Raw genomic sequence first — 288,358 nt, 5'->3', positions numbered from 1 at the left:
AAAAGTTTGTCTCAACATTTTAGTATTACTTTTGTAGAAGCAATTAAAACTGGGAAAACTGGTGTTTTCCTTTGTGGTCCTAGTGTGTATCCTCCAACATTAACATGAAGGAGAAGCTTTTCCTGAGATTATCAAAGAGAATTGCACTGATTTTTTTTTTTTTAAGTACTTTATCACATCATAACATCTGTTTTCACCTCCATACCTCGGGTGCAACAGGTGAGCATATCATGACCAAGAAAACCTACAGAGGTTTCAGTAGAAGTGGGTTTAAACATCTGTCTGAGAGTACTAGATAGCCTGGAGTAAGATCTTAAAAGGATACTTGGGCATGTTTTCTCCAGAGGTCTTAAAAAGAATACACCTGTTAAGTATTAATCTAAAAAGAGGTAGAAACATGGGAGCTTCATTGTTACATCCAAAAATACACCCATGCCTTTTTTCCTCTTTGAATTCATATCCTTTGAAGACCTTACATTGTTGTCATAGACCTAGACTATCTCAGGTTCACAAATTTTAATGTCTTTCCAGTCAGAACTTAAATACCAACCTAGGCCCCACTATTCCTATAACAGTTTTAGGATGGAGTTTCTTGTAACTCAGAAACAGTAAATATGGAAGCAGTTTTTCACAAAACTTTTGTGACATGGAAATAGAGATTTGGAATGTATGTTAATAGTAAGCACATGAAAAATTGTCTTAAGTGCTTAGGATTTTTAAATCTATTCTAAGTAGCTTTCAGTTTTTCTTTGAAGGGTAATATGTATACTCTTTATTCTCCTTTTACTGTCTTCAAGCCACGATCCATTCTTTGCCTGCTTGGAGGCCACGGGCCCACCCACTTTTCCTTGCTGACTGCCTCACCACTTCTGTGGTTTAACTCAGGAGGTACTGGCAAGATATGGGGATAGGGAATTGATACTTTCTTCCGGCTCTTGCTCTTTGTCTCTGGAAATGGCTGCATCCCTGTGAGACCTATCAACTACAGTTTTGCTGGTAGCCCCTTTCTTCATGCCTTTTAGCTCTTACTTGATTAGGGTAACACTGCTGTTCACTGTTCATCTAGCCTCATGGGTGGTGACTTCTAACACTCCTATCTGGTTGTCTCAGTACTATATTGATCCCCCACACCCCGAATCTTGCCTAGTAATAGGTCCTTAGGATTTGCTCTCCTTCTGCCCCTCCCACCCCATGTGTGCACTCGCATGCTCTCTCTCAAATAAATCTTTTTTAAAAAAAGATTTTTCTCTGATGCATAACATTTTGGGTTTCAGGGCTTTTAAAATTATGAGTAAAAAGTTACATTTGGTGCTTCATTTTCCCCTTTTTAACTTTTTAATTATGTCAGAATTTCAAAAAAACATCAGAGGGTTACAGAAATGTTACTATGCATTTACATGGTTACTTTATAAAATTGATTGAAATCCTGTAGTGAAAACATTTTTGGGTAGCAAAAGCAGTGGTGAACCCTTAACCATATTGTTTGAGAAATGTTTGTTGTATGTTATTTTAGAAGAAAACCACTGGACTACGTGCCAAATGTTTATAATTTGACATTTGATTCAGACCAGTTAGCTCTTTACACAAGAACTCTGTACAGGTCAGTTGGCATCACTCTGTTTTATGGCTGTAGCCTACAGCTGTGGAAAAGGTGGGCCCATTCATCTTAGGAGGAGGAAGCCAGGGTCAAAAGAAATGAGAGCCGTCTATAAGGCTGGCTGTAGATACAGCTCAGAAGGCAGTTCTGTTGGCATAACGTTTCTAGCATCAACTGAGTATAGTTTCGTTTCAGTCAGTCAGACATGAGAAAATAAACTGTAAATCCTAGTTGCCTAATGGAAATCTGGACTGGTTACTAAAGCAGTTAAATATTTGACAGCCTATTATATTGAATGATTAAAGGGATCTGTTGGCAGTCTAATCAGTGGGTTGCAAATATTCTACAGATTGGGAGGTAGCAATAGGAAGAGATTGTGATATGAAACGTTTTCTTCCTCTGGTTTAGCAAGAAATATTTATAGTAGGAAAACACTTGAAAATAATCTGTGCAGTGTCATTTTAGAATCAAACATTGCTGGGTAAAGTTGCTTTTATGGCAAAAGTAACTCTTCAAAAGCTAAACACATGAAAGTTTTAGTAAAGGGGACACTTTCTGTGTCTGTGCTGGAAGGGTTCAAAAACATAAAGGACTATATTATATTAAATCACCCACTGACAGCAGTATCTTTAAGGTTGATGTACTTGTGGGAAGAAGAAAAGGTCACAATTTACATTTTAAAAAACGGCCAAAATATCTAAGCTCTACACTGACCATCAAAAGACTGTATCTACGAAAATCAACAGAAATCAGAGCAAAGGCTGAGAAGCTGCGGCTAGAGGCAGAAGCGTCCTATGTATACCACAACCTGCAACTCAGATTTCCAGATGCTTGTTTCAAGTAAACATTTTTCACCTACTGCCTGTATCCTAATACGGCTCTGGAAATGTTGCCCTCGACAGAAGGGGATTCAGTTCAGCTCTGCTTCATTAATGTGAATAAACAGGGACTCTGCCCTACAGAGGCAGGCAGGATTACAACTACTTGATTTTAATAAGACCACATGGCCAACAAGAGGTGGTACTTTCTAGATGACTTCTAGCATTGTGGTAACAGGAAGCAGTGGAGAGCAGATCTTGGGTCATACCCTTTAGGGAAAACGAGCTAAGTCAGCATGAACCTCCGCCAAGTGTAAAATGGCAGCCGGACTCCACCAGGAGGCGTTTTCCATCGGGTCTTCTCCCAGCCTGCACTGAGCTGCAGGGAAGAAGCTTCATCTGAGCCTTTGCGACAGCACAGAGTCTGTGAGTCTGACTGAGTAGGTAAAAATGTCTTTTATAAGCGGCCTGAATTAGTAGTATTTTCATACAACTTCTGGTCATTCATAGTAACACAATATATCCTGTAAAGGGCTGGAGCCAGGCGAATTCTTTAATAAATACCTTATTTGAGGAGTTCATGAGCATCGTGAACAGCCACTTCTGGAGAGTGGAGAAGGACAAAATGTCCTGGCCCTTCTGACTCCAGTATTCCAGAATAGCTGGAGAAGCGGGTTTTCTTGCAAAGAAGTCCTCGTGCTACGCAGAGCACACAGCTCCGCTTTGGGAGAGATGTTGGCCAGAAAGTTTTTCTTCTTGGTGTGATTGAGGCATTTCTTCTCACTGGATCAGCCCCCGCTGGCAGAGGCACCCCACATATCCCAGAGCAATCCTTTGCACTCTAAAGGATGGGTGTGCAGAAGACACTGGGGTTGTGTCCTTGGCCTTGACTGACAGCTGAAGCTTTTCAGGAGTTGGGAGGAAGAAGTAGAGGAGGCAGGGCAGGTGCCTCTCCGTCCTGGCTTTCCTCCTGGGTCAAGGCATAGCGTCTGGCTTTCCTGGGGTCGGGCTCTGGCGTCTCCTCGGCCCACCTTCCCACGCGGCGCACACCTTTGGCCACCTTGGGTGCATTCCTGCAAGGATTATGGTCATAGGTGACCAGCTTCAGACCTGACAGGTGGGCCAGGCTGGGGAAGTCGCGGATGCTGTTCCTGTCCACATCGATCACCTCCAGGAAGGGCATGTGCAGCAGCACAGCAGGGAAGTCAGCCAGCAGGTTGCCTGAGAGCCAGATGGTCCGCAGCCCCCGGAGGCGCTGGAGCTGGCCTGGTAGCAGACGCAGGGCGTTGGAGCCGGCGTGCAGCGTCTTAAGGAGCCTCAGCTCACAGACCACGTCTGGCAGCCGGGTGAGGCAGTTGGCCTCCAGCCACAGGGTCCGGAGATTCTGGAGCAGGCTCAGCTCACTGGGGAGGTCGCAAAGTTTGTTGTTACCCAGGTAGAGGATGCAGAGCTGTTTCAAAGTACACACCACCTGAGGCAGAGCCTTGAAGTTGTTGAAATCCAGGGCCAAGATCTGCAGATTCTGGAGCTGCCCCAGCTCAGGAGGCAGGCTGTTGAGGTGGTTGTCACTCAGGTAGAGCTTGACCAGCTCCTGGAAGGAGCACACGTGCGCAGGGAAGCGGCGGAGCTGCTTCCCACTCAGGTCCACCATCTTGTCCGTCGGCATCTCCCAGAGGTCTTTGACCACGTAGCTCTGGCAGCAGTCAGCGGGGACGAAGGCCACCAGGGCCCTGATGGCGTTCCCCATGCCGAGGCCGGAGGCACAGTGAGCCCCGGCCCGCTGAGTCGCCGACGGGGCGCCCCGGGGGCGGGGGCTGCTGCCGACTGCCCGGAGGCCCATTCTCTCCCGTCATAACCTGCCATCGGCCTGACAAAAGCCAGTCACTTCAACAGAGAAAAGTGCTCACGATAGCCACTTGAGTGTCGGGTGACAGGGTCTGGGAGGCCAGGTCTGATTCGCAGACTTGCTTTCAGTCACCTAAGCTCCCGTTGCCTTTATCTACATTTTTTGTTTGTTTGTTTCAAGCTGAAAATAGCTTCACTGTTTTTTCCAATGATAAAACATTCAGACATTATATAAATGTGTAACAAGAAAATAGCCCTCTTACCAGGGATAAAGACTGTAAACATTTTAATGTATGTCCTCTAGCCTTTTTGCCACAAGTAACCAATGTGTTTTTAAAAATTTACTTAACACTGTTTAGGAGTCTTTTGTCATAACGTGCGGACATATTTTTGTGTTTGTAGGTATCTACACAATTATTTTAACCAACTGTATTCCATTATACGGAGGCATCGTAAGTGCATACAGGTCTCTAATGTCGGGCACCTAGCTGGCTTACAGTCATCCTCATACATGCAGTGTGAGCAGTCATCCACTAATTTCCTTAGGACAGGTCCTTTAGATGTGTTCTTGGGTCAAAGATACGCATCTTTTAAAGGCTTTTCCTTGAGAGTGTTCCTCCCTACCCCCACCACATCTGAACCAGTGTACCTACACTTCCCAGGTAATAGTTTTCCATAGTTTACAATTTGCCTTTGACAAAAGACAAGTAGAAAAGCAGAAGAGAGAGAAGAGGAAAGCCGGCCTCCTGAAGCTTAAATAAATGAGGATGCGTCTGTGGCAGAGAACAGTTAATTGCCAACCTAAGATTTGTGCTTTTCCTCCACAGTGTCCCGCTGTAGGAAGCAGCTGTCCAGCCAGGACAGGGCCTTGTACTGGGCTCGGGCAGAGAGTCTAATTCTGGGCAGTGGAATGTGGGCAGAAGTGATACATGTCTCTTCTAGGCCTGGCTCATATAAAACCTTGCCTTCCTGCACACTCTTTTTCCCTATCTGCTTGCTGGATATCAACACCAAGGGTGACCTTAGAAGCCACCGTGTAGAAGTCACATGTTGAAGTTGGCAGGGTCTTGGTCATCCTGGATCCCTGAATAAGTGCTTCCCCGCCTCCCTACACACACATTCCCTACCACCAGTTGGATTTAGATAAATGAGAAATAAACCTCACTTTTGTTAAGCCATCCAGATCTGGGAGTGTATCTATTGCATTATCTTAGTGAATAGAGCATTTGATAAAAATAAGGAGGTAAGTCTATGTATACTGATACGCAAAGATATTCAGGATAAATGAAGTGGGGGGAGGCACGTTTCAGAAGTTTTTTATGAGCCCATCTGTGAAAAAATATGCATATATTGTGTATGCATAAAAAGATCGCTGAGACATAACAGTGATTATCTCTGGGGAATCTGCCTGAAGGTTTGGGGGTGATAGGAATCCTGACCTTTCCATCTTTCTGCAAGTACCCTCTTGTGCTGTCTGTTTTTTCTTTTTTAAACTATAGACCTATATTTTAAACCTATTCCAAAAGAGACAATCCATCAGCCTGCCTGCTATATGGATGGAGTGCCGGGGTTTGGGGGGAGGCTTGGCATACTCTTCACCTTCCTTCAGTGCCTTTACTGTTCAGTTGCTCCTAACAGCCTGAGCAGAGCAGGAGAAGAGCGTTCCACGAGATGGCGATTCCAGAGCTCTCCAGTGAGGTAGCGCCACTACCCACCTTTCTCAGTTACAGCTGAAGACTGAATGTCCTTGGACTTTCTACGCATTGACTGTCAGAGGCTGTTATCTTGAGCCTTCTCCTTGCTTTGTTGATTTGTACTATAATAACTAGCCTCTCAACAAGTACTATACTTTGCCTCTATATTTAGCTTGGCTACTGGTGACCACAGATGGTCATGAAGCCGCTGCCCTGTTGCCTTAGAAATAACGAGAACAATGATTGCTACCTGTTATTATTTGTAACCAGTCTGCTGAATACTAAGCACTGTGCCAGGTGCTTTCCATCTACCATCTCTTCTCAGAACACCTGCCAGAAATACATTTTTTCAAGATTTATTTATTTGAGAGAGAGAATGACCAGCGGGGAGGGGCAGAGGGACAGAGAGAGAAACAGACTCGCCACTGAGTGTGGAGCCCGACACAGGGCTTCGATCCCAGGACTCTGAGATCATGCCCTGAGCTGAAATGAAGAGTTGGACGCTCAACTGACTGAGCCACCCAGGTGCTCCTCAGATAGATATTTTTTATCCCCAATTTTCAGATGAGAAAACCGAGGCTCCAAGAGGTTTTGTAATAACATCAAATATTTATCGAGCACCCACTATGTTCTAGATGCAGGGAATCTTGTGGCTAACAGGAAAGCTAGGACTCTATCTCATGAAGTGTACAATTCCACCAGAGCGAGGATGGTGGGTTCTCTTCCTGGAGTGAAGGTCCCATCAGCTGACAAACTCTGCCGTCACAGAACTTCCACTTGGCACTTTTTATTTTTTAAGATTTTATTTATGTGACAGAGCACAAGCAGGGGGAGCGGCAGGCAGAGGGAGAGGGAGAAGCAGACTCCCCGCTGAGCAGGGAGCCTGATGCGGGACTTGATCCCAGAACCCTGGCTGGGATCATGACCTAAGCCGAAGGCAGACGCTTAACTGACTGAGTCACCCAGGCGCCCCTTCACTCGGTACTTAAATACCAGCCCCTAAATATGAGCAGGTAGCTGAGGATAACCATAGAGTTGAGAAGGGCCTTTTGTATGAAAGATGGAGATGGAAATAAGCAGAATAAATTTAAAAAATAAAAATAATGGAGAGAACAGAAGATTATAATTACAGTATTTTCAGGGTTTGTCCTGCCCTCACTTTTCATGCCTTTGTATTGGGTTTAAAGTGAATAAAATGTCCCTTGGGAAGCACGGAGGGTTATGGATTAACCATTACCATGATTAGTGTATTGACCCACCCCGGTGATTGTCCCTGGCAAAGGGACAGCCTGCAGATTCGATGGCATTTCCTAGGTCCATGTGACCGTCTTCACAAAGCCGCTGGAAAGACCACATCCTCATCAGACCACAGGTGTCTGTGAATATATAAAATGCATCACATGATCCCTGTGACCCCGGAGGGCTCTGTACTGGTCGATCTAAGGGACAGGTAGGAGATGTTCAAGGCTCAGTTCAGCCAAGAACTGAAGGTGGTGAGAAGTCTCGGAAAAGGAGAACAGTGTAAGAAGGCCGCGGTTTAAAGCGAGAGATGGGGGAGGCAGGCCTGCTGCTGACAGTGACTGGTTCCTGGGAGGTTTCCCGAGGGCTCCGTGCTCACAGCCCCCCATTGCTCAAGGCACAGAGGGTTGTGATCTTGAGGCTTCAGAAGGGCACTGACCACTTCATCTCTGCTCTTCATCAGCTTTGCTATCCACTGTGCCCTTACCAGCCCTCAGCTACCCATTTCCCACCTGTTGGCCACAATGCCTCCTTGTGGCATCAAAGCCTCCCCTTAAGGCTGGGCAGGGGCTTCCGATTCCCGCAGAACGAAGCCCAGACTCCTCAGCAAGGCTTACAGGACCCTACCAGATCCGCCTCTGCCCATCTCTCCAGCCCGTTGGGAGCTACCTTCCTCCCCTGCTGCCTCCTGTGGCTCCTCGAATGTGCCACCTGTCCCCGCATCAGGAGGGACATCCCCTGTGCAGCCCTCTCCGCCTGGGATGCCCTCCCCCACTCCACCCCTCTCAGGACATGACATGCTCGGTACACCCCATGTACTGAGCATGTCATGTCCTGACCTCTCAGACTGGGTTTCACGCCGTCTAGTGATTTTACACTGTGTGACAGTACTTCCCTGTAAAAACCTACTGATTGCCCGGCTCCAGGACGGGACTATAATCTCCCCGAGGGCAGATCTGCTGGGATTGGCTTCCTGTTGCATCTGTCTGTCTCCACCTCAGTGCCTGGCACCCGGTGGGTCCTCAGCAAGCAGCAATAAATGAGCTGGTGTTAATTGGCCGATGAAGTAGGGCTTGATTTACATACAGAAAATTATTTTTAAATACTAAAGACAGCACTAAATACAGGTAAGAACACAGATGTGATTTATTATGCCCATCAGTACTGCTACAGACAGTACCTTGTATAAGAAACCTTGAGTTTAACACACACCTGATTGTGCTTATAATGTATTTATAATGTGATATATAAATACAAAGTTTCACATTATAAAAGTAATTGTTGGGGCGCCTGCATGGTGCAGTTAAGCATCTGACTCTTGGTTTCGGCTCAGGTGGTAGTCTCAGGGTCGTGAGATCGAGCCCTTGCTTAAGACTTTCTCCCTTTCCCTCTGTCCACCCCCAAACTAAATAAATAAAATCTTTCAAAAAGAAGATTGTTTTATTGGGAAAGGGGGAGTTGGGGTGGATAGTTTCACATATAGAATGATAAACAATAATAGAGTTACTTTTCTGACTGGTGTTTTAATGAAAGTTTTTTCTTCCTAAATAAAAACTACTTCTAAACCCATAGTCTGGGGCGCCTGGGTGGCTCAGTCAGTTAAGCATCTGCCTTCGGCTCAGGTCGTAATCTCTGGGTCCTGGGATCGAGCCCCAAGTTGCGGGCTCCCTGCTCAGCAGGGAGTCTGCTTCTCTCTCCCCTTCCCTCCCTCATAAGTAAAATCTTAAGCCCATAGTCCTAAAATCTATATAATTTGGGGGTCTGAGTGCCTCAGTTGGCTAAGTGTCCAACTTTTGACTTTGGCTCAGGTCATGATCTCAGGGTCATGAGATTGAGCCCTGGGTTGGGCTCCACACTCAGCATGTAGTCTGCTTGAGATTCTCTCTTCCTCTCCCCCTGCTCACGCTCTCTAAATAAGTAAGTAAAATCTTTTAAAAATAAAATCTATATATCTTGGAGTAAGTCCAGGGTTAGGCCTAGGAATAAAGGCTTCTCTTTTCCTATCACCCTCAGCACCACTAAGTCAAGGTCTTCATATATATATATATATATATATATATATATATATATATATATATATATATATATATGCTGGGATTGGCTTCCTGTTGCATCTGTCTGTCTCCATAACAATTACCACAACATTGGATGAGATATATAGATATCTCATCCAATGTTGTGGTAATTGTTATGGAAAACAGAGTGTCTTCTATCCTTTTTACTAAGTAATACAGAGAACTAAGCCTCAGGGTCTTTGTACTATAGTCTTTTCCCTCAGCCCTGAAATGTTCCCTTGAGGCAAAGGGTGTGTGTGTGTGTGCGCGCGCACGCGCCCATGTGTGCACATCTGTGTGTGCATGTGTATTTATGTGTTTATGTATGTGGCGTTCCTGCATGGTGTGTGCACACGTGTACACATGTAGCACGTGTTTCTGCATGTGTGCATGCATATACATATGGCGGGCCTGTGTATTGTGCACATGTATGTGCACGCATATTTATGTGTGCATGCATGTGTGTGGTGTGCGCGCATATCTGCATGTTGCATGCGTATCTGTGTGTATGTATGTGGTGTGTGCATTCACACGTGTGTGTGTGACTGCACGTATGCACGTGTATTTATGCGTGCATGTGTGTGGGTGCAGATGCACATGTGTGCATGTGTATATGTGTGTGGTCCCTTGAAAATGCTTTCAGGCCAGTTCCTCTTCCTGTCTCAGCTTAACGAGCATTTCCTCAGAGAAGGTCCCCTGACCCTGACCACCCCATTATTATTGAGGCTGTTTCCGCCCCACAGTTTCCCTCCCTCTTACCTCTTACCACAGTTTGGGTTTGTTTTATTTCTTAGTTCTCTTGCTCTCCTGAAGGACTGTGAAGTCCCTGAGGCCAGGGATGTGCCAGTTCTGTTCACTGCTGCATTCTTAGCACAAAGACAGCAACTCGGACAAAGTGGGCATTAATTTATTCCACAAATAAGTGATGAACCACAGACAGAATTCCCTGCCTTCCTGGAGCATCTGAAGGAAGGAAAGAAGGATGCAGTACTCTCAGTTTGATAACGGAAACTCAAATCACTAGTAGCCAGGAACTTCACAAGATGTGTTGAGCGAATAGATTTTTTCCTACCATCGATTATCCCTGAGGTAAAAGAGGGGGTTCTGGGAAAGACTCGGGATTTACCCAGACTAGCTGACAAGATGACACGGCGTGGGAAGAACCCGGAAAGGAATGCACAGTGGCTGGGTAACCTGTAGGATAAGCGACCGGCTCGGACCCTCCCAGTGCAGGGCTGGGGCGGAAGCTGAGGGTCTCCCCTGAGATTTCGGCCCACGACCCCCGAACGGGCCCAGCCCGCTCGGTGCCCAGGTCCGCACGGTGGATTCCCAAGTCGCTCCCAAGATACTCTGTCAAGTTCACTAGGTTCTCTCTCAGTGCTGAGCTGCTGGAATCGGTTCAGTAGCAACTGCTGAGCCGAGACAATTATTCTGAGGAAAGGGAGCTTCCAGAGCGAGCCACGCGATGAACACGAGCCCTGAAGGAGTTCCACCGCCTCGCCGCCTCACCCTAACCCTCACCGCCTCGCCGCCTCACCCTCACCCTCACCGCCTCGCCGCCTCACCCTCACCCTCACCGCCTCGCCGCCTCACCCTCACCCTCAGCGCCTCGCCGCCTCACCCTCACCCTCAGCGCCTCGCCGCCTCACCCTCACCCTCACCGTCTCACCGTTCCACCGCCTCGCCGCCTCACCCTCACCCTCAGCGCCTCGCCGCCTCACCCTCACCCTCAGCGCCTCGCCGCCTCACCCTCACCCTCACCGCCTCGCCGCCTCACCCTCACCCTCAGCGCCTCGCCGCCTCACCCTCACCCTCACCGCCTCGCCGCCTCACCCTCACCCTCACCGTCTCACCGTTCCACCGCCTCGCCGCCTCACCCTCACCCTCACCGCCTCGCCGCCTCACCCTCACCCTCACCGCCTCGCCGCCTCACCCTCACCCTCACCGCCTCGCCGCCTCACCCTCACCCTCACCGCCTCGCCGCCTCACCCTCACCCTCACCGCCTCGCCGCCTCACCCTCACCCTCACCGCCTCGCCGCCTCACCCTCACCCTCACCGCCTCGCCGCCTCACCCTCACCCTCACCGCCTCGCCGCCTCACCCTCACCCTCACCGTCTCACCGTTCCACCGCCTCGCCGCCTCACCCTCACCCTCAGCGCCTCGCCGCCTCACCCTCACCCTCACCGCCTCGCCGCCTCACCCTCACCCTCACCGCCTCGCCGCCTCACCCTCACCCTCACCGCCTCGCCGCCTCACCCTCACCCTCACCGTCTCACCGTTCCACCGCCTCGCCGCCTCACCCTCACCCTCACCGCCTCGCCGCCTCACCCTCACCCTCACCGCCTCGCCGCCTCACCCTCACCCTCACCGCCTCGCCGCCTCACCCTCACCCTCACCGCCTCGCCGCCTCACCCTCACCCTCACCGCCTCACCCTAACCCTCACCGCCTCACCCTAACCCTCACCGCCTCGCCGCCTCACCCTAACCCTCACCGTCTCACCGTTTCACCGCCTCGCCGCCTCACCCTAACCCTCACCGCCTCGCCGCCTCACCCTAACCCTCACTGCCTCGCCGCCTCACCCTAACCCTCACCGCCTCGCCGCCTCACCCTAACCCTCACCGTCTCACCGTTTCACCGCCTCGCCGCCTCACCCTAACCCTCACCGCCTCGCCGCCTCACCCTAACCCTCACCGCCTCGCCGCCTCACCCTCACCCTCAGCGCCTCGCCGCCTCACCCTCACCCTCACCGCCTCGCCGCCTCACCCTCACCGCCTCGCCGCCTCACCCTCACCCTCACCGCCTCGCCGCCTCACCCTCACCCTCACCGTCTCACCGTTCCACCGCCTCGCCGCCTCACCCTCACCCTCACCGCCTCGCCGCCTCACCCTCACCCTCACCGCCTCGCCGCCTCACCCTCACCCTCACCGCCTCGCCGCCTCACCCTCACCCTCACCGCCTCGCCGCCTCACCCTCACCCTCACCGCCTCGCCGCCTCACCCTCACCCTCACCGTCTCACCGTTCCACCGCCTCGCCGCCTCACCCTCACCCTCACCGCCTCGCCGCCTCACCCTCACCCTCACCGCCTCGCCGCCTCACCCTCACCCTCACCGCCTCGCCGCCTCGCCGCCTCACCCTCACCCTCACCGTCTCACCGTTTCACCGCCTCGCCGCCTCACCCTAACCCTCACCGCCTCGCCGCCTCACCCTAACCCTCACCGTCTCACCGTTTCACCGCCTCGCCGCCTCACCCTAACCCTCACCGCCTCGCCGCCTCACCCTAACCCTCACCGTCTCACCGTTTCACCGCCTCGCCGCCTCACCCTAACCCTCACCGCCTCACCCTAACCCTCACCGCCTCGCCGCCTCACCCTAACCCTCACCGCCTCACCCTAACCCTCACCGCCTCGCCGCCTCACCCTAACCCTCACCGTCTCACCGTTTCACCGCCTCGCCGCCTCACCCTAACCCTCACCGCCTCACCCTAACCCTCACCGCCTCGCCGCTTCACCCTAACCCTCACCGTCTCACCGTTTCACCGCCTCGCCGCCTCACCCTAACCCTCACCGCCTCACCCTCACCCTCACCGCCTCACCCTAACCCTCACCGCCTCGCCGCCTCACCCTAACCCTCACCGCCTCACCCTAACCCTCACCGCCTCGCCGCCTCACCCTAACCCTCACCGCCTCACCCTAACCCTCACCGCCTCGCCGCCTCACCCTAACCCTCACCGTCTCACCGTTTCACCGCCTCGCCGCCTCACCCTAACCCTCACCGCCTCGCCGCCTCACCCTAACCCTCACCGCCTCACCCTAACCCTCACCGCCTCGCCGCCTCACCCTAACCCTCACCGTCTCACCGTTTCACCGCCTCGCCGCCTCACCCTAACCCTCACCGCCTCACCCTCACCCTCACCGCCTCGCCGCCTCACCCTCACCCTCACCGCCTCGCCGCCTCACCCTAACCCTCACCGCCTCACCCTAACCCTCACCGCCTCACCCTAACCCTCACCGCCTCGCCGCCTCACCCTCACCCTCACCGTCTCACCGTTCCACCGCCTCGCCGCCTCACCCTCACCCTCACCGCCTCGCCGCCTCACCCTAACCCTCACCGCCTCACCCTAACCCTCACCGCCTCACCCTAACCCTCACCGCCTCGCCGCCTCACCCTAACCCTCACCGTCTCACCGTTTCACCGCCTCGCCGCCTCACCCTAACCCTCACCGCCTCGCCGCCTCACCCTAACCCTCACCGCCTCACCCTAACCCTCACCGCCTCGCCGCCTCACCCTAACCCTCACCGTCTCACCGTTTCACCGCCTCGCCGCCTCACCCTAACCCTCACCGCCTCGCCGCCTCACCCTAACCCTCACCGCCTCGCCGCCTCACCCTAACCCTCACCGCCTCGCCGCCTCACCCTAACCCTCACCGCCTCGCCGCCTCACCATCTCACCGCCTCACCGCCTCACCCTCACCGCCTCCCCGCCTCACCCTAACCCTCACCGCCTCGCCGCCTCACCATCTCACCGCCTCACCACCTCACCCTCACCGCCTCCCCGCCTCACCCTAACCCTCACCGCCTCGCCGCCTCACCATCTCACCGCCTCACCACCTCACCCTCACTGCCTCACCGCCTCACCGCCTCACCCTAACTAACCCTTACCGCCTCACCCTAACCCTCCCCGCCTCACCCTAACCCTTACCGCCTCCCCCTAACCCTCACCGCCTCACCGCCTCCCCGCCTCCCGGGGTGGAGAGCCAGGGCAGGAGTGACCGGAAGTGGGCACGGCAGCCGCTTTACAGGCTGCAGGTGACTGAAAGGACCCAGGTCGGGAAAACGGGCCTGGAGGGGATTCTGCCCGGCAACCCTCAGGAGCCAGCAGTGAGGGGACACCTCTTCTGAGGCGGGCTTTCTTGAAGGCCGTTTCAGTGACCCTCCGAGCCCTACTCTATGGAGCAGGGGATTTGCCACCAGAACACAGATCAGGACTTTCTACCTCACTGGAGTGTCTCGTGGCTCTGTCAGGTTTAGTGCAGCCCTGCGAGTCAATAGGTCCTCCCAACTTGTCAGCCTTTGCCTGTGGTTCTTATCGAGGGGTGGCCTTGCCCTTCAAGAGACAGTTGGCAATGTCTGAAGACATTTTTGTTTGTCACAACTCAGAGTGCTCCTGGATCTAGTGGATGGAGGCCAGGGAGGCCGCTAAACATCCGACGGCGCACAGAGAGCCCCCACAACAAAGAATTGGCTGGCCCCTGCTGTCACCGGGGCGAGGCTGAGACGCCGTGGGCTATATCCTAATGCCAGCAGCCCTCTCCAGGAAAAGCAGCACCGTATTTGTAAAATGCATACAGTAGCTAGTATTTTTTTTCTTCTAGCCTAGAATATCTTTTTTTTTTTTTCCAGCCATGGGAAAGATTTTCTTTCAATTTATTATTTTTTTTTTAAGATTTTTTTTTTATTTTTTTATTTGAGACAGAGAGAATGAGATACAGAGACCATGAGAGGGAGGAGGGTCAGAGGGAGAAGCAGACTCCCTGCGAAGCAGGGAGCCCGATGCGGGACTCGATCCCGGGACTCCAGGATCATGACCTGAGCTGAAGGCAGTCACTTAACCAACTGAGTCACCCAGGCGCCCTTTCTTTCAATTTAATAAGGTGGAGTAGGATGGTCTAGAAAGACCCACTGTATAGCTATACTTTCAAGAAATTCCTTGGCATTCTCGATATTCTTAGATCTTTCTGACAAGTAAAGGGTTGATAATGTAAAAGTAGCTTTGGAAATTGGAATTGCTTATAAACTTTATAAAGGACTCATGAAGTCTCTTATAAGTTGCTGCGATTTTTTTTTCTTTGTTTTGTTTTTTTGCAGAGTAGGTAGGGGTCAAGAAGTGGGTGAATCTTTAATGCATTTTCCCGTAGAAACCATGCTATAAATGGTGGCATCCCAGGTTAATCTCCAAGAATTGGCTTCATCCATAGAACAACAGAAGTACAGGGATGATACAGTGGTTGCATTCTTACTGACTTCCGTGTATAGGATGGTTTTCATGAGGAAATGGATTCTAAGCTGCAGCTCAAGCATCAGGTCCAGTAGTCAGAGGGGCTTTCAGATAATGGTTGATGCTACTGAATTCTGGGGCCACCTGGAGCTGGGCACATCGCTGCCTCATATGAGCAGGGTTCCATTAGCAAGGAAGAAAGGAGAGGTTAGGTGGGAAACCAGCAGTGCCTGCCGTGGACGCGTCTAGCGTGTGTGGGTTGGTAGTTTGGTGGATCTGGGGTGGAATTGTAGTTCTAGCATTTCCTGCCTGGATGGCCTTGGAGACGTTGCTGGATCTCTTTGAAGGTCTTTCTACATTTGTAAAATAGAGATGATAAGAATGTCATGGTGAGGATTGAATGACAGTAAATGCCTGGAACGTAGTAGAAGCTTAATACAATGTCGGCTTTCCCCCTTCCCGCTGCATACTTTCTCTCTTATCAATCAATACTTGCTTGGTACGACATCACGTCTTTAAGAATGTCAATATTTGCCCAAGGTCCAGCTACATCCTTAAAATTGCTGCTAACTTAGAACCTCCTGGGATGGATGGAGCAACCTCACAACTTTTGCAACCAGTGAGCTATCGAAAAGCCTGGTGCGTAGTGGGCAGCCACTGAACAAGGACAGTGAAGCTGATCTTGGGAGGCTCCGCCGTGCCTTCAGCTCATCATGGTGTGGAGAGGTAAGGGAACATTGGCACAGCCAGAGGCTGTGACATCATCTCTCCTTGGCTGTCACCTGCCATCCCCTGCACACTGCTGAGCTAACACTGGGATGGGACAAATTGAAACTAGGGATGTGCCTGGCCATGCAAGCTCACTCATCCCTCTTTACCTTGTCAGGATTTCTTTGATCCGAGTGAAGCCCAACAGGCATCATTTTGGAGAAGCAGGGACTCTGGAGGAGTTTGGGAAAGACCACCTGCCACAAGTTTTTGCTGGTAGCTTTCTGTGACCCTTCCTTACGAATTGTATTTACATGAGAGAATGACAGAAGAGCAGTTAATGTGATTTACGGGAGTAGATTCCATGAGTAGATTGGAGGTCTGGGGACATGAGCTCTGAAAGGCCACAAACTAACCTGAACTCCCCAGAGGCCTAGGACAAGCTGTGTTTTTCTCTTTTTCTCTTGTTGGAGAGTTTCTTCCATCTGCTTTTTTTTTTTTTTTAAGATTTATTTATTTAATTTTAGAGAGAGAGCATGAGCAGGAGGGGCAGAGGGAGAGGGAGAGAATCTGAAATAGACTTTGCACTGAGCATGAGGCCCAGTGCCGGGCTCGTTCTCACAACCCTGAGATCACGACCTGAACCAAAACCAAGAGTCGCACGCCTAACCAGCTGCACCACCCAGGTGCCCCTCTCCCATCTACTTTTGGAGGGAGGAGTAGCATTGGTTCAATATCGCCCCATCAAAAGTGTCGTTCAGATTGTGGGGCTCCGTTTGAATCCTGCCCAGTTAGAGTCACACTGATGGGAGGGGATGGTGCTGTAGGAAAGGCCCCTATTTGGACTCCAGGCATCTGTGTTGGAATTTCTCTAATTGCTGTGTGCCTGGGGGCAAGTTGTTTAACTTCTCACCCTCTCCTTTCCCTCATCTGGAGATGAGAGGGTTGGACCAGGTGGGCCATAAGGTCCCATCAAGCTCGGCTGCAGAGACTCCCCACTGCGGGACTTCAGTGTCCCCACACGCTGTATCATTCAGCGGGGCAAACGGAGGTAAGTGGGGGTGGGGACTGTGCTTGAGAAAAACATTGTTATTTTTGTTCTAGTTTAAATTCTGGGATACTAAGCTAAAATGGCAATGACCTTGACCCAGCCTTCCTTTTTTATTTTCCTTTCGCATATCTCTGCCATTCCCTTCTCTGAGCCTCAGTTCACTTACTTGTACAGTTGGAGTAGTCACACCCACCGCATGGGGTTGTCACGAGATAATGTGTTTAAAGTATCTTGCACATTAGAAGGCACTTGAAAAATGGTTGATATTAGTATCCTTTTATTATTAGTGTTATAATTAGCTATTGGGCTGGGATTATTGCACGGAGTCCTAATGGTCAGCCCTGGGGCTGTTTCTCTCGGTTCCTGGGCCCCAGCTGGCTTCCTGATTCGGTGTTGGGAAGACCCAAAGCCCATTGAGCCAATTCTATATCCTTTTGGTCCACTATGCAGCACCCCCAACTCCTCCCCCCACCATGGAATATTAAAACAAATTAATCCTATGGTCTCCCATACAGATATTTTGTTTCCGTACAGCAAGAAAAGCTTTGTATTGACTTTGAATGGTATTCTTTGATATGTTGGCAAGATGCTGTTGTTTGAATAGTATCTTACAATGGCTTCTGTCCCCCTTCCAGGGGGAGAAAGCAGTATACACCAGGTTCCCTCAGCTGGAGGAGGAGCGAGCATTTGATAAATCCTTTCGTTAAATGCTTTGGATGGCGGTCCACAAACTTGCAGAAAATGAGCCCTAAGTCAGGCAAACCAGTGGAAGGGATTTGATGGTCGCTGGCTGTACCTTGGGCAGAGCTGCCCTGCTCCTTTGTCAGAAGCGTGGCCCTGGAAAGAGTGTCTTTCTCTAAAAATAGAGCAGTTGGAGGCGTGGCTACCCCAGCAGAGAGTCTTCCCGGCAGCTTCGCGAAAGGCCAGCTGATAAAACTTCCACTCCTGGTGCCCCAGATGACTCACAGCTGTTCTCCAGACCAAAGGGCCCTGGGGATGCTGGCCTTGAGCCACATGTCAGGTGCTTTTCATCAAACACGACGTGGGAGGCAGGAGGCGGCGTAATCAGCTGGGAAGTCTTGCCAGTCCTCTAGAAAGGATTAAGAAGGGTTGGCAGCCTGAGCTGGAAGCACATTCCAAAGCCCGGTGATCTCGGTTCACTTTACATGGGCAATTTTTTTTTTCTTTTTTACTTCTACCAAAAATTGGATTTTTCTACCATCAGAAGTTGGGGGATAGTATAGTATAGTGGTTAAAGAGGTGCACTCTGGAGCCAAACTTCCTGGGTTTGAAGCCTGGTTTCTTTTTTTTTTTTTTTTCATTAGTAAACTTTATTTTTTTTGGAGAAGTTTTATGGTCATAGAAAAATTGAACAGAAAGTACAGAGAGTTTCTACATAGCCCTGTCCCCACACAGGCACAACCTCGCCCACTGTGGACATCCCACACATGGTGGTACATTTGTTAAAATCAGTGAGCTCACACTGACACGTCCTTGGTACCCAAAGTCCAGAGTCTGACTGGGATTCACTCCAGGGGTTGTACATTCTATGGGTTTGGACAAATATATAATGATGCATCCACTATTGTATCATACGGAGTAGTTTCACTGCCCTAAAAATGCTGTGTTCTGCCTACTCATCTCTCCCTCTCCCCTAACAGGGGACCACTAATCTTTTTTTATTCCTTTAATATTTATTTATTTATTTAAGACAGAGTGCGTGTGTGAGCAGAGGGAGGGGAGAGAAAGAATCCCAAGCAGACTCCCCACTGAGCATGGAGCCCCACTCGATGCTCGATCCTAGGACCCTGAGATCATGACCTGAGCTGAAATCAAGAGTTGGACTCTTAACTGACTGAGCCACCCAGGCACTCCAGGCAGCCACTAGTCTTTTTACTGTTTCCATAGTTTTGCCTTTTCCAGAGTGTCATATAGTTGGAATCACTGTCTGTTCAGATTGGCTTCTTTCACCTAGTAATACTCCTTTAAATTTCCTCTATGCCTTTTCATGGCTTGATTGCTTATTTCTCTGTAGTACCAACTAATATTCCAGTTTATTCATTCACCAATTGAAGGACATCTTGGTTCCTTCCAAGTTTTTGTATTTATTTTTTATTTTTGGCAATTATGAATAAAGTTTTCAACTTCTTTGTGTAAATGCCAAGGAGCATGATTGCTGGATCATATGGGAAGAGGATGCTTAGTTTTGTCAAAAACTGCCCACTACCCAACGGTCTTCCAAAGTGGCTGTACCATTTTGCATTTGCACCAGCTATGAATGAGAGCGCCTGTTGCTCCACATCCTTGCCAGCATTTGTATTGTCAGCGTTCTAGATTTTTGAAACTTTTGATCACCTGAGGCAAGTCACTAAGCCTTGGTTTCCTAGTTTGTAAAATCTGGAAAACAGCACCTTTATTATTGGGTTGTCGTGAGGATGAAATAAAGCCACCCACATAAGGTGTGGAGGACAGGGCTGGGGTATGTACACTCTCAATAAATATTAGCTGTGACGTCCGGATTAGGTCAGATTTCTGTTCTCAAAAGCCTTGAGATTCTTGGGCACAAAATGATGTTTATGTTGGGGGTGGATTGCACGTAACAAGAGTCAGCCCTGTGCTGTTTCCCACACTGAGGACTTCATGTTGGGTCTCATTCGTATACTACTACACAGTACATATCCGCCTTGTTCTCCATTTTCAGGTGAGGAAGTTACAGCCCAGAGAGGTTGAGCTGACTCAGCTAAAGTCACCCAGCTAAGAAGTAGAGTCGGGTGAGACTTCAACATGAGTTCATGGGACACCAAGGTCCAAGAGTAAGCCCCTTGCGACACTGCCTCCCTCCCAACCTGGTCTCCCTGCCAACCTGCCCACACCTTTGGCTTGGAAATTTAGATTTACAGGGTCTTAGTCTTTCCAGACCATTCTTTGGTTAAGTCAGAAGTCAGGTTCCCATGTGAGTATTAATTGCACCCCAAACTTGACATCAAAATGATGATGTTGAAGTTCAGGTTGTCTGTTCTGCTCTTCTGAGGGCTCGGCCAGTCTCTAGTGTTCGTCCATGTTGCTGCATGTTTCCCCCACCTCTTCATGTGGCCAGCTCCCACTCGCCCTCAGGGCTTGGCTACAACGTTATTTAATGCAGTGAGACTTCTGGGTCAGGGGCCCTCTTTTGCTCTTTTAGTGCCTTGTCTTTTCCCCCATTGTAGCTCTTGTCACTCTGTATTACACTTTCATGTCTGGCTCCCCTACTAGGCTGAGCACCACGAGTGCAGAGACTCTAGTGGTCTTGCTCGCTGTTGTATGCTCAGCCCTCAGGACCGCACCGGGCACCCAAGTTGGGGTTAACAGGTATTAGTGCAATGAATGACTGAATGACTGGGCATAAGGGGTTGGTGCTGGACTGCAGCACTGGGTTTGGTGGTTTCTTTTTCCAGGCTCAGTCTGGGACACCAGCATTGACATCCCTCCTCAGACATTCATCATGGTGTTTGACTTGGGCTCATCCAACTTCTGGATCTCTTCTTCCTATTGCAACAGCAAGGCGTGCAGTAAGGAATGACGTAGATAGGGGTGTTTTAACACTTAGGTAGACTCTTGAGCAGTACAGCTCTTCTCCCCAACTCACTCTGTGAGCAGGGCATGAACCCCCAATGGGCTTAATCCATTCTGTGGCCCCTTATATTCTTGGGAGGGGGTCCCAGAATGACTTTCCTGGGGTTTCAACTGGAGATAAATCAGTCGGTACATGGTGGTTTGGCCATATTTGTTGTTAAAATGTAAACATATTGCTATATCAGTTGGTAAAGAACCATTGCCCAGAGCCTGCTGAGGATTCTCCCCAATGCACCAGCTTCTCTGGCCCCTCTCCTGAGACCCCTTACCTCCCCACAATCCAGGAAACAGAGTGGTGTAACAAGAGGCTCTCAAAACCCCGTTTCAGCTCCATGGCTGGTGTCATACTTCTTCAGTCTGAGTTTTTACATAATTTGAGTATTACTCCTGGTAGAGTCCTTTCTGTGTTCTTAGGAAATGGTCCAGGGAGGAGGGGAGGAAGGGCTGGAAGAGCAGGAGAGGATTCAGGCAGTAGGTCTATTTCCCCGGCATTTGCATAGAACTTAGGATGTGGGAATTTGGACATTCCACATGAATGATGAGTGGTCTCCTGCTGCCCTCTGTACAGACATCTGCTCTCCATGCTCCTTCAGGAGTCCCCTATCTGGAGAAGGTTTCTAGAACAATAGCCACCATTTATTGAACTTTTACTATGTGCTTGGTACTCAGATGAATGTCCACTGACCTCTCCTCACAACTCTGTGGGGAATCTGAACAGTTACCCTGATCTTCCAGATGAGGAAACAGGTCTGAGAAGTTCAGCAGTGCTCAGGTCATTGAGCTGGTCAGGGGCAGAGTTGGGAGTCTGACCGAAGATGCCACAGCTCCACAGGGACTGCCCTGGAGGGGAATAGCTTCGTTCTAAGGTAGAGGCACAGAGGCTTCTGGCAAGGAAGAGCCACTTTCCAGGAAACTGCAGAAAAGTGAAACAGGTTGATGGAAGAGGGCTGCCACACGGCCACATCCCTATGGCGGCCAGAGGGAAACTCGCCAAGAATCCCAGGCCCTGAGATGGCTGCCTGGGGGATCCCCCTGCTCAGAGCCTCCGTGCTAACCTCTGCTGGAAGTGAGCCAGGCATCAGTCCCCAAAGTTCACCCTCAACACCTGCCCTGAGGGCAGTGCACTTGGCCGACTGGCCATGTGACCTGTCCTGAGGTTTCCCACGCTCATTCTCCATAGCAACCCTGGCTCTCTGGGAAGCGCACTTGGGCAGGCCAGGATATTATAGAACTCCTGGCCGGGAACTCTAGGTCAGATTCTTCCTGGAGGTCCAAGTACATACCTGTTGCTTTGACTAAGAAATGTGAAAATCTCATCTGAGAACAGAAAATTCTTGAAGAAAACAAATCTTTAAGAATCCTCTTCAGCGAAGAATTTACACTACACCTGATTTCAGTTATTAAAAAAAAAAGATGGAAAGGAGAAAAAAAAAAGGAAGCATGTTAAAATGCTAACAGTTGTTCTGATGTGGGGGGATGTATTTGTCTTTCCAATTTTTCCAAAATAATGTGTTTACTTTTACAAGGAAAAACATACATGCTTAAATTCCCCCTTTCTTTCTGTGGTGGCTTATGTCTATCTTGAGGCATTTGAAGGGGATGACCAAGAGTAGAGCAGCCAACCAGCCAAACTTCCTCTTCGTGACTTTGAGAAAATCATCAATTTCCTCATTTGGAAAATGGGAAAACAGAATAGTGGGCTTGGTAAGATTAGGATGAGCATTAAATGGGATTATCTGGGTAAAATTTTTATTAAAAGTCTGGCTCATGGTAAATGCTCATGATAAGTGGTAGTCATTATGCTCACTAATTGACTCCGGATGTTATTAGTTACTCTCAGGAGCATCAGTGTTATTGTGACCAGCAGAGGGCACTCATGGCCCCGGGAGTCCTCCGGACGGTGGGGACAACAGGATTCCACTATCATGAGCCTGTCTTAGGTAGATGGATGTGAGGAGACAGCACAAAAATGCCCCTGCCTTGCTCTCTGGTCTCGAAGTTCCCAGCCATGTGCTGAGATAGAAATTTGTGTTAGAGTTGGAAGTGGCTGACCTTCTCTAGCTGTAATAGAAACTGACCATGCTGCTCACAGAAATGCATATGTGATGGATTCCAATCTTTCCTGTGGAGTTCCCTTTGGCAAAGAGGGCAAGCATTCCTCCCTTCAGGACTGGAATCTCCCAGGGATAGTGGGGGTAGAGAGTGGCAGATGAGTGAGTTTGGGGGTTCTACTACTTGGGTTGAGTGGGGGGCAGAGGAGAGGCTGATGTTCTACTGGTCACTGGCTCCAGGAGGCCATGTAGAAAGAGGGCCACACTCTCTGTGAGTTGGTGACTCCACTATCTCTCTCCAGCCCTGACCTCTCCTCTAATCTCCAGACTTGTCTGATATCCAGTTGTCCACTTGATGTGTCTACTTAGATGGGGTTAAATATTCCCAAAATATTCTATAATGTCCCATCCATTCAAGAAGAGAGGAGCAGTTGGATCTGAGGGGCCTGCAAGATGTGGTGAAGGCTGAAGCTCCCTAGCTCTGCTCAGGACAGTGTGTCAGACTTTTTTACTGGGGCAGCCTTGCCTTCTCTGTCCCCATCCTGATCTACCTCCTCACCCTGACTAACATCCCCTGGCACTGAGCACACACACCTGTGGAACTACCTCCTTGATCTCAGACAACACACTCATCTTTATTACATTGTTTTCCCTCCTGATAAGACACTTAGCTGCCAATTTCTTAGATTTTTCTCTTTGGTAAGCAACCCATTTGAAGAAATTTGAAATGTGAACCAAAGTTTTAAGAAACAAATTATGTGTGACTAGGCTGTCCTTAGTTCCAATCTGGTAATGCTCTTGGATTACAGGAGGGGGTGTTTGGTCTGCTATTCAGAATAAGGAGGAGGCAGACCACATAAGGCACTGGGGTTATTGAGTGGGCCTGGGAGATTATGTGGGATACCCCTCTTCGTTTTTCTTTTTCCCCCACACCACCCCATACTTCCTTTATTTTCTCCTTTATCATCTTAGACCAGCAACCCCGGCCCCTAGTAAGCCTCCTTCCCACCCGAAGCCCTTCCATGCTTTGGAATGCCTTCCTCTGGTCTCTCATGTTCAAGGCCCTCCCTGGTGGCAGGACTGGGGTGAGGGTGGGGCTGGCAGTGCCATTGGGCAGGTGTCCTGAGGCTGATGGGGGTGTCCTGTGCCCTGTAACCAGGACCTGGTTTCAGGAAGGAACTGCCTGGCCAGTGGTCACTCTTGGGGTGAGTGTAATTTTCTTCTTCTTCTTTTTGGCATAAGATTGGGCCTCCAGAAAGGGGCACACTGATTTGGGGTGACTCAAATTGTTTAAACAGAGAGGGGCCCCGCACATCCTAGTTGTGGCCCTGGTTACTCTCTAGTCCTATGTCCCAAACTTCCTCTCCCAGAGGCAATTTCTAGTGCGCCTGAGAAACTTCAGCAGCCCTCACAGATAAATATCACGATGAGCCTTGGTTTAGGTGGGTGAAACTGGAGGGTCTGACCCGGGGCTTCCCGAAGTTCAACATGCTAAAATGCTGCCACCTGGAGGCAGGTCCAGGCCGCACTGTTGGAGAAACACCCCCCTTTTGTCCCCATCTTGGACCTTTGCCTCTGCAAGTGGAGTTTGCTATATGCTTTTGTCAACTCAGTTTAAGGCAGGACATTGAAGAAATTTTGTACCTCTATTTTTGACTCAGGAAAGGAGTCCTTTTTATACCTTCGGGGAAAAAAACATTAAACATTCTCACATCTTACTTTTGCTCTAAAGTCAGGCCCACTTCATTAAATAATAATAAAGACAGTTAGCAATTATGGAGCCATAACTTTGCATCAGGCCCCTTGTTAATTGCTTTACATCCACTATTTCATCTGATTTTTAAAACAACCCAGTGAAGAAGATACAGGCATCAACGCCATTTTATAGTTGTTGAAATAGAGGCTAGAGCAGGTCAGGTAACTTGACCTAGGTCACACAGCTAGGAAGTGTCTGGGCCTGCCTAGAACCTGTCCCCCAGCTCTTATTCACCATCCTATTTAATACTATGGATATAATAATGGCAGCAAACATTTATTACGTGCTTACTATATGACACACAATATACTAGGAGTTTTGTCTGTATCAACTCATTTAATACTAACAATAGCAGGCATTACAATGATCCCCATTTTATCTCCGAGGAAACCAAGCCACAGAAAGGTTAAGTAACTTCGCAAGAGCAGCGGTGGATCCAGAATTCGAACCCACACAATCTGCATCCAAAATTTCACATTCATCCCCTTTATGTTCTCTTCTTGACAAAAGGTGATTAGGCCACATTTGAAGTTGCGTTTTCTGAGTGGAACATGTAGTAAAAGCAAGAGCTCCCTTTGCCCCTGCACCCCTGGGGGAGACCACTGATTTGTCTCCCGTCACCTTCCCCGGGGACCAGCAGAAACATGCGTGTCCGCTGACACAGACACGGGAAAGGTGTGAGCCCTGGTTGTGGGGGCTGGGCAGCTGGGGTGCCCACGTGACCCCTGTCCGCTCGCTGGGATCCCTGGAGGCCCTGAGGGAGGGGATTGGATACCAGCGGCTTGCAAGTTCTCCATGTCGCCGCCAACTCTGGACAGTTCTGGATCTTAGCAGCGTTGTTTATAGCAGAATTGCACTGCCCGTGTGTGTGGGGGGGTAACAACAGAGTGGGGTTTGCAAAAGCCATGCGTGGGGGTGGCCTCAGGTAACAGAGGTGAGGCAGCTCAGAAAACCGCCCTGGTGGCTGGGGGGGCTGGACCCGACCCCAAATGTTGACGGGAAACAGGGAGAGGCTCCTTTCTAATCTGATGTTGGTCTTCTTACTCTTTGTTCTCCATCTCCTCAGGGCCCCCCACAGGCTCTCTGAGTGTCCCTTGAAGTATATTCTGAGGAAAGTGACTCTGGACTTGGTGTTAGCTGAACACAAAGCCAGTTCCTTATGGCTTTTAGAGGTTTGTTCTCGGCCATCCCTTCCCCACACCAACAGGGTTTACCAACTAGGGCTTAGCTGTTTATTCTTCTACAAGTAGGTAGACCTGCCCTTTTCCTTACAGGGGTGAATCTAGCTTTTAAAAATTACATATTCTTGGGGCGCCTGGGTGGCTCAATCGTTAAGCATCTGCCTTTGGCTCGGGTCATGATCCCAGTGTCCTGGGATCGAGTCCCACATCAGGCTCCCTGCTCAGCAGGGAGTCTGCTTCTCCCTCTCCCACTCCCCCTGCTTGTGTTCCTGCTCTTGCTGTCTCTCTCTCTGTATAATAAATAAATAAAATCTTTAAAAATTACATATCCTGAGGCACCTGAGTGGCTCAGTCAGTTAAGCATCTGCCTTCGGCTCAGGTCATGATCCCAGAGTCCTGGGATCCAGCCCCGCATGGGGCTCCCTGCTCAGCAGCTTATCCCTCTCCCTTCTCCTTCTCCCTCTCCCTCTGCCTGCTGCTCGGCCTGCTTGTGCGCACACTCTCTTTGTCAAATAAATAAATAAATAAATAAATAAATCTTCAAAAATTACATATCCTTTTATTTGCCCTCTCTGTAGAGCTGCCCCCTGTTATTCCGTGTTCCATGCAGCTTGCTCGGGAGCTGACCTCAGACTGAGGTCAATGGCTGGAAATAGCAGGAGGGCTCCAGGCCGCCCCCACCCATGGCAAGAGACAGCCAGCCGGCCGGCTACTATGAACACCAGCTAGAGTTTCTCCAGTGGGAACGACACACAAATGACATGCTATTCCTGGGTTGTCTGGATCTGACATCCATGCAAGGCCTGCTGCCAACGGGGCCTGGTCAAGCGCAGCCAGCTAGTGGCGGAATCCCTGCGGCTCAAATGATTTGCCCTGTCAGTGAGCCAGGGGGAACACCAAGACTGTACATTTCACCTGGAGAAGCAGGTCAGAAAGAGGACAGAATACAGGTTTATCATGTGTGGGTGGTAGGTTGGGGCTGCTGGAGTTTATAGTAATACGTAGGACGATGACTTGCTACCGTTGGCTTTGCATCTTCCTATTTTTTCCCTCTTTGCATAGATTAGGGAACTCACGTGGTTGAGGTCTCCGTGGAGCTGCGGATGCTTTAGTAAAAGAACTGCCAACCCAGGACACCCCCCAGGGCCAAATAGGCCACAACCAAGTGAAGCAGGCCCAGGGTGGGGCAGTCGGCAGTGGTGGAGACCATGGTCAATCGGAGAATCCTGGACAAGAAAGAGCTGTAAGGAACTCAGATTCAGGCTACCGGCCACCAGTTTTCTGCTGCAGGCCAAAGTCATATATCCAACTCTGGCTCAGACAATCACATTGTATTTTAAGTGCTTCTGCCCTTGCACTTTCCCTTCATTGGGCTTCTGGGATGCCCCCGCATCTATGCTTGGGTGATGAACGTCTCCCAGCGAGCATATGCAGAGGTGAGGCCCTAAATTCAGCACGTAATTCTCTTAGGGAGGGACCACGTTGGGCACTTTATTAGGTTCTTTGTCAGGAAGCCCATGTGCCCGGATGCTAAAAGTCAGCGGAACTGTTTCAGTGGAAGAGCAGATGATACTTGGTTGTGTTTAGGAGCCAAATTGAGGAATTCTAGTATTGTGGCTTTACACGGGGACTCAGGACAGGGCTGAGGGTGGCCGTGAACACCCAGGATCCACCCATCTTTGAGCAAAGCCTGTTCCAGGAGGGTGAAGACGATGGTGGAAAGCCCTGGAGGGCCCCCTGGGGGGGTGGACTTCCTGCTGCCTCCAGGGACGGTGGCCTCCCGCTATAACACCTCCTCCTCCGCGGATCCCGCAGCTGGAACCTGGATCACAGTTTGAATGTGGACTCCACCTCTCTGATTCCATCCTGCCTTCCTTTGAGCGTTGCAGGATCCTGAGCTATCCTTACAACACAGTTACTGTATCTTCTTCAGCGAGAGCTCCTCACGTATCAGGCTTGGCTCTTATAGTTCAGTCTCAGCCTGTTGGAAGAGCTGGCTTATTTCTAGTGGATTTTTATGCAGTCTAGTGTAACAGGAGTTTACACCCTTCAGGTATTCAAACGGGCAAATCACTAGTCAAAAGACAACAGGAAGGGGATGCGTTTTGGAAACAGTTTGTATTTAGTGGGGAGGAGTTAGAATTTTATGGAGTTATGACTCAGCTTTCTCTTTTCCCGTTCATACCCTATCTTTCTCCTCTCTCAGATGCTACTTTTCTTCATACTAGTGTATCTGCTTTTCAAGAAATACATGGAACCGATAGACTGCTTGCTTAGCAGGAGGCAATGGGGGGAACCTGCCTCAGTCTTTGGAGGAAAATAAAACTGCATACCTATATACCACTGTAAAGATCATAGGAAAACCTAGGAGAGTAGGAGAGCATCATGGCATAGGGGTGCGGAAGGATTTCTTATCCAAAACTGCAAAAGCATAAAACAAAAAACCATGATGAACTTGATCATGTTAAAATTAAGGATTTCTAGTCAACAAATAATACCACGGGCTTCTCCCTCTCCCTCTGTCTCTCCCCCTGCTTGTGTTCAGTCTCTCTCTCTCTGACAAGTAAATAAATAAAAATTTTTTTCCCTATATATTTTTTTATTCTTATGTTAATTCCCATACATTACATCATTAGTTTTAGATGAAGTGTTCATGATTCATTGTTTGTGCATAACACCCAGTGCTCCATGCAGAATGTGCCCTCCTCAATACCCACCACCAGGCTAACCCATCCTCCCACCCCCCTCCCCTCTAGAACCCTCAGTTTGTTTTTCAGAGTCCATCGTCTCTCATGGTTTGTCTACCCCTCCGATTTCCCCCGCTTCATTCTTCCTCTCCCGCTACCTTCTTCTTCTTCTTTTTTTTTCTTAACATATATTGCATTATTTGTTTCAGAGGTACAGATCTGTGATTCAACAGTCTTGCACAATTCACAGCGCTTACCAGAGCACATACCCTCCCCAGTGTCTAAATAAAAAATCTTAAAAAAAAAAAAAAAAAAGAGGATGTGTGAGTCTTTAAATGAATGGACAATTTTACATTTCTCCATTCCATTTAAAATGTGTTTTCCATGGCTTAGTTGAACCCAGCTGAAAGTGGATGGCTGGAGTGGCAGAGGCGGTGAGCCATGAAGTACACGAGACAATTAAAGAGGGGAGAGAACAGCCTTCTTTGTTTTGTGGGGGGCCGGTCATCCCTGAATTCTTGGACGACAGAGAAAAAGTTCACGGGCCTTTACCTTCCCTGACTTGTGGAAGGCGTGAGGGCACAGCTAGCTCCAGAGGTCAGAGAGAGAAGGCCTCAGGGTGGGCTTGGCCTTGTTGCACTCTCTGGCTTTAAGGATTGCATCTGATGCACAGCGGAGCCTGTTCTGGGAATGGACAAGCCAAAAAGACTAAGCCACCAGGCCAGGTGGCCATTTAGGGGGTAGAAGTTTCCAGAGCTCAGGGAAAAATGGGCTAGGCAGGCAATGAAATCAGGCACCAGAGAAATCTTTTTTTTTTTTTTGCAGCTTTGGTCTTTGTGGGTAAAAACTCATTTCAGAATGAATAGAGAATTTCTTCATATGATATGGGCAATTGCTAGCTTGAATTTATAGCTGAATTCAACCACATGGGCTCATTGAATGAGTCATTATTCAGCTTCCAGTGCAAGGAGGAAATGGGAGGCCACCTCAGAGTCTGATGAAATCGTAAGGAAATTAAATAGTTTTCTAAACAAAGGTGCATAAGGGGTAGACGGAAGCAGAGATGAATGAATACTTTCCTAGTCTGGGAGAGTGGACTCCTAGAATCATACATTCTGTTTGTGTGTAATTTATCACCTTGGATTTATGAACAAAAATTGGTTATATTTTGAAAGCAGCTAAGTAGAAACTTGTTTGAATCTGAGCAATAGTTAAAGCCAAAGAGAAGAGAATAGAGGGACTTAAGTTGAAACAGCCAAAAGAACAGCATTAAGAGGCCGGGGGAGGGTTAGGGTTCCTGGCTCTCAGCTGCATTACATCATATTATATGATATATACTTGATCGCATAGTCCGTACGAATGCTTTGGGAATATTGGTCCTTTCCCAGGGGCTAACACTCTTGACCCACATAGAGAACCATCAATGTATAGTATTTCTTCCAATGCTTTTTCCTTTTAGTCTTTTGAGAAAACCCAGTTAAAGTAAATGTCACTGCTGTCACGCAGCTTGGGTGGCCCAGTAAGATGCAGTGTCTTATAAAAATGTGCTAATTATAACATTGCGTGCTGGGAGAAGTTGGGGAGGAGGGTTCTGCCACCTTTGTTCTTTCAGAAAAATGAAGAGGACCATGGCTGGGCTCAAGGGGAGAGCAATGCCCTCCCTGTATGCATGCATGAAAGACTGGGTAGGGGCGCCCGGGTGGCTCAGTCAGTTGAGCGTCTCGTGAGCCTCATGAGTGGCTCAGGTCATGGTCTTGGGGTCATGGGATCGAGCCCCGCATTGGGCTCTATGCTGAGTTCGACGTCTGCTTGAGATTCTCTCCCTCTGTCCTCCTCCACTCTCTCTCTCTCTCAAATAAATAAATAAATAAATAAATAAATAAATAAATAAATAAAATCAATCTTAAAAAAGGAAAAGACCAGGTAGACTCAGGCAGGGAGGACCCAGAGGGCCTGCCAAGGCTGGAGAAGTTCAGGCATGGCTTCCTTGGGGCATCCTCCAAAACTGTGGGCCAACTGCTGGCCGATTCAGGGCCTTATACGTGGCATGACACAGTGAGGGAGCACACAGGTTAAGAGGTTGGACTCTTGGGTAAACCTGGGTTTTAATCCGAGCTCTACCACTTTCTGGCTGTGTGATTTAGTCACACTATTTTGCTTTTCCAAAGGCTCTGTTTTCTTCATCTTTAAAATGGATCTCTCCATAACATTCCTGTGAGGATTAGTGAAATTCTCTGTGAACTTTACAGGCTGCTGCCTGGACCCGTGAGTACTAGATAAATGGTAGCAATTAGGGTTACTTTATTTGTTAAGTCATACGTAGTCAAGCTTCATCATACAACGGAGATAGTGAGACACAGCATTCTCCACACAAAGTCAGAGGCCCCAACCAACCGCCATCTTCAACAACTCCTTGGAGGGAGTTGGTCAACGTCCTGTCCCCATCGTGCCATCCTGGATCCCCTTAACCTCCCAGCTCCAATATCCTATCTCATGCCAAACAACCTGGCAGACACAGTAACTGGTCCCATGTTGTGACATGATTGGGATTTTTGCTTAAGAGTTCGAGTTAAACCCACTCAAGCCTTGTTATTCTTTGGTTCCATAAGCACTTGGTTATGCAGGTTCCTTGTCTTCTTGGCTTCCGATTTCTCCAGTGTTCAAGGCCAGAGGGTGGCTACAGAAAGAATGGCAATGGCTGCCATCAGCCCCCACGCACCTTCCACCGGGAGGCCTGAGTGTGTCAGGTTGGACTTTCGGTCATCTTTGATTGACCTGTGGGAGGCACGGCCAATGCGTCATCGTTTGCAAACCAGGGCAAAAAGTAAGCAGCAGAGTTGGCAAGAGAAAATAGTACAACCTGAAAGGTGGGACAGAGTAGAAGGGAAAGATAAAAGGATGAGAGAATAAAAGAAAACAGAGAAAAAGAAATTGAAGGGAGATGGAGGTTGTGATGCTGATGAAACTTAAGAATCAAGAAGTGATAACAGTTCTAGAAAGTGGGAGTGAGACGGTTAGAAAGCCTCAAAGAGTCAGTATCAGGAATGAGCTTTTGTGGCATTGTGTGACACATCTCTCTCTCTTTATGATTGAGGAGCCGAAGAAAAGAGAAAAAGTGGGGAGGAGAGCATCCTTGTCTCCCGGTAGGCAAAACTGGGGAACTATCGTCTACAAGGCCCTTTCCAAATCTAACATAATCTCTGAATTGTAAGTCATATATATATTTTATTAAGATTCCCTGTTTGGTTAAGATATGTCACTGTGGTCTGTGTGACTTCCGTGAAAGTCACCTTGTAACAGTTCTCAGAAGCTAGGATCATAATGCCCTTCAGTTTTAAGTAGCTTATAAATTTTTTAAAAATTTGACCAGTTCAAAAATAAGAACCTCGGCTAGAACCAGGTCCTAGAGCTTTCTGGTCTTCCCTTGGGTGATTCTTCCGCTGGCTCATTGTTAAAATCTATGATATCTGTTTCCTTGGTGTCCAGGTTTTCCATTAAATACAACATATCAGGAGAGGCTCGAGAGCCAGCCACAATGTTGATTCCACTGGTCTCTGAGGATGCTTCTGTGTCAAGTAAAAGAAGGGGCTCAGGGCTCACGGGGTCTGAACTAAGGCCTGCCGGTGAGGTGGGGCTGAACTCCAGGAACCCCGGAAGGCTCCACCTTTTCAGGAACTTGTCATCATTAGGGTCTTCCCCAGAGGCAAAGGTGAGGACGTTTCTTTCATCTTTGGCTGAACTAATCTGGGGACTGGGGTCCCTAGGAGGTGTCCCTTTCTCTGTGGGGCATGAAATCAATCCCACAGGGACCGCCTGCTGTCCAGTCCTGCTTGGCTCTACCCCAGTAAAATCTGCACTCTGGATGGAGGTGGTGGAGCCATCTGACACGGGCACTGGTCCCTCAGCCATTGTGATCAGTACCTCGGGGACCTGCGGCATTTTGGTGGGGGAGACCCTCATGCCGGGCTGTGGACTCAGGCTCTGCAAAGTGCTCGTCTGGCTGGTCTCCCTGATGGTGGACAGCTCCCCCAGGCTGGAGTAGAGCTTACTGCTCCCCTCTGGGGAGCAGGGTTGCTTCTGGGTGCCTGAGGCATGGTGGGGGCTTCTCGAGGGCACATCCAGCAAATCCCTGGCTGGGCTGACCTCACCACTTGGGGGAAAGAACATGGAGCTGTCACTGGCCTGCCGGCCATAGCTTCTCCTCTGGGGGCTGGAGGGGTGTTCGTGGGCACTCAGGAACCTCTTGACTCTCCTAATCACAGAACGGCGGTGGCCGTGCTTCTCGTAACTCCACAGCCACTCCTCGCCAGGGAAGTTGGACCCGGACAGTCTGAAACACACAAGGACACAAGGCAGGCAGCTCAGCTTCGGGTCCTCAACTCTCTGGGCAGCGCCTCAAAGTTAAGGGCAGAGTCTGGGGTTCGCATTCCAGATTTTGAAATGGAGGAGATTTTAATTTGAGAGAGTCCAGCAGAGATTCTCGGAACTCTTGGTCCCAGGACCTTTTTAAACTCTTAAAAATTACTGAATACCCCGAAGAGATTTGTTTATGTGGGTTATACCTATTGCTATTTATTGTATTGGAAATAACTGAGGAATATAAAAAAAGAAAACCCACACATACAAGAATGTGCAAGCTCACGTTCCATTAAATGTTAAGTGATGACATCATCACATAGCATGGAGCCTCTGGAAAATTCTACTCTACACTCAGGAAAGAATGAGACTGAAAAAGGTAAATAACATTTTAGTGTTGTTACAAAAATAGTTTTGACCTTAAGGACTTGGGTCTTGGGGGTCTTGGTTTCTGGGGAGTCCCAGCAGTTCCCAGACCACACTTTGAAAATCACTAATCTAGAGATTTGGACATTAAAAAAAAATAAAGATACAATGGGTGTTCCTTCACCGTTATTACAGGTGAACCAAGGCCATGAACTAAGGATCCATTAAACCCTCCAAAATAATGGATCATAGTTAAATTCAAGACCATGCAAAACACAGCTGACATCTGCATTTATTTAAGTACTTTCCATGCATTAATTCACTTAATTATCATATTCATTGTGTGAGCTGGTACTATTATGATTCTCACTTTACAGATGAAGAAACCGAGGTCCAGAGAGATTCCTGAAGGCTGTGTAGCCAGTGGGGGCAGAACTCAGAAATCTGACTCCAAAACCTTTGTTCTTAATCCCTTTTATATACATGGGTATCGGGTAACAAGGGGGAGCCTGGGGCGGGGTGCAGATTAATGAGTAAAACAGTCTTTGCCCACAGGTAATTTGTTATCATCACTGGTCTGCTCACCTAGGGTTAAGGAAGGAGAAATGTGAACTCTGTGGAGTGATGTGGCCTCGCAGTGTGACCGGGCTCCCTGCTGCTGAAGTTTGATTGATTTGGTAATGTTGAATTTTCAACATTTGAGACCTAAAACAAATAATCCTACCCTTTTGAATCTTCTCCTTCAAGGCTGGAAGAAAATGGATAATTGGGATGACAGTGAGGGCTATGGGGTGGTAAGACCAAGTCCTGCCAAGTACATGGTGCATGTACTGTCTTACTGAGGTTCGAGGAAGAGCTACTTAAGCCTTGCCCTAAACCACAAATGCTCACAACAGCTCTGGGAGCAACTGTGCTCCGTCCACCCCGGTGCAGGACTCATGTGGACATCCGTGGGGACAAGATGCCTACACAGTGCCAGGTGCACTTTCTGTGACCCAAAGGGGAAAGTTGGAACAGCACGATATTGGTGTAACCTGAAAGGGCAAAGTGAGCAGCAGAGAGAACGTTGTTCCTCCGTGTTTATGAATAAAAGATGGCTGGTTGAGAGGATTAACTGGCTAAATGTCCTCAAATGGCATCCGATTACAACCTCGTGCTGTTATTCTAAAGCCCCAGCAGGGCCCTTGGCTACCAGATAGTCTCTGCCTGCCACCCCCCGCCACCGCCCCCCCACAGCTGGGCTGTGCACGGCTCCGATTCTGTTGCACGGACTGGGGAAATGCAGACTCATGCCTCAGCGGCCCCGGGCGCCCAGCTCGTTGGATTTCATGAGGTCAGATCTGCAGTCACACTTCAGGAGTGCACTCAGTTAAGGAGGGCACCAGGGGAGCAGTGGCGCGGGTCGTTCATCCAGATCGCCACGCTGGGCATCTGAGGTGGAGCTGGCCATCTCCCTTCATAGGGCGAGCCTCTGTCCTCCATCTGGGATCTTGACTTTTTATATGGGATTTGTCTTCCTTGCCTTCTTCTAAACCACACAACAGTGTAAGAACGATAACATCTTCCAGGAAACCCAGTTGTACTATTAGTACTTCAAAACTTTGTAAATCCCAAGGGCACAATTTTCTAACTATGCACTGATGTGATGGATGTGTATATTCAATGGGGGCAAGAGGATTAAGGCCCTGTGCCACAAATTAGAGAAAAACAGACCAGTTGCAAAGAACAAACTGCAAAAAGGACAATGCTCTTGCTCTTGTTCAGTCAATACCGATTCACCAACTGACACCGGGCAGGGCTGCCAATGAGACCCCACTGCACCTTCCTGCCTCAGGGGACTGTGGTGTGGACGCATGAGATTTATCCACTTACCCGACTCAATCTGTTGAGCACCAGCTACGAATAAATTAGCTGCATATGTACTGTATCACATCATTTAAAAGGAGGGAGAAAGCATGTATATAAATAGCTACATTTGGGGCCAAGTTTTCGAGCTGGCTTTTGACATTGAGTAGGAATCGAATGGGCAGAGAAGGGACAGAGTATTCCAAGTGGAAGAAGTGACTTGAGCAAATAAGACAGGGGAAGCTCTAGGGCGTTTGTGAGGAATAGCAGATACCTGAGTTGTATCAAGCACAGAAGAGTTGAGGCAGACAGCTGAAAAGGCAGCCTTTATTGTGTTACAGAGTCTCACATACGAGGTCGAGGGATTTGGACTTTACGCAGAGGCAGTGGGCAGCTTTGGACTCTTCAAGAATGGAGGGCATAACTAGCCATGTGCTGTTTGGTAGTAGTGTGCGAGCTGGAAAAGCTACATGGAAAGCAACGTTGATGAATGTTGTCATCTAGAAATGCTTTGGATGCGAAACATGATGTGGGAACTTTCCATGCTATTAGTCAGAAGGACCTGTTAGTGGGTCTTTGGAAGATCACTTGGCTGCCTGTGATCTGGGGGACTGACGTGGTGAAGGAGGCCCTCTGGGTGTTTATGCTATCAAAGAGCAGGAGTGAGACTCCCGAGCGTGATGAACCTAACAACCTTTTGTCCAAATGTTTCCGTGAGGGAATGTCTCACTGCCTGCACACGATCCCCATCTCCTTTCTCCCATAGTCATGGTTCCCAATATGACAGCAGAAACCATGGTCTAAGAGCAAAATGGTTTAAAGCTTAGAGTACACGGAGTAGAAAACATTAAAGGTTTTTCATTTCCCAGTTGGGAGGTTTGGATGTATCTTTTAGGTCCTTTTAGACTTTCTTCTCCTCCTTATTTGGTTTTTAAAGTGTACCTTTAGAGGGTATGTGCTCTGGTAAGCGCTGTGAATTGTGCAAGACTGTTGAATCTCAGATCTGTACCTCTGAAACAAATAATGCAATATATGTTAAAAAAAAAAAAAGAAGAAGAAGAAGATAGCAGGAGGGGAAGAATGAAGGGGGGGAATCGGAGGGGGAGACGAACCATGAGAGACGATGGACTCTGAAAAACAAACTAAGGGTTCTAGAGGGGAGGGGGGTGGGAGGATGGGTTAGCCTGGTGATGGGTATTAAAGAGGGCACGTTCTGCATGTTATGCACAAACAATGAATCATGGAACACTACATCTAAAACTAATGATGTAATGTATAGTGATTAACATAACAATAAAAAATTTTAAAAAAATAAAGTGTACCTTTAGAATGGGGTGAGTACAATCCTGAGGCCCCAGTATAACACCACTTAAAATGCCTCAAAACAATGATAGCAGAAACATTATATTGCTTTACATTAGAGAAGGTCAGCTGAAAAAGGTCTTACATTCTGGAATTCGCTTGGACTTAAATAGGCAGGTAATTAGAGCTAGGAGGACGTTCATGGAAAGTGCCATGCAGCCCTTAGTGTCCAGAAGACGGAATTTGAGAATTGTCTCTGTGGTGAGGGAAAGGATTGATTTCCGGGAGCTTGCAGAACCAGGATTTCTGCTGCCTGGGCTGACTCTAACCAGCTGTGTGACCTTAGGAGAGCCACTTAACCTTTCTGTGACTCAGCATCATACTCGATAAACTACTTCCTCCACCTGCCTCACAGGCTGTTTGGGAGTTCAAAAGGAGTAATAGATGTGGAAAAGCTTTGAAGGGTAGATGATATGAAAAGGTCTCTGTCAGGGACCAGCAGACTGTCAGAGGTGACTTCCAAGTCATTGTTGACTTCTCGCACCTGGTTGGAGGAAAGAATAGTGTCTGCCCGAAGGTGACTCCCTTTCCTCCTCCAAGAGTGTATTTTAAAAGTGTCACTACACCTTGGAGCTGCCAACTGACAATGAACTCCTTAGAAGGGAGGACTCTAACAGTCATCTCATGGTTAGACGAGGGCACTGAGTGAATGGAGAGGAAGCATCGGGATGGGAGAAACGGGGTTCTTCCGGAGAAGGAAGATGGGGCTGATCAGGTGGGTTTTTTTTTTTTTTTAAGATTTTATTTATTCATTTGAGACACAGAGATATACATAGAGAGAGAGCATGAGCAGTGGGAGAAGCAGAGGAAGAGGGAGAAGCAGACTCCCCGCTGAGCCAGGAGCCCGATGTGGGGCTCGATCCCAGGACCCTGGGATCATGACCTGAGCCGAAGGCAGATGCTTAACCATCTGAGCCACCCAGGCGCCCCAGATCAGGTGGTTTTTGTACCACTAGCAGACATGGCCGGATCCTGCAGGAAACACTGACTGCACAATGTAAATCATTCATACGGAAAAAATGAGAATGAGGAAGGTTGTGCCACGTATTGGGCTCTTTTTGAGAAAGGGAGGTGGGACACAGAGAATAGATTATGTTAAGCCAGTCAGGCTAATTGGTGCAAGCCGAGCCTAGGAAGGAGAGCATGCATAATTTCTACAGGTCACACTGGCGCCAGGATTGGATGTGTTCTTATTTCAATCTCAGCTGTTAAAAAAGACCAACAACTCACATTTTCAAAACATCCATTGAGCACTTACAACACCATCGGCCCCACCGTCTCCCTTGCCAGTGACAGATATCTGAAGGCATGAGCAGTAGTGACTTAATTAAGGGCTTTCGAGAAGCTGCTTGAGCTGGTCAGGGCGCTGAAGAACACTTGTCACCTCCTGTTGCCATAATAAGAGGCAGGGGACCGGACTGCTGGAGATGGTGGTGACTTTCAGAATCCTTGGGGTGTGTCTGATATGAAAAGGCCAAAACAGCCCTGATGACTTGAGAGATTTAATGCTTTTTTTTTTTTTTTCGGAGCAAGCTTTTTACAAAGCAACCCCTTTCTCATGTGTATGATAGGTAAATATAGAGCTTCAAAAGGTTGAAGGGTAAAAGGGGATGATGCTTGCCTTTTTTAGTCTGGGCCATGTTTTTTGTTTTTTTTTTTTTAATCTTCCCCCCAGGTTTATTGATATACAACTGACATAGAACATTCTGAAGTTTAATGTGTACGATGTGATGATTTGATACACGTGTGTATTGTGGCATGTTTGCCACAATAAGCTTAGCCAACATCATCACCTCATGTGGTCGCCGTTTTTTTTTCTTGTTGTGCCACATTTAAAGCGGTATTTTGCCAACTTAAACTCAATTAATTTAGGTCATCTTAACCGAATTTTAATGAGGAATTTAGGAAATTGATGTTTAATATGATGAGTTCTACTTCTCACATCAGATTTATTGTTTTCAAATTGCTGGTGTTACTCAAAGTCAGGCAGCTGCCTTGGAGGGAGCTGACAATTTGCCTGAAAATCTCTCAGGGCAACAGGAGCACGTGTGGAGGAGCATTTATTCATGGCAAAGCCATTAGAGGCGAAGGCGGTTATTTATAACCGTCTTCACTGCAGAAGCTTGTCAAAACGGTAGCCCAGGATTTATGAGATGGGAAAGGTAACTCTTATTCTGTGCTGGGAGGTGCGGGGCCAAGCGTTGTGAGGAAAATCCAGCAGACAGAAGGCTGTATCCACCCAGCACTCCCTTGCTGGGGGACAGTTTCCAGAAGTGGAGCATCATGGGAGGTTTGCTTAGCCCAGAGATGTGCACACGGAACTGGCCACCCTCCCGCTACCTCTCTCTTGCCTCTCTGCTAGTTTGGACCGAGGATTATGGCAAATCTGGTAAAAGAACAGGCATATCTAGCCTCGTGTTACCACTCTGGTTATGCTCACTTAGCCTCCGCTGGCTGAAACAAAAATAAATTGTGGTCCAAAGTGGGGGTTCACTTACAATCCCCCGCATTTCCACACTGTCGTATTCTACGAGAGTTTTGCTAGAAAAGGAAATTAAGTCATCTATACCTCTTATATCTTTTAGAAGGTGAAAATTGAGTGCCAGTGGTGAACCTGTGTCGGCATATGAAAGAAGCCCTGAGAAAGTTCTAAAATTACAAACTTAATGCCATCTCCTTGGGAGGTTCCATCTCTCCTTCCTTTCTGGTACATTAAGTGAAAATCAATGTTCCAAGAATACATTTTTGTTGAAGTTAGTGATTCAGAAATTGAGGTATTTTTGGTAGTTTATAACCAAGCATGCAATAGTATATATCAGACTGTGTATTTTTTTGTAAAGATAAATATTTGAATATAGTTACCTAAGAAAGGATTACTGACTAAAACATCCATCTAGAAGTATATTTAACCACAATTTAATAAAGTATTCGCTTGTTAAGTATATGTTTTGGTATATTTGAGCTAGTATCACTAAGAATACTTCTGACTGTACCATGCAATCCTAATGCTTTGTGCACATTAAATATGTATGTATAATTGCAAAAAAGTAATTGTATTATCTCTACACATTCTTAGAAACTTTGGAATAAAGAGAGATACGTAAAAGTCATTATTTCCGGGTAAAGTGGTTACAGTTTTACAGTACCAAATAAATCTTAAATAAATCCCTCAGCTCTGAACCAGAAGGAACTCTTACAAAATGTTTATATTTCTCCTCTTTTCTAAGTGCGTCCTGAACTGACTTCTTAGACCCATTCCTTAAGATCACTCTAAATGTGAGGAAGTGGTGACATATTTGAATCCTGGCAGAAAGCCCAATAAAGCAGTGTTCTTTAAATGGTGCTGCAGCCAGAGGTTCAAGGTTCCCAAGCTGAGCGCATGCGTCTACATCAGCAGGTCAGTGAGCGCGAGCACAGTCCCATGTGTATACACTAGCGTGATCCACTTCATAAGCAGCAACAGCCCCTCTTCTCCAGGATTTGGAATCCTTCAGCTGTTACGGATAGATATTTCATTTGGGTTTTTCCAATGCCTTTAAGGGATTATTGCTTCTTTACTCTTTTTTTTTTTTTAAATGTTTTATTTATTTATTCATGAAAGTCAGAGAGAGAGAGAGAGGCAGAGGCAGAGGGAGAAGCAGGCTCCCCGCCTAGCAGGGAGCCCGATGTGGGGCTCGATCCCAGGACCCTGGGATCATGACCTGAGCTGAAGGCAGACGCTTAACCGACTGAGCCACCCAGGCGCCCCGCTTCTTTACTCTTGGTGGTTTTGATTTTCAAGATAGGATTAAAGGGAGTTATGAGACTTCAGGTCTTTCATGTCCATGTGTTCCATTCCTTGGAGACTTTTAAATTTGTGCTAATGGATAATCCCGAGTATTTAAAAAATAATAAGGATTTTGGAGTGACTCATGATGGTATAATGTGAAAAGCATTCTACCTCCAGCTAGCTGTGGTAGGCTAGGCCTGAATCTTATTTTTTGTTTGTTTTAAAAAGAAGTTTATTTTCAGCAATGCTGGCATGAGTTTAAGCATTCTAGGTTTGTTTTGATAAAGTTTGGTTTATTAGACATAAGTGTTTAGTATTGCCCAAAGAAGACCCATTTGCATTTCAGGGCTTGGGCCGTGTTTTCTTTATGTGTGTCTTTTGGACAACTCTTCTTACGGCTGCTTGCCTGTGTTCTCTTCGTCTTGGTTAATAGTGTCTCCACGGTAAAGACAATGCCAGGACACCTTAATTAAAACAGCAGATCACCGCAATGCATTTACCCTCTGCTGAATCCTTATTCCTATCTGTGCTAGCTCCTAATTTATTCTTAAAGATGCACATTAGACTTCTCAGCTCCAAGGAGTTTTGTCTGATTCCCCGGGCTGGGTGAGCATTTCTCTATTGCTGTGTTTACCACATTGTATTATAACCTGTCTCCTCATTATGTCTATGAGCTTAAGAGGTATTTGTTTTGTTTTTGTTTTGTTTTGTTTTGTTTTTGCCTCTGCCTAGCATTTGGCATATAACCTACCATATACCAGGCCCTGAAAGCATATTTTGCTTAGAATAAATGGATGAGTTTTTTGTGTACGTGAAGATACAAGGAAAAACATGATATTGTAAATTTGTACTTCAGATAAAAAATGGGGAAAAACTTACTTTATTTCACTAATGTACATTTGATAAATGTGTAGAAAATAGGGCAATATTTTGAACATGTTCCTGAATATAGAGAAGAGAGGAATTATCTCTAAGGGATTTCCTTTTTATGTGGAAATGAGCAGTGTATCAAATGTGAAGGAAAATATGAAGCAGAGTAATTTCTCAGGTTGCCCCTGGACAGTACTTTTGCTCAGTTATTGAAGGGAATCACCTTAATTTTTAGAATTTCTGGGTCATGGGAATTGTGATCATAAGCTTGAAACATTGATATGAAAAGATAAGGGAACTTTGATTTCTGAATTAAATATACTGGGAACATACATCCTCAATAGAATAAGAAAATAAAAAACTTACTCATCCAGGAAAGGATTTTATATGCACATCAAGCAGTAAACACTTGTCTGAAATGTTTGCATCCATACTATTTTGACATCTGGTCTTTGTTCTAATGCAAAGGGCTCGTTGGCTCAGTCACATCATCAGTAAAATCACCTGTGCTAAAATAATCCTTACTCTTACCTTCCCTTTTCCCTGAGCCTCAGTCAGATGGCTCTCTTAATACTGACATTGTATTTGGTGAGTGAACAATACAATGCTTAGGGAATTATCTTTTGTGATTCCAGAGGACATCTATTGCTTTTGTCAGCCTAGCAAACCATTCACCCTCTCCTGGTAATACCACCCTAATTTTCTTTTTCTTTTTTTAAAGATTTTGTCTATTTATTTGACAGAGAGAGACGGAACACAAGCAGGCAGAGTGGGAGAGGGAGAAGCAGGCTCCCCGATGAGCAGGGAGCCCGATGTGGGGCTCGATCCCAGGACCCTGGGATCATGACCTGAGCCGAAGGCACACGCTTAACGACTGAGCCACCCAGGCGCCCCCACCACCCTAATTTTCTTAAGACATCATCTACTCCATATGGTTGGTTGGGGCTGGCCACACCCCTTAGTCCAAAGATGGACATGTGAACCAGCCTTGGCTAATCTAAACATCATGTCTCCCTGTTGATAGTGATTGGTTCAACAATGGGCATGTTAGCCAAGCCCAGCCAATTAATTCAGTACTTTAATTTTAAGAGTTGGAGAAGAGATGTACTCTTTCCATAGGATTTGCTGAGAAGATAGGTTGTAGGCCTAAAGCTTCTGGCTGCCATCTTGCCATTTTGCCATCAGGAGGGGAGAGCCTGCCTGAAACCTGAGCCAATGGAGAGAAAAGCGGGGACAGAGAGACAGGGCAAGAGTGAGTCCTGGTGACATTCTTTGAGCCTCTGGATCGAGTCACACTCAAAGTGAGGCTAGTCTCTAGATGTGACCCAAGAAACCTCTTTTTGCTTATGTTAGCTGGAATTGGTTTTCCATCACAGGCAACCAGAAACAGCTTATCTAATAGCACAGTCCTGGAAGGAATCTACAGTGATGGATCAAAGAGGACATTTCTGTGAATTCTCCGAAAGCCTGCATTCTTGGAGCAACTTTTCCTGGGTTGTGAGGCTCCCCTTGAATGGTCCTCATTCATGCAGAAAATCAAGACCAAGTGAGCTTTTGCCTGATTGTTTATTTGATCAATTGGTTCTAGAGGAGTCCAGTTAAATGCCTCCCCTAATAGACTCTGGCCTTTACCTGTGCCTGTTCCCATCCTGCTAACAAACAGTCCGTCTTAATTACAGGAATTCTCTCTGACAGCTAAAAACTTTGCTGCATTCTTAAATATCATATCTCCTAGTTTTCTCTGAAGCATTTTATTTTCTGTCCTAAATTTCCCAGAACTAGCTTAATACAAATAATGGCTTAGACTTGTTTAATTTTTCTATGCCTCACTTTGACATCCACAAATGAGAGATTTACACAAGTCCATACTGACAACGCTTCTATGGTTATATCTGGAGTGTTTTAGGTTTACAATCTCGTTTAATCTTCTCAATAATTGTTTGGGGGTAGATATTTTCTTTGAGATCTTGTAAATCCCTAATTCTGAGTTTCTATATTTAGAAATAGGAGAAATATATATCCTAATACCTTCTAAGGAACATGGACGCTTACATGAGAATGTAAAATTATGATGATAGGGATGAATGTGCAGATCAAGATAAAAATCTTGAGACCAAAAATATATCATTTTAACAATCCTGTACGAACAACTACCCACGGACAACAGCAATGGAGTCCAAGGGCGCTGACAGTCTAAATAGCATCACCGCCATGATTCCCCGACCCTGCTGCTTTCTTTTCTCTTACAAATTAGATCTTCAAACACTTTGCATTAATCAGTGATGGGAATGGAGGAAAAGGTTAAAGCCTATTGAGATGTCCAAAAACAAACGCACAGAAAAACATCAGTTACTTTTCAAAATTGAGAAGGATTTCAAAATCCATGAAAAGCCCCCAAAGAATGAATGACAAAAGGCTGAGAAGTGCAAGCAACAGTGAATGACTCTTCCTGGAGCACGAGCAACCGGGTAGGGGGAGATGAGCACCCCAGGCTGAAGGAAGCCCTGGCCAGAGAGTCCCGGCTTAGCAGGCCTTCTCTAGAAGCAGAGGCAAGCCTAGCCTGGAATGTGCAACCTTCTCTAAGGTGTGCTTTGAGGACAACAAGGCAACTCTCCTGGCTCCTAAATCATCTCATTATTTGCCACAACTCCTGAAATTCTACTTTGTCATCTTTTCCTTTGGATCTTGAAAGGCTTTTAGCCTCAGAGGCTCCTTTGGAGGAGGAGTGCCATAAACCATTATTTGTTAGAATTAAGAGACATTCTGCCAAGGGTAAAGCCTTATAGGAATATGGTGGAAGCTAGATATCCTGATGGTAGGGAAAGAGGAGGGCTGAACACTGTGGGGGAGAGGAAAGAAGGTACCAGGGGGCAACGACAGGACATGAACTCATGAGCTGGCCTCAAAGAACAGCAAACAGTTTTGCCAAAAGTTATAAGAAAACTCCTGCAAAAGTTTTTTGCCTTTTCTACAATTTTTTAGAGGGGTTCTTCTTATTTTTCTAAATTTGTCCACAGTCTTTAAGTTACTTGGAAACTGTGGCATCTGCCTTCAGCAAATATACTTAAACTTCCCCCACATTCACACATTTCTCCAAAATCAAATACATTATCAGATTTAATAAAATTATTCAAAAACTGTGCATGATTTACTTCAGGCCTCAGCCCATTTATTTAAAGCTAAGTACACAGGGACAGATTGTTATGTTAAAACTGCAGAACAGAGACTGACTGGTCTACTAAACATAGTTGAATTAAAATCCTAGAGAAAACTTTTGATAAAACTTATCTCATTCCTTAAGATTTGCTTGTCTCCACATAGTCTAACCCAGTGCCTGCACACGGTATACGCTCAATTAATACTTGTTACAAATACATTTAATTATGATAATCATAATTAAATGACTATATAATTGAATAATTAAACTACTTTTCAAATTGGAAGGAAAAAAAAGAGGATAGTTTCATAACTATTGGAAAAGTTTTCTGTGGTATAAAAACAAGGTAAAGTGCAAATTACCCCCAAATACACACACACACACACACACACACCACATTTAAACCAGAAACTATAGTTTCTTTACTCTCAAACTTCCTTGGGCATATTAATTATATCTGAAAATTTGAAAAGGCTACTCTCCTAAGATATTAATAATTGAGAGCTGTCACGAAAATAAATTCAAGATCAGGACATAAAAAATCAGAACAGTGCCCTACTTATTTTCTAAATATTGATGATTTAAAAAAATGCGCTTACCCCATTTCGACTGTTGACCCCAGAAATGAGGGTATGCAGTAGTCAGCAGCTGCCAGTGTATAAGGTGGTCGAGCAGCAGAATCGTCCCAGTAAATGTCCTTCTTCATCTTAGGTAAGCTCATGTGCATTTCATCCACAGCTAAAAGAGAGACCTAAAATCATCGTTTTATTGTTAGAATTAATTCGGTTGTGAGTTGTATTAAGAAAGAAAGTTCCAGTGGGTGGATGGGATTTGCAGGAGGATAGAACAGTCTGAAAGAGTAAATATACAAATGTCTATTGTTCAATATTTGTTGTAACCAGGGCTGCCACACAGTTGTACATGTTGTTTACTGCACAAGAGCACTTGGCAATGGGGGTTAAGTGGGCCTATAAAACTGCCCAGACTTGGTTTGTCAAGCCACATTCCCAGAATGGAGCAAGCTATGTTTTACCTGGAGGCAGGAGAGACAACTTTTTCTTCTTTGTTCAAAGTTACTGTGTTGTCTAATGGTTATCCTGACAACAAACTTAAAGTTCCAGATATTATAGGAAGTTGAAGAGTCTCAATATCCCATTCTGTTGATTCCATAAACATACTTATACTTGATATCATTTCTTATGTGGGTTGATTTTTTGTTTTTTTTTTTGGAAAACTATATCAGCAAGTCTACACTGCCTGGGGCTATATAGCGGTCTCTTCCTGACTTTGACACACTGATGCATGAATAAATTATTAATCTTCTGCAAATCCAATTTTTACAAAGAGCAAGTGGCCTAACCATTATGCTTCCTCCCTGACAGACTGACAGTGTGATTGTTGGAGAAGGTCAATGGAGAGGAAGTAACCTCTGTTGACCTGAGAGCTGAACCCAGGCAATCGTAGGTCCCTCACCCCCCACCCCTCCCCTGTCATTGGAATGTACATTCTGCTCACTGTTCCCACAATGGAGCCACTTCAAGGACACAGCCTTGGGAGAGCAATGTGTTGTTGAGACCATCTGGACTGAAAGTGTGGCTGAACCCAGTTAAGGCCTCTGTATAAACTTAGAAGATTCTGGCAGGTGGGCATGGAGATCTACCTGTCTTTCGGCCACCCAAGCCAAGTATGGTCTCTCAGTCCCCTTGCTTAGTCAACCTGCCACCTACCAATCTGGAGTGGCCTTTCTTCCCTCTCTGCTGACCCTCCACGTTCGGGCCAGTTTGTGAACCAACAGTGATCTACGGTGAAACATTTGAACCTCTTTAGGAGCTGAGTAAGAGCCTGAAGCAAGTAGACAAATTGAAATTATTTTCTCAGCCTGTGAGAAAGAGAATGGTCTGAGGAGAGTCCTGCCAGAAAGGAAAATTCTCTCATGCTGGTTCTTCATGAAAAACCTCTCTGGAATAATGCTTTGGGGTCAGGGTCCTGGGGTCCATTTGGTTTAGTTCAGGCAGATTTGAGACACAAGTCGGTGTGGCCCACATGCCCAGTGTCCAGCTGCATAGTCATCTGACCGCAGGCTCCTACATCACATGAATTCAGGAACTCACCTCACACCAGATCATGTCTGGCTGCCATTTTATGTCCCTGCTAACCTCACTTGGGTGGCAACAGAAGACAGATGAAAGAATGGATGAAAATATTGCTCTGTAGTAAGATGGAAGAGGCTGTGTAAAGCTAACAAAGAAACTTACAAAGAAAATTGGCTTGAAATTCTGCTTAAAAGGGACTAAACTTCACTGCAACGGACGTAAGACAACATACTGAAAAGCCAAACCTCTTTCATCTGTGACTAAAGCTCTGAAGTTCAGGGGCCTGTATTCAGAGTCTGTTCAGATTTGAAACATCACAAGTGATTCATTATTTATATTTGCACAGGAAAGAGAAGCTCCTCTAACCTGCAAATTTCTGTCAATGCACCAGTTGGTTTCAAAATCATCATCATCTTCTCCAAATGGGTTGATAAGCTGCTCAGCTACCTGCAGTTGAGAACATAGAATAAGTCTATCATGATGCTTGTGAAGACTAAGAATGCAGGCTGAAGGTGATGAAGATGAAGATGATGCCTTTTGCTACTTTCATAATATGAAGCCCAGAGGGGAGTGGGTCGTTTCATGGACACCGATATTTATCCACAAGTGAGACTTGACTCTCAGACCATGAATGAAGCACCTGCATGGGTTTGCTCTCCAGTGGATCTGTCTGTTCAGCTGGGGACAGTGCAGGCCCTCCCCAGGAGAAGCTGTGTACCGTTCAGGAGCCAAATGATTGATGTTCAGGTACAAATCGAGCCAGTGAGAGTTGAAGGAGCACTGACGAGGTGCAAGGCACTGTGCTGGGCACCTGCAGGGCTACGTAGCCTGTGATCTTAAGGAATCTACAAGGGCCCAGGTGATGAGACAAAATGTAACCACAGGGAAGATAAAACAGCAAAGAAAGACTTAAAGCACAATTAAAGAAAATAATACAAGGACTTTTCACATTTATTGGACATAACAGCTAAATGAACGAGTCAGAGAGCTAGCAAGTCATAAAGCTGGAATTTGTCTCACTTTGTTTTACTCTAAAGGATTTTCTGGTACCTGGTAAGTCAGTTTTCCCATGGAAAAGTTTAGGTAGCTCCTTATCGCATTTTTTTTCACATATTTTCTAAAAGTTAATCAATATGAAATGATCTACTGTGTTCCAGAATTGAAGAGACTTGATGAGAGATTTATATGCCAAATATGTAATGCTCCTTTTTAAATTATCCCTTTGAGGGGTGCCTGGGCGGCTCAGTTGGTTAAGCATCGACTCTTGGTTTCATCTCAGGTCATGATCTTGGGGTTGTGAGATGGAGCCCCACATGGGGCTCTGCGCTCAGTGCAAAATCTGCTTGGGATTCTCGCTCCCTCTGCCCCTCCCCCCTCAAATAAATAAATAAATCTTAAAAAAATCCCTTTGATTTTTATTATCTAGATATGTCTGTATGTGTGTGTGTGTGAGAGAGAGAGATATTTTACACTGGGTCTAGATGGGAAAAACAAGTGTATAAAATAAAGGCACCATTGATTAGTTGAGTTTCTATATTCTCAGACTATTTGGTAGAAAATCTACCTACTTAATTTTTAGGCTTTAAGTCTAACCACTAACCACTTAGACCAGCTGTTCTCAATCTTGGATGATCCAAATCACCTGGGGAACTTTAAAGGGCCTTGATGCCTGGGTCCCTCCCTCAGAGATTCTGATTTAATGGAGGTGAGGTTGAGTTGAGCTATCAGTACTGGATGAAGCTCCAGGAGATTTTAGTGTGTGGCTGGAGTTGAGAACCATCGACTTGGAGAGGCGCATCTCGCTTGTAAGTGACAAAACTGGGCAGCACCTGTGCCCCGAATCAGTCAGCTTCACAGCAATATCCATGTCAAAGTCCTTTACTGCAACTTCCAGGGGTTATGCACCCTTTCTGGCCCAGGGTTTTCCTTAACTGGGCCACTGGATAGACCCTAAAAATATTTTTGTTACATCCAGAATTTCACTTTTATGGCATCAGTCCTGTATATAGTATTAGAGTCTACATTTACCTACCCAAATGATTATGTTTCTGGATTGACTATCTCAAAAAATATCCTTTACTTTCTTAGAAGCTCCCTTTCCAGGAAATAACTGAAGTAATATACTGTGTATAAGGTTAATATGGTTTTTGTTTGTTTGTTTGTTTTTGTTTTTACACTTTGAAAAGATTTATAAATATTAGGATGGGAAAGATAAAACAGCTACTTAGAAAGTGAGATATAATACATTGGGTGGGAAAATACTTCTCTTCTTTTAGGGTTGTCTGTCTCTTAAAGGAGCTAAGATTGTATTTTCATGTTTTGCCTTTAAAAGTATTTTATAAAGGAACAGAATGTTAATATTTTAGAGAGCATTTCAGAAGGCAGGAACTGCTAACAGTTCCAAACACGCTGGGCAAACACCTCGCAGGGACACAAAGCAAAGAATAAAAAGCTCAGCACAACTCAGGGCACAGGACAATAAAAGACCAGAATGATCGAGCATTTGGGCCAGCGTGGTGATTTTCTAAGACTCGAGTCTTCTTTTTTCTCGAATGGGAGACGAGAGCTATTAGTTTCTCTTGCTCTTTCTCTGTCTTAAATGGGTAAAAATAATTAAGAATCACTGTCACCCGGCTGAAAATGTTTTTGCCAATTATAAGGGACACGCCTTTAGTTTTTGAAGTGCAGACATATTTATTTTCCCTGGTTACGATTCAAACCAAAAAGTAAAGGCACTGGCGGGGAAAATTTTGCCACAGCCTGGAAGGCCGCCTCAGTGCCCACATGCAACATGTGGCTGGCTGGAAGGTCAAACATTGGACAATTGGATTTTATTCAAGTCATCTTCAAACTGTCATTAGATTTCAATTAACTTAATGGAGCTCTTATCTTTGTGTGTGTGTGTGTGTGTGTGTGTACTTCTCTTTCGGAGGTTCACAGAAGAGCTGGAAGACTCAGGCCGTGGTGTCTACGCATGCGTCCAGGGTGGAGGGGGGGAGGGGAGGGGAGGGGAGGGGAGGGGAGGGGGGTGCTGGGGGTGGGGACAAGTGCAATTCTGCACTGATGGTGGGACAAGTCCTTCTCATGGCTCTGACCTGTTTTTAATTTCCTGGCAAACCGAATGTTGTCATAAATCGCGGTGTTTCTGGTTTTGATTCTGATGAATCATTTTCTGAGGCTCAGTTCTGGTTTTGAAAATGGGATGCATTTAATGTGAGACAGCTAGTGGGATTTCAGAGAGTCGCAGTTAACTACGGAGTTGAGCCGAACCAAGATAATAATACAATACTAATGCTTAAGGCTTCTTATTTACTCTCTTGTACTCTGCCTAGCTGCCTACTGTGGTATAAAATATCAAGGCAGTTACAGTTATTACTTTAATTACATTACTATAATCTTAATGGGAGCACACAAAGACTTAAAAATCAGTAGCCATGAAAGAGTGTTCTTGTAATCTCTTCGCTTCAGATTGATGTAATACGGTACTCACCACCTCTTGAATCCCTACTTTAAAAGTAATGACATCTCTGGGCGATTAAATGTTAAATCTACCTTTGAAGGGCTCCTGAACGAGTGACTCAGTAAAGGACCAGGGTGCAGAGTGTAGAACAGGACAGGGATTACAGAGCGGATCTCAGGCATGGAGACCGTGGGCTACCTTGAGCCATCCTGCATAGAAGAAGAACTGCAGGAGAGTGAAGATTGGAATGTAAAGGTCTAAGTCATGCCCCGCGTAGCCTTTGGTGGGATCCAAAAACTGGCGTCCAATCAGGCAGGCGAAGAAGAAGGTGTAGACAGCCAGCGTGACAACCTGTGGTGGAGAGAAGCCGGAGTGAGAGCCCGGCGCCCAGCACCCACGGCAAGTAGCGAGGAAAAACCACGTGCAAAGTGTTCGATACCTGGGTGTAGACCAGTGGAATCCCAACCCAGTCATAGCCAAATAAGAGGCTGCACCAAGAGCGATATTTGTTCATTTCCTAAGCCAAAAACAGATAAAACACAGTTTACTACAATGATGGGTGTGGCAACAGATATTTCCTGGGATTCATAATATAGCCATGGCTTTTATGAATATGTCTGTAAGTGATGAGGCTGACTTGGTAAGGCTGGTAATTGGTTCTGAAGGCAACTCCAAAAGGAAAATTCTGAAAATGACAATCAACATCATTCCACAATGCAAAAAGGATGACTACAGTTGGACATTTTAAAAAATATTAAATCAGCACTTTATAGAACTATCCCCTACTCTGTTGAATCCATAATTTCCAACATGTATATTGCCCCAAAGTGGTGATGGGAAGGCAGGGGTTAATATTTTAAATAAGGTTTATTTAACAATATTTTAAATAAGTCATTTCTATCCATTTTGGTAAATTTCTGTGGAGAGCAGACTTTTTGTTGTTGTTGTTGTTTCCCTACCTCTTTTGAAAATATGCTTACTATAGATTTTAGAAAAAAAGAGGTGCACGCCCCCACCCTCTCAAATGAGGACTTTACAACACTTATATTAATAGAAAATATCTCTCTTTGGAGCAGGAAGGACTCGAATCCATTGATTCCCCCCCCCCCCTTTATCATGTGTAAGTTATTATGTAAGACTGGGAAGAAGAGTTAATTTGGGAGTTATTTTTATAACATTCACTCCTTTTTGCCTAATTCAGGCAGAAGACTGTCATGGTACATGTCTATCTAGCCCTTCTGTAAATTTGTTTCTTAGATGAACTCAGGGTTATTTCATTTAATGAAAACATCATTTTGTTTCCTGGAGTATCTGAAAAGTTGGCTTAACCTCAGGAAATTCCAGTTTGCGGGAACTGACTGGGCAGGTTTATTTGTACTCCAGATTTTATTCTAGGATCCTGGAGCCAGGGATGGTAAATATGCCACGTGGGCACCAGATCATTCAGAACTCTTGGCAGCTATTGCTAATCGATTAAGGGACACTTTCTTACAGAGCCTATTACAAAGCCTAATTCTGTTTAGACAGAGTTTCCAAGCAACCACCACCAATCAATATGACTTAAAACCTGTGTATTATTCCTGTCCTGCATGTTGAGGGTTCTGATACTAGCCCAGTCTTTCTGGTTCCTTTGGAACCAGAACAACCTGTTACATCCAGATGCCTGTTGGTCTCTGATTAGCATCTTATACTGATGGTTTGTGATGTACTTACAGTCATCAATGATTGCAGATCAACACTGTCTCTGATTCTACCTTCCTTTCGGGCTTTAGCTGCAAGATTTCCAAACCAGATGAATGGAACCCAGTATTTCAGATGAGGAGATTTGAGATGGTCAAATAATTTTCTTTCATCTGTTGTCATAAAACCTTTAGCACAAAACAAAAATAGTGCAATTATGCAGAATTAGTTTAGCACTAATACATTTACCATACATATTTTCATGGTTACTATGTGAGCATACAATGGGGAGATGTTAAAAATGCATAAAATGAAGGTTCTTGCCTCAAGTAGTTTATACTTGTATTAGAGATAAGGAATGTGTATGTGTGAATGCACACAAGTTATCTAACAACAATATGTAAGGCAAGGCACGTTGGTAATCCCTCATAGAGATGGCCAGTAGGAAGTAAGGTGACATTAAATGTGGACTAGAACATCTGGGGAAGGTTTCCTCTTTAGGTTTTGGTTTATTCATCTAAAATTGGGAACAAGAATACTTAGAAATAGGATTAATGGGACACCTGGGTGGCTCAGTCGGTTAAGCGTCTGCCTTTGGCTCAGGTCATGATCTCAGGGTCCTGGGATTGAGTCCCACATCAGAGAAGCCTACTTCTCCCTCTGCCTGCCACTACCCCTGCTTGTGCTCTCTCTCTCTCTGACAAATAAATAAATAAAATCTTTAAAAAAATGTTAGGATTAAAAGAATAAAAGGTGTTAACATAACAAAGCACTTAGTATGGCATGGAAACCACGAATCACATACTTTTCCTCCTGATCGCTCGCTCCCTTCACAGTCCTGATCAAACAGGTCCCCTTCTGTGAAGGCTTCCTTGATGCCTGTCTTCTCCTTCCCCTGGGATTTTTCCCCTTCAAACCTCCCCAGACTGTGCTCTCTGTTGCCTTTTATTATAGGAATGTCATACATAAAGGTTTCTCCTGCCAAGACCCTTTGGAAGGGCAATGAGCATATGATCTTCATAGTGCCCACAGCATATCTTAAAAGTATATTTTTTACAGTCTTTGTTTGTGTGCATGTATATAACACAGTTTGCCTGAGCTTGCAGTGACCTCTCTAGCCTCAGTTTTCCCAGGTGTAAAAGAGAAATGATAATATCTACTTCCCAGGGACATTACAAAATTACCTGAGATGATGACTACATGTCAAGAGGTTAACATAATGCTTAGCACATACTTAGCACTCAGTAAGTGCCAAGGCATAATACATTATGAAATTTTAGCTATGCACCCCACCCCCCAACCTGCACACCAAGGAAAGAAGAGATTTGAGTAAGAGGAGAGGAGAAATATGGGAGCAGGTTTATTTAACAAACATTTACTGAATGTCTATTATGTACCAGGGTTTGTTCATACAAATATGTGCTTTATTTTTTATTTATTTATTTTTTGGGGGGCAGAGGGAGAGGGAGAGGGAGAGAGAGAATCTCAAGCAGACTCTCCACTGAGCACAGAGCCCCATGTGGGGCTGGATCCCATGACCCTGAGATCATGACCTGAGCTGAAATCAGGAGCTGGACATTCAACCAATTGAGCCACCCAGGCGCCCCTCAAGTATGTACTTTAAAAGCTTGCAGTTTACGCTTGACTTTCTATTTTTTTTCTTTCTTTTTTTTTTTTAAAAGATTTTATTTATTTATTTGAGAGAGAGAATGAGAGAGAGAGAGAGCACATGAGAGGGGGGAGGGTCAGAGGGAGAAGCAGACTCCCCGCCGAGCAGGGAGCCCGATGCGGGACTCGATCCCGGGACTCCAGGATCATGACCTGAGCCAAAGGCAGTCGCTTAACCAACTGAGCCACCCAGGCGCTCGACTTTCTATTTTTTTAAAAAATTTTTGAGTTATTCAAATGGTACAGAAACCCAAAAGGGCCAAAAGAATATTAATAAGAAGAGTCAGTCTCATTTTCCCAGCCACACAGTTTCCCTCTCTGAAGGAATCACTATGACCAGTGTATTGTGTATCTTTCCAGAGAAATATCGTACAGGCTTAATTTTTAAGAACACAAATGGCTTTACACTACATACATATCTGTCATTTGTTTCTGTTTTTTGATTACATCTTGGAGATCTTTTTTTTGTTAATACATACAGAGCAACATCATTGTTTTTAATGGTTAATCGTATACAATGTTCTATTTAACTAGTCCTCTTTTGAATAGACATTTAAGTTGTTTTAAGTTTTTTGCTATTAAAAAATAATGATGCAGGTGCCTGGGTGGCTCAGTCAGTTAAGTGTCTGCCTTCGGCTCAAGTCATGATCCCAGGGTCCTGGGAGGGAGCCTCGTGTTCGTGTCTGAGCTCCCTGCTCAGTGGGAAGCCTGCTTCTCCCTCTCCCATCCCCCCCTGCTTGTGTTCCCTCTCTTGCTGTGTCTCTCTCTGTCAAATAAATAAATAAAATCTTAAAAAAAAAAGAGAGACGAAATCACTACCTCGCCAAATGAAGATTCTATTTATTCAGTATTAGAAGTAAACCTAGCTATCAACGACAAGGCCAATATTTACCAACAGGAGACTCGTTTTAGATAATGCTCAGTTTATTTATATTAGCTTAGAAGGGTTCTGCCCGTGTCTGAGGAATTGGGCTTCCTCTGGGTGTCAAAAATAATGAGCCTGATCATTCTCTTCTCGTTTCTCAGTGCATCTCAAAGTTGTTGCCTGATCCAGATACTCTGCTTTTTTTTTTTTTTTTTCTTTTTAAAGACTTGCAGAGCATGACTGAACCTTGTTACAAGAAGTTAATAAACTTGACCTGTCTTGGGTCTATACTTAAAGATTTGCAGCAGTAGTTCATGCTTTACCTGCAAGCCTATTCTCATACATTTCATATCCATTGGCTAGCAGTTATATTCTTGGGATTTATACTGCAATTTTCAAAAATTATCCCATTTATATACTAGCTGCAATCTCTGTCATTTGACCAAAGAATAACTTTACCTCTGCTTATTTTTTATTCAAGAGTATGGATCAATTTGTGCTGGCAAGTTCTTGGCTTCTTAGCAGAACGCAACTCTGCAGAGTGAGGGTTTATTCAGGGCAGACCCTAAAGCTAGAGTTAGCTCCTCCCCTAGGTAGCACACCCACCAATTGGAAGGGGAAATGCAGAGCAAGGAAAGCTGGTGATTTTTAATTTTTCAGCCCAGAGGTACAGAGTACTTTGCTAGGCTCCATGGAAGATGGGTGACAAACCAGACATTAATGTGTCCTCCAAGAGTGCACAGGCATGGTGGTTTTGCTCTTCCCCGCAGGGTCACATGTCTTATCTAAACTAACCCTGTCTTTGGAAATCAAGTCATTGGTCGATAACTAGGAAATAGATATAGATTGTTGGTCAAATCAGTTGAAAGAACGTTTAATGGAATGCTACCTTTATCAGGACTTTAGGCCACTGTAACCAGAGACCAGTGATCTTTCTCAGAATGTGGTCATTTCCCTCATCTCTAGGACTGTGTGATCCACAGGCACTGATCTGCCAGTTTGGTAGTCCTGTCAATTGGGCTGGTCCTCACACGACCCTGTGACCTTGACCTGTCACTCTCCATGCCATGTACCCTTGGGCCCTATCCACAGCCCTGACATTGCTATTTTATCTTGCTGTTACATTTGCCCAGAGCTTCTCTTGCTTTCTCTTCCTTCTGGCTTTCTGGCCAGTTCAGCTTTGCTCAGCAATTTTCATACTTATCCCAAGAAACCTCCTTAATATTTCAAACCAGAGTTTAACACACCCACACGATGGCAACTTGAATTGTGATTTGATAAAGTAGGACCTCCTACTTTAAGGCAAAATGTTATTGCCCTCAAGCCAAAGGCCTAATTAAGTCCCCTGATAAACAATTATCCAGTCTTTATAGATTTTCATCTGCTGTACAGTTGGTCTATTTTGCCTCAGTTGAAGCTGAGGCAGATGTCTTTTGCTTCTGAGGCAGATGTCTTTTGCTTTTAAAGCAGAGTGTGCAAGTGCAAATGAGACTCCATTAGCAGAAGAACTAAAAGCTCGGCATCTCAGAACCTGAAGGCAGAATGGGTTTATTGCCAGTTCTTTCTAAAAGATAAAGTTGTGCATTCAGCATCTGAGCCCTTCTCAGAGAGATGACTTTTTCAGGAAGATTGCAGTGTGCTTGGCTCATTTTCGTCTCTGTACTGTACATTCAAAATGAGTGGAACAAAGCACTGATTCAACTACAGCGCTCCTTTAAACTTAACGGTAGAAGTTTAGAAATCCTTGTCAACTGGAAAAATCAAAGGGAGGTAAGAGAGGTTGAGGGAGAGAGATGGCATCACATTGTGAAAACGCTGTGCATGGGCAGGATGTCAGACTTCTTTTTTTTTTTTTTTAAACATGAACCACAGGGGTTCCCAAACAATGATTGGTTCTTCCAGCTGGTGTGCTCTCTGATATTTTCTGATCGGTTCCATTCTATTCTATTCCATTCCATTCCATTAAAAATGTTGGTTGCAAGCCATTAAAATGATTTAAGAACCCAATAATGAGGGGTGCCTGGCTGGCTCAGTCGTTAAGCGTCTGCCTTGGGCTCAGGTCATGATCCCAGGGTCCTGGGATCAAGCCCTGCATCATCGGGCTCCCTGCTCAGCGGGAAGCCTGCTTCTCCCTCTCCCACGCCCCCTGCTTGTGTTCCCTCTCTTGCTGTGTCTCTCTCTATCAAATAAATAAATAAACTCTTAAAAAAAAAAAAAAGAACCCAATAATGAGTTACAACCCATAGTTTGAAAAGCTTGAAATAGGATTTGGTCGAGTAAAATCAGTTTCTAGGATAGCAATGCTGACCAGAGACAGAGAACCTTCTCTCTTTTCCTGATATGGGTAAAACATCTCTACTCAGCCATATCCCTGTCCCCTTATAGTTCACTGCCTTCTACACAGGACACAGAGGAAATAACACCCCCCAAATCAGTGCTCTTAATCCTCACCTGTCCAGGTGGCCCAGAATTTCATTTGCCCTGAGTGACTAGACCCGAGGTGACCTGCTGGTGAGGTTGGAGGAGTTAATAGTGTGCTCTATGCTCTGGTACAGTGCTTCCTAGACTCTGCTGCATATTAGAATGGTCGGAGGGGCTTTTAAAACTCCCGCTGCCCAGTTTGAATCAAACACCTATTGAATCCCAATGTCTGGGGGTGGGAGCCAGGCATCAGTAGTTTTAAAAGACCCCTAGTGATTTCAAATTGCAACAAAATTTAGGAACATCTACCCTAGTGCACAGAATGGCTGTGCCATTTTTAACATTCTCGGCGTGGATCAAACATCCTACAGTGTTTCCGGGAGCTTGTTTGAAATGGGGATTCTTAAGTGCTAAGCCCCAGATAGTCCAATTCCACCAGCTGCCCAGGAAAGTGCAATTTAAAGTACCCTTGATCCTGGCGCCTGGGTGGCTCAGTCGTTGGGCGTCTGCCTTCGGCTCAGGTCATGATCCCAGGGTCCTGGGATCGAGCCCCGCATCATCGGGCTCCCTTCCTGGCAGGAAGCCTCCTTCTCCCCCTCCCACTCCCCCTGCTTGTGTTCTCTCTCTCGCTGTGTCTCTGTCAAATAAATAAATAAAATCTTTAAAAAAAAAAAGTACCCTTGATAAATAAATGTAATCTACGATCATACTTTGAGAAACATTGAGTGGATGCCTTGATTTAACTTTTAGAACTGTGTGGGATCTTCAGGCACTGACCCGCTGAGACTACCCATCCATGGCATTAATTCAAGTAGAGCTAGCTCCGCTGTGCACTTTCTCTCCTGTGTAGAGCAAATGTGCATAAGTGAGTCAAGTTTCACTCACAGGATGACATTCTGTCTGTTCTGGGCACATCATGTGAGACTATAGGGGTAACTGACTCAGGTTGTGAAAGTACAGCCAAGAATAAAAACTGGCACAGCCATGAATACCACCAACCCCTTGGTCATCTCTCTGGAGCTGAGTAGCTAGAGATTTCACGGAGACCAAGGAGCCCCAGCGCCATGGAATGCGTCCGAAAGAACTTGAACAGCAGACCACAGGGCAGAAAGTCAATACTATACAACATCCATTTGATTTTGCTTAGTGAGAGAAGATCACAGGTTATATGATCTAAGTACGGGGCTAGCCCTCCGGCCAGGGAATCTAAAGGCAGAATTTGTGTTTCAACAGCCATTTGACAACTGGGAGTTTGCTTAGTTGTATTAATGTCTGTTAACCCTAAGTGCCAATAAAAATTTTGATGGGGTCTCCTCAGGCTCTCTCATTATAGAAGAAACTCCAGGAACTTCACGTTATGATTCTGGGGCTTTAAGAAAACTAACAGTGCCCTTTCCTCAGATTTTACTGTTTTTCTTTTCCTCTCTCTCTCTCTCTCTTTTTTAACTAGGTTTCACGCCTGAGCCCAATGTGGGACTTGAACTCATGACCGTGAGATTGAGACCTGAGCTGAGATCAAGAATTAGACACTTTACTGACTGAGCCACTCCAGCACCCCAAATTTTACAGTTTTCTAATCCCTCTTAGGGGCTACCAAGCACAGAAGGAAACGTTTTTGGAGAAACAGAAATGCAATGTAGAGATATAAAGTTCAGCTGTAAATACAGTTGTGCTTGTCTCTGAAAATGATTCATGTGAGCAAAGATTTGTAGCAATTTTTACTGATCCTCGAGGCCAAGGACCAGATCTATTCTCACTTAGAGCTGTGCTCCCGTGCTCAGCACGGTGCCTGGCATATCATATACACCCAGAATAAGCAAATGCATGACAGATTTAGCAACAGCTTTAGTAACGTTTCTTTTAGAGGAATGTAGATAATTTCCCGTTACCTATTTTTGTGCTTCTGGTGAGTAATTTTGGAGAGAAATATTTTTTTCTCCTGATCACTGTGAAACACCAGATAAAATGTTTTGATTCAGTCTCATTCCATAATACAAACACCCAATTAAGGCCATCTCTTGAATTGGCGAAGGTCTGGATTGTGCACCTGACTTGACTTAGGTTGAGTGACATCTTCCAGGGCTGGTGACTGGAATGACTGGAATTTTCCAGGCCAGGTTTGTTGCCAATGGCAAAATAATAGAGACGCTTCTGTTACAGCTCCTCTGGTAAATAACTGATAACAGACCAGTTTAGGGAATTTTTAGCATGATAGATATTATTTTGCACTCTGTTATTTCTCTTTTCATGTGAGCAGAAATGAAACCATTTTATTTTTAATTTGAGAAATTTAACCTGTAACATCAGAGCATATGTATTACCCCCATGGGGTGCATTTGGTCCTTTTAATTTTCCAGACTATTGGAACTTGACTGTCGAACTTAAAAGCAAGGAAAGTTTGGGGGACTAGCAGGTGAGTGACCTAGCTCATCCAGCTCCGGTCAAGGGATTGCTGGATGCTTCAGAAGGAGATGCTGGTCTTCATTCTCTCTGCCCTCTCACTCAGTTTCTCCTGGCCAGTCCTGAATCTTTGTAGCGGGGACCCTCCGTGAAGCCAGGCGCAGAGGTTAGAGGGAAACTCTGATTGCCTTAAAACCCATTGTTTCTCAGAATGTGATCCAGGCACTCCTTGCCTCAAAGTGTCCAGGGGCTTGTTAAATCCATTTATTCCTGGACACCACCCCAGATCTGCTGAATCAGAATCTCTGGGGGTGGTATCTTGGATCTGCGTTTTTAGCAATATTGATTTTTAATAATATCTAATGTGCACTGAGGTTTGAGAACATGTACTTTTTCTGAGAGGGGATTTTATGTAGGAAAGTCACCTGACAGGAAGTAGGTTTTCTTGTGCTTTCAACATTGCCTCCAGCCTTTGCCCCAGCCCCGGGGGCCCTGTGCTTTACTTACCAGCCCTCTCTGCCCTCAGGCGGAGCAGGTGCCCTGGCTCTGGGCTCAGGGGCTCTGCCAAACATTTTCCGCCATCCCTGAACTTCCTGTTCTTCCCAGAACCATTGGCACAGGCCAAGGACAGTCAGACAGTGGCGGAGGCATGTGTCCAGCTCGGGGAGCTTGGAAACTGAGCCCGTGTGCACACTGAGTCAGCCCTCTCTGTGGGGGAAAGGAACAAGAGGTCGGTGAGTCGGCTGCCAGTCCACAGAGTGGGTGACCCCTCAGTGTGGTGGGTCGTGGGCAGTCAGGAAGGACCCGGCCTCTGGAGTGGCTCCCCCAGCTTCAAGCGCAGTGGTTCAGAACCTTGGCCCCGCTGCCCAGTGCACAGACTTTATGTTCCTGGGGGCACAAGCTGTCCAACTACCGCCTTTTCTGCTTTTTGTGAGAAACTGAGGAGTGAACGAGAACAGGAGGGACATGTTCACTGTGATGTCAGCGGTGGCCACAGAGGAACCCACACAGGCTTCAGCCCCTCCTGGCTCCGTCAGTTCTGTCCTCCATCAGAGGCTCCACACAAACCAACTGAGTCACTGAAGTCAGAAGGAGGCTCGTTATGCCCATGCATAAAAACCTCCAAAAAGAGCCCCAGAATACTAATCTTTTTAAAAAAAATCTGTTTTCAAGGCCATTTCAGAAAAAGAGATGGGATACAGCAACCTAACTCAATATAAAGGCAGAATCATCTCATGGTTTTTAAAAATGTATTCATTAATATATCCCAACAAACTCTCAGATTGACTAACAACAACCCAGCACAACAACCAACTTTTATTCAGTGCCTGCCAACAATGATCTCATTTAATCCGCATCCCATTGAGGGCTGCTTTAACAGCTTCTCTCCTAAATATTAACACACCAAAGAGAACCATCCTTCCAACATGATTTGTCCTCAGCATACTGTGTCCAGGAGCCTAGGTTGAATAACTGCATTTATTCCTTCTTTTAAGATTTTTTTTAAGTAATCTCCACACCCAACATGGGGCTCGAGCTCACAACCCCGTGACCAAGAGTTGCACCCTCTGTAGATTGAGCCAGCCAGGCGCCCCCAACTCCATCTACTTGGAGGAGTGAGAGAGAGAGAGACAACAGAGCTACAGTGCCTAGGTGAAAACTCACATTGCTGGTTCCTACTAGAATCTACTTAGGTTTTGGGGAAAATATTAACTTAGGAGTTCCAAGCCTGAATTATAATTCTGGCTCTTCCGCTAATTAGCTGTTGATCCAAGGCAGGTCACAACCTCTCTGAATCTACTTCCTACCTTTCTCATGTTTTATTTATTTATTTTCTGAGGTCCAAATGAAATAATATTTATGAAAATGGATAAACTATACAGTGCTAGAAAAGGTCAGATAATATTAAAATGGTTCTAATAAATATGGTAATTATTATTATGGTATATTTACCTAAAAGCCATGTGACTCCTTGCCACTTAATTTGAAGTTGACTGTTTGCTACTTTCCCTCCTTTGCCCCCGAGTAAACTTCTTGAGAGCAGTAAGTATGTCTTACTCATTTTTGCCTCTTAAGACTGTTTTGGGCACATAGTAGGTTATAATAAATGTTTCTTGAATGCATGAATAAAAAAAAGAAAATTTCAGAGGAATTTTGAAGGTTCCCATCCAGGCTGAGAGCAGTCCATGGAGGGCAAAGTCATTCAGAATTACCTGCTTCAACCACGTGGTCCATCGTTGGGAACCTTTTGTACACAGCGGTGCTCACAGAACGGAAGATGAGCAGAGACGTGAGATTTACGTAGCGCATCAATGTCCTTCTGAGCAGGCGCCCATGCTCGTCCCTTCCGTGAACACTGCTGGAGATGAGAAACATCAGCCTGTCTGGCCAGGGCAGATTCACAAACTGGTTCCACCATCGGTTCACTACCAGAGTAACATAAAACCCTGCAAAATAACAGGAAACTCTAAAGCAATTTCTTACAGCAGACATGTTGACCCTGATGCTTTTAGCAGAATTTCAGCCTTTTTAGGGATTGGGGTGTAAAAATACGTTGTTACCCGTATCTTATGATTTTGCCCTCCAAAGAAAAAAATTAAGTAATTTGTGCCTGGCAATGCCATAGCACCCAGTAAGTGGGTATTAGAGTTCAAATATTGACAGCAAAAATGGACAGTTAGTGAAGAGGAAGCTTGATTGTCCAATAACAAATGATGACCTCAAACTTGTTTGGTGTTAATTTAGCCAAAGCAGCCCTGAAGGCAAACCTTGCGGGTGGTTGGGGTTCTATTGCAAAGCAGTGTCTTTTCAGGCATGCCTCCCAGCTTGGACACACTCCCATGCAGAGTCATCCGTGTCATCCTAACGGAGACAGCTGTGTGGCTGCATTCTGCGTGTGACCTATACTTACCAAGCACAAAGGTTACTGGAATTTGTTCAGCATATCTGTCACAGTAAATTGATAATTTTTCAAAGTAACGTTTTTGGGCTCCTGTAAGTAACAATCTGGAGCAAAAATAAAATGCACAGCCCTTTATGATATTATACTTCTGCACCTGCTTTGCAAGTGATATTCAGTGCAAACAATTAAGCACAAATAATTGTAATTTTTTTTTTTAAGGAACAATAACGTTTTTTCCTACCTAAGCTGACGTATCTCAAAAGTTTTTAATTGCTGAATGGTTCAAGTACCAATGTTTTTAATACATAAATGTTATTGGCCATTAGACAGTGGGGTTTATTAACTTTTATTTTTAGATACTTTATATTTTAAGCTTTTATGTGATGAATACATTGGATTTAGAGCAAAATACCCCATGAAAGAGTCCAATTTTCAATTATTCATCAGGTAGGCTTAAAAAAAGTGTCTTGATTAAGTGAATTACAGTTATTAGGTTAATTACTAAATAATAACCCTAAATTTGACATCTTGATCTTACTCTTTCCTGAATATGCTACTTAGCACATTCTTGATTATATGTGCTGTACTTCAAAGGATATAACTGTTTATTTTACAGCCTACAATTACTTAAAATATAAAACAACACAGATATAACTAGAAGTAAAAATTTTTATTACTGTATTTGGTGGGTTTGTAGTTACATAATATAAATATAAAAATTTATATTACAGATCTGACCAAAACTCATTTTCTGGTATTGTTCAACAGAAATTCATTTAATGAAACTATTATTGATGTTTATATTATAGGGAGGGGATTCAGAGTCAGAAGAAAGGTCTCAAGGCAGGTTAATAGTAATGGCCAAGATCTAGAAAGAGGAGCAACACAGATGAATTTGCATGAAAGAATGAGAACAGCTGTTCTAAGGGAGGAAGAAATCCCTGGGAAATCCATTATAACATGTGCCAAAGGCCTGTTTGAGGCAGTAGAACTTGGATACAGGAAGCAGAGGGATAATGAGGTAATAGTGAGCCACCAATCAGTTGCAGATGAAGAGCTGGTGCTTACAGAGGGGCCAGGGGTGCAGGATGGGCTTGGAGTTCCCACCTCGGCTTTGGAGGAAGTGTCAGAAGTTCTGAAGTCAGGAATGGGTTACACAGGCCCATCAGGGTCATGACAATGACAAGTCACAGCCAGAACAGTTTCTGATACTCAAATAGAAATGGTCAAAAAGGATTTAAATGTGGAAAGCACAGACCATAAGATCAGATGAAGCCAGGTTTGAATCCCAGACCTGCTACTTACAGATTTGGACTTGGAACATATTTTTAAATCTCTCTGAGCCTCAGTTTTCTCATTGGTAAATGGGGATAATAATACCTATATGTTAGGAATGTTATGAGGCTTAAAGAATATATTATATACACAACTACTTAACATATGGTGTCATACTTAATTGATAATAAAGGGGTTGTTATTATTAATAATTGGCCAGAGGAAAAAATATTCGGCTATTAGCTACATAGAAAGTTTACTAGCTAGAAAGTACTAAAATGATGATTTTGTCAAGTTCATCCAAAAGTAAAAAGAGCTATAATCAAAGAAATGAATTCTGGCTTTGTCTTACGATTTTTGCTGAGTATAATTATTTGCTTATAGTAGAATTTTAAAACTTAGGATTATTAGTACACATGAGAATGACACTATGTCTATATTTTTCTACAAGTATGTTTGACTTTTTTTTGGTAAATTCAGCCTACAGATCTTGGTATACCTTCAATCAAGATCAAACATCTATTTTAACAAGATTTTATAGTTGAACTTGAAAAAACAAAGAATGACTCGCATAATTGGTCATAGTTATAAATGTAAGCACTTTTGGTCTTTAGAAGGAATATATGCATACAACTTTGTGGGGTATAAATAAGATCCTGGAGCAAAAGTTGAGGCCCCATGGAGCATTTCTGGCTACTACGCAGCTGCTCTGAATGCTATTCTATCCTAAGCAGCAGTAGCAGCACAATAAACTCACATTAGTAAAAATAAACTAATGAGACAATTATTCTGAAACGTCATGTGCCTTCCACCATTTCATATTCTGAAGAATTAGGTGACACAAAAATAAATTGTCCAAATAATATTGCATTTATAAGACACATCTGAAAGATGATTAGAGGTTTGTAAATAAAACTTTCCTTTTACAGATATTTTTGATAGGCAGCAAAATAGCTCTTCCTATTCTACTTTTGGTAATTATCAGCTGGCCAAATTACTATCCCTCTTCTTCAGATGGAGTCCCGCTGCGGCAAAGAAGGTAGGTAAGAGCAATGATAATACAAATTTGTTCATCTGTATGCAGGAAAGAACAAACTGAAGTACATAGAAAAGGTGGAAATACAGCCTCAAAAACCTTCAGCTTTTTTAAGTTTTAACTTCCCCAGAGTAGAAATGTATGCAATTTTAATTGTAAAAACTCATAAAACTTCTCTTTGGTATTACTGATAAAATTTTATTAAGACTATAATTTTAGACATGAAAGTATTTCTTGGACATGATATTGCTCAAATTTTCTGTCAGTCTGACAGGCATAGCTTGTGATGTTATAAAGAATAAACATCTTCTGTTGTGAATGTAACATGCCCCGAACTCAGAAGATATAAATAAACTAGTTTTCAGGTTTAGTTGAGGTATTGGTAAGATTGGCAGGCACCATCCTGGATAAGATCTTGTCATTCCAGGCAAAAGAAAGTTGCCTGATATACACCATTCACGAACACGTTACTTGTGTAGGTAGTTGCTATAAGCTGTCAAATCATAAACTGAAATTATCAATGATATAGCAGATAGGCACAACTGGTTATTCATCTGTGGCCTTTGCCATTCAAAATCATCACTGAGTGACGATTTACGTATAAATCTTCCCTTTTGTACCTCTAGCAAAGCTCTGGCAGCATGACTAAACCCTCGTTGTGATCGATTAACGTGGGGCTGGAATGAGAGCCACCTGAATATGATAGTTAGAGTCTACTTAGCATCCTAAGCACGGTTAGGTGTGGATTAAAATACTCTGTCCTGAGTTGAAGAAGGCAAGAGAGGATCATGCAAAGGAGGAGGTTACATAATGCAAAAGTCAGCGGCAACCAAAGGCTCAGATTTTTGAGACTGTATTCTTACATGATATTTGATGGCCATATAAGAGACATGCAAAGGAAGGTACCTGTACACCAAACTTATCGCCGTGTAAAAAACAGCAAAGACAATAAATTCCCTGTACAGTAGTTTGTAGATGCTGCCCCTCCACTTGAGGAGTAACCTATGAAATCCAAAAAAAGTGGCATTTGCTACTTTACTGGAGTACGTGACAGTCATCTTGGAGAGCTTTTTTTTTTCTAGAAGAGCAAGAAGACAAAACACAAGTAAAAAGCAATGTTTAAGATTCAGCGTAAGTCTATGTCTCAAAGAAACTCAAGCCACTGACCAGCCATCTCCCCATTCTGCCTTTCTCTGTTTAAACGATTTGGAATTTGGAGATGAGCACCATCTCCGCGCTAAATCTTTTAGTAGAAAAGGGGAGGAAAGTAGTCTCTGGAAAGGGTGATATTAGAACTTGCCTCGATTTCTAAATATTATTTTCAGGTTTTATAGTCATCACCCAGTAATATTTGAATGAACAAATATATATGAAATATATTGTGGTATCACCTGTCATATATTTTCTTAATCCATGGGAAGAGTTAGGGTATCGGTACGCTATATTAATTGACATTCTCAAAAGCACTGACCAAACTTGCTGTTTGGGTCTTTATTTGCTGAAGTATGTAAAGAAGTATTTATTTCATCCTTAAATTTCCTAAGGGGAACTTATGGCTCTCTTCTTAGAAATCAGGAGATGTTGTTGAACAGAAGAAAGCGTCTTACGGGAATTTAATTCATGGGTCACTTTTGGTGGCTTTAGTTGGATGTGGGTACCTCTGTAGTGGGGCTCTGAGTGCACAGTGAGCACTATGTACACTTTACAAGGAAGGGCCACCGTGGTAGTAGGATAGGTGTGCTTTCCCCAGGGAAAAGTCATGCATAAAGTACTGAGGGAGGTTCACTTTCTGTTTGGAGCTGACCAAAAGGAGGTCATTATTTGGGCTCTCTCTACTTGGATCTGTTCCATAGATGTGAGTAGGATGAGAATTGGACCCCAATGCCTAGTTCCAGTGAGTTCTCTGCAATTCCATTGCTTCTCAATAAGACAGTAAACATTCAAGTTCTGAGATGGCCCTGACTAATCTTTGTTTGAAAATCCTGCCCCACTACTCTCTAACGTGGAGCATATACAGATAACATGAAATTTCTTTGAACTCTTTTTTGCTTCAAAAGGATCTATGAGGAGGGTCTTATAGAGCTACTTAGATGGAAATTATGGAGGTTTTAGGTGGAATTGGGCTGGGCACAGGAAATAAATCCTCTAGCAGATTTCTTACATGAAGTAGCCTGCAACACACGTTTTATCTAAACAAGAAAATTTCCTGTCTTTATTCAGAGGTGGGAAAACAATCCAACTCTAATTTGCCTTGTTTCCCTTAAAGAAATAAAACTCTGGCACTCTATTCACAAACTTAAGCCTTTGACATCACTGATGTTAGTAAAGAAACCGGGGCTTCCTGGCATAAGTAAGTGGCATTACAAGAGGACAGGAACCATGCCGCAAAACCAGTCTCATTTTCCCATCTTTACCTTGTCTATCTGTCTAATGTGAGTACAGCCAAAATTGGGGGAGAGGAGCATAATAAATTAAGCCCATTTCATAATTTGTTCTCACGGGCAGCCTTGTTTTAGATAACAGTCCTCCACTTTCTTTATCAGTTCACCCGTCTGTTTCAGCCTTCTGAAAAATTAAGATCAGATAGAGTAGAGGTCAGAATGAAAATGCATGGGTACTCTTTGTGCACTAACCTATTTCTTGGGTTTGGAGTCTCCGACAGGAAAGAAAATCCTCCAATTTCAGGCTCCCCCTGAAGAGGAGCCTTCAGGTCGGTGTTGTGCTCGGTTTCACGCTTCGCTCATGCACACTCAGATTTTCTTTCCTTCTTTGGCCATCGAGAAGACCCGGAGTGTGACGAGTCCAGGAGTTAAAATGTTTTTCCACTTGTGGAGGGCTGTTTATGCCAATTTGCCCACTGATGACAGTTATAGCCGGGAACAAACAGAAGCAACAGCTGCTGATGTAGCTTTTTTCTACTCTATAATTACAACTCCACCTGCCGCCCAAAGTACCCCTTTGAATGAGAAGTCGGAGGTGACGTGAAGGAGGTTGGGCCCTTGAAGTCTGTTATTTTCATTTTGGTTCTACCCTGGGATCAAGGAAGAAAGATCCATTGTCCCCTAAAGTGTTCTGAAGAGGCTTCACTGGCCAAAAAGGGGAATCGGGACAGTCTGTGTGTGCTTAGGATGAAGAGCGAGTTTTTGTGAGGCCATAAACTGGGGCAGACGAGAATATAAACAAGACTTTCACTCATTTGAGAGGTATCGAGAATGCTCTTCCATTAAAAGCAACAAGCATGTGTGTTTGTGTGTGCACATGTGCGTGCAAGTGCATATTTTAGAAGAGCATAGAAAATTATTATGTGTGATGGTTTAGTGTAGTGGAAAATAGCACACGGATTCATTACATTTGTTATCCTTCCGTGGGCAGCTAGGAAAATTTTTTAATAATTCAAAATGGCTTCCATAGTTTCCTTCTTGAGAGAGGTAGTTCATCGGCATTCTTTAAATAATGAAATAAATAATTTAGGGCCTTTGCAACCTTCTAAAGATTTTTTTTTTTTTATTTGAGAGAGAGAGAATGAGAGACAGAGAGCATGAGAGGGAGGAGGGTCAGAGGGAGAAGCAGACTCCCTGCCGAGCAGGGAGCCTGATGCGGGACTCGATTCTGGGACTCCAGGATCATGACCTGAGCCGAAGGCAGTTGCTCAACCAACTGAGCCACCCAGGTGCCCCCCTTTGCAACCTTCTAAAGTAATGTGTGCACCAACCATTGCAACTTCAGCTTAACTGAAATGACTACAAAAAACATATATTTTTTGTGAGAAAATTATAAAAAAATTCTTATTTTTAAATTGAGAAATATACATTGAAAAGGTTTTTTAAATAGCATTTTTAAGTTTTATGTGGATTTACCTGGTTTCTTTATCAAACTATAAGCACCCTAGAACAAAGACAGAGCATAGGTGTCTGATTTCTTGCCCCCATCCCTGTTCATAGTTCCAGAACGAAGCCCTGTGTATAATGGATATTCAATATGCATCTGTTGTTTATCATCTTATCATCACTATGATACTTCTGTAGTACATTTGGGAGAATTTGTGAATGTTTTAAAAGCACATATATCATGCTGCACATTTTACATTTCGTTGCCATGAAAAGTGGTTGGATAGACCTGATGGTGTATTTATAAGGGTTTGCAAGACTATCAATATTATAGAGTTTGAACAAATCTAAACCCAAGTGCTTGTGAAGTAGAAACATGGGAGGTGTTTTGGGGCGCCTGGGTGGCTCAGTCGTTAAGCATCTGCCTTCGGCTCAGGTCATGGTCCCTGGGTCCTGGGATCGAGCCCCGCATCAGGCTCTCTGCTCGGCGGGAAGCCTGCTTCTCCCTCTCCCACGCCCCCTGCTTGTGTTCCCTCTCTCGCTGTCTCTCTCTCTCTGTCAAATAAATAAATAAAATCTTAAAAAAAAAAAAAGAAACATGGGAGGTGTTCTTAAAAAATTCTCACTTTTGTGTCTCCTCCTAGATGTGTGGTGGTCCTGGAATGTGGCAGGATTCCCAGCAGTCATGACTGGGTAACCGGGGGAGTCGGCCTCCTCTGTGGGGCACGGTTGGCTGGTCTCACTTTTAAACAAGGTTAATGATTTTCCTCTTTCCCATCGCGCTGTTTTGAGGAATGACTAATTAATGGTTGAGATCGCATTCTAAATGCACATTAGTCAATAGTGATTAGACTAAATGAACAAACTCTCATTATTGAGCTCTGAGCCCACTGGCTATGTCTAACATGTCCCGAAAAATGCCTTTCAGAATTTAACTCATTAGAGGGGACAAGCCACTGTAGCTAATTTGAAAATATCCAACAAACACCAAATTGCACAGTTAACTGTTCATATGACTTTTTGAAGAAAACTTTAAAGTTTCTTGTTAAAAATAGACATTTTTCCAGATTCTGAAAGTAACACATGCTTATTAAAAAATAAAAAGTAAAACAACATATGAAGAACAGAGTCATACTCTATCATGCCACCCTAGAGGATTGGTAATCATTTGGCATGAAGTTCGTCTTTCTAAACTTTTGTAAAAAATATTTTAACTCCTATAATTAATAGCAAACAATATGATAGACATCTCTCTGTGTGTGTATATATATGTATATATGAACAATAAATATATATGTATGTATATATATGCATATATATATGCACATACCATTCCAGTCATATTTTCTTTTGACAGTAAACATCAGGTTATGTGATCCTGACACTCTGACCCTCAACAATCCTAATAAACACATTTACTTTGATTCCAGTAAAGATCCAGTGACGGGAAAATTCATAAAGAAAGAACAACTGATCATTTCTAAGTGATGAGAATACTGATACTCATCCATAGGTGTCAGGGTAAATCACCCCTTGTTTCTCAAAGGCAAACAAGAAAAAACTGGGTAGCCCCTGCCACTTCCTCAAGGAGAACCAGCTATTTAAAAAGTCCCACATTCATTTTAAACCCTTCTACTTATTTCATTGATGTGAGAAATCTTTGCCAAATTTCTTCAGCGTGCTTGGTTGAACATGGTCACGTCATGCAAAACTTTGCATTCAAATATTCAAAGACCAGAAGTTGTATTTTGGAGAACTGGATTCTGACTCTAAGACTTTTGGACATTATTTTTTAATTTATTTTAAAAAATTTAAAAGATTTTATGTATTCATTTGAGAGAGAGAACATGAGTGGAGGCAGAGGGAGAAGGAGAAACAGATGCCCCGCTGAGCAGGGAGTGGGTACAGGACTCGATCCCAGGACCCTGGGATCATGACCTGAGCCAAAGGCAGTCGTTTAACCAACTGAGCCACCCAGGTGCCCCACTTTTGGACATTATTAAATGGGGAATAAGGAGTCATTAAATGTTTCTGAACAGGAAAAGGGCTTGAAAAAATCTGTGTTGCAGAAAGGTGAGTCTGTGAGCACAGAGTGTGATGGATTTGAGTGGGCAGGGACTATAGGAAGGGAACCAGTTTGGAGTTATGGCTGTTCTGGTATGAACTGGGGTGGTGGGTGAGTGGAATGCAGAGGAAGGGTGGTGAGAGAGAGCCCCGAGGAAAACTACTACCGGAGGCAGAAAAAGTTGCAGGGGCTACGGGGAGCGAAAGGAGGAGGAGGAAAGAGATGTCTGCTAGGACTCTCGCTTTGTCCTTTGAGCCCATTTGCTTATGAAGAACAAGAACTACAGAATATGATTTCAGATTTGTTCAAGTGACACGGTTCTCTGTAGGGCACCAGGTAACTTTGGTGTTTTATTTGATCCTGCAAATAAGAAACATTTTATCAGAAAGAAATGGGTGCAAAGTAAATCACACTGGAGCTCATGTGCCCAGAAAAAGTCAAGTTGTCAAATTATGTATGATTAGCTAATCCTCAGTTTTTCTATTAATAATTCTGTTAATAATTTTTCTGGCACTTACTCATTTTGCAATATGCTGGATCTCTCTAAAAAAGATAGTAGTCAGTGCTAAAGCCCAGGAAAAATTCATAGAGTAAACTTTCCATTGAGAACATTCATTCATGCATTTTTTTTTCCCCCACAGCAGACTACCTTGGCTCAGTTGGTTTGAGAACCATGCACCGTGATATTTTTTCCCGCCACATAATTTTTTATTGGCTCAGAGGGACTGTAATCTTCTTGAGAACTCCTGCCTTACTCTTTCTTGTTTCTCTTTCTCTATTTACTGGTTGCTGTGAAGCATGCAATTGCTGCATAGCGAGCAGCTGATTGGGACAAACCATGTGTCAGTCCGGATGTATGGAGGTTTCTGATACATGTTGTTGGCGATAGAACTCTGCCAAAAATCAAACCAAAGTGGGGTTAATTAATTTTTTTCTTTTTGACTTCAGGGGAGAAATAGAGAACTTCTAGGATTAGAAAGGCTATTGAATTTTATTACAGATGAAGCTCTAAGCTCATAAGAGACTGGATATTTGAGGAGTCGTCATTACTTTCCTTACACTGAGTAATTGCCAACTCAGCAAAACAAAATGCATTAGTTCAAATTCTGAAGGTTATCTTTTTCTAATGGAAGGTACAGAAACGTTGTTCTATTTTAGGTATGGAAGCTTAGCGTCTAGAGAATTATTACTGTGGTGCTTAAAGTGTATCCTGTGCTTTCTAATCAATGGTATTTCTTAAATGGATGGTACCGTTTAGCTCAGGTACATTCCTGATCACTAAAGAAAAAGAAGTCTGCAACACAGAACCAACTAAAAAACAGTTTAGTTTTACATGAAAAAGCATGCAAATCCAAGTATGTTCCAAACAGCTGAGAAATTCTGTTACTTCACCACTGTAGTGGTAGAAGGTGGTCATTTGGAAATTATAGAACTATGTGGGCAAAGGGAAGATATAGGTAAATAGAAAAATTCTAAGCATAAATATCTGGAAACCTCTAAGACACCTTTCTGTCTGAGGTAAAATGCATGTGGAAATGAAAAACAGATGTTGGTTCTGGTTCTCTCATACGGTGCGTTGTTGCTTAATGGCTACTGTTGGGGAGGGTAGTGGGTTTGGGGTAAGAGAATGAAGGAGAAACTTCAGTTTGTGCTCCATATAATTTTGTATTCTTAAAATAACATCCATGGGCGCCTGGGTGGCTCAGTTGGTTAAGCGACTGCCTTCGGCTCAGGTCATGATCCTGGAGTCCCTGGATCGAGTCCCGCATCAGGCTCCCTGCTCGGCAGGGAGTCTGCTTCTCCCTCTCCCACTCCCCTTTTGTGTTCCCTCTCTTGCTGTGTCTTTCTCTGTCAAATAAATAAAATCTTAAAAAAAAATAAAATAACATCCATATTTTCATATTTAATCATATGCAATAAAAAATCTTATTTGATATCACTTCCAAATCTATTCCTCCAGCTCAGATGTTTCCCCCAACTCCAGAATATTCGTCATATTCTCAACATCTCAAATCCAACATGCCTCAAACTGGACTCCGAATCTTTTCCCTAAAAAATACTCCACCTGCAACCTTTCATGACAGTTGATGAAACTTCCTTCCTTCCAAGAGGTAAAAACCTTGGAGTCACTCTCAGCTCCTCTCTTTCTTTCATACTACAGTCAGTCTTCCACAAATCCTCCACTGTCAAAATAGACTCAGAATCTGTCATCTCATTCTCTTCTCACATCCCTGTCTCTTCCTCTCCCACCTCCCCTGAGCCACCATCATTGTTCTCCCAGCTTATTCTAGCAGCTTCCCGGCATGCCTCCCTGCTCTCCACCTGCTCCCTTCAGTCTTTTGACAAGAAGGCAGAGTGCTCATACTGAAAGGTAAGTCAGGTAAGTGGTGTCACTCCTCTGCTCAAAGCCCCTCCATGGCTTGCTGTTAAAAGCCCAAGTCCTTAAACCGTCTGCAAGTTTCATGGCTTGCCCCATTTCCTTTCAGGCCTCATTTCCTATTATTCTCCTTTATCCTATGGGTCACATTCGTCTCTTTTCTTTCTTGGAACATGTCTGGCATGGTCCCATCTTAAAGCCTTAGGAATGGCTCATCTTTGTGCCTGGAATGCCCTTCCTACAGGTATTTGAGGTGTTGTCTCCCTCACTCTTGCAAATCTTTGCTCAAATATTTTCTCAATGATCTGATAATCTTACTTAAAATTGCATACTGACCCAGCACACCTCTCTCCCCATTGCACTCCAGATCCCCTTTATTTTATCCTTTTGCTTTTTATCCATGCCATTTATGTCCTTTATTTTTTTAAAGATTTTATTTATTTATTTATTTGACAGAGAGAGAGAGAGAGTGAGCGCACAAGCAGGTGGAGTGGCAGGCAGAGGGAGAGGGAGAAGTAGGCTCCCCGCTGAGCAGGGAGCCATTTCTCCTTTAAATATACCATCTAATTCACACATTTATTGTGTTTATTGACTTACTCATCCCGACTAAATTGGAAGTTTCACGAGGGCAGGGGGCTGTCTGTTTTGCTCACTGATGAAAACAAAGTGTGTCCAATGCCTAGTTCAATAAATATTTATTGAATGAATACATTTAAAAAGAGACTAGAGAGGTTTCCACTTTTTCTCATGTAAATTTCTTGAGAACAGACTCCGTTATTTTGTTACTTGCTTTATATCTAACACCCAGAAAAGTGCCTGGCATCTAATAGGCACCCAATAAATATTTGTGAAATGAAAAAGAGAACATATATTTTTATTCAGATGTTTAGCCCATCTTTTTCATATGCTTTTTATAGAATGAAAATGAAGAGACTCAGTATTTTTCCTGCAGCAGTTTTATAGCACTCCAGAAAGCTAAAGACTGAGAGCGTTTAGGGACCTCTGAGTACTGACTTTGCATTCTCTCTGGACTGTGGAATGCTACACCTGCATTATGTGGTCACCTCTCTTCTGAATTTCTGTATCCTTAGCTAACTCAGGAATTTAGAGAGCAGGGGTGTGAATGGCCTCTTCCAGGCATCCATCTGTAACTCTGCCTCTTACATTTTTTTTTTTTTTTACTGACCTCGAGGAGATTCAGATGGGGATACCACTGTATATTAAATAGCTATAAGGAAAGAGGCAGGAATAAATTGATTCCTTCTACTTCCTATGTTACTCCATAACATCATTTTGTTCCAGGCATGGGACTGAGCACTCACTTTGCCGGTGACAAATGCATTGCACACCCACTAAAATAACAGGGTAATGAAAGGATGAATACAGTAAATGTTCTTTAATGATGGTTTAGGTGGTGGTGATATCATTCTTGTGGCGCATAAGGGGCCTCCAGGTTCTTGACCTCGAATGCCCTTCTGGGATAGGGGATATGATTCTTGGTAAAGATTAAATTACCAAAGACCTTTGTGGAATTTTAATGACTAAATCCCAATAGCAGAGTAATAGTATATGAAGGGTGTACATATTCTGTTAAAGGGTATTTCAGAGCACATTCTGATATATTTTAATATTTCTGTGACATAAAAATGGAGGTAAATTGAGAATTAAGTCTTGTCTTCACTCCTTACCACCCTCTACATACCCTGATAGTTTTGGGATGACTCATATTCACTCATATCTGTTTTTCACATAGACTCATGATTAGACTAAATTAAAAGCACAAAAGTGAGTTGCATAAAAGCAAACTCCTAGAATTCAGCTCATAGACCTCATGGCATCCTATAAAAACATAAATCTTGCCTTTAGGAAAATGAGGTCTCCTTGTGTGCGGACAAGGCTACTTTTCCCTTAGCATAGCATTATCTCATTATAAGAAGACCAAAGAAAAAGGTAAGTTATATACAGTTTCCTTTCCCTCATGGAAAAACTAAGGGGTTGCTTCTTTCTCTTTGGCTTCCCTTCGCAAACCCATCTTTAAAAAGTTTAATTTTGTTGTATTTATCATTAGACTATTTAAGAGAACCAGGATTGTTCTTTGCAAACTTCATTAATATCTAACAAAATTACATATTAACTCACCTTTGACTCAGCAATCCCATTTCCAAAAATCCATCTTGAAGTATGCCTCCAATAATGCAAAAATGCATATGTACCAAGAAATCAATTGCAGCATTATTTGCAGCTGCAAAATGTTGGAAAGAACCTAAATGCCTATATGTAGGCAAGTGGTTGAATAAACTATGGTAATCCGCAAAATTGAGTACTACACAGATGCAAAAAGGAATAAGAATGATCTTTATAAATGGATAGGGAGTGACTTCCAGGGTGTATCGGGTGAAAAAAACCAAAATGCAAAAGAGTGCCTACAGCAAATAAGCATGTGGAAAGATATTTGACATCATTAGCCATTAGGAAAATGCACATCAAAACCACAATGAGGTACACTTCACACCCACTAGGACAGCTATAATTTAAAAATAAACAAACATGGCAAATAGCATGTGTAGACAAGGATGTGGAGAAATTGGAACCCTTGTACATTGCTGGTAGGAATGTAAAATGGTGTGGTTGCTACGGACAACGGTTTGGTGGTTCTTCCAAAAGTTAAACATTGAAATTACCCTATGACCCGGCAATTCTACTCCTAGGTTTTTATCCCAAAATATTGAAAATAGATATTCAAACAAATATTTGTACATGAATGTTCATGGCAGCACTATTCACATTAGCCAAAAGGTGGAAACCACCCAACTGTTCATCAACTGGTGGACAGATAAACAAAATGTGGTAAATCCATACAATGGAATATTACTTAATCATAAAAAGAAATCAAGTACTGATACATGCTACATTATCGATGAACCTCAAAAACATTATGATAAGTGAAAGAAGCCAGATCCAAAGGTCACACATATTGTATATTTCCATTTATATTAAATATCCAGACTAAGGAAGTCCATGGAGACAGAAAACAGATTAGTCATTGGCAGGGGCTATGGGGAAATGGGGAGTGACTTCTTAATGGTTATGGGGATTCCTTTTGGGGTAGTGAAAATATTATGGAACTAAACAGAGATGGTACTTGTATGACATGTGAAGGTACTGAATACCAGTGAACTGTACACTTTAAAATGGACAGTTTTATATTCTGTGAATTGTATCTCAAAAATAGAAGAAAGAGTTCCTATAGTGTGTCTCCTTTCATGAAAGAAAAAGGGGAGATAAAATATACATGTATTTGTTCATTTGTGCAAAAGATATAAAAGGATTAAATCTAATGAAATTGGTTACTCAGGATTGGGTGGGAGTGGGGTGGGAAGAAGGAGGAAGGAGGAATGGGTAGCAGGGTTGGGAGAATGACATTTAACTGATACTCTGTTCTGTAGTTTTGGATGGCTCTGACTCTTAGAACCATAGTACTGTTTCACATACCCCCAAAATAAAGAATTAAAATCAACCAGGATGTGGGGGACCCCAATGTGGAATACAAAGAGTAACAAATGGATGTAAATGTATTACTGATGAATATCATAACCATACTAAAGAAGTTGGGGAAGAACGAACTAACTCTGGAAAATAGTATTTAGACTGTATAATGTAAGGCTAAAGACAGAACTGCCTGCAAATATTAGATTCTAGTTAGTAAATTTTTTTCCTTGGGGGTATGGATTAACAATTCTGAAACTAGTTTATATGTATACTAGGATTGAACAAATAAGTAATGAGCTTCTTTGAGAAATGATTGATGCCAGGGAAAATATGAGTCTGGAATATCTTATGGTGCCAGAAAATATGGAAGTACTAAAAAATGATGGCATGTGTAAAAATGATATGGGAACCAACTTGAAAGAGGTTCTAATGAAAACTGGGACAATTTGAGCTAAAAAATAAATAATGATAGTAATGGATTATAACCCAGAAAGTGAAATAAATATCCCTGAGTCCATGCTGATACAAGTAAATAATTGAATAAATAAATGGAGAGAAGGAACAGCTCTTCTTAAATAAATATAGAAGGAATGATAGGAATAGAAAAATCACCAAAAGGCAAAGACAAGAATAGTTAATGGACACTAAAAGTAGTGAAGGTAAGAATGTTGAAATGGGATATTTGCATAGTCTCAAAGTATTTCCTCCCAAGATAGTTTTACTTACAAAAGGATAAATAGTAACTTTATAGAGATGAAACCTAGCCATTGCTGTGTATTCTTATTTCAAATGCATAATGTCAATTTAATAACAGAAAACATCAGACAAACTGAGGGATATTCTACAAAATAATTGACCAGTACTCTTTGAAAGTGTCAAGGTCATGAGATACAAAGAAAGATTGAGAAATGGTCAGACTGGAAGAGACTAAGGAAACATGACAACTGGATCTTGGACCAGAAAAAGGACATGAGTGGAACAACTGGTCAAATTTGGATAAGGTCGCAGACTAGTTAGTAGTATTGTATCAAAGCTAACTTCCTGGTTTTGACCATTGTGCTGTGGTTAGGTAAGACGTTAACATTAGGGGAAGCCCGGTGGAGGGTATATGGGAACTTTGTAGAATTGTTTCAACTTGTCTCTAAGTCTAAAATTCTTCAAAATAATAAGTTAAGAAGAAAAGTCTTTTTCACTTAAAACCTTTTTGTTTATTTTGCTTGTTTTCACATTTAGCTGAGCCAAGATTTTGAAAATACGGATAGAGTGACAACATTACTTTCCCTTTAAAAAAAATTTAAAGGATTAAGGAAGGAAACTGGGATTATTAAATTAAGTTGGCTCAGGTCCCTCTCCCTTCCTAGAGAAAAGATTTAATTGGAATAGGAAAATGGTGGGGCAGGATGTGGGTGAGGGGGTCCAGTGGGATGGAATGATCTGGGAAAATGTTACCACCCCTCTGCCTGAATGAGAGAGCAGGGGGAGAAGTTAGTGGAACCTAGAGAGGGTAGCTGAATGAAAAGGACACTGGATGGGATTTGTAGGTGCCTTCAGGGGTAGGACACAACCAACCGACTGTAACCAAGCAGCGGAGCCAGGTGAATAAAATGGCCCAGTCTTACTCCTTTTCTGTCTTCTAAGCTCCTGCCAGTACCCAACCAGAAGCTAGAGATCAGTGTAAACATAACCACCTCTAGGGACTCACAGCAGAGTACAGAAGTTTGGAAAGTGGATCTGGTGGAAAAAAAGGAAGGGGCTCAAGTATTGAGATCAGCTAGTCTATCCCTCTCAATTTGCAGATGAGCAAAACAAGCCTCAAAGAGGGGAAAAAAATGCATCCCCTGTCACAGTAAAAGGCAGTATGGTAGGACTGAAAACCCATTGGTCTGCAAGTTGAAACACCTAAGTTCAGTCTTGGTTTGGCCACTACCCTGGGCTTCAGTTTCCATATCTATGAATAAATGAGATAGACTAAAGCAATGGTTTTCAAATTGGGGTACACATACCCCTGGTATATACCTGAGGGTTTTGAGGAGGTAAAAGGGCATGAATAGTTTTAAGTGAATCATTTTTTTAGACCCACAACTTCCTTATATATATACACGTGTATTCTCTCCTAAAATTAATGTGCTTTCCTTTTCATAATTGTTCTTCCACTTGACAAAAGAAAAGCATTCTTCTTGGCCATCTCAAATATTACTACAATGCATTACTTCAAGATGTGAAATTTTGGGCACCAAATGAAGGGACATTTTGAAAATGCATCGTTTTTGAGGCATATACCTGTGACAACAAGCCAGAGAGCTGCAATGAAGAAAGGTTGAAAGGGGCAGCAGTTAACTCAGGGCAAATATGCACTCATACACAGTCTTTCTGCGAAGGTTTTGAGTCTTACAAATAAACATTTCACATTTCAAACCTAAGGTTGAAAGCAGGTCTTTGTCCTTTTAGGGGGAAAGAAGGTTCTAGAGACAAACAAAAAGGCCAGACTCTTAACTATAGAGAACAAACTGGTAGTTATCAGAGGGGACATGGGGGAGGATTGGCGAAATAGGTGATGGGGATTAAGGACACACTTCTGGTGATGAGCACTGAGTAATGTATAGAATTGTTGAAACACTATATTGTATGCCTGAAACTAATACAGCACTGTACGTTAATTATACTGGAATTAAGATTTTTTTTTAAAATAAAAAAATAAAGTTGTGTCAAATATACCTTGATAAAGCTATTAAAAACATGAAAAAAGATTCTAATCTGATTCTGATTCAGATGATGAGCAACTTGAACTCTTTCAGGAACGGGTTGCGCCACATACCGGGCTGACTGGCACAACCGTAAGTGATAATATGCAATTGTTCCTACTTCTTACACACATGGTTTTATTATTGTACGGAGCTCTTGCGTCTTCACAGAAAAACCAGTTTATGGTGAGCTAGGTGGTGCCAGGAGTTTCTAAGACCAGTTGTCACTTCCTTTGAACACTCTTGAACTCAGGCGTAGGAATTGCCATGCTGGCTCAGCCTTACGATTTATCTTACTCTGGGGTCTACTTGAGGAGCAGCAGTGATCTCTTCCGATGCCAACTTTACGGCTAATAATTTCCAAGTTTTCAATAGTTGTCAATTACGATTCTGCCTTTCTTATATTTCTCTAAACATCCCCTCCAATTCTTGAAAATAGTATTATTGTTTTGTGAAAATGATAACATGCTCACTGTAAAAATTCAAACAATTCAGGATAGTAAAAAGGAAGGACAGAAACATCCCAAATTCCACCAATCAGCAATGACTGTTAACATTTGGTGATGGTCTTTCCAGACACATTCTATGCCTAGATACACATGCACATTATTTTCCATAAATGAGACCTTATACATGCTGTGTGGTAATCTGCTCTTTCACTGAACAATATGCCTAGATATGTATGCTACACATCACACACATTTTATGTATGCGTTCAACACTCCCTTACTGAAGTCCATTTAGATTGTTTCCAATTTTTCACTTTCAAAAAATGCTGTGACAAACATCCTTGTGCATATTTCTCTTCATGTTTCTGCAAGTGTCTCTGCATTAATGGATTGTATTATTTTTAGATTGTAGACACCTTTGAGAATCTCACGAGAGCTATGTACCACCTCCCTTGTGAAATACACATATTCATAGACCTCATTTTGACTGACTTTTTTGTATGGTTCCTAGATACGCCCCTCAAAGTTCATCCCTGCTAAGGATCCTTGCTAAAGATCCCTGGCCCCCAAATTAAGAATACCTACTTTAGGGTTAACTTCAAGATATAAATTTTAATAGCCTTTAAATTTATTTATATTAATTTTTCACTTGTGTGAAGTACTCATATATCTCTCTGTCTCTTAATTGGGTCCACCCTCCAGTCTTTGTCTAACTCTGGAGGTTTGGTGACATAGTAAATAATCAGATTACATAAATTTCCATTGATTGCCACAGGGACTGATGTGATTTTAAACACAAAACAATGCATTCCATCTTACTTTATAGGCTTTAAGAAAGTTTCATAAACACAAAATTTCATAGGTTAACAAAAATGTATTCGAGCATTCAACAACTAGATATTGAGAAACAGCTATGTATCCGTCTTGGTGCTGGGAGTTAGAGATACAAAGATGAGTAAGGCTCCATCCCTTCCTTCAAGGGCTTCACTGTCTAGAGGGAGAGTCAGGCATACGAACACGTCATTGTCAGGTGGGGAGAGATTACAGTCTGCTCTCCCAGGGCAGCATTATGACAAAGGTGTGAAATAGCACACATTCAGGGACCTTCAGGGGGTCCGTGTGACCAAAGGGTAGTGGTCAGGAGGAGAGAGCCATCCTCCCTGAGGTGTATTAGCCAACCTGCTCTCTTCACACGGCCCATTCTCCAGCCCCAACCATCTGAATGTTCTTCCCTTCCCTCTACACAGTATTAACTTCTCAGGGAGACTCAATACTGACTTGAAATTCAACCACCTCCAGGATGGCTAAAGGGAATCGAGGAAGCCAAATGGTTCAAGAAATCACTTAGATTACAACCCGCGATGCAGCTAGGTTGTTTGGCGATAACATTTCCTTGTGTAGATTTGCAGATACAGATGTCCTAGCTATTCAATCACTCTGGGAGACGAAAACCAGGAGAAACCGCAGGCCAAGTTTACATATAAGTAAACTTCAGTGGATGAGTAGTTTGCTTGCTGTCGCGTGGAGTGTGTAAATCTTGTAAACACACAGCAATAGGCTGAGAAGCTTATTTTTGTGGTGTTTTTTTGTTTGTTTGTTTGTTTGTTTGTTTTGCCATACTTTATACCTCTTGGCTTGGACGTAAGAGTTTCAGTGCCCTTAGAAAGAAACCCCTTCATTTGTCTCCACCACAGCCCAAAGGTCTCTTCAGTAGCTTGATTTCCTTTTGCAAGGTGAATCTCACCTATCTGTTGTGGCTTGCCTGCCATTTTAGTCCTCATCTCTATCCCTTCCCCTCATTTTTTCTGCTGTATCTTTCCTCTTTCTTCACTGACCACCGTCTCCTCTTTCTTTAGGCTTCTCACATTTGGATTGCCATTCATTGGTAACTTCTTCTAGGTCTTCACATCTGCAATTCATCCTCTGCTCCCCTCCCTTACCTGCCTTCCTGAGTCAGGCCTGGGGTGCCCAGCGCACGACAGGAGGCCATCCACCAGCTGAGGTTACCCCCATATTTGGAAGAGGAGGCAGGAGAAGAGAGTAACCATTTCCCCCAGCGTCATATTTCTTAAGAACAGCATTCATAAAAATACTTTAGTTATACTGACTTCCCCTAGGATTTTGATGTATGGTTGTTCTCAGGATAAAGATTTATTTTTTTTTAAGATTTTATTTATTTATTTGACAGAGAGAGACACCGAGAGAGGGAACACAAGCAGAGGGAGTGGGAGAGGGAGAAGCAGGCTTCCCGCAGAGCAGGGAGCACGATGTGGGGCTCGATCCCAGGACCCTGGAATCATGACCTGAGCAGAAGGCAGATGCTTAATGACTGAGCCACCCAGGCGCCCCTCAGGATAAAGATTTAAAATAGAAATGTTTGGGTGTGTGTGCACTTTTCATTCAAAGTGAAAGTATAGGTTCATGCACAAAATATGTTTTTAATACATTTAGTATTTACAAATATGAGTCACAGGCTTCTGAAACCAAGCCTATTCAAGCCTACTGAGAATAGGGATAAGTGGCATTTAAATAGGACAAAGGAGGATGACTGCTACATCTGTCAGCATCCCTTTGACTGCTCCAGGTCATTGACTTCGAAGAAAACCGTTTACAAACCTCTGCAGTGTTTCTTGCACATTTAATAGTTTTCTTTGTTTGGTTTTTTTGCACATTCAATGTTGACAAAAAAACACTTTATGTTAGTGTCTAATGTTACTTAATTTTGTTTTTGATATAAAATGTAACTTTGTTCCCTTCGCATTTTATACTTCACTGAAGTGAAAATATACTGTGTTTTTCTAATCTGGTTCACACCTTCGCCAGGGATCCCTTTTTAGGTTTGAAAAGTGTTTATGTTATGTTTTTATAATTAGTATAAATTTTCCATTGTCTCATCAGTAAATGGGAGATCACAGTAGGGTAGGCATAAAGTCACAGGGTTGTAATGAGTTTAAATGATTTAATACATATAATGACAGCAACAACTGATGTTACTTGAATATTTTCTATGTACCGGGTATCACTTTGAGTGCTTTGCACGTATTACTACGCTTACTCTTCCCTAAAACTCTATGTGGTAAGTCCTGTTATTACTACCTCCTCCCCACAAGGAACCTGAGGGTGAGCTTTGGAGTAATGTTCCCAGGTTACAATGTGGCAAATGGCAAAGCGGGGGACTCACATTCAGGCAGGTGGGCTTCAGAGCCTGCACCCTTATCCACTGTGCTATATGCCTTTCAGGTAAGCTAGTGCCCAGAAGAGCCAGCTTGTGGCTAGGTAGGAATTTTTATAAACACTGAAAAGTATAATGCAGAGCGTGAAATAAATGTTTTTATGTTACTAATGCTCAGCGTAGTCTGGCTAGTGCATCTCTAATCCTTGATAGTTGCTACTGCAGTACATTTTCAGGTCCCTTGCTTTCTTGTTTTTCTGAATGCTTTTAAGCATCTGACTTCTGGAAAGATCATGAGGTTTAGAATGAGAAAGTGTCCGACTCTTCTAGCTGCGTGGTCTTGAGCAAGTTACGTGCCTCTCTGAACTCTGGTCTTCTTATCCGTAAAGATGATGATAACATCTGCTTCAGATAGGAGGCATGTGATGATCAAGTATTCAAGCACAGAGGAAGACGCTCAGGGAAGTGAGACAATGAGTCTAGAATGTGACACACAGTGCCCAGGACTGACGGCATCGTCTTCGCTGCTTCCCTGGCTCAGAGTTTTGCCAGTTCTAGATGAAGTTGGATCTCACTGACTATCACTGTTTTGTTGCTTATATACTTATGTCTTGAATGCTCTCAGTAGAAAATTGTATATTATTCTAATTCTATAATCCACATAATAATTCTTAGTGGATCTTTTTGCTATTTTTGTCAATACTGAACATACAGAGCTTTTTTAACATACACTATACATGTTTCTAATTTGTGACATTAGCAAAAATTCTGGTGTGCAAATGATATAAACAATTTGTGTAATAGAAAATACAATTAGTTAGCCATGTATGGGAATAGCTAAGCCTCTCTAGAGATCAAAGAAATGCAAAACAAAAGACATATATCATGTTTTACATATGAATATATTCTGAGCTAGTGAGGGTCATATTTATTATTGATGGGTATATAAACCAGATAAAAGCCTGTTGGAAGGCTTTTTATAACATATAACAAGAATCTTAAATATGTTCATGTATTTTAAGATAATTTGTTACTGGAATCTAGCTTCGAGAAATAACATGAAGCACAGAAAAAGCTTTAGGATAAAGCATTCATTGTGGCATTATTTATAAGAAGTGGGAAACAACCTACATGCCCTATAAGCTGTGAATAGTGAAGTGAACAAGATGTTCTTTACATAATGGATTACTGTGCAGTTATTTAAAATTACGCTTTAAATGATTTATAATGACATGGAAAAATACATGTAATATAATTTAAGTGAAAAGCAAGAATGATATAGAATGGTCCCAACTAAGTAAAAAAGAAGTTATAAAAAATACAAATATCTGGAACTAAATATACAGAATGCTAATAATAGTTACTCGTGAGGTAATGATTATGAATGATTTGTTTTCCTGCTTTTCACTTTTCTAGATTTTTCCATTTTTGTCACAATGAGTGCACACTATTTTATAATATTAAAACCCAGAGCAAACGCTATGTGACTGAGGATTTCGTTGCTAGGATGGTAGCAGCATCCATTCCGGTAGGATGCCTCAGCACAGCGGAGTCCTGTCTGTATGCTCCATACCATGCTGCTCTCCGGAGTTTTTGTGAGAATTACATATTCTACTATGGGTACCTGTGGCCAGTATAGATTGCTACCTGGTGAGACACTGTTATAGAAAATTTAAATTTTACAACCTTATACAGGACACGGGAAAGGCATTGTGAAAGGATTTTGTTTTTTTTTTTTGTTTTTTTTTTTTACATTTCCAAAGAATTCACAAGTTTCCATAACTAGCCAGATTTCTCAGGCATTCTATAGCATGCAACGTCTCAGGAATATTTTCTTTCTGTGTGATGTGAGGATACATTTGTATGTACTGGCACCTTTATCAGAAGCGCACCAAGAAAGAAAAAACAACTTTTGATTCAGTCAGTTGCTTTTCAAAAAGTTTTCACCACTTATTTGGTGGTGAGAAGTAGGGTCCTGGTTTATACGGGACAATCCTGGTCTACACTTGTGGTCCTGGCATAATTATTAATACTGCCCTCGTTTTCTCTCAAAATTGCTCTGCTTCAGAGAATGCGTTACATGGTCACCCTAGCGATTTCGGGTACGGGGAGAGGGGAGGAAAGAGTGGTACCATCTGGATGCTGACTCTTGAGTGGAGGGGGTGTGTGGGAGGGACAGTTGGCTCCTGACAGCCAGCCTGCCGGAGAAGGAGCCAGAAGCAGCATGCTGAAGGGGCAGAAAGTAGCCCACTTGCCAATAAACACTGGCCCACGGGCTGTATCACTTAGTCTAATTAGCCGTATATCTATCACTTGATAGTGATTTTGATTCTGACAGCATTGGCTCTTCTTGAAGGTGGACCAGAAAATCTGTCTAGTTGATTTAAGACGCCAAAGACACACCTGTCCCAGGGTTCTTTCCTGTCAGCCCACTCTGGTACCTGGCATTTCCACCTTTAGAGTTATAATGAAATGTTAGCAAAATAATTCAAATTATCATCTGGAGAGAACAGTGCAAAAGAACCGGGGAAATAGGACAATTAAGGAATTGGAAGGCTCTTCAAACCGACTCTGCTCTTCCGAGTGGAATAACCCTGAACAAAGGACTCAACTGCTCTGAAGTTCAGTCTCTTCAGCAGTAAAAGGAGGGGAACAAAACCTACCCTGCCTATTCCTTGGGCTAGTAATGTGACCAAAATGATTACTGTATATGAAAATGCTTTGCTAATACAAAAGCACTCTGCAAATATCAGAGACTATTAGTATCATGAAGTTTTTAAAATAAAGCAATGCATTAGCTTGAGCTAATAGCATCACTTTGGAATGCAGCGAGCAAGTCCTGGGGGAAAAAAACCACAAATTGGGCAAATTTTGATGGGTGGCAGCAGGGAGGACAGAGAGGACTGAAGCAGGCTGGCTGATCATCTGAACCACCTGGAGAGGGTTTTAGGGGGGAAAAAAGTTTGGTGGGCTTCATCCCAAGAGCCTGAGATTCGGTGACTAGACACACAGCCCTGAGGAAGCAGGATGGGGGTGGGGAAGCTGCCAAGCAGGATGCAAAAGGGAGCAGACAGGGCTATAAAGAGAGTGAGAGGGGGGAGAAAATAATAGAACTCTGTTGTTTTGACAAGTTTTTTCAGAGCTAGCCTTGCTAGGAAACTAAGGGCTAAAATTAATTTTTGTAATTTTTGGTTATATTCCCTCCCAACCAACTCCCCCCACCCGCCATTCTAGAACATAAACTCCATGTGGGTGGGGATTCTTGTCCCTTTGCTTCACCGCTGAATCGTAAGCACTTAGACATTTCCTGGCACATGGTACCAGGATAATAAAAATTGCATAGAGAAGTATTTGCCTGTTTTCCCCACCCATGGCTGTAATTTGAAGTTGGCTAATTTTGTTATTGCAGCTCTGAAGCTACTAAAAGGAGGGCTGTCAGACCAGGTTTAGGGGGAGGGCCCTGCTCCAGGTCATGAAATGGTAGCTCTCACGTGTGGTAATTGCTACTTCTACCACCAACCTCAATTCTTTGCTGGTGACTTGTCAAGTTCTGCTGTCATGACATCTTATTTATGTTCTTCTCCTCAAGCACTAGGGCTGCCCTACCAAGAACAGAATTCTTTTTAAAGTTGAGTTTAGTTGGTTACAGTAGTCCCCTCCCCCCTTACCTGCGGGGGGAGGGGGGGATACATTCCAAAACCTCCAGGGATGCCTGGAACCGCAGATGGAACTGGACCCTATGCATACTATCTTTTTTCATATATATACATACCTATGATAAAGTTTAATTTATAAATTAGGTACAGAAGAGATTAACAATAATAATCCAGTAATAAAATAGAACAAGTATAATAAACTGTAATAAGTGTTCTGTGAATGCGGTCTCTCTCTCAGAATATCTGAGTGTGTTGCATTCACCCTTCTTGTGATGATGTGAGATCATACAAGGCCAACATGATGACATGAAGTGAGGGGAATGATGTCGGCCCTGTGACGTAGTGTTACTGTACTACTTACTGACCTTCTGACGATCTGTCAGAAGGAAGATCGTCGGTCCAGACTGTCCCTGACCGTGGGTAACTGAAACCCTGGAAACTGAAACCACAGATAAGGGGAGTTGTCCCTTATAAATTGACTTTATCATAGGTATGTATTTACAGGAAGAAAACACAGTATGGTGTTATCTGTGGTTTTACGCATCCTCTGGGGACCCCTCACAGATAAAGGGGGACTACTGTATAGCTTCAATATTCAGTTTGCTGTGATCTTAGTCTGGGTCCTCTACGACACGACAATCAGAGGCAAGGAGGAAAGTGTGGCCACTTTATTTGGAAAGTGCTAGCCGAAGATAGTGAGGGTGAAGAAACAACAGAAACGAGGTAAAAATAAAGATGCAAAGCACTGGGACGTGGTGGTGTATCACCACACTGGCCAGGGGTTCCTAACAGGCCTGGCAAAGACATGGCAGGTGCTTGGCAGGTGTGTTGCTTGGTATGCAGACTCCTCTGGAAAGGCAAGAAAAAGCCATACTTCAGAGTAATCGTCTGCAAGAAGGCAGCGGGGGAGATTTTTCTGTTCAGATCCCTTCTGTCTTTCATTTCCCATCGGCCAATGTTCACCCCATCGGGAGGTAATCCTTATATTTTCAGCCCTTGGCAGTCACTCAGGAAGCCAATTCCCATGCTCCATGGTGTGGCGTTTCATCCAAATCTAGAGAGACAACTCGATGTGATAAGGCTTAGAGTGTGGGGAGTAAGGGCTATGGAGGACCAGGGTTCCAACTTGAATTCCAGGCAGCTCAGGGAGTTCAGCAAAGGCAATGGTTGTGTTAAAAATACAATAGGGGTGTCAGGGTTACCTGCAGCAAGAAGAGGCAGTAGAGGAAATCTGAGAAGGTGCACAAAGATTGCATCCAATACCCTTGCTTTGCAAAATGGAAATTTTGCAAAAATGAAATCGTACATATTGTTCTGATACTTGTTTTATTTTAAAAAGTCATAGCCAAAAAATAAAAATAAATAAAACAAATAAAAAGTCACAACCATTTTTTTCCCATCAGTATGTTGTGATCATTCTTTTTAACAAATGCCTAAGATTCCAGACAATGCATATGCTGTAATTTATTTTGCCATTTCCTTATTGATGGACATTCACGTTGTTCCCAATTTTCCACATTATAGTAATTATCCTTAAGCACTATGTATGAGTCTCTCTGGAGGACATATTGAAAGTGCTAAAAATAATTTGAAAAGAAAGATCTTATTTAAAATCAGTCACCACACTCGTCTGGAGCTTTACCGATCTGATCCTTGTGACTGCATGAATTATGCCCCTATTGCATTTTGCCCAGGGCCAGGCAGTTCTGAGTTTATGCCCCAATCTGCTGGCTTTTCAAATGGAGGTTACCCTCTCAGGAGCCTCCTAATTCAGAGAGGAGATTACTTTCCATTTTTGCATATGTCCAAAGCCTTTTCACTTGAGTTATTTTGCCAGTGACTAAGTGTCTTGAATAAATAGAGAAATGAAATTCTATGCATTCTGACTTGCCCAGCCTGGGTTTCCCAAGCCCTATCATCTAGGGAGACGTAATTAGTCAGGCAATGGCCTACGGGTGAGAACTTGGACCAGACTGTGCATTCTCTGACCAGGGGTTTGAAGTGTTCATTGATAAGAAAAACACCACATGGAAAATTTTACATATCTTCTCTCTCAGGTTTCAGGCATATGTTGGAGGAAAACTCTTTTGCCTATCTTGTTAATGCTTTGACATCTTGACGGTTTTGAAGGTAATGACCCCTGATGGGGAACAACAGGGACTCCATCTGCTTTTCTTCTCCAGGCAGCTCATCCCCGTCGGTCTCCAGCGCACCGCGACACCCTCTGAAGATCACTCTGGTGTCCATCCTTACTAATCCTGCAGTGGCTGACTATGACATTTTTCAAATCTGCTATTTTTCTGACTGTAATAAACCCATCGCTTTACTTTAAAAGTCAACTAACCCCTTCAGACAGTAGATTTAATTATATTATAGGGTACAAACTAGCCTTTGTTCTAGTATCCTTTTGATTTCTTTCTCAGAGAATCTTAATAACATGGGCCTGTTGTAAAATATAAATCAAATTTTACATGAAGCCATTTAAAAAATTGATCAGACCGAATAGAAAAGACAAAATTATTAGTGTAATTTAGCCCTTAAAAGTGTTTGACTAGTAATGTTGAATGAACCAAAGAATGCTTTTACAATCTTAAAAAAACAAATCTGACCCCTGAATTTAGAACCCAAACAGTGTGTTTTTATTTTATATGATACCATTTAATATTTTAACGCACACATCTTATACCACTGTATTGGTTATTTATCATATTAAGCCTGGAGAATTAGTTGATAATTTCAGGTGAACAAATTACAACCACCATTTTTTAGGATAGTTTAATTATGGAATATATTTTGTGATTCTTAGTGATAAAATAATTTCAAAAATTATAGACTATACCTTTTAGATTCAGTGATTTCTAAGATCAGGAAATGCCTATCACCTATCACATTTCCGATCAGCATGAGTTCGCACTATACCAGTTAAAGCTAGAAAGCATGATCTTTCTATTTGCTTGTGCAGGAGAAATTTCTCCTGTGATACAATTTCTATGTGATACGTTTTTTGAAGTGTTGAAAATTGTTTATTGATCCCCATAATCACCTTTGCACATCTTCAAGTTTCCAGAGACCCCAGGTTGGTAGCCATTTTCTTAGGCAGGTTTGATATCATTTCCTAGATGGTACTAATGTTGTGAAACTTGTACCCTGCCTAATACTCTTCTTATAGTGGCCTTAAAAAGGCAATTTAAGGGCGCCTGGGTGGCTCAGTTGGTTAAGCGACTGCCTTCGGCTCAGGTCATGATCCTGGAGTCCCCTGGATCGAGTCCCGCATCAGGCTCCCTGCTCGGCAGGGAGTCTGCTTCTCCCTCTGACCCTCCCAACCCTCCCCCCTCTCATGTGCTCTCTCTCAGTCTCTCTCTCTCAAATAAATAAATAAAATCTTAAAAAAAAAAGGCAATTTAATAATTATTATTTGATTCTGAGTCAATGGCAGAAAACAACAGAGAATAAGAGCCAGAGGGTGGGTACTTACTTCCATAGTTCCTTCCATGGTGAGTCACCACAGGCTGATTGCATCCCCTGTCAGGTGACAACTCCTGTCAGGCAGCCTTATACATACAGTCCTTTTTCTGTTCCTGGTTCAAGTAACTGCCTCCTTCCTTAAACAAATCATTTAATGAGGCCTTTAAAGATGTACATTTGGTTTGTTTCCAGTATTGTATTAAGAACAATGCTGCAGTGAATAACTTCATATATGTCATTTTTTCCTTGATTAGGGATCAAAGGATTATTGGGAGTCGGGGCACTAAAGGCAGTAAGTTGGAAAGATAGGAAGTGAGATGTCAGAAAACAGAATGATGGAATTAAGATCATGAAGTTATTGATAATGACAAGGTCTGGAGCATGACTGCGGGGTGAGTGACTGAGGTATGGTGAGAACAATGTTATTTGAGTGGAGGAATTAAAAAAAACAAGAGACTATGGTGTTGGAAGGATCACCAAAAATATTTATTAAAATCACCGAGAATGAAGACTAAAGAGGAGAGTACCAGATTGTAGCTAATATCACTGAGAAACAAGAGCAAATGACCTAAGTGTCAATGGAAGACAGTAAAAATGAACATTATTAGGTGAACTAATCTGATAACAAGGGCTTTAAAACTGGGGAATTTTAGTGAGTGGAGTGAGAAAAGTCTGAAAGTGACAATGAGAGCAAAGAGGTGGCCTACCCCACCCGAGGCCCCGGTATATGACCGTGGGAGAGAAACAGTCATTACATATGATCGTGGCAGGGGAAGGAGTATCCTGAGGGAAGAGCCAGGTTTCTAGAGCAACGAGGTGAATGAAATGCTGAGAGAAGAGGTTGAGGAGACAGGGAATTTGGTTGATGATGGCTGAATTCCAGAGGGCACAGTGGAAGGATTCCATTTAACTACACAATGTTCATAAGCAGAACTTCTGCTATAGTTTGGCCAGTTATCTCCTTTTTGCCTGAAGTTCATCTTCTAGTAGTTTTCTTAAGAAAAGCTAATAGGAACAATGTTCCCTGGGTTTTTGCATATTAAAAACTCTTTGTCTCTAGTCTTTATACTTGAAAGACAGTTTGGCTAGACTTAAAGTCTTTGTGTCCACCTTCTATATTTGAGTATCTTATATATGTTGCTCCACTGTCTTCTTATAATGAACATTACTGTATAGAAATATAAGACCAGCCTGATAGTTTCCCTTTATAAGTGACTTGATTATTTGTAACCTTCCCCAAAGGATTATTTTTTTCTCTCTGTAGTCAGCAGCTATTCTAGGTAAAATGTCCTTGGACTGTAATACAGTTTTTCAATTGAAGAGTTGTTTTTTAATGGAGCAAAGTTTTCTTCAATTGTATCTTTAAATATCTATTTTCTTCCATTATGTTGAGTCTTTTTCTTGGGGGGGGGGAGGGACATAAATTATAAGTTTTGTAAAATCCCCTTTGCCTGTTTTCCATATCTATGATTTTGTTTCTAATCTTCTTGACTCCTGTCATTTTATTTTGCTTGTTGTTCTCATTTCTTTTCTCTATATTGTTATCTTAAGTTTCTTTTCTCTTTTACTTTCCTTCTCATTTTGTCTTTATTTCTTTGAAGGTTTTGTTTTTTTTCTACTGCCTCTCTTCTGAATTATTCTAACTCGAGGTTCACTATAATCTTTCTTGAAGTCTTGCATTTCTGCTTTATGTTTTTGTTTGTTTTCTTTTTATAGAGGTGATTGATTCATTTATTTGTCTTTTATTTAAAAGATTTTATTTATTTATTTATTTTAGAGAGAGAGAAAGACAGTGCACAGTTGGGGGGAGGAGCAGAGAGGGAGAGAATCTCAAACAGACTTTCCACCGAGCGAGAGCCCAACAGATGGCTCGATCCCATGACCCTGAGATCATGGCCTGAACAGAAATCAAGAGTCGGTCACTTAACCAACTGAGCCACCCAGGCACCCCAGGGAAAGATAGTTTTCAAAAAAATTTATGTCGTATGACATTTTACTGGTACAGTGTGCTTCCCATGTTAAGTTTTGCTCCTTTTCCGCCAGATTTTTGTGTATTGTTTCTTTATGTTGGTGCTGTGTTACTTCCTTTCTTATTTCTCATCAGTGAATGAAATGTGTTTTCCTGGACTAGCGATTTTTAAGTCTCCAGTAAGGGTGGGAGGGAGCTCATTTTCACTAGGTATGGGCTCTCTTCTCCTACCACATGAACAGATCGCTCCCTGCAAATATGGCTTATCTGTGTGATTTTTTAAAAATTTATTTTAGGAGGAGAGGGGCAGAGGGAGAGAGAGAATCCTCAAGCAGACTCCTCACTGAGTGCAGAAGCTGATACAGGGCTCCATCCTAGCATGGCTTTCCCCAGGTTCCATACCCCCTTTTGCAAAACAAAGGATAAAATTTCTTTAGCTCAGGCTCTGTTCCTTACCTTTACATGTTACGCTTTTGCTAGCAGTGTCTAGCTGGGTCTTCTTGCTGTTGAGATCCATCCCTGTGTTTTTTTCTGTCTACTTTCTCCCACATAATTTCTATTCAACTTCAGCTGCTTTTGGCAACTCCTATACATGTTCTAGAATCTGGGCAATACACTAGAATCATAGTTGGCAAAAGAAGAAAAAAATGGTTTGTGGATTTGGGGGGAGGGTGGTGTAGGTTGTGTTTATAATCCTTGTCACTCTCAAATGATTTCCAAAGATAGAAAAAGAAAATACTAATATAGCTAGTGATGCTCATACCAAAAGTTCTAATTCCTTAGAATCGTGATAGCCACATTTTATGGATAATCAGAAACTCATGTGTGTGGCCTGAATTCTCTCCTAATGATATTCAAAATTAGGGATTTTTAGGAAAACATTAAAAGCGTCCTTCAAAATTACTTAGTCAACTGTTAAGAAAATGTGCAAGAGCCTACCAAAATTAGGGATGACTCATGTCTCTTGGCTAGGCCTTACTAAAGCCTCAGAATTATGATATGCGGGAAACTTCAAGGCCCCAAGAGACAGCCTAATTAAGGGTTTATATTATAATTATTCATTTACCCTGTATAAAATACCGTGCTAAGCAGTATTCAGCTATTTCCCATACTACTTCCAGTTTGCCTCAAGGTCAGATTCTACAATTATCTGAATTGTTTGGGTACTGAGCATTGCTGGCACTGAATTGGGGACAGAAGTCCATTCCTTGCAGCCAAAAGTGTCTGCTTGTCTGGAAAGATTTATTTCACATGGGGATGATGTCAGAGTATTTCTGGTCCTGAAAAATATTTACCTAAAACAGAAACTCACTGATTAACTTTTATTATGACAATGACGATATAGTTAGGGATGTGACCGAACAATTTTTGAGATGTCCGGACTGTATTCAAGCAGCGTACAGTTATTTCTATTCCAAATTGTTGTTACTGATAGTTGCCATCAGCCTGGATTACAATAGTTTCAGGAAAGAGAGCCATGTAGACAGAAATTTAGGACAATTTTGTGATTCATAGGCCACTTCTCAAATTCTAATTAAAGGGTGTCTTTTTTGATAGTATAGTTTCTTCTCAGGTCTGGGAAATTAAATTCTTCTTGTCACCAAGCTGCACAGATAGAAGAGTTACTTGGTAATTCGAACACATCTTGAGGTTTGCGTGCCAAAAGCAGCTGCAGAAATGTAAAGTATGGTTCATATTCATCAAAACATGTGTCTTTGGAAATCTGGGCTTTATGCCTACCAAAATAGTACAGCAATGCCTCAAAATCTATAATTCCATTAAGCCCAGTTGCCACGAGTTCAGTTCACATGCCTGGTTTGAGCCTGAGCTCTTCATATCCTGAAACCAAAGCCCTGCCTTTCCCCTCTGGTTTCAAGCTCAGTGTCTTCAGGTGTTTCATCAGATGAGCAAGAAAGCACAATTTCTCAGGCCTGGCATGCTGAGTAAGTTGGGCCTCTGAGAGCCCTTTCAATTCCCCCAAGTCTTTGACCTCAAAACATCTCTTTAACTAGTTCCCATTATCTAGCCTGACTGCATTAAAACAAACCCAACTGTACACACAGCTTTGTCTTCATCCCATCAGCTGATGCTGAAGGGCACAGGCATAAAACATGCTGACAACCATGACAACCTCCATTCTTACACCGCGAAAAGAATCTTCTGCAGCTCAGGTCACGAACTTACCTGATGAAGGTTGCAAGGTGCATCAGACTTCTCCTTTGTCTCGAGTTAGTACCGAAGCATTCCCTCCCACCCCACGTCATTGCAGATGCCCCACCTAGACCAAACACCCATGCTTATGCCAAACTTCCCAAATTCCTTGCTGGCAGAGAGAGCCTTTGAAAGCTGTGTTCTAGCTAACCAGGGTCAATTAGGTCACCTGTGGGGTGCTGCTTTATAACATTGCATTCCATACATTTGGCAGGTGGGCATCTTAAATTTAAAATAAAATAAATATGTTAACATTGTTAAGTGTGTGTGTGTCACAGTGGTTTTCAAACTTTTTTTGTTTTTAAAGATTTTATTTATTTATTTGACAGAGAGAGACACAGCGAGAGAGGGAACACAAGCAGGGGGAGTGGGAGAGGGAGAAGCAGGCTTCCCACCGAGCAGGGAGCCCAATGCGGGGCTCGATCCCAGGACTCTGGGATCATGACCTGAGCCGAAGGCAGACGCTTAACCGACTGAGCCACCCAGGTGCCCCTCAAACTTTTTTTTTTGACATCTGGAAATTTAATATGTCAGGGAAATAAAGAGCAGCTAGCTGTACTAAATTGGGGCAGAGAACAAAAATGCGTTCCCCTGCCTTAAGGCCTGTATGAAAGTCAGTTTGTGTGAATAGAGCATAAGTGTAAGAATAGGAGATATATTCTTATTCTCACATCTATTTATATAAATTTATAAACATATATATAATCTACCATATTAATTATGTTACTTAGGGCTTTTCTATCCTTACTTACTATTTTTTACCACTTGATCTGTTCTGCACGAGAAGTAAATTCATCATGTTTCCTCTTGATTCCTCCTTGAAACTGCTGTAGTTTTTTCTTTATAAATTTAAATGCTATGCAATTTTGTATATAGGTATTTATAAGTGTGAGATCTTAATTTCATATCTCATGCTTCATTGTTATAAAGTGCCTGTCTTTGTCTCATTTAATGCTTTTTCCCTGAATTAAGCTTTGTTTGAGATAAAGTTCTGATACTGGCTTCATTTGCTTAGTATCCTTTCATCTCTCCTTTTATTTTCATTCTAAAGCACTTTGCTTTCATTATTTTACGTACATAGAATATAGTTGGGATTTGATTTGATATTCCATCTGAGAAAAATTTTCAACTAATTGATACATTTAATCTTTTTAGGTTTATCGAAATGAAAGTTACGCTCTATTTTAGTTCACCTATCATTTTTTTTTGTTATACTTTTAGTTTATATTACTTGTTTAACTTTTTGTCACTATATTGCCTGTATACTCTTTGGTATGCATGTTTTTTAATTTGGAAGGCATGTATTTCTGTTTCAGTGGGTATCTTAATAACTTTATAACTGTATTTTTAGATATTATCCAAAGCAATAAGCAGTATATTTCCTCTTCCTCCTATCCCATTCCCTAATTATATTATTATTATTATTTTTTGCAGTGTTCACCTTATTTCTTTTCCCTCTCAACTTCTTTTTGTTGTTTCATTGCTACATTGTCAGGATTTATTATTTACTCTCTGTTCCATGACCATAATTGTCACACTTGTTTTAGATTTAATTCTACAGTTAAATGGATTCAATGATCACTGTCAGTTGTTTTTTTGTGTTTTTTGTTTTGTTTTGTTGGTCCTAAATTCATCTTTTGTTTGGCTGAAGTTCGTTCTCTACTCCTGTCCTACAAAAGGGCTCATGAAAACCATACTGCTTGCATGTTTAAAAATGTTGTATATTACATTTGTATTTAAATAAGCTTCTCTGGGGGCGCCCAGGTTGCTCAGTTGGTTAAGTGTCCAACTCTTGATTTTGGCTCTATGTTTGGTTAAAATTTTCTTTTGCTTAATGGCAAGTTTTTTTATTTTTTATTTTTTAAAAAGTTATTATTTATTTGAGAGAAAGAGTAAGAGAGAGCACGAGAGGGAGGAGAGTCAGAGGGAAAAGCAGACTCTCCACTGAGCGGGGAGCCTGATGCGGGACTCAATCCTGTGACTCTGGGATCTTGACCTGAGCCAAAGGAAGTCACTTAACTGACTGAGCCACCCAGGCACCCAATGGCAAGTTTTTTAAATGAAAATTTTAATTCGGCTTTTTTTTTTTTCCTATTCCCTTTTTTTTTTCTTATGGTATCTTTGCATGCTGGTTCCTTTTTGATTGATTACTCATCTTTGAAGAAGAGGTTTTCCAAGTTTTCTTTTTTTTTTTTTTTTAAGATTTTATTTATTTATTCATGAGAGACAGAGAGAGAGAGAGGCAGAGGGAGAAGCAGGCTCCCAAGGAGCAGAGAGCCCGATGCGGGACTCGATCCCAGGACCCTGGGATCATGACCTGAGCAGAAGGCAGACGCTTAACCATCTGAGCCACCCAGGCGCCCGGTTTTCCAAGTTTTCGAAGATATGCTATGTGCAAAAAGTTTGTGCTGAGGAGGGGCCTGGACCATGTTCCAGACTAACAGAAATCCTTATGATACAAACATTGTGCATGACTACCTTTAATTTCTCCTTCTAAGAGACTGGCAGTTGCAGGACTGCTCAGTTGCACTTTTTTCCATCTTGCCTCACCAACAGAATGCTTCCCGAGTATATGGTGTGTTTGAACATTCCTCTTTCAACTGTGCCTTCTCTTCTTCTCTTTCATAATAAATCAGGTTGACTGGAGGCACTGCTGCCAACCCGTATACTTGATCCCCTTGTTTCAAATGCAGGATTGTTGGTTTTGCCCTTAAGGTAAGTCACTTACTTGAGTGAAAGTGTGCTTTGTTGATGTTTTCTGACAGCTATAGCCATCAACATTTTATCTGATTGGTTAAGCCTGGGTCACACGCTTGCCCTTGAAGAGGCAGAATTCAGTTCCACTTGAATCATACGGACTGAACATGGTGAAAGGGTACTTCTCCAAATAAAATCATTGTGCTGATTTCAAAAAGGTATAATGGATGCTGAACATGAAGGAGCGACAGGGAGAGGGAGAAAGAGAGAGGATATTTAATCCCATCTTGCATTAAACAAATTCATCCTTTGAAGTGTTTCTCCTTTCCTGTATTTATTACAGTATAAGCACTCGTTACCTCAAAGTAGCTTCCTATCTAATCTTCTCTCCTCCCATTTCCCCTTGAGTACATTCAAGGCATTGCCACCACATTACTCTTCTTAAAGCACTGTTTTCATCATTTCACCCTTCAACCCAAAATCTTTTAGGAACTCCCTTCTGACTCCCAAATGCCACTTCTTCAGTTGGCATTTATAATCTCCCAGGGTCTGGCTGCCACATATCTTTCCAGGCACTATCTACCTGTTCTTGTTGCATGCGCCCCTAATCTGCCGTGCTCCCCATCACTGAACACATTGCGTGTTTTCGTTATAATGCCTTTGCTCTATTTGTATGTTCTTCCCCATCACCATTTCTCTCCTCCTAAGTCTGATCTCAGATGATGAGCCAGAGATTGCTAGTTATTTCTAATATCTGTTCTTCTCTTTTTCGTTAGTATTAGAACTACTGATTTTTAACTGGGCACATCACTACTCAATAGAAATGACATGTTTCAACCTTACTTATAGTTAAGTTCTGACCAATAAGGGGCAAGTGTAGTGATGTATACAAGTTCTGAAGGTTTTTTTTTTTTTTTTTTTTAAGATTTATTCATTTATTTTAGAGAGACAGAGAGAAAGAGTGAGTGGGGGAGGGGCAGAGGGAGAGAGGATCTTCAAGCGGACTCCTCGCTGAATGTGGAGTCTGATGCAGGGCTTAATCCCAAGACCAATGGGATCATGACCTGAACTGAAACCAAGAGTCAGATGCTTAACTGACTGAGCCACCCAGGTGCCCCTGCAAGTGTTCTTAAATAAGAGGGGTGTGTCCTTTTCTACCCCCATCTCTTTTCTGCTGGCTGGAAATAAGGATGTGATGGCTGAAGCTTGAGCAGCCATTATGGATCATGAGGTAGAAGCTGCATGTTCAGGATGGTAAAGCCACATGATAAAGAGAGCCTGTGTCTGTGCTGATTGGAGAGCCATCGTATCAACCCTGAACTGTCTATACTTATATAAGAGAAATCATTTTATTTTGTGTAAGCTACTGCTATTTGGGGTTTTTAACTGCTACAGAAACCAACCCCTCCATTAAAATACATAGTTTAGGATAATTTTCTGGTGGCCATTGATAGCAATCCATTCAAAATCTAAGCAAAATGGGGGAATTCTTTTAAGAATACAAGGATTTGTCACAGAACCTATGGGTGGGGATGAAGGAAGCCTCAGGAATAGATTGGAATCTGGGACTCTGGGGAAGCCACGAAGTCCCCTCATTGTGTCTCACCCCTCCTTCTCTTCTCTCTCACTGCAGATTATTTATGCACTTGGTAGAGCGAAGCAATAACTATGTGTTTAATAGATGGCAATTTGGGTATCAGTGAGATAATATGGATCTGAAGCCAATTACCAAACTTTTCCTTTATGTATGTAGCTTGTTAAAGTGACTCTTTTGAAGAGAACCATACTCTTCAGAGTCTAAGCTCTTCTGTTAACCTTTTTCTCTAAGCCCTCCAATTTTTTGCAGTTGTTTATTCCAACATCAGAAAAAGGGCCTGAAATGCAGAGTTGTCCATAACTGATCTAATAAAAGACATTTCAGAGGCAGTTCTGTTTTTGTACAGGAGTTTCAAAAGCAAATTTCTATGGGAATGCCAACACTGGCTCAGAAATAATTATTTTGCTAGACAAGGAAATGATAGATTATTTTTGGTTTATTTTTCCCTGTAACCAGCTTTTTTTTCCTTCGTTTTTGTTTTTTCGCATTTTGCATTGTTCTTATTTACTGTCTGGGTTCCTGCTTTTACCTAGTTTTTTGCCCTTAAGGATTTCTTACATTCTTGTCAGCTTATTGAAATATTTGATAATATGTTTTATCTATTTTACCTAGCACTTTGAGTTGCTTTTGGTGGGACAATTAGCCATTCTCTAGTCTGTCATACTACTGGACATGAAGTCCAGTATGCTTTTTAGAGTTTTAACTTCATTTGTTTGTAAGATATTACCCTGTTCTGAAGACCCAAGCCCTAACTTTGGTAGTCCAAGTTCCCCTCTATAAAGAGGAAGACTACCCTTCTACCTATGTCAAATTGTTCTCCGTAAAAGATTCATGAGATAATTACCGTGAAGTCAGTTTGAAACTGGAAAGTACCCTGTAAATTTTCTGGACTTTGTAAACAAAAGAGGCAAACAAGCAATAAAAAATCATAACTAAGGATAACAACCCTAGAATGACTTGTTCAATTTAAAATTTCTACATATTTGCAATCATCTTCATTTTCCGGCATCAGGTATGGATGGGAAAGTCTTAAGATTTCTTTTTTTTTTTTTTAAGATTTTATTTATTTATTTGACAGAGAGAGACACAGTGAGAGAGGGAACACAAGCAGGGGGAATAGGAGAGGGAGAAGCAGGCTTCCCGCCGAGCAGGGAGCCCGATGCGGGACTCGATCCCAGGACACTGGGATCATGACCTGAGCTGAAGGCAGACGCTTAACAAACTGAGCCACCCAGGCGCCCTGGAAAGTCTTAAGATTTCTTAAAAAATGCAATATTATTTACATGTTGTATTTGACATTAATTGTATAATTTATTTTTTAATGAAAGAAAAAGAAGGCAAATTTAAGCACACCACAAAATCTATCATCACATTTTTAAAGTTTGTGAAGGGTCTGTCCCTTTAATATATGGGTGAGCAATCTAACCTAAGAGGCTTACAACACTTTATATACTTTGCAGGCTGAGATTCTGAGTGTCTCACACTTTGTAATCTATTTTGGTCTCTGTGCTGCAAGGACGATGAAATGTTATCATAGGTAACTACTCATATCGCTCTTCTCATTCTCAAACAGTGCTCACAGGTTAAGTATGTGAGAGGAAACACCTCTAAGTACATTCCAAAGAGCCTCTTGGATGCTAGGTGATTTGCAAAGGGACCAGCCTGGGACTCAGGCATAAGGTTACTGCTTACTATTTCCTGTAGATGCTCCATATCTTAACTCCTACATAGAACATATCATAGGGCCTGTCCTCTAAACATTTTTTTTTTTTTTAAGATTTTATTTATTTGACAGAGAGAGAGAGCACAAGCAGGGAGAGTGGCAGGCAGAGGGAGAGGGAGAAGCAGGCTCCCCACTGAGCAGAGAGCCCGATGCAGGGCTTGATCCCAGGACCCCAGGATCATGACCTGAGCCAAAGGCAGACGCTTAACCAACTAAGCCACCCAGGCGCCCATCCTCTAAACATTTATATACCAAGACAGCACATCTGCATGTACGTCATTTACTTATCTGTATATATTGAGCCAGTCCTACTACATGTCAGGTCTTAGGCTTGTTCTCAAGAAGCTCATAGTTATTAGGAAAATAGACAAAACTACAATTATCATTCTATGTGATAAATGCTAGAAAGAGACAAGGTCCTATGGGAGCACAGTTAAGAGCACCTAACCCATACTGGGGTGGGATAGGGTTGGGGGGCAAGCCAACAGAGAAGGGTTCACAACAGAATTGATGCTTAGTCTGAATAGTGAAGGATAAGCAGGAATTAGATAAGGAAAAGGAGGAGGGTTAGGACTTAAGAAAAAGGAGTAGCATATGTAAACATGACATGTATGAGATAGTATGACAAGGCTGTAGAACCCAAGTAGTTTGCTGCATGCTGAGTTTATTTATTCCACCTAGTTACTCTTATGCCTGTCTCCCTCGCTATGTTCCAGTTCTTGGGGTGGAGACTGTGTGTAATGGTTTCTTTGTCCCTACATGGGGACAAAGATGGACCACAGTAAATGATGAATAACAGTATTCATTTAGGACATGACATGAATGACAGGGGGTAAGGGAGAATGTTAGGAGTCCATTAACGGAGGAAGTTTATTACCTAGTGACAGTGAATAGGAAATGGGATAGATTTAAGAATTACTTGGGAATTAGAATGGCTAAGACTTGCTATATTGGCGATGGGGTATAAAAGAGTAAATAATGACTTTCCAGATTTCTGTTTGGATTATAGGTAGACAATAACAGTAATAATGTTATTAGTAGTAACAGCTGATATTCATTAGGAAGTCTGCATCTACACTGTCTTACATGTATTAGACCATTTAATCTCTCAACGCCTCACTGAGGTAGATAGGCTTTTTATTCCTACTTACCGATGAGAAAATCGGGACTATTAGAGATCAACTTGCCCAAAGTCACCCAGCTAGCGATAGCGATTTCAATCCCAGGAATTCTGATTCCTGTAGTCATACACATAATCTACTCTTCTTCACTGCCTCTAACAAATGTGATCAATATTTAGAATGATGATCCTATTCAATGTCTGTCACATAAATTGCATGTCTTTTACTAAACATAGAGACGCATACGGTGATCGCCTCTTTTTGATCCGATTTTGGGAGCTCGGTCCTGTATTTTTCACTTTTCCTACCCGGAGAACCTAAAGTGGGGTGGAAGTCTGATAAAAAAAAAAAAGTTGACACAAAAGATGAGAGAAGGCGAGTACAGAAGGACTTTCTCGAATGCTCCAGCCGCTGCTCAAATGATGCAGTCTGGCTCGATCAGGCTTCCTCTGCTCCCAGCCCCAGTCGCACACGCACGCACACGTTGTACGACATATATGGACGCCAAGTTTCAGGTTGGTTCTAGCAGTCCTCAACTCACATCGAAGGCTCATTTTCCAACTCCTGGACACTCCACCACGAAGTTAACTCGAAGCCGCCTGTCGAGCCCAGGGAAACACCGCCCAGCGAGGCGAGTGCTCGTTCCCAGGGCAACCGCCCACGGAGGCGCCTGGGGCACGCGCCCCGGCACCTGCGAAGAGTCCCGCCTGGCGCCAGGGGGCGCGGGAGCGCGTCGGCTCCTCCCGCCCCACGCCAGCCCCGCCCCCGCCCCGCCCCCAGCCCCGCCTCCCCCCTCATCGGGCCAGGCCTCTCCCGGCTCCTGGCCCCGCTCCCGGCGCAGGCGCGGTCCCGCGCTCCCTCGGCGGCTCCCAGAGCAGCGCGCCCACCGTGCCCGAGTGGAGCGGCGTCGGCCGGCCGTCCTCTTCCTCTTCTCGCTGCTTCAGGGCGCGCTCCATACAGTCCTGAGAGCGCCCCTGGGCGCGGGCAGTGGCCGCGGTGATTTCGTCAGGTGAGTGCAGCCGCGGGAGGGAGAGGCCCCGGGCGCGGAGCACCGCCCCCCTCGGCGCTCGCGCGCCCGCCTCCCTCCCGCGAGCCGGTCTGGAGGGGCAACCGTGGCAGGTGCAGGTGCGGGCGCAGCGCGCGAGGACCCGGCCCAGCAGCCCCGCACCGGCAGGCGCGCTCCCTCGGCTCGGCACGCGGGCTTTAGGACCCCCGGCAGAGGCGGCGGCAGGGCTCGGCGCCTCGGAGTGCCTGGGGCCGCTGGGGCGTCGGGCGGCGGCGGCTCCTCCCCCGCCCCCCGGACGCGGGCGCGTTACTCATTAACTGCGCGGTCTCGAGCGCCCGCGGCTGTGAACCCAAATCCCGGTTACCTGTCGGCGGGGCGCGCGCGCGACTCAGAGCGGGGGGCCCGCGGCCGCGGGGGGGCTGGTTCTAAGAGAGTTCCCGAACAAGTGTGGAGCCCGGCGCTGCGCGGGATCTGGAGTGGGGTGAAGCCGTAGGCTTGGACCTGGAGTCTTAGTAAAGGACAAGCGAGGCTCCGTGCTGAGGCGTAGAGGTCACCCTCGGCAGGTTTCGGCGAAACTCGGGGGGCCCGAGCAAGCTCCAGGAGTCGCGCCTTAGGTTGCCGCGCATTTCGGCCCGACTTTTGTTTCGGGGAGTTGAGCTGCACGGACGTAATTGTAATTACCCTGCCCTTCCACCGTTGACAACTCCCTCCGACCGCCCGGGGACCAGGCAGCTCTAATGGACTCTGGAAGTGATGATGTTAGGTGGAATCTGCAGCCCGTGAAGAGTTGCCAGTTGTTACGGCATTGAGAAAACAAATCTGTAATGGCTAAAGGGTAAGGTCTTGAAAATTAAGAATGCTGAGTTAATACTGACCCCTAAGAAGCAATTTAGTTTCGTGGAAATACAGCATATTCCGAGGCTACCTGTTTCACACTCCTGTTTCCCCCTCCAACTCTTTCCTTTCAGTGTAGGGAAAAAAGCGGTGTAATCTTTTGCCATGGAATGATTACATAATTGGAGGAGACAGATAAGCGGATTAAAACAAAACTGTGCTTTTTAAATCGATTGAAAGACCCAGTTTCTGTTCATTATCCTCATTCTTATTGTGTTCATATGGTGTCTTTAAAAAACGGTGAATGACAAATCAAGGAGAAAAGAGACAGAATAGATTTGTAGGCTGATCATAGTAAATATTTGATACTGTTAAATATTCCACCAGTTTTATGGGGCCTTGTTCTGTTAACATTTGTTATTTATTTACTAGTCCTGTGCGTTTTGATGGAACTTTTCATGTTGGACAGACATTGAATCCCAGCTATGGTTTATGTGATCTAGTCCTAAAGCCCTTGTGGAATTCATAGACGTTAGTTTAGCAGTTCTAAATTTTACAACAATAGTGTATTTCTTATGGTGTGTGTATCTATATAAACATATGTATGTGTGTATATTTGTGTAACAGTAAAGTTATATACTAGTCCATACATTTATTAACCGAAGTGGACACATTAATATAACTCTTCCTTGTGTGTTTGGCAAACAATTCAACTGTAGTATTGAATACCTCTCACCTTTTGCTAGGATGGATATTTGCTGTTTGGCCACTTGTGGGTTTTCTAATTAGATACACTTTTACTTTTTGAATTAGTATAGTTATGCATATGCTTCCATTAGTATATTTTTCTTCTGATTTTCTCTAAACCCTCAATTCCACACAACACATACACAGACATTCCACAAATAATTTTTACAATGGAAGGTTTCTTAGAAATCTGGGTCCCCATCAATTCTTAATATGGCAGAACAAAAACTTGTAGGTGACAGTGGTTTTGCATGTATTATTGTAGTTAGTGCACCTTTTGTTTTCTTTCCTGAGCAGGACTGACTGAACCAATTAGTTACCTGGCAATACGAAAAATTATTAATCGGTTTTAAAGTTTTAGCTCCATTACTTACTGTGCACGTGACCCTGAGTACCTCTAACCTCTCAGAGCTTATTTTCTCCATTTGTAAGTGGATAGAGTATTAGGTCAAACGTAATGCCAGTTTCCGACTGTTTTTAACATGGTTCAAACTAATACGAACATCATAATGGTGGGATGAGAATTAAATGAGACACTCCATGTGAGATGTGAGGGGTGGGGGAAAGGAACAAATATTAGCTTGGCAGTGGGCCATACACTGTGTTGCTCTAGGTACTTTGATTCCTTTGGTCCTCAAGACATTCCTGGGATATAGGTGGTATTACATTTTACAGATCAGGAAGTTGAGGCTCAGAAGGTGAAATAACTTCCCTCTGGTTACTTAGTTGTCAGTGGTCATATAGATGATTAATGGCAGAGCCAAGCCAGGATTGAAAACTGAGTTGCTGCCCAAAATGGAACTCCTCACACGCTTGCTCCTTCCATTCTTTTCTACATCTTCTGTAGAAGAACTTTGTAATTAGAAGGAGACAGCAGATGAAAGGTGTTATTGTCATTTGTATTTCTGGCTAAAAAGTGTCCAGGTTTTCTGGTGATGGTGATGCCACCACTGCTACTCCTACTTTTGAGCTTGTAGCTTACCACACGTCAGGTTCTGCTCTACGCGCTACACCAAGTCATTTACTTCGACAGTGTCTTAAGAGTTAGCTAATGCTTTATCCCATTTTATAGTTGAGATGATTGAGACACTGAGAGGTTATGTAGCTTGCTTTAAGATTGTACAGCTAATAAAGCGACAGACTAGATTAGAAGTCAGGCAGTTTGTCTTTAATGTCCATGCTCTTCACCACTACGCTCTCCTACTTCGTGTGTAGGTTGTAATGCTGAATTGTTTTTTATTAAGCTTTTATGAGATACTTAATATTAGTATAATAAGTAATTCTTTATGTGTCACCAGAGATTGAGCATCTACTCTGCAAGTCACGGCGGGGCGGGGGGGTTAAAGGAAAGTATTCATGGAGTCTGGAAGGCAGGCCTTATAATCATTCCTGTATCTTTGATAAGTTCTCAAAATTTAGAAGGCATGTGTCACATATATGTGTTGTTGTAATTTTAAGTGCATGCCAAATAAGGCAAAGCATTAGAATAGTTGGGAGAGTGGGGAGGAAGGATGAGTCGTGGGTAGAGATACTGTGTGTTGAGGTAATGAGCAAAAACTTTCAGGATATTCTGAGCGAGTATACTTTTTCAAGTGTAAAGCTTTGTCTTAGAGTTTTGGTTAAGGTATAGTTCATTAAAGGGTAGTAAGTTGGTTACTAAATTAATCACTTAAACACACTTGGATATTTAATTAAATTAATTTTTTTTAAAGGTTTTATTTATTTATTTGACAGAGAGAGACACAGCGAGAGAGGGAACACAAGCAGGGGGAGAGGGAGAGGGAGAGGGAGAAGTGGGAGAGAGAGAGAAGCAGGCTTCCCGCGGAGCAAGGAGCTCGATGCGGGGCTGGATCCCAAGACCCTGGGATCATGACCTGAGCCGAAGGCAGACACTTAATGACTGAGCCACCCAGGTGCCCCGAAACACACTTGGATATTTTAAAAATAAAATATCTGAGCTTTTGAAAACTCCTTGGTAGCTAATTCCTCCTTTTCTCTGCTGTTCTCCCTAGCTTTGCCAGGTAGTAGTTCTGTTTTTTTTGTTTTTTTTTTTTGTTTTTCTCTTTTATGCTTCCAGAGTACTGAGTACATGCCTCACCTTTGGTATTTATTAGTTTTGGTATTCATATTGCCTTGTAAATGCTGAGAGTGAGTTCTCCTCCTCTAGTGTACACGTGCTTTGAAGGCAGGGCGTAAGTCCATCATACCCCCCCATTTTATAGCTTTAGCACTGGGCCTGGAACCCATAGGTACTGGGCTGTGTTTGGTGATGGGTGTCAGTGGAAGAATGTTAGGATGTATTGAAATTGATCTACAGTAGTAATGGAACTGTATTGAGTTAGAAATGCGGGGACTAAGGGAAGGAAGAGAGGGATATACTTCCAGCAGCTAACATTAACTTGCTATCTCTGTTTTTTCCCTTCTGTTTTCCCTTTCAACTTACAACTAAATGAGGTAGTTTCATAAGTTTAAATTCTACCTAGTCATGGTTAGAAAAAAGTGAAAAAGTAATCTTGATTTATCTTAGAATATTGGCAACAGAAAATTAAATAGCTGTAGCCATTAGCTGAGATTACTTAAATCAGAGGAAAAGAATGGAAAATTTTGAAGTAGTTCAAGTTTGTGGGGGATTTGTTTCTTGTAGTTAAGAACAGGGTTGTAAACATAAACATAACGGAAGTTGATAGAATTCTACAGAAATGAATTGACAATCTGATATGAAGAAACTGCAAGAATGTGAGAGTACCTTAGAAGCTTAAAAGAGCATACAGATGATAGCTTAGAGCAAATTAAATAAGTGAATTGTAATTTGATGTGTCTAGATAATAGTATTGAGTATTTGTTGGGAGCACCTAGGTTGACAGATCAGGGTAAAATATAAAAAAACAACCAAAATAAGTTCAAAAAACAATAAAAGTGCATTAATTTGCTGTTGGGAAGAGAATTGTATTTGAACTCTGTAACTCAGAAAAAAAATCTTGTTTTCCCTTTTCTTTCCTTTTATGTCAGATAACTAAGGATCCCTTCTGATTATAAGACAGACCCCTTAGGTTTTCACTACTGTGTATTCCGTCTTAGATTTTTACAGGTAGCTCACGTTTGTATTGTGCTTTGCAGTCTATGCAACATTTTTACACTGATAGGTAAGTCATTTGATTTTGTCAGATATAGGCAGGGGAGGTAATACCACCCATTAGAGATGCTGAAACTGAGACCCAGAGAACTTAAGTGACTTGTGCAAGTTTACCCAGCTGGTTAATGACAAAACCTGAGCTAGAAAGGTTTTCTGAAACCACTTTGATAAAATGCTCCAGATTCCCCAAACTTTTTAAAAAGTCAGTTTCTCTAGTCTTGATATTCTCTCAAGGTACTTACTGTTTTATTTTTGAAACAAAGGTAGCCTGGAATCTCTCTCTCTACTCTTTCTGCTTTGCTATTCATTCTCTCTCTAAAGACTCTTACTGTTTATTTATCCAATCAGTATACACCTCAGTGTCTACTGAATGTTGACATATATTCTTGCATATGCAAAATAAGGTGGCTTCCATTATTAAGAAAAAGAGGTGGCTTAGATGGTTGAGCGTCTGCCTTCGGCTCAGGTCATGATCCCGGAGTCCTGGGATCGAGTCCCGCATCGGGCTCCCTGCTCCGCGGGAAGTCTGCTTCTCCCTCTGCCTCTCTCTCTCTCTGTCTCTCATGAATAAATAAATAAAATCTTTATAAAAAAAAAAAAGAAACTTGGAAAACATTTTTTATGTTTCTGTTCTAAGGATTTGTAGTTAAATACAATATTAGTAAGCCAGTTGCTAAGTTATGAGCATTTTCTGAAAATCCTTAATTTAAAGAATTTGCAGTAAGTAGCATTTCTAAAATATGTCAGGTTGTGCATTTGCGTCCTGTAAAATTAGTAAATGGAACTTAATTTGTGGTCTGTTTTAATAAGAGTGGGAAGATTGTGTAGCTTGATTGACCATCTTACTAATTTTTCCCTTTGGTTATTAATTAAATTTATACTTACCAACATAGAATGCTTCTTAAAATATAAATGTGATTTTTTTTTGTTAATAACAAAATGTTTAGGAAGCCAACTTTAAAATTACAGTGAGTGTTAATGAGAAAATGATTTATATATATATATATATATATAGCATACTTTTTTGTCCCCCCCCCCTTATTTATATAGTATTTGAATAAACTTGGAAGCTGTCAAATTTGGAGAATTTCAAATAAAATAAGTAGATACAAAAACTTAGTGAACCTCAAAGTTCCTGTCATTTAGCCCAGGACTCAGCAAGAAGGGTCAGTCCTGCCACATCTACTTCGCCCCTTCTTGTATTATTTTGAGCAAATTCCAAGCATTGTATACTTTCGTCTGTAAATATCTCAGTATGTTTTTTTAAACAATGAAAGGCAGTTAGCTACAATACTGTTACACACTTTAAAAAATTAACAATAATTTCTTAGTATGAAATATCCACACTTTTCACATTAGAGTAAGACCACAATAATAAAATCAAGCTTCTATTTTTACTTATATGCTCCCCCCACCCAAGTTCTATAAGAGGCTGAATAAGTATTTTAAATCCCACATAGCAGCTAAATAGAGGAGGAAATGATGATAGCAAAGAGAATATAGGAAAAAAGAATAGAACACAAAGCAATAGTGAATGCTTATTTCAGTAGCCGTGAGTTAGAGAAACTTTAGTTTTGCCTTTCTGGAAGTAAGACAGGGTTCAGAGATTAAACAGTACTCTTGTTTAAAATGTGCACTCACTCATGGTTCATTGAGTGAGACCTGCCCTAGAGAGCCTCTGTCTTGACCTACCCATTGTCTGAATCCTGCCTCTTCTCCCCGGTCAGTTTTCCCTTTGAAGTGATTCTTTTTTTTTTTTTTTTTTTTTTTTTTTAAGATTTTTTTATTTATTCATTTGAGACACAGAGATACAGAGACCGAGAGAGAGCATGAAGAGGGAGAGAGGCAGAGGGAGAGGGAGAAGCAGGCTCCCCGCTGAGCAAGGAGCCCGATGTGGGGCTCGATCCCAGGACCCTGGGATCATGACCTGAGCTGAAGGCAGACGCTTAACCGACTGAGCCACCCAGGCGCCCTGAAGTGATTCTTGGATGTAGTGGAGTCAGGTGGCAGAATCAGACACACCAGGGTTTGAATCCTGGCTGTTATTTATTGACCATTTGATCTTGACAAAATTATTCTCTCTGAGCCTATTTCTTTTTCTACAGAATTTTTTTTTTTACAAAAAAATCCCAGTTCAAAGGGATGCTCTGAGGAATAACTAGAATAATGTATACTATGTATATGTGTGTATGTATAAATATAGATGGCACTATTCGAATGTTTTTCATGTGTGTGTGTATATATATATGTGTGTGCCTCTGTCCTTTCCAGTCTTAAAGTATGACCTTGACAATGAGCACTGGATGTTATTCGCAGATAATGAATCGTGGAACACTACATCAAAAACTAATTACTGTATGGTGACTAACAACATAATAAACAAACAAAAAAAGACCAGACCTTTATAACATCTGGGCTAGCCTGTTGTAATATCACCTCTTAACCAATTGCCTCTAGTCTCTTCTCTCTAAAGTCCTTATTGCCTTGGGAGTCATTTTTTTCTAATGACTACACCACAGTGTATCTGCACTTGCTAAAATGTAGATCTGACCGTCTCTTCAGGATAAACTACAGGCAGCATTTTCCATGTTAAATGAAGCAAGCTTTTAATGATCTGTCATATATTTGCTTCTCCAGCCTGATTTTCTGTCACTCTCTCCTTTGTTAGTTTCATTAGTGCCAAACCGTTATTCCCTGACTGTCCTGTTTTATTGCCCTTCTTGTTCATCTATTGGATTCCTACTCAGCATTTAAAATCTAACTTATATTTTCCCTCTCCTTGAAACATTTCCTTCCCCCGCCTCTCCTCCCCAAGCCCTCAGGGTAATCCTTTAGTGGCTCACAACAGGCTGTGCGCCATCTCTTTAGTCCATTTTCATAGCGCCATTCTTAGAACTCGGTGCCAGGATTTGCTCTGAGGAGCTGAAGCTGGCGATCATTCTTCCATTCTAAATAGAATAAACACAATTGATAAAAAAATTTTATTAAATGCCTAATATTATATATGGGTAAAATGTATATAGTAAATATGTTTTAAATGTTAATGGTTTTTAAGGAGGTGAATTAATTGTTGGAATTTGTAACACTTTAGTTCATTATACGCTATTGAAATAGCAATCTAATTTTTAATGACAAGCTGTTTCTTCCAAAATTCGTGCTAAATTAAGAAGTCATTTGGGAATTAATAAAAGCATCTGGACCTTCCTCCCTGCCTTCCATCCTCCAGCAGTCTGTCAATAAATTGAAAGAGAAAAATAATACATATGCAAACATCTATGCCTGTTATATACGGTGTATATGTATATATACACACACATATATAGTATAATATATAGGTGCTTGCTTTGTTGAGGAAGAACATTTAGAACAATACACTTATAATTTTAACAGTATTTTTAAACCAAACCAAACAACCATTGTTTTTTTTTCCTTGATGATGTTTGTGCTAAGATAGTGTGACAGAATATTTGGCAAGTATTAAGCAGAAGATACCTTAGAGATCATTATAATTAGTAATAACTAATTTTAATTGGTCATTGGCAGCTATGGTACTAAGCCCTTGATGAGTGTTGTCTAAGTTAATTCTCAGACAACCTTGTGAGATTGGTACAGTTATTAACCCCATTTTTCAGGTGAGAAATTTAGACTTAGAGCTCTGAGGTCACGTTGTTAGTAACTGGTTGAGCTAGGACTTGAGTCCAGTTCCAGAGTACAGGGTTTTTGGTGAGGTAGCAAATACTAGTTAATTCTCCCCATTGGGAAGTCAGACCCTGGTCTTCTTTCTAACAGACAGAGATACACTTACCACCTTACAATCAGGATCTTTGGGTCCAATTCTGTCACTAACTAGATGAAGATATTTGGGCTCAGAGAAGTTTAATGACCTGTCCCAAGTTTGCAAGTATATGTTAGAAGTTGGTCAAAACTAAAACCTTAGCTTTTTTCTTCAGGTACTGGTGTTTCTGTTCTGCTGTGATGCACATAACCTCCCTAGTTGGAAATGATTTACTTTCCAAAGCGTGTTTGGAGGAATTGTAGTAAATATAGAATTAAAATTATTTCATTTTCAGATACTAAGTTGATATGGAAAAAGATTAAGATTACACTTTAAAGTATGTTTTTTTTTTTTCTAGAAGTAAATCGTTTGTTTTTCACTTGTTAAGTAAGTCAAATAAGGGGAATGTGCTTTTTGTGGGAAAATGGATTTTATTTGTTCTTTTGGACTACTAATTTTGGACTACTAATATAAGTTGAGTTTCTTGATTTCATTTAAGTTATATACGCATATCCATTTTATCCAAGTGCTTAAGTTTTTAATTGAAAATACTGTATCAGCAATTCATCTTAATTTCTTGAGTTATCCTAAGGATGCCTTTTATTTTCAGTTAGAAAATTCATTTTAATTAGAAAAAAGAATTTTATGACATGTTATTAGGATTTCTCTAGGCATTCATTAAATGAGTTAATACATGTGAAATTCTTAGCAACAGTATCTGACACATAGTTAACTTTCAGTAAATATTGACTGCTGTTTTTGTTATGATAATAGTGACTTCTAGAAAGAAGAAAAAACATGAAATACGTATGGGTGATCAGAAGCAAATTGTCTTGGTCAGCTTTTCCTTATGATTCAATGTCAGCTTTATTGCTTAGAATTCAGTAATAATAAAGCCAGATAGGCTGTAATTCACCCATAAGAATATAATATGGTCAACTTTTTCATGCATTGGTAGTGATCCTTAACAGGTTTAGTTTATGAATTGGGATAATCTCCAAAAGAAAATAGTTTTTTTTTAATTACTCATTACTTGACTGCTTAAAAATAGCAGCTTATTTTACTCATATAAAAACTTTGAATATGAAATAAATCTTACAGCTTCCATATATTTTAAAGAGCAAAAGATTTTCAGACGAGTATGATTGGTGGCTCATTACCAGCTAAGTTACATTTTATGGAAATTGCATATGCTTGAAAAAGGGACTGAATTTAATCTTAAAATAATCTTTTCAGAAGTGACTTGAATTTAAACAAAGGTTAAATGTATCCTCCAGAATGAGAACATTGTAGGGAGAGGCACTGCCCAGAGGTGCTGTCCTAAGCGTTATGGGCGTATTTCTTTTCTTTCTCATCATGAAAGGTAAACCTAGGCATAGGGGACGCTTGGGTGGCTCAGTTGGTTAAGCACCTGACTCTTGATTTCAGCTTGGGTCATCATCTCAGGGTTGTGAGATTGAGCCCTGCATCACGCTGGTGGTGGAGCCTGCTTGGGATTCTCTCACTCCCTCTTCTCCTCATGACCCCCGCTTGAGCGTGCTCTCTCTCTCAAAACAAAACAACCCAGGCACAGATTTCCAGATGAGAGAACCTAGGCACAGATTGGCCCAATAATTTGACAGAAGCAGGCTTCAAACCCACCTCTCTTTGAGACTTGCATTTTATATTCATTACTTTTGCTTCAGTTTATAGCATATTTGTATTCTCTGTAAATGCCTTGCTTTCATACCTTAGACGTGCCCAAAAAGCCCTTGGAAGGGCTTTCTTTCTCATTGGTTCCTACTTGTACCTGATTCTTTAATTTTACCAGGTTTCAAAATAATGAATTGACTCCCTAGCACCTATCAAAGGGGACCAGTGAGATTTTGTTTTTATTTTTAGTATCATCATGAATTCAACAATTTAAAAATATTTTTGTTTCAGTTCCTTACAGATACTATCTTTTTGATGTTCAGATTGTCCTATCTTTGGTTAGTGGGAATCCTTTTGATACCACTCCAGTAGTCTTTGATAGCTTTCTTGCTTCCTGGTATAACAGGATGTTCCAGGGTCTTTTTGTACGTTACTGCCCTTGGCCTGGAAATCAGCCATTTTCTCTGAGGAGCCCTTGTTCTTTTTTTGTAGGAAATGGTATTGCGTTGGGCACAAGGGGTACTTACTCATTGCTCCTGAGTTGGTTACCGTTGTTATTACCACCCCAGTGGATAAATTTAGGAATTATTTGTTTTAATAGAAATTTTTTTTCTGATGGATTCATATTTAGAACTTCAGAGTTTTTACTTCTTTGATTTTATATTTGTATCTCTTCTCGTATGCTAAAACCTTAATTCTGAGTGACATTAACATAATAACTTATTTCATTAATATTATAGTTTTATAACAGCAATATTAATATGATTACTGAAAATAGCTAACTTTCTTCACATCCTTTTGTCTTTAGAATATATTCGGTAAGTGTGTACAATTTTATGTTTTTTTTTTTTTTTTTTTAAAGATTTTATTTATTTATTTGAGAGAGAGAATGAGATAGAGCGAGCATGAGATGGGGGAGGGTCAGAGGGAGAAGCAGACCCCCTGCTGAGCAGGGAGCCCGATGCGGGACTCGATCCCGGGACTCCAGGATCATGACCTGAGCCGAAGGCAGTCGCTTAACCAACTGAGCCAACCAGGCGCCCCCAATTTTATGTTTTAAATCCACTTGCAATAGCTCTTTTCTATGTTGTTAAGCTACTGTCTCAATACACAGCTACGTTTATTTGTTTTATTTTTAGGCATTCTTTTTTAAAATTTAGTATTGTTTTATCACTTACATGGTTCCAAGCTCAAATTCAAATCTACAAGGCAAGGTCCATTTGGAAAAGTCTAGCTTTATGCCTATCTCCTCTTCCTGTTCTCTCCCTCTTCCTATAGGTTCCCTGTTTCTATTAGTTTTTGGTTTACCTTTCCACTTCTAAAATGTAAGTCTGTATGCATAGTAATACATTTACATGTCATATATACACATACAATTACAATTATATATGTACATAGAAATAAATTTGTATTTTTTTCTTTCTTAGGTAAAAGCTTCCTGTGCATAATTATTTATCTTGTTTTTTAATTTGTCAGTATATCCTCAAGGTCCCTTCATAGCAGTATGTAGATATAATTCATTTCTTTTTACAGTTGTATAGTGCTTCCTTATGGAGATGTATATTAGCTCATTGAGTCTTTTGTTATAACAAGACTGTAGTCAGTCTTTTGCTAATGTTGCTAGTGTTATGCATGTATCTGTTCTTTATTTTAGTTTATCTTTGAGATAAAGCCCTGAAAGTGGGCATGTTGGTCTAATGAATATGTCATTTTGCCAGATATTGTCAAATTTTTCTCCATAGGATTTGTACCATTTTGCATTTCCAGAAATGCAAATGCTTTTACATTCTAGGATTCAGTAAACTTGTAAGGTGTAAAGATGTGAATTAAAAGAAAGGAAGTATCACATAGTTACTGATAAAATGTCAGAGTTTAATGAAAGCCTATTTTCTACTTGAAAGTGAATTGATCAGTAAATGATATTCAAGTGAAAATGAAATTTTCAGGGTTGGATGTTTGGCGTGTTTGTGTGTATTGTGAATAAGGATTGAAAAATATTCTTTTGGATGAAAAATAATAAATTGAGCATTAAACACTTTAAGTTCCTTGTTAATATGCTCTTCCATTTGGCAGGTGAATATTTTGGGTGAAAAAACGAGAATTAGTTTCATTTTGAGGACTCAGACTGTTTGCTACAACAAAGAAAACATTGATTGGATTTGAAATTTGGCAGTTGCAGATTTAATAGTTATAGTTTTCATTGTCCATATATATCCTTGAAGGTTTGTGACATGATGTAATTGTACTTTTGAAAGAGTATAAATATTGGGTCACTTCTCTTTTTTTCCCAGCTTTACTGCAGGCTTTTTGTTGTCTACTTGTCTTATTTTTTTTTTTTTTAAAGAAATAATTTGTCAGAGAGAGGGAAAGAAGGAGAGAGTGTGCACGTGCACAAGCAGGTAGAGGGAGAAGCAGGCTCCCCGCTGAGCAAGGAGCCCGATGTGGGACTAGATCCCAGAACCCTGGAATCATGACCTGAGCTGAAGGCAGATGCTTAACCGATTGAGCCACCTAGGAGTCCCTCTACTTGTCTTATTTTAAACACTTTTTATTAAGGATATGAAAGAGTAGAATTTTTCAGTTTAATGAATGAAATTTTTTGTATTATGAAGAAATTAGGTGCTGCATTGGTGCTTGTGTTTGGGAATTTAGGAAGTTCTGCTATCACTTGTGATTAGCACATTTTTATTGTAGGAAGGAAAAAATTGGCAAGAGAGTTTGGGTTCCGATCATAGAAGACTTGATTTTCAAGCTGTTAAATTTGGACTTTATTTTGTAGACACTGGAAAATCAATAAAGGATTTATAAGATTTACATTCTTCAAGTGAAAAATTTGAGTGGTACACTTTTTAGTTTTAATGTGATGTAATTGAGTAGTTACAAAATACTTTTTCCTTATGGAGAAACTGAAGTGTACATGTTATTGCTAATGGCTGACTATGGTAACAAATGTTTATTGAGGCCATACTGTGTGCCAAGTACACAGCACACCACTAAGTACTTTATTTGGATTGTTCCTTTGAATCCTTACAGCTCTCTGGAGAATGGAGAGAGTGTTGTCATTCCCATTCTTATCCCATCAGAGGAGAAATTTAAGGCTTAGAGAAAGAAAACACATTATCCTAGATTGGATCCTGGACCTATACATAAGACCATTATTGAGACAGTCCATGAAATTTGACTGGAGTCTGTTGAATGGATGGTCATATCGATCAGTGTTAACTTCCTGATTTTGATGGTTCTGTGGTTAGACAGGAAAATGTCCTTGTGTACTTAAGATATATATATTGAGATATCAAGCAGTAATGGGCATCATGTCTGAAAAACCTATTCTCAAATGGTCCAGAATGTTAACAGTTTCATAATCTGGGTGAAAGGTATATAAAAACTCTGCAGCTCTTACCTAAATTTGAAATGATCAGTTGATCCTTGATCAATATGAGTTTGAACTATACGGCTCCACTTATGTGTGGATTTTTTTGGGTAAATACAATACAGCACTGTAAATGTATTTTCCATATGATTTGCTTAATATTTTCTCTAGCTTTATTGTAAGAATACAATATATAATACATATAAATACAAAATACGTATTAGTTGACTGTTTATGTTATTGGTAAGGTTTATGGTCAACAGGAGGGTAACAGTAGTTAAGATTTTGGGGCGTCAAAAGTTATATGCAGATTTTCGACTGTGTGGGGATTTGGTGCCCCAACCGCTGTGTTGTTCAAGTGTCAACTGTATAGTGCAATGCATATATCTCATTCCAAGCATGTGTGTATGTGTACATATCTTTACTGCCTCTCTTACTTCCTCTAACCAATGTCATATGATAGAAAAGTTAGAAATTTCAAGCAAATTTTTATTTCTTCCTCATTGTACTTATTAATTTACTCAGTTTAACAGCATTAGCTATAACTTTCAAGTTTATTTCAAGTCAGATTGTTTGCCTTTTGTAATATTTATACTCTGAGGTCACTTAATAAATGTTAAATGATAGTATTTTTTCTTTGCTCTTTTAAGTTTATATTTTATAATGGACTGTTAGATATGTTTTGTAAGTTATTTGTCTTAATTTAATTTTAAATGTCATTATCAAAATAACAGCCTGCTTTTTGTTTTAACATAGGTTATCTTATGATGAGGCTTTTGCTATGGCTAATGACCCCTTGGAAGGCTTCCATGAAGTAAACCTTGCTTCACCTACTTCTCCAGACCTTCTTGGTGTGTATGAATCAGGAACTCAAGAGCAGACTACCTCACCAAGTGTCATCTATCGGCCACATCATTCAGCTCTGTGCTCTGCTCCTATTCAGGCTAATGCCTTAGATGTTTCCGACCTTCCCACACAACCTGTGTATTCATCCCCCAGACGTTTAAATTGTGCAGAAATATCTAGTATCAGGTAGGAGATCATCAAGATCCTTATTTTGGAGTATCATGTTAAACAAAGGGACAGTTTGCTTGGTTGCCTGAAGTTTTAATATTTTAGAAATTTTGAATAAGCTCGTCCATGAAGAGGAGCAATACCTGTTAATGTTCAAGAGCAGGGGTCAGCAAACTTTTTATGTAAAGGGCCAGGTGGTAAATATTTTGGGCTTTGTCGGCCATATAGTCTCTGTTGCAGCTCTTCAGCTCTGCTGTTAAAGTGTGAAAGCAGCCACAGACAGTACGTAAATGAATAAACTCCAATGAAACTTTACATATGGACACTGAATTTTGAGTTTCATATAATTTTCCTATGCCACAAAATATTATTATTTCAATTTTTTTTAACCATTTGAGAATGTAAAAATAAATCTTGGCTTACGAGCCTTGCAAAACAGGTAGCAGTCTGGATTTAGCCTGCATTTAGTTTGCTGACCCCTGTTCTAGAGTAGCACTATTTTTTTTTTTTTAAGATTTTATTTATTTATTTGACACAGAGAGAAAGAGAGAGATCACAAGCTGGGGGGAGGGGTGGGCAGAGGGAGAGGGAGAAGCAGGCTCCTGGCCAAGCAGGGAGCTCGATGCGGGGCTTGATCCCGAGTCCCTGAGATCATGACCTGAGCCGAAGAGAGACACTTAATCGACTGAGCCACCCAGGCGCCCCTAGAGTAGCACTATTAAATAGAACTTTCTGTGATGATGAAAATGCAATAAGCATTGGCTGCATGTGGCTGCTAGACTTGAAATATGTTAGCTTTAGCTTTGACTGATTTTAATTTTTAATTAATAATTTATAAGTTAATTTTTAATTAATGCTATTAATTAAAGATAGTGGCTATCACATTGGATAATGCAGTTCTAGACCTTTGTGTTTATGCCAGTTCTGTGTGAGCATATGCTGATGTTTTCTGAACTCATCTTTACAGCATCCATGTTACAGATCCAGCGCCTTGTTCTACCTCTGGAGTCACAGCTGGATTAACTAAATTAACTACCAGAAAGGACAACTGTAATGCAGAGAGGGAGTTTTTACAGGGTGCTACTATAACAGAGGCTTATGATGGCAGTAACGATATTTTTGGGTTGAGTACTGATAGTCTGTCCCGTTTACGAAGCCCATCTGTTTTGGAAGTCAGAGAAAAGGGCTATGAAAGATTGAAAGAAGAACTTGCAAAAGCTCAGAGGGTAAGCAAAAAAGATGCTTTATTCTTCATTGTTTTGTATTTGAAATTAACATGTATTCATGATGTGGGGCAACCCAAATGAAGTCATTGCAGTTCTACATTTCTCTTCCCATGTGTACAACCTCAGTTCCTGTTGGGCAGCATCTAGGCATCTGTGAAATTGGTGGTTTAGTAAAGAAGCTCATCTAAGAGTACTCACTGGAAAAATGAGAATCTGAAACTCTTTTTGTGTTACCTACATTGCCTGCTCCCTGTCTTATCATTAATGCAAATTTGGTGGGTTATGTTCCATGTGTGGGTTTTCCTCTTCTTGTGCTTGACTTTATGGTCCTTCACTTGAAGTCAGTTAGTCCAGGTCATTTTGTTTTGAGGAATTGTTTAGTAATAATTACCTTGGTCATTTAGCTGGGCTTGAATATTTTCTGTATCTTATCTTGGAGAATTTTCTTTTCTTCGTAGTTTGTTGTATTTCCCATTCCATCTATTCCTTTTTCTTCTTTTTCCTTCTTTTATGTCTTCTTTTGGATTAATTCCACTTTTTTTTTTTATGATTTTATCTTTCCTTTAGCTTATTAGCTATATATCTTTGTTGTGCTAATTCAGTGGTTAGGGTTTATAGTATGCATATTTAACTTATTCCTCTCTACCTTCTGATGATGTAATACTACCTCACATATAATGTAAGAACCTTACAAAAGTGTACTGTCTGTAGCCTTTGTGCTACAGTTGTCATATATTTCACTTGTTCATATGTTTAAACTCTACAATGCAGTTACTATTTTTGCATTGAACGATTATCTTTTAAAGAGATTTAGATGATAAAAGAATCTTTATATTTACCCACGTAGCTGCCATTTCCATCGCTCTTCATTTCTCCACGGGAATCCTGATTTCCATCGGATAATTATTTTTCTTCTACCAGGAGGACATCTTTTAACATTCTTGTTGTGTATGTTTGCTGGTGATAAATTATTTTTAGTTGTTATGTATCTGAAAAGGTATCTTTTCCCCACCTTTGTTTTTGAAAGATATTTTCACTTGGTAAAGAATTTTAGGTTGATAGTTTTTCCTTTTAGTACTTTAAGGATGTTGCTCCAGTGTCTTCTAGCTTGCATTGTTTTTCACAAGAAGTGAGGTGTTTTCTTTTGTCCTCTGCCTGTGATGTGAGATTCCTCTTTAGTACTGGCTGTAAGCATTTTGATTATGGTGTACCTTGGTGTAGTTTTCTTCATGTTTCTTGTACTTAGGGTCTGTTGAGCTTCTCAAATCTGTAGTTTATTAATTTTCATTGAATTTGGGACGTTTGGACCATTATTTCTTAGTATATGTGCTGCCGAAGTGAGCACTTGGACCATTATTTCTTAAAAAACTTTTACATACCACCCCCATCTCTGCTCTCCTTCCAGACTCCTATTACACATTCAAGAGACTTCTTCAAGTTGTCTCATAGCTCACTGGTGCTCTGTTCATTTATGGTTTAATTTTTTTTTTTTCTCCTTGTGTTTCATTGTGGATAGTTTCTGTTGCTGTCTCTTTCTTCAGTGTCACTCCTCCTTTCTTCTGCAGATTTAATCTGTAAATCCTATACAGTGTATTTTTTATGTCAGACATTGTGGTTTTCATCTCTGAAAGTTTGATTTGGGTCTTTTTAATATTTTTTTGCTCTTTTTAATAAGTTCAGTCTTTCCTCTAGCTTCTCAAACATATGAAATTCAGTTTAATAACTGTTTTAATCCTTATGTAATAATGCTTTCATCTCTTTGGGTGATAAGCTGGGCCAAATCGTAGGGCTCACCTAATTTGTTTCTCATATTTGGAGGATCACTGTCTGCTGCTGAGTGCCTAGTGTCTTAAAAATTGTTTTATGTATTTTTTCCAGTTTTTTACTTGTGTCAGATGGGGTTGTAAATATGATCCCTGTTACTCTATCTTGATTGGTAATCAAAGTTTTATTTCTGTTTGTATTGTTTATTCTGCACCATCCCAGTAACCCTAACACAGAATTTACATACATTTACACACGTGCTCCAATAATTTTGAGCTTCATGAGGATAAAGATTGCAAGTGTTTTTTGCTCATGATTATATTTTGAACACATAATGGGTTCTTAATACATTTTGTTGATTAAATGAATATTTAATCATTTGAATGAATATTTGATACATGTGTGGTGGGCTGGGAAATGTAGTCCCTGGCTGGCCAATCACTCCCCGGCAAAAAATCCATACTGTTTATAGGGGGAATACCCATGTGATCATTGATTCTGAGGTGCAGGGATTCCAGAGATGATGTAGTTCTTCACTTATTTGGCCTTCCACAGGTCATTGCTGAAGACCAGTTTTGATGGACTTCTGAGGTAGAAGTTGGGCCTTAGTTTACCTTTATTAAAATGGTGCTTCCTGGACTTTACCCCAGATTCTGCTGAAATAAAATTACTGTGTTGAGGCTTGAGGATATGCATTTTTAATAAACTCCCTTGTTGATTATTTTATTTGCTAAGTGTGATATCCACTGGTATAATGTGTTACTTCCAATTTTTAATTATTTTTCCTTAAAAAAGAATGAAATAACTTGGAAAATAAAATTCAGTGGAATAGCTTGCAGCCAGATAAAGTCACTCAGAAACACATATCTGTGTCAGATTCATATTCAGCATGGTCCTACCAATTGTGTAGCCATGGATGTTCATAAACATGTACAATGTTCTTTTATAAACAGATATAGTTCTCTGTCATAGTACTGACAACATTGTACAAGGCCCTGTAGGGGGCAAAAATAAATTAGATTTGACCCTGTCTTTAGGTGTTTACTAGTTGGGGAGAAAAGACATGTATACATGGTCATGTTTCACTGATTTGAATTGTACATTTTTTCCCCATGTTAACCATCATGACACTCATCATTGCCTACTTGTGTGTGAACTTGGGTCATAGTTGTTCATGTTGTGATTAATACAATTATGTGAGTTGGGTTATGTATTTGTTGGTCTTAATTACTGGCTTAAATATCTTCAAAATGACCTCACTATGATAGGACGTTGAAACAGAAAGGTATTAACACAAAAATCAGCTTAAAAGAGTTCTTACTGTAAGTATAAAATGAAAATTCTAAGTGAAAAAAAATCGTATCGTAGTTTCATTGACAGCATTTTTTCTTTCTTGATATAAAAATGTTTATCTTAAAAACCATAGACTTAAGTTTGATGGAATATACTTGATCAGAGTCCTGATATTCTGTCTTGAATATCTCTCAGATTTCTTTTCGCCAGTACAATCGCTCTAAATTTATATCTGTTGCCTAAAATACAGCAGTAATCAGTGAACTGTCTTTCTTTTCTCTAGTCTTTTTTTTTTTTTTTTTTAATTTTAAACCTCAGCAACCTCACCATACTTCAGAGTAACAATTTTGAATTGCAAATCTGATTGTTGCTATCCTGTTTAAAATCCTTCAGTGACTTCCCATGGCCTTTGAGATAATCTCCCCTTGTCTTTAAAGGAGGACCTGATTTCCAAGCCAGTGCTTTTTAGGATGGGCCATAAACCTAATTTTCTGGCATTATCTTTTTGTGGTGTACATCCCTTCTCATCATAAAACCTCCTCTTTCATTCCTTCCTTTACATTTGGTAAACTACTTTTTCTGGTGTTTATACATCACTACTGTAGCCCTTATCAAATTGCCTCGTGAATCTGTTTAAAGATTTGCTGCCCTCAACAAGCTGTTTGTAAAAATCATTAACTGGGTCTCACTCCTTTTTTGTGTCTCCAGCACCTAGATGAATGCCTGATGCTAAGAGAAAAATTAACATTCTATCAACACAAAAATAATGTTTGTTGGAGGAATGAATTTTCAATAACTATATTACAATATAAGATTCTGTTCATGAAAAGTACAGATTCTAAAAAAAAATATTCACATGAAATACAATTTCGACTTCTTAGATGTAGATTGAGGATAGATCTCAAAGCATAGAGAGAAAGTAGTCAGATATTGATGGGGAAGAGATTAGACCAGACAGATGGGCTCAGACTGGGGAGTGAAACCAGTGAATCAGATCAGTTTAAATTCTAGCTTTAGAGTATGGATCTAGAGTATTTAGAGTATGGATTTCTCCTAGAAAACTCTGAAAAGGGAAATTGAGCACATGTTATTGAGGGCTTTTAGTATTTAGGGTGAGGCTTATACCACTTTGATAGATGATAGGGAGCTATTCAAGAATTTTGCCTTCATGAATGACCTATGTATTGCTCTAACTGATTGTGCGGATTTCTCAGGGAGCAGTATCTTACTTGGTTTTGTAGCTTGTACCATAGTGACCACCTAGCAGGAAATGTTGAATGAATTGACTTAGTTTCCATATGTAATTATAAAGTAGTGCAATTTTAGAGTTTGAAAGAACCTGGCATTAAGTTTATGCAGTTATAGATTTATAAATTAACTCAGGGAGAATTGGCATCTTTATGATGTCTTCTACTCAAGAACATGGTATGTCCTTCTTCTGTTTGTTTAGGACTACCTTTGTGTTTTTGTATGTGGCAGTATTTTAAAGTTTTCATTTTGCATTGTGGTCTTAAGCATTATGAAGTTTTTTTGTTTTCAATGATTTTTGCCCTGTGTTCTGTCTAGTCTGATATCAAGATTCAGATTCTTCATCTAAAACTAATGATGTAATGTATGGGGGTTAACATAAGAATAAAAAAAAAAAAGATTCAGATTCCTATTTAATTTTTATTTGTATTATATTTTTTAGTATATTTCTGTCCATTCTTTTATTTTTAATCTGTCTGAATCACTTTGTTTTAGGTATGTTTCTTATCTAGAACATAGAGATGGATTTTGCTTTTTTAAGCCAATCTGAAAATTATTTTCTTTTTAATTAGGTGAGTTACATCTATGCACATTTATTGATAAACATGCTACATTTGTTTCTGTCACATAGCTTTCAGATGTCTACTGTGTGTGTATACAAACCTTTTCCTATGTGTTCTGTTTTCTTTGTGTCCTCTTCCTTTTTGGTATTTGGAAGGTTTGATTTCCATTCTAGTTGTTACCTTTCTTTAATCAAAGTTTATCTATCTATCTATCTATCTTAGCCTTTCTTTAGATATTGCCTTTGTGCCCTACCATAAGCAATACTAAACTTATCTAGTTACTGTTTTTCTCTTATATCATTTGATTTTAGTCAGACTATTATCTCAGTGTTAATCTCTATGCTTTTAGATATATTTAGGTTTATACTACTTGAGTTGTGCATCTCAAGTTATAGCCCTTTACCTCGCATTAATATTTAAGAAATTTGTGAATTTAATTTCATCTTTCTCTTATATTTTGTATGTGTTATTTTTATATTTCTAAAGCTTATAACATTTAAATAACTGTTTTGTCAGCTTTATCCGTATTAAAAAATAGACTTTATTTTTTAGAGCAGTTTTAAGTTCACAGTAAAATTGAGAGGGTGGTACAGAGTTTCCATTCACTCTGTCCCCACATTTGCACAGCCCCTCAACACTGTGAATTGTACATTTATTATAATTGATGACCCTAGATTGGCATATCATTATCCTCCAGAGTCCAGAGTTTATATTAGCGTTCCCTTTGTTGTATGTTCTATTGGTTTTTGACAAGTGTATTATGACATGTATCAACCATTGTAGTATTATACAGGATAGTTTCACTGCCCTAAAAATCCTCTATACTCCATTTATTCCTCCCCACCCATTAAATGCTAACAACCATTGATCTTTTTATGGTCTCCATAGTTTTACTTTCTCCAGAATGTCATATAGTTGGACTCATACAGGATGTAGACTTTTTAGATTGGATTCTTTTATTTAATAATATGCATTTATTTTCCTCCATGTCTTTTCATGACTTGGTAGCTTATTTCCTTTTAATGCAAAATATTCCATTATCTGGATGTACCAGAGTTTGCTCATTCACCTGCTGAAGGACATTTTAGTTATTTCCAAGTTTTAGCAATTATGAATGTATAAACATCTGTATGCAGGTTTTTGTGTAGACATAAGTTTTCAGCTCCTTTGGGTAAATACTAAGAAGTGCGATTGCTGGATCGTATGGTAAGAGTCTGTTTAATTTGATTAAAAAATGGCCAAACTGTCTTTTAGAATAGCTATGCCATTTTGCATTCCCAGTAGCAATGTATGAGAGTGCCTATTGCTTCCCATTCTTGTCAGCATTTGGTATTGTGAGTGTTCTGGATTTTGGCCATTCTAATCAGTGTGTATCATTGTTGTTTTAATTTGCATTTCTCTGATGATATATAATATGGAATATCTTTTCATATGCGTATTTGCCTTCCCTATATCTTCTTTGTTGAAGCGTCTGTTCAGATCTTTTGCCCATCTTTCAGTCAGGTTGTTTGTTTTCTTACTGTTGAGTTTTAAGAATTTGTATATTTTTTTATAACAGTCTTTTATCAGATACATCTTTTGCAAGTATTTTCTCCAGTCTCTGGCTTTTCTTTTCATTCCCTTGATATGCCCATCTTTTAGTTGTAGTTCTACAGTGAAATATATTTGCTTCTCACCCCCAGTCCTTAGTGTTAAAGCTTCGACAGCTTCTTCTGGATTATGTGAATCTCTGTTCTTTGCTTGATCCCTGAGTCATGCTTATACAAGAGATATTCTCTAAAGTTTTACAGGTTTATAATTCTTTGTCTCTGGCCTTGGACTTGAAGGACACTTTGGCTGGATATAAAATCCTCATTTCCCATTTTTTTGAGTATCTTCAAAATGTTATTCTGTTGTTTTCTAGCATAAGATGCTATTGACATTTAATACCAATCTGATTGTCTTTACCTTATATTATAAAGGTGACTTGGCTTTGCCTTTAACTTTTTTATTATGGTAGCTTCACATATTTGTGTTTGCTTTCCATGTTTAAATGGATTGGATTTCCCTGGACTATTAGGAGGCGGCTCCTGTGAAGGAGTAGGATAAACCAAGATAGCTTTCTCAATTTTATGTTCAAGAGCTTTCCCTTCCGTTGTTATTGGTGTATCTGTGTAGCCACTTCTGTCTCTTGGAGGTAAACCTTTTTCAAGAAGGTTTTCTTCTCTAGCCCAGTGTCTCTGCAAACTTTACAGGTGTGACATTATGTCTAGAAATGATATTTCTAGAAATAGAAGAAAAATACTTTTATACTACCTTCTGTGATCTGTTTGCTTTGCAGCCTTGCCACCCTCTTTCTCCTTTGATGTCTGAGCCTTCTCTCTGTCAGTCTCCATTATTCCTGCCATGCAGTTTGGTTTCGGATTCCATGAGTTTTTCCCTTGGGGTGGGCTGTATCCTGGAAGGGTCTTTTTGCTGGATGCTCTGCAGTTTCTGAGAATTGAGGGCTTTACCATACCGTTTGCTGCTTCAGGACTGCAAGTAGGGTTTCATACTCCACCTGCAGCTTGGAGCCTGTGGAACCCTTTTCCTTTTTCTTCATTTGTTCTCATATTTGTTCTCCCAGTTTCCACAGTTTGCACGGCTTTGACACAGTGTATTATGACATGTATCAACCATTTGCACAGTTTGACAAGTGTATTATGACATGTATCAACCATTGTAGTATTATCCAGGATAGTTTGGTCAAGTCCTCTCCTTTGGGGTAAATGTAATGATTTTTGGGTTTTGAGGCTTCATAGGATACCTCTGTAGTCCCTTCTGCTTTGTGCTGTCCCTTCCGCATAGTTGCTGATCCTGCTGTCTTGGCAGTGTAGCCATGTTCTCTCATAGTCTAAGATTTGTGGGGATTCCCTTACCTAGTGTTGTTGACGATGTGGTCTTTGGGTTCTTCTGATATTTCAGTTGGTATATTTGGTTTTCAGGAGTTGACTTTGGGGGATTCAAAAACTATGCTGCTACCACAATTACAATACAACTAACCCATTATTTTATTAATGTAATTGTGACCAATATATAGGAAGCTTGGATTTTTTAATCCCAAAATTTTAAAGATTAATTTAGGGCAACGTACAAAATTGCATATTATTCACATCTTAAAGGATTTTTTTAAACATCTACTTGATACCTTTTGAGAAGTCATGTATAAATGAGGGTGTGATTTTATCGTTAACATTTTTCTTAAAGTGCAAATATGTATAATTTGCCTCTGGTTGCAGTACTAAATGGGTATAGTCTCCTAAAGGAAATTTTAGACTAATTGCCATATGGTACATGAAGTTATCTATAAGTGAACAAATTTTAAAGTAAATATGAAAAAAACCCACTGAGTTTTTATTGAAATGGATAAATGCAATTAAATTCCTTGCTTGATGGAAACAAACATGTTCAGAGAAGAGGGAGAAAAGAATGAAGTCATTTAATTGTTTATTTTCACATGTAATATATAATCATACTTAATCTTTGGATGTCTCATGGAAGAAACATGAAAATTTAATATATGAGTTAGAATTATTTATAATTTTAGATTTGCCTGTTTGTCTTCCACATAGCAAGTGCTAAATAAACATTTTCAGTGTGAACATCGTAGGAGGGGACAGTATTAATATTTTGTAATTTTATTAGTAAAGATTATATAGTCTGCTGAATCTAACTTCAAACTATGGAAATTCAAAATAAAATGATCAATTTCTCATAGGAACTGAAGTTAAAAGATGAAGAGTGTGAAAGGCTTTCTAAAGTACGAGATCAACTTGGACAGGAATTGGAGGAACTCACAGCTAGTCTGTTTGAGGTTGGTCTCTTTACGTCTTGGCCAAGAGCAACATCTTGATTTTTATGTATTGATAGAATTGTTTTTTGAGGGAATCTTGGAAAAGATATGCTTAGCTTCACACATAATTTCTAAGTCATCTAAGAAAAATTAAATCTTTAAGAAATGTAGAGTCTTAAAATGATGGGAAAAGGAAAAGACCCTGTGGGCTACCAGTATTAGGTTGTTCAAAAAATGCCTATGTGGAAAGAAAGGAGGTAAATTTTAATTTTGTTTTTATCAAGTATTTAGGGGCTGCTTTAGGGTAATCTTATAATATGACTCCACAACAAAGATAGCAAGCCCTTGAGGTAGCTATCTGAGAGATGATGGTTTGAGGATTGTTAGAAGGCACATCTACTTGTTAGAAGGCCCACCTGTTTATCTCCAGCCTGCCAACAGGACCACAATTTCTGCCCAGCTCGAGCAGTGTTTCTCATGAGGGGTGCCATTGACATTGTCATTTTGTATTTTTGATGTTATAGTCAGGATTCTCCAGAGAAATAGAACCAATAAGATGTGTATATATACATACACAGTATATAGAAAGAGCCTGATAATAAGGAATGAGCACAGGTGATTATGGAGGCTGACTATTCCCAAGATGTGCAGGGTGAGTTAGCAGGCTGGAGACCCAGGAGAGCTGATGGTGTAGTTCTAGACCAAGTCCGTAGGCCTGAGAACTGGAGAACTGATAGTGCAGTTCTAGTCCCTAGGCTGACAGGCTTGAGACCCAACAAGAGCTGATGTTTCACTTGGAGTGTGAAGGCAGAAAAATTCTCTCCTACTCCAAGGGGATCAGCCTTTTTGTTCTATTTAGGCTGTTAGCCAATTGGATGTGGCCCAGCCACATTATGGAGAACAATCTGCCTTAGTTAACATACCAATTCAAATGTTAATCTCATCCAGAAACACCTTCATAGAAATACCCAGAATAATGTTTGACCAAATACCTGGGCATCCAGTGACCTCGTCAGGTTGACACATAAAATTAACCACCATACTTGGCTTTGGCCCCCAAATGCTAGTCATATTCCTTGATCATTTTGAAAGCTTTTATAAGTTGTAAACCTGGGTGAGGGGGAGAGGATGGTACTTAATTTGATTAAGAACCACTGTCATAGAATGCCCTTCTTGGGTTAAGACCTCGAGCCTTTAAAAGTGCCTTATTCAGGGGCACCTGGCTGGCTTAGTTGGTAGAACATGTGACTCTTGATCCTGGGGTCATGAATTTGAGCCCCATGCTGGGCATAGAGCTTACTTGAAAAACAAAAACAAAAACGGTTCCTTGTCAAAACAGTTGATGTGTTACTGGAATGACTAATGCCATTATCAATTGTCAATAATTTCTTTTTGGGAGCCTGCTGGTTCATTCAGTAGAGCATGTGACTCTTGATCTCAGGGTCGTAAGTTGAGCCCCATGTTGGGTGTAGAGATTACTTAAAAAAAATAAAATCTTAAAAAGATGATAATACTAATTTTCATCTTTGAAAATTTGATCATGTTACCTTGTTTTCCTCTAAAAGCTTGTTTTTAAAAGTTTGAGTGTAGTAAAAGATTTTAGAAAATTTTCTTCCCCTTTTGTTATTTTTATTTATACAACATCTATTTCAGTTTTAGAGGTATGCATATTTTCTTACATAATTGTAATTCTAATACATTTTGTATTTTTTTCTTCAAATAACATGTTTTCATGTTGACTTACCTGGTCATTGTCATGAGAGTCATAACCCACCAACTGCATATTCCACCATTTCTATCATTACAAGTAACCCTGTTAACACGTTGCATGTGGGTTTCTTCAGATGTGGGTTTTCCATGCCCCCTCTGCTCCACGCCCCTTTGCCCTGTCCTCTGTCTTTTTTGGAGGGTCATTTTCTTTCATGAACATTTAAAAACTGATTTATTATTATTTTTTGTTAGCTAGTCATCAAAGACTAGAGGACAAGAGCTATACGACTAACTATATTTTTGTTTGTAGAAGGGGTAGACAGAAACCTTAGACTTTTTCTTCCAGTATTGTCTGGCCAGAAGAGAATTTTATAATGATATATGGATACTAGATAAGAAAGCAAATATATTAAGCTTCTCACTTGCCTGCCCATAATTTTAGCCCTACTTAGTTCCTCTTGTCTGCACTTGCCACGTATATTCTGTTAGATGAAGTAGGAAGAAAACAAATGGGAGGAAACTTATCCCTCTCCATAGCAGAATGTGAAGGACCAGAAATGCAGTTTTTGCAATAACTGAAAAGGTATATCTAAAAAAAAAAAAAAAAAAGATTTTGGGCCCTTGATCTGTCCCCGACCTGACAATGGCTAATAGCATTGACACTATATCTACTTTCTGGGAAAGAAGTTACACTGACAAAAGATGATTTCAGTAATGAAGACAATTGTATTCAGACCAGTTATTTATGAATTTTGTAAAAAGATGCTAGAAGTTTTTCTGTGGTCTTTTGTGTGTTCATGATCTCAGTTTCCCATTGTCTTACGAAAAGATTTTTTGCTTGTATTTTAGGTGTATGTATATATAGTTTTTTAAGAATTAAAGATTATTTCGAATAAACACAATGTGCACAGCTTTGGTAAACTTAACATGTAAATTCAAATTAGGAGTTTGTTGTGTATGAATAATCTTGAATATAATTACATTTTGTAGCAAAGTTGGGTCTTAAAATTATCATATACAAGAACTCTAAAATTATATATATGTATGTGTGTGTGTGTGTATATATATATATATTCCCACCTAGTGTCTCAGATTTTGAGATATAATAAAAATGAAGTCAGGTGAAAGAATGCTTTACAAAGTAGTTTCATTTGACGTGGAAAATAAAAAGATAGGTAGCCTTAACATTTTTTTCTTTCACATTTTGTCAGCCAGTTTTAGTAAATGTCTATGATATGCCGAGTTTTCTCTTCATAATGCTGGGAGGCATATAGAGCAAATTATTGTCATTTTATCTGTGAAGACAATGAGGCATAAAAGGTTAAGGACCAATGCTGGGATTCAAATTCATAACCCTGATCCTTGCTTTAGGTACTATGAAGACCATAAGTGGTACTTCTGTTTGTCTCGGGCTGCAGAAAAGGAGTCCTCATTGAGGCCTCTCCTTTATCCCACATTCACAAGGAAAATCTTGTGACAGTACCTCCAGAATGTAAGGCAAATCCATCTGCCTTTTTACTGTGATATTGCTAACAGCATTTTACACGCCATCATTATTTCTTTAGACGAATAGATGCCCAACTTTTGTTGACATCATGTACTCAATCTGTAAAAGAAAAATTTGAGCATATACCTTTATTATGATGAAAATAAGTAATATTTATTGAGGGTTACCTATGTGGTAGGCACTGTTTTAAAAGCGTATATACTTATAAATTATATATACACTAATAATGTGTTACATAAATTATAAAACAATAGTTTTAAAAAGCAAGTCAGTAATACTAAGTTTTTTATTATAGCACAAATATATTTTATTCTCACTAGAATATATTGTGTGTGTGTGTATATATTTAGCGAGAGGAGTATGTTTGATCATGTTACCTTGTTTTCGAAAATCTTGTTTTAACAATTTATGATTCAGAGGAAGTTCTGGTCTAAATTCCTTCTTTTAAATCAGATGTAATGCGGTTGATAACTTACAAATATATGGATCCAAATGGAAGAAGTACATCTTTCCCTGTATGAAACCATTATACTGAATTTTCATTTCCATTGCTGGTTATGTGAAGGTTTCTCCAGAATATTCTGTAGTGAATTTGTCTTCTCTCATACCAACAAGTTGTCTTTGCAAATTAATGAGAAGATGTTGAGTTTAAACATTATTTTAAAGAAAGAAAGAAGAAAAACACCTTCTTCATTTGAATCCCTGCTAACCAGATAGGAAGAAAATTCCATTTTCAAAGTCTGTAAGTGAATAGACATGAATGTTTATATCAGAGGTCTGCAAACTACAACCTACAGGGCAGAACTAGCTGTGCCTACTTCTGTGCAGCCTTCTGAGCTCAGATAGGTTTTTGCATTTTTAAGTGGTTAGGGGAAAAAACGAAGAGTACTTTGTGACATGAAAACTGGAATTCAGATTTCAGTGCTGATAAATGTTTATTGAAATGGCCACGTTCACCGTTACTGTGCTGTCTGGCTGCTTCCACACTTCAACAGAGACCGCTTAGCTCCTAAAGCCCCAACTGCGTACTTGGCGGACCCTGCACAGAAGAAGTTTGCTGACTCCTGGTATAGACGATACTTGTATCATCTTCACCTTTAGAATAACAGAGTGATGGAAATTTTTCACTTTTTTGGAATCTACTACTTAATGTCTTCTGTCAGTTTGCAAAATCCTGTGCGTTATCTTTTCAGTTACTGCTTCTGCCTCATTTCTAGCGCTCTCTTCTCTTCTCTTGAACTCCAGTTACACGTAGGTTACACCTCTTCACACACTGTGTCCCTCATACCTCTAGAGGAAAAGTCACCCCAAATTCCAGCTCTCTTAATCTGGGTTTACATCTTCTAGATATTGGTCCCCTAGTTCTTCACTATTTTGTTAGCTCTCTAATACTGTCAGACACATTTAAAAAAATTTTGTCCAGCTTCTCTAGTTATTCTCCATGGGAGGTTTGGTCCAAGTTGCACAGTCCACTATTAAGGAAAGCAGAGTCCATTTCCAAACATTTAAACAAATAATCTCTCCTTAGCATGAGTTACTTTTGCATTTATAGTTAAAATGTCACTTATCCTCAAGGGTCAGATTAGGTATGTTTATAAAAATAGAAAATATCTGCCAAATAGTGATCTGTTGACACCACTTGTCATCAGAGAAAAATTCAGCAAATCTGAAACATTTGTTATTTTAAAAAGAAAACCTCATTAAATTGGCAGCTCTTAAGGACTTTGATACAAGATAACCCGCATAATTGTGCATGGAAGATTTTCACACTTAATCTCATCTCATTATAAAGCATTGGTAGTAAAGCATCTCTTTTTTAAGCTAATGTGGTCTGTAAATTCATGTTCATGGAATATAAACAAGCCGCAGTTCATTACTACTGTAAAAGCAAATCGGAGTGCTGCTGTCGGACTCTGATGTGGAGAATGTTTACTCTTCCACTGAACAGTTGACAGACTTAGTAAAGTTGCCATTGTCAAACATGTTAATGTCTTTGAAGCTGATTTCCTTCCTTCCAGCCAGCCAGCCAACCTCTCTCCCTCCCTCCCTGCTTCCTTCCTTCCTTTCCTCCTTTCCTTCCTCCCTCCCTCCCTCCCTCCCTCCTTCTCTTCCCTCTCATAAACTGTAAATTGAAGTTCTAACATATGTGTTCTTAAATCCCAGGGGATTATCTCAAGCACCCTGTATATGGTTCCAGTCCAGCCTTAATCTTTTATGGGACTATTCCATACAGCAGAGTAATTTTTTAAAAATATAAGATCAGTGACTTTCTTCCTTAAAAGATCATAAGGTTTCATATTGCACTTATAGTAAAACCCAGAATTCTTAGTTGGTTATTTTATTTGATTATTAGAATGTAAACTGAATGTAAGCTCCTTAAGAGACAGGGACCTTGTTTCTTTTTTCCCAGTATATTATTAGCACCTGGAATAGTACCTCACAAAGAGATGTCATGAGTAAATTTTGATGAATAAATATAAGAAAAAAAGGAATTAAATACCTAGAGTTTCATATTTATGGTACTGAAAAAATAAGACCTTATTAAAGGCTAATCTCTGATTTTCCTTTTTAGATTGTTCTGCATAGAATTGTCACTTAATATCATTTTGTGAATGTTTTTATTGGAAGCTCTAAGGCTTCACAGCTGTCATTGCTATAAACTGCAACATTATTGATGTGTTAATATTTTTACTTGTCCCTTCTGTGTGTCTTTACTATGACTAATAATATGAATATATATATTGTGGCCAAATTACAGAAACCTCACTACAGAGAAGTTGGGTTTGACATGTGGGATATTTGTTTTCCTTCATCACATTCATAGTCTTTACACAAACATTGATCAGGATAATTGAACTCAACTTGGCTACGCCAGTGATATTAGTACTAAAAGAAAGAACCTATTCCTAATTCCTACCAGTTTACCTATCAGATGACAATTGCTATTTCAAGAGTTGACATTGAATATTTATTTTCAGGTTAAATTTTGGTAGTATATTTTTGCTGTAGTCATAGACATTTGTTGAGAGATTTTTGAAAACAAAGGCTAAATACTTTGTTTCCAAAATTTGAGATTTCAACTTTTTCAGGAAGCTCATAAGATGGTGAGAGAAGCAAATGTCAAGCAGGCAGCCGCAGAGAAACAGCTAAAGGAAGCACAAGGAAAAGTAAGTTTTTGCTGCTTTAATAGTAAAAAAAATGTAAAATCAGTGATTACTGTTTTAAGGATACTTAAACATTTATTAGATTTTGTTCCTGTTGTAAACTAGGGCTTATTTTAGAAGATCTGGCAACTATAAATAGAAAACAGCTACCACACAGATACAACTAATAGTGAACAGTCGGTGCTCATTTATATTAGAACCAAAGGATTTTAAGTCTTGTGAATCACATGTATTATCAAAAGGATTATATAAACACATTTTAAAGTTCATATTTTTTAAGTCGCTGGGAAAAAAAACCACCAAACTGTTCCTAGATTTTTTTTATTTTAGGAATGAACCACAACTATTCATAAGCTATTTATATTTTGAAGATTTTGAACATTCACATGAATTATGTTAGACATTTTGATAATTTTAAAAATTTCATTCCACATCATGAATAGTCTCCAAATTTAAGCCATATAGAAACATTAAACAACTTGGTTTCACTTTCTTTTTATTACTCCACAGCAAATACAAATTAAACTTACATATCATCTTTGAAAGGACAGTGTTTTGACTAGATTGCTAGCATTTAGCTGTATCTGTCATAAAACATAATTAGTACATGGAACTATGTTGATTTCTTTTCAAGATCGATGTCCTTCAAGCTGAAGTAGCTGCATTGAAGACACTTGTCTTGTCCAGTTCTCCAACATCACCTACGCAAGAGCCTCTGCCAGGTGGAAAGACACCTTTTAAAAAGGGGCATACGAGAAATAAAAGTACAAGCAGTGCTATGAGTGGCGGTCATCAGGACCTCAGTGTGATACAGCCAATTGTAAAAGACTGCAAAGAGGTAACTCGTGAAGGACTGTCCCCTCTGACTCTGTTGATACTTACTAATTCTCATCACTGAGGTGTCAGTTGTGATTTTTGCCAGCAAAATTTTTAGTACAAAATATGCAATATTAAGATGGGGGAGGCTTTATCTAGAGCTGGCTGCTTTCAGGGAATCTTCAGTTCGATTCTCTACTTGGCTGACCTGGAGTTACCTGCTGGAAACTTGGTAAGTTTCTTAACCTTGATATTTCATTTAGGGAGCAAATGTCATGTGTTGTATAAAGGATAGTGGGTGGCTTTAATGATCTGGCTAGTCAAAATTTATTGGTAAGATACTCTAACAATATGAATATAAGAAATGTGTGAAAATAAGGTGATTTTCTTGAACAGTACATTGCTTTTACTTAAACTCTGGGGGAGGTAGAGTTTTATATCAGTAAGAGGGTCTTGAGTTAATTCAGATAATTAAGCAACAAAAAATAGAACTAATGGTAGCCTTATCATTTTAAAAGATATGTTGTGAAGGTAACTGAGATACTGTGGAGATATTTTGAGCTGTTTTTACTAAAAATTGTATAATTATAAAATATTTTTTCATTTTATCATTGCATACTATGAGAAGGCATTTCCAAGGGGATTGATCATGGAGCAGCCCTTCCCCTTTTTTTTCCTGAAAGCTATATTTTACATTGTTGTATTCAGGTTCATCATTGATCTTTAAGAAGCTGAATCTGCTCATTTGGTTAAATTTTTGTGTGGAAGCCAGGACTTTATTAAATTGAGTAACTGAGGTCATTACTTATTTTAATTGAATTGGATTTTGTTTACTTATTAATAAAAAAGGTGCTAATGAGAGAGAAGTTGAATACGTGGCCAAATCTGAATGTGACAGAATCTAAAATCCATGTTGGTTAAATATTTCAGAAACTTTTTTTAGTCATAACTTTAATTTCTTTGAATTTAATTAGCATTTTTAATTGCTTGGTACAACTTGTATTTTGCTGCAATTTCTCAGTGTGTATGATTATATGCCTTGTTTTCTGTTGTTTACACTAACAAAATTTAAATGTTTTCTCATGGGACATTTTAAAGTTTTGTTTTTAATTTATGAGGTCTCATGAAATATGAATAGGCAGCAAGCAACTTCAGAATGATAACTTTTCTGCTTTTCAGATATATCCTGTATTCTAATGTTTTATGAAAACTTATCAAAAAGTTTTATTAGTCAAAGGAAACACATAAGGTTGACCTGTGTAAGCCTTAGAAAAAGGTAAAACAGTTGGAAAGAAAGTGAACCATGTCCTTGTTTCTGTAGAAAATGTGACAGGCAGTCAGAAACGACATTTGCAGCGTAGCTTCTGAAAGCACTTAAAACACATGTCTGTGCAAGTACACACACACGCATTATGCAAGGCTTTGTGATTGAGTTACTTAGACACAAATTTGAACTTTTACAGGTGTCTTGATCTGTAACCTCGGGCAAGTTACTTACCTCTCTAAGCCCTAGTTTTCTTATCTAAAAAAATGAAGATCATAGTGTCTGTCTTGCACGGCTGTGAGGATTAAGTGTCTGTGGAGCGCTTGCCAGTTCCTGGTGCAGGGTCAGCTCTTAATAGTTTAAATGACTGCCTTTGAACTAGAATCTTTTCGTAGAGTACCATTTACCTGCTTTGGGGTTTATGTCCATGGAAGGGTAAACTTTACAAAGAAAATGAATTTGGAAATGTATTATTTGTCTGCTGTTTTTTTTAATCTTTTGCCTTTAGTTTTGACTCAAAAAATTTTATGGATTGGGATGAAAAAAATTCACACTGACGTTGCCATTATATACCTTAAAAGAAGGTCTGTAGGAAAGCTCGGATACACTCAGCCTTTTATTACCATCATGTAAATCACCTGCATGTGAGGTTAGGCTCTCCTAAAGGCCATAGCTGCGGTCAATGTGTCGTTTATGGTGTGCCCAGCTCTTCTGGATGAGAGTGGCTTAGGGCTGCAGGAGGATGAGGGGGGCTGCAGGAGGATGAGGGGCACTGCTGTGAGTGGGCAGCCGGGGGCAGGTGTGGCTGTGTGACAGGTAGGATCGAGCTGAGAAGAGGGCATCTGGAGGGAAGAATACTTGGGGAAAATTTATTAAAGGGAGGAGGGGAAAGGAGGGACAACTGGAAGAGTGACTAGGAAGATGGGGCCAGCCTGGATTATTGTTGGTCATTCAGACAGTCACTGTGCCAAAATATATCTTAATAAATGTTCTGTTTTAAGATAGTCAATTTAGGAGATTATATATGTGCTGCTTTTAGTCTTGCTGCTTACAAGTAAACATTTTCAGAGTTCTTTTGAAAATGCCCTCAGGTAATAGCAGAACAATTATTGTCTTTTTTTTTTTTTTAAGATTTTATTTATTTATTTGCTAGAGAGAGAGAGCATAGGGTAGAGAGAGTGAGCGAGAGCACAAGCAGGGGGAGCAGCAGGTAGAGGGAGAAGCAGGCTCCCTGCTGAGCAAGGAGCCCGATGTCGGGCTCGATCCCAGGACCCTGGGATCATGACCTGAGCTGAAGGCAGCTGCTTAACAACTGAGCCACCCAGGCGCCCCCAATTATTGTCATTTTTGACCCAAACTGGGTTTCACAATTTAGTCTCCATTTATTCAGACACTTTATTTAATTAACTTGGCTCCAAATTACTTTTTGATTATTTTCAGGAAAGACTTCTCATCACTTGTTTTATATTCAGAGCAGTGTACACATGTGTCTTAAGAGGAGCTCTAACATTTTTGGGGGGTGGGTGGGGATCAAGGTAGCATCATTTGACACCATAGTAGATCCATTGAAAAGAGCTAGTCAGTCATTTGGGGTTTGGATTTTTTTAAAAAAGAAAGTTGGTACCATGTATTCTAACTCATCAAGAATGGTTCAGTTCATTATTTTAAATGAAGATTTCTTTTTCAGTAATGTTTATATTAGGTTTTGGTTTTATAAAGTGATTTTATGTTTGTACCTTTAAAAAGATTATTTTGTGTTTTCTTTTGGTTTGTTTGTCAGGCTGACTTATCTCTGTATAATGAATTCAGATCTTGGAAGGATGATCCTACAATGGATAGATCGTGTCCTTTCTTAGACAAAATTTATCAGGAAGATATCTTTCCATGTTTAACATTCTCAAAAAGTGAGGTAATTTTTAAAAAAATTTTAATAGTAATGCGTTAAAGTTGTTCCTGACCTTTTGCTAAATCATGTTATATATTTTCTCTTACATGAATAAGTTATGATAACATGTCATGTTTTATCATTTTCTCCATTCCAAACAAAGATCACAATCATTTCTTGGCATTCAGTTACTGAACATCTTTGCTTAACGTGAGCAGAGGCTCATTCCCAATGAAGTATATGTTGCACCAGAGTGAAGTAGTAAATGTGAATTGGGGGTCAGGCTTATTTCTTGATTCTCGGTCTGAGGTTCAGTGTAAGGGAAGTTCTGTATACTCCAGGGCGTTTATTAGGTTTATCTGTACATGACAAAAAATTAAATTTAATTTCTTCATCTTTAAAATGGATAAAAAATGCCTTCCTTGCTTATGTCACAGCGTTGTTAAGAGGATGAAATGAAGTGAATTAAGTGCGTACAAAAACTTTAAAAAAAATACGAGGTACTATACAAATGTAACGTCATAATTTTAATTTGTTCTTACATGTAGAAGGTTTGTCTATAAATATCCTGTCAATCATTGTTTAAGAAATGTAATCCTAAGAGTCTTATGTTAAGTCTTTAGAGGATTTAATTTTAACATTACTTGTAAGGAGAAGTTAAAATGGACAGTAAGACACTTTTGATAGGTACATGGTATTCATTGTGGCTCTGTGTCTGTTTTTGGGTAGTCCATTTCCGGATTAGTAGTCTTGCCAAACTGAAGAAATTTGCCAGTTTCGTCTATTGTTTACCAGTTGCTACCATCTCCATCTGGGCATTGAATATTTGATAATCCACCTAGTTCTTTTGTAGGTCACTCTTGTGCATGTAAATACAAGTTTAGAAAATATATAGCTGTAATTGTATATATTGCTGTGTTATGAATGACCAGTATTTAAAAATATGTATAAATTTAGCAAAATAAAGCATTAGGGTATTCATTTTGAAGTGGCATTAATAATAGATGTTAATTGTGGGTAAGAGATGGACAGATTGGAATTAATGCCTTCAATCCTCTTCTAGATAATGAGAAAAGTTACTTAGCTATAACTGAATTGCCTTTCATAACGATATTTGAATTATAAAAGAATTCAAACCAAGATTATGTAATTTCTTTTTCATTGGCCTAGGACCAAACTAGTGGAGCTTGGGGAAAGAATAATTTTTTAAAATCCAGTTTACTGTAGAATGCAACTTTAAGATTCTTATGCCAGCGTAGTATCTGATACTTTTTGTTTTTTTGAAGTTGGCTTCAGCTGTTCTGGAGGCTGTGGAAAACAATACTCTAAGCATTGAACCGGTGGGATTACAACCTGTTCGATTTGTGAAAGCCTCTGCAGTCGAATGTGGAGGACCAAAGTACGTTTTCAGAACCATGTCTTATGGAAGATACTGAGTTTTAAAAATTTTATATGTTGTAAATATTTAGTTTTTCTAGTTTTAAATGTGATTAAATTTCTTGTTAGCTTTCTATTTAGTTTGTGCAGCCTAAATCCTCAGTGTGAGATAATAGCATTTCAAATTTATCATCAAAGGAGAGCCCTTTTAATTACAAAAATATACATATATTTCGGACCAGTTATTAGAAACATTTTTTTAGACCATATGTTGTGACTCATTCAATTCATAAAATTAGTTTAGTGGGTCATAAGCAGAATTTTTGTTTGTTATACACACACATATAGGTTTTGGTGTAAAATATTTGTTCCTGAGGGTTGCCACTAAAAATAGTTTGGGAAGATAGTGAATTAGACCAGGTCTTATCAAGCATGAAAACAGGGTGCCAAAAAGACTTCCGTAATCCTCCCCTTTCATACTATCATATAAAGGATTCTCACTTTGGTAAATAACCAGTTCTATCTTTCATACATGACAGATACTTGGCAGTTATAAACCTTCAGAGGTAAGACTCCCATATTTCATAGCAGGGCAGGCTTTTTACTCTCCAGTCCTAGGAGGAGGAAAGACTGAAACCAGTGGTTCCTAGAACCTTTGGCAAAGCTGTTTGCGAAGTGATGGAAAGAGTTGGAGGAAGCTGCTTAGTTGGTGTTAAGAACTAGATCTGTATAGGGGACCGGAAAGTCTGAGAAAGCTCCTAGAAAGCAGGAATTGACTCCTGTCTGGGTCACAGTGAAGGCAGAGGAGAAAAGGGCTGATTGAGATGAACTAATAGGTCTGTGTGAAAGCCTGTTGTAGGAGTCACGTGGTTCTTCCTGATCACACAGTGTTAGTGTTCAGGTAGCTGTCTGTGGGGAGTACCTGGTCACATGTTTGCTCTCTGAGCCAAGCATCCACCACAGTCCCTCTGTGCCGTGACTGTGGCACAGTGGCCTCTGAATCTAGGGGAAGGGATTTACATTTCTAAATTCTGCTCCTTTGGGGGCGCCTGGGTGGCTCAGTCAGTTAAACGTCTGCCTTCAGCTCAGGTCATGATCCCAGGGTCCTGGGATTGAGCCCCACATCAGGCTCCCTGCTCAGCAGGAAGTCTTCTTCTCCCTCTCCACTCCCCCTGCTTGTGTTCCCTTTCTCGCTGTCTCTGTCAAATAAATAAAATCTTTAAATTCTACTCTTTCCACAAGCTCCCGAATATTTTTATCCTGATCATCAGTGATAACAGTTTTTGTGCTTTTAAGGTCTATGTATACCTTATTTTAAATATAGCATATAGCAGTTTTTATTATAGAATTTTAAATTTCTATTATATATAACATGTGCAAATATCCAATGATGACAAATGAGGATATCAGTTAGTGGATTTATATAGTATTTTAGTAAAATAATCATATAGATTAGGTTTAGGGAACAGTTTAGGTAGTTTAGGGATATTGTGCTTATAGGAATGGGGTTAGATGCCAAGGTGTTTGGAGTACATGTTGGAGAAACTTCAGGAAGATATTCTCTTCTCTGAAATTGAAGTTCGGCCCTGGCCAAGGCTCTCATGGACTAGGTGGGGAGGATAATCACAACGTAAATGGCACATGCTGTAGGAACTTTGAGGAAGCCAAGACCCATCCCGTGGGTGGTGATCAGGGGTGTTCTCAGAGGGAGGAAAATCTGATCTCGGTTTTTGAAGCAGGAGTGGAATTTGGGTAAAGAAGAGTACATATGACTGAAGGCCTAGAAACAAGAAACTGTGTGTTCAGAGGATGGTAAGTGTATGGAGGGAAAGATGTGACAAATCTGAAGAGAACTTTGGAGAGGAAGAGATTCAGGTGGGGATGGTAAAAGGAAAGGAGTTAAAGATGGCCGACTAGAAGAATGGTGTGACATTTCGGAACTTAGTGGGAAGGACTCTGGTTTGGGGAAGAAGACGGTGGGTCTAGATTTAGACATGTTGACATCACTAAGTGAAAATGCCAGGTAAGGGTTTAAAATCTGGGGACTAGAGCTGCTAAGAGGTACTGAGGAAGTGTAGCATGTTAACGAAACTCTGGCCTTGGAGATCAGAAAACTTGACATTGAACCTTAGCTTAAATAAGAATGTGTTGGCAGTGACAGTTCAAAGTTGGCTTTGGAAATGAGGTAAGAAACACTTTCGTTATTTCAGAAGTTGTTGCTTAATACGACTTTAGCAAAGCCCTTTCAAAATTAGAATACTAGACAGACAGGTATATGTCTGTTTCCAGAAGAGTAGTGTATACATTGATTTTTATCAGTTAAATGCTTACTTTTCCTTCTTGTGTAAATTATACTTTTGGAAGTTCCAAGGACTTCCAACACTTGTGCCATTTTTTAATTTCTTGATCTTCTATCCCCCCTAAGCTAGTAGTTAGTGTTTTAAAAATATTGTTATAGATCATTAAAGGAATTTTCTAAGAAAGGAACAATGAAGCAAACTTTCTTTGAAAATATGAGAATTCTTTTGTGGTCGGAATGGCCATCTCCAAAATTATCCTATTTGTAAAGTTTCTTTTTTTAAGATTTTATTTTAGAGACAGAATGAGAGCGAGTGAGCTGGGGGGAGGGAGAAGGAGGAAGAGAGAAGAGAATCTCAAGCAGACTACACACTGAGCATGGAGCTTGACATGGGGCTCAATCTCACCACCCTGGGATCGTGAACTGAGTTGAAACCAAGAGTCAGACGATTAACTGACTGAGACACCCAGGCACCCCCAAAATGATCCTCTTTTAAATACACAGTCTCCATTTGTTTTCTTAATATGGAGGCACATTTGTATCATTTCTTTTAAGTATAGCTGAAATTTAATGTTCATGTAACATATTTTTCTTTGTAATTTATAATGTTATTTATTTATTTTTTAAGATTTTATTTATTTATTTGACAGAGAGAGTGCACAAGCATGGGGAGCGGCAGGCAGAGGGAGAAGCAGACTCCACACTGAGCAGGGAGCCTAATGCGGGACTCGATCCCAGGATCCTGGGATCATGACCTGAGCCGAAGGCAGACGCTTAACGACTGAGCCACTCAGGGGACCCCCTATAATGTTATTTAAAATGCTGTTGGCCACTTTATTTTAGTTACAGCTGTATCATTTTGGCTTGATAGGGAGTGGTAGTTGTGTTCAGCCATGGTCCTAGCTTAGGAGGGTAATAGCTGGGCTGCTTCACAGTCTGCCCTGATAGACAAGCCAGCATCACTGTATTGAGCAGTAGAGTGACAGGTGGCTCATCACTTAACCAACAGTCATTGAACGTCTGGTGTGTACCAGGCACCTGCTCAGTGCCTGGCAGTTAAAGTTGAGTTAGATACAGTCTCTGCCCTTTAGAGACTAATAGCCTCATTCCAACCAGAAAGCCATCATACCAAGTCTGAGAGTCTGTAGTAGTGTGCAAATAGAAAGGATGGTATGTCTGAATATAGTGCACCCTTTATATAATTATTGAGAGTCAGTATTTTTGTAAGGTGGCTTATTCCTTTGTTTTTCTCAGGCCTGTGGGCATCTAGAATAGTGCCTGGTAGGTACTAGGTCTCAAATATTTGTTGTCTTAGTGAGTATGAAACTTCTACAGAAGGTAGGAGCAGAATGCTTTCAATTTATTTATTTATTTTTTAAGATTTTATTTATTTATTTGGCAGAGAGAGACACAGCGAGAGAGGGAACACAAGCAGGGGGTAGTGGGAGAGGGAGAAGCAGGCTTCCCGCTGAGCAAGGAGCCCCATGTGGGGCTGGATCCCAGGACCCTGGGACCATGACCTGAGCTAAAGATGCTTAACGACTGAGCCACCCAGGCACCCCTTTCAATTTTAAAAAACTAAAATTTTGTCATTCTTTTACAGAAAATGTGCTCTAACTGGCCAGAGTAAGTCCTGTAAACACAGAATTAAATTAGGGGACTCAAGCAACTATTATTATATTTCTCCTTTTTGCAGATACAGGGTAAGTAACTGAACCACTTTGATATGAACAAAACTCACTTTGATATGAGAAGTTTGACTATTTATGACTTTTTTTCCCTTTCGGCCTAGATCACCTCTGTATGTAACTTTTTTACATACATTCGATATATTCAGCAGGGGCTCGTGAAACAGCAGGATGGTGAGTGTTCTTCATTGGTTACAAAATATTTACATAAACCTTCAGCAAAAAGTATAGAACACAGTAGTATTGCTCAGATAAACTTTATTATTGGTACATTCATATTAAATCTCTCATAGTTCTAATAAAATGTGTGGAGTATTTGGGAACTAATGTCTTTTAAAAATTTTTTAACCCTTAAAACTGCCTCATTTTACTCTGATATGAGTTTTAAGCAGAATCAGATATAACTCTTAAGGGAGGTATATTGATAAACCACATGGCGAAAGTTAGGGGAGTAAAAAGCTTACTGAAATTGCTCCTAAGAAATAAAAATGAGTAAGCTCTAGACATGGTCAGATTTATTTTATTGCTCTAACAGTAATTTTCTGTATTTTGTACTTTCACATGTGAATTAATAAAGCAGTCATGAGGATAGTTTGGAATGGAATAAAGATTACTATATTCTGAATCAGCTGAAACATATAGATGATATATCCAAGAGAGCCAACCTCATGCAAGTGTTTGAATATTTTTAATACAGTCTTTCATGTTTACTGATGATTCTGTAGCCAAATGTCTTAAATGCCAGGCATGAGAATGAATACGGCCCAACAACTCCAAAGCAGTGTTTCTTGAGTACATGTGATTGTTTTAAAACAAATAGCAGATACTAAGCTAGGGATAAGTCCATACCCATTTTGTATTTGAAGTTGTAGGAAATTTCCTATTCATATTTTTTTAGGGACTGAAAGTATTTTTATATTTAAAAACTAGAAGGAGCCTGCTATCTTCCGCCATGTAAACAAACCAGTGAATCTTAGTTCTGTGGAAAGGTTAGTCATGCTGATAAAAACTTAATTTAGCATTTCACAGGTCTGGTATGTTGAGAAGAGTCATATTTATTTAGAATCCCATGTAATTACGATTTTAATGCCTAAAAGAATGAGGGTGAAACCTCTCATTAATGTTGAATTTGAAAAGCCTGAGTAGCATAAAGTAGTCTTTAAAGTGTACAATACTTTTTATGACTTTAATAAAATTGAAATATTTTTGAATACCTGTTGGTGGATAATAAATAGGATTTAAGCTACAGAACAGATGATTTACATTAAGTTAAATTGTCAAGTGTGTTTTTTCTCCTTGTTAAAATAAGTTTTTGTAGGGAAGATGAAAGATAATTTCCTTTATGAAAATAGGGAGAAACTGTCACGAGTAGTAGTGGGGGTGATGGTGATAAAAGTGGCCTCTTCTCTGGTTTCTGTCACTCTTCCACTTCATGGTACTTGGTACATTTCATATAATGTGTGGGTTTGTAGCAGATAAATATTACTAATTTTAAAATATGTGTATTATCCATGCCTTGTGCCAAAAAGGATTTAGGGCAGCTAAATCTAAAGCAGTGTTTCTCAAGCTTGGTGTACTATTAACATTTTGAGCTGGATAAACTTTGTAGGGGACGGTTGGGGGGGGTGCTATCTTGTACATTGTTGAATGTTTAACACCATTGCTAAGCTTTACTCAGTAGATGCCAGTAATGAAAAATGTATCCAGGCATTTTGTCAGATGTACCCTTGAGGAAACAAAATCTCCACTGGTTGAAAACTGCTGATCTAAATCAATCTCTAATCTGATGATATGTCAGAGGAAGACTTTTTATCTGAAATATAAAGCCAACTTTTTTCCACTTACAGGGAGGGCTTGCCAAAGTAGAGATAATTGAATTTACAGATCAGCCTCTACATTTATTTTTATTTCTAATTTGAGCCATATACAAAACCATTTTCTCGGTTATTTCTCAAAAAGAATGTTACTGAGTTCCCTGGACTGTCTTTTGTTTTCCATTTTTTCCTGTTTTACTCTGTGTTGGTGTTAATAAACAGTGGAATGGCCAAGATGTAGCAAACTAAAGCAAGAAGATCCCTAAATTAGAATAATTGAGGATTGAGTGTAATTACTTAAAATGGCAACACGATTGCCATTTACTCAGGGCACTGAAGCAGATGCTGCTGGGCTAAAGTGGTCATGGATGCATCTAACAAATAGGTGAATATTGTTCATTTATTCATAAAACTGGGATGCTCACAAATACCTGAAAAAATTTCTGTGAAATAGCAGTAAAATGGTGAGGCATTAGGTACGACGTTAGGAAATGCCCAGTTGGCATTTCAGCTAATGTTAAATTTTCAGTGAAACAGCTAAAAAATAATTAAAATGATATTTTATGATTTACTTGTCTCCTTTTCTATTTGTATAGTTGATCAGATGTTTTGGGAAGTTATGCAGTTGAGAAAAGAGATGTCATTGGCAAAGCTGGGATATTTCAAAGAGGAACTCTGATGCTCTACCTGGGACCATGCTTGAACCTCCCTGAATACCTGGAAAATGGCTGAATATTTTTATGGTTACTTGATATTTATTTCCGAGGAGTGGGCCCAAGACTTTTTCCCTCTTTTGCAGATTACACTAAGAAGTACTGTGATTTCTTTTAAATTGACCTCTGCTGTGTCTGCTTACTCTTTAGTTGAACACACTAAAAAGAATTATAGGTGTACTAGTGATTGTAATTTAGAGTTGCAAAAAAAAAAAGCTAAATAAAATACATCAATGTTAGATTGAATATGTTTTTGCTTTCTCTTCTAGCTCTGACATGGCATGTAGGGTAAGCTGAATGTATTGAATTGTAGTTTTCAAACTGCACAGCAGCCTTTGAGAGGCAAGGAAGAAGGCTAAGCGGACAGGATCAGCTCTGTCCCCCTGCAAGAATGGCTCTGTTTTTGTCTGTTTTGTAGATTGGGCTTCAAAGAAGGATTTTATTTAAAGAAGGCAAAAAGAAGAAATCAGAAGGCACTTAATCTCTCCATCTAGAGAATGCTACTGTTAGTATTTCTGAAGAGCCTTCCAGCTTTCAGATATTTTCTACCTACATATGCGTATTTCTGAAACAAAAAGTAGACTTTCTTCTTAAACTTAAATATTTTTTCTACATGTCTTTAATCACTACATGGTTTTGATTATAGGATGTTAATATAATTTGTTTGGAAATTAGCTTAATTTTTTTTCCTATAATGTTGGGATGAATACCCTTATGCGTACTTCTTTGCACATTGTTGGGTTGTTTACTTCATGTAGACTTGCCTAGAAATAAAATTGTTAGGTCAGGGTATGTGTATCTTAAAATATTTGATCTGCTTTGCCAAATTGTCCTCTACAGAAGTTAAACAAATTTATTTTTACAGCAGCATTGTATGAGAGACCTAGTTTTCTGAAGATGGCATTGTTTTCATTTCTATCCTCAAAGATTTGTTCAATCTTTCCTGTAGAAGATTCAGTCACCAGGATGGGTGGGAGTCTACAGACAAAAGGATATTTGAGAATGGTATGGTGTGGTAGAAACCATCACTACCAGGCCCAGCTCAGGAATTTGAAATTGAACATGAAAAGAACTTTGAAACTAGAATTTTATGTCCTGATAAATAATTATTCAAATGTGAGGGCATAATAAACATGTTTTCAGACTTTGAAAACTTCAGAAAATTTTCCACACAAAGATGCAAATTAAAAACACTTTTGGAGAAAGTACCTAAGTATGAAGAGAAGCAAATCCAAGAGATGCTACAAGAGATTTGGGGGAAAAGAAAAGAGATACTTATGGAGTTTGTTGATGACTTTAAAAGAATAAATGAAAGGTAAGGCTAAAAAAAAATAAAGTATATAACAATCTAGAATTAAAATTCTCTACAATATCAACACAGTGGCAGTGGGAGGACACCAGAGATTGTGAGGGTAATTAAAGTTCCAGTCTTGTTAGATGGGAGAGAGAGATACCAATTAAATGTGAAGGACCAAAGAAAAAAAGACCCATGTAGAGAAATGAATAGTGTGATATGGAGATGATATATTTATACACAAAGCATAAGGACATGGAAAGTTTGAAAGAAAAGCCTGGAAAAAAGATAGGAAAATACCAAAAGAAAGCTAGTGTAGTTACATACACTATTATCTGACAAAACAGACATTAAAACAAAAGCATTATTAGGGATAGAGATGGGTGCTATCTAATGCTAAAAATTGAGTTCACCAGGAAGACTTAGTAAGAAAATTAATAACAGTAATAATTGAAGAAATTTAAAAATACTAGGGCTGACTAATAATACCAAATGTGAAATATATAAGAACTCCTACTACTCAATATTAAAAAACTAATCTCATTAAAAATGGGCAGAGGTCCTGAATAGACATTTTTTTCAAAGAAGACATAGAGATGGTCAACAGACACATGAAAAGATGCTCAAATCACTAATCATCAGGCAAATAGAAAGCAAAACCACAATGAAATGGTACTTTACACCAGTCAGAATGGCTAGTATCAAAAAGACAAAAATTATAATAAGTATTGATGAGGATGTAGAGAAAGGGAACCCTCATGTACTCTTGGTGGGGATGTAAAGTGGTGCAGCCACTATGAAAAACAAGTAATTTCTCTACCAGGTATTTACCCAAAATAAATGAAAACGCTACTTCAAAAAGATACATGCACTCCGACACCTCTGTGTTTATTGCCGCATTATTTTACAATACCAAATTACAGAAGCAGCCCAAGTGTCCATCAATAGATGAATGGATAAGATGTGGCATGTGCGGGCACGTGCACACACACAGGAATATTACTCAGCCATCAAAAAGAATGAAATCTTGCCACTTGCAGCAACATGGTTGGAGCTAGCAGGTATTATGCTAAGTGAAATAAATCTGAGAAAGACAAATACCATATGATTTCACTTAAATGTGGAATCTAAAAAACAAATGAACAGAAACAGAGTCAAATACACAGAATAAACTGGTGGTTGCTAGGAGGGGAGTGGGCATCAGACAAAATAGGTGAGGGGGATTATGAAATACAAACTTCACTTACTAGTCACAGGGATGAAAAGTGCAGCATAGAGAATATAGTCAATATTATAACTTTGGTGACAGTGACTATACTTAATATATGGAATTGTCGAATTACTGTGTTGTACATTCATATGTCACCTCTACTTCAATTAAAAAAAAAGCGCAAGTGCTTCAAGGGAAATTTTGTAGCTTTAAGTCTTATTTAAATTCAATTAACCAACATATAGTACATCATTAGTTTCAGATGTAGTGTTCAATAATTTATCAGGTGCATAATTAGGTGATAGGCATTAAGGAGGTCATGTGATGTGATGAGCACTGGGTGTTTTACACAGCTTTAAGTCATATATATATATTTTTAAAGATTTTATTTATTTATTTGAGAGAGAGAATGAGAGAGAGAGAGAGAGTATGAGAGGGGGGAGGGTCAGAGGGAGAAGCAGACTCCCTGCCGAGCAGGGAGCCTGATGCGGGACTCGATCCAGGGACTCCAGGATCATGACCTGAGCCGAAGGCAGTCGCTTAACCAACTGAGCCACCCAGGCGCCCTAAGTCATATATTTTTTAAATGAGCTAAGTGTTCAATTAAGTTACAGAAGGACAAAATAAAAGGAAGAGATTACAGAAGTAGAAAACAAGGATGCAATAGAGGCTCAACAAAGTTTTATGTTGACTGAAAAGATGAACAAAGTAGACAAAAATTTCTGTCAATTTTATCATGGAGAAAAAATATACAAATAACCCATACCAGGAGTGAAAAGGGGTATGTCAGTGTAGATACTACAGATATTAAACATGAATATTAAGAACAACATCCCAATATGTTTGAAAATTTAAGGAAAGGGGCAAAATTCCTAGAAAATGTTATATTTTGATTAAAAAGAAATCAGAAGCCTGAGCAGTACTATTACTATTCAAGGAGAGCCGTAGTTAAAAATCTTCTCACAAATAAAACTCTAGGTGTAGAGTACTTTAACAAACTTTAAAGAATGTGTTATTCTAATCTTATATGTATTCTTCTGGAGAATAGAACTACTATGTTTCATACATCAAAAACCAATATAACCTTGATAGCAAAACCAGATTGGGACAGTTAATACAAGAAAGGAAGATTATAGGTCCATTTTGTCATGAGTAGATATGCAAAAGCAAACAATGTAACACCATAACCAAGTGGCATTTATCCCAGGAATGCAAAAATGGTATAATAGAGGGGCATCTTGCTGGCCCATTCAGTAGAGCATGCGATTCTTGCTTGACCTCAGGGTCATGAGTTTGAGCCCCACAGTGGGTGTAGAGATTATTTAAAAATTTTTTTAAATGGTATATTAGAAAATGTATAAATCTAATTCACATTTACAGAATAAAAGTGAAAAACCATCTGATCAATAGATGCAGAAAAAATTTAGTAATCTTTTCAGCTTGATGAAGGGTATCTTTAAAAATCTTACAGTAAACACCATCCTAAGGTGGGAAATGTTAGAAGCATTTTCTTTAAAATCAACAATGGAACAAAGATGATTACTGTACTCGTGTTCAAAATTGTACTGTAAATGTTAGTGCAGCAAGATAAGGAAAATAAAGATACAGTGACTGGGAAGGAAAAAAACTCATGGTATGATTGTCTACATAGAAAATAAAGTATTCCATCAAATTATTAGACATAATTGGAGAGTTTAGTAAGGTGGCTAAATATAGGATCAATATATATTTGTGAATTGTACTTTTTGTATACAGCCACCGTTAGAAAATAAGATTTTTAAAAAGACACCAAACAATTGCAAAAAGAATTCTGAAGTACGTAGTAATCTAACCAAAGATGTGCCAGATCTGGGGAGAGAAATTTATAAAACTTTACTAAAAAAACATTGAAGAGGACTAGAGTGATCTATGTTCATGAGTAGAAGGACAATAGTTTTTTAAAAAATGAAAGTGTAGATTTAGTGCATCTCCAAACTGAATCCCAAAATTTCTGCTAGAATTGACAAACTGATCAAAATTTATGTGGCAAAGTTAGGGATGAAGAATGACCAAGGCACTTCTGAAGAACAAGAAAGGAGGAAGGGTTCATCCTACCAGAAGGGCTTTTTATGAAGCTGAAGTATTTAAGAAAGTGTGACACAATGCAGAAATAGAGAAAATGGCCAATGGATAGAATAGAGAGCTCCAAAGTAGACCCACACATATTTATAAATTTCATGGTGTCAGAGAAGACATGGTAGGTCAATGACAGGACTAATCATTAAATGGAGCTGACAAAGGAATATATGAAACGATCTTTTCCTTACACTATACACAAAAAACAACTCTGTTTAAATGTCCTGAAACTGTAGAACTTCTGATGTAGAAAATATAGTTGAAATTATAGGTGAAATATATTTTGAAAATACAGGTGGATACCTTCCTAATCTGCTTCTAAGAACTTCTTAAACTGAAATTGAAAGAAACCATAAAAGGTGACCATGAGAGAAGTAAGTTGTGCTATGTTATAAATTGTTCATTTAGAACTTCTGCCCGTCAAAAGGAGTGTTAAAGCCAAACTACAAGCTATGAGAAGATATTTGCAAAACTCAACCAAAGATAGATTAGTATCCATATATACAGAAATTCTACAAATAAAAAGAACAATGGGAAATGGCTGGAACAGGTCTCTACAGAGTTGGAAGTGCATGTGGACTAATAAACTATTAAATGGTCTTCAATTATTAACAGGGAAAGCAAAGACCACAGTGACAGGGTTAAATTCAACTGGCAAAAATTAAGCCCAATGAAGTCAAATGTTGCAGAGAATTTTAATAAGATTACTCATAAATTGCTGGTGGAAGTGTCAATTGGTATATCTATGTGAAAAAACATTCATTTGAAAAGTTGAACATTCCCCACAGCCTACCAGCTCAGCTTGTAGGTATATACTCAGAGAAATACTTGCACAAAGTGCCCCAGAATGCATCTATAAGAATGTTTTGGAAAAAATCCAAATGTCCAACAGGAGGGTAAAGTGTTGTGTGCTCACATTAGGGACTATCACGTGGTGGGCAAAATGAGTGAACATCAGCTACATGGAGCACAGCACCTTAATATAACATAGATAGGAAAAGCAAAATGCTCAGAAGACTATGACAGAACTTTTCTCGTAAAGTTCAAAAACTAAAACTGAACAATTGTTTAAGCATATATGTGTGTATATGTATATAGAACAAAACTATTTTTTTAAAAATCCAAATAGTGATAAACCCAAAGTTCAGGATAGGTTACCTCTGGTATGGAGGAGGAAAAGGGAGAGAAGTGGGAGGAACAAATCAAAGAGTAAGTCATTGTTGATGTTCTAGTACCTGGATTAGATGATGGGTTCACTTGTTATGAAAAGTACATAAATGAATGAGGACAATTATGCACAAACCATTGGTGGTGTGTTATGAACCAAGGATTATGATTAGTCCAGTGCTCCTGCATTCAAAAACAAAAAGTAAAACAAGACCTGCTGATGACTTGGATTTGGGAGAGAGGAAAGGAGAGAAGTTGGGTCTGAATCCTAAGCTTTTGGCTTGAGCTATTACTGCATTTATTGAGATGGGGAAATCTGGGATAGGTTCAAATTATGTATGCATGGAATAAGACAAGAACTCAGTGTTTGACATGTTAAGTTTGAGATGCCCATTAAGTGTCAAAATGGAGATACTAAGTAGGTATTGATATACAAGTTCAAATTCAATGATAAGGTCAGGCTAGGTGATACATTTGGGAGTAGTTTAGCTGTGGGATCAGATAGGAGTTTAGGGATACTTTAGAGATGGAGAAGTATGGCACTGGGCCCTGCGTTACCATGACAGTGAGAGAAAAAGCCTGCAAAGAAGACTGACTACAGAGGAGCTAGCAGAAATGGCAAGGCAAAGGAGATGGAATAATTAGTGTGCTGATTAATCTCGGCTCAGGAGAGTATTTCTAGACAGAATTTAATTGCCTAGACTACCAATTCTAAAAAAGAAAAGACTTTTTGATGAATTTCTATAAATAAGTTCAGAGCTGAGGAGAGAGCCTGGCCTAATGGAGAGAAGTTGGATTAGGAGTTGCTCAGGAGAACTGCATTCTCCTGGGGTGGTTCCCAAAACTGATCAGTTAGGCAGGTCACCACTCCTCTCCGGCCTCCTCAATGAAGGCCAAATCAAGTGTTCTCTGTCGTCTGTCTCAGCTCTAGAACAATCCACAACCTTTGACTCGGAATTTACACTGGAAGAACAAAGGTTTGGTTTCTGAACATTGGGGCTCAGCCCTTCAGTGGCAGCCCACCTACCCACTTAGCACCAAGACCATGTGAATTCTGTGTGTTTGTGTTTTGTGCAGCCAGAGTCCTACATGGGTCTGCTTTTATTCAGAGACTTGTTTTTAAAGGTTTTCTTTGTTGTGTTTTTCCCTCAGTAATTTTGACACAATGTGTAAGACAAAGAGGTCAAAGAAGAATTTATATTTGTGTCTAACTTTTGTGCTAGAAAAATAGTTCCATTTTTTTTCATGGAATGCAGTACAGTTACCATCTCATCAGGCAACTAAGTTTCTTTGATATAGACACAAATAAGGGCCCAGCAGTGTCTGTTAATTTTTGTACAGAACTTCTAGACAGAATTCCTCATCATTCACACATATTGGGTCTGCTGTAGGTGCTGGAGATACAGCAGTGAGCAAGACAGGTGAGGTCACTTCTCGTGGAGCTCTCAGTTCTGTGAGAAATGGACAAAAGGACTAACATTAAAAGGTAAGTGCTCTAGAGATACTTAAAATGGGGTAATGGGCTAGAAGGGGCATGGATGAATACTCCAGATTGGGTGGTCAGGAAAGGCCACATTAGGAGGTGACATTTGTAAGCTGGGCTCTGACCAGACCCAGGCTTGTGAAGGGAGGCAAGCAGCGAGAGAACTCAAAGCTGGCAGACAGCCCCTAAGGAAGAAACAAACTTGACATATTTGAAAAACAGTAAAAAGACCGAGTGTATAGGTTGGTGTTAGGGAGATTGGTAAGAGAAAACTGGAGAAGGAGGCATGAGTCAGACAATGTAGGTCTTAGTAAGCCATGGTGGGGAATTTGAGGTTTTCTGTGACAGCTTTGGTCACAACTCTATCTGGCTCTTTCTTAGCTCAGCTTTTAAATACTGGAATCCCTAGAGTTTTGCCCTGGGCCTCCTTCTCGTTATCTAAATATTCTTTAGATCATCTCATCTGAGCCCCTGGCTTTGAAAACCACATATCATTTGCATATAACTCTACATCTCCAACCCTGACATCCCTTGCCTAGCTTTGGGCTCTTGTGTCCATTTACCCATTGGCTCCTCTGCTTGGATTTCTAATGGGCATCTCAAACCCAACATTGACACTTAGCCCAGTTGCTTATGCAACGGTCTAGGGCTTGCTCTTGGTTTCTGTCACCACCACCTCCAATCCAATCCATCAGAAAGTCACATCAACTCTGCAAAACACCTTGAATCCTTCCACTTCCCTCCATGTCCACTACTACCACTCATCCAAGCCAGCATCTTTTAAAAACTAAAATAAAAAAATTTACAATACCACAAATGAGCAAAGCTGCTGAAATATAGAATAGAAACCCTAAGAGCCACTCTCCAGGAAGTACAAATCCACATATAATCTAACTTCAAGAGGCGGGACTGTGGTATGGGTATGAGAATTCTGGAGCTATAGATCTCAGGGACAGACTTGAGAGAGACAAAGTCCCCATCATTACATTCCCAATTTGAGAGACATCATCAGATTTTACCTATTTATTTTTGGAGTTATCTAGGAAACATCAGTACCCAAATGTCTAAACCACAGCTATATTAGATTACTGCTCAAGAAATGAACCTCCATCAAATCTGTGCAAAATGGGGATGCCCAATAGGATTGGGAGATGTTAGAGACATAAAGACCATAATCAAGCAAATATGGGTGGTATTTTTTATTCTCTGAGAGGGAGAAACCTTAAACCCCCGTTGCAACCAGCTCATTGTGCCTTCAGCTGTGTGTTCTGGACGCATTAATTAATACAGATATATTTTCCAGCCCTTCCGACAACTTTCTTCTAGATTCTCTTGACCTTCCTCAAACCATGTTGGTGGTCATAGGTTAGACTCTCACCCGGAAGTTGCAAATCTCAGTCCTGCAGGCTGAATCATGTTTTCACCTATGTGCTATTTGTCCTTGACAATGTTTTGGTTTATTTTTACCTTTGATTTGTTTCTGAACGAATTAGTTGCATCATTTAAAAATGAGATTTAAAATTAAAATTTGCATTTCTAGCTTCGCTTTTAAAATTGGCCATTTTGACAACACTGAATCCACATTCTTCGAGGAAGTTGAGTGATTCTACTTGTTGGATGGCTTCCACCCTTTAGCAGGGCCTGTAGCCTCTGTTTGCTCTATGCCCCACCACCCCTGTCTTCCTGACACCAAGACTAAAGGGTCACTTCTCAGTTATTGATATACTTACATGCTTGGTTTTTGCTTATGTTGACCCATTGTACTCACTTACCTGCCTGGCCCGGGGAAGTATTGGAGCTTGGGACCCTATTTTAACCTTTGCTTCTCAGCCCATTACCTGGAATCTAATTTCTTCCCCTCTTATGTTTCTGCTCACTCATTACTCTGCTGCTGAGAATGTGAGGTATTTGGGTGAACTGTTGGATAGGATCCTCTATCACCATTGGGCAGTGAATACAGTGTGATGACTTACTCCCAACGGCCTCCAGAAAACATGGCTCGGAACTTAGAGTCTAGATTTAGCCCTGGGCTACACGTTTTCGGCATCTTAATTCATATTGTACCTAAAGGCATATATTTAAAAATATCATTTGACCTCTTCCTTGCTCTGCACATCCAATCAGTAGCCAATTTTGGATTCTATACCATCTTCAGGCTTTAATACTGGTCTAACTTTGTTACTGCCCTAACCAACACGTTCCAACACAGCTCTCTTTCAAGTTAGATTTAATTACATTTGTGCATGACCACTACCTAAATAGAAATCATCAACAGAGAGTATAAATATGCCTGGAATCAGATGTAGCCCAGGATTCAGAATCTACCCACTCTACCCTAAGAGCAGCTCTCCAGGAAGTACAAATCCGACCTGTTTGCCACCTTTTCTCTCCACGAGGCCCACACCGCCACAGCTGTTTCTGTGAACACTTACGTTGTTTCAGTCTCTTCCAATTTCAGCTCTTAGTGACACCCCCTAGATTAAATAAATCTATACTTCCTCTGTTCTCTTGAGATGTTTTCCCCAGGCCTTATCAGCGTCTGCCTTGAGTTATAGTTCCTTGTGTTTTTTGCACGCCCTACATTTAAACCTGGGGAGGGCAGGGACCATTATTTACTCATTTTTTCTTTCCTGCACCCAGCAGAGAGTTTAACACAGGTTGAACTGAAAAAAAAAAAAAAAAAAAAAAATTCATTAAGCAACTTAATGACTTGTCCTTGAAGGTCTGGGGCCCAATATGACCTTCAAAGTAAGATTTTAAGCCTCTCTCTCTTTTCCCCCGCCCCAATATAGAATTACCTTGCTTGTTTTCTTTTTTTTTTTTTTTTAAAGATTTTATTTATTTATTTGAGACAGAATGAGAGACAGAGAGCATGAGAGGGAGGAGGGTCAGAGGGAGAAGCAGACTCCCCGCCGAGCAGGGAGCCCAATGCGGAACTCGATCCCGGGACTCCAGGATCATGACCTGAGCCGAAGGCAGTCGCTTAACCAACTGAGCCACCCAGGCACCCACCTTGCTTGTTTTCAAGGATCAGTTTATATGTGTGGAGTTTTAAAATACTTATTAGGAAGCATACCACGTCACCTATACTAATTTTAACAATAATGAAGCAATCAGACAAATCCAGACTGTGGGACATTCTATAAGACAATGGGCCTGGATTGTTAAAAAAGTGTCAATGTCATAAAAAGCCACACAACTAAAAATGACAAGAGTGTTCTATATCTCTAAAAGACATAACCAAAGGCAATGCATGAACATTCACTAGATCCTTGATCAGAAAACAAAAAGTCATGGGCGCCTGGGTGGCTCAGATGGTTAAGCGTCTGCCTTCGGCTCAGGTCATGATCCCAGGGTCCTGGGATCGAGTCCCGCATTGGGCTCCCTACTTCTTGGGAGCCTGCTTCTCCCTCTGCCTCTCTCTCTCTGTCTCTCATGAATAAATAAATATAATCTTTAAAAAAAAAAAGAAAACAAAAAGTCATAAAAGATATTTTGGGGACAGTGGGATTAACACTAATGAGATATTAGTATTAGATTTATATTACATTTCTTGGGTATAGTAATACTGTGATTATGTGGGAGAATGTCCTAATTTGTTAGAGGAGACACAGAATTATTTCTGGGTAAAATGTCAAGGTGTCAGCAACTTATTTTCAAATGGCTCAGCCGAAAATGTATATAGCAAAAGAGAAAAAGCAAAAGTGGGAAAATATTGGTAATTAGTAAATCTGGATGAAGAGTAAGTGGGTATTTATTTCATGGTACTATCCTTGCAGCTTTTCTATAGGTTAAAAACTTTATCAAGATAAAATGTTGGGGGAAAAGTGAAAAGGAAGGGACTAAAAGAGACAATTTAATTTCCTAATTGTATTCTTAGGCTATTATTAAGTAAATTAATAGTTGAGCAGGAAAGCAAAACTTTTATATTTAGGAGTGAAACCAGCTAAAAGTGAACTGTATATACTCAGTTGTAAGAGTTACTGAATCAAATGCAGTTTTGTTGCTCATTAGAGAGGCTTCTCATACTTTATACTTTCAAAGAAAATAAAATCTGGAGGAGATAGACTAGATGTGTATCAAAGGAATTTAAGTTTTCACTGTGATTAAATTTGGAAATACTTCACCAATCCTAACTTTTCATTAGCACAAGCCTGTTTAAATGATCTACTATTCAAGATCTCTATAAAAGCGAATATATTGATTTCTCTAGGTAAAACACACACACAAACTCTATATTTGCCTGGTTATGGCTAAATTGATCTGGTTGATAGAGGGGGAGATATAAATATATTGTTGTAAAAGGACAAATAAGAGATAAGACTATTTATTGCCCATTTATGTAATTACATGTGTCACTAAGGACAAAGGTCCTTAAAACAAAGACGAAAGGCAGAGTAGAAACAGTTCCCTACAGTAAGATAGATGGATTTGTTACCACTTCCCTCTTCATGAATTTTTTTTTTTCCTGCATGGTCACATATTCTGGTTTTATAAACATTTTGAGAACCTAACCATCTTTCTGGACACAATTTGTTGGCAGAAGATAGGCTTCGCTCCAATAAAAAGAAAATGAAGATTTTTCAAGAGCATTCATAGGCTTCAAGTCGAGAGGACAGCACTTACTTCCTGAGCTCTGAGAAACCGTGTTCTGGGAGGAAGTATTACTAGGACCCCAGCACCATGGATATGTTAGGGGAAAATGAGGCCCTGCAGCAGTTCTTCGAAGGTAAGAGGCCAGTTTTCAACATGCACTTCCTGCTTCTGAGAAATGCCTCTGCTCGTGATCACTATTTCACCTTTTTGGAATTCACTTAGACTTGGCCTTGGAAGAAATGCTATCATACTAACTGGCCTAAAATTGGAAGTGGAGGTTTATTTGCTGTGTTTGTAGCAACAGTCAATGGTAGTGATTTAAAAGAACACAGGATTTCCATCTTCTAGCTTGGTTGTTAAAAGAATCACAGGGTCAGCATATCTATGTTCCTAGTGTTTGTTTCTGTCCTGTGCTAGATTATATTTCTTCTAATCCCCTATGTTTCAAAAATTGCAGGTTTGTCTTGTCTCTAAAGTTATTGAATATAGCACAAGAAAGATGTAAGATGTTATTAAGACAGTTTTTCTCTGAGTATAGTTAAATATAAAACAGCAAAGGAACACCTCCTCCCCCTTTACATTTTTGTTTTTCACAACACTTTATTTTTTTTTAAGATTTTTTTTTTATTTAAGAGAGAGAGAAAGAGCACAAGCTCAAGCAGGGGGAGGCAGAGGGAGAAGCAGACTCCCTGCTGAGCAGGGAGCCTGATGCGGGGCTTGCTCCCAGGACCCTGGGATCAGGACCTGAACCCAAGGCAGACACTTAACTGACTGAGCCACCCAGGCACCCCTCACAACACTTTAAAAATGTGCAACTGAATAATGATTTGTTTTTGAAGGGACAGGCATATTACAGCAATAAGTACTTTTTCCCCAAAGGAGAGGCATACTATAGGACATGGTTATACAGATTTTTTTCCTTCTAAAAATCTGAACTGGCAGTAAAGCTCCTCATATTTAGTGGGGTTGATGTTCCCATGGTGGGTCTGTTGAAAATGTCAGCAAGGACTTGCCATCAGAGACCTCAGTGCGGCTTTGGTGTTTCATCAGCCATGGTCAGACGTCCACGTGAAGGGAACTGTGACCATAGCTTTTACACATTTGAAAGTTATTTCCCAGGAGGAAATAGGAGAATTGAGGGCAGACCTGTTTATTCACAGAATGCAGAGGGCAGTTTGCAGCATATTGAGAAGTGCTTTTGGCATTTCTTGTGATTAGTAGAGTGCCTGACAAATTCTGGATATTAAAAAGTTGAATGGAATTGACCCAACACCAAATAGTATCAAATGCAGAATGATCATACCCAAGAAGCAGTGAGATTCTAGGTCACCATCAGAAGGAATCAATACAATATGGTGGTTTCGGTGGCTTGGATTTTGCCAGAAGTGACAAGAAGAAATGTAAGACCAAGAGAATTATCACATTATCTCAGTCGTGACCCATCCCATTGGGTATTCGGTCTCTGACAGTGGCCAAATCAGTGTGCCAACCTGGGCCAGGTTTTGCACACATTAGGCACACTAATGTAGTTTGATTGCTATTGCCTGATTTTATAGTCTGTGAAACTTTCATTCTAGTAGTGGGTAGCAAGCTCTAAGCTACAGTTACATACGCTTTATTTTAGGGAAACCACCAATTCATTTTATAAAAGCATAAAATCCACTTGATTTCCTTCTAGAGCGGGAGAAGACCTAAAAAGTTAATCTGGTCTACCTTCTGTTTTTGGGAAGTTCTGTTATACCTATAGGATTCCTAGACTCTCTTTGTCTTATTTTCAGGGTCTCTAGGGATACAGTTTCCACGAGTCTTCTCTGTAGCTTGCTAAAATATCTGATTATTATTTTAATAGTATTTTTCTTAGCTTAAACCAAACTCTGTTGCTCCATTTGAAGCCTTCTTTTTTTTTTTTTAAGATTTCTTTTTTTTTTTTTTTTATTTGACAGAGAGAGTGATAGTGAGAAAGAGAGCACAAGCAGGGGGAGCGGCAGGCAGAGGGAGAAGCAGGCTCCCTGCTAAGCAAGGAGCCCAATGCAGGACTTGATCCCAGGACCCCGGGATCATGACCTGAGCTGAAGGCAGACGCTCAACCAACTGAGACACCGAGGCACCCCTGAAGCCTTTCTTTTCATGAGGGATCAGTCATTTCTCCTCATTTTTAGAAATAAAAAAATAAAGGCAGTAGCTTAAGTGATTCCCTTCCCCCTGAAAACTGCACAGCTAGTTGTCAATTTCTTATCACCTCTGCCATTCAGCAAATATTGAGCACCTACCATGTGCCCAGTCCAACGACCACCTCTTCTAAATGGTAGCTTGTAGGGCTTTGAAGTCCTTCCCTTAGATCCTAGTGATTCCTTTCTCAAATATTCCTTAGAATGAGGACAGCAAAAGTAGATCTTAATGAGGAGAGCCAACTGTTGCATGTCATGCTCCTGTTGATGTATCAGCTCTTCTTCTTTTTTTTTTTTTCCTTAGAGAGGGAGAGGGAGGGCAGGGGCCAAGGGAGAGGGAGAGAGAGAATCTTAAGAAGGCTCCATTCCCAGCATGGAGCCTGTCAAGGAGCTCGATCTCACAACCCTGAGATCATGACCTGAGCTGAAATCAGGAGTTGGCCACTTAACCGACTGCGCCACCCAGGCGCCCCTATCAGTTCTAATTAACTGCAATCTTATATAAAAAAAAATCAAGGTCTGAAAAATCAAGAAAAGTTCTGGCTATTTGTTACCTAGCTGAAAGCTATTTTTCTCTGTTTCCTCAGGCCCTTCATTCTAAGAAACTAAGCCTTAAATGCATTTTTCCCTATGAACATGTTGGGTTGGGGTGCCTGGCTGACTCAGTTGGTAGAGCATGCTACTTTTGATGTCAGGGTTATGACTTTGAGCCACACATTGGGCATAGAGATTACTTAATAAAAAAAAATTTTTTTTAAGTATCTGGATTGGGGCACCTGGGTGGCTCAGTCAGTTAAGCGTCTGCCTTCGGCTCCAGTCATGATCTTGGAGTCCTGGGATGGAGCGCCACGTTGGGCTCCCTGCTCAGCATGGAGTCTGCTTCTTGCTCTGCCTCTGCCCCTCCCCGCTTGTGTTCTCTTTCTCTCTCACTCTCTCTCTCAAATAAATAAGTAAAATCTTTAAAAAATAATAGAATAAAAAAGATCTGGATTGACAATATCATTTTCAATTAAATGGTCTTGAGTGTCAAAACTCATGATGATCTTAGTTTTTATTTTAAACTTCAGATGTGCCTAAATCTTTATGATGTGTGTCAGGAAAATGGCAAGAACAAAGGGTGGTTTCAGGTAGCTGGCAATTCTAATTCCCGGTCTTCCACGGATGCAATAGGCCAATTAAAGCAGAGGAAGATCGGATATTCTAGGGATCCCAACATCCTCTGGAAACTGATACCATGTGACATGTTTGGCTTTTTCAAGAAAGCTGGTACCATTGCCAAGAGAAAGGTTGTCAGAAGAGAAGCGCATTATTTTATTTATAATAACTAAAACTTGGTTACAAGCTAAATTTCTAATAGTGGTGGATTAATTAAATGAATTATGGTTTTTCCATATAACGGAATATTTTATAACTATAAAAATGATGTAGATAAGGAAAAATGTTCACTATATAGAGGGGGAAAGTAGGTTATAAATTGATATATACAATTGAATGTTATATATACATATCTATATATACATATATATATATAACTTCCCAGAACAAAGTTTGTTAAAACTGATTTGAAAACAGTTAATATATATACATACATGCTGACACATATATATAGAAACAACTGGATGAATACTCTTCAAGTATTAATAGTTGTTATCTCTTAGTGATAGGAATATGGGGATTTTCATTTTCCTCTTTATACTTTATTATCTAAGCGCTTCATAATTGAAATGTATTATGTTATAATCAGGTTATGTTAACTAGAGGAGAATGAGTTTAATTCAGCAAAACTCTTCTGTTTAAGATCCATGTATAAAGAAAAAATTTTAAAAGCCTTTGATACAGACGAAAAAGATTATGGACATCTTCCCTAGAAAACCATGCCTAGATCACATCCTTCTGGACTATCAGATTCTGTGGGATTTATACCTTTCATTGTCTTAGAGCTATTTTAAAACTCTGTACATTGTAGATAACTGATATTCATGTAAATGATTTTGTCTATAGATATGCAAATGAATTTGATTTTAGGGGGAATCAACAGATCTGGTAAAAGCCAGTTTTGCATTTACTTGTAAATTCATTCCATGGCATAGATAGATACATGTGTTGCAGATCTAGATCTAGGTCTGCTGTCTGAATTCTCCTTGAGCCAGTTGTAACATCTTCCTGCTTCCTTCATTAATTCGGTAGTTAAGTGGCCCCTGAGTTGCGCAGTCAGTTCAGCGTCGGACTCTTGATTTCGGCTCAGGCTGTGATCTTGGGGTTGTAGGATTGAGCCCCATGTCAGGCTCCACGCACAGCAGGGAATCTGCTTCTTTCCCTCTCTCTCTCCTCCTCTCCCTCGGCCCCTCCCTCTGCTTGTACTCTCTCTCAAACAAATAAATCTTTTTTAAAAAATTAGGTAGTTAAGTAAAATCTTTGATGTGTATTCATCTTATATTTGTATGAAAGTCATGATTTTATCTTTAAAAATAGATATCCTTTAATACTTGAAAAGTTTTAAGTTGGTTAACTTGGACACTTTATCAATTTCACCTTAAGTTTGAACCAGATTAATAACAATATTTATTATACATTTACCATGTGCCCAGCACCATGCTATTCACTTTACGCTCATTATTTCATTTAATTCTTAAAACAACTCTCTGGGTAAAAAGGAATAAGCAAATGAAATGCAGTAAATCTCATTCTTCTGTTTACTTCATTTTTTTTTTTTTTTGAAAGCTGTGACTTCACATTCTTAATTTGTTTCCTTATGGGTATTTTTGGGGGGCTACCTTGATATCAGAGGAACTCATCTTTTATTTCCAGGCTTTTAGAACACTTTATAAAAACTGATTTGAGAAGAATATTTAATTGTTCATTGTATTTAATCTTTAAGAAGGAAGTCTCTTGAATTTAGAACCTATTTAGCTCTTCCTCTTGGTCATGTCCTGAAGTAGGTTCTCAAACACTTGTTGGCTTATCACAAAAGCAAAAGAGGAGATTCTTGCCCTGACTGAGTGGAGTGGGAAAAACCACATAGTAAGAGCAGATAACAATGAGAAGCACAAGAAAGGCACTGGTCCACTGAAACTCCAGCACACTCACTGAAGTTTGGGGAGCAGGTGGCTTCTAGAACCCGAAGTGGTGGACAGGCAGGAACCACCCAATGGCTCCTGAGATCTAAGAGGAAGAATGGTCCATTTAGGAAGCAGCTGTCAACAAACTTCCACATAGTTTCTGCCCCCATCTCTCTGCTTAAGATTTAAATTGCTAGGTAGCTGTTATTAAATGAGAGTTGTAGGGATGTAGGGTAGGCAAAAACATCTGCTGCCCATGAATTGTACAGGGATACCATGGAGGGGCCAAGTGTTCAGGAAAATGGGGAAAATGCTGAACTCTGGAACAGTGACTCAAGTGCCCAGCCCCCATGGGATGGATCTAGAAAAGCTTCCAAGGAAGGTAAGCAGAATTGTTGAGAAGAGTGATGTCGCTCAGAAAAGTGCCTATATGCATATAGTAGACACTCAGTAATATTAATAGAATAAATGAATGAAAGAACTGTGCAAAAGACTATTCTAGTCCACAAAGAGTGACTGAACTCTAGGTTTGGAGAACCCAGCAAGTTCAAATATAGGAAGAAGGAAAACTTGCCCAGTAAGTGGAAAGTTCCAGTGAATAGAATAAACAGAAGCAGAGCAAAGTGTTGCCAGTTGATGGAAAGCCTCAGATGAATGGTAAATGTATTCGGTGGTCCTGGCATATTATTTCTCCAAAAGTGAAACCAACTCTAACTGGTGGATGACTCTGACTTCCTGAGAGGCATCAGAAGCTCCGAACAGCTCCCAGCAGTGGAGAAGGCTGAAGCTGCAGTGTCAGGGCTGACCCGGGACAAGGCTGTCTTGTGCAGAAAGGGTATCTTTGGCATCAGGCCAGTCTCTCAATTCTTTGTTTTTCTTTCACGTTGGGACCACCACTTTCTCACCCTCCCAGCACCCTATGCCCTCTTCTTTCTGTGCCAATAAAACCTGGGCTTGCACGGAAGGTACAAACAGCAAATGATCTGATGTCATCACACATCTCTATAGAGTCTTGCGCACCATGTGCTTTCATAGGACATGAAGATGTTTTGATCAAATGAGTCAAAAAAGTTTACATATCTAAACGTAGGATTGGTTGCTCTCTAATGGTGGAATTTTAGACGTTGTGTCCTGGCAACATCCTGTGGTTATTATTGTAGGACTGTTTTTTATTGAGCATTTACTATGTGCTGGGTATAGAATTTTAGTTAGGAACATGGATTCTGAGTCAGTCATCTTCGATGTGAATCCTGGTTCTGCCATTTATTGCCTCTCAGTTGATGGAGAAGTAAACCTCTTCAGGTCTTAGTTTCCTTATTTATAAAATGCGGATAACTGTATTATCCCAAAATATGGTTGTAAAGGGCTATGCCTGGCACAGAGAGCTCAATTAATGTTAGCTATTATTATTCTTGTTGTTACCTTGTTATTGTTTTCTCTGTGTAAGGTCAGAGCAGCCCTGTGAGGGATTTTTATCCTCCCAGGAGAATCAGAAGGCTGGTGGATGTTAACTTGCTTGAGGGTCATCCAGGTAGGTAGTATGTGGATACGAGTTCCTCATGTGTCCCTTTCCTTTATTTAATCAGCCACTCAAAGTGAGCCAGGTGCTGCATTCCTGGCTAGGGATTCAGTGGTGAACAAGCAGAGTCCTTGTCCTGAAGCAGCTCCTCTTCTGGCTGAAGAATGAAGACAATGAAGAGATAAGCAAGTAAATAAAATGACTTCAGAGAGTCATTAATTATGAAGAAAATAAAACCAGATAGTTGTGTGGAAAGAGACTGAAGGGAGAGTGGGTTACATAAGCTCAGGTAATCAGGAAATCTTCTGAGGAGGTGGCATTCCAGCAAGTCGTCCACCAGGGGTAGGATTGCTGGTCAGTGCTGTGTCCGTGTGAGACTTGTGTTCAATTACTTTAAGTGAGGTCAGTCACTACGTTTGTATGATTTTCTCACCAGTATTCAGCCACTTAAGTGCAGGCTTGGGGCAGGAGAAGAATTGGATTTTTACAAAGTTGAGGTTTTCCCAGGTGAGTCCCACAGATGGAGAGAAGGGAAGAGAGTGACTAGTCTTTGCAAGGGAGTAATTGGAGTGACAGGCCCTGACATCTAAGCTGGCTAAGAAGGGAAGGGGGAGTCGTAGGGGGTGAGGAGGTGAGGAGGTGTGGAAAAGTGGCAGGAAGGTTCATGAAGGAGGGATCCCAGTGGGTGAAATGATTAGAGTAGAGACATAAGTGTCACTGAGTGATAAGCTGGTCAGAGAATACAGCCCTTGGGACTGAGACTTCAGAGGATGGTGCAGTTACTGGCTTGACGCCAGGTTTTCGCAGCGCACCATGACAGGAGGTGTCTGAGAGGAGGTGGAGGAAAGGTCGTAGGAGGTAAGGAGTTTAAGAACCCGAGAGGCTGGCAGAGCATCGGGGGGATGTGGAGGCCCCCAGCAGTGATGGCGAGAGTGGTGTTGCAGAGAGGAAGAGAGGGAAGCCCATGCCCAATGTCCAGTGAGACAGGAATAGTGAGTGAGCGAGAGTTTGCTAGACGGGACTACCAGGAGGGGGCCTGGTCATCTGGCATGTGCTTCATTTGAAGAAGGGAGGAGGAAAGCTAGTCTGAAAGTAGCAGAAGAGCAAGGAGGACACCTCCCCTTCTCAGCCCCCAGGAACATGTGGGAGAACCTTTATTTGAGATGTTCTGTAATTTAACCAGTTCTTATTGCTGGACATTTGGGCTTGTTCTAGTTTTTTTTTTTTTTTTTTTACCTGTTCTACATATACTGTGATCAAATTTCCCCCCAAACCCTTAGTTGTTTACTTTGTATGAATCTCCTCAAAATAGAGTTACTGGCATATAGAATTTTTTTTTTTTTAAATTAGCTCTTTGGTAAGTATTGCCGAATTATCTGCTAGGAAGTTTTTTTAAAAATCAGTCTGTAGACTGTCCCTATCACTGCTGTCTGATATTCATTTTCATTTTTTTACTAAAAAAGATACTCTATGCCCAGAGTCCTTAACCTGGGATGAGATTCAGGGGGACTCGAAGCCTCTGACACTGAGTGGAAATAGGTGTTTGTGTAGGCTAATACGTCAGCGGAAGCCTCCTTACTTTTCATCAGATGCCTCGTGAGGTCTGTGACTCGGAAGAGCTGAGGGACCCCTGCTCTGGTCTCAGGCTGTTGGCGGCTTCTCTCACTTGCCCCTCCTGAGGGATCCCGAGCCTGGAGCCTCCCATGATGGAGAGGATGCCCTTCGAACTAGGGAGAAGATCCTAGACTGCGGCATGTTTCAACAATTAGAGTCTAGAAACTTAGAGATTCTACTTAAAACGTTGTGAAGAGATTGGAAAGGGAGATAGATGACACGATTAAGAGCAGTAATGAAAATAGTTAATGGTTTCACCTCTATACTCTGAGTTGTCACCGTATCAGAAAACACTTAGACCAAAGTGATACTGTAACCAAAAAGGGAGGGAATTCTTAAAAGTCTGCTCTCAGTTTTATTGTTGAGTATAGGAAAATCACCAGAAAAAGGTGATTATTTCCTTTGCCCTGGGCTTGCTGTGCCAGAAGTACTTGAAGAAAGGCTTCCAGGGGCCCAGTCTGCTAGGAGGAAGCTCTTGGCAGTGGATCAACGTTTGTTGATTATTTGTGCCTAGCCTACTTCTAAAAAGATTCAGGGAATACTTTACATTACATAATACCTTAAAAATTGATGTAATAAAGTCAATACAAGGGAGTGGAGAGGGTAGTAAAACATCCTGGGGGGGTGTGAATAATAGCAAAATTCAGGTATCAGTGGGTCAGCGAGGAGATTTAATTCTCTTTTCTCAACTCTAACCCTCCTTCCATTCACTTCTCTTTCATCACCAAACTCTGAAAAACACCCACTCTATTCTTCACGTCCTATTTGCTTTTCAACCCAATTTAATCTGGCTTCTGCTCTGACTTGCTCTTCTGGAATTTCTCCTAATGGCTAGATTGCATTAAAAAACCTTCGGCCCTCATCCTCCTGGCGGTGTCTCTGGGATTTGTCACCATCGCCCATTGTTCACTCGTGGAAGCTTTAACCTGTTTGATCCACTGGCATCTTCTTTCCTGGTTCTCCTTCAGCCTCTGTGTCCTCTTGGGTGCTTTCAGTAGTTCGCCCCCCTCCTTGTCTGCCCACAAGTCCCGTTTCAGAAACTCTCTTATTTGAACACCAAAGCTTACCCTGAGTGGGCATTCCCATGGATCAGCATATCCCAGACTCTATTGCCAAGTTCCAGACCTAGACTGATAGCTGTTTAAAGTACATATGTATGTGCTGAAGTGTCCCTCAGTTTTCCCAAATCCACCCATTTGGAGTGGAACACATTAACCTTCTCCTCTCTGATTTCAATCTTCACTGCCTCCTGGGTTCCCTTCACTCTCCAACAAACCCCCCAAACTAGAAACTGGGGTGCCACTCTTGAAGACTCCTTCTATACTCTATAGCTAATCATTTATCAAATTGTTGCTTCCACCTTAGAAATGTCTTTCAGCTGCAACCTCCCCTCTGTTCAAACATTTCATCTCTTACAAGAGTCTCCTAACTTCTGTCCTTGTGCTGACCACCTTCCACTTTGCTGTTGACTCATGTGGATGCCATTGCTTAAACATTTTCTGTTGGATCTCCTTTGCCTGAGCTTAGCATAATTGTCCCAAGATAACATTCCAGGTGTCCTTATCGCAGGGGACTCCTCCATACTCATATCTATTACAGATGGTTTGATGTAAGTGGTTAAGGGCATACTCCAGGGCCAGAGTTCTAATCTTGACTCTGCCCCTTGCTAGCTGTGTGATCTTCGTCGAGTTACTTCATCTCTCAGTGTCTCAGTTATGTATCTATCAAACTGGAACACTACTGGTACCTGTCTAATAGGCTTTGGGAAGGTTACATGATGCGGTATACATGAGGCTCAGAACAGTCCCTGGATTACCATTATGTTTGCTATTACTATTATTATCTTCTGTATTGTTCTTACTATTATCTATACCCCAGCCTCACAGCTTTTCATGGTTTCTTGAATGCATCCTGCCCTTTCATAACACTGGATCTTTGACTGTGCCCTCTACCCACAATGCACTTTCCTACTTCTTTCTCCAGCAAACTTCCCTGGGCTAAGTTAGAAGCAAAATTCTCCATGCTTCTCCAGCACTTTGTGCACATCTTTGGATGCGCATCCTTTACATTAAAGTTCAATTTCTTGTTTTGCATGTCTTTCTCCCACAGAGGATACTGTAAGCATCTCCGTGTGAGGATTTGCCTTTGTCTAGTTCATCTCTGCAGGCTCACTGTCTTGCATGTTGCAGTTACATAGATGTTTGTTGAATGTGTGTTAAGTGAGTGAGATTCTTGACCAGAATTTCTGGTGGGGAAGCAGGGGCCTTTTTTGCATTATACATAGTTGTTCAGTTTGTGCTCATTTTCTCACAGATATTTTTAATATCCAGACCAACTCTGGAGAGGAAATCACAGCTCCTCATCGAAGTTTGTTATGTGGATTACTCTTGGATCTGTGATCTATAGTAGGGACCTTCCTCTAGTGTGGTAACTCTGTTCTCCTTAAAAGGAACTATTAGTGGGAAGGGAATGAAGGTGGTGTGGTGCTCAGTAGAAAACATGGCAGAGATGCTAACTGGGGATGGAGAGATTCAAAATCCAAGTCTCTTTATGACAGGTTCAGCCTTTAACTCAAACTGGGCCATGAACTGTGAATCAGAATCAATACTTAGAAGTCATCAGGAGACTTCTGGAGTCTAACAGAGGAGTGGACGCTGCAGTCCTGAGCAAAAATAAAGGCCCAGGGGCGCCTGCGTGGCTCAGTCAGTTTTGTGTCTGACTCTTGAGCTCAGCTCAGGTCTTGATCTCAGGGTCATGAGTTCAAGTCCCATGTTGGGGTCCATTCTTGGTGTGGAGCCCACTTTAAAAAAAAAAAGGTCCAGACACCAGGAAACACAGTCAAGGTAATGGCCCTGGGAGTTTGCAGGAATGATCTTGGGGGATTGTCTGATTACACGTCTTTCCCACGTTTTACAGGCCACCTGTATCACCTCTGGAAATCAGGCACCATTACAAATCACACACATTGACCTTGAGCTCCTTTCTCCAATCTGCATGTGTCGTGATGAGTGACATAGTGGTTAGAGCACAGGCTTTGCATCCAGATTGCCCACCTCTACCACGGACTTATGATGCAGCCTTGGCAAATGACTGGGTCTCTCTGAGACTGTGTGCTCAGCTAGCAAGCGAAGTAGGTATTTCACAGGAGAGGAGTGAGAATTGAGTAAGATGATAGAGGCAAAGGGCTTTGCATGGTGCCTGACGCACAGTTACTGCCCAGTGAAGTAGTATTATCAGTAACCTCTAATTAAGAAAATGTTTATTCTTTTAAAGGAGCTCCCTGAAGCAGCCCGTGATCAGTCAGAAAACCACTACCCTGTAATGAGCCCTTGACTTTATGGGAGACACTGTACTAAACCCTTAGCTGTATTAATTCTTAATTTGCACAACAAAATGGACAAGAAGGTAATGTCATCACCACTTCATAGATGAGGAAAGAGATTCAGAGGTTTGCATCTTGCGCACAGTTGCACAGCTGTTACGTCTGAGAGCTTGGAGCTAGCAGAAGCCTGTCTTTCTGGAGGCTTGTGCCCCTAGTCACTCTGCCCAGTGTTTTCTAAGCAGGTTGCGGAGGAACATCTATAGACTTGAGCTGTGGAACTCACGGCTCCTGTTCAGATGACCAGGACGTGTGTGTGTGTGTGTGTGTGTGTGTTGTGTGACAGTTTGCCAATTTGCATGTAATTCCATTCCATAGATGAAATTATTCTGGAGCCTGAGTGGTTGGTACATTAGTGCCATCTGGCTTTTTTTTTTTTTTTTTTTGCCAAGCCCAGCTCCAGTGTCATCAGATGTGGTAGAAAGGCAATAGTTTATGTTTGTAGAGCAGGCAGCTACAGATACTCCAAAGATAAGGCTACCAATAAGAATGCAAAGATAGAAGAACAGCAACCCTGGCCTGAGGAACTGCTCGGTGCAAGCCAAACATCTATAGAGGGGATTTAGGCAGCGGGGTTGCTCAGAAGTGTAGTAGAAGATGCTAACTCTCCAACGTGGCTCTTTTGGTAACCAGAGTCAGGACAAAAGGTCCAGTGAGGCGATACTCTGATATCTGATATCCTGATGGTAGTAACGTAAGAAACAGTTGTCATGTATAGCAATGTGAGGTCATGTGTTCTAAGGAGAACGTGAGATGACTTGCTAGCAGAAAAGAGTGTCCCTCCCCTAGGGTGAAAGTGATCAATAGCCTCAAAGATTAGGAGCCGAGAAATATGCTTCCTGTGAATTTATGGCTGTGGGTGGTGGCCTAGGGCTTGGTGAACCAAGGCAGACCTGGGTTTGAATCCTGGTTCCTCTGCTTCTTAGTTGTGTGACCCTGGGCCAATTACTTAACATTTTAAAATTTCAGTTTTCTCCATCTGTAAAATGGGGATAATAACATCTACTTCTTAGGGTTATGGAGATTAATGATGAAATAAATAATAGTTATTGATTTTATGATAACATTTGCAAGTGTGAAGGAACCAAGTTGCTTGCTTGCTTGCTTTCGAAACAAGAATGAGCACAAGCCACACACACACACACACATATTTCTTTTTCAAAGGAACACTCCTGTCTCCAGGGAGTTATTACAACTTTTACATGTTCACATTAATTCCAGAGCCTTTATAATCATAAAATCCATTTATAGCCTGTAGTTGCCAAGCAACATAGGACAAAGTACCGAGTATTTCCTTTTATTGCAAAAGGTTCAGCTTTTACATATTGGTCTTGAAATCAACATTTTTCAGAAAAGACGGAACCATGAAAGTACTATATTTCCAAGGTTTTGTGAGCATTCCTTGTTTGGGGATAAGATCAAAGCTGAAAGGAATATATTGTTATTATTGTCCTGTCCGTGAATAGTCTCAAGCATTTTGTGCTAATTTTACAGTAAATCTGTAAGAAGGTCCAAAGATGGGACACTGCAAATTTAGTTTAAGGAGAGAACTTGCTTCACATAATCTACATTCTGAGGATGCTCTTGCTGTAGGAGAACTAGTTCTTTTATCTGTCAGTGTCTTTCCGGAAAGGCTGGGGTGATACAAAATTCATGTGAAGAATGTTATCTGCTGACCTTGGTAATTGCTGACCTCAAACACGTCATTCAACAAGGCATTGACAGGGTTTGCGGAAGCTGGCTTTGAGGCACATAACTGAATTAATTCTCTTCTTCTTGAAAGGTATTACTGCTTTTAATTATTTTTGTTGTTTTTGCCTGTGGATAATCAGGATGTAAAGGTTGGAAATCCAAAAAGAACTGAATAAATATATTACTGTATAATATCCTATAAAGTACCCCGGTACAACTTATATATATATATATATATTTTTTTTTTAAAGATTTTATTTATTTATTTGACAGAGAGAGACACAGCGAGAGAGGGAACACAAGCAGGGGGAGTGGGAGAGGGAGAAGCAGGCTCCCCGCAGAGCAGGGAGCCCGATGCGGGACTCGATCCCAGGACCCTGGGATCATGACCTGAGCTGAAGGCAGTCGCTTAACCAACTGAGCCACCCAGGCGCCCACAACTTATATTTTTAACAGCTCATAAAAGCATGTATAGAAACAGTTTTTAAAATTTGCACAGCTATTTCTCTATGTGTGTGTATTAAAACAGTACAAAAGCAGATTAGAGTATCTCAACTGGAATTCTACTCTCCTTGTCCCATATGCATTCTACACATGCAGTGAGATTCTATAGATGCAAAGGATGGAAGCAATGATCCTCTTTTCTTCCTTCCCTTGTTGGGTTATGCAAGCTCGTTGCTTTGAAACAAATCTGTTAAGTCACACAAGATGTTTTATATGCAGGAAGAGGCAGAAAGGACATCTACAAACTATTTCTTATAAATTTTCCAAGGTAGGAGCTGGTCAAGACTTCTGCTAAGAGTAAATGTACTTTGGGATAACTTCTGTGTGTGAATATAAAAGAGTAAGATCTAGCTATTAACATGACTAGGCTAATTCCGATTGATCGGTAGAAGGGCGCTTTAAAATCTATTATCCATGCATCTCAGGAAGTGTTGTGCCTTAAGAAGTATTTGGAGAACTTTTATTTCTTCTTTTTATCTGCATGGGGATAACCCAAAGACAATAGTCTGCTCCTGGGAGAAGCAGGCTCCTGTGTGAAAATCTGAATTGACCTTTCATATTATCCAGAGCTGGAAACCATGCTCAGGACTGGTCCTCCCTTTGCTGGCTGTTTATGGAAATGTTGGAAAAAATGAAAATCCATACCCAGCCACCAATTCTGACATTGTCTTATTTTGCCAGTTCATTCCTTACCCATCTTCAAAGTTTTCTTCTCACTCTTCCAGTTGTGTTATGCTTATTGATGGGAATTTGACATTTTACAAACTCTTTCATTTCTGTCCCTCATTGGTCCCTCTTGCAATCCTGAGAGGAAGGTGTTTTACAGATGAAAGAAATGGAGGCTTAAAGAAGCTGAAAGACATGTCTAAAACCACCCTGGTGAATGCCAGCGGTGGTGGCAAAATCTTAGTCTTCTCGTTCCAAGACCAATGCTCTTTCCATCTGAATACCACTTTGGTTTCCTAAAAGAAAAAGAGATCGTACTTGCCTTGGCTCCTTGGCTTCCCTATTCTAGGGTAGATGTCAGACTAATACTTCAGTAAACATAGCTGGCCTTTGGAAAAATCTCCTCCCTTTTGTCCTCCTCTCCCTTACCTATCCCCAGTCACTATGTTAATCTCCCACAAACTGGCCACTTGCTACCTCACTGCAACCACTTTCTAGAACAGGGCTGGCAAGTTCCTATCATTTGGGCCTTCATTTAACCCCCTGCTTTGATAAAGCTGATCTGCCCTGACTTCAGCGATTGGTTTATTGTTCTGAGTCCTGTGTTTGGGGGTGGGGACGAGGAGCAGAGAAGGAATAAAATGGGAAAGAAAATGCATTATGTGCTGAGCACTAGTAGTATTAAAGAAGAAATAAAACCCGTGATATTTGTTAAAGCCTAGTAAGGATGACTTTATTCAAGGGAGAGGCTAGCAAACAGGTATAGTGACCACTATGATGGAATTTTGCAATGGGGGAGAGAGACTGGGCTCAAATCTGGAATATGCATGGGCAAGTGGGAATGTATAGCCCAGGAGCAGGCTAAGGGGGGAGGATTCTGGCTAGACCAGCCTAACAGGATTCTTGCTGAGAGAGGGCTAGTGTGACCAGACATCACCTGGGGCAAGGTGGGGGGATGAGAAACCTGACTAGATATCAAGGGTGATCTGATATGGAGGATGGGGGATTCTGGTTAAACTGATTTGTCAGGATTCTTGCTAAAATTGGACAATGCAGACAGAAACATGAAAGTAGGCCTTGTTGAAAAGTTCAGAGGGGCCTGAGTAGAGTTTGATCTAGGAGTGAATCTGTCAGCGGAAGGATTACACATCACATTTAGTCTGTGAGCAATGCTCTAAGGTGGTAAAACCCCCCTCCCCCCAGATAAGGAAACAGGCCCAGAGAAGTTCAGTAGAACTAGAATTATCTCAAGTTGGCCTGATGGCAGTTCTCCAGATCTCATGCTTTTCCTTACCTTCACAATACATGAGGCTCCCTGCTTCTGGAACACCCTTCTCTGCCCTGTTCACCTGGCTAATTGCTGTTCACTCTTGAGGTCTCCACTTTGGCATCATTCCCTCAGGTCTTCTGTGTCTTCCACAGTACTTTGCACTTCACCTCGAAAAGCATGTATTGCCTTTTTCTGTGTCAGCCTCCTACCGACAACTGGAAGGAAGGGACTGTATCTCATTCATTCCTTTAGCCTCAGCAGCCAGGGACCGGCACATAGGTATCACTCCAACATATTTATCCAATCAATCAATAAAAACCCCAAGCCTAGTCTCCCTCCAAGTCTGCTGGATTTCCCTCCTTTATTTCTCACATCCGAGAAGACATGAGTCCTTGTCTCACACTTAGCTGATGACTCAGGCCTCAGTCAGTGCCCTGCTGGGCTGCCCCCTCCCCATCTGCCTGGCTTGGCGGGATAGGAAAGCATTGCTGAGGCAGGACGGGCTCTCCTGAAAGCCATAGCGTGGGGCAGCTTCCATGTCACATTTTGCTGAATTTGTGCCATGCGGGGTCCACCCACCCACTGGGGGACATTGATTTATTATTCAACACTGTACATTCCAGAGTATCCAAGGCACCTATAAAGCCTGGGGGTGGGTATCCCCACTTTAGCTGTCCTTCCTCTGGGACACCTTCCTCTTCATCCTTTCCCTTCTTCCTTCTTCCTCTTCCTCTTCTTTGGCCCTTGGCAAAATTAGAGCTTCTAATAGACCAAAGGAGAACAATAATTCTTCAACATCTTGAACATAAAAGAAATGAGATTCCTTGAGGTGTTCCTATACCACTTAAAAGAAAGGTTGTCAGCTTCTGTTTTCCACATTTCTCTTCCACAGTTAAAAATTAATATTGGTTAACATGCAGTTGATTGTGTTTTGTTCATTCCCGTATATATTAACTTTAGTATATGTTATTGAAGAGAAAGGGCACAAGGCATGAGAGTTTAATCCTCATGTTGAAGGGTTGGGAGGAAGCTCGGCTGTAAGGCTCCAGAACTCCTGGAAAACTGGATTCCCAGACTCCCAGAAAGGCCAGAGGATCTTGCTGAACTTATATTTCAAGTCAGGAAAAGAAGTGTGAATCTGATAACCAACTAATGAGACATTGAACTATTTCCATGAAAATCAAGGTTAAATGGTGCAATAGACTGACCATTTTCCCCTCCTACTTTAAATCCTGTGCAAATGTTTAGATTATTCACTGAGTGAGAAGCCATGCAAATTGCCACAAGGGCAGCTCTCCAAAGGTGTTGAGCCCATCAGCCACATTGAGTGGCTCCTGAGTCTGTGAAAAAGCAAACTGGACACATTCATCTGGAACTGTCATAACGTTAATGTTGAATGATCATAGATCTACTACATTTTTAAGTTGTATACGACAGACACCATCAGCTGCCTTCCCAGTAGTGGTCCAACCACTTTCTTTTCTGCTGGCGGAAGCTTTATCTATTCAGAGAGAAGAGGAGAGTCCTTGAGCTCAGGAAGGGTAGGCCCTAATGTAATTGACTTAAATCAGGTATCACAATCAAGTATCAAGTTTCTCCTCTCTCTCCCTTTGTCCTCATAATTCAGCAGCTGTAACTCTTCTTTTGCAACCCGTTCCATCATCCTTTTTATAAAGGGTAAATTCCTCTATTTACCAAAACACCTAACAATATTAATAATAATTTAATATGTCCTTTACATTTTTACCAAGAATGTTATTGTTTTTATTAGTTTTTGAGTGTTTTGCCCCAACCCTACTCTCCTTCATTCTTTTGCATGATTTTGCAGAAAGCAAGGTTGTTCAAGAACACATACATTATGGTATAGTAGAAAACACCTGAGCCCCTGCAAGATCAATTGTGTTATTACAACTTGAATAAATTATTTAAGCAGGCTAAGGATATTTGCTCTTCTGAAAAATGGGGATAATAATAGCACCCATCTGATAGAATAAAATTATTGTGAGGATCAAATGAGAATGAAATGTAAAATCCTTAGCACAATAAAAAGAGTACATAAAAAGTGCTCAACAGATTTACCAAGTATTATTATTATTATTATTATTATTATTATTATTATTATTATTATCCATTAACCATCTCTCATGTGGCTTGACTAGTGATTCTTTCCCACTCTGTTGGATCTCCCCTGGACACCATATTTGTCAACATTCCTCTGAAGGTGTGGGGCCCAGGTCATCAAGGTTGCATCTGTGCATAGAGGAACAGGGACCTCAGCACCCTAGTTCTGTACTCAATGATTAGTATAATTCTACATTAGTTCTTTGTCTTCCTGATACTTCCTCATGATGGCCCAACTAAAAGACCTTTGTCTGTAGCACCTATTCATTTATAAGCCAAGTTTCCCCATCTCCTTTTTACATGATTTAAAAAGTCAATGTAGAGCTGAACGCTTAACCTGCTGTCATCTTGTCAGAGTTAGCCATCAAGCCAGTCAGCCTGAGATTAGACCTGACTCTTTCAAAACATATAGCTCCCTGCCTCCATCATTCGGGCCATCTGCATACTTGGCCAGTGTGCCTTCTTTATACTTCTGAAAATCACAAATAACATTATTGACAAGGAGGAGAGCAGAGTCATTTTATACTGAATTTTAGAATTTTCTCCAGGTTAGCATTTTGGGGTGTAGTTGTTCTCCCAGGTATAAGTTCTCCTAATCCTAATATAATTTCCTCTGCCTTCCGCCAGCTCAGTGACAAATATAACCATCCTTGACTGCCTCCCCCGAATCAGATGGAAGAACCCCAGGTGTCTCCTTGGGCCTAACTTACCACACTGTGTTGGGGCTGCCTGTTCTTTTTCTGTGCCCCTCCCCTCCCTTGAGGGTAAGATCGAGTGTTGCTCACTATTGTATCCCCTGGTGGCTAGCACGTATGCACTTCATCAAATATTTATTAAATGTTGAATGAATTAATTAGCAATTTTGTTAAGTGTCTAGTTGAAGTCAAGAGACACATTTCCATGCAGAGCCTCCTAATCTGCTAGCTGGGAACCAGAACAGGCAAGGAAATGAAGTTCATCCACACAGCTGCTGGTGGGCCCAGGCAGGCTCTTAGATGTCTTCTGCTGTTCTTAAGAGTCCAACAGCCAAGTTTTTAGTGATCCTTTCTAGAATTTTGCACCTGTGACAGTTCTGGAAAACATACGTGGGCGTTGTCATCCTGTTACACAATGTGCTTGAACTGTTTCTTTACTCAAGTTGAATAAAGGTTAATTTTCATTTTATCTTTTGATTATCAGGCACATAAATTTCAGGTGATTCATATCATGTTAAAGTCCAGAGACAGTCTTTTAATTTGGTCACGATTTCCAACAATGGCTCATGTTCACTGTGGTTTAAAGAACTGATTAGATTCTTCCTGGACTGACGTAGGACTACCTGTACAGGGAGAACTGGGGAGACTCCCAGGCTTCCAGGTCATTAGGTGGAGTTCCTCTTGGGAGCATTGCCCTGCTGCTCCCTTTTGTCTCAGTGCAAAAACAGGATGACATGACACCGGCCGGAGCAGATGAAATCCCCAAGCTCCTTCTCTGGCTCCTCACCCGACTGTCTCATTTTTCTCAAGGCACCAGCACAACCTCCCACCCAATCACCACACCAAAACAGGGACTAGTGAATTGCCTAGATTCCTTCCATTCAGTCACAGAGTCTAGTAGGCTTCTCCTCTCAAATACCACTCACATCCAGTGGTGTGCTGGTGAATGTTCAACAACCAACTCTTTGGGGAAAAAAATTCCCAATGTGTAGTGTTTGCCAATTTCCATGGTGTATATCCTCCCTCTATGGCCAATTTCAAGCTGTAACATGAAGACACTAAATACGGAGTTGGGAAGAGATGTGCACAAGCTCGTACGAGCTGGCTCCAGGGCACTGTGCTTTCTTCCACCTTCCTGCCCTAGATCAGAGTTTCATGGCCCTTCATGACCCAAGGATCTGTCCCTGCTGACTATTCTAACCTCATGGACCCCTGTTCCTGGAAGCTTTCCTGGTACCCTTTTGCTCCTGTTGGGTCATTTAAGTGACCCATAATGCCCTGTGTACATCTTCGTCGTCATATCACAATGCAATGGTATGTGTTTATGTCAGTCTTTCTCACTGATCTATGAACTCATTGAGCACAGAAACTGGCAGTAATGGTGAAGGGTAGTAGTTATTGAGCTGGGAACTATGCTAAGTATCTTAAATGCATTATCTCATTTCATCTTCACTCTAACTCTATCAGGTTGATGCTCTTATTATACTCATTTTACAGATAAGGAAATTGAGGCACGGAGAGGCTGGATAATCCACCCAAGGCTGCACAGCTGGCGGCACAAATCTAGAGCCAGATTTGATCCCAGGCCTGATTGTAGAACCAAGACCCTTGACTACTAAGGCTTCTTTGTCTTTGTGTGTCTAGCACTTGGCACTCTGCCTGGTCCATAGCAGGTGCCTTTTGATTGTGTGTTGAGTAATAAGGGAAGGCTAATGTTGGCAGTATCCTTGACTAGTTTCTTTGCTCTTGCTTAGCTTCAGTCTAATCTCTCAACAGCAGGCAGTATGACCTTTCAAAACTATAAACCTGGTCATGTAATCCATCTGATGAAAATGTTCCAATGTCTCCATAACTTTCAAGATGAATTCCTTACCCTGATACCTATGAGCCTTCATGATCTGATGTCTGCTTGTTTCTTTAGATACACCTTCCACTATTCATAATCACATTTTTTCATTCAAATTTTATTACTTATCCAACAGATGCAGTATTTATTAAATAATTAGGCCTAACAAGGTTCCAGGCCTTGTTCTAGGATGTGTACAAAAAGAAGCAATCTCTTCCCTAGAGAAGCTTAGAGTTCAGTGGAGAGAGACAGACACACTTCACATAGCTGCTCAGTAGGTTGAAACAGAATTGCATCCAGCTCTCACTGGGGACCACAACAGGTCTTGCTCTCAGTCTCATATGTGTTCTTGCCACGCTATTGGCACATTTCCAAAGGAGTCCTGCGGCTGAGTTTTTAAATTCATTTGCACATGCTCTTTTCTGTTCTTAGAAATTTTTCTTGGGTGCCTGGATGGTTCAGTTGTTGAGCGTCTGCCTTCGGCTCAGGTCATGATCCCAGGGTCCTGGGATCGAGCCCTGCATCGGGCTTCCTGCTCCACGGGCAGCGTGCTTCTCCCTCTCCCACTCCCCCTGCTTGTGTTCCCTCTCTCGCTGTGTCTCTCTGTTAAATAAATAAAATCTTTAAAAAGATTTTTTTCCTTAATAACCATCTACTTATCCTTGAAAATTCCTTCTCAAGTGTCGCCTGCAAGGAGTCCTTGCCACCACCACCTCACCCCGGCCAGCCTAACTGAAAAGTCCCACAGTATTCCTATCTATAACCATCCTAATGCTTAACACCATATACTGCGCTAGCTGATTTTCTTGTCCCTCTCACTGGGTTGTGAACTCATCTCTGATTTTATTCCTGCACACATAGTGGATACTAAGTGTATGTTGAATGAATGAATGAAACAGTCAGTGAAGTAATGATTGGAAATGTCGTCTTTACTCATCCAACTCTGACTTGGTAGTGGCTCTAAACACCACCATTAGATTTAAAATCCAGCTTTATAGAAGTTGGACAGAATATCCTTAGCAAATGAGAAAAGGAGAGCGTTTGGCTTCTCCTCCTCTCCTCTCCTTTCTCTTCTTCTACCCCTCTGTCTCCTTCTTTGGGATATTTATGAACATTTCTGCTCGAATTTCTCATGAACACTGGTGTTTCAGAGGGAAAGTATTTTAATGTTTAAATCCAAAGGGCAACCATTGGGGATCCTCACTGCTGCTTTTTAGAATCTTTTAAAAACCTACAGTTATTGAAACAGACAAATTTTGTCATCTTGGCTGTTGTCTGAATACTCTGGGCAGTGATGCTGTGTGACAAAAGGTGAGAGTTGATAAAGGAAGGAACAGGGGGCATCTGGGTTGGGGAAAGTGATACGGGAACAGAGCATATCAGATGGTAACAAAAAAGGACTGGTCGGTGGTGGATGGGCAGGTGGGTGGAGGAAGCAAGAGCAATGAAAGGAAGGTCCTCGTGGTATGTACCCTACTCACACCTTTGGGGAGCACTTTTTCCCCAAAGGTCTGTGTATGTCTATTAGTAGGTCCTGTGGATTCAACTTGGACTTGTCTTTGGTCCTCCCTGGTGGATTGATCCTCTCACTATGTGCTTTTTTCTTGTCTGGCCAAGGGCAGCAGGACAGGTTACCATGTGGCAGCTATCCCTGAGCTTAGAAGGGGAGGCAGAGAACTAGGGTGAGGAAGGGCTTTCTCTCTGAGAGTGATTTAAAGGGGTAGTTCTCTGGCACTCCCAGGAGGCCTGGGCAGCTTCTCCTGTTCTGAGCAGGACTCTGACACCCACAAAAGCCAAATGTAGAACAGGGTAGGATCAAAGCTTGAAACCAAGCCTCACTGACAGGGGGTGGGATGCTCAACAATGCCATCTCTGCAGGTTTCTGTGTAATAAGTGTTTAAGACATTTATAGCAAAGGGATTATTTTTAAAAGCATGAGATTTATTTTAACAGTCATTTAAGAGTTTCCCTGTGTGTGCAAAGCCTCCTGAAAACAATTTTATCTGACACTATGGATTTATCTTGTTGAGTAATTTCCTTTGAGTCTGGAAGGCACAGATGTGATTTTGGAGTCCCTGAGAAAGCTGGCTACTGCGGGGATCCTCTCTCCTTGTTCATTAAGGTGTTTGGACATGCCACATGGGGCAGGTCCTGAGAGCTGTAGACCATCTCCTATTTCTTCCTGGGGATGGTGGTGGGGGAGGGTGGGTGATGTAAAGCAAGTGATACATTGGTCAGGTCTTAGCATCTGTGGGCCACCTCCAGGTTTGCCTGGAGCAGTGTGTGTGTGTGTGTGTGTGTGTGCGCACACATGCTGTATAAAGCAGATGGGACACCAGCAGGGGATTCAGTGGGAAATTAAACAGATTCTTCCCTCCACCTGCTTCTCTTAGCAGTCAGCTTGACCAAAGCCCAAAGAAGCAGTAGAAGCAAGTCAGTCTTGCCTGTTGTTGGAGCATGAAATGGGGCGGTGATGGTGGGGAGGGGAGTGAACACATGCTCAAGAATCAGGGCAGCCTGCTTGGTTTTCCTGCATATCACTTACTAGCTGTGAGACCCTGGGCAAGCTAGTTAACCTGAGTAATCACTTTGCCTTCTCTGTAAACTGGGGATATTAGTGTCTACTTCCTAGGGCTGTTATGAGGATTAATGAGTCAGGTAAAGTGCCTCTCCTTTGGCTTAGCTCAGAGTAAGAAATCCAAACCACCTCGAATGTCCCTGAACAATTGTGGTGGCATTCAAAGTCATCTCCCTTCTGTTCTTATCCCACCAAGCAACCAGAACAAATTTCTTCATTTTTTTCTTTTTGTTTGTTTATTCATTTGGGTTATTTTAGGTTCCACACGTGGTGAAACCATATGGTATTTGTCTTTCTCAGTGTGACTTATTTCACTTAGCATAATACCCTCTAGGTCCATCCATGTTGTCACCAGTGGCACGACCGCATCCTTTCTGATGGCTGAGTAATATTCCCTTGTAGATGTATATACCACATCTTCTTTATCCATTCATCTACTGATGGACACTTAGTGGCTTCCGTATCTTGGATATTGTAAATGTTTCTCCTGAGTTTGCTAGGTATAGAATCATGTTATCTACAAACAAATACTGTTTTGTCCTCTTTATTATATATTCCTATGTTTTATATTCTTCTTTATTCTTTTTAAATTTTAACATCTTTATTATGATCAGAAAGAAACCAGTAAGTGTATTTTCATTCTTTTAAACCAATAAAAAGGACAAAAATATTGTGTTACATTTTGGGAAGTCTAACAAAAACGTGAAGCAAGATAACTTCTTGATGAACTTAACTGGAAATAATCTGTCCAACCAACAAACCAACCAACCAACCAGCCAGCCAACCGTCCATGCATCCATGCATCCATGCATCCATCCACAAATGTTTATTGCCGCCTTTTTTATACCATAGATTCTTGTGGCTACTATAAGAAGTACATGGTCCCTGCTCTTTAAAGACTTCAGATGGAGAAACAAACACAAGGGAAAGCAATTGTAATAGTGCATAATGTAAAGCACAGGGTGTTAATGGAAGCACATAAAAAAGGGCACCTAAATCAGCCTTAGACAGTCAGGGAAGGTTGCTGGAGGAGAGTAACCTCTAAGGAGAGTTCTTTTTTTAAAAATTTAAATTCAATTAATTAACATATAATGTATTATTAGTTTCAGAGGTAGAGGTCAGTGATTCATCAGTGTTATATAATACCCAGTGCTCATTACATCATGATCTAAAGAGATTTCTAAAGGAATATTTGAATGGAAGAAAGATCACACTCTCAATAAATATATACTATTTAGTTGCTTTAAAATTCTTGGGTGCAGGCCTGTCCATGTTTTTAGATGCTAGCCATTCTGAAATCTTCATGAATCTCAGGACTTTTAATTTGCCTTTGCAGCTCAGGGGCCCAGTGACACTCTGGAGAACCCGGTGCTGGATACAAGTCTGCTGGAGGAATTCTTGGGCAATGATTTCGATCTGGGGGCCTTGTAAGTAATGAAAGCACTGCTCTCCATTTGATGTTTTAAAAGTTACGAAATAATTAAATGAGCTGGAAAGTGTTCCGTCCTCTTCTATTTTCCAAAAGGGCATGGATGGAGTTGGTATTGTTTCTTCTGGCAGTTTTCCTGAGTGAAGTCTGCTGGGCCTGGAATTTTCTTTATAGGAAGGTCCCCTCCTTCCAATTCAATATCTTTAATAGATATCGGGCTATTGAGGTTATCTGTTGGTAGTTACCAGCTTAGGCAGTTATTGTCTTCCGGTGAATTTATTCATCTAAGTTGTCAAATTCACTGGCATGAAGTTGCTCATCATATTCCCTTATTTTATTTTTAATGTCTGTAGAATCTATAGTGATAATCTTTTTGTTGTTCTTGATATCAGTAATTTGTGTCTTTTTATTCTTGATCCATCTGGCAAGAGGTTTATCAGTTTTCTTAACCCTTTGGAAATCCAGCTTTTGGTTAAATGTATATTCCTAATTGTTTTTCTGTTTTGTATTTCATTGATTTCTGCTCTCGTATTCTGATATTAACATAGCCACTCCAGCTTTCTTTTATTTTTAATTTACATACAGTAACATTCAATTTTTATCCTGTATATAGTTTTGTGAGTTTTGACAAGTTCATAGACTTGTACAACTACCATCATGATCAGCACAAACAATAGTTCCCTCACCTGAAACACTTCCTTTATGCTTCCCCTTTGTGGTCAAACACCCACCCCAGCCCCTAGTGACCACTGGTCTGTTCTCTGTCCCTATGGTTTTGCTTTTCTTGAATGTCACATAAATGAAATCTATGAGATAAAACATTTTTAGTATGGCTTCTTTTACTAAGCATAAAGTCTTTGATCAATAGTTCATTCCTTTTTATTGCTGAGAAAGACTCTGTTGAATGTTTATAATTCAGTTTGTTTATCTAGTTACCCATTCAAGGACATTTGGATTATTTCCAGTTTTTGGCCATTATGAATAGTTTCTATAAATATTAATGCCCAGGGTTTTTTTGTTGTTTTTTTTTGTTTGTTTTTTTGTTTTAAAGATTTTATTTATTTATTTGAGAGAGAGCGAATGAGAGAGAGCAAGCACATGAGAGGGGGGAGGGTCAGAGGGAGAAGCAGACTCCCCGCCGAGCAGGGAGCCCGATGCAGGACTCGATCCAGGGACTCCAGGATCATGACCTGAGCCGAAGGCAGTTGCTTAACCAAGTGAGCCACCCAGGCGCCCGCCCAGGTTTTTATGTGATCAAGAGTTTTAATTTCCGAGGTAATATTTATTTATTTATTTATTCAAATTTTTATTTAAATTCTAGTTGCTTAACATATAGTGTAATATTGGTTTCAGGAGTAGAATTTAGTGATTCATCACTTACATCATAAAAAGTGTTCATCATAGGATGTCCCCTCCTTAATACTTATTACACATTTAGCTCATCCCCCACCCACCTCCCTCCATCAACCTTCAGCTTTTTTTCTATCTTTTAGAGTCTCTTATGGTTTGCTTCCCTTGCTCTTTTTCCCCCCTTCCCATATGTTCATCTGTTTTGTTTCCTAAATTCCATATATGAGTGAAATCATATGGTATTTGTCTTTCTCTGACTTATTTCACTTAGCATAATATACTCTAGCTTCATCCACATCATTGCAAACAGCAAGATTTCGTTCTTTTTGATGGCTGAGTAATATTCCATTATGTGTCTGTTTTTGTGCCAGTACCATACTGTCTTGATGACTACAGCTTTGTCATATAGCTTGAAGTCTAGAATCATGATGTCTCCAGCTTTGCTTTTCTTTTTCAGGATTTTATATATATATATATATATATATATATATATATGTATTCTTTATCCATTCATCAGTTGATGGACATTTGGGCTCTTTCCATAGTTTGGCTATTGTTGATAATGCTGCTATAAACATTGGGGTGCATGTGCCCCTTCAAATGTGTATTTTTGTATCCTTTGGGTAAATACCTTGTAGTGCAATTGTTGGGTCATAGGGTAGTTCTATTTTTAACTTTTTGAGGAACATCCATACTGTTTTCCAGAGTGGCTGCACCAGTTTGCATTCCCACCAACAGTGTAAGAGGGTTCCCCTTTCTCTGCATCCTCGCCAACATCTGTTGTTTCCTGTGCTGTTAATTTTAGCCATTCTGACAGGTGAGAGATGGTAACTCATTGTGATTTTGATTTGCATTTCCCCGATGGTGAGTGATGTTGAGCATCTTTTCATGTGTCTGTTAGCCATCTGGTTGTCTTCTTTGGAAGAATGTCTATTCATGTCTTTTGCCCATTTCTTCCTTCCTTCCTTCCTTCCTTCCTTCCTTCCTTCTTTCCTTCCTTCCTTCCTTCCTTCTTTCCTTTTCTTTCATTCTTTTTTAAAGACTTATTTATTTATTTGAGAGAGAGAGCACATGCATGAGTTGGGGGAGGGGCAGAGGGACAGAATCTTTAAGTAGACTTCCTGGTAAGTGCAGAGCCCCATGCAGGGCTCAATTCCATGACCCATGAGATCATGGCCTGAGCTGAAACTAACAGCCAGAAGCTCAACTGACTGAACCACCCAGACACTCCTCTTCTGCCTATTTTTTAACTGTATTATTTATTTTTGGGGTGCTAAGTTTGATAAGTTCTTTATAGATTTTGGATACCCACCCTTTATCAAATAATGTCATTTGTAAATATCTTCTCCTATTTCATAGGCTGCCTTTAGTTTTGTTGATTGTTTCCTTCACTGTGCAGAAGTTTTTTATCTTGATGAAGTCCCAATGGTTCATTTTTGCTTTTGTTTCCCTTGTCTCCTGAGACATGTCTAGTAAGAAGTTGCTACAGCCAAGGTCAAAGAGGTTGCTGCCTGTGTTCTCTTCTAGGAGTTGGTGGTTTCCTGTCTCACATTTAGGTCTTTCATCCATTTTGAATTTATTTTTGTGTATGGTGTAAGAAAGTGGTCCAGTTTCATTCTTCTGCATGTTGCTGTCCCATTTTCCCAACACCCTTTGTTGAAGAGACTGTCTTTTTTCCACTGGGTATTCCTTCCTGTTTTGTTGAAGATTAGTTAATCATATAGTTATGGGTCAATTTCTGGGATTTTCTATTCTGTTTCATTAATCTATGTGTCTGTTTTTGTGCCAGTACCATACTGTCTTGATGACTACAGCTTTGTAATAGAGCTTGAAGTCTAGAATCATGATGTCTCCAGCTTTGCTTTTCTTTTTCAGGATTGCTTTGGCTATTCAGGGTCTTTTGTGGTTCCATACAAATTTTAGTATTGTTTGTTCTAGCTCTGTGAAAAATGCTGGTGTTATTTTGATAGGGTTTGCATTAAATGTGTAGATTGTTTTGGGTAGTATAGACATTTTAACAATGTTTGTTTTTCTAATCCATGAGCATGGAATGTTTTTCCATTTCTTTGTGTCCTCTTCAATTTCTTTCATAAGTGGTCTATAGTTTTCAGAGTACAGATCTTTTACGTCTTTGGTTAGGTTTATTCCTAGGTATCTTATTGTTTCTGGTGAGATTGTAAATGGGATCGATTTCTTGATTTCTTTTTCTGCTGCTTCATTAGTTGTATATAGAAATGCAACAGATTTCTCTATGTTGATTTTATATCCTACAACTTTGCTGAATTCATGTATTAGTCCTAGCAATTTTTTGTTGGAGTCTTTCAGGTTTTCTGCATAGAGTATCATATCATCTGCAAATATTGACAGTTTGGCTTCTTCCTTGCCGATTTGGATGCCTTTTATTTCTTTTTGTTGTCTGATTGCTGAGGCTAAGACTTCTAATACTATGTTAAATAGTAATGGTGGGAGTGGGCTTTCCTGTCTTGTTCCTGACCATAGAGGAAAAGCTCTGTTTTTCCCCATGAGGATCTGAGGGTAATATTTAGAATGAAGTCTGCTGGGTGATATTTTGAGTATAAGCTTAACTTTATAGAAATTGCCAAATTTTCTAGAGCAGCCATACCATTTTCCATTACCATTAGCAGTGTATAAGACATCCAATTGCTTCTCTTCATTGCCGGTTCTTGGTATTATCAGTTTAGAAAATTTTTATTATAGCCATTCTATAATAAAAAGCCATTGTATCTCATTGTGTTTTAACTTGCATTTTCCTAATGACTAATGATGTTGAGTATCATTTTGTGTGCTTGTTTGCTATTTATACATTTTCTTTGGTATAGGTTCTGTGCAAATTTTTTGCCCATTGTGGAGTTTTCTTACCTTTGAGTTTAGAGAATTGTTTAATATTCTGGATATAAGAACTTTGTTAGATATGTGATTTGTGAATATTTTCTCCCAGTCTGTAACTTAAGTTTTCATTCTTTTAACACTATCTTTCCCAAAACAAAAGTTTAAAATTTTGATGATGTCCAACTTATCTTTTTCCTACATGGTTTATGCTTTATATCTAAGAAATATAGATATTGCCCAATCTAAGCTTCCCAAAATTTTCTTCTGTTTTCTTCTGAAAGTTTTAGAGTCTTGCACTTTACATTTAGGCCTATGATCCATTTTGAATTAATTTTTTTTTTTTTTTTTTTTTTAGATTTTATTTATTTGCGAGAGAGAGAATGAGAGACAGAGAGCATGAGAGGGAGGAGGGTCAGAGGGAGAAGCAGACTCCCTGCTCAGCAGGGAGCCCGATGCGGGACTTGATCCTGGGACTCCAGGATCATGACCTGAGCCGAAGGCAGTGGCTTAACCGACTGAGCCACCCAGGCGCCCTTGAATTAATTTTTTTATAAAGTTTGAGATATAGGTTGAGATTAATTTCTTTGTGTATGGATGTCCAATTATTCTGGATTTATTTGTTGAATAGCCTAGAAAGATTATTAAATTAAATTAAATTACTTTTATGCTGTAGTAAAAAATCAGTTGACCATATTTGTGTAGATCTATATCTAGACTCTAGACTGTTCCATTGATCTATGTGCCTATCATTTTGCCAATACTACACTATCTTGGTTATTGTGATTTTATTATAAGTCTTGAAATCATATAGTGTAAGTGCTCCAAATTTGTCTTTTTCAAAACTGTTTTGGCTATTCTAGTTCCTTTGATTTCCCATATAAATATTAGAATTAGCTTGTTGATATCTATACAATCATGCTGGGATTTTGATTAGGATTGTGTTAAGTCCAGAGATCTATGTGTGGAGAACTGATATCTTAACAAAATTGAATCTTCCAATCCATCAACATGGTATATCTCTCCATTTGTTTAGGCCTTCTTTGATTTCTTTCATCAGTGTTATATAGATTTCAGCATGTAAATGCTGTACAGATTTTGTTAGACTTATATCTAAATATTTCATGTTTCTCTTTGAGCTATTGTAAATAATAATTTTCCCCCCGAAGTTTTAGGTTCCAATTATTCATTGCCAACATATAAAAATAGTATGATGTTTATAAATTAAGCTTGGGTCCTACAATCTTAATGAAGTCATTTATTAGTTCTGAGAGCTTTTTAAATAGATTTTTGGGGATTTTCTATGTTTACAATGATGTCATCTGCAAATTGAGACTGTTGTATGTCCCAAACTCTATGCCTTTTTTTTTTTAAGATTTTATATGTTTATTAGAGAGAGAGAGAGATGCATGAGCCAGGGGGCGGGGCAGAGGGGGTGGAAGAGGGACAAGCGGACTCTGCCCTGAGCATGGCGCCCAACTTGGGGTTTGACCCCATGACCCCGAGATCATGACCTACGCCAAAATCAAGAGTCAGACACCCAACCAACTGAGCCACCCAGGCACCGCTAAGCATAGTTTTCTTTGAGATTATATTGTTTGGGATTATATTGTTTTTGAATTTTTAATTAAAAATTTTCAGCACATCTGGAAAGTTTTCAGCTATTATTTCTTCACATTTATTTTTCTGTACTAATGTCTTTCTTACCTCTTTTTAGGACTCCAGTGATACAAATGCTAGACCTTTGATACTGTACATAGGTTCCTGAGTCTCAGATGATTTTTTTCAAACTTTTTTCTCTCTGTTGTTCACATTGGATAATTTCTATTGATCTGTCTTCAAGTTCACTGACCTTTCTCTGTCATCTCCATTTTGTTATTGAGCCTATTTTGGTATACCTGTAAATGCCCTCCCCCCTCTCCCCCATGAAAGAGTGAAACCAGACCTGAATCTCAGTAATGAGGAAACCTATCTGTGGATATCTCTGGTATCCTTGCTGCTCTTTGCTGACAAGAACATCCTTGCTGAATGTCCACAGGATGAAGGGAAGCTCAACATTTTGAAAGTTAGTTAAACACAAACACACACACAGCTAGTGGGTGGCCAAATGTGTGAGGCCACACTCTGAGCTGGCTCTTCTGCTCTAGGCACTGTGTGGGCTGAACTCAGACACTAATTGCCCCATGCCTTCCCTCACATTCCCCTTCACTCCATCCAAACCATGGGTGTGAATGCCTGAGGAAAGAGTGGGCGGTATGTATCCTTACCATCTCTGGCCTGAAAACAATCTGCCAGAAATTGTCTAGTCTCTCTTCTGTGTAACTACTCCTTAAGAGAAGGTATAGCATATTGTACCAGGGTTCTGCTTAATCATATGGATCACTTTTATAAGTAGAAGAAAGAACTTTAGTTGTTTGGTGGGGAGAAGTGAACAAAAGCCTTATTCAAAGAACTTGTCTTCTTATCTGGGAAGTCTGAAATCTGCCCTATGATTGTAGTTTCCATGATAATAATGGTCTTTCCTATAGGACCAGAATTATCTCTTATAGGCTATCACTGTTGGTTTGCCCAACTGGATTCATTCTCTACCTTTAGGGGTGGTTGGGTGTAAGAGAGGTAGAGGAGGGAGTTAATATTGTTGAGCACTTACCAAGTGTTGGGCAATGTTCTTTGCATTTTTTTACACGTTCATTTATTTAATTACATATTTGATTTTACACATTTCATTCTCTGAACAAATTTGCCAAGCAGACACAATATTATCTATATTTTGTAAATATGGAGGTGCAAAGAGAGTAAGTAACTCTCCACAGGTCAATAAGTGGCAAAGCTGGGATCCAAATGTGCCTGGCTCTACACATGACCTTTCTTCTCTATGCAGCTTTTAGATTAATTAGGTGATATTTGGGAGCAATGTGAACCTCAGGGAAATACATTTAACTCATCTAAAATTATCTGACAAAAGATGGACTCAGGATGGGTCTGAGCCATAGTTTGCAAAGATTGTCAGTATTCATGCCCATTCAAGAACAGTCCGGTAATCAGATAACCTGTCATTGCTTGATAAAAACCGCTCAGGTGCATGCAGTTAAGTGAGGCTGAAATAAAAGTCTGAGCAAGAACAAGTGGAAAGAGCTCCGGTCCATCCCCGACCATGAGGCTGTTCAGCTGGCTCAGTGATCATTACATCTGTACAACCTATTCAAAGACTCCAAGTGTTGACTATTTCTAAACACCTGGCTCTTTTTGCAGGTTAGTTGCATTCCTCTTAACAGCCCTGAGAAGTAGGTTTTCTTGCCTGGGCTCACAGCTAGTAAGTAGCAGAGCTAGGATTCAAACCTAAGTTTATGACCAATCTTGAGTCACTTCCCATCTACTGTATTACCTATGAATTATGCTTTTAAAAAATGTCCCTCCTCTACCTCTCTTACACCCAACCACCCCTAAAGGTAGAGAATGAATCCAGTTGGGCAAACCAACAGTGATAGCCTATAAGAGATAATTCTGGTCCTATAGGAAAGACCATTATTATCATGGAAACTACGATCATATGGCAGATTTCAGACTTCCCAGATAAGAAGACAAGTTCTTTGAATAAGGCTTTTGTTCACTTTTCCCCACCAAACAACTAAAGTTCTTTCTTCTACTTATAAAAGTGATCCATATGATTAAGCAGAACCCTGGTACAATCCGCTATACCTTCTCTTTGCCAAAATGATCTAAGAGACCACGAGGCTGCAAAAATGATGAGACCCAGTTTGAATCTCATAGGGAGATTTTCAAACATATTAAAAAATGGAATTATTGGCCCTGTAAAACAGATGCCCCTAGATGCTCAATGGAAAATTGGTCCCATGAGATGCTATGGGGGAAAAAGAAAAGTTCCATGATGAGTAAATAAGCTTATGAGTCACTGGCTTCAACAAAGCTAAATGAACTTTACTGCAGGACTTTTCAGAGCCTTTGTTATGCTAATATGCAACTGGAGAAGAGAAATGGTATACAGTGTTTCTCAAATTTATTTGGCTTTTGACCCCTTTTGGGAGGCAGGTACCCATGCATGAGCATTGGGATACGCCCCTCAGGATTTTCTCATCTTTCTGTGTGAATCTAATTGGTATGTTGAGCTAAGGGCAGTCGTGTCAGCACGTGAAAATTTCTGAATATTGCCCTTAACCCTTTGTTTCCTTGTGTGGCAGAGTCCAGGGCAGCTGTCTGCTCAGGAGAAGCAGGCTGAAGTCCTCTGATTTCCCTAGGTTAGCCAGCCAGTTACCTACTAGGTACACAGGTAAGCTCTGGTGGACACACTGGGAAATGTCTAGGTATGGAGAGCTGCTTGAAGGGAGGGGCGCTAGATATTTAGGGGATAGCATAGAACCCTGGAGGTTGCAGGGAAAAAGGACAAGAAGAGTGTGTGTGTATGTGTGTGTGTGTGTGTGTGTCTATAAAAGGAAGACTCCAGAAAAGAGACTAGTGAATCTTTCTTTTTTTTGAGTACTTCATTTCATTTTTTAAAAAATTTTTATTGTTATGTTAATCACCATACATTACATCGTTAGTTTTTGATGTAGTGTTCCATGATTCATTGTTTGTGCATAACACCCAGTGTTCCATGCAGGACGTGCCCTCTTTAATACCCATCACCAGGCTAACCCATCCCCCCACCCCCCTCCCCTCTAGAACCCTCAGTTTGTTTTTCAGAGTCCATCATCTCTTGGTTCGTCTCCCCCTCCGACTCTCCCCCTTCATTCTTCCCCTCCTGCTATCTTCTTCTTTTTTTTTTTTCTTAACATATATTGCATTATTTGTTTCAGAGGTACAGGTCTGTGATTCAACAGTCTTACACAATTCACAGTGCTCACCATAGCACATACCCTCCCCAATGTCTATCACCCAGCCACCCCATCCCTCCTACCTGCCCCCACTCCAGCAACCCTCAGTTTGTTTCCTGAGATTAAGAATTCCTCATATCAGTGAGGTCATATGATACATATATTTCTATGATTGACTTATTTCGCTCAGCATACACCCTCCAGTTCCATCCACGTCATTGCAAATGGCAAGATCTCATTCCTTTTGATGGCTGCATAATATTCCATTGTATATATATACACCACATCTTCTTTATCCACTCATCTGTCGTTGGACATCTTGGCTCTTTCCACAGTTTGGCTATTGTGGACATTGCTGCTATAAACATCGGGGTGCACGTACCCCTTCGGATCCCTACATTTGTATCTTTGGGGTAAATACCCAGTAGTGCAATTGCTGGATCGTATGGTAGCTCTATTTTCAACTTTTTGAGGAACCTCCATACTGTTTTCCAGAGTGGTTGCACCAGCTTGCATTCCCACCAACAGTGTAGGAAGGTTCCCCTTTCTCCACATCCCTGCCAACATCTGTGGTTTCCTGACTTGTTAATTTTAGCCATTCTGACTGGTGTGAGGTGGTATCTCATTGAGGTTTTGATTTGGATTTCCCTGATGCTGAGCGATGTTGAGCACTTTTTCATGTGTCTGTTGGCCATTTGGATGTCTTCTTTGGAAAAATGTCTGTTCATATCTTCTGCCCATTTCTTGATTGGATTATTTGTTCTTTGGGTGTTGAGTTTGATAAGTTCTTTATAGATTTTGGATACTAGCCCTTTATCTGATATGTCATTTGCAAATATCTTCTCCCATTCTGTCGGTTGTCTTTTGGTTTTGTTGACTGTTTCTTTTGCTGTGCAAAAGCTTTTTATCTTGATGAAGTCCCAATAGTTCATTTTGCCCTTGCTTCCCTTGCCTTTGGTGATGTTTCTAGGAAGAAGTTGCTGCGGCTGAGGTCAAAGAGGTTGCTGCCTGTGTTCTCCTTTAGGATTTTGATGGACTCCTGTCTCACATTTAGGTCTCTCAACCATTTTGAGTCTATTTTTGTGTGTGGTGTAAGGAAATGGTCCAGTTTCATTCTGCTGCATGTGGCTGTCCAATTTGTTGAAGAGACTGTCTTGTTTCCATTGGACATTCTTTCCTGCTTTGTCAAAGATTAGTTGACCATAGAGTTGAGGGTCCATTTCTGGGCTCTCGCTTCTGTTCCATTGATCTGTGTGTCTGTTTTTATGCCAGTACCATACTGTCTTGATGATGACAGCTTTGTAATAGAGCTGGAAGTCCGAAATTGTGATACCACCAGCTTTGCTTTTCTTTTTCAACATTCCTCTGGCTATTCGGGGTCTTTTCTGGTTCCCTACAAATTTTAGGATTATTTGTTCCATTTCTTTGAAAAAGGTTGATGGTATTTTGATGGGGATTGCAATGAATGTGTAGATTGCTCTAGGTAGCATTAACATCTTCACAATATTTGTTCTTCCAATCCATGAGCATGGAACATTTTTCCATTTCTTTGTGAGACTAGTGAATCTTAAAAACAGGCTTTGTTTCCTTCAAAAATGCCCAGAGGTTCACCTCCTTCCTTTTTTCACTCTAAATGTGTGTCAGGGAGCAGCACTCACCTGACTTGGGAGCTAGAAATGTAGCATCTCAGACCTTCCCCCAGAAAAGCTGAATTAGACTCTGCATTTTTAATATCTCCATGGAATGCTCATGCACATTATAGATTGAGAAGCCCTGCGTTAGGTCTCACAAACATGCCTCCTTCCCCATCACCTCCTACGTTCCAAACCAAATAATTTGGTTTGGTTTGAGTAAGTGTTCTCAGTGGAGGTCATATCATATTGAGTTTTAGGCTGGCCTTGGGGTCCTACCTATGGAGTAAGAGGGAACTAGATGAGGGCACTGAGGTGACACCTATTCACAGGTCTGAATGGGTGACTTCACAGGAGGCAGACCTTAAAGACACATTAGGTCCATGAGGAATCAACTGCAGGTTTTATTTTATTTCTTTCTAATAGTGGAGCTTATTCTGGGTTTTACTTAGGACTTGGCTTATTGGGGTTGGACATCAAAATGGACTAGGAGTCAATGACCAGCTGCACGCTTTAGTTCTGCCATCAATGGGGTGGGGCTGATAAGCTCTTTACTGTGGTGTTGTGAAAGGGGTGAGGTAACATGCGTAGTTCTGCGAGAAGAGCTTGTTAAAGGCTGTGTGAGTTCATTGATCAGTTTGGCTTCTGGGTTCAAACTGATGCAGTAGGAGGAAGGCTAAACAGAATCCTGGGCTGAAACATTATTGGCGACATCTTGGTTCTAAAGATATTTGTGGAAAATTACCTATAGTAATTAATTTGATTAGGAGAGTCTGTGTTTAAATCATCATGTGTTTTAGAGCATTAACTCTGGTGGTAGACCACTTGATTTCAGCTTAACTAGTTGCCAGATGAATAATCTTGGTTAAGTTATGTAACCTCCTCAAGCCTTAGTTCCATTGCCTGTGGAATAGGGACAATAGTAGTACCTTTCCCCATGAGGGTGGTTGAGATTAGATGAGATAACACATGAAAAGGGTGAGCTTGGTGCTTGGACCAGGGTAGGTTCAAAGGTTTATCTATTTCTAAAGCAACAGAGAGGAGTGGTGGTGGGAAGCTCAGGGTCTTGCAGTTTGCCAATAAAGGACTGGAGGGGTGGGGTGGCATCTTGCTTCCTCTGCCCTGTCATGAAATTATTTTCTTGGGCTATGTTATCCACTGACAACGTTTCTGCCAAGGACCTTTCTCACCCCAACTTCCAGGTGGTGGGTACAAACCCTAACCAAGCTTGATCAAGTATTTATTGTGTGTCTACAACATGCTCACCACTGGGACACTGTGTAGGACACACACAACACAGTATTAAGATATGTTCTTAATGTGAATGTCCATGTGGGAGGGATAAATCACATACATGAAAAATTGGAGAAATTATTTTCAATAACAACTATATCTATAATTTGGAGAGGGAGTAAAACAATGAACAAAACAGATGAAATCCCTGCTATTAGTTTACCAAGGGCAGTGTGGTGGGAAGCAGCCTGCCCTGACCCAAGCATTTTTCTCTGAGTTGGTGGTGCATGGTGAGAATAAAAGCACACTGACTTTTTGTAGGTGTAAGTATTGTTTTTAAATTCCCAACAGACAATGCATTTCCTTATTGCCTGCTGCTGGGGTGAGACGCTCCCATCCCTCTACTCTTGGTACTCCATTGTTGTCATGCCGCTCTAGTGGGAAGAGAAAGACAATGGCATATAGTATAAAGTCATTCAGTAAGATGAAGAAAAATAAACATAAAGTAAGGGAGTAGGAAGAGGGGTGGGGGAAGGCTATTATTTTAGATTGGATGGTCAGGAAAGCCATCTTTTAATATATGAATTTATATATATAACATACTTATGGCCATATGTAGTATAAAAAAAGCAGTAATTCATATTTATTAAGTACCAACTCTATACCAAGCACTGTGCTAAGTTGAGCTCACTGTGCAATAGAGCTTTAGAGAAGGCACAATTGGTGTATGAAGGCACTGGGGGAGTCATGAAAGAAAACTCGGGATTGGACTGTTGAATTTTAAGTAGTCGCAGTTGGGTATTCACATGAAGTCCATGTCTTAATACTGTATGTCCTACACAGTGCCTAGTATAGTCATGAGCATGTAGTAGGCACTCAACTACAACTTGGTCAAGCCTGAATACTATCTGAAAGAAATATTGGCTGCTTTGGGCATAGCATGCAGCTGTCATGGATATACATATAACTTAACCAGCTGGAAAGAAGAGTCTATTTGGCATTCCCTCTTTTGGTTGCATGGCATTCAACCCCCAGGAGACCATATTTATCCGTTTATCCTCCCAAACACAGTAACAAGTTATATATCTGAGAGGAGGAGGTTTAGAAGGCAAATTATTCATTTTTTATCAGTAGCTAAGACTCTGTTGATTATTACAACTATTTCCTACAGAAGGGAGAGACAGATGGCCACTCAAGGAGTGACCCATGGTTCTGTTACTTTCCAGGTCTACTTCATGGAAAGCCCTTTGGCATAATAGGCAAATTCAGAGCACGAAGACCAAAAACAGTCTAATATGCATGACTGGGATTCCTGATGTGATTGTGAGTAATGAGGAGATCAGCTGCTCATAAACAGTCCCAAACAACAGTGTTTTTCTTAAAGTTAATTATTGCCTTTGTTTTAACAATTTGCTCAGTTTCAAAGGTAGCTCTCACTTATTCTTCCTTCAAATTCTCTGAAAAGAACTGCAAAATTTCTCTCAATACTAGAAAATGCAGTGAGCATGGAATTCAATAAAAGAAAGGAGTAGGTGTGGTGAGTTTTGCAAAGGAGAGTAAACTGCAAGGAAAGCATTAAAAATTTCAAAATCTTGGGATGCCTGGGTGGTTCAGTCAGTTAAGCATCTGACTCCTGATTTTGGCTCAGGTCATGATCTCAGGTCCTGGGATCAAGCCCTGCATTGGGTTCTGTGCTCAGCAAGAAGTCTGCTTGAGGATTTCTCTTCCTCTCCCTTTGCCCTTCCCCCTGCTCATGCACTCTCTCTAAAATAAATAAATCTTTAAAAAATTTTTCAAAATCTTCATTTTTAAACCATCACTACATGTTGCAGCCACTCCACAAAGGGACCTTTGATTCTCCATGCATGCATTCCTGTATACAATATGCCATGCCATATTTCTCGAGTGAGTTGATAATTTACTTGTGATTTTTAGATTTTATTAACATTACTGTATTCCAGTGGTGCCACTAATGTAAAGGTAAATAACTGCCTAGAATCTTGAATGTGGAATTGTAAGATCACAGAGTCAATCACAAAATTTAATTTGTAGATCTATAGAAGTGATACTTGTGCAGAATTTAAGAAGTCAAATGGTACTGTGTGTGTATGGCTTATAATGAAAACCAGCAATCCTCAGCCTCAGTCTTCCCCATGTTCCTCAGTTTGCCTCTCCCAGAGGCAGATACTTTTCAACTATTTTAGATATTTCTACCACTTTATATCTAAATGGTGTTTTATGCTCTTCCTTCTTTATCTATTTTAAGAACTTAATATCATCTTTAGGGAGGATTTAACTTTCTTAAACTACATCTGACACCCACTTCTAGCACCAGCCTCCCAATATCATAAAGTTCTAGAAAAATTTTTGCTTAGGTCAGTATCCAGGGCTTACATTATTATCATTAGGTATTCTCATACAATTTATTATGATTATATTTTCTTTCTTGATCTTATTGTTTTTCTTGAACCATAGCCTTCTTTTCATGATTTTCTTGGCTTTGAATGTAACTGTCATTAATTCTTCCCTCAAATTCTCTGAAGGGAACTGCAAAATTCTTCTCAGTATTAAAACACATCAGTTCCTTTTCTTCCTAATTTCTCAGGTAATCTTTGTCGTTACTGACTTTTTTATTCTATCAATTTGTACTACATATTTTGTTCTATCAATTGATGAAAGAGGGATGTTAAAATCTCCAACTAGGACCATACAATTATTTATTTCTCCTTTTAATTCTGTCAGTTCTGCTTCATGTATTTTGAAATTCTGTTATTTGATATATAAACAATCATGATTGCTATGCCTTCTTAATGAAAGGACTGTTATTACTATGGAATGAGCCTCTTTATTTTTAGTAATACTCTTTATTTTGAAGTCTATTTTACCTATTTTTTTTAAGATTTTATTTATTTATTTGACAGAGAGAGAGAGAGTGAGAGAGGGAACACAAGCAGGGGGAGTAGGAGAGGGAGAAGCGGGCCTCCCGTGGAGCAGGGAGCCCGATGCAGGGTTTGATCCCAGGACCCTGGGATCATGACCCGAGCCGAAGGCAGACGCTTGATGACTGAGCCACCCAGGCGCCCTATTTTACCTGTTATTCATGAAATCACTTCTGCCTGCTAATACCTTTTTTCTCCATTAGTTTTCAACTTATCTGAGTCTTTATATATAAAGTGTTTCTTGCAGGCAATGTATAGTTGGTCTTATTTTTAAAAATCCATTCTTACAATCTCTGCCTTTTATTGGAGTTTTAGTCCATTAACATTTAATGTAATCATTGATAATGTATTTAATTCTGCCATTATATTATTTGTCTTCTTTTTATCCTATTTCTTCTTTGTAACTCCTTTTTACTTTATTTTGAATTATTTGAATAATTTTAGAATTCCATTTTATCTACTGACTTTAGCTGTACCTCTTTGCATAATTTAACTTTTTACAGTCTACTTAGATTTAATGAATTAATATTGTACACTTTATGTAAAATGTAGAAACCTTCAGTTGTATAATTCTATTTTATCCCCCACTCCCTCTGTGTTATAGCTGTCTTAAATATTACACCTTCATACATTATAAATGCTACAAGATAATTTCACATTTTTTGCTTTAAACAGTCCTATGTATTTTAAAGAAATTAAGAAAAAAACCCAATTTGCATTCAGATATATACAATTTTTATTCTCTACATTCCTTCCTAAAGTTTCAAGTTTTCCTCTGATATCATTTCCATTTAGCCTAAATAATGTCTTTAATATTTCTTATTGTGCATGTCTGTTTATGGTTTCACTTAAAATTTTTTTAAATCTGACAATGTCTTTATTTTGCTTTTATTCTTAAAGATATATTCATCAGATATGAAATTATAGATTGTCAGTTTTGATTTTCACTAGCACTTTAAAGATATTGTTGCACTGTCTTCTTACCTCTGGAGATTTTGATGAGAAGTCATTGGTCATTTGAACCACTATTATCTTACATGCAATATGTTGTTTTTCTTTGGTTTGAAAATTTTCTTTATTTTTGCTGATTTGACTCTAATGACCTAGGTGTGATTTTCTCTATATTTATCTTACTTAGCATTTGCTGAGCTTCTTGAACCTATAAATTTATGTCTTTTACTAAATTTGGGAAGGTTTTGGTCATTATATCTTTAATTATTTTTCTGTTACATCCTCTCCACGGTTCACAAATCTCTCTTTCTCTCCCTCTTTTTATATTCATTTTTCCCTCTCTGTTCTTTAGACTGGATTATACCTATTGATTTGTCTTCAAGTTCTGTTACACCACCCAGTGATTTTTTCATTTTCTATTTTTATTTTCATTTCTAATTTTTTTTTCAGTTCTAGAATTTCCATTAAGTTCTTTTTTAGTTTCTATTTTTTGCTGAGGTTTTGTATTTTTTATTCTTTCCAAACACATTATCCTCTACTCCATTAGACTTAGTTACAACAGCTGTTTTTATAATAGCTGCAGCTAAAATCTAGATTTATCTACTAACCCAATATCTGGATCATCTCTGGGTTGGTGTCCACTAATTGTTCTTTTCCTCAAGGGTAGGCCATATTTTCCTGCTTCTTCATTTGTTGAGTAATCCTTAGTTGTATTCTGGACATTGTGAATGTCTGGATTTTTTTTTTACTTTTCTCTGAAGAATATATATACTTCTGTTTTACCAAGCAGTTACTTTTCTTAAACTCAGATTATAAACTCTGTCTCTTGGGCAGTAGCTCAAATTTTATTTCAGTTTTGTCTGTTTGTTCATCTTGCTTTTTTGTTTTTTGGGTTTTGTTTCTTGGGGTTTTTTTTTTGGTTGGACTGTGTGCAGTCAGCCCCATATACATTGATGGCTCGGGAGTCAGACTCTTGGCCCGAGTTTTTACACAGAATCTAGGGTTCCCCTCTCTGAATATCTTTTTCCCAAGATTCCCCTTTCACTTTAAGCAGCTGTTTGTCCCAAACTCTGTTCTCTGGTTCTTCAGGTCAGAAAGTTTGTGTGTTTCTATTGGAGTTTTAGCTGTTTTGTGGTTCTGCTTTCAACTGGCCCTGAGGCTAAAAGTTGTAAACAGGTAACTCACCTTATGCTAATACCTTCATCCAAGTTTCAGTGTCCCCCCAGAACCTTCTTGCTTTTGTCCACTTTCCAGTATTTTTAGGCAGATTTTTTTTTTTTTAATTTTGCAGAGTTCACAGTATGAAAATGTCAAATCTGGTAGGAGCTTACCAGTGATATCAGAAGCAGAGGAGCTCTTTGTGGGGTTTTTTTGCATCCCTTCTTTATCTAGTTGTTTGTTCTTTGTCTTTAATGTTCAAGGTTTCTGGAAATATCTGGTCCTTCATCTTTTGTTACTGTTTAAGATGTTCTGTATGCAAACCATTATTCTCAGAGGATGAGTCTCATCATAGAGTGGTTAAGCAAGGATTGGCCATTTTGGGGGGTAACTTCAAAATCTTATTTTTCCCCTTGAGGACATTCAATTTTTCTGGGGAACAATCTTCCAATTTCTTACTGTAGGAAATCTGCTTGGATGCCTGCAAAGTCAAATTGAGGAAGGGCCTCGGGGTTCAGCATTTGGACTTCTAATGAATCCTTCCATTTTTAGCTCAGTAGCTTTACATCTCCCTGGAATCTGTTTCTCCAGAGGTAAACCTTTCTAACTTCCGTTGGGATGATGGAGGTAGTTGTAGGGTTGTACAGGTTGAAGAAGCTAATCTAAAGGTCTAACTGTTCCTTAATCAGACTTTCTTTCTTTTTTTTTTTTTTTAGATTTTTTTTTTTTAAAGATTTTATTTATTTATTTGACAGCATGAGAGGAACACAAGCAGGGGGAGTGGGAAAGGGAGAAGCGGGCTTCCTGCAGAGCAGGGAGCCCTATACGGGACTCGATCCCAGGCCCCTGGGATCATGACCTGAGCTGAAGGCAGACGCTTAACAGAGCCACCCAGGCGCCCCTCCTTAATCAAATCAGTTGAGTCTTTTGTTTTCAGCTCCACCTTACTCCTGGATTCGGAGGTTCCTGGTGCCTCCAATGTCTTGGGCTTTTCGGGAGTTGTATTAAATTGGATAGTTTCTTATTGGCTGTGTCGCTTCTGCCATCTCCAGGCAGTCTTGTTTTTGCTTTTTCCATTCTGTTAATTCAGTTACCATCCATCCTACTTCTGTCTGCCACAGTGTTATTAAAATATAGTCTGTTGTGTGCTCTGCACATGTACTCTATGTCCTTTTATGCCTCTTTATTCCTTTACTTTCATTTTTGGTGGTGTTTTTGGAGGAAGGTGGCATTGTTGGAGGAAGGTTTTCTCTTCCTTTATTCATAAAGAGTGAATGAATTATAAAGGGCCAATTTGAGGAGAAAACCTAACTTTTCTAGTAAACAACAAAAAAAGACTTTTCATTGTATGAGGTTAAAATCATAATCAATCAAGAAAAACATGACCGCTTACTCTCCAGCAGGAGAATCAAGTAGAGGGTGGTAGTGCTAATGAATGCCTTAGAATCATGGAGTTTCCGAGCCATAAGGAGCAGGTTTTTTGGAAGAGAAAATTTCACACTTTTTTAGTGGTACTCATTTTTTCTTAAATGAAATTTTACTTGCACCTCAATATATAAAACAGGAAAAGTTATGAATTTTTTCCCCCAGGCATTTAAATTTTTTCTTTTGTAAAACCACTGAGCTCATTCCAAGAGCTTTGGGATTTCCCAGTGTACAGATGGAAAACCGTTGCTTTGGTGGTGACATTTTATAAGGCTTTAGCCCAAACAGTATGCACAACCATCTCTCTGGTGTAAGTGCTTTGAAAACGTTAAGAAGCAACAATGCTTTTAATTAAACTATGATAAACTATATACATGTTTATGTGTATGTATATAAACTATAACTGAGCTTGCACTCTGGGGGCATTATTTTATGGGTTTTATACACAGTAGCTCATTTAATTCTCACAATGATGCTAGGAGGAAGGCATGATGGCTACTCCCATGTTGTAGGTGAGGAAACGGAGGCCTGGAGAGAGTGAAGTCTTGTTCATGGATACACAGCTAGGAAGTGGAAGAGCCAGGCCCCAAACCCAGTTTGATCTGCCTCAAAGCCTATTTACTTGACAACACTGGGCTTGATCTGGTGGTCTTGGCCCCTCATGGTGTGTGTGTTGTACCCACAGCAGTCTCCCATTTGTGACAAAGCTATAATGACGGAACAGGTCCCAACAAAAGCAATGTATGTCTCTAATCCTCAGGCAGCAGCAGCTCCCAGATACTCCACCCTACTCAGCGTCAGACTCCTGTTCTCCTCCACAGACCAAAGGTGAGTGCACTCTGCCTGCCGCACATCCTGCCGTGCCCCTCTTCTTGGACACTGGCTGGTCAGAAAGAGCGCTTCTCACCTGTGTGTTCCCCCAGGTGCATGCTGCCCGGCCGTGAGACCCGCAGCCGGGAGGACTCCTGCTACTTTTCTCCACTCGGCAGCTGCTCCTGGGACGCTCCCTGCACACCTGCCACAGAGCTCGTGTGAAATGAGGGACTCTGCCCACAGCCACGGCAGCTTTCGCAACTGCTACCCAGACACCAGGCATCTTACGACCCCCCCGGACCGATGCGTGTCCTCCCATCTGGGGATAAGCCGTCCTTACCATCAGCAGCCTCTGTGCCACAGCCCTGGGTAAAGGGCAAGATATTTAGTTATGAAAGACCCCAGAGCAGCCAGCACCCCCCCGTGGTGCCAGTAAAGCATGAACAGTGGCGTTCTGTCCAGGAGATGGCGGTGTTGAGACATATATCCAACACGGCAAGGCCCCAGTGCTCTCGGCTCTAGATGGTCTTTGAATTAAAAGCTCACTAAACCCAAAGTCCTCATTCAATGGAAAGTTAAAATGTCAGAACTATATGGGGACATTCTGAGTGATGGAGAAAGCACTGTTTGCATTTGCAGCCTCAGCTAGAATACGCAAGTAATTTGTGAATGAGCTCTCAGAAGAATACTTGTTGATTAAGCATTAATATTCTTCTTTTTTTCTGTTTTCCTTCCTCTTCTCCTCTTCTCTTTCATTCCTCCTTCTGAATCTAAAGAATGGCAGGAAGATTAAAGGTCCTCAAAAATTGTGGTAAAATTCCATGTGAAAAAAATTTCAGGTGTAAAATGTATACATATTTTATGTACTTCTATTTTATATATGTATATACTATATTTTAAGTTCGTATCTTCTCTGTCTCAGTGAGTCTTCTGCCTTTGGAAATATTGTCAGTTTATTTTTCAAGTAGGTGAATCTCAGATCTATTGGATATTGGAAAGCTAAGTTTCAGACCAGTAGGGCTCATGGAATAGGAGCTTGTCCTGTCCACTCATGTACAACCTAGTAGTATTGCAGACTAGTAGGCCTCAAGGAGTCTCAACCAACAGCAATAAGTCTTAAGAAGGCCGAGAGCAGAGACCTGGGAAACTGAATCTGATTTAATGTAACATGGAGAGCAAAAACTCCTAACCTTCATTTTGGGTTCTTGATTCTAGAGCCTCATTGCCACCAACCAAGAAGAGAAAGTGCACACAGACGCTGGAGGACTCCGTGGACTGTCACATGTGGGCCCATCACTCCAGACCAAGTGAGCCAACCTGGGGCCAGTCACTGCTTTCACCATTAAGTCAGGGATTTTGACCAGCCTTGTAGTAGCCCTACAAAATTATTTTCACTTTCATAGATGGGCAAGGGTAAGCCCTGGGAGTTTCTTTCTTTGCTCTTGACATATTGTTTCATGCAGTCTTAGGTGGAGTCATGCAGATGCTCCTAGGAAGAGACGCCATTCTCTCTCTCTCTCTCTCTCTCATTCTCTCTCGCTGGTGGAGATGAAATGCCGGTCCTTTCGATTTTAGGGGCAATGTGTCTCAGAGGACACAGGCTCCAGGCCAGTGGAAGCACGTTCAAGAGCCTGCTGTTGTGCTATTGCTTTGTCTGCTGCAATCCTTCTCAACTTGAGGGTGCACACAGATAAAATAGGGATCTAGGTAAAATGCAGGTTCTGATTCAGTAAGCCTGAGATGGGGCCTGCGGTTCTGCACTGCTAACAAACTCCCAGTGCTACTGAGGCTGCCGGCTCATGGAAGCAGACTTTGGAGGATTTCTCCAGTGGAACAGAAAGGTAGAGAGTTGAGCTCCCCTAGCAGTCGCTTCAAGTTAGCAGGTCCCAAGTAGATCTTTAAGACTTTGTAAGATCATTTTAGAAGTCTTTCAGCAGAATCATATAATGCCCAAGGGGTCAGACTACCTTATTTTTGGTCTTATGTAACAGGTGACACATCATGTTTTGAGCTTAGAGACCTCTTCAAGTTGTGAACAAATTGGGGTTTTGGAGTCTGCAGCCTTGAATTTCAGAATAAATGCTATGACACTTACTAGGCAAAAGGATAATACTCCATGCCTCCTCTATTAGCTGCTGTAAATAATCAGATGCAGGCAGTGTGAATAGCAGCCCAGATTCAGGGTACATCTCATTTATTACCCTGCATCAGCTGGCAGGGCATTCCAGATTTCTGTTCTGGAGCTCCCTTCCCACTATTGTCCCCAAACTCCAGGGCTTTCTACTGCCCTGAAAGGATGCGGGTGGCTTCCTCGCCTGCTTGAGTTGCTGCCTTTGTCTTTCACAGCCTCACGATTAGAGCTGGTCCTCTGTGCTTGCCTGTGGAGCCTGCTGGTCCTTTCAGGGATGCCTGGCCTCAGCTCCAGCATGGGCTGGAAGGTCCTTCAGTCAAGGCCCACACGTGCCGCCCCCTGGGAGTGCTGTGGTGGAACTGCATCCAGGCATCCAGCCCTCGCATGAACCAAACCTCTCACTGCCTCCTTTTCTTTTGCATGGATCCACCCTGGCCGACAGTTGCTTGGTTTTTTTCTTATCCAACCCTTGAAACAGAAAATGCTAAATAAAGTCTCCTTTCTGGATAATGTAGAGCTCACCATCCAGCTTCCTATGTGAGCGTACTCTAATTTCTTCAAGAACCCTTACATCTAGCCTGCAGCTTCTATGTGATTCTCAAACACAAAAGGCTGAGTAAATTCCTAGCCAGACGAGGGAACCATCTGTTCGCTCTCCCACAGATGCACCAGCCCACTGAGAGAACTGGGCAAGCCACCCAAACCTTCCAAGCATTTCCTCATCAAACCAGATTGCTGCTCAAATCGTCTTGGCCATTTCAGGGTTAAGCTCCAACCTGTGATGATTTTCTGCTGCCTGTCTCTGGAGAGGACATTGATTTTTCACCATCTCCAGAGAAAGTCATGGTAGAGTAACTGAAATGTCTCAACAGATAGGAAATCTTGAATCCCTTGCTTAAGTCCTATTCGGACAAAGGTCACTGAAAAGCTGACTAAAAATAATTGGCTCCAGACAATGGTTCCAGAATGTAAATGAACACCTTCCCAGGGCTGGGGGGGTGGGGGTGGGGGGTTGGGGAGGCAAAAATCCAAATGCTATGTTTTCATTACAGTTTATATTTTCAGCAGTTTTCTAGTAGAGAAGTCATATTTGATGTGGCAGAGGCCAAGGGTTTTTACAAAGGTCCTGGGGAAATGGTACATGGGAGGAGGAAGGAGGAGCTTATGCTAGTCTTATTGGGCAGGGATTTTGATGGGAGGAGAGGTTCTACATCAATCAGGAAGGCTTTTCTGGTGACCTTCTCCCAAGCAGTTCACTTTGTCCACAGGTTCCAAGATTCCCATTTATAGGCTCACAATGTAGAATCACTGGGTTGCTGTGGGCAGATGTAAAATCTTGCTTAGAGAGAAAATAGCTGGTGGGCAGACTCCTGCTGGCTGTTTCCAGCCCCACATGGTCTAGACCCCATGTATGAGAGCGTTCCTGCTTCCATCTGATCTGAACCCCAAATATAAGAGGGTTCATGGACTCATATGGTTTGAACCTCAAAAATAAAAGGGTTTTTTCAGCCCCAGAGTTGTGGTCTTTGGCCCCCGGGAGAGGTGCACTGGCTGAGTTCACACTGTAAAGTCAGAAAAAGTATTTGTCTCATCTCCTCAGCAACTAGGGACTTTCTGAGATTGGCTTTTTTTTTTTTTTTAAGATTTATTTATTTATATGAGAGAGATTGAGAGAGAGAGAGAGAGAGCACGGAGTGGGTGGTGCGCAGAAGGGGAGGGAGGGGGACAAGCAGAAACCATGCTGAGTGGCTGGATCTCAGGACCCTGAGGTCACCACCTGAGCTGAAACCGAGAATCAGATGCTTAACCAACTGCGTCACCGAGGCACCCTGAGAGTGACTTTTCTTTTCTTTCTTTTTTTTTTTTTTAAAGATTTTATTTATTTATTTGACAGAGAGAGAAAGACACAGAGAGAGAGGAAACACAAGCAGGGTGAGTGGGAGAGGGAGAAGCAGGCTTCCCGCAGAGCAGAGAGCCCGATGTGGGGCTCGATCCCAAGACCCTGGGACCATGACCTGAGCCGAAGGCAGACGCTTAACGACTGAACCACCCAGGCGCCCCTGAGAGTGACTTTTCTTGATTATCAAATGAGAATCATAATTTCTACTTCACCCATTTCTAAGATTTTTTTAAAAGTAATATATAAAAGAATATTTTTAAAGACATTAAAATGCAAGCTATGAGTTTTTCCAAAAGGTGGGAACTTGGTCAGTTTCCTGCCTTCACACTTCTATTCCTCTTTTGCTACATGTTCTCAAGACATCCTCAGTGTAGCATGAAGGGAAGAGGATGGTTTGAACCCCGTCTCTTCCACTTAATAGCTATGACACTGGGCAAGTTATTTCAGGTGGTTGAGCCCCAATTTCCACATTTGTTAAATGACATTAGGAATCCTGACCTCATAACCTCTCTATAATCAGTCTGGTTGCATCGACTAATGCATATCCTATAACCCAGTAATTCCACTGCTGGGACTATGCCTAGCAGAAATGTGTACATACACCCACTAAAAGACACGCACAGAAATATCCATAGCAGTGTTACTTATAATAACCACAAACTGAAAATAACCCAAATGACCATCAAAGGCAGAATAAATTGTATATTCCTGCAGTAATGGAAATGAGGAAATGACTGCCATTTGCAACAGTAATGAGGGAATCCCATAAACATAATGTTGGGGAAAAGAAGCTAACACATAAGAATACATATCATATAATTCCACTTCTATAAACTCCTCTATGGTATTAGATTTTAGAATAGTGATTTGTCTTGGGCAGGAGAAAGTAGTAGCTGGAAGAGGGCATGAGGGTGTCTTCTTAGAGTGGTGGACATGTCCTATTTCTTGGTCCAGTGATAGTTACCCAGTATAATTCATTTTATTAGAAAGTATCAAATTGTGTACCAATGAAATGTGTATTCTTCTTTATGTATATTATACTTCAGTAAAGAAAGTTTATTGAAAAAAAAAAAAAGGCATCCTTACCTTGAAGAGTTGATGAGAAACTATGTCAAGTGTCTTGGTGCACTTGGGGAGGTCCACACAGGAGGGTGCCTGGGTGACTCATTTGGTAAAGAGTCTGCTTTTGGATGATCCTAGGGTCCTGGGATCAAGTCCCATATCAGGCTCTCTGCTCAGTGGGGAGTCTGCTTCTCCTTCTCACTCTCCGTCTATGCTCTCCCGATCTCTTTCTCTCTCAAATAAATAAATAAATAAAATCTTTTAAAAAAATAAAATAAGAAAGTACACAGGAGTAGTAGACGTTATTATTAGTGTGACTAGTAATAGGTCCCAGTATTGGGCTCAGGCTTTTGCCTGGAATTTCAGCGTGGACCTGTGGTCTCTGGATCTCACCAGCTGATCTCCAGCTCCCAGGGAGGCCATGGCTATGTCAGTCCCGTTGGAGTGGCTGCCCCACCCCTTTGCTGCTATAATGGGAAAAAGCAGGACTTGCTCTTATCCTTGACCTTGCCACCATGCATGAGTGGGAAAGGGCCCAAGTGAGCTGACATTCACTCAGGCACTTGGTGTTAGTTATTTCACATCAGAGAGCGTTACCATGGAGGCCAAGCACAGAAGTATTCGCAAGGCTTCTTAGACAAAACTGCATCACCTGAGCTGACACTAGTCCATGTGATGACAGTGCCACCAACGTTAATGAAACATGCCATTGTTTAAACCCTTCCTGGTGACAGATACTGTGCCAAGCACTTATAGATGTAACTTGTTGAATCCCTTCACCATCCCTGGGAGGTTTCATACTGTTACTCCCATTGTGTAGATGAAGAAACTGAAGCCCCGAGACCGGAAACCATTTCCCTAGATGGTATAGCTAGTAAGCATCGAGCTGAGACTCAAGCCCAGACCCATTGATTCCAAACCCCAAGCTCTCGAGCTTCCTTTACCCTCTCTCTCCACGGGAGGACAGAGGAAGGAAAAATGGGAGAACTGGTTTCTTCCTTTCTCTGAATTTGGTATAAGCGGGAGAACCGTGGAAGGTGTTTGTTTGTTTGTTTTGAGAAGTTTCTAGGTCTGGTAACTTCTGGAGGAGTGACAGCATGGAGAGGCCCTTGCATTGCTGACCTCCTGTATTCTGAGCTGGGAAAAAGCTTTTCATGATTTTGAGAAATCTTTTCAAAATGGTTGTTTACGAAAACTGGAAAAATCGATGTTTTGCTTAGGTGACATGTAATAGGGGTACCCCAAGGTAAACACATTTTCTTTGACATTTGAGATCAAAGACAATCCGAAGCAGCTCCGTTATTTATTCGTTTGAGGAAGTCCTCCGTGGAAGTATAGAGAAAGGAAGTTAGACGAGTGAAAGAAACCCTGCCGTTTCCAAGCTGTGGGCTAAGTGCACGCTCTCCAGGAGCTCACCTCATATCTCTGTTGCTGCTCTCTGCCCGCTCCTGATCGTGTGAACTCCCACCATTTCCCCTTCACTCCTGACGTCAGGGAGTTAAAAGAAAAGAGAAACAGAGAACGTACCAATAGAATTTACATAAAGATTATCCAAGGTTGAATCACAGGGTTTGGAGGCCTACTCAAATTAAGACAGTTTGCAAGGATTATGCAAAAATAGTAGCTTGCGCATGTGGAATTGCTGTTATTTTAACACAGAACAGTAGCAATTTCATATAGTCAGTACCACATACTTACGACATTTTCTGCTGCTTTATCTTGGCGTTAGCTGCGGAAAGTGCTTTCACTTGTACTATGATAATCTCTCTGCTTGTATAACGTTGCAAGATGGGCAAGACATCTGTTTTAATTTCTATTTTGCAGTTGAGGGAAGTAACACTAAGTGAATAAATAGCTCATCTAAGTTCAGAAAGCTAGTGCCACGAGGGACCTGTAACAGATTAGAATGTATTGGTTGCAATTAAACAAAAACAAAGAAACAAAGGACAAACCCCCCCAACCCCCCAAACCTCAAACTGCCTTAAGCAAAAAGCAAGCAAACAAACAAACAAAAAAACAAAATTGGAGGATTTATTGGCTCCTGTCACCCAAGAGCTTAGAATTGGATCCCAGAACTCAAATCATGCCATCAGAATGGGGTGCCCTTCATCCTCAACTCTGCCTTCTGCTGTGCGGGCTTCATTTCCAGACAAGCTTTTCCTTCATGTCCCCAAGTGGTGCCAGCAACCCTTGGGGATGTATCTCACGGGTTTAAAGCTCATGGCAGAGAGTCAGCATCTTTGAACCTGTGTCCCCTGAAGTGCTGAGATTCACTCTGCTTGGATTGGATTGGGCCATGAGTCAACCTGATGCAGTTGTTGATGCGAGTAGCGAATGCTGTGCTTGAACTGATCCAGCCTGGGTCCCCGTGCCCTCCTCTGGCTGGAGTGGACTTCACTGGAAACACATTGACTGGAAGTGGGGAGACGCTACTGAGGACGTCATACGTGGCCAGTTCAATTGCTCCATGCAACTGTCTGTGAGTCTAGGAAAAACAGCCTTGGAGGGAGGATCTAACACACCGATTTCTTTGCAGTGACAAGTAGGAGTTTCAGCAGCGAAGTGCAAGACTACGACAGTGAGGGACAGAACATGACGCCTGTCGACCAGTGTTCTCCTTCTCTGAAGTGGCAGCCATACCAAAGCGTGCCTTGGCACAGTTTATTCACTGGTCATTATGAGAAACTGTAAGTGTCCCAGGGCCCCCTGGTGGTGTACTGGGGAGTGAGGGAAGAAAGGCCAGGTTAACTCCCAAGACTAAATCCGAGGATTTGGGCCACCCCTGATCAAATAGGATGGGTCCATGAGGAAGTGTGTCTTACCCCTTATGTTTCGCATTCCAACTAATGAATAGCTGGGACATGGGTTTCTGGCCTTTTGGAATCCAGACTGTAATTCTGACTCATTACAATTTACCCACTAAATGATAGAGGGGAGAGTGAATCTTTCTGAGACCATAGACCCAGTTCAAACTACGAGCTGGAAAATGGGGATTTCCCAAATCAGTAACATTTAATCCTGCAGTTAATTTAAAATTCCACAGAATACTGTTTTGGGGGCCACATTAAATTGCTAGCTGGTGACATCCCACCTCCTCTAATATCTATGCTGTGAATCAGTATTGTCAAGCTTATTGTCAACACATACTGCAACCATCCTAGCTGGTGGTGGCTTTGAATTTAGAGACTGAAATGAAACCACTCAAAATATCTTTAAACTGGAAAATTTTCATCCTAATCTTATGATATTATAGTTTCAAGAAATCAATGTGGACTTACGTATTATTGCTCAGAGCCTTCTCTTTATTCCTTAGAGTATAATTTACCTACCTAAGTCTTCTAGAATTTTCAAGATTATAAATACCTTCTTGAAAAATCTAAAAAATGTTAATGGTTAAAGAATAGGACTTTCAAGCAATAAATATAATATGAAATGAGAAATGTTGATCCACAAACTTGAGGGCCTTCCATGGTATTTTCCAAATTCAAATATAGCTTCTTTAAGAGCAAAACTTATCACTAGGACTTTCGTGTTGGTTGAACTAGAAGGAAGAAATCTTTTCCTTAAAACAAATTCTAAGGACTTAAACAGACTTTGGGAGTTGGTGTGTTGAATGGGAACCAGAATGAAGCAAATTACTAATTGTCTCATTGAAATGTGACAACTTTGTGTATTTGCCACTGTGTTCAATTAGAAAAAGAAAGGAAGGGTCCACTGGTCTTGGTTTTGAGTCTTAGCCTTCATTTGATTATCTTTTGGGGAGTAGTCCATATATGCTATCTTTAATATGAGTACCCAGGTATGAAACCCTTGATCAAGTTTTTGAGGCAACTTATCCTTCTTCTTACTTGAGTAGATTTTTTTAAAGTTTATTTGAACAGCCAATCTAAGCTCCACTGATCTGGAAAAAATGGAGAACATGGATGGTATCAGCTTAAAGGTATAGAGGCAGATTTATTTTGAATGCTTAGACATAATTCACTTTTCTTAAGTGCAAGAAAAAGACAATATTAATCTACATTAGACTTCAGGTTGTCTTGATTTCACTACTCATATCATTGAGACAGAAAATCACTTGTCTCAGATTATTATGTCTAATTTGTCACAAAAATATTGTTTCCTTAAATTACCTAAAAGCAATAAAGTTAGGGGGTTGAAAATTTATCAAAAACTTTTTTTTTCTGAGTGATACTGAAAACTTGTGTTAAAGGAGCTTTTAAAAAGCCAGTTTAGTTGATTTTATGTATAACTTTTGATATAAAAAACAGAATCGCTATTTTTAGGTAAACAGATTTCTATAACCAGAGATGGGTGTTTAAGATTCAGAATAACCTTCAACTGCATAATAATTGTTCGTTGATTCTGTTTCTGCTTCTAACTGTCTCTAAATTTCAGGCTAATGCTCATATCTGATCTGTAAACCTTACCTCCTTCCTTCAGAGTTTCTGATAGTGAAACATGAAGATCACAAAAAGATATTTCCTTTTTTCTCCATCAAGACAGTTCTTATTACCCTCTGCAGTAAAATCTATACGATTCCATTCATCTAGACTTTAAATGAGTAAATTAGAAGATTAGTTCTAGAAACGTGAGTCAATATGAAGTTTCCAGATGACATAAGACATGTGGTCTTTATCAAATCCTTCATTCAGTGAATGGTCTTGACTTTGGTGCTGGCAAGGTACCATGATCGTGGAGGCTTTGACAAGTCAGCTACTTGGGAGTAATCAATGACCCAGTGACTTGATCCACTGGGAATGTGCTTAAATTGCAAAGAACATGAACACTCTTTTCTCCAAGAGACTCATTCATATTTTCTGTCTCTGGAATTAGAGGAAAATTTAGAAACTTAAGTGTTGTTCATTATAATGGCCGCCATCCAAATTGAGATCCCAGGAAGCACAGAACCACACACAGTAAGTCCTGCCCTCCTCTGCTTCCGGTCCTGAGGAGAAGCTTCTTTCCTGAGGAAAAATCCACATTTAGGAATCTTGGTGAATTAAAAATCATGTTCCATATCTACAACATGTATGGGAAAAGCTCACTAAAAAAGTTTCACCTTCTATATTCTCTTCTCTACTCAGTAATGTTACACAGGTAAGGTGTTTTAGTTTTATTAACATTTAAAGGTATTTAATTAAATATGTGATACACAAAGCCTTGATATTGAACGAATTTGATAGGATAAATAAAGCAAGGGTCTGATTAGCCACCCCACTACTTTTGTTCTCAGCAGAAGTAACCAGCATAGTAGGTTTTCAGTGCTATTATCAGAGCAGGAGGATAAAAAGGAAATGACCAAACTCTGGTGAAAATGGGTTTTCAATCCGTATTCTGACTGGCTCTAGTTAATCTGGTTTAAAGCTATTCCTGGTAATTTTGACCAGCCTGCTTTTTTCTTCTAACCACCAGTAGGCTGAATATTCACTCATCTGAGGGACTATTTGAATGTGCTGTTGCTGATGACATTTAGAGCCTTTTTTTTTTTAAAGGAAGAAAAAGACGAATTTTATCCCAGCTATTTCATAGGTCTGAGTAATGCAGTGACTTCTCAACTTCTAGCCTACATCTTTCTGTTGTATGGTGGAGTCAAATTAGAATTCTAGAAAGCACAAAGGGAAAGGGAAGCCGAAGAGACAATGCTTCCATTTGGCAAGAATTGTGCTTCTTCCTTGTGAGAAGATAAAATGCTGTGAGAGAGCCATCTGTGTTTTGAAATAGCACACTTCCTCAGCAAAAATCCACAAAATTGATTAAATATAGCAAAAGTCACTTTCCACAGTGTATTTTCTTGAAATGTTTATACTATTAGTATTGTTAATGGAAGAAAATGTGTAGAAAATGTTTGTTAAATTGGTTTCTTGATTCCTCTTTTTATAGACCTGATATAGGCTATCGAGTTATCATAGACAAAGGATTTAATTTTTCACCAGCAGATGAAGCTTTTGTTTGCCAAAAGAAGAACCATTTTCAGATAACCATCCATATCCAAGTTCGGGGAAATCCAAAATTTGTCAAAACCCAAATGGGCCTAAAGCCAATAGAAATGTTTTACTTGAAAGCTTTTGGGGTTAAGGTAAGTCTTTTATTGAGCTCAACTTAATTAAGCCAACATTTATTAAGTGTTCCAGGTATCTGTTGCTGCATAACAAACTACCCCCCAAACTTAGCAACTTAAAATAATGACAATCATCTATTTGGGTCACAAATGTGCAGGTTGGTTAGGGGTTGGCTCTTACAGTTCATGTCTCTACAGGAGTCATCAGCTGGGGCCTGGATCCAGTTTCCAAGATGGCTCATGTATATGCCTGTCAAGTTTGGGCTGGCCATTGGCCAGGAGCTCAAATGAGACTATGGCTGGGAGGCCTTGGCTCTTCTTTATGAGAAGTCCCTCTCTGTGGGATAGGTTGTGCTTCCTCACGGCATGGTGGATAGGTTCTAAGAATAAATGTTCCAAGACATAGGAAGCGGGAGCTGCCAATTTCTTAAGCCTGAAACTGGCTCAGAAACTGGTATAGCATCACTTCAAACTATATTTTGATAGTTTTCACTATATAAATCTTGCACTTCTTTTAGTAACTGTAATATTTTATTCTTTTTGATGCTGGTGCATTTTCATATGCAGTAGATTTGTAGTTTTTGCCAAATTCTCAAATAGGTCTCTGACCTAAAAAAGCCAAGGAGCTATTAAACAGAGGGGAGACTGAGTCACGGTAAAGTTAGACAGTTCATCCAAGATACGTACATGAGAGAGCTGAGTTTAGAATGCAGGTAGGATGAATTCTGAGTGGTCAACAAGGATTTGTTAACTTATTACCTCAGATCCAGCATTTAGGGGGAGGAGCATCCGTATTTTATTCTGATTATTAACCTGAGCTTAGGCAGTGAGTCTCCCAAAATAGGGCTTGATACCTTGACACCTCAGCTGCTCTTGCTCCAAACTGAGCTCTTAAACCAAACCAAACCAAAACAAAACAAAAGCAAACACAGATAAACAAATAAACAAACAACAAAACATATTTTTCTGATTATGGAAGTAATATGAATCCATTGTGAATATTTTGGAATACAGTAGAAAACTATAAAGAAGAGAAAAAATTCATTCATATTTGGGATCCACCTTTTGGTAGTCTAATTTTTTTCTTTTATTAAAATTAATCTCATATTGTTAATAGTATATTATGAAAATAACATGATATTATTAAAGACCCTATAAAATATTGTTTACAAAGATGACATAGTTTCTATTGGATAAATGTACCATATTCCTGCATTATTATAAGTTTTGCTTATTTTCAGTTTTTTATTGTTAATAAACTTCAGTAAACATCCATGTACATCTATCTGTCTTTGCATGAGGATACATTCCAGAAGAATTTATATATCAAAGGCATGAACATAATTAAAACTCTTGATGTATGTTGCCCAGCTGCTTTTCAGAAAAATTGTCGTTATGCTATTATCCACAAGCCATATATGACAGGGCAGATCTCACCACACCCTTGCCACTGTTCATTCAGAGCAAGAAGAGTTTTGTAGCAAGTACTGAAAAAAAGGCCATTCTCCGTATTTTATTTATTTTCATTGTATATTGTTATTTCTTCTTATTAGAATATTAGCTCTGCAAGGGCTGGGGTTTCTGTTAATTTTGTCCACTTCTCATCTCTAATGCCTTGGGCAGTCCCTGGTGCCGAGCAGGTGCAGGTGCTCAGCACGTGTCTATGGAATGAATGAATAAATGGATGGATAGATGCATGTACCCTTGGAGCTGCCTTGCCTCTGTGTTTTGCTCCTGATGCTTTAATCACCTACGAGCTCATGCCATATTCCCTGCTCACCTGCAGTTTTCTGTTGTCTTGTGTTTTCATTGTTTAGTTTTACACGTATTTGTTTCTTTTCTCACCAATAACATACTCCTTAAGGTTGGGGTCATTGTCTTATACATCTTTTCAGTGACTTGTTCCTCCTGCCCAGTGCCTATCATGATGCCTTGGAAAACTTTTAAAGTGCCTGAACGTTATTTAATAATGAACGGTGTTTATTAACAAATTAACTTATGTATTTGGTAACTAACTTACTTTTTGTTGTTCCACACAGGTAGAAGCCACCAATCAAATAATTGCTATTGAGCAATCCCAAGCAGATAGAAGCAAAAAGATTTTCAATCCTGTTAAGTAAGAATTTCTTTTCTGAATTCCTTTGTGAATGTATTAGGAGAAAGACCTATTGCCTAATTTATTTTATGAAAAATGAATCCCGTTGACCATATGATTTCACTTATATGTGGAATTTAAAAAACAAAACAGATGAACAAATAAATACACACACCAAAAAAGCAGAAACAGACCTATTAATGTAGAGAACAAATTGATGGTTGCCAGACAGGACGGGTTGGGGCAGGGGTAAAATGGGTACAGGGGAGTGGGAGGTAGAGGCTTCCAGTTATAGAATGAATAAGTCACAGGGATGAAAGGTACAGCACGGGGAACAGAGTCAATGGTATTGTAATGATGCTGTGTGGTGACAGATGGGAGCTGCCCTTGTGGTGAGCGTAGAGTTGATGAATCTCTATGTCGTACACCTGAAACTACTGTAACATTATATGTCGACTATACTTCAATTAAAAAATAAATAAAAAATAAAATGAATCCCACTGCAGAAACTACATTAGTAATATGCTAATATTCTGAATACATGCATATCAGCAAAAACAAAGGTAAAATGCATTGAAATAATTTCAAGCAAATTCTTGTAAAAAGCTCATTTTAAGTCATTATTATTTTTTTAAAGATTTATTTATTCATGAGAGAGAGAGAGAGAGAGAGAGAGTGCAGGGGGAGGGGCAGAGGGAGAGAGAATCCCAAACAGACCACATGTACACACAGCACTGAGCTTGCCTGGTGCATCTGGTCCTCCCTGGCCGGGGCGGGCTGGGTGTGGCCTTCCACAGGAGCCAGGCCAGGAGGGGGCAAACATGTGAAGGGGATGCAAAGGAATTCATGCGCAACTTAGAGACATGGCTTGTCGGGAGGCAAGTGCTCTAGCAACATCGGCAGAAGCGAAGTCTTTTCTCCCCGTTGTGGAGTTCAAAGAACCCATACGAGGCGTGGGGAGCACATGCCCTTATGAGGCAGGAAGTCTGGGCTAGAGCTTCTGCTGAAAGAGCAGATCTCACCCTTCTGGAGTTATCCCCTGGCAGCCATTCCTGACCATGTTGTGGAGAGTTTATTAAAAATCGGTGCATGGAATAAACTGTCCTCCGCGGGGGGGGTGGGGGTGGAGGGGGGCTGAACACACCTGAGAATCTTGGAACGAGTTAGAGTTGATCAGAGTCTGCATTGTCTCACAGTGTCTTGGTATTTCTGCTGTCTGTTTTAGAGTCGACTTGCTGGCCGACCAGGTCACCAAAGTGACCCTGGGTCGGTTGCACTTCACTGAGACAACAGCGAATAACATGAGGAAGAAGGGAAAACCAAATCCTGACCAGAGGTACTGGCATCCGTGGTGGCCAGGGACTCCATCTGACCAGCTGGTGCCCTCCAGAGACCCCTCAGATTCCTCTTGGTCCCACCAGCCTGCAAACCAGGCTGCCCGCGGCCCCTTTCCCCCTTCTCAGACTCTTCCTGTTTATTAACGCAGCTCATTTCCCCGTAGGCGTCTTTCCTTGTCCATCCTCACCCCCTACAGTGCCTGCTCTCCTGTCCAGCCCCAAATCTGCCTTGATTCCCTCCCTGATTCTCTGGAGTGACCACACGTTTATGCCTCACTGTTGTCCAAAGGCTGAGGACCGTCAGACCGTCACACCGCCCTGCTCGAAACTGTGTGCTCGTCACCAGTACAAAGCCCTGGGTCCTGGAGCTCTGCAATCGCCTTTTTTGGTTAAAAGAGGAAGTGAACTTGCATTAAGGATTTAAACCTGTGGTTCTCATAGTGTGGTCCCAGGCTAGCAGAGATGATGTCACCTGGACACTTGCTAGAGGTGCAATCTATTAGGCCTCACCAAAGACCTACTGAAGCAAAAACTCTGGGGTGGGGCCCAGTAATTTGTATTTTAACAAATCCTCCAGGTGACTTGGATGCATACTCAAATTTGGGCACACTGGTTTTAGAACATAAGTGCTGGAGTTGGAAAGACTTGAATTTGAAATTTGATACTGCCATATGCTAGCTGGGTGGCCTCGAGCATGTAACTTAACCCATTCTGTAAAATGGGGACAATGTCTATATCCTTCTCCAGTAGGGTTGTTCTGGGGTTCTAAATGAGATACTGTAGATAAACTGCTTAGCCCAGTGTATGACACATTCTGAGGACTCAGATGATGGCTAATGATTATAATGAAAATAACAAATATTATTATTACTGTTTTACTTTCAACATGGGGGAGAACTCTTATTCTTTAAGGATTAGAGAATCTGTGGAGTTACAGAGGAAGGTGGCAAGGTTTTTGCCTGCAGTGCTTAAAGCCAAAGCTTCTCTCATAGAGATAGTTTTATTTTGACTTTCAAGAAATGATCTGATCTTAAAAATGCCTCGTCGGTGTTACATATGAAGAAATAATTGAAGTAACATTGGTGAAAATTGCACTGGGAGTAATCAGAGGGGAGGGTCGAGGTCTTTGACTGGAGCAGACAGGGTGGGAAGGATCCAGTGTGGCTGGGCAGGCCCTGCTGGGATAGGGTACGTAGTTTGGGCGGCTCTGGGCAAAGGGACCTCTTAGGTGGCCGCCTGTTGTGCATCTGCTTGTGAGCAGTGCTGTGCTGTGGGGCTTCCAGAACAGCTCACAAATACCTCCAACCCGGCAGAGGGTGGACCCAGAACAATGTGGAGTGAATCAACTGCTCTTTCATTTCACAGGAGGGGCAACTTAGAACAGAATAGAAAATCTTTAAATACGTAAACCTATCTAGATAAATTCACTGTTAAGTGTTGGGTGGTATTTGATGGCACAAATTATGTCTCTGTTTCATGATGTGTTGATCTGCTGTTTCTGAATTAGATACTTCATGTTGGTGGTTGGATTGTATGCTGCTCACCAAGACCAGTTCTATCTATTGTCTGCCCATATCTCTGAACGGATCATTGTAAGGGTAAGGTTCAGTTCCTTAACGTTTCTGGATCCCACCTGCTTTTCTCCTTTGAAGTAGAATTTGCATTTTTTTTTTTAATTAAAAAAAAATTTTTTTTGAATTTGCATTTTCAATGGCATGCTGGAAGTGAGCTCTTTCTCAACAGATGATGATGGTAATGGCAGGTATTATTATTTTCATTTTCACATAATGGTTCTCAACCAGGAGAATTTTGTCCCTCAAAGGTCATTTGGCGATGTCTGCAAACATTTTTTGGTTGTCACAACTGGAGGTGCTACCGGCCTCTAGTGGGTCCAGGCCGGGGATTGCTGCTCAGTACCTTACAATAAACGAGATAGCCCCCACAGCAAGGATTCCCCCTTCCAAAGTGTCCATAGTGCTGAAGTTGGGAAACTGGTCCAGGCACTGGGCTGACTAATTTATGTATGACATCATTTTACACTGCGGCACATTTACGTTACCTTCTTCACATGCAGAAGAGCTGAGGCTCAAGAGGGCAGGACAGTTTGTGAATGATGGGGCTCGGGTTCCATCCTAGTTTTCTCTGGTCCTGAAGCCCATGGGGTGGGGAAAGTAGTAAGAAGGCATTTCTTACCCCGAAGTGATTGGTAACCCAGGGAACATCTGGGCCCCTGCCTACCACATAGTAACGGTTCAGCACGTTTTGCTGAATGAATGAGTGGTCACAGCTGTGGACAGGAATCTCGCCAGCCACAGAAACAGAAAGCGGTTGGCAGCTGGAGCTTCAGCTGTGTGTGGCTGGGCTGGCCGCCGCTCAGAATACCAGGGGCCTAAGGTAACAGGTCACCACAGGCCTGGCAGCTGGGGAGGAGCTGGGTCCTGACCCGGGGAGGACATGTGAAGTCCAACAGGAGAAATCATTCAGTACAGCAACTTCTGTGGCCTGGGGACCAGATCTGCCTCTTCGGGGAGATGAGTCTTTCCTTTCTTGCATTGAGCTATTCCAAAACAGAGGGCCCTCTGTCTAATTCTTTTAATCAATTAAAAATAATAAGGCACTTGTAAGTGGAAATCCTAAAACTGCACCTCTAAGTTTCAGTGGAGGTGAAGTAATGATGGAAATGAGGTAAAACACTTGTGTTTAAATGTCCCAGGTGAGGGCTAGCCTGTGTCCTACCGTTTTTGTGGGACCTGATCTAATCTGTAGCAAACAAGGTGCCACAAACAAGGCAGGTGGGGCCCTCTTCCTTGGTCATGGGCCAAGGGCCGTGGTTCTCCACCCCAGCAGGGCTCAGGGTGGCTTCAACGCCTCGCCTGATGTCATCTGGGATTGCTGTCCTGCACTAACAAATGTGATTTAAAGTAGAGTCTGGAAGCCTGGGTCGCTTATTGTTTCTGGTTTTTCATAGGGAGGAATAAAGACAGACAATACCATTCTTTTCAGAGTTAGCATAGCTTAGATGTTATGAAACTGGGAAACTCATGCCTGAGTCAGGCAGGTTGCTAGTCACCTGCGTACCTTGAATAATTTACCTGGTGTCTGGTTTCTCCATTTCCTGCTGGCAACTCTGTTCTCTGGCTGTTGTGAAGTCCACCCAGCAGCAGTACGAGAGAGTGCTACTATCTAATATTCTATTACCAGAATTCTGTTAATTGGTGCCTCCTCCTATCCAAAACGCGATGATAATTTAACTCATGATCGCTTTGAAAAGTTGAGTGTTCCTGCAACTCATATTACGTATGAATACTAAAAAACATTAAATTATACTTAGTATAGATTGGGTGTCATGTTATTCACCAAATTTTTATTTTAAAAAAGTGATTGTATTCCAGATTTGATTGCTTTCTTCTAGCCATAACTTTTGGTTAAAGAGAATGCCCTATTCTGGAAGTGTGCTGGGTAACACAGGGGTTGTTCTAGCAACAACGAGAAGAAGGAGAATGGTAATAGTGTGAACCATTCTCCCCATCCCCCAAACTAGAAATATCGTATTGATACTATTTCATTCTAACCCCAAATGCAGAAGTGAAAATGAATGCAGTTTTGAATCTATTTAATTGTTTAACGTTTAAACCAACCAAGAGAAAAAACTGAGCTTCAGAAATAGTGATGTTGTTTGAATCAGTGAGTTTTTGAAATGTTCACACAACACATTTCCCGCCCCTAGGATTCTACAGGTGTATGCCTTGGACGTATACCTATGGTTGGACAGAGGGCAGACCAGCTCACATTCTCCAAAAAAGCCAGATGTGCCCTCTTAGGCCATGGCCTGGGTCTGTTAGTTTGAGCTTCAGAATAATGTTATAAGAGCAGACTATATTATATGGAGAACTGCAAATTGCACTGAGCAAATCCAGGTTCATGTTGAGGCCTAAGAATCATTCTTCCCAAGAGCAGAGATTAATGTAAGGGCAAATAATGTAGGAGGCGTGGACTAGACTCAGATGAGTTTCCGGCCTCCAGGAAGGCTTCAGAGACCAAGCTTGTCAGAATTCTTCTTGGAGCGAGGATGGTGGGCAAGACCCAGGAATTGTTCATCTGGGTTGTCAATCAAAACAGCTTTAGAAATATATTATGGTCCTGTCATGTAAATTGACCAATTTCATGGAAATTAATGTTTACTCCAAAGACAGATTTATTTCCCAGGTCTTTTGTTTTTGGAGCATTCTGCCATGGAGTTCCTTCAGATTCTCCTTGTTAATGACTAGGTTTTCATTCAGCTCCACTTTCCTTCTAAAACACATAATTAAACCTGGTTTGGAGTGCTGTGTTATAAGCAGGAGGGATGATTACTTTTGTCTGCCTTTCAAAGACGTGCCAGGGTTTCCTAGTTTTTGTTTTTGTTTTTAAAGATTTTATTTATTTATTTGGCAGAGAGAGAGACACCGAGAGAGGGAACACAAGCAGGGGGAGGGGGAGAGGGAGAAGCAGGCTTCCCGCGGAGCAGGGAGCCCGATGCGGGACTCGATCCCAGGACCCTGGGATCATGACCTGAGCCGAAGGCAGATGCTTAACGACTGAGTCAACCAGGCACCCCAGGGTTTCCTAGTTTTTAAAATGAATACATTATTCCAGTTCTTTTCCAGAAGAATAAAAATACGCACGTCCCCAGGAAATGCCCCCTTATTGCTCTGCAAACTGCACTGTCCTAAGATGAGAAACCAACAAACAGGGGCGGGGAAAACAAAAGAAATAATGCGACTGCAAGGAATGGTGAGGGATGGGTGCAGAACAGAGCCGTCCCAGGGCCTGGCTCCGTTGTTACCAGCTCTCGCCCTTTTCTACAAAAGTCCTTTCCTCCCCTAACACACACACACACACACACACACACACACACACACACACACCCCTCTTCTGGAGTTCAGATGAATTTTTATTTACCCACAGGAATCAGTATGTGGAGCAATGTCCGTTTCACCCCGTGGTTGGGATTCAACTTTGGTTAACTCTGGAAGGGGTAACCGACCAGGACTGTATGGGACAAAGAATCCCCCGGAGAGTAAAACAGAGATACCTGGGTCCCCCACTCCACAATTTCTGATTCAATAGGTTGAATATACATTTCTAACAAGTTTCCAGGAGAGGGTGCTGACCTTCAGACCACACTTCGAGTAGCACTGATAGGGAGCATTTCTGGTCCCATTTTCCACAGCCCTTTCAAAAGGAACAAAAATTTATTTGTTATGATGTGACTTCTTCAACTGAAGCTTTCCTAATATGCTCTTTGGCTGTTGCCTTAAAAGCCCAAACAATGGTAAAGCAAAGAAATTCCAGCTTTCCATTCCGACCTTAGAACGGCCTCAAGTGACCATTAATTGCTGTTTCCTATTCCAAGCACCTGCAGAGGGCGCCATTTACACCTTACTCAGGGAGTGGCGCGCCCTCACAGAATTTTGCAGCTCTGCAGATGTGTTGCTGAGGAGAGCAGATTAAAGCATTACAGGCAGGTTCGGTTCCAGACCACGGCAATAAAGCGAGTCAAATGAAGGTTTTTGTTTCCCAGTGCACATGAAAGTTACGTTTACACTATGCTATAGTCTATTAAGTGAATAATAGCATTATGTCTTAAAAAACAATGTACATACCTTAATCAAAACATATTGCTAAAGAATGCTAACTATAATCTGAACTTTCAGAGAGTAATGCAATCTTTTAGAGATGGTGGAGGGTCTTGCCTCAGTGTTGATGGATCGAGGGGGTGGCTGCTGAAGGTTGGGGTGGCTGTGGCCGTTTCTTAAAGTAAGACAACAGTGAGGGGCACCTGAGTGGCTCAGTCAGTTAAGCGTCTGCCTTCGGCTCAGGTCATGATCCCAGCGTACTGGGATTGAGCCCCGTGTGGGGCTCCCTGCTCAGCGGGGAGTCTGCTTCTCCCTCTCCCTCTGCTGCTCCCCCTGCTTGTGTTCTCTCTCTGTCAAATAAATAAATAAAATCTTAAAAAAAAAAAAAAAAAGACAACAGTGAAGTTTGCCACATCAGTTGACTCTTCCTTTTAGGAGTTTTTTTATTTTTATTTTTTTTTATAGCATGGGATGCTGTTTTATAGCATTTTACCCACAGTAGAACTTCTTCCAAAATTGGAGTCAGTCCTCTGAAACCCTGACAGTGTTTCATCAACTAAGTTGATGTCATATTCTAAATCCTTTGCTGTCACTGCAACAGTCTTCACAGTAGCTTTAACAGGAATACATTCCATTTCAAGAAACCACTTCTTTGCTCATCTGTAAGAAGCAACACCTCATCCATGAAAGTTTGGATGTAAGATGGGAGCAATTCAGTCCCATCTTCAGGCTCCACTTCTGATTCTAGTTCTCTTCCTCTTTCCACCACATCTGCAGTTTTCTCTCTCTGCTAAAGACTTGAACCCCTCAAAGACCTCCATGAGGGTTGGAATCAACTTCTTCCAAACTCCTGTTAACGTGGACATTTCCACCTTTTCCCATGAATCAGGAATGTTCTTGATGACATCTAGAATGGTGAATCCCTTACAGGTTTTCAACTTACTTTGCCCAGATCCATCAGAGAAATCACTATCTATGACAGTATAGCCTTATGAAATGTATTTCTTAAATAATAAGGCTTGAAAGTCAAAATGACTCCTTGGTCCACAGGCTGTAGAACAGACGTTGTGTGAGCAGGCATGAAAACAACACTAATCGCATTGTACAGCTCCATCAGAGCTCTTGGGTGACCAGGTGCATTATCGATGAGCAGTCATATATATATTTTAAGATGTAGGATGCTTTTTTATTTTAAGATTTATTTGAGAGAGACAGAGCGGGGGGAGGAGGGGCAGAGGGAGAAGGACAGAGAGAATCTCGAGCAGACTCTCCTCTGAGCATGGAACTCAATCTCACAACCTTGAGATCATGTCCTGACCCAAATCAAGTCGGACGCTTAACTGACTGAGCCGCCCAGGCGCTCTGAGCAGTCATATTTTGAAAGAAATCTTTTCTGAGTGGCAAGTCTCAACAGTGGGCTTTAAATATTGAGTAAACCATGTTGTAAACGGTTATGCTGTCATCTAGGTTTTGTTGCATTTATTGAGCACAGGCAGAGTAGATTTAGCATAAATTCTTAAGGGCCTGAGGCTTTTCAGAATGGTCCATGAACACAGGCTTCAACTTAGAGTCAGCCTGTCCTTTGAAGCTTTGGAGCCAGGCATTGACTTCTCTCTAGGTATGAAAGTTCTAGATGGCCTCTTCTTCCAGTAGAGGGCTGTTTCATCTACATTGAAAATCTGTCATTTAGGGCGCCTGGGTGGCTCAGTTAAGCATCCAACTCTTGATTTTGGCTCAGGTCATGATATCTCTCTCTCTTGCTCTCTCAAATAAATAAATAAAATCATTTTTAAAAAAATCTGTTGTTTAGTGCAGCCATGAATGATCTAGAGCTTCTGGATCACTTGCTGCAACTTCTACACCAGCCCTTGTTGCTTCACCTTGCACTTTTGTGTTATACATATGACTTCTTTCCTTAAAGCTCATGAACCAGCCTCTGCTAGCTTCAGACTCTTCTTCTGCAGCTCCCTCACCTCTCAGCCTTCATGGAATCGAAGAGAGTGAGGGCCCTGCTCTGGATAAGGCTCTGGCTTAAGGCAATGTTCTGGTTGGTTTGATCTATCCAGGCCACTCAAACGTTCTCCACATCAGCAGGAAGGCTGTGTCACTTTCCTATCATTTGTGTGTTTGCTGGAGCAGCACTTTTTTTTTATTGTTATGTTAGTCACCATACATTACATCATGAGTTTTTGATGTAGTGTTCCCTGACTCATTGTTTGCGTATAACACCCAGTGCTCCATGCAGAATGTGCCCTCTTTAATACCCATCACCAGGCTAACCCATCCCCCCACCCCCCTCCCCTCTAGAACCCTCAGTTTGTTTTTCAGAGTCCATCGTCTCTCATGGTTCGTCTCCCCCTCCGATTTCCCCCTCTTCATTCTTCCCCTCCTGCTATCTTCTTCTTTTTTTTTTCTTAACATATATTGCATTATTTGTTTCAGAGGTACAGATCTGAGATTCAACAGTCTTGCACAATTCACAGCGCTTACCAGAGCACATACCCTCCCCAGTGTCTATCACCCAGTCACCCCATCCCTCCCACCCCACCCCCCACTCCAGCAACCCTCAGTTTGTTTCCTGCAATTAAGAATTCCTCATATCAGTGAGATCATATGATACATGTCTTTCTGTTTGACTTATTTCACTCAGCATTAATACCCTCCAGTTCCATCCACATCATTGCAAATGGCAAGATTTCATTCCTTTTGATGGCTGCATAATATTCCGTTGTATATATATATACCACATCTTCTTTATCCATTCATCTGTCGATGGACATCTTGGCTCTTTCCACAGTTTGGCTATTGTGGACATGGCTGGAGCAGCACTTTTAATGTCCTTTGCATTCACAACTTGGCTGTCTGGCACAAGAGGCCCAGCTTCCGGCCTATCTCGGCTTTCAACATGCCTTTCTCACTCAGCTTAATCATTCTAGCCCTTGATTTAAAGTGAGAAGCATGAGTCTTTTCCTTTCACTTCAATACTTAGATGCCACTGTAAGGTTGTTAATTGGCTTAATTTTAATAATGTTGATCTCAAGGAATAGTGAGGCCCGAGGAGAGGGAGAGAGGTGGGGAAATGGCTCAGTGGTGGAACAGTGAGAATAATACACAGACCATTTATTGATGAAGTTTTGCCGTCTCATATGAGCATGGTTTGTGGCTCTGCAAATTACGATAGTAGCATCGAAGATCACTGATCCCAGATTACCACAACAAATGTAATAATAACGAAAAAGTTTGAAATACTGCAAGAATTACCAAATTGTGGCAGAGACATGAAATGAGCAGATGCTATGGCGCTGGTGCAGACAGACTTGCTCGACGAAGGCTTGCTACAGACCTGCAATTTGTAAAAAAAAAAAAAAAAAAAAAGCATCATCTGTGAAGTGCAGTAAAGCAAAGCTCAATAAAAGGATGTATGCCCGTATAGGCTGGACAGTTGTTGCTATGCACAGCAATGTGTTAACGATAACTTGAGACAATTCGTCCTCATTTATGCCAAGTATTCATATACACGTGATTTCAACAAATTCCCACAACACTGTGAGATAGGTAAAGAAGTCATTATTATCTTTAAGCTTCAAAGAAAAAGAGCTGGCACAGAAAGGTTAAGTGACTGCCCCAAGATCACAGAGCCAGCTTGCTTCGTAACACAGATTAAAATGTTCAGGTCTTCCCTAAATATATGGGGCTGTGGGATAAATAATGAAAGTATTTTAGAGACTTTAATTCATTTTGGGATTTGATATCATTGAACCACTCTTGGACCACATGGGAACACAGCTTCATAATTCCAGAAAGAGGTAGTACATTACAGTTTGCTTTGACCCATTAAGATTGTGGATAGCAGAGAAGGGAAAAAAATTCACAGACTTTATAACATTTCCCATTACTGATGAGGAGGACTCCTATATATTTAGAAAATTGCAGATCTGTGGCCCTTCCCAAAATGACTTGAACATATTTTAGGGATCTGAGTTTTCATCTGATGAAAGCTAAGTGAGATTGTTACAATTGTTCTAAAAAATTAAGTCTGCTTATATCCGCTTTTCCAACATGATATCAAGTTTATGGTAATAATTATCCCAAAACTCATTAAGAAAAAATAAATCCATCACTGTCTATTTTGTTTCCTTGAAGTGGCTCATTATGTTCAGAGTAGAGCAAAATGCATCAACATTTATATGATATACCTTTGGATTTAGTTGATTCCTCGCAATAAAAGGATTTGAGTCAAAACCAATTTGCCATTCACGACCAAGGGGGCTCTGGGGACCTTGTAGCAAGCACTTTGTTTAAGTGAATTCACACAAAATAATGTTCCAAGTTGTTATTTTCTATTCGTTTACTGCTTTTGTCTATCAAATGTCAATGGTTGAGTCTTCTAAGCAGCTCAGGGTTCAAACAGGCGAGAATGAAAAAGTTGAAGATAGCTAAAAGTTCTTTCACTGAACCCAAGCTAAGAACTAAATTTTGCGGGTTTTTTTAAATTATTATTTTTAACTGGGTAGCACATACTTATGGTAAAAAACATTCAAACAATACCAAGAGCATGTATGTTGAGCAGTGAATCTCCTTGCCAGCCCAGTTTCTGCATCTCTCAGTTCCTGTCCTTGAAGAAGCCATTGTTATTGCTGTCTTGAGTATTCTCCAGAAATAATCTATGCATATTCAGGTCCTGAGTTTGCAATGTCTCCTGCACTGCCCAGAAAGGCAGAGAGCGAAGACACTGCATTATGTGTTGACTTTTTGGATGATCAGGGTCTAAACTGTTTGTCTGAATTTGTGACAACTTGCCTCAAACACACAAAAATCAGATTTAGAACAATAGGTCATAATTTTAAAAACAAATTAATTTTGTTGTGAGGATTTGGAGGGATTCAGAGATCCTTACTTAAAGATATTTGGAAATATATTCAGCCACAGGAGGTGGGGAGGAGGGAAGACAGTAGAGTGAAAAATTCTTCAGCAAAGAATTTTATTTAAGAGTAAAATCTCCAGAACTTTGTCTGGTTCTCATAATTTCACTTGGGTTCTGTTTGAAGACTGCATTTGGCCAGGGTTCCTTTTTTTTTTAATTTATTTATTTGAGAGAGAGCAAGCATAAGCAGGGGGAGGGACAGATGGAGAGAGAGAGAGAAGCAGACTCCCTGTTGAGCAGGGAGCCAGACTTGGGGCTCAATATGAGGACCCTGGGATCATGATCTGAGCTGAAGGCAGACGCTTAACCGACTGAGCCACCCAGGCACCCCCGGCCAGGGTTACTTTTAATAGGAAAAGTTAGAATCATTATTTAATCATTAAAGGAAGTGTAAGTCCAGCTCCAGAATTTACTAGTTTGTGGCCTTGGGCAATTTGTTTATCCTTTTGAAGGCTTCTGGATATCTATAAAATGAGGCTAATAGTACATATCTCCTAGAATGGGGGAGTGGACTAGCTCACAACAAATGTAGCTGTTGTTATTCTTCCTTCAGTGTCATCTGTGTTTAGGGAATAGTTGAGGTGTATTAAATATATTTGTGCTGTCGTTTGCTTGTCAATTGCATGTGAAATCATAAACACTAAAGTGTTTTGAAACTCTAAAAGGGCTAGCTAAATGCAAAGCATTTTTATGTATCTGGGCTTTCGTAAGCTTAGAATGTCTTCTGATGTAAGGTTCTGGTTTTAAATCATTACTCTTATCCCTGAAAAAAAGGTCATTTTGATTTTCCTTCTTCCTTATCATCCACCCAGTGTAACTGACACATTCTCATTTCCAGATAGTTGCCATAGAGCCCGGACGTCCCAAACCATTGCACACTGAGCTCCTGCTCATGGGGAGCAGAGCAGTTAGGGGAGCCCTCCTGGCTCAGCCTGGGGCCACAGTTATTTGGATATGTCAGAATGTCCCATCTGATTCTCAGGTGAAAGACTTAGATGACATTCTGTCTTCCTTTGCTCTGAGGAATAAAGCAATCATCTATTCCTGCTACTATAACTTTAATTGTAACATATTTATGTATTTTTTTCCAGGCCTCTAACCCTGGGCAGTTTGAAAATGACAGTGATGCATTATGGCAGCGAGGGCAAGTTCCAGAATCCGTTGTTTGTCATAGTCGAGTGGGAATAAATACAGATGCCCCGGATGAAGCCCTGGTCGTCTGTGGCAACATGAAAGTGATGGGGACCATTATGCATCCCTCTGACAGCCGGGCAAAGCAGAACATCCAGGAGGTGAGCATGGGGCAGGCCTTGGGCACCTCCTCTGACACCTGAGTCAGGTGTGCTGGGTGCTCCTGGACGCTGACACGCCTTGCAAAGGGCATCTCTACATGTCTCCTGTTGGTGTAAGACGAACCCAGTGCTTAACAGTTGTGAGTGTGGGAGCCGACAGACATCTCTGCTGAGACTGTAATGTGTTTCCTACCCAGGAGAGTGGATTTACCTGACAGGAACGGTGGGCAATGACAGCACAGCGCTGGCTTCACAAGCAGAAAATCTCTGAGTTACCGGCCACGGGCCACTGCCCTTCCTTGCACGCATCGTCAGCTGCTGGAGCTTGCCTTTTCCTTCGCCATCTCCAGACATCCCTCTCCCTGTTCATCTTCCAGGCGCTGTCTCAGTCCGGGTCCTGCCCGTATTTCTCCTGAGCCTCCCAGCCTCTTCCTCCCAGACCCCCTGCCAGCCGTCATCTTCCCACTCATCATCTTTCTCTGAGGAGCAGTTAGAGGAGCACCTCCTCTCCCTCTTCCCTCCAGCTAGGTCAATCCCATCGCCTAAGGCTCCAGGCCAAGGCCTTCTCCTGTCTGTGGAGAGTTAGTCGTCGAGTGGAAATCAGAAATCAGGCCTGGAAATCAGGAGGTGCTTCTCCACTTTGGGCTTATCCCAGCAACATGGCCCTAGATAAGACAACTCCGCCCAAACCCACTGCCTTCATCTAGAAGGTGGAAAAGGTGCCTCTCTGCTCGATCCTACCAAGTCTTTTATAGTTTTTAACCCATTGAGATAAGAATCATCTTGGAAAGTCACAACTGCTGTGAAGACCTAAGAGATGAGGATTAAGATGCTTATCCCTTAGCCAGACCACGCTCAGTTCTAGCTCCTCCACTGTTTAATTCTGTTTCTCATTCACTGCTTCTACCGTTTCCCCACCTTCTCATGCACCCTGCTTCTCCTATAAGCATGTTTGAGGCTGTGGCAGAATTGTGTTTTTGAACCTCCTTTACTTAGTCTTTGTTAGTTAATAGGAGACGTAATCTGTAAATCATTGGCCATTCTTCCGGACTGCATTCCTTACCCAGTGCAAACGTGCACTGGTTTTTCTAAACCGGCCAAAGAATGTCCTCCTTTGCTGAGTGGATTCCAAAGAATGGTTGTAATTGTAGACTTTTATGCTGATTGCAAAGCTGTGGTTCGTGTTAGAAGAGCTGTGACCTACTGCCAGATGGGAACTCTTAGGGCTAGAAAGTTCTCACATACATTTCCCAATCCCAGTCCTAGATATTGTGCTTTTGACTTTTAGAGAGAGAGAAACTGTCTGCGTGTCAGATCACACCAAATCAAATGACGGCCGTTTGCATCAGGGTCAAAACTTTCCAAAACTGCCATGCACAAGATCAGATCAGACACCTGAATTCAGCTTTAGCTTCTTGCTCAATGCACGTTGATGAGCAAGGTGTGGTGTTAAGTGCTGACCAGTGTTTGGTTCCTGGGGGAGGATTCCGAGAAGGCACAGCCCTTGCCTCGAGGGCTTTCCCTAGGCCAAGAGTATGTATTGGGAATGTGCAGTACAGCCGCTGATATTTAGCTTGGGAAAGTCTACAACCCTGCATTAGAAACCAGAAGAGCATTTTCTTACAGAAACGTTGTTATAGAAGGTGTTTCGATCCCCAAACCAACCCTCAAAGTTTTCTTCAGCCAAAAATCTATCTGAAGCACAATGATAATAATACTGTAGAACTCCATCACTCTGTCCAGCAATATGTCTTTAGGGAAGATGTGTTAAAGGAGTCAGCTTAGTCACCCGGGGTCATGTTCCCTCTATGTGGCCTGGACAGCCTGAGTGAGGGCACAGCCTCGTCTGCTTTCTGTTGGCAGCAAAGGTCCCCCGTGAAGGCTCATGCAGGAACCAAGGGGAGAATGAAGAGTAGGTGAAGCAAGCACAGGACCCCCTGGGTGTGGGGAGTGGGGAACTGAGTAGGGCCTGGCTGGTGCAAGGCCAGTCCAGGCTGGCTCCTGACTGACCCCCCTGTCTTCCCTTTTGTTAGTGTCAGGAACTGTCGGGCCATTTTACTACCTTCATTCTCTCATTCCAGCTTCTTCCATTGAAGGGTTTGGGTGCGGTTACAGATCAGGCACACGGCTAGGCACTGCAGAGGTCCTGAGATGAACTGGCTATGGGTCTTACCCTCAAAAATAGAACTTTTTAAAAAATTAAAACTCCAAGTCGGAAATACTCACTGAATCTCCAATGCCTGGGATAACACATCTGGCACACAGTAGCTGTTCGTTAAGTATTTGGTGAATGACTTGTCCCTCTCCCAGGCCCCTCTGGCCCTCCCCCTGCACACACACACTCTCTCATTCAAATAAATAAATAAATAAGATCTTTAAAAATAAATAAATATTTGTTGAATGGATGAAGGAGCTCACAGTGTTAGATGTGTGACTGCTCCTTCCTAGCATGGCCTGCAAGGCCCTCCCTGCTCTGACCTTAATCTTTACAGTGTAGTAATGCCCACCTCTGCTCTGGTTGTGCAGACATCATTCAGGGGACTTAGTCCCTTGGGACTCCACTCATGGTATTCTTTCTGCCCAGCATCCCTGTCTTGGTCTCACCCTTTCCATCCCTTCTCCCTACCTTGCCTCTTTCCCTGGCTAAGTCCTATCTTAAATTCATTTTTATTAGATTTATTTATCAAATTATTAGTTTATTTAACAAATGTTAGTTGAGCATCAACTACATGCAAGGAATTATACTGGAAACTGGTAATATGGTGGTGAACAGAAAACCATGGCCTTAAATATGTCTCCGCCCTCATGGGGTAGTATCCTATAGGGAAGACGGGTAATAAAGGTGACACAGCTAGTAGCCTGGTGATAACTTTGATGGTCGCTATGGAGGAAAATAACAGCTCCCATTAGCACATAAGGCAAAGGGACCCTTCCTAGTGTTGGAAGTCGAGAAGTGCTTCCCTGGTGAAGGGATGTTTACGTTGCGGCAGGAGAAGGTAGGAGTGAGAAGGAAGAGCTTTTGAGGCAGGGAAAATGCCCTGAGCCAAAGGCCAGGGTGAAAAGAGCCAGAGTTTGTTTGAGAACCAAAATAAGCCAAGATCTCCGTGGGGCTTCACCATTTCTAGGAAGCCTTCCTTTATGCTCCCCTAGGAATATTTTAGGGACCTCCTTGGGGCTGCCATAATTCTCTATTCATAATTCCGTTATCACTCTGCATTTCTCACATTGTAATGGAATCATATGTGATGAGTCTGCCTTCCTATCTAGACGACAAACATTTTTTAGTAATGTTCATTTAATAAGTCTAAATTTTAGGAAACTTGGAATGTGTAATCCCATAGAAAAAGTATGACACAAGGTCAAGACAATCAGAAAACCTATGAATTTATTTATTTTTATTTTATTTTTAAAATTTCTTAATTTTTATTTTGCTTATTTATTTCTTATTTGAGTACAGTTAACACACAATGTTACATTAGTCTCAGGTGCGCAACATAGTGATTCGGTAACTCTCTAGCTTATGCTGTGTCCATCACAAGTGTAGTCACCGTCCAATGCTGTTACAGCTCCACTGACTATATTTCCTATGCCGCACCTTTTCTTCCCATGACTTCATTTCGTAACTGGAAGCCTGTATCTCCCACTTCCCTTCACCCATTTTGCCCATCCCCCACCTCCTCCCCTCTGGCCACCATCCGTTTGTTCTCTGTATTTATAGGCTTGACTCTGCTTTTTGTTTGTTTATTCATTTCTTTTGTTTTTTGGATTACACATATAAGTAAAATCATATGGTATTTATCTTTCTCTGTCTGACTTATTTCATTTAGCCTGATACCCTCTAGGTCCATCCATGTTGTCACAAAAAGCAACGTCTCACCATTTTTAATGGCTGAGTAACATTCCATTGTATGAATATACTACATCTTCTTTATCCCTTCATCTATGTGGTTGAACACTTGGTTGCTTCTATATCTTGGCTTTTGTAAATAATGCTACAATAAGTATAGGGTGCATATATCTTTTTGAATTAGTGTTTTCATTTTCTTTGAGTACCCAGTAGTGGAATTATTGGATCATACGGTATTTCTATTTTTAACTTCTTGAGGAAACTCCATATTGTTTTTCACGATGGCTGTACCAATTTATAGTCCCACGAACAGTGCATGAGGATTCCCTTTTCTCCACATTTGCACTGACACTTGCTATTTCTTGTCTTCTTGATTCTAGCCATTCAGTAAGGTGATATGTCACTGTGGTTTTGATTTCCATTTCCCTGTTGATTAGTGACATTGAGTGTCTTTTCATGTGTCTGTTGGCTATCCAGATATCTTCTTCGGGAAAATGTCTATTCAGGTCCTCTGCCCATTTTTAATCAGATTATTTGTTTTTTTGGTGTTCATTTGTATAACTTCTCTATATATTTTGGATATTAATCCCTTATCAGATATATCATTTGCAAATATCTTCTCCCATTTAGTAGGTTGCCTTTTTGTTTTGTTGATGGTTTCTTTTGCTGTCCTAAAGCTTTATATTTTGATATAGTCCCAATAGTTTATTTTTGCTTTTGTTTCCCTTGCCGTAGGAGACATATCTAGGAAAATGTTGCTATGGCTGATGTCAGAGAAATTACTACCCATGTTCTCTTCTAGGAGCTTTATGGTTTCAGGTCTCACAATTAGTAGAGCACAAACTTTTAAAAGGTCATCATTTTTTAAAGTGACAACACGTAGTGTAGTGCATTGTATGTTGAAGGTGATTGGTAGATGTTAGTTGAATAAAATAATGAATGAATGAATTGAACCAAGCTTTTGATAATAGCAGGTATCAAAATAACAGTGAGCTCAAAATCATACTTCCCAAGAAGAACCTAAAGTAAATTTTTCCCATTTAGCCAGTTAAGTGTCAAGCCACCACCTTTTACAATCAGCCAAACTAGTGAAGGACAGGGAGCTTTTAATGATGGAGGAGCTTTCCCACTCACCCAACAGAGTGGGTCAAGGGAGGAGTTGAGGGCCGTGTCAGGGGTTTTCATATAACAAGAAAAATGAAGCACTTTTGGTTACTCTAACACATGGATGAATGTCCAGGCAGTATAATTTTAATTGCCAAGAGACTATTGGTTTTGTAATCGTTATATCCTAAAAGAAAAAGGGCTGCTAGCATTTTACTTATAGAATAAGGTCATTTAAAAAATAGGTTCTGCTAGTACCATGAATTCATTAAAAAAAAACAACAACAACAACAACAACAAAAAACCTCAAAAGAGAATTCTTTGAATCATACCCATTTGGCTTTAGGAAAAATTCACTCTATTGTCTTTGTTGTCATTTTGCTGGGACCCGGTGACATTATTTTGAGGAATTTGCAGTGAGAGCTGGGAATACCTTTAGTAACCTATGAGAGCAGTGAACTCAGAGAAGCATACCATCACTGACCAGAGTGGTTTGGGGGAGAAGCCATCTGTAGGAGAGGAAAGTCTGGATCCTAGGAGGCCTTTGCTACCTGCCACTTGAGGAAATTTTCTCCAGCAAGGTGTCCAAAAGGAATTCAATGATATAGGATATTTCCATTCTTTAAAGGTTTTTTTACTTTTACTAAACCTTTTCAATTTGTAAATACAAGGTTGGCCTATATTTATTTGGTGTTTATACCGTATGTTCATTTGGAAATGATCCCTTGCACTCATGAATAGCAATTGTTTCTCTCCAAAGCGATCAGTCTCCATTCTCAGAAGGAGAGTTTTCCTCTCAGAGGAGAGAAAAGAAGGGCAAGAGTAGTGAATGAGGGAGCTTTCACTCTGTAATTTAGATATAAAAACTCTGTCTCAATTTGTCCGTGAATGGAAGTCACTGATATGGACCTTGAAGCTTGGGTTTCTCTGAGGAGAAAAACATAAATTTCTCTTAAAATAGTTTGGGCAAGAGGAAAGAACAGTCCCATTGTCAACGCTCCTAATTTCTCTAGGTCCCTTTGGGCATTGATTTGAATAGGAAATCATCTAAGTGGCTGAAATCTGCTCTTCTTTCATTAAATTAGGTTGACACAAATGAACAGCTAAGACGAATAGCCCAAATGAGGATCGTTGAGTATGACTACAAACCTGAATTCGCGTCTTCAATGGGAATAAACACTTCCCATCAAACAGGTATGCACACAAATTCCCTTTTTAATTTTGTGTTGTCAACTCTTAAAAGTTTAACTCCCTCTTTATCTGGAGGTTGTGTGCTATGGCACTGATTTTCTCTGTGAAATCCACACTCACTCGAGTGGGAAAGGTCAGAGAAATGTCTGTGTCATCTTTACTCGACACCCTCCCCCCAACTCCTGCACCCCCATGGTCCTGGTGGAATATTTTGAATACGTAGTTTCTTTTCATGGGAACCATCTTGCTCATGCAATGCGGGCTCAGGGGTGGATGGCAGCTCCAACTGTAAGAGGGGCAGCACTGGGCCCCTGGGAGAGGGGAGGTGGCAGAGTAGGTGGGTCTAGTTCAGAGAAGGGGCAAAGAGGTGTTGATGCCCCCACCCAGGAATCCTAAAGAAACAGGGGCCATTTAGGTGGCAAATCCTCCTGCAGGAAAAGAGGAAATCCAGCTAATGTCCCACTCTTACTTCTATACACAGGGATTCTAAGGTATTTGCCCACTCCTCCCAACATTCGGCCCAGAGTCTCAAGGAAAAGTGAGGAAAATGACACCCCTGCTTTTAAGCCTATAGTGATTATGGGCTCAAAATTCCTTCTTTGCTTCAAACATATCTTAGATCAAAGCAAAAGCTGAAAAGGGGTAATAAGCATCTATTTGCAAAGATGTCCCGGGAGGCTGTCAGCAGTCCATTTTGATGTAGGCCTGGGAGGATTTTCTCCAGAAAGCTGTTTTCCTGACTAAACGAGTTGGAGTGTTTGGGTCTAGGGATGATCGCCCAGGAGGTACGAGAGATCCTGCCTCGAGCTGTCAGAGAGGTTGGTGATGTCACCTGTGAAAATGGAGAGACGCTGCCCAACTTCCTCATGGTCGATAAGGTAACTACAGAATCAATCTGCCTCTGGAGTGACAACCCCACAGGGGACCCCTTTTCTGTGGCCTCGAAATACACTGAAACATCCAACCAGGAGACAAGAAAGCTTCGCTGAGCTGTGCGGTAATTGGTATCAGCCATGGCACCTTGGGCATAAGTACCAAAAACAAGCCCCCTATGGGAAAAAGAAAAAGGAGTATGTAACAGTGACAGGAGAGGTCAGCGGGCCTTAATGTTGGAGGGAGACTGGCCCGGGTAAAGTCCACGTACCAGGAGTGCACCTAAAACGAGGCCCTGGCGTCATGTGAAATAGTGACAACAAGCTGTGATCAGATTTGTCTTAAAAAATGGAACTAGAACTTCTGAGAGTGTAGTTTATCTCACAGAATACAGTTTAGGTTAGCATGAAAATAGAATGATGGAAATCGTAGAATGACTGAAGGTGGAATGAAGTGTTGATGTTTTTTGTGAGCACAGTTTCTCAACAAAGTTGTATGTTCTACTTTCGTCGCACAATCATAAAGTGGGTCAGTTTTGCAAAGGTATTCATGAGCCTCGTCATTTTTCCCAAGGGACTGTCCTAATTCTTTGATATTCAAATCATTCTCTTTGAAGGAATGTCCCTGTCTTTGTAGCTGAGCTCCCCTTTGCAAGGTAAAGGGGTCTCAGTGTGCCATTCCCTTGCTTGCTTTGTGTGTGTGACTTGAGTCGGTCTCCAAGATCGTGTTTATTAATTCTGTGAAAGCCTGCGTCGTGGCAAGGTTTGCAGACTCACCCCGCTGCTGATCTGTTGTACATTGCCCTGCTCTGATGCTGGCGGGAAAACCGATTGACATGAGGATATTGTAGTCGTAGGGACAGATGTCTGAGTGGAGACTAATTTGTAATTTGTCAGTTCACGGGGGCAGTGCTTCTCCAACTTCAAGGTGTACATGAATCAGTGGAGGAACTTGCTAAAATACAGGCGGATGCAGCAGGAACGGGGTGAGACCCAAGAGCGTGCATTTTTAACCAGCCTCCAGGTGGTGCCAATTTTGCTGATCTTGCTGGTAAGCAAGCCACACGGAGCAGCAAGGTGGAGGGTCCCTTTCCCTGTTGGGCCCTTCCTCAGTCTTCTTCCTCTGGGCTCTTGGGCAACAAATACTTAGCTGATGGGGTGTGGATGGCCTGCTCTGCCCTGGGCCGCAGGGGTAGAGTGGCAGACGTGTGGTTACTTCCTCCTGCTTCCCACACCCGTCTTGAGTAGAAGCCCCTCTTTGGTCTCAGACCTGGGCTATCACTTCCCGTGAGAGGTGTATCATGAGAAATCTATTTTTAATAATAAAGTAGTGAAGTTTTCCCATTATTTACTCAAAATATAAGATAAGAGATACTCCGAGGTATTCGTGTCATAAGGTCACCCCCACTCTCTCGCATTTTCAGAAGCTTCCTGGGTGAGAGAAAACTGAAGGCACAGCTGTCTGGCTCAGGGTGCAGCCCTGGGAGTGTGCCATTAGGCTGTCAAGGTGGGGCTCTTGGGGTTACTCATTTGGTGGCAGCCATGTCACTTCTGACTGTGGCCCTCCCCTAGAACACCCCAGAAAGAGATGTCTGCGATTTCTGTGTAGGTAACATCTGCCCAGGGCCTTACGATTATCACTCTGTAGGAGAATAATTAGTTTTCCCCTGGCCCACTATCAAACTTAAGGTGAATGAGGATAGTCAGGATTATTAGCAGCCACGGTTCTGAGGGCTACCCAACGCCTTTACCCCCTGGAGAGGCTACAACCCAAATTCATTCCTAAGAAGGCCAGAGCCTTGGGAAGATAAGGGGTGGTATTCCTAGTCTAAGCAGCCAGGTTTGTTTGTCCTCTGAGCGGCGGTCTACGCCAAGGCAGCATTCGGTTTATAGGTAAATACAACTGACAGGAGTCCAGAAGAGACAAGTTGTGATTCTCTTAATAACAGGATCTTGCAGTGATTCAATCTATGGAGCCATCACCAAGGCCACACTCATTCACCGAACATGTAACACTATGAGCAGGTGAACATCCCCATGCTCTGAGGCCTGGCTTTCCACTTTGGCTCACTCCCTAGGAGAGACTTCAGTTACTGGTGTAATCCTCAACACTGTGGAATATCTCTCCACTACATTATAAATACTTCACAGAATAGCCCCTTTGTTATTTCTTCTTAAGAACACAGGTAATGTGACTCTTGTTGTCCCATGCTCTCTGTTAATTGTACAATAAGCAAGATGTACAGAAAGCCTCTTGCTTTCTGGTCTCCTACCCATTTGTGTGGGCACCATGTTGGCCTTGGTTGCCACATTCAGGACTGCTTGTTATTCTTTTTTTTTTAAGATTTTATTTATTTGAGAGATAGAGAAAGAGAGCATGGCAGAGGGAGAGGGAGAAGCAGACTCCCCACTGAGCACAGAGCCCGATGTGGGACTCGATTCCAGGACCCTGGGATCATGACCTGAGCCACCCCGGCGCCCCAGGACTGCTTGTTTTAAGGAACGTCTCTAGGACGTCCTGGCCACATGTGCTATAGCAATGGGTGGAGATCAGGTTCAGTTACAGTGTCTCCCTCTGCACTCCGTTTCTCTTCCACCCAATGATCCTTTTGTATAAAGAAATTTTTATTGAAGCTAAAGCGCAAACTAGAAATGCACATGAAAATGTTGAAATGTTGTACTTCATGATTGCTATATCTTTTCCACATGTACTTTGCAATTTTGTGCCCAAGTAAGAAACAGAATGGTTGGAACTTTACAGACTGTCCATGTAACCAACCATAGCTGGAGATGAGTGGTGTTGGCCAAAGGAGGTAGAAATTATTTTTCTTTCAGAAGAGATGACTGCGTAAGATAAGCTTCTCTTCTCTGGGGTAATTTGCTTCTTCTCATAAATCCCTCATGATTTGTGTGCCCCAGTGAACGCTCAGTGATGGGAGGTGACATGAGAGGGCTCCAGGCTGGTCCTGAGAGCCAGGGGGCCAAGGGGGGTGAATGCCATAGTCTAACCCTGCATGAGACCCCGAGAACTTTGCCCTTCGGCTTGTTCATCTATCTCTTTACTTGGCCACTTCATTTATTTCTGTGATTATTTGGGAGTAGGTTTTTATATTTCTTGAGCATTATTACCAGGTTTACTTGGTGTAAGAAAAATGTACCCAATAAATGTCAGAGTGGCCTTACATGTATTTACAGCTAAGTCTGTATGAAGATGAGGTGCAGTTTGTGAGTAAGTAGGCCTTGAATAATGTGTGTGTGTGTGTGTGTGTGAATGTTTTATGAAATGATGTTATAAGCCACCCTACTATACCTTAGTATGTGGTTCCTTTTTACTCATTGATTCTCATTGATTCTCTTTTTCCTTCAACTGGGAGGAATTTTCTGTTCAATTCATGCAAAGATAAGTAAGACAGGGTGCCTGTCTTCAAGCAGCTGACAGTCTAAGTGGAGTGATGAGACAGGATGCAAGAACGGAGCTCTGAGTGACAGCATGACGAGTATCGTGGAATGCACAGCGCTCCTGTCTGTGGACACCAGGCAGGGGCTCGCAGATGGAAAGGAAGCGGGGGACTGAGAGACAAGTGAAAGAAGACAGTGGCAGACCTGGGGGACGGAAGGTGTGACTGACGGAGAGGAGCATCACTGGTAGTCTTTCCATTTTTCCTTTTTCTCACACACGATATCCAATTAGACACCCAGTGCTGCAGTTCTAACTTCAGCCACCTCTCTTGTCTATTTATCTTCCCTCCTTATTCTCTTTATGCTTCCCAGTTTCCTCCCTAAAACAAAAACAAAACAAAACATCTCTGATCGTACAATCTCCTTTTCCCCCTTTGGCTCTTCATTGGCTTATTATCACCCCTCCACCATCTAGATGGAATCGTCTCTTTCTAATTCGTTTCCTAACACTCACACCCACCCCGCCAACCCCCAGACACCTTCAGAATGCGATGTCTCTGCACACACCCACACCTCTGGTTTGCCAGGCCCTCTGCCACCAGCTTCGTTCTCTGTTCTCACGCTCACCAAGTTTGTTTCTGCCTCAGAGCTGTTCCGTTGAGTGTTTTCTGCTCTGAAGACTCTCCCTTTAGATGATCTTGTCATTTGGATTTCAGTGCTAAGACCTTCCCTGACCACCTCATCTAGAATAGTCTCCACATCACTTGGTTTCACCTTCTTGTAAGATTCAGGGCCACTGAGAGGGTGTGTAGTGCCTTTGCTGTAATTAGAGAGAAGTGCCTCCTCTCTTTGGTGCAGACCCCAATGGGCCCCTCAGCCGGATCTCTGCACAGGGGACACACTGCAGACTTCTTCATGACGGCCTGGAGAGTTCTGTCCCTAGCCGGAATGATCTTATTTGCCTACTTATTCTTCACCAGCCTCCCCGGCTCATTGCGTGACCCCAAAAATCTTCTATATTTTTCAAAGCTGTATCTCCAATACTTTATTTGTGCCTTCAACCCCAGGGCTTAGAGTACCTTAGGAATCCAACAAATATTGGCTGAATGAATTAATGAACTAATGAATTCTGTGATGCCTTGATTGATCTTGTCTCTGTATTGGCTCAGGCCTCTGAATATACATCTTCTAGAGTATTTATCACATTGTGTTGTCATTCTCTTTCTATTCCATATCTCTTCCGCTAGACTGTGAGCTTCTCAAGGTCAGAGAATGTGCCTTGTCAATCCTGTGTTGTTTAGCACAGTATCTGGTACATTATGGGTTCTCAGTAAGCATGTGTTTAAGTTAATGGCTGAGTTTCTGAATCTCACTGAAAGGAAGAGAAGTGGTTCCATTAAAATAAGGAAGTCTGATAGAAGAGAGGTTTCCTAATGGGAAAATGAATTCAATTTTGAGTTTGAGATGTCAGCTGAGTATTCAGATGAAAATGTCCAGAGGTGACAGGGAGTGTGGAAGTTGGGAGTGCAGCTGGGGCCCGAGGGGAAGCTGCAGCATGCATGGGTGAAGATGTTCATTAATAAGGGAAAGGTTATGGATGCAGGTCCCAGATCAGAAGCCTGTGGCCAAGACTGGCCTGAAGACTTTTTTTTTTTCCTCATGGTGTTTTAAAAATTTTCAAATTTGCTGCCTATTTTTAAATAATGAGGAGATCCTCACACAAATTCTAGATTTCTGGCTCCCTGGAAGCATCAGATCTGTTGACCTGAGGCTGAGGAGTGGCTGCCCTGGAAGGGCTTCATGGGCCCTCCCATCACTGCTTCCTGTTACCTGCCTGGCCTGGAGGCTTTCAGTTCTTAGGGAATGAGAAGCAAGTAGACTAAAAGCCGCAGATGCCTTCCAGTTAGGGCCAGGAGAGGCCTGGAAAAAGGCCTGGGAAGGCCCAGAAGGTTGGGCTAAAGCAGAATGCGGAGCAAGCACAGTGTCAAAACGTCAGGTCAGTAGAGAGGATGGATACGGACATGGGGAGGAAAGAGATGAGATGGGAAGAAAATGAATGTTAACAAAATGCTGTTGATTTTAACGATTGAAGAATCACCCGTAGTATGTGGCAAAGTGGTTAAGAGCATGAATTTCAACATCAGATAAGACTTTGTCCAAAGCTTGGCTCAGCAAGTTTTGTGGATGATGAGGTCACTTTCAAATTATTTTATTCTTTACAGTTCTCAGTAGAATGTTATTCTTGTCTTCATGATTTCTGCCTTATTTTTATTAAAACAAATTTAAAAGTAAGGGAACATTGGTACCCAAATTAGAAAATTTTAAAGAGCTTTTGTCAGGAGATTTTTGGTTTTTGTGTTCTGATTTATTTATTTATTAACATTTTTAATAAAAAATTTCAAATATACGCAAACTTAGAATAATAGTGAAATCCATGTATATACTTCACCCAGATTTGACAGCTTTCAATTTGTGTCCTATCTTATTTTATTTATTTATTTTTTTTAAGATTTATTTATTTATTTATTTGACAGAGAGAGACACAGCGAGAGAGGGAACACAAGCAGGGGAGTGGGAGAGGGAGAAGCAGGCTTCCCGCGGAGCAGGGAGCCCGATGCGGGGCTCGATCCCAGGACCCTGGGATCATGACCTGAGCCGAAGGCAGACGCTCAACAACTCAGCCACCCAGGCACCCCTGTCCTATTTTATTCACCCCTTTTATTCAAATCTCCCACCAACTATCCTTCCTTACCAACTGAATTTTTTTGGCTTTATTGAGATATAAGTTTAAGAGATACAACACAATGATTTGATACACATACATATTGCAAAATGATTACTACAGTAGGTTAGTTAGCACAGCCATCAGCCACATAATTAACTTTTGTGTGTGTGATGAGAACATTTAAGATCTACTCTCTTAGCAACTTCCACGTATATAATACAATATTATTAACGGTAGTCATCATGCAGTACATTAGATCCCCAGAACTTAATCATTTTAAACTGAGTTTGTACCTTTCGATGAACATCTTCTCGTTCCCCCCATCTCTCAGTCTCTGGCAACCACCATTCTACTCTCTGTTTCTCTGAGTTTGGCTTTTTTAGTTTCCACACATAAGTGATATCACACAGTTTTTCTGTGTCTCACTTACTTCACTTAGCATAATGCCCTCAATTCCATCCATGTTGTCACAAATGGCAGGCTTTCCTTCTTTATTATATAATATATATAATAATAATAATATATATAATACTCCATTTGTGTGTGTGTGTGTGTATCCCATTTTCTTTATCCATTTGTCTATCAATGGATACTTAGATTGTTTACATATTTTGGCTATTGTGCATAATGCTGCAATGAGCATAGGGGTGCAGATATCTCTTAGAGACTGTGATTTCATGTCCTTCAGACATACACCCAGAAATTTTGGGGATCTCCATACTGTTTTTTCATAGTGCCTGTATCAATTGGCACTTCTACCAACAGTGTACAAGGGTTCCCTTTTTCCTACACCCTCATCAACACTTGTTATCTCTTTCCTGCCTTTTAAAAAATAGCCATCCTGGGCACCTGGGTGGCTCAGTCCTTAAGCGTCTGCCTTCGGCTCAGGTCATGATCCCAGGGTCCTGGGATCGAGTCCCACATCAGGCTCCCTGCTCGGCGGGAAGCCTGCTCTCCCTTTCCCACTCCCGCCGCTTGTGTTCCTGCTCTCGCTAACTCTGTCTCTGTCAAATAAATGAATAAAATCTTAAAAAAATAAAATAGGGCGCCTGGGTGGCTCAGTTGGTTAGGCAACTGCCTTCGGCTCGGGTCATGATCCTGGAGTCCTGGGATCGAGTCCCGCATCGGGCTCCCTGCTCAGCGGGGAGTCTGCTTCTCCCTCTGCCTTTCTCCTTGGCTTGTGCTCTCACTCTCTCAAATAAATAAAATCTTTAAAAAAAAAAAATAAATAAATAAATAAAATAAAATTAAAAATAGCCATCCTAACACAAGTATGTGATGATATCTCACGAAGTTTTGATTTGCATTGCCCTGATGATTAGTGATATTAAGCATCCTTTCATGTACCTTTTGTCCATTTGTATATCTTCTTTGGAAAAATGTTTATTCTGTCCTCTGCCCATTTTAGTTAGATTATTTGTGTTTTGCTATTGAGTTGTGTGAGTTCCTTATATATTTTGAATATTAGCCCCTTATCAGATATATGGTTTGCAAATATTTTCTTCTGTTCTTTAGGTTGCCTTTTAATTTTGTTGATTGTTTCTTTTGCTGTACAAAAACTCTTTAGTTTGATGTAGTCCCACTTGTTTATTTTTGCTTTTGTTGCTTGGCTTTTGGTGTCATATCCAAAAAAATGGTTCCCAATACCGATGTCAAGAAATTTTTTCCCTATGTTTTCTTCTAGGAGTTTTATGGTCTTAGGTCTACATTTAAGCCTTTAATCTACTTAGAGTTAATTTTTGTGAGTGGTGTAAAGCAGAGGTCTAATTTCATACTTTTGTCTGTGACTATCCAATTTTCCCAACACTGTTAAAGAAACTGTCTTTTTCTCATTAAGTACTCTTAGTTCCCATGTCAAATTTTAGTTGGCCATATATGTGTGGGTTTATTTCTGGGCTCTCAGTTCTATTCCATTGGTCTATATGTCTATTCTTATGCTAGTACTGTTTTGATTACTATAGCTTTATAATATAATTTGAAATCAGGAAGTGTGATGCCTCCAGCTTTGTTCTTTCTCGGGGTTGCTTTGGGTATTGGGGATCTTTTGTGGTTCCATACAAATTTTAGGATTTTTTTTTCTGTTTCTGTGAAAGTTGCCATTGGAATTTTGATGGGGATTACATTGGATCTATAGATGGCTTTGAATAGTATGGACATTTTAACAATATTAATTCCTCTGATACAGGAGAGGACATGGGATATCTTTCCATGTATTTGTGTCTTCAGTTTCTTTCATCAATGTCTTGTAATTTTTAACGTGCAGATCTTTCACCTCCTGAATAAATTTATTCCTAACTATTGATTTTGATCACATTGTAAATGGAATTCTTTATTTCTTTTTCAAATAGTTTGTTGTTAGTGTATAGAAATGCAACTAACTTTTGCATATTGATTTTGTGTCCTGCAACTTTACTAAATTTATTAATTCTAACCATTTTTGGTGGAATCTTTAGGACTTTCTGTATATAAGATCATATCATCTGCAACAGATACAGTTTACTTTTTCCTTTCCAATTTGGATAACTTTTATTTCTTTTTCTTGTCTGATTGCTTTGTCTTGTGTTATGGTGCATAGAAATGGGGTGCAGTGAGCTTCCTTGTCTTGTTCTTGATCTTAGAAGAAAAACTTTCAGCTTTTCATCTTTGAGTGTAATGTTAGGTATGGACTTATATAGGGCTTTTTTATGTTGAGGTATAGTCCATCTATACTTTGTTGAGAGGTTTTTTTCATGAAGAGATGCTGAATTTTGTCCAGTGCTTTTTCTACATCTATTGAGATGATCACATGATTTTATTAATGTGATGTATCACATTGATTGATTTGCATATGTTGAACCATTTTTGCATCCCAGGAATAAATCTCTCTTAATCATGGTGTATGAACCTTTTAATGTATTGTTGAATATCCATGTTTATCAGAGATAACTGCCTGTAATTATTTATTTATTTTTGTAGTGTTTTTATCTGACCTTGGTATCAGGGTAATGCTGGCCTTTTAAAATGAGTTTGGAAGTGTTCCCTTCTCTTCAATTTTTTTGGGAGAGTTTGAAAAGGATTTATATAGATTCTTCTTTAAGCATTTGGTAGAATTCCCCAGGGAAGCTGTCTGGTACTGGACTTTAGTTTGTTGGGATGTTTTTGATTATTGATTCAATCTCTTTTTCTTAATTGGCCTGTTAGATTTTCTATTTCTTCATAATTCAGTCTTAGTAGGTTGTACGTTTCTAGGAATAGCCATTTCTTCCAACTTGTCTAATTGTTCATAGTAGTTTCTTAGATCTTCAGTATTTTTGTTGTATCAGTTGTAATGTCACATCTCCTTTCTGATTTTATTTATTTGAGTCTTCTCTCTTTTTGTTCCTTGATCTAGCTAAAGGTTTGTCAATTTTGTTTATCTTTTCAAAAAACTAGCTCTTAGTTTTGTTGATCTTTTCCATAGTGTTTCTGATATTTGTTATTTCTTTCTTTCTACTATCTTTCATTTCAGTTTGTTCTTCCTTTTATAGTTCCTTGAGGTGTAAAGTTAGGTTGTTTATTTGAGATCTTTCTTTTTTCTTCTTAATGTGGGTGTTTATTGCTATAAAATTCCCTTAGAACTTTTGCAGGGGATGCCTGGGTAGCTCAGTTGCTTAAGTGTCTGCCTTCAGCTGAGGTCATGATCCCATGGTCCTGGGATCAAGTCCCACATTGGGCTACTTGCTCAATGGGGAGTCTGCTTCTCTCTCTGCCTGCTTCTCCCTCTGCCTACCTTTCTCTCTCCCTCTCTCTCTCTCTGACAAATAAATAAATAAAATCTTTAAAGAAAAAAAAAATAGAACTACTTATGCTATATCCCATAAGTTTTATTATGTTGCATTTCCATTTTTATTTGTTTCAAGATATTTTTTTTTATTTCCCTTTTGATTTCCTCTTTAACCCATTAGTTTTGCAAGCATGTATTGTTTAATTTCCACTACTTGTGAATTTTCAAGTTTTCTTCCTGTTATGAATTTCTAGTTTCATACCATTGTGGTGAGAAAAGATACTTGGTATGATTTTAATCTTCTTAAATTTGTAAGGCTTGTTTTGTGACCTAATATATAATCTAGCCTTGAGAATGTTCCGTATGCATTTGAGAAGACTGTGTGTTCTGCTCTGTTGGGTGGGATTTCTGATATGTCTTTCAGGTCCATTTGGTCTAAAGCATAGCTCAAGTTCAGTGTATCCTTGCTGATTTCCTGTCTGGATAAGTTATCCATTGTTGAAAGTAGAATACTAAAGTTCCCTACTATTATTAAATTGCTTCTATTTCTTCATTCAGATCTGTTAGTATTTGCTTAATATTAGGTTCTCCGATATTGGATCTCTCTCTCTCTCTAGAGAGAGAGAGATAGATATAGAGACATAGAGTATAGAGGTATATATTTACAATTGTTATAGTCTGATGACTATCCCCCTTTATCAGTGATGAATTGACCCTTTTATCAGTATATGACCTTCTTTGTCTCTTGTTACAGTTTTTGACTTAAATTTTATTTTATCTGATATAAGTATAGCTAACTCTGCTCTCTTTTGGTTTCCATTTGCATGGAGTATCTTTTTCCATTCCTTAAGATGTATGTGTCCTTAAAGCTGGTGTGAATCTCTTGTAGGGAGCAGTGTGTAGCAGCATTTTTTTTTTTTAATTCATTCATTCCCTCTATGCCTTTTGATTGGAGAATTTAATCCATTTATGTTTAAAGTAATTATTGATAGGTAAGGACTTACTAATGCCATCTTATTAATTGTTTTTTTGGCTGTTCCCTTGTTCCTTTCTTCCTCTTTTGCTATGTTCCTTTGTGAATTGATTTTCTATAGTGGTATGCTTTGACTCCCTTCTCTTTATCTTTTGTGGGTTTTTGCTTTGTGGTTACATGAGGCTTACATAAAATATCTTATTGCTTATTTTAGGCTGATAACAACTGAATTTTGATCATATACAAAAACTCTACCCTTTTACTTACATCTCCATGTTTTATGTTTTTGGTGTCATAATAGACCTCTTTCTATGTGTGTATCATTAACCAATTATTGCAGCTAAAGTTATTTTTAGTACTTCTGTCCTTTAACTTTTCTATTCAAGTTAAGTGATTTATACACCATTATATTCCAGTAGTAGAGTATCTTGAAATTGACTATATATTTACCTTTATTGGTGTGTTTTATACCAGTGTACATGTGCTTAAACTTCATAAACTAAGCCTTAAGTTTGTAATGTTCAGTTTCTGATTCCTGTCTGAGTGGTTGCTTTACAGTGTTTGAAACCCTTAAAGCTTCAGTTTGCATCATGAGAATCCCAAAGACACACAGTCCCGACTTTGATCCCCCAACTACAAAACAATCCTTTTTCTTTTGGCCTTGAGCTCATCATTTTACAACAGTGGACAGGCCTCTATGAGCCCCAAAGAATTCTAAGGCATTCAGAACTTGTAAACAGAGAGGGGGCTAGGACGGGAGGTCACAGGATCAGGATGTGAGTTGATGAGAGCTTTCCAGTGTTTCTGTTATGGCTGAGAGAGAGACACGTTTCCATGACAACTGAAGTGTGTGGGTGGGAGAAGGGATGGCTGACACACTCTGGCTGTAGTTGGTTTCCCTTTCTTGCTCTTTCTGGTGTGTCAGTGGCCTTCTCTGAACAGATAGAATTAAGTGTTGTTGTTTTCAATTTTGTTTGGGACTTAGGCTAAAACAGAAATTGTACATGATAGCTCATGGGATGCTAAAGCAGAAATTAACACCTCAAGAATTATCTTCTCATTCATAGATGAAGACACTGAAGCTCAGAGAGGTGGTTCTGTTCGATGTGGGGTCTACCATCTAGTAAGTGGCAGAACTCAGAGAAAAGCCCAGGTCTTCATTCCTTTCTCCTTCACCTGAGCAATTTGATGCACATTTTACTGGGAAGAACTGGAATAATTTCTTACGAGGATTTAGTGCTGTACACACAAATCAACATTTCGAAGCTTGTTCTGACTTTCTTTTTATGAGTTTTAAATATGGTATAATGGCCATACAAAATAAATCTTCAGATTCCAAACGTGACAGTGTCCTTGAGCTCCATTCTCTCTTGGATTACAAGGACATATTTCTATTTTATTGCAAATTGAACATAAGCAGCTTTACTACACAGCCAGGAGTTTAACAAGATCATTTTAAGTTGCAACCCTCTCCACTTTTATCTTGAATGAACTTGAGGTTGTGCGTGTGTATAATCATTTTCAGTGGTATATTTCACCTGTCTCTGAAAGGACTGTGGACAGTTCCCTGGTGGTCTCACACTGTAGATTTATGCCCTCTGTACTGTTTTCATTTCTAGGACCAGATCTTTATGGAAAATGTGGGTGCAGTGAAGCAGCTCTGCAAACTAACCAACAACCTTGAAGAAAGGATAGAAGAGTTAGAAATATGGAACAGAAAGCTGGCCAGGCTGAAGCGGCTCAGTATTTGCAAGTCCTCAGCCAGCGAAGCAAGCTCCATCAGGTACATCCCCAAGTGCCATAGGAGTCGGGAGGAAGGAGAGAATGGGGCCTTTCCATAACTAGATGCAACGAAATGGTCTTTCCGATCCAGCAGCAACCATCACTCTCCGATGATGCCATCCCTCCTCTCTTTTTAGAATGTTTTGGAACACAATTGCCTTATGTGGTAATTTTCTTATTTTTTTCTGTTGTTGCTTTAAAAAGGAAACAAAACACAAAGTATCTGTTTAAGAGCAAGGTATTATAGGAAATGTTACATTTTAGCAAAGGATGACTTCTCCTTTAAGGAGGAGAAGTGGTCTTTTCTAAATTTAGAAAATCATGTTTGGTTCTCAGGGAAAAAATTTCTAGTTTTTGTTTTGTTTTGTTTTGTTTTTTTCATTACTTAAGGAGGGAAATGCACATTTCCTGGGGTCTAATTATGAGAAAAAGAAAAATATAAGGTTTAATGCATTCATTTATGCTTACTAAGGTTCTTTTCCACAAAAGGAACTCTCAATTGCCTTGACTTTCCCTTTTTTAAATTAGCACTGTATTACAAAAAAAAAGTCATACTGCTTGCTGTGTTAGTGGCAGCCAGGGCTTTTGTCTTATAACTCCTGGAGAGGCATTTGAATCGTAATTAACATTCTCTCTCTTTTTTTAAAGCAAATTTAGCAGAGCTGTTAGTGCATCTTCTCCAAGAAGGGCCCTTCCCCCAAAAAACAACAAGGTAAATAGACTTAAATTTGTAATGAACAGTGATGATGTTTTCTATACACCACCACCCCCAAAGTCTTTAGAGAAATTGATCAAGAATGCTTTTCTTTATTTATTTGCTGATAGACTCCCTAGTTTGCATCCTTATACACTTAAGGTTTTTTTTTGGTTTTTTTTTTTTTAAGATTTTATTTATTTATTTGAGAGAAAGAGAGACAGAGCGTGAGCGGTGGATAGAGGGAGAGGGAGAAGCAGACTGCCTGGGGAGCGTGATGCAGGGCTTGATTCCAGGACCCTGAGATCATGACCTGAGCTGAAGGCAGATGCTTAACCGACTGAGCCATCCAAGTGCCCCAACACTTTAGGTATTTAAATACTACCCCTTTATTAGAAACTAACTGTTTTTTCAAAAAGATGTTTAGAGAAATGAGTACAAAACATGTTCATTTCAGAAATACTCTTCTGCCAGTTTTTGTTTATACTGCCCCACCCCCAAGTGAAATTCATCAGCCTCCACTTGCATATGGCCCTTGGCTATAAGGTCTATGTGGATGCCTTAACTGAACTAACTCCTTACCTATGGCTTCAGAAGATCCCAGAGGGACTTCCATTAATCCCCAAATCCCTCTTGTCCCTTTGATATTTAGTACTGTTCGTGCAAATGGGGAAACAGGTATTCACTTTCTTGCAAAGGTAAAGTGTAATGGCTTTATTAATGAATAAAGAGAGCTTTTATCAAACAGGGTGACATATACAGTAAATGGACAGTAAAAGGTGGAGGTTAATCATTTAATAATTTAAAGTACACCCTCTCCAGTGCAGAGAAGTGTCAGTGAGGGAGAAGCTACAATATTCCCTTCCTAGCTGCAATTCATAGACAGATAGCTGTGAGACTCAGCTTGCTCCCTCCGACCCACCAGTGTTGCACAGGTGGCCCTTCCCAGGAGAAGATATTCATGACCTTCATCTATATCCTGGTAAGGGCTGACCTGGTGTGTGGGCCATTGCCCCCTTTTATCTCTACTCATGTTATACTGCACTGACCTATTCTAAAAGGATTCAGAGAGAGTTTACTATTCTACTAAAAACTGCTAAAATGTTATGTTGCTGACAAGCTACTTGGTATACCAATAAACATAAATACTTGGATAAATATATATGTAGAAGTGTCCTTGGGCAAGTTACTTAATTGCATTGAGAAATATAATAATAGTATCTATCTTGCAAAGATTAGTGATAGGATTAAATAAGGTGAAGCCCTTAGCCACAGTGCCCAGCACATAGCAGTTTGCTCAATAAACACAAACTATTAAAAATATTGTGTAAGAAAGGTGCCCTTTGTACTAACCAGTTTGCAGTGGGATGGAGGGGATGGTACCTACATCCATGGTGGCCCTGATTGGTACGATTTGGTCACGTGCAACCTCTGTAGCTCTCACTTTGCACCCAGGGAATCTCTTTATTTTGCAGTTATCCCAGAATATTAACTAGAATGTGTCATTCATGAGAACAGGCCCCATGTCTGCCTTCCTCACTCTGCATCCCCAGGGACTGGCATATAGTAGGTACTCAAGAAATATTTGTTAAATGAATGCATGAATGGAAAGCCCAGTCTGATAATCTTTCCTGAGGATTAAAAACATTAAGTGGTTCAGTGTCTTGGGTATGGTGGGGGTGGGGTGGGGGTGGGAAGGGGGTTGGATTGTAGACACAGTAGAGGATTTATGTAGGTATTAAAGGGCACTCATTCAACTCAGAGGCCTCTTATAGTCCCTGTCATAAGCTTGTGGGAGGCAGACAAAGGTGAGTAAGACATGGCCCCTTCTGAGGAATTTCTAGGTAGCCAGGGAAGATCAGAGGACAATACAAAGAACAGTTGTATCTGGATGTGGTAAATATTGCAAAGCCTCAGAGTGCTGCATTATGGGGGCCGGGCCTTCCAGGAGGAGTAAGCTCTGGCTAGGTAGAGGAGAGGTTCCAGAGGAGACAGAATAAGCAAAGATCTGGGGGCTGGCACTGGCTTCATTGCAGGATTAGGTGAGAGTTGGTTAGGGAGGAGAGTAGAAGATACAGCTGAGAATCTAGGTAGGGCTCAGATATCCTGCACCACCTGGTAAGGAGTTCACTTGGTAAGCCGTGAAAACCTTCTGAGTAATAACAATAATATCTAAGTTGTAGAGTGTTCTCTTGCTTTACAGGCAGAAAAAGGGAGGCAGCATTGCACGGTGGTTAGGAGCACAGATTCTGGAGCCAAATGTTTGATGGTTTAATCCTGGCTCGGTGACTTACTAGCCGTGTGATCTTACATAAGGAACTTAGCCTTCATTTTTTCCCTTCTCCATAAATTGGGGATGATAACATTACCTGCCTCATAAGATTGTTAAGGATTATCATGAGGGCTAAATAAATTAGTATATATAGTGGAAAAAAGAAAAATAAATTAGTAGATATAAAGCACTCAGAAGAGAATATGGCACGTAATAAGTGCTATATAAGAGTTCACTCTTTTTTTTTTAATTTAGTAGGCTCCATGTCCAGCATTAAGCCCAGTGCAGGGCTTGAACTCATGACCTTGAGATTGAGACCTGAGCTGAGATCAAGAGTCAGATGCTTAACCAACTGAGCCACCCAAGCACCCCAAGTGTTCACTCTTATTAGCATTTTCAAACCCACTATCTGAGTGGTTCTCATACTTTGGCATGTTATCAGAGTCTTCCAGGGAGCTTGATAAAGTACAAGTAATGGGGATGTTTTGCTTCCCCTGTGCTGTCTTTGCAGGAGGTCTTGGCTATTTCCCTGAGGTTCACTTTCCCTTCCATGACACCAACCCCTAGGTATCCTCTGTTCTCCAGAGCCTCTGTGATCATTGGGCCATTGAAACATATGTGTGTAGGGGGAGTGTGCTACTCTTGGGTTGGGTGGGTACATTCATGAGCAAAGTGCTGGCTGTGAGCAGTCTGTGGGTAATTCTCATGTGGACCTGAATTTGAGAACCATTGCAGGATTAGTTGGACCCACCCAATAACTCTGAAAATGTTGGCAGGTATTATTTTATCATTCCTGTCTTATTGAGGAGGGAAATGAGGATCAATGACATTTAAATGACTTGTTCAACACCTGGCCCCAAGCCTGACTCCAGGTCTCAGGTCATTTCCCTACACTAGGTCAAAGGATTTGAAGCAAAAGCATGGAGATTGAAAATAATCCAGCAGCTGTGGGGAGTAGGTTGGAGGGGGGAACTCTTACCTGAGACGAATGCTATTTAACGCCAGTCGATTTAACAAATTTCACTGAGTCCCTTCTCTGCCCAGCACATTATTAGACTCTCCTCTGAACAGTTCCAGTGAGATGTAAGAATGGTATAAGCTGTTCACTTCTTGGTATTCAGAGTGGCTTCCAGCTGCCCTATGGGTGACTCAGTTATAGGAGCCCTACGGGTTTGTATATTTGTTAAAAGCTTATATGATTAATCCCACCCCAATATAACACTGAGGAACACTTTATTTACTCAGATAACCAGCCCAAGAAATTCAAATAAAGACCAATTTTAAACTATTTCTTAACGACCACCAACCTCCCATTCTCTTCCAGCCAAAAGCATGACTCTACCCTGTACCCCGCAGAAGGAAGCAAACATAACACTCCCTATTGCATTAAGAGTGAAGCTCCCATTTCAGGGGCACCTTATTCAAGTGGGCAGAAAACCTCTCCTATCTTTTCAGCCAGATTCACCACCAATTGCACAGCTGTCTGTTCTGTAGTTCCTGGCCCATTCCTCATATGCAAGTTTTTATGGCATAAAAAGCAAGTTTTTATGCCAATATGTATCCGTCTTAGAGGTTTGCCTCATTGGCTTCCTAGAGACTGTAACTTACTTATTTTTAGATTCCCTATAGTGTTATACAGAATAGTGCTTAATAAATGTTTGTTGAATGGGTATAAGGATCAATAAGACTCAGGCTCAGAACTGTCCTTAAAAATAGGTAGCAGTATTGAATACTGATGTGTATGATTTAAAGAGTACTTTTTATTTCGGACCATAAAAGTCTTTTCCATGATGTGTCAGGATGCCTGAAACTCTTCTGTTGGAATTTATTCCATCATGTCTTGAAGACTTTTTGGTTTTCCGAAGTGTTGTAGTAAAGGAGATGAACATCTGGGTTCTGACAGTATCTTGTCTGATATGTCCTCTGCTCTCATAAAACTTTAAGAAGAAGCACCAAATGAATGGCTCAGACACGGGTCCTGCAGTATGCTAGCAAAAAGACAAATGACTATAAGCTGGAGTGTCAAGGAAAGGGAGAGGCTTGAGCTAGGCTTTGGAAGAACTTCCTTTTCAGGGGGCAGACCGCAGGAAGATGTAGGCTGGAGAGAGTGCACTGGCCAGCCCACTGGGAGGCAAAGATCCCTGCTGGGAGCGAGTCTTCAGGGGTCCTTCTCCCAATTGGCATTGCTGATTTATCGCGGCTCCTGACTGAATCTTTTTTACAGGTTTATTTTTCAGGAAAAAAACAGTTGTGTCCTAACTGGGTTTTCCAGACCTTGGTTATAACTCTCATTGCTGTGATGGCATTTTGGTAAGAAAAATTTCAGTGTTGTGCTCTGTCAAGCTCTTTTTTTTTCTTCCCATCTTCCTTTTCTCATCTATCAACTGGGGACTGACCTATGTACTTTGAAGACAGGGAGCCCTTTAACTGGGCATTGACCTTGGATTTAGCTTAGAGATAAGGGAGCCCTTTTTTTAAAAAAAAGATTTTATTTATTTACTTGAGAGAGAGACAGAGAAAGGACAAGCAGCAGAGGGAGGAAGCAGGCTCCCGGCTGAGCAGGGAGCCCGATGCAGGACTCGATCCCAGGACCCTGGGATCATGACCTGAGCTGAAGGCAAACGCTTAACTGACTGAGCCACCCAGGTGCCCTGAGGGGGCCCTTTTTAAACTCCTATTCTGAAAAAAAAAAACAAACCATGGGCTTTCTGTACTTAAATGTGAGATGAAGGATGATTCTTTTTTTCAATCAATTGATAATTTTTAGTATCTCACTATGCTGTGTGTGTGTGTGTGTGTGTGTGTTTGTTTCAGTCTTACAAATAATTGTCTGAAGTTGTTAGTTCTCTTTCCTGTCTACTTGGGGGAACAGAGCGAGAGGGCAATCAGGGACAATCTGTTCTCCCCTGGACACTCCCATTTGTTAGGCTTCTTCTAGATTCTTCAGTGAAGACGTCACATGAAAGGGACTATGAGGTAACCCCAAGATCTACAATATATGCATCTGTAGCCAAATGTACTCAGCCGCGGAAGCGAGCAAACACAGTGAGGATGAAGGATTTGCTGCAAGCAGGGGGGGACTTGCGTGCCATCGGACCTCTGCAGGGCGCTGGGAGGCATCCCTTACTGGGATGCAGGGCTCTTCCCCTGGGCTCTGGTCTGTAGGCACCTGCGGCTGGGATGGCCCCTCAGGCTTCGGGCCTTAGTCATCCTGCCTGTGTCCTCTGGGCCTTCTTGTTCTCAGTCTATTTGCATGGTCGCAGGGCTATTTTCACAGGGGTATTTATCTATCTCTCAAAAAATGCTTTATGAGTGTTAGAAAGGACTGCCTTGGGGCCTTGTCTCAAGGGAGACAGTCGTTCTCAGAGGCAAAGTAAGGGGCGGTGCCGAGGTGCTGGTAGTTCCGTGCTCTAACGCAGCCTCCTAGCTGTAGAGGACAGTGTGAGTCTGTCTCTGTACCCTCCCCTCCCCTCAGCATTTCAGCTTTTCACTTGCAACTGCCCATTGTACACAACATCCGCAAGGATCTGACACCACGACACAGAATCCCCGTTCGAAGCCGTTGTCTTTCTCTCACTCTCCTACGTGAGCTGTCCTCTGCCGGGATTCCCAGCTCGGGAGAGTGTGAGCATCCACTTTAGCAGACATACGGAGTAGCATTCTCTAGAGAGGCAGAGTCGCATGAAAACCCAACGGCAGGGTGATAGGAAGTCTAATTTGGATGCACAGAGACTGCTTTTTAAACACGCTTATCAGAATTATCTTATGAATTCCAATACTGTTGTCCACTAAGATCATAAGTGGGAGGTTATTGGGCTTGTTATTTTGTTTCTGGCCTGTGGTGGCAAGAAGAGTCAAAACCAGAATTTGCCCCCAAAGAAAGGAACAGATGTCCATGTCATTCCACAATTCTAGAAGTTCTCTGGGTCATGCACTGAAGTAGATGCCAGAGACAAATTAGAAAGAGCTCTTCAGGGCGCCTGGGTGGCTCAGTTGGTTAAGAGACTGCCTTCGGCTCAGGTCATGATCCTGGAGTCCCGGGATTGAGTCCCGCATCGGGCTCCCTGCTCGGCGGGGAGTCTGCTTCTCCCTCTGACCCTCCCCCCTTTCATGTGCTTGCTCTCTCTCATTCTCTCTCTCTCTCAAATAAATAAATAAAATCTTTAAAAAAAAAAAAGAGCTCTTCAGGATTAGTTATAGGGAAATAGCGGGGGAGAACAAAGAGAGGGAGACTGGATCACAGCAAGCAGTTGCCAGGGCGACACACCGGATTCTGTCTGATAGCATCTTTGGGGCTCAGCACCACTTTCCCCAGACAGGGTTGTGCCTGCTGGGCAGTAACCAGCTGCTGCTGAGAACACTCTGGAAATTTTTTCTTTATGAATGGAATTCAAACGCATGGCACATTTCCTCGTGTATATTTAATAATAGTAAACCCACCACCTTTGAGTGGGAGCTATATGACGAGGGGTCGAGTCTAGGGAGCCAGGTGTATAGTCAACCTAGCAGCAAGTCCAGTCAGGTCACCCTGTGTCAGACCCAGCGCACAGTGGGATTGTAATGTGGTCGGCGGACTCTCCTGTGCGGCTCACGAGAGAGGTCCAGAGACACACACCCCTGTGAGAAGAAAATGCTAGGTGTTTGGATGCATGAGCATTGGGAGAATAGCTTCCCCGGGCTCCGAACCTTTCAGAAAAGCTTCTGTTTGAATATGTAAGTTCTGATAATTGGAGGAAAGAGAGTCATTATTTTGAAGTCACACAGTGTGGAAATGGATGCTACATTGCATTTCTTCTTCCTCTCTCCTCCAACTTGGCGCTTTGGCTCTGAAAAGACAGGCAGCCGGAAGATGTCAGAGAAGCAGCCAAGGGGTTGGCGTCTACAGCTGACTAAACCCGGGTGGCCTTTCGGGGCCACAGGGCGGACGCCCCCCGCCAGTGGGATGTGAACTCTGCTCTGACTTTTTCCTGCAAGGAGCAGGGGCTGCCTCCAGTGATTTACAGCTTCCGCTCATAATCTTCCACCTGTGACAGATGCTTCTGAGGCAGCTTGCAGGGCCAGGGGGCTGCTCTCCGGAAAAATCCATCAGTGAGGAGTACCCCAGAGACTCTTTGCTCTAGGAAGGTGAGGGCCTCTGCCCTGAAGCAGAACGGTGCTGGTTTCCATGGTGCGACTCTCAGCCGAGGCCGCACCCCTCCCATCTGTGTAGCCTGTGACAGTGTAATCTCTGACCGGCTGGTTGTGTGAGATGGAGATGAACTCAAATCTGGCACATAATGCTTCCTTCTTCTTCTTTTTTTTTTTTAACAGTGCCTTGACGATAGTCTCCCTGTACATACTTAGCTTAAAAGATCAAAATCAACGTGCCCCAAGTCTCCCTCCGAGGTGAGAGTTTTGGTCTTGTTTTCCTCTGGAGAGAAGGATTCTTGAAGGCCTCCTTCGGTGATCACTTTGTTTTCTTCCTCCAGCAATATCACAAGCCCTCAGGAGCCCGCCCTGCCGCCCACAGCCTCTCCCACAGGTGAGATTTAAGATTTTCGCATTCCTCACTCTCAAATCCAGCCCCATGTTTCCGGTGAATTGTCGACAAAAGAACCAGCCTTTCAGGTTAACCTTGTCACTTCCCTCCTCTCTGCCCAATGCTCTGCAGCACCCAATACGTCCCTGGTGACCACACAGTCCTCCTTCCAAGTACCAGAAATCACTTTCTGTGAGATCCTGCCCTGTCAGGAGACTTACTGCTGCCCCATCCAGGGAAAGAGAAGAGTCCCCTCCAGTCCTGCGCGAAGGTGGTCTCAGGAGGAGGAAACCCATCAGAGGCTGTGGGCAGGTAAAGGATGTTCAAAGAGAAGCCCCTGGACTCTGAAACCTGACATGTTTTTCTTTGCAAATATCTCCTTGCCTAATCTGTTAATGGTTCCAGACAATGGTTCTACTCTTCTCTTTAGGGTGGCAGGCTCTTTAAAAACCCAAGTGCACAAACTTGCAGTCCCCTTATAATATTGAGTTCCCTGCCCAGGGATGAAATTATGGCTGAGTAAGTGAAAAGATATCATTTGTCTCATTTGTCCATTGCCAACAACATTAGTAGTAGTAGAACATGTAAAGTAATCCTGGGTGGTTGGGTAGATTTTCTGGCTCACTTAGAACTTATAAAATGATGTCGAATCTGGGCTTTCTGCCCAAACCAAGTAGGGCAACATGTAAAAGGCTTTGGAACTCTAATGAGTTCAGGATAAGCTGCAAGTCTGAAAATCACAACCACTGTCAGAATATCTACTTCTTCCTCCTAGGGACACACACACACACACAGAATTTTTTTTTAAGAAGCAGATTTTTCCTGTTAAAAAATTATGGAGGCTTGGTCAAGGGTTAAAACTATAATTATCTCTGTAATGGAATCCAAATGTATAATTATCTCGGTAATGGAATCCAAATGTATACTAATTCATTATTGTTTTTGCGAACCTTCTGCACATCCCCAAGTCTATAGAATAATGATGACAGTAATAGCAGTAGATACATATTAGCATGGCTTATCTATCAGGATGCTGTGGGGACAGCAGCCTCCAAATTACAGTGGCATAATGTGGCAAAAATTTATTTCTGACTCTCTATGTCAGATGTGGATCAAAAGAGGGCTCTCACTCATCACATCCTTTAGAACCTCACTGATGGAGACTCCATCTCAATCTGTATTTCTGCAATCTCTGTAGCAGTGGTAAGAGAACACGGCTCTTAAAGCTCCCACCTAGGTGTAGCACATGTCACTTCTGCTTACATTTTATTGGCTAAAGCAAGTGACATTGGTCATGTCTCATTTAAAAACGGTTGATAAAGTGCAGCCCTAACGTATGCCTAGAAGAAGATGAACTAGAATATTTTTGAGCAGTCCAAATGACTGACATGTACAATATGGTCATTGGTTGAAGTTTGGGGGCAACAGTGTGATTTCTTTTTCCTTTTGATATTATTGCATAACCTAGAGTTGAATAACTTTTACGAATCATCATCATCATCATCATCATCATCATCATCATATAATGAGCTATTACTGTATACAAATGCACAGCCGTAAGGAATCTACATGAATAAACCATTCCATCCCCACAAGCCTAAAAGATAGGCACTGTTACCTCCTTTCTTTCCAATGAGGAGATGAGGCATAGAGAGTTTTTCCCTGCGCCTGTAGGAGGCAGTGCTCGTACTGTTTTTCTCATGAAAGCAACTTTTGATTGAACTTGGGAACAGATACATCACTATAGGGCAAAGATAAAGCTTCACCGTGAAGAAATGAATGTGTTTCTGTCATCATATCCTCCGTAGTTTCAAATATGGAAAAGTCCAGTGCTGTTTAAAAAAAAATCCCCCAAAGCCTTCATCTCTTGCAAAAGCACATGAACCCTTGTGGCTGTAAACCCTTCTCCTACCTTGGGAGTCCACCTTGGGTATACTCTGTGGCCTTTTCTGAGAGCAGTCCTCAGAAGAGACCATCTCACCTATGAGAGATGTGTAACCATGGATCCTGCACAGGAAGAGGTCATGGACTGATCCAATCTTCATTTTCAAAAATGTTCTTGACCCTTGAGCAAACTCCTTCCTGTAGCAACCAGCTCTCCCCATGGAGGGCAGAGCAGCCTTATCAAACTGGATGGAGGTTCATTGCTCTCCTCTCTGGGACACTAGGTGCCTGCGTGTCTTACATTGCCTAAGTATGGGGGACACTGAACAGACTCCTAGAGAAAGAAGGGCTGCTCCACAGTGCCTGGCTGTGTCCTCCTAGGCACAGTCACCAGCTTCTCTGGCTAAAAGTGAAATGTAAGTCCTGCCTTACCGGGCTCCCCGATACGCGGGCAGAATTGTTCCCTCCTCCCTCTTTCAGCTGGAGAAAGATAGAGAGGATTTACGTGTTCTCTTCACTGCACCTTCTAGAAACCTGCAAACTTTTGGGGATTTAGAGTCTTGTAGAAAGTCAGAGAGCAAGCAGTACACCAGTGGTACCTAACTTTTTGACCTGTAGAATCTACTATTAATTCATTATTCTTTTACAGTTATTTGGCTGAGAAAATACATAAAAGGAGAATGTTAAACTCAGTTAAGCTTTAGTCAAATAATTTTTGTTAGTCCGACAGCAACATTTGAAGAATAGTACAAATCCGTGGGAGAGTTGTTACTTCTCAAGTGCGCAAACACCACTGACCACTTTATGCAATCACCTGGGTTTCCAAGGACTGGGTCAGGAAAACCTCTGATTGATACCAGCTTACCCATTTTCCAGCTGATGAAATGGAGGCCCAGGACCTTGCTTAAGGTTCTGCAGTAAGTTACTAGCAAAGTTGGAACAGGAACCTGAGTCCCCTGTCTCCCTGTCCTGGGTTTCTGCCCATCTACCATTGTGCCTCCATGTATTTGGCACTGTGTGCACATGTACCAGGGATCAACTCTAGAGGAAGCTGAAAGTAGTCACTCTGTGGTTCTAGAAAGTCCCTTCGGCATCCCCCTCCCCCAAGTTTGCCTATAGCTACTGAGATGTCCCCGATGTGGTGTGTTTCTGGGGGTGTAAAGAAAGCCTCTTCTCTTCTGCTGCTGGTCCATCCTTCCCCTCTGTCCTGGGCACTGTATGACCCTGGGGTTCCTAAATCTGAAAGTGGAGAAAGCCAGGCAAACTCTTTCAACAGATGTTTCTGAGGCATTCACAACTAACTAAAAATTAAAGAATAGGGATGCCTGGGTGGCTCAGTCTGTTGAGCGTCTGCCTTCGGCTCAGGTCATGATCCCAGGGTCCTGGGATCGAGTCACACGCATCAGGCTCCCTGCTCAGCGGGGAGCCTGCTTCTCCCTCTGCCTGCCATCCCCCTGCTTGTGTTCGCTATCTTTCTCTGACAAATAAATGGAATCTTTAAAAAAAAAAATTAAAGGATAAAAATTTTAAAAAGAAATTCAAGGGTTAAGAAAAAAAAAAAAGTTGGAATAACTCTCTAGGATGAAGAGTAATATCTAGCAGTTTACCAAGCCCCAGAACACACTTATGAGCTTCTTTCCTAAGGAGTAAGACCACTAGTGAAATAAGGGAAGGGAAATCAGTATTTTTATGATATGCTGAGGGCAAGCCATTATTCTTCTTTTGGGCCCAAGCTGATTGTGTAAAATGTCTTTCAGAAAGGTTATCGCCTCTCCCCACTTAATATAAAAGGTTTGGGTAAGACTAATCAAGAGGTGGAGAGTGGGTATTTTGGAGTATTGAACTTCCACTCTGAGGAGCCAACTGAGTGTGATGGATTAGATTTTAATCTATGGAACCAATAAAGACTTAAATAGAGAGAGTTAGATATGAAAAAGTAAAGAGCTTGTGAGGAGAATATGGAATTCTACAGATGTTAAGGATTTTGGTGAAGATTTAAAAATCTCATAAAACAAAAAGGCTATGAGAATTCATGCTTATTTTGTTTTGGAGATCAGAACTCTGAGAAGAGCAAATGGCAGAAAGAAACTGGCTCCCTGTGTTAAAGGACACCAGTCATCAACTGGTTGGGCTCATTGACTTTTTCTTGGCATGAGTCTGGTTCAATCAGGAAAGAAAAAGGTATCCAAGATGCTGTTTTGGAACTCAGCCATACAGCACAATTTTATAAGTAATGCTATATACACATTCTACCACAACAGGATATGCTTTGGTTGGACACCATCTTAAATCTCTCCTTTCCAGAAGTTTCTAATTTAGTTTATTGGGAGATCTTTTCCGCTGATTGCGAAATCTATCTCCAGCTTCACAGTGAAAAACCACTGGGAGTGTATATTAAGTTTATAGTGAATATTACTGGAAGGCATTTATAAAATGAGAGCCACCCCTGTTTGACTACAGGAGAGTTAATGGTTTTCCGATAATTAGCCTTTCGGAATTGAATAGTCTTGCCTCAGAGAAGTGACAAATTGGAGATGTTCTATAGGAGATTTAAAATTTATTTCCAATCCTGAGTCTGAAAAGCCATTTTCATAATTCTAATCTGCAAGATTATCTCTCAAATTTACCTTTTTATTACTGTTTTTAAAACTACTGTTATCCCATCAGATACTAAATTCTATCATAGGATTCTATGTCTCCAGGAACCTGGAAACATGCTTCTGTGAAAATGAGGCAACTCTGTAATTCTGTTGCCAAAATTTATAATGAGCCCTGTTCCTGCAAATTCAGTGGAAAAGTAGGGAAAAAAAGGTAAAGGATGAAAACAGACCGGATGGAGAAATTCTGGTTTCCCCTTCTTTTTATGTTTCATTTGCCGTATAAATTCACATCCTTCTGTGGGAGCAATCATAAGCAAAACTCATAGCAGGGGACATGTGCTTGACAATTATTACTGGAATAGCTGGAATCCAAGAAATCTAGAGGCTTTTTGGACAGCACATATATTTGTATCTAAAGGGAAATATATATTCAATTTTCTAGAAAATCCTCATGTATCAAGATCCATTTCTTTTTAATGAAAGGCTCATGTTAGGCAAGATGCTCAGGAAACCTGCCTCTCCTTCAAATTCTGTCTCACTCCCCTTTGCCAACAGGATGAAGGAGCTCAGGCTCCCATGTCCATTCCCAGCATCCCCTCTGCACCCATCTGCTGGCGATTTCCCCTTTGAGTGTGTAAGAGGAAACATTTTTCTGGAGGGTATATGATTGACTCTTCTTCCTCCTTCCCTGCCCCTCTTCCTTCCATCCTCCCACAAATATTTGTTGAGGGCCTGCAGAGAGCCCAGGATTGCCTTGCCTGGGGCGATGGCAAGGTGCACAAGATGCTGGCAGGCTTCTAGAAGCTCACAGTTTTGTGGACAGGTAAACAAGCCCGTGTGCCTAGTGTAAGAAGTACTAACCAGAGCAGATTTACTTAGGAGTGATGGCGCCCAAGTAACATGCACTCTAGCCTTTGCTTTCCTGAAATTCCACACAGAAACTTGAATAGAAACTTGTTTTAGATCTCGCCTCCCTTTGCTTCCTATGCAAGCAGCACACCTTGTATTAACTTATGTCTCTTGTTAAATGAGGTTACTGTCTTTGTGTTTTGCCCCAAACTATGTTGAAAAATATAAACATTATTTAATGCAAATGAAGGAATACAGTGAACAGTACATATACTTGAGAAAAAATCAGCAAATTAAAAAAAATTCAGAATTCTTTTTAAAGACTTGTTTAGCAACCCACTAAATAATTGCCTTCACCATTCACTTTAAGAAGATGTTTTTCCCCCCAAAACCTTACCAACAATCCTCTGAATAGTTACCTTTCCAAAACTGCTTTTAAACTGCCTTTTCGGCTATGACAGGGCAAAACCACTCCCCCGCTTCCTTCTGCACAAGCCAGCTCCGCTACCTCCCCCTCCCCCCGTCCCCCGCATCTCTCTTTTTTCCTGTGTGGATCACATTATGCTAGGAGTTACCTAGGAATCAGAGAATTTTAATAGAGGTTCCCTATTCTGGAGTTGTCAAGAAAGGGCAAAATACATACAAGTTAAGTAATAAAACAGATGACATGCTTCTGATGTGGTGACAGATGACTAACTGATCACCCCCTGGATGGTTAAGGCAGTAATGGCATGACATCAGAACGGAGGGGCCGTGCGATCCGCTATAACACAGTACCACAGGCTGGGCAACTCCAGAAACAAAATTTATTTTCTCACAGTTCTGGAGGCAGGAAGTCCAAAATCAGGGTGTTAGCAGGTCTGGTTTCTGGACTCACAGATAGCCACCTTTGCGCTGTGTCCTTGCAAGTTCTTTCCTCTCTGCCCGTCCTGTCCTTGGTGTCTCGAGTGTCCTGATCTCTTCTTATAGGGAGGGACACCAGCCAGATTGGATTAGGGCCCAGCGTAACAGCTTCATTTTAACTTAATTGCCTCTGGAAAGGCCCTATCTCGAAGTACAGTCATATTCTGAGAGGTTAGGCTTCAACACAAGAGTTTGGGGAACACAATTCAGCCCAAAACAGATGGCTTCTTGGAGGAAGGTGAGAACATACTAGATCCGTAAGAAATGCGGGTAGGCATTGGATGGGTCGAAAGGTAGGAGAGAGAAAGGGTGTGGAAACATTCAACTGACAGAGACAGAGGGGCACATACTGGGTTTCTTCTCATCCTGACCAAGCCTTAATTAAAGTTTGACAGACTTTTTTTCCTCTTCAGAAGACAGAAGCTTGTTATTCCTGGCAAGAGATGCGCTAACCAGCCCTGACTGGGGGAGTGACTGTAAGTTTACACCTAAGTGACTATTCTTTGACTTCGGGGAGCTGGGCAGAGTAGCAACAGGCTGTAAAAGCATTACAGGAGTGAGGACCAGGGACAAAGGATGCAGCCTGCCCTTGAACACTCATGGGGATTACTTTTATTTATAATCAATGCCAGTCTAACCATTAAGGAGGCGTTAGAGATGGTCGCTCACTACTAGACAAGTGGAGGTTGATCTCCATGGACTTGAATAATTTTTTTGAACTTCCTACCTTCTTGGATTCTGACTGTACTTTTAGCTTGTTTTCTGTTTTCTAAGTTTTTTAAAGCTTTCTTTCTTGGCCAGATAGCATTTCACATTGCACCCTCCATTTTCAATAAATGTCAATTTAGTAGGACTTCCAGGGTCCAGAAATTTTTTTGGATGTTATGGGGCTGCCTTTTGGAATCTGGATTTTTATGAGTTTTCTTAAAATTTACTGTAACAACAACAAAAGCCTTCTCCCTTTCCCTCCCCTTCTTTTTCCATTTGAATGCAAATGGAGCCCATTTATCTAGGAAACTCTTCTTTCACTTTTGGTAAATTGGAGACGTCGCTGAAGCACAATATTCTTCCTCTGCAGAAGAGTTTACTTTCTTTTCTCTATTTCTTCTCAATTCAGGGATTGATACAACCATTAGTTCTATTCAGATCATGGAAATCCAGCAAGTAATAGATCATCGGTATTGTGGCGGAGGCCTCCAGTGCAGGTGGGTAAGCCTCCCCATTCTACCCCGATTGTTTCTGGAATTTACTCAGGGCTCTGGGTTTCTGAGGCTGGAACGAAAGCTAAAACTGCATGGTAAAAATCAGTGTGTGCTTACAATGCTCCTTAAATGAAAACACATTTGTTACATGGTAGACGAGGGGATCATAAAATGGTTGGTGTTAGCAAATGTCAATAAACCACGGTTCCAATGATTCCAGCCTCCCGTTTGAATGGGTGAGTCCAAAGCAAAGAGCTTAGGGGACAGCTCTGTGGTTGACTCTCTGAGGACACATACCATAGGCACAGGGCTGCTGGTTAATTGTATCGACAAGAAAGACATTGTTACTGATGGCTCCAGGTAATGAATGAGCTGACATTTATGCATTTTAATAACAAGGAATAGCATTATTTTAATTGCTAAATAATAAAGCTTATCTTGGCTTTTTCAGTTAGAAGGGGAAAAATCCAGATATTGCAAAAGTTATCAGCAACCTCCATGTCTATTATGTGCCATCCGGTAACGATGCATTTAGAATCTAAGCACAGACTACAAGTAGCTTCAGCTAGCACAGTATGCAAGTTGAAGGCATTAAGAATGGGGACTTATTTTTCTTTCTCCAATAAATATTTATGGGGTGACTGCTAAGTGAAAGGCAAGACCCTGTACTTTGAACTGATGTCACAAATCCTTGGGATTCTCAGCCTGATTTCTTTTGCAACCTGATGTAACTTAGACTTCAAGTTGATGACCCTGAGCTTTAAAAATAAACTATGGTGCTTTATGACTTGTTTATGGCTTTGACATTCATTATCGCATGGAATTCTCCCCAAATCCCTGAGGTTGGTTGATCCCCATTCTGCCGTTAAGGAACCTGAGCTTCAGTGAGCTTAAACAAGTCGGAGACAGACATTAATTACTCTGCTAGGGTGACATAATGAAGAAGAGTGGGATGATTCGGTTTCAAATTCCAGAACTTCAACAAGGTGTTTATTTCCCCTGAGTGTCCATGTCTCATCTCTGCGATGAGGCTGTTGAGTTGGGTTGCTGTGAAGCATGCAGATGCCAGGAGGCACATGGTAGGAAGTGAATTCCATTTATCCTCAGCTTTTTCCTGTAGAACAAGGCTCTCCTGATCCCAATTCAGATCAGTACCTTTTACTTCTGCTTTCTTATTTTTAACAACTTACTTTAGGATTGATTAAAGAGAATCTAAAGTGACAAGCTCTTCTTCCAGTGTATCTGGTTTTAAGTTGTTTCTCCATATAATTCAAGGTGTGGCCAGGTCATAAGAATCTGTGTTAGATACACTCTGCTTTTCTGCTGGAGTGTTCTTTACAGGAGGAATCCCAGGAAGCCCCCCTTTGCCCCAAGTAGTTCCCTTCCAGGGGGCATGGGGGAGGAGCGTCTGTGGATGCACTTCTGTGCTATCGTTTTCTCCATCACAGAATGGGGATTAGGACCGTCATAATGTTAGTTGATTCAAGTTCAGAAAGTGTGTGGTACTTCCTGCTAATGTTGCCTAAAAGGGAGTGATTCAGGGTAGAGAAGCTATTATTCATTATTTTCAGTCCTCCTTTCCAGAGGGATTGTTGGTTTGAGGTCTTTGCCTCAGTTGTCTCCTGAAATTTGTGTCTCCTTAATGGGGAGTCGTTTCCTGTGCACTCGGTTTTATGCATTTGGCCTGGGATTTGGCTTTCCATCATTTTGTCTGTGTGTTCTAACACACCATAAATCTTTGTGGTATAGTTTGTATATTAAGACTTAAAAGAGATCACTTTGAAATTTGACAGGTACGTCTCTGAAAAACATAGAGCTCCACCGTGCTAAATTTGATTCTCTGTGTTTGCTATAGAATATTTCACAGCTTACATAGTATATAATGAGTAACAAAAGCCTTTTGAAGCCTTTCCTGTGTATTTTGATTTGTGGTTTTATTTTTTTCCCCATAATCAGCGCTGGAAATTACAATTACAATATTCCTGTTAATAAGCACACACCTACCAATGTCAAATTCTCTCTGGAAATCAAGTAAGTGCATAACTGTAGAAAACAATTTTGCTTCTGTCACTATCTGAATAGCAAGTCTGAACTTACTTCACAATTTGATCAGTAAGTTAGAGGGTGGGAAGTTATCAGTCTGTGTCGACTGATGCTGTTTGGGTTGAGAGGTGGGCCAGCTTGGGGAAGAATCTTCAAAATGAAGGTTCGAGTCTTCCAGCCTCCCTAAGTGGAATGGAAAGACTCTTGGCTTCACACTCACACCTGTAAAATGGGAGTGACCTTGGGTTTGATGCTCACAAGCTACAGACTACCCCTGTGTCCCTTTGAATTGGGGTGGGAGCAAGAGGAATAGCATAGCCCCCTGGGTAGGGAGCTGCCCATTTTTGTAAGCTCCTGTTAGCAGTGCTAACGCAGATACCACCCCCTTCCCCAGGGGAGTTCAAGGAGTCAGAGTTTAGAGTCGGGCCGACCAGGGTTCAAATTTTGTCTCTGCCACTTACTAATTCTCTGACCTTTTGGAGAAACCATTTATCCTCTCTGAGCTGTTTTTATCTATAAAATGAGTTTGAAATAATACCATAAGAAGTAGAGCTGCTGTGGGAATCACTGTTAATAGTAGTGAAATTAATAACTACCATTTGCTGAGCACAGAGCATATCCAGACACTCTCCACTTTAATAGTGGGTCATATAATCTTCACAATAACCCTCGAGTTCGGTTTTTCTTTTCTAGTTTATATTTTTCAGATGGGAACACTTAGGTTTGGAGAGGTCAAATACACTTGTCCTGAAACTCACAGCTAGTAAGCCATGGAGCTGGGTTTCAAACTCAGCCCATCCTTTAAACCATCACTTTCCTGCCTTCCTGATGAAATGAGAGATGTAAGAATATTGCCCCTTCCTGGCACGTAGTAGGTGCTTCATAAATGGTAGCTTTTATTATGACTACCTTTCCTTCAAAATCACAAAGCTCTAATTTAATCTATTCTTACCAAGTATTTAAAATAATTACGGTACTTTAAGACTTCAACCCACTTCACTCAAATTATGCAGTGAGCTACTCACCAGGAAGATAGATGGTTTTTATTTTGTGTCTCTCTGGATTGTAGTCTCTCCTTTTCTGCCCCCTCCACATTTCCTCTCACCTTCCCTTTCCTCTGTCCTCTGCTCTCATCCTCTGCTTCCCCAGCTCTCTCCTTCCTCCTCCATCCATTTCCCACTGCTCTGCCCCGTCCTCTGTTTCACTCAGGCTTCAGACTCTTTTCTCTCATCAACTTTGCTTCTACAGTGAGTTGATGACACTGGACCCAACTGCTTGCCTGGGAAAGGTTTGTTTCAAGCAGCAAGTATTTTGTGACTCAGAACTCATCACATTTCACACAGAGCAAGAGCTAAATGGACTATCTTCTACACTCCCTGAGTAGCCTGGAATAGCCTTTCCTCATTCATTCCTAGCTTCGATGGAAGGAAATAAGCCAAAATGGTGTATCCCCTGAAGTGGCAGAAGACCATCTTGAGCCACTAAATCAGGCTTTTTAGTTTAAGAACCATTTTCCTAATATGGGTAACTTAAAAATAACACACATACTCAACTGAGATTGTAGGTTGTCCCACTTGTGCAAAAAGATCACTTCCAAAGACAGATGGATCTCATCCTCTTGGTGATAATTAATGGGCTAACCTCCAGAGGAGAATCATTCTTTCTGGCAGGCCTTCCGCTCTGATAGCTATGACGGTAGGTAAATTCTAACGGGACTCAGCCCCACATCCCTTCCTATTTGTTTACCTTGTTGCTTCAAACAGTATGTACTCAGATCAGCGGTTTGTAGAATCCGAAATCCTGGAAATTTGAGGTAGATGCAAATTCAGTTGCCAGTGAAAAGAGAAGGGATATCTCCAAAACCGATTTTATTGATTGATTGATTGATTGATTGATTGATTTATAAAGATTTTATTTATTTATTTAGAGAGCACAAGCAGGGGGAGGAGCAGAGGGAGAGGGAGGGAGAGAATCTCAAGCAGTCTCCTTGCTGAGCATGGAGCTTGATCTCATGACCCTGAGACCATGACCTGAGCCGAAACCAAGAGTTGGACACTTAATTGCCTGAGCCACCCAGGTGCCCCCAAAAGTTATTTTAAGATCTATGGTGATAAGAACTTCTGCTGCTGGGGTGATTTCAGTGATGAGATTAGGTCTTAGAGACTGTCATATGCACCCTCAGGTTGTTTTGATTGGTTCAGGCTGCCGTAACAAAAACACCATAGCCTGAGTGCCTTAACAAACATTTACTTTCCCCCGTTCTGGGGGTTGGGAAGCCCCGTATGGAGGCTCCGGCAGATTTGGTGTCTGGTGAGGGTCTGCCTCCTGTTTCACAGAAGGCCGGTCACTGTGTCTACCTGGCAAAGGAACAAGAGAGTGCTCTGAGGTCCTTTTGGAAGAGCAGTGATCGCACTCATGAGGGCTCCACGCTCAAGACCTAATCACTTTCCATAGGCTCTACCTCCGAACACATCACACTGGAGGTTAGGATTTTAGCATATGAATTTGGGGGAGGGGAGCACGAACATTATCTATCACAGTAATCATCTGAGACTGAGTTTCTTTCTGTAATAAGGAGATGTGAACAGGCACATTGGCATTGATGAGCTTTGTGTAATAAGATGCCTACATGAAACCAAATGGGTGTCCCAGTTACGTTCCCACAGGTACCCCTTTCTATCAAGGTGTAGTCTAGCGTAGCTGGTAACTGCTTTCCCTTTGCCCTTTCTTTCTTTGTCTCTTGAAGCACAACAGAGCCATTGATAGTCTTCCAGTGCAAATTCACCCTTGGAAATATATGTTTCCATGGCAAAAGGGGAGCCAAAGGGATACAAAGCCGCCAAGAAGCCTCCCAAGAGATGACACAGGTAATGGTTTCCAGCCCCTGGGCATTCCGTCCCCGGCCCCGTTCCCGTCCCCGAAGAAGTGTGTCTAGAATTGTGGCACGGCCTCTGTTCCCCACATGAGAGGGGAGCCATGAGCTGCCCGTCGGGGTTTCTCCTCGCTGGCTGACCCGAGTCACAGGGCTCTGCTCAGCATCTTCCAGGTGTCCTTCAGAGGCTGCAGACTGTTTTAGGGACTCCTCTCAAAAGCTGTCGCCACAGATACTTTTCCTAGAGGAGTCAAAGAAATGCTTTCTCAGACTATAGTCTTTCCCACGGAGTGTAACATGTGGTTATGAAATGGATCTCTCTTTCATTCATTATTTAGGGCTATCAGCACATTCGGAGCCTCCCTGTGGCCCCATTCTTTGACAGCATGTACCATTTCCGTGTCGCTGCGCCGGTAAGCTTGCTTGCTTTCCTTTCCTTTTTTTTTTTTTGCCTTTTTCTTTCCAGGGAGAAAGAAAGAAACAGACCATTAAATCAATCAATCCATCAATTACTTTAACCAATTCTCACATTAATCATTCCTTTTTTCTTCTCTGTTCTGACAGGATTTAGCGGACTGTTCAACGGATCCTTATTTTGCGGGGATATTCTTTACAGATTACTTCTTTTACTTCTATCGGCACTGTGTCTAATTTATTCGAGTTTGGTGGAGGACTTTGCCAAAGAAACATACTCAGAAATACGGTCAACAGAAACATAGCCTCTTGCAATTTCTTTCTTCTCTTTGAAAAACATTCACATTTATTGCCATAGGACTTTTTCAAGGCTTTGGCTTCCAACAGTTTTGAGCCATTAATGAGGAGAATAAAGTGTTGGCTGCAACTTGAGATAATGTGGTCTTTGATTTTACCGGGACTATGAAGAAAACATTTCTTGAGGGAGACAGCACGGTTGGGCTTGAAAATACTGCTTCTGGTATTAAGGAATCTTATGAGGTCAAAGAGGCAGGTCTGACTTTACTTTGTCCGATGTGTTTCTTTTCTTTTCTTTTTTTTTTTTTTTTAGAAAGACAGCGAGAGAGGGAACACAAGCAGGGGGAGTGGGAGAGGGAGAAGCAGGCTTCCCGCTGAGCAGGGAGCCCGATGCGGGGCTCGATGCGGGGCTCGATGCGGGGCTCCATGCAGGGCTCGATCTCAGAACCCTGGGATCCTGACCTGAGCCCAAGGCAGACGCTTAATGACTGAGCCACCCAGGCGCCCCTGTCCGATGTGTTTCTTACTGTAGCTTTTGAGAAAAATAAAAAGGCCCATTTCAGCCATTTCAACTTGGACCCACTAAGCAGACTCTTAAGAATGTGTGATACGGTGTGTGTTAAGGGGATGGGTGGGTGTTGTCTGCTAGCTGAGCTCACATTTATGCAAACTATTGCTATGTGTTTGTGGGAGAGAAGGAATGGGAGGGAGGGAGGGAGAGAGAGAGAGAACTTGTATACACTAGAGTACAGTACATAGCTTGCTAATGAATTGGATTTAAGAGAAAAAGTTGCAATTTTACCCTATAATGCTTGATGGACACTAAGTTTTCTGTTCTCTCTTGTGAAGCACTAACTTGTGACAAGTCTTTTAAGATAACCCAGATAATGTAGGCCCAGAGAGTTACATTTAATCTTCCAGTTGTCATTGTTTTTGGTTTTTGTTCTGTTTGTCCTCCACATACGAGGGTTCCTCTTACAGGGCATTCGTAACCATCGCCATTGTTTACAGCTGAATTAGCTTTTGGATACTTCTGTCTGGCTTATGGGTACATTTGTATGCCTTCCCCAACTCAGAATGGCAGAAATCCTCTAGCTGGAGACTATCAACCATGTCTTTTATTTTCTGTATTCTGATGTTTTGACATTTGGGGATCTGGTCTCTAATGGGACTCTACCTCCTAGGGTCAGACAATTCCTAGAGATAGTAAACAACTTGCCCATGAGTGCTTTTCAAATAACAAACCAACCAATCCAGAGTCCACACTGCAACCCACCTCCTGTGTCAGGCTCTCACACTCCACCTGCCCTAACCACATCAGGGCCAGGTACCAGACAACTAGGCACAGCCCCTGTATCCCAGAGCCTGCTAAAATTATTCAAACAAGCCAATCCCCAGCCTGTTCACCCTGCCTCACCTGTTCCTTCCCATAGAAACCACAATAAAGGCCCTTGCCCATAGCTTCCTCAGCCTCCTGACTGATCCTGGTGCTTCATTAGTGTGCCCGCCCCCCAACATGTGGCATATCCCCTTCTCTTGGGAACTGTAACAAACTCTCTTTCTATCTTGTCAATGGCAACCATTAGCCATTCCAATACCTCAAATTTTCTATGAATACACTATATCTTAGGACATGGAGATTTGAGCCCGTCTAGCTCTAGTTCCATGTGACAAGGCTGCTGAGTGGCTGGCCTTTCCCTCTCTTACTGTTGGCCTGGGAGTCAGTTAGGAGATGAGAGTATTTGATTTTTTTTTCTTTACCTTAACAGTGATGATCAGTAGTAGTAACACATCCTCCTCTTCCTTATTTTCAAATATTACTAAACTTGTGCCACGTGAATGGAAATTAATTGTGAGACCCCATCTATTAAGAAAAGAAGAGATATGGTCCTTGCTCTCCCAGAAGGCATTTTGAAATGAACTCAATGACACGGAGGTAGTTTAGCCCAGTAGGACCCGACACTTTGGATCCCAGCAGTCCGTGCCTTGAGTTCAAATCCTGACCTTATCTTTGTACCCTTGGGCAGGATACCTAACTTCTCAAAGCTTCAACTTCCTCTTTTAAGGAAGAGGAGAGTGAGTATCTAGACAGGATTACATGAGATAAAATATGTCAAGCACAGATAGGCTGTAAATAAATATTAGCTATTATTGTTATAACTGCACATAACAGAATCATTATAAAGATTACAATGGGATTAGAAAGGGATTGAGTCACTGACCACTCACACATACATCAAGGCATGTTTGTCAACTGTCAAAACCAAACTTCAGCTAGAGCATACACATATGTGTTACATAATATTTGTATTCTTTCTATATTTGGAAAATTGTTCCCCCTTTTACTAACTGCATAGCCTTTGTGGAAAATTAAATAAGGTAGGTAATTCTTGGGAGGAGGATTTCAGGATTCCTGCAATTGCCTGGACTCAAATTCAGACTTGGTTGTCCTCAGTTGTCATACTAGTCTATCCAGCATGCCCTGCATCTAGAGCCTTCATTTTTCCATTTCATTTTTTAATAGCATCCCAGGTGTTTGGTGTGGGAGAGACTCCATTAATTTGATTCTTCCACTAGGAAAGGAATCTGGTCAGCAACAGGATTACAGAGTTCTTTCCAGCACACAGACGCCATGCTCTTATTCACGCACTTACATTCCTGATAACATGGGGGGTTCAGATACTTAATGTAGCTCAGTAACATTTCCAAAAGAGGATTTCTCTCAAAAAAGTACTGTTTTCAAATTAAATTCTATTACAAAACCAAAAGTCTTTTCCCCACCACAACAAAACAAAACAAAAGGATGTACGACAGGAGACTGTGTTGAAAGTCTTCAGAAAGGAAGGATTTAACATAGTGAACAGACCTGTGGCAATCTGTGGCATCCCGAGATTTGTTAAGCCTACTAGGCGAATAAACTTTGCTGGAAGATTCTCTTTGTATTTAGAAGTACTTCTCCAGTTGTGAGATGTCCACTGTGGAAACCATGCTGCTTCAGGTCAAAAGATTTTTCCTTATGCCCAAGAATTGCCTGACTCTCTACTGGAATATCCCCCAATTTAAGTAATGTCTATAAATCTTTCTCCCCAAAGCTCATAACCTCACTCTAATCATGAGCAAAACCTCAGACAAATCCAAACAGAGTGACATTCTATGAAATACCCGACCAATACTCCTTAAAATCCTCAAGGTTATCAAAAACAAGGGAAGTCTGGGAAACTGTCAAAGCCAGGAGGAGCTTAAAGAGGCATGAATTCGCTGTGGTACCCTGGATGGGAGCCTGGCACCAAAAAGGGGCAGCAGATAAAAACCAAGGACATTTCAATAATGTATGGACTTTTGTTAATAAAAATGTTATCAATGTTGGTTCATTTATTGTGAAAGATGTTAATAATAGGGGGAACGAGGTGTGGAGTTTATGGGAACTCTGTGTACTGGCCTCACAGTTTTTCTATAAATCTCAATTTCTAAAATTAAAAAAATTATTTTAAAAAAGTCAAAAAAGAAGTCTATATAAGAGCTGGGCTGAAGTATCACATGCTGCCACCCTGTCATTTGTGATAACATAGGATAAATTCAATCCTGAAAAACAGGTACAATTTAACCTCAGGTCACTTATATCTTAGTTACAGTATATGAAATACAGTAACTACTTTGCCAATTATTTGTCAGATTCTGCATATCAATTTATTAGCTGCCCCCAATGTCATAGAAAATGCTATATAATATAAAATATAAACACTATAAAATATAACACAATCACATAATCTAAACAAGTAGAATTATGATAATTTTATGAGTTCTAATAAAGAAACTCTATAAGATTTTGAAAGTTCTATCAGATTTTTAGACAACCAAATCATAAAAATTCACTTAAAAGTTTGCATGCATGAGTTCAACCCTGCAGCATTTAAAAGAAAAAAAAATGTAGAGCTCTTAACCTACCTCTTTTCCCATTTTTATTTTTACTTCTTTTGCCTAAACAATTTTGGGATTTCAACTGTAGTGGCAGATTCCCAGCAACACATTATTAAAGATCTCCAACAGAAGAGCAAAAAAGCCATTCTGTTGGCAGTTTACAAAACCCTTCCCAAACCTCCTCTGGCTGGATTCTCACAACGACCTCGTGATGTTGGCCATGAGGGGACTTCTATTCCCCCATTCTGCAGATAAAGAAACTGAGGCACAAAGAGGTTAAGTAAGAACAAGAGATGAGCCAGGTTTTCTGGTGCTACATTTCATCCCTTTCCCCTATATGACCTATCTTCTTCAGTGCGGACACCACACAAGACTTAAGCCTGGGTGGCCCCAACACCGGGAATATATTTCTCACAGTGCTGGAGACTGGACGTCCAGCAGGCTCAGCATCTGGCAAGGGCTCGGTCTTTGTGTTGCACCCGGTTGCCTTCTTGCCGTGTCTCCGTGCAGGCAGGTGGAGAGAGAGAAAGAGGGAGGAATCACGCTCTTTGGTGTCTCTTTTTCGAAGGGCACTGATCCCACCATGAGGGTTCTCTCCTCATGATGTCACCTAAACCTAATTACGTCCCAAATGCCCCGTCTCCACAAACCTGGATACTGGGTCTTCAACATATTCCAAAGGGAGACGACTCAGTCAGTAGCATTATATCACTTACCCTTAGGAAATGTTTTCCTTTCTTCATGACTCTTTGGAGTTTGCAAGAGATCGCCAACTCAGATATGGACCCACGCAAAAGGCATTAACAGGCGAATGGCTCCGGTAAGTGATGTTTACACTCACCAGGTCTTGAAAACTGAGAGGATTTATTTGAGGCCATTGACTTCCGGCCCCAGAGTTGAGAGAAGGCAGAGGGACAGAGAGGAGGGGACTCTCCGGTGGCCACTCAGTTCTGTCCGTTGATATTGCACTGGGGCTGAAGGGCTCACTTAAGAAGGCTAAATACCAGCTGCAGGCTGAGGAACACTTGAGGAAAATCTTAACTCGGCAAAGCTAAAAGCATGTGGGCTTTCATTTCTTCAAGGACATGTGTCATTGATTTTTGTGTCTGATTCTGAAGAGCCAGATGAGCTCTTAAGCAGTATCCAAGGATTCCAGAACCTAGTGCATTTTTCATGGTGGTTGTCGGAAGCTTGCAGCACCGGGGACCCCCGATTTACCCACGGTGCTCTGCATCCAACCCCATCTTTCCTTGGCTGGGTTCCGTGAATGGGGAAAGTCTTCGTCACGTAACTGGAGGGAAGGATGGGTGCCAAAGATCACAGTCTCAATCCTTCAATGTCTCCATGGCCCCACCCGCATATAAATGAGATCACATTTGAGAAAGACTCCCAATAACACGTCTTGGCCAGAGCTGAGTTCTCAAGCCGTTTTTAGCCGCACCAGTCTGACCTCCTGTTTAACTGCAGAGGAACTGGAAAAAGAACCGGAGTCAGGGCCAGGAAGCTTGGTCTGGGGCCTGGCTCAATAATTGGCCCGTGGTGTCATCTCAGATACTTCGCTCTCCCGGGTGCAAAATCAGACCCAGAATCGCCTGCCACATTAAGAGTTATTGAGAACACTGGAGGCCAAACTGACGTGAAGTGGCAAGTCTCGTGAGGCGGCAGGTGCTGTGGGAACACCACAAGATTAAATTAAGAAGGGTCTTTGGGAAGACATTATTTTGAACAAGTAAATAAGCTGGAAATCCTCACTTCTTTTGATGAGCTTCAGCCCATTATGCTCAGGGGAAGTGACTTACCTTTCCATTCACCATCTTCTTCACGTGGAAACCATATTGCCGAGCACACAGTAGATGCTCAATTAACATTTATGAAGTGAAAGGTGGGTAAATAAACAATTTCCTCATATTTCCCAGTGTATATGGCAAGATGGCACAGTAAGCCAGATTTGAATTGTTCTCTCTTTCACTGTGGGTTTTTTTTTTTAATTGTTATGATTTGGAATAATAGGATGTTATTACTCTTCTCCAAACACCTTTAAATCACTTCTAAATGATTTCCAATAGAAACGAGGAAATCACACAGCCCATTGCATGTTAGATTTCAGACCCTGATAGTCAGCTACTGCCTATTATTCATCATTTATATTTATACTGCTGAATTTTTTTTCATAAAGCACAACTGCATAAGAATCTAAATTAATTGCAGAGTAATTATAAAGCACTTAGTGAATGTTTCATATTAGATCCAAACATGGAGCATTACGACAGCAATTAGGCTGCTGTGGTTTTTCCCCTGAAGTGAGTCGTAAGACCTCAGGCCTATCATCCTATACGATTACCAAAATTGGTTTCCTTCTAGTGCGGATATTCTTGGCTCTCAAGAGCAGTCCCTGGAATTATCTGCAGTAGAGAAGCTACTCAGGATTATGTTAAGAAGCAAAAGGCTTCATTACTTCACGAGGGGCCCACTGACCTCTGGGAAGACACTCCACTGTAGATCATCTTTCACACATTGGGCCCCGAGCGCTGGTAACCATTGGCTCATTCTCACTCTTTCACTGAGACATTTGGGGAGGACTTTCTATGTGCCAGACTCAAGGGAACGAGAAGAGCAGGGCATCATTCTGGACCCTCCTGAGGCATCCCGCATCCGGTGCACCAGCCAGGTGGCCGCCCAGTTAGCCACCCAACAACACGAGAAGCGTTGTAACTGGCGTCAAAGTTGTGCTGGGAGTGGACAGGGCAGGGGCGCTAAGGCTGTCTCTGAGGTACGTGGGCCGGAGGATGGAAGGGGAAGCTTGGAGCAGGGAAGAGACATCTGAGCTCTCTGGCTCTGAAAGAATGGAATATGGTTTTGGGTTTTGTCTGTTTCTTTTTTAAACAGAAATTAAAAAAAAAAAAAGGTAGAGGTTACATATGAAATCAATTCTTGATAAGAAAGAATCTGATTTTAAGTGCACCAGGAACTGCCAAGAGAATAATTACCACCCCCACCCACCTGAGCCAGCCCTTCTGCTAGCTTTGCTCACAGGAGAGGCACTCCTGTTTCTGAAAGACACCCCTTCTTTTCCTCAGCTCCGAAAGCCAGCCATCTGTCCCGGGAGATTCAAGGGAACTGTGGGAAAAGCACAACACGTTGGGTGGGGCTTGGGGTGACTCAGGGAACTGGCAGTGAGCTTGTGGGTGGGGAGGCTGCGCCTCAGGACCGTGACTGACTCACTCATCCACCGGGAGCGTGCTCTCCGTGCTCGGGGCGCCATCAGTATTTGGGCCGCAGCCGAGGGCCGGCTGTCGGTAGCATCTGCCTGCAAGGCTTAGGGTCACTCTGCCCATTTTACAGTGAAGAGTTCTTCCTGCCTGAAGAATACCTACTTCTCATTTTGATACCTCAGGTGCTCATGGTGGGAAGAGCTGGGAGTACCTCTTAAAAGTCCTCCCCGTATGACTTGCCCCTTCTTTGGGCAACAGGACCCCCTGATTTTCCCCTGGCAAACTGTCTTGCTCCAGTCCTCGATCTCTATGGAGCCAGTAAGGCTGACACCCTCCCTCAGGCCAGGGAAGAACCCGTGACTCCGGCCCCGGTGAATCAAATGGGGCCTTCATTCCTTTGGCAACAGCACTTGGGCTGGGGGTAACTGTATGGCCCGATTCAGGCTCATCAGAACCATCCCTGGGCGTTTGCCTGGAACTGGAAGCGAAGCGGTAGTCCCGGGGGAGTCATTACGCTGGCTGGCGGCGGTGGGCCTGAGCCGCCGGGGCGGCTTGCCTGCCTGAGAACGAGGCTCGCACGAGGGAAGCGGAGCTGAGGGACGCCCAGGACTCACCTCAGACGGGTCGAGCCCGGCTCAGCCGTCCACCTGGGCCGTGATGAGCTGTGGCCGGGTGAGAGGGTGGTGCGCGGCGGCCCCCTCGGACCGGGCGCGGGCGTGAAGGCGCCTGTCCGCAGGCAACGTGGAAGGGAAGGGAAGCATCTTCAGGACGGCCGCTTTCCCTCATCGGGTCCCTATTTTTCAGACATGATTCCTATTTCCATTTCACAGAAGACTTAGGGTTACGTCCGAGACCCTGCAAGTAGTGGGTGACACATGTGGAATCTGAGACCCGAGGTCCAACTGGTTTCCTCAGCACGGTTCTGTCCACCGTGGAAGGAGCTGCTCTCCCTTCCTCGAGCGTCGCAATCGTATCTAGTTTTCATTGTCAAGGGTTTAATGGTGCCACCTCCATGTTTTAAGGAAACCATTAGTGGTGATCCGGAAGGCGCAGGTCAAGGAAGCAAGGCCGAACCACGGATCTCGAGGCGTGCGCGCTGTCCACGAATGAAGAAGCGAGCGAACGTTCCCGCGCGGCCGCCCTTGGGGATCGGTGGGCCCCGGGCCCGCGGCGCCGGCGGGGCTTCGGGCAGGAGCTGAGGCGGCTGAGAATTTCATTCTTTCTAAGTGTGAGTAGCAAAAGCCGCGAGCCCCGTAGCGTGTCTTGTTACGAAGTGCCCCATCTGGGGGCTCAATCTCAGATGTACAGCTCGTGCTTCCACCACCTTAGACTCCTCTGCTCTCGCCTTTGTGTCCCGTATCCCACCAGTCTTGGGGCAGAGGGGAGGGGAGGGAAGGAAGAGTTCGTCAATACAATCGCAAAGTTGTGCTTCTTGGTCCCTGATGTGACCTGCCTGCAGGACGCAGCCCCCTCCCCCCCCCCCCCCCGCCTCATCCTGGTCCTCAGTGTCCCCGGGGAATGTCATCCACGCGCAATAGCGGTCCTGGTCCTTCGCTGTGATGGGACAGGTGCCATTCCCGTTTCTCTTTTGTGGCTCTTTGGGGAGTGGTCTCTGGTCACTGCCAAATTTAGTGGCTCCCCCACTGAGAGTGACCAAAAATGCCCCAAGTGGCTGCGGCGGGTGCGGCCGCTCCTGCCCACCGGCCTCTGGCACGCTGGTACCGCGGGCGCCGCCTGCCGCCTCTGCCATTTAAAGGACCCTGGAGACTCACCCCATAGTCAGATGTGCTTGAATCCTAAGTGCATGGAGATTTTAGAACAAAATGTAAATAAATACATGCAAATGTAGGGGCACTTTTTGGACAGACTTTCTACTGTTACCAAATAGTGCTTTGTTTAATCCGATCTCTGAGGCAGAGTCCAACCAACTCCTATGGAGCCTTTTTAGAGAGGCAAATGTATCCCCCACCTTAGCTCCTTCGCTCCTGGGCGCTGGAGGATCCTGATGACCAAGTCCTCCCAGGAAACTCTGTGCCAGTTACCCCTGAGAATTGGTGCTTGGCAGCTAACTTCTCAAGGCGGGAGTCTCCTGGCCCTTCCAGTAGGCTAGCTTCCGTTTTTCCTTTGTGGCAAGAGCAAAACCAAACAAATAAAAAATTGAGAATAGCACTGCTCCTGAGAAATACATAAACCCAACTGGGATATTCTCCAATTGAGAAATTTTCTCTCCCCTGACCCAAAGATCTCTGACCTTTTAAGTTTTAGAACAATGCACAATTATTTAAGTCTGTACACTAATACTTCTTTAATGTGTTTTAATTTTTTTATTCATGTCTTAGTCACAGACTTTCTGGAACAGACTGTTTTTTAAACTAACCAAATTTAGGACATCTATTTAAATCACTTTTGAAATGCAAAGAATTTTTTTTTTTTAAATAGTGATTTACGAATGGCACCATTCCATTTCCATTCTGACGCTTTGACAGGTTAATAAATTTATGTGTTCATGTGATAAATTTTTGACCAGGGGACTGGAAGATGGAGAAAATGATATGAGTGGTAAAAAGAAGGAACAATGGTGTGTGTGTGTGTGTGTGTGTCTGTCTATGCACATAAATTAGAGTTAAGCTAGAGTAAGGTAGTAAAATGTTTTCTTCAAGCCACTCAGGGTTCCTGGCTGGGTCTCAAAATTAAACTGACAAAGGCAGATTAATAGGAGAGAAGCACACAAATTTATTTAGTATAAATTTTACAGGACCTGGGAGCCTTCATAAGGAAATGAAGACCTGAAGAAACAGATAAACCTGAGTCTTTTTATGCTACATTTGCTGGGAAGTGGCCAGTCATGTAAAAATATGATAGGTCAGAAAGTATGAGGTAAGTGTAGTAAACTGGGGGAAATTGAGCAAGACCTGTTTGTTCAGATTCTTCTTGGTGGTGTCACTTTGTCTTCAGAGATAAGAACACTCCCTTCCTCTAGGTACAAGTTGGACGTCTCTCGAATGGGGGTTTTATGACCTGTTTCCGAAGAGAAGAGCTATGGGAAGGGGGTCCATTTTGCTGTTTCTCCAACTCCTTCAGCTTAAAGTATTCAGTATGGGGTTCTGGTTCAAGATGGCAACCCACTCTCGGTTGGGAACTCAAAACCTGGGGCTTCTCCCCAAGAAGCAAAGGGTTCATACTCCACATCTGGCACCCCAACTTTTAAGATCAGCACCTGAGAGACGAACCCCAAAATATCTAGCTTTGAAGACCATCAGGGCACCTATCCACCAGACCCGTGGGGCTATGGCAAACTGAGTCTCTTCAAGGGACTGTGTGTCGACTCACCTGATCCACGGCCAGTACAGAAGCAGTCCTCTGAAAAGTCCCCAAACTTTATGTGAAAGAAGCTCATTTCCTAATTTTAAAGTATTGTGCTTAAGTGGCAGGGGCCTGCAGGGATACCCTCCAGGGAGAGAAACTGTTGGATCCCATCTTCCTGTTTTTCCTCCACCTTGCTAAAGCCAACAGGAGCCATCGTTTATTTGTTTGGTTGTTTGTTTCCTTTCCTTTGGGTGCCATCGCTATATTCCACCTGGTAGGGGCCATCTTCCATGCTCTCCCTCTTCCTTGCTAATACCAGCAATCACTGCAATCACTATCTTTTTTAAAAATTTCACGCTTTACTTTTTCTTTTTTTTCCCCATTTTTAAAACCTTTTTTTCAGTGAGTCCTGTCTTTGTACTCCCTCTCTGCCTCACTGCAGCCAGTAGGCGCCATCTTCATGCTCTCCCCCGGCCACACGCAAGTGCCCGTATCTCACAGAGGGGAGCTTCTACACAGGTCTGGTGCCTTGATTTTTATGTCTGGCGACCTGGTTTCTGTGGCTGCCACTTAGGAGATGTCCCTTGATTGCCTGGATCTGGAGGCGGGGGTGGGGGGCGGGGGGCTTGTGTTGCTGGCCCCAGGGGGCTGTAACAATTGGAGAGGCAGTTCTTGGCAGACTCCCACACCTAGGGCACTACGCAGACAGCAGACTGAAACACACCCCAGTCTGTCTCAGAAAGGCACGTTTGCTTTTCGGGGAGCTTTGGCCTGAGAAGCAGGCTTCTGGTTTGGCACACTTAGAGGCATCAAAGGGGCTCTTCGGGGAACAGAGGCTGGTGAACAGAATCTTTGCCCTCTCCCTCTGCGTCGCCCCGGCTCCCCCTGAATGTTGCAGAGAAGAGCTTATACCCTTCTCTGGTGCCCTGATTTTCGTGGCTGCTCCCAGGGGACACATACCTCTCTGTTGCCTAGCTCTGGTGGCCAATGCGGCTTACGCTCGCAGGTGGCACAGGACTGTAGCCAATAGAGAGAGAGTTTGCAGTCAGCTAGTGCCCCCAAGGCACAGCAAGACACAACAGACCGAGGAGCTCAATCGTGTTGGAAAGAGGCCCGTTTGCTGATCAACTAGCTGCAGCCTGAGGGGCAGGCTTCTAATGCACCACACATTTAAGGCCAGCTGGGACCCTTTCCTGAGACCTTGGAGGGTGGGCACTACCTTCTTGCTCTCCCTCTGTCGTGCTCCAGAGCGCCAGCATCTCTCGGAGGGGAGCTTTTATAGGTGTCTGGTACCCCAGTTCTTGCATCAGGTGCCCTGGTTTTTGTGGCCACCGCCTTGGAGATGCCCCTTGATCATCGGGGGGGGGCGGTGCTTGTGTTCCTGGGTGCCAAGGGACTGTAACAATGGGAGAGACAGTTCTTGGCAGGCTACCACCCCAGGGCCCTACACAGACAGCAGATTGAAACACAAACACAGCCTTTCTGTGAGAGGCCTACTTGCTAGTCCTGGAGCTTTAGTTTTAGGAGGAGGTTTCAGGTTCGGCACACAGTTAGAGACTCCAGAGGAGCTCTCGGGGAATGTAGGCCGAGGACGCCGTCTTTGCGCTCTCCCTCTGCCTGGCTACAGCCCACCAGTATCTCAGAAACGAGCTTGTACATGGGTCTGGAGCCCGGATTTTGTGGCTGCAGCCAAGGGGACACCGGTCACCTCCAGATCACCCGGCTCTGAGGGCCAGCATGCTTTATGCTTGCAGAAGGCGTATATTTGCTTTCTTTAAAAGCCTGAAGGGTCTGACTTCCAATCAGCCTGAATCTAAGGTGCTGATTGAGATTCTCTCCTTTGCGACACTGACTGGTCCTGGCACACCCTCCAATACCCCGAGCTATTAAAAATAAAATTGGCTGCTTGGACAATCACAAAAGTCTGAGAGACAGCTGATAGCTAGGGCAAGGTTGAGTGATAAGCCTATGCCCTATGGGAGGCCACTGCGTGATGTTGATGCTGTTGGTCCAGGGATCCTCTCCGAATAGCGAGTCTTCAGTTTGCCAAGTGTTTTCCTGTGTCATCCCATTCAATTCCTTTTTTTAAATTTAAATTCAATTGGCCAACATATAGTACATCATTAGTTTTTGATGTAGTGTTCAATGATTCATTAGTTGGTTATAACACCCAGTGCTCATCACAACACAACATGGGCCCTCCCTAATACCCATCACCTGGCTACCCTATCCCCCCACCCCCCTCCCTTCTGTAACCCTCAGTTTGTTTCCCGGAGTCCAGAGTCTCTCATGGTTCATCTTCCTCTCTGATTTCTTCCCATTCAGTTTTCCCTCCCTTCCCCTGTGGCCCTTCGCACTATTCGTTATGTTCCACATATGGGTGAAACCATATGATAATTGGCCTTCTCTGCTTGACTTACTTCACTTAGCATAATCCCCTCCAGTTCTGTCCATGTCGATGCAAATGGTAGGTATTCATCCTTTCTGCATCCCACTCAATTCTTAGGCCAGGCCTGTGAGGCACTTGACACACCCCTATTTCACAGAAGTCGAGGTAGGGTCAGTGAGGAAGACAGGCTCGCCTATGCTGGGCAACAGGAGGACCTATATGCAGGCATCGGAATCCGGATGTTCCCGCCCGCGTGACTACAGCTCCCCTCCACGTGTCGTGCCTCACCACGTGCCATGCCAGGACTTTGCCCTTTCAGGGATGGTTCTAGAGCACACGGCTGTGTGTTCCTAGTCCCCGAATCTTGTTACATCCGCTCCTGATGGGGCTTGCTAGCATGTTTCGGTTGGCGATTTTTCATCTGACATACTGTCCCTCTCCATACTTTATCCACAGATGGGTACAAAACCCTGGCTTCTCATATCTGAATTATAAATATAGGCTTTTCAGTGATGTTTGGAGGCTCAAGGATTGATGGGTACATAGAAGACTGATCTATGAGAAGTCAAATATATAGCATTGGAATGAGAGATTAAACATCTTCCAACTGATAAAAACAACAGAACGAGAATAGTATACACTAGAAGTTGACAAAAGCGAAATGGGTAAACGCAGGGGCTTGGGAGTTTTGAATCGAAGTTCTGTCTCTTTCCAAATGAGTAGGTTATTTAACCTTCCTGTGCTTTGATTTCCTTGTATCTTATAAAAGGAGAGATTATGGTTTTTGTGACAACTAAAATATCTAATTCACAACTGTGACCGGCACATAGTAAGTACTCAGTAAATGTGAGTTTATTATTACGCATCGCATCAACCTCCTTGTTTTTAATATAGAGCCAAAGAGGCCCAAAAAGCTTAAGTGATTTCAACTTTCATTAACAAATTAGGATGAAGCTTTTGCTCTGGAGCAGACATTAACTAGTTGATGGCTAGAGTCCTGCTGATTTCTATTCTAGTATGATGTTCACCGCACTCACTGCCACTTTGGGTTTTCAACAGGTTTTTGATATTCCGAACAGTTCCATAGGTGGCCTGGGTAGCAGTAATCCCCAAACTATCTTCTTTCTTCATTTGTCTTCTTGGTCTGGAAGGCCCTGGAGTGTGGACTGAAGGCAAGGAGCCCTGAGCTGAGGCACAGTTGCTGCAGAACTGGCTGGCGGGGGGCCTGGCATGCAAGTCAGGGGCGCTCTTGCCGTCCGGGGCTTGGGATGGCTCTCCCCAGGCACCCGTGTCCAGCCCCAGCCGGAGACTGGAGACCGTTTACCTGGCTGAAGTGAGTGTTGTTGGCATCTCCATGACCGAGGACGGTAGGGAACCCGGTTAGCCTGGGCTGTGGGGCAGGGGCGTCGGTCTGCTGCTGACCCTCCTGCCCCATTAGACAGCTCTTTACTGCAAAGCCTTTGTGCCCAGAGAACTCTCTGGCTCTGAGCTTTGGTACTTTTATTTGGGGCAGCCTCGCCCCAGTCTTCAAGTTTCAGGTAAGGCATCTGGTGTATAACTAAGGGAGAAGCAGAAGTAGTAAAAACCTTTTCTTGCTTGTGTGAAGCCAGGTATGTGCAAATAAACAATGAAGAAGTACAAATGACTTCACGAGAGGAATCGTACAAACTCCCAGGGGACTAGTCCCCATCTTTACAAACAAAGACTTGCCTAACATTTCACTACTTTGTTTTCCTCTTCATTCAGAATGCAAATTTATGGGGGCACCTGGGTGGCTCAGTTGGTTAAGCGACTGCCTTCGGCTCAGGTCACGATCCTGGAGTCCCGGGATCGAGTCCCGCATCGGGATCCCTGCTCAGCAGGGAGCCTGCTTCTCCCTCTGACCCTCCCCCCTCTCATGTGCTCTCTCATTCTCTCTCTCTCAAATAAATAAATAAAATCTTAAAAAAAAAAAAGAATGCAAATTTATGCTCATCGGTGGCAATGTAAGGGGTACATTCCCCTAAAAATGATTGCAAATGTTTGTCTCATTGCAAAGTATTTCAATGTCATCAAATGATTCTTCCTTCAACGAGAGCTCCTGCATGTGAAGCCTGTGTGTGCAGAAAACCCAGAAATGTTGAAAATAGACCTTCTTAGACAGGCTAGCCCAGGGGAATTCACTGCTCCAGTTACAGTGTTTTTGGATTGCTCAGGATAAACGGTTCCAAACTGAGGAATGCGCAAAATGGGAGAAGCTGTGATCTTTTGTCTTTACACAGGGAATGAGGAATTAGTCATACTGACTTTCCAATGCATTGAGTTATGGAAGTGGACAAAATTCCATTTTTTAAATGTTATTTTATCAGAGTAATACATGCACATGGTTTCAGGAGTTGAATGGGACCCATGAGCTCACTGTTGAGGATATAGTTCTCTCATACACATCCATTTCGCTCTCCAGCAGCATGGAATTTCTGCTCTTTCAAGCTTTTTGTTCTTGAACGAGGCCCATGTTTCTAAAGAATATGCTTATGCTGCTACTGTTCATCAATTTTAGACATTACAGTAGATGAAGATTTAGCTCAACTACCTTCCGCTTCATCCTGCAATACGTTTCTACCAAAAAACAGTTTATGTTCTGTTTTCATTATTCTGAATGCAAATGTCCTTCATTGGGGAGCTTAGAGGTGTGATTCTCTTTTCTGTAAATGTTTATTGTTGCTGTTTCCTGGGCTCTGTTTCCCACAGCAGCTGGGACGTTTTCCACCAGGCACACGCTTCCCTTACTTAGTTAGGCCGATGACCAGCATTCACCAGCCTTGTGGTCAATAGATGTTTCCACGAACAGCACCTCCCCAGGCAGCGAGTTTATCTAGATCCGTTCCCTCTGGCTTCTGCCGGACCTCACTGAGCAGCAAAATGTGAGGCCCCGCCCTGGCCTAAGATTCCTAAGTAGGATTTAGAGATGGAGGAGAGAGAACAACATAAATAAAGGCGAGAGGCAATCGTGAGTATGGCATCGTCTAGAAAGGCTTTTCTGAGACCTTTAGATGCCACCTGCTATAAAATCTTACTATAATGTGGATGTGGATACCAAGTCAAGGAATGGGGTTAGAATCACTGAGGGTTTTCTGTTCTCTTCATAAATATGACATGGGCGTCTGGACAGCCTAAACATCGATTTCATTCCGAAATGGATTATTTGGTTTACGAAACCTGGAATCTCTCACCCCGTGTTTTACCATCAGGCCCCTTATGAATGTGTCTTCCTCTTCCTCCTTCCCGCGTCACTGCTGAGAAAAGATAAGCAGGTGCCTGCGGTTGCGATCCAGCCTCTGTGCTGACCCCTGGGCCCGAGCGCAAAGGGACCCAAACCCACGCAACCACACACAGCCATCACGCACCTGCACACATCCTCAGAAGGACCGAGCACGCAGCGACGTGTGCACGCGCATTGATCCTCTCTGGGTTTTCACTTAATTCTTTCTGATTCTTTTAAAGCCTTTTTCCCAAGGAGAGAGAGAAACCAAGAAATAGACTCTTTACTATAGAGAACAGACGGATGGTTCCCAGGGAGAAGTGGGTGGAGGGATGGGGGAAATGAGTGACAGGAATTAAAGAGTAATCATGATGGGGAAAAAAAAAAAAGAAAAAGAAATAGGAAAGGCAATAATGAATGGAGGAACTGGTAGGGAAGAGATGACAGGAAGCTCAAAAACCATCCCTGTTGCATTTTTGCTTTCAAACCCAGGATGTAGAAAAACATATTTATAATAACCAGTGTAAGTTACTGGAGATCATAAGCCAAGGACGTGAAAAGAAAAATGCTGGTAAGTCATTTTAATAAAAACAGAATTTCTCTGTTTCAGTTCCCCTGTTAATGTCCCTGCGAGGGATAGGAATCACTGAAGAGATTTGTAGAGCAGTCAGTCTTCTCATGGCCAGTGGAGACTCCTGAACTTTCTCCCAGGCTCGTCACTGGTATTTAGTCTAGTACAACATGAATTGAGATTTTTCTTTCTGAAACTTTCATTTTAAAAGGCATGAATTCCAAGCAGGAAAAGCAAAGTCTAGACGTGCATTCAAATCATGTGTAAAAGAATAAGAAATGTTTAACTAGTCATCGTCATTAATATATGTAGAGAGAGAATTTGTGGTCTACGGAGGATCCAAAGATCAAAAAATTGTCAGTGAATGTTTAGCTTTGTTCTTAGGAGAAGCTGACATTATAAACATGGGGTCCACTTAGCAGGTGTATCCCCAACCTGCAGATGGCTGAAAATATCAACCTGAAGCATAGGCCTTCCTCGGACTCCCCATTTGCCAAGAACACAGCTGATTAGAATCAGGTTTTCCATGTAGAGTTTCCTATAGGGAGCAAATATTTGATCAACTGGCATAAACATCCCAGTCAGCCCGGCCGTTTTGGTTCTCCTTGTAAATGAACTGGTCTTTGGTTTGTACGACCACTTACTTGAGAGGTGGGTTTGCATGAGGCTGACCACCAGAGAGCTGCTGTGTTCTGGTGCTCTCTCAAAATCAAATTAATGGACCTGCACATTTGAGGGGGTCCCTGCACACCTTTCTGCCTACAGGCCTACTCCCGCCATTTTCAGAGCCCAGGGTAAAGGTACAAAACTCAAGCCTGTGTCTTATTCCCCTCTTCTGCCCCCTGACAGCTCTAGTCTTCGATGTGAGCATCCATGAGGACCCCTCAGCCCTCAAGTCCAAGTTCTGCCCCAGTTCCTGCCTGCCCAATAGCTACTCCTTGGCCATCTTGCAGGCCTAGGGGTGTGCATAGGGCAATGGCTACCTTTGTGAGGACAGACCCAAGACAGAAGTCCGGGCAGGATCTGGTACTTGCTATAGGCCATTTCATGAGGGTGATCTAGGGGTGAGGGGCTGACTGCAGGGTGGACATGTCTCCTCGCTATGTTGAGAGAGTTTTGCCAGAGGAAGGGCCTAGCGTGGGGGACCTACCTGCCCAGTTCTAAGGGAGATAGTGCCCATGTGACTGTCCTTTTCCCACTCTGAGGACATTCAGGAGTGACCATATTACTTCATCAGATGATCCCTCTATCTCAGCTGGCTAAAACTACAATACTTCTTACTAGAATGTAATCTGCCAAATTGTGGCCTAAGGAGGATCTGACTCAGGCCTGTGGACCATAAGCAAAGCCATATCTTGTTTGAAATCACTCTCTAGAGAACTAGAAGAAACTTTGGGATTTTCTATTAATATTTATAGCGGTTCCTCAGGCAATTGGACTGAATTCTGAGCTATGTAGAAATGCAGTCTGGGGTCACAGCCTCATCTGTCTTAATTACAGGGTCAAGGACAGAGAAGACTTCATTTAACTGCTAATGGAAGTCCTTAATCTGACTGAACGTGAACAATTTGGCCCAGAGAAATTAGCACCTGGTGTCAGCCAATGACATTCAGATAGTTTTAAAATAATCTAATCTTCCAGAGCTCCGTGCTTGGTTGATGGAAAAGAGAATTGGAAAGGAATGACGTGGAACTTACTTGCTTATAAATATGCTTTGGGGCAGAACCATTGCAAGAGTGATCTCATTTTGTTCCAAGAGATTTCACTGCTGTTTCACAAACACTCCATCCGGTCTTGCTAATAGAACAAAGCCGCAGAGCTGCATTAAGAGAGGGGCAGAAGTGGATTTTAATCTACTCAGCCAGCTGGTCTGTCATCTACATTATATGGGGGGAGGAGGGAGAGAAAAACATAAGACATAATGTGACACACAGAGCGCTGTGATGTGATGACCGGATAGAGGAGGCCTTAAAGGTAAATGGATGGGGAATCTATCTTTACAAAGTTCGGGTGGGATGAAATCGAAATGGCTGAAGCACTGTGGGCAAGAGGAAGACCGGCCTCCGTGGCTGTTCATTTAATTTTATTTCTGGTCAATCATTCATTGAGCAAATATCGAAGGACCGGCCAAGTGCAAGGCACTGTTTAACAAGTGACCATTTCTAAAGATCTTTTTCCTTCACCTTCTCTTCTATCATTTCTTAACTCCATCTTCAGCTGCATCCCCGGGGAGGTAGTGTCACATAATAATGAGCCACACGAGGCCTTGTAACCAGGCTCTTTCGCATCTCGGAGCCTCGGAGTCCCCATCTGCAAAGCAGGGATGATCATAGTGCTTGGCTTACACCAGCGGCTCAACACACACTGAACTCCCAGTAAGTGTTCAGTATGAATGATGGTATGAAAAAGATAATAATAATTTGCTTCACAGGCTGCTGCAGCTAAAGGAGAGCCACCTGGAGGACAAAGAGGCATTAGGCAGAAACGAAACAAGAATAATGTTTGTAACTTGTGGTGTTTTGTGTTTCTTGAGCATGAAGAAACCATCAGCATTAACTGAGTATGTACCATGCTAGGATATAAGCGAACCTTCTGATCTGTGATATTTGTTGGGGAGAAAAGAAACAGTTTTCATTTACCCTCTTACGTTCAGTGGCTGAAGCCCTGAAAAATAAACTGATAAGAGACAGATTGGCAGGAGAAAAGGGTTATTTCATATGAATATGCGGGGGGGGGGGGGGTTGTCTCACAGAAATGAAGTGATAATTCCAAAGAGGGAGTCAGACCGTAAGGCTTCTAGACCGTTTTAACGAAGTGTGATAAATGTGGAGATATGACATGACCAAAGAAAAAAGAATTTGAGTTTGTGGGAAGTTAAAATATATACAGGAAACGAATGGAAGATAAGGGTTGTTCATTTTAGTAAGGTTTGTAATGCAGATTCCTTTAGGGTGCCATCACTGGGCTGATAAGAGTCTAGCGTTGTCTCGGGTGATTAAGTCATTCTGCCCCTCCTGGCACTAGAGCGGGGCTCAGGGGGGACACCAGCACAAAAGGAAATTTACCCTCTGCTTTGAAGCAGGCAAAGGGAAGGGAGCAAGCTTTGTTTTGTGTCATTTCTCAATTGCCTTTAGTTCAAAATAATCTTTATGCCAAAGTGGCATATTTTGAACAGCATATTATTGTCTGCATCATATTATTTAATATGCCCTCACACAATACCCCATAAACTGGGTACTCTTATAATGTCCATTTTATATTGGGGTAAACAGGTTTAGAGAGGTAAAGTATTTGCCATGTTTACACAGATGGTAAGTGGTGGAGCTGGGAATCAAATCCAGGTTTCACAAGTCTAGAACCAGCAGCCTCCAATCTCCCTGAAACTCTGTGGCACCGAGGTGGCAGAGATTCTGAAACCGCCAGGATTACAAATAAATTCCAATTCTAACCATTAGAGGAGGGAGAAAACTGTTTGCTCAGGAGCTGGGCCCTGGACTCTCTTTGGTTATTGTTTAAAGGAATTCATCATATAGTGCTGGATGACAGACTTCTCTTACAGTAAGAAGGGAAGCTTGTGCTGAAATTCTGAAGTAAGCCTCCAAGTCACTTTTCACTGTGGTTCCGTAGTGACCAGTCATTCTGCCCTCCTTGGTTTGCTGGAGGCTGGAGGTGTGTCTTTGCCCTTGGCAGAGTTCTTACGCATTTAAGTGACTCCCTGTTTGTTAAGTGAGAAAATTTGGTAGATTGGTGTTCCTCTCTGTAGATGAGATAGAAACTGCTACGCATCTGGAGAAAAACAATTAGGGCCATCAAAAATCTTTAGGGTGGACTAATCAGGTTTTATTAGGTAATCAATATGTGCAAAATGAGCAAATAGAAACTAGTTGCAGAGTCCGGCCATACATAGGTATTTGTTTGTTTGTTTTTTTAACTCAACAAGTCTAAATTCACAAAGTCTAACTTCAACTCATCAAACTCCATTCTCAAGCAATTGGTTCTTTTGTTTTGACTGCAAATTTATCACAAGTGTTGATGACTTGGTTTGCTTTCCTACTCCAAGACCTCCAGAATTCAGTGACAGGTCCTTTGGTTTCCTGCTAAATGGCTCTAAATGTGTTTCCTCTTGGGGGATGGGATTCTGAAAGCATTCTGAGTTGGTGAACCATTTGCAGATTGATTCCTGGTCAAACAGGTTCAGTCCCCACTTACCCATACAGCCACAGAGGATAACATAGCTCGAGGCTGGAGCAAGTATGAGGTAAATTCAGATATTGAGGCACAGAAACATACAGGCAATTGATTTTACCTCCATACAAGAACTTGTCTCCTCAGGATAAAGTATAAGCTCCTTTACACAGGAGGAAGTCTGGTGTCGTGGTTAAGAATGCAGTCCTGGAGACCGTCTGCCTGCCACTGGACTACGACAGCCATCTTGCTACCAGGAAGAGAAGGCCTGTCTGAGTGTGAGGTCAACATGGCCAAAAGCAGAGCTTAGAGGGAGTGAGAA

The 288,358-nt window shown here is 41.6% G+C and overlaps 5 protein-coding genes and 1 long non-coding RNA gene across 24 annotated transcripts in view; 3 read left to right on the top strand and 3 right to left on the bottom strand.

The window, feature by feature from the left end:
* Positions 1–3,322: 3,322 nt before the first annotated feature.
* Positions 3,323–4,168, bottom strand: LRRC10 (leucine rich repeat containing 10). The gene has a single exon (XM_045872984.2). The coding sequence runs from the start codon at positions 4,160–4,162 to the stop codon at positions 3,323–3,325; it is 840 nt and encodes a 279-aa protein (XP_045728940.1). The 5' UTR covers positions 4,163–4,168.
* Positions 4,169–31,424: 27,256 nt separating this feature from the next.
* BEST3 (bestrophin 3) lies at positions 31,425–66,690 on the bottom strand. 3 transcript variants are annotated; one of them, XM_045872980.3, is made up of 10 exons: positions 66,449–66,690; positions 64,722–64,893; positions 61,514–61,608; positions 60,816–61,049; positions 51,282–51,436; positions 50,008–50,085; positions 49,767–49,919; positions 46,475–46,555; positions 44,615–44,766; positions 31,425–32,620 (listed from the first exon to the last, which is right to left on the bottom strand). In XM_045872980.3, exons 2-10 carry the CDS (start codon positions 64,871–64,873, stop codon positions 31,681–31,683), a joined length of 2,040 nt encoding a protein of 679 aa, XP_045728936.1. In that variant the 5' UTR covers positions 64,874–64,893; positions 66,449–66,690; the 3' UTR covers positions 31,425–31,680. The 3 variants fall into 3 exon arrangements, with proteins under 3 accessions (XP_045728936.1, XP_045728937.1, XP_045728938.1); XM_045872982.2 differs by lacking the exon at positions 31,425–32,620 and adding an exon at positions 39,319–40,452 and having other exon boundaries at positions 66,449–66,673; XM_045872981.3 differs by lacking the exons at positions 61,514–61,608; positions 66,449–66,690 and having other exon boundaries at positions 64,722–64,802.
* On the top strand, positions 31,891–46,479 carry LOC135364411 (uncharacterized). Its single transcript, XR_010411460.1, has 3 exons — positions 31,891–31,999; positions 33,568–33,689; positions 45,398–46,479. It is a non-coding gene; the product is annotated as an uncharacterized LOC135364411 (long non-coding RNA).
* A 34,560-nt stretch (positions 66,691–101,250) lies between the features above and the next one.
* Positions 101,251–144,267, top strand: RAB3IP (RAB3A interacting protein). Of its 2 annotated transcripts, none has more exons than XM_045872978.3 (11): positions 101,251–101,383; positions 115,631–115,906; positions 116,856–117,114; positions 125,719–125,814; positions 132,100–132,177; positions 132,809–133,012; positions 136,035–136,163; positions 137,426–137,538; positions 141,419–141,518; positions 141,608–141,677; positions 143,914–144,267. In XM_045872978.3, the coding sequence occupies exons 2-11, from the start codon at positions 115,656–115,658 to the stop codon at positions 143,994–143,996; spliced, it is 1,383 nt and encodes a 460-aa protein (XP_045728934.1). In that variant the 5' UTR covers positions 101,251–101,383; positions 115,631–115,655; the 3' UTR covers positions 143,997–144,267. The 2 variants fall into 2 exon arrangements, with proteins under 2 accessions (XP_045728934.1, XP_045728933.1); XM_045872977.3 differs by lacking the exon at positions 101,251–101,383 and adding an exon at positions 101,554–102,215.
* A 2,753-nt stretch (positions 144,268–147,020) lies between these two features.
* Positions 147,021–267,452, top strand: MYRFL (myelin regulatory factor like). The gene is made up of 26 exons (XM_045872979.3): positions 147,021–151,302; positions 155,843–156,028; positions 180,343–180,433; positions 199,562–199,629; positions 199,725–199,983; positions 200,830–200,921; positions 207,244–207,394; positions 210,588–210,783; positions 212,805–212,881; positions 214,086–214,196; positions 215,705–215,795; positions 225,831–226,031; positions 232,068–232,176; positions 232,942–233,051; positions 245,504–245,667; positions 246,315–246,378; positions 250,857–250,942; positions 253,943–254,017; positions 254,101–254,153; positions 254,283–254,462; positions 260,800–260,862; positions 261,504–261,591; positions 263,545–263,619; positions 266,378–266,498; positions 266,842–266,916; positions 267,068–267,452. Exons 2-26 carry the CDS (start codon positions 155,983–155,985, stop codon positions 267,152–267,154), a joined length of 2,733 nt encoding a protein of 910 aa, XP_045728935.1. The 5' UTR covers positions 147,021–151,302; positions 155,843–155,982; the 3' UTR covers positions 267,155–267,452.
* Positions 267,453–275,719: 8,267 nt separating this feature from the next.
* Positions 275,720–288,358, bottom strand: part of LOC129045780 (uncharacterized) — a 202,396-nt gene continuing 189,757 nt past the window's right edge. For 5 of the 16 annotated variants that reach the window (XR_010411443.1, XR_010411442.1, XR_010411444.1 and 2 more), the window contains 3 exons: positions 288,158–288,358; positions 285,549–285,670; positions 275,720–277,362 (listed from right to left, as the gene is read on the bottom strand). The exon at positions 288,158–288,358 is cut by the window's right edge and continues 5,669 nt beyond it. Coding sequence is in view for 2 of the 16 variants with exons in the window: in XM_064590894.1 (XP_064446964.1) it covers positions 285,594–285,670; positions 286,035–286,161 (204 nt within the window). In the remaining 14 variants the exon portion in view is untranslated. Of the gene's footprint in view, positions 277,363–285,544; positions 285,671–286,034; positions 286,162–288,157 lie in introns of those variants that run through there. The other 11 variants (XR_010411449.1, XR_010411447.1, XR_010411450.1 and 8 more) reach the window with 4 other exon arrangements.

The sequence above is a fragment of the Mirounga angustirostris genome, unplaced genomic scaffold, assembly GCF_029215605.1.
Source record: "Mirounga angustirostris isolate CCGP_5_RB_7025 unplaced genomic scaffold, mMirAng1.0.hap1 SCAF_5, whole genome shotgun sequence".
Taxonomy (NCBI): domain Eukaryota; kingdom Metazoa; phylum Chordata; class Mammalia; order Carnivora; family Phocidae; genus Mirounga; species Mirounga angustirostris.
Note: the sequence above shows the minus strand (reverse complement) of the source record. Positions and strands in the feature narration are given on the sequence as shown.

Bases quoted from the DNA above. Each gene is read 5' to 3' on its own strand.
- BEST3 (XM_045872980.3), bottom strand. From the start codon at position 64,873: ATGACTGTCACGTACTCCAGTAAAGTAGCAAATGCCACTTTTTTTGGA. The intron at 51,437-60,815 runs GTAATTCTGAAT...TTTGTGCTAAAG, and splicing joins GGACCACGTGGTTGAAGCAG to GTTTTATGACAACAGATGAA. The intron at 32,621-44,614 runs GTAAGCGCATTT...TGTGTGTTTCAG, and splicing joins GGGTCAACAGTCGAAATGGG to ACTGTCCGGGTCCAACTTCC.
- MYRFL (XM_045872979.3), top strand. From the start codon at position 155,983: ATGGATATGTTAGGGGAAAATGAGGCCCTGCAGCAGTTCTTCGAAG. The intron at 156,029-180,342 runs GTAAGAGGCCAG...TTGCCTTTGCAG, and splicing joins CCTGCAGCAGTTCTTCGAAG to CTCAGGGGCCCAGTGACACT. The intron at 260,863-261,503 runs GTAAGTTTACAC...TTCTCAATTCAG, and splicing joins CCCTGACTGGGGGAGTGACT to GGATTGATACAACCATTAGT.
- RAB3IP (XM_045872977.3), top strand. The intron at 141,519-141,607 runs GTAAGTAACTGA...CTTTCGGCCTAG, and splicing joins CTCCTTTTTGCAGATACAGG to ATCACCTCTGTATGTAACTT. The intron at 141,678-143,913 runs GTGAGTGTTCTT...CTATTTGTATAG, and splicing joins GCTCGTGAAACAGCAGGATG to TTGATCAGATGTTTTGGGAA.
- LRRC10 (XM_045872984.2), bottom strand. From the start codon at position 4,162: ATGGGGAACGCCATCAGGGCCCTGGTGGCCTTCGTCCCCGCTGACTGC.